Source organism: Mobula hypostoma, chromosome 18, assembly GCF_963921235.1.
Source record: "Mobula hypostoma chromosome 18, sMobHyp1.1, whole genome shotgun sequence".
Taxonomy (NCBI): Eukaryota; Metazoa; Chordata; class Chondrichthyes; order Myliobatiformes; family Myliobatidae; genus Mobula; species Mobula hypostoma.
The window spans coordinates 35,695,472-35,911,120 of NC_086114.1; the positions used below are offsets into that span (position 1 = coordinate 35,695,472).

Here is a 215,649-nt window from a genome sequence, read left to right on the forward strand (position 1 = left end):
TTCTGCAGATACACACTACAGAGCATTCTAACAAGTTACGTCACTGCTTGGAACAGAAACTGCACTCTGGCGTACAGGAAGGCTCTACAATGGGTGGTCAAACCAGCCCAGTGCCTTACTGGTACCAACCTCGTTGCCATAAAGGACATATATACAGAAAGGTGCCAGTAAAGGGCCAGTAACATCATGAAGGATCCCACAAGCCCTGCTCATGGACTGTTTGTCCCATTCCCATTGGACAGGAGGTTACATAGCATCCACACCAGGACCTAATAGGCATCCGTTAGTCTCATGAGACCATGGATTTGCACCTTGGAAGGTTTCCAGGGCACAGGCCTGAGCAAGGTTGTACGGAAGACCAGCAGTTGCCCATGCTGCAAGTCTCCCCTCTCCACGACATCGATGTTGTCCAAGGGAAGGGCATTAGGACCCATACAGCTTGGCACCGGTGTCGTCGCAGAGCAATGTGTGGTTAAGTGCCTTGCTCAAGGACACAACACGCTGCCTCAGCCAAGGCTCAAACTAGCGACCTTCAAACGAACGCCTTAACCACTTGACCACACGCCAACACAACACCAGGACCACCAGACTCAAAAACAGTTACTTTCCCCAAGCAGTAAGCCTGATCAAAACCTCCACCACTACTTTATTATTTCCCATCAGTCACCTTATGTACAATCTACTGTCACTTTATGGATGTACTATTAGTCTATGTATATAAGCTATTACTTATTTATGTTTATTGTGTGTTTTCTTTATTATTATTATTGTGTTCATTATTTTTTGTGTTTCTTTGTGTGCTGAATCGGATCCAAAGTAACAGTTATTTTGTTTTCCTTACACTTGTCACAGGAAATGATACTAAATAATCTTAAATTCTGTTATCAAAATCATTGACATATAACATGAAAAGGAAAGTCCCAACGCCAACCACTAGTCACAAGCAGTCGACCAGAACACCCCAACTTCTCAAAAATGCCCTACTTATGTGTTACTTATGTCCTACTCGGTGTCTATTGCCCATGTGATCCCACACTGCCAACTGGGGAAAACCAGTGAACCTCAGTGATGCTAAAGCTCCATCATGAACACATGATCAGCAATACATTCATTCCTTGCACTCAAAACCAAACTGTGGGAAACAGCGCCCCCAAGTGGAGTAAGCTGTAAATTCTGAATCTCTGTACTCAGCCTGAAGTTGCTGGAGGGAATTCTGAGGGACAAGATCTACATCACTTGGATAGTCAAGGACTGATCAGCATAGTTTTGTGTTGGGAGATCATATCTGACAAAGCTTTTTTTTTGTTTCTTGAAGAGGTAAAATTCCAAAGTTTTACTCTGGGGATAGTTGAAGATTTACTGGGCAGGAGATGTTATGGTCTGTATATGAAGCACCATCAATTACTCCAAAAGACTGAGGTTTGGTAAAATATTGAAAGGCTTTTATTCGCTGTACAATACGACCTCTACAGTGAGTGTCTGCCCCTGGACTGAGGGGGAGGGGCAAGACGAACACCTTTATACAGGACTCTGTGGGAGGAGCCACAGGGGCAGTCAGCAGAGGGGTGTGTCCAGGCAGGTAACCGAGTTACAACATATATACATGGTTTACCACAGTATGGCAGGCTGATTTAGAAGGTTAAGTCACATGGGATTCCAGGACAGCTAGCAAGGTGGATTAAGAATTAGCTTGATGATAGCAAATCACACTATTGAGGGTAAGAATAGGAAAATTTGGCAGTTGACTCACATCACCAGATTCAGAATTACCCCTCATCCATCAGGGTCTTGAACCAGAGAGGATAACTTCACTCAGCTTCGCTCAGCCCATCACCGAACTCTTATAGACTGAATTCAAACACCCGTCATCTCTTGTTCTCAATATTTATTGCTTATTCATTTACTGAGGCCCTCTGTTGGTCGAGGTTGACCAGCAACGTTGTGTCCTAGCTGTCTGCATGATATGCAAGCCAGGGCACTACAATATGGAGAGCAAATTGTTGCCCATGCAGCAGGCACACCCTCTCCACACAACTGTTGAAGGCAAAGGAACAGCAGAGACCAGTACAGTTTAACACCAGCGGTGTTGCAGGAGTTTCCAGTCAGCATTAAACTCAACGTAGAACTGCCTTAGGGACTCCAGCTCTAGATTTTTCCTCAGGATTTACTCCTGAAGCCTTCCCCATGAGTGGGTATAACCACAAGGCAACAGTGGTTTGAGTTCAGAGTTTTCCTGCAATAAAATAATTGATTTATTATTATTATTATTTTTCTTTTTGTATTTGTTTGTTGTCTATTGCACATTGGCTGTTTGTCCCTCTTGTTAGGTGTGGTTTTTCATTGATTCTATTGTGTTTCTTGTAATTACTGTGACTCCCGCAAGAAAATGAATCTCAAAGTTCAAAGTTCAAATTTCAAAGTAAATTTTATAGGATGTATATGATGACATATATGTACTTTGATAATAAATTAACTTTGAACTTTGAATGTGTGGCTGAGGAACTGGTGCAACAGGCAGGGTTTCAGATCTGTGGATCATTGGGATCTCCTCTAGGGAAGGTCTGACCTGTAAAATGGATGGGTTATACCTGAACTCGAGGAAGAGCAATATCATTATGGAGAGGTTTGTTAGAGCTATTAGGGGCAGGGGGTTTAAACTAGTTGGACAGGAAGATGGGAAACAGAGCAATGGGCCAGACTTAGATAGGTCATGTAGACAGGGCAGTTGGTGCAAAGGTAGGTGTAGAGAAAGACTGAGCAAGGATAGGCATTAGACAGGATATAATTGCAGTCAGTTGGATGGGTTGAAATGCGTCTAATGTGAGAAGTATAAGGAACAAGGGTGCTGAACTTAGAGCATGGATCAGTAAATGGGACTGAGACATTGTGACCATGATAAAGAATGGCTGATGGATGTTCTGGGACTTAGATGTTTCAAAAGGGGTAGTAAGGGAGGTAAAAGAAGTGGGGGAGTGGAATTGCTAATCAGGGACAGTAATATAGCTGCAGAAAGCGAGGATGTCTGGAGGATTGTCCACTGAGTCAGTGTATGTAGAAGTCTGAAACAGGAAGAGATCATTCCCTCCATCAGAAATATCCTATAAGAACCCCCCCCCCCCAATAGGAAGAGACACTGAGAAGCAGATTTACCGACTTCATACCCTACTGACATCATCGATAAAATTTTAGGTTTAAATCTCAGCATATGACAAGATCTCTTTCTTTATCAAGTATAAAGTATAAAGTATTTATGATATAATTATGAAATTTTACAGCCAGGTATAACTGATAAAAATCAAAAATGAATGGGAAAGACAACTTCAACTTTGCCTACCTATAGAGAAATGGGATAAAATTTTTCAATTAGTCAGTATTTCCTCTATATGCGCTAAACATACATTAATACAATTCAAAGTAGTGCATAGGGCCCATATGTCTAAAGATAAATTAGCCCATATTTATTCCCATATAAACCCTATTTGTGACAGATGTCACTCTGAGGTGGCTTCTTTAACTCATATGTTTTGGTCCTGTCCTCTTTTGGAAAAATTTTGGAAAGATATTTTTGATATTAACTCAACAGTTTTGCATTTTGATTTACAACCGCATCCTATTATGGCAATTTTTGGTTTGCCAATGGTAGAACATAGATTTTTTAACCTCTTCAGCCTGTCAGATGATTGCATTTGTTACTTTAACGGCCAGAAGATCCATTTTATTGAACTGGAAGGAGACCAATCCTCCTACTACATTTCAATCGTTTTCTCAAACTATATTATGTTTAAATTTAGAAAAAAATCAGAAGTGACATTTTTGATCCTTCAGTTAAATTTGAAGAGACTTGGAAACCATTTATTCAACATGATGTAATCTGATCTTTCCGAATCCTTATTAACTTAAAATATATGAATAGAGGAGGGGAGTTGACAACATTATTGAACATGTTCGATTTAAGATAATGGTCTAGCTTTGTTTTGTTCCGTTTGCTTTTTTTTGGGGAGTTAGTATTTAGTTTTTTTTTGTTTCTTTTTGGGCTTTTTCTTTGTATTTTTTTTCTTTTTATTTCTTTTTTCTCTATGATTAATTATATCAAGCGTTTGGAAGTCTATTATACTTGTATTATTTGAGCAACACACATCAAAGTTGCTGGTGAATGCAGCAGGCCAGGCAGCATCTATAGGAAGAGGCGCAGTCGACGTTTCAGGCCGAGACCCTTCGTCAGGACTAACTGAAGGAAGAGTGAGTAAGGGATTTGAAAGCTGGAGGGGGAGGGGGAGATGCAAAATGATAGGAGAAGACAGGAGGGGGAGGGATAGAGCCGAGAGCTGGACAGGTGATAGGCAAAAGGGGATACAAGAGGATCATGGGACAGGAGGTCCGGGAAGAAAGACGGGGGGGGTGACCCAGAGGATGGGCAAGAGGTATATTCAGAGGGACAGAGGAAGAAAAAGGAGAGTGAGAGAAAGAATGTGTGCATAAAAATGAGTAACAGCTGGGGTACGAGGGGGAGGTGGGGCCTAGCGGAAGTTAGAGAAGTCAATGTTCATGCCATCAGGTTGGAGGCTACCCAGACGGAATATAAGGTGTTGTTCCTCCAACCTGAGTGTGGCTTCATCTTTACAGTAGAGGAGGCCGTGGATAGACATGTCAGAATGGGAATGGGATGTGGAATTAAAATGTGTGGCCACTGGGAGATCCTGCTTTCTCTGGCGGACAGAGCGTAGATGTTCAGCAAAGCGGTCTCCCAGTCTGCGTCGGGTCTCACCAATATATAAAAGGCCACATCGGGAGCACCGGACGCAGTATATCACCCCAGTCGACTCACAGGTGAAGTGATGCCTCACCTGGAAGGACTGTTTGGGGCCCTGAATGGTGGTAAGGGAGGAAGTGTAAGGGCATGTGTAGCACTTGTTCTGCTTACACGGATAAGTGCCAGGAGGGAGATCAGTGGGGAGGGATGGGGGGGACGAATGGACAAGGGAGTTGTGTAGGGAGCAATCCCTGCGGAATGCAGAGAGAGGGGGGGAGGGAAAGATGTGCTTAGTGGTGGGATCCCGTTGGAGGTGGCAGAAGTTACGGAGAATAATATGTTGGACCCGGAGGCTGGTGGGGTGGTAGGTGAGGACCAGGGGAACCCTATTCCTAGTGGGGTGGTGGGAGGATGGAGTGAGAGCAGATGTACGTGAAATGGGGGAGATGCGTTTAAGAGCAGAGTTGATAGTGGAGGAAGGGAAGCCCCTTTCTTTAAAAAATGAAGACATCTCCCTCGTCCTAGAATGAAAAGCCTCATCCTGAGAGCAGATGCGGCGGAGACGGAGGAATTGCGAGAAGGGGATGGCATTTTTGCAAGAGACAGGGTGAGAAGAGGAATAGTCCAGATAGCTGTGAGAGTCAGTAGGCTTATAGTAGACATCAGTGGATAAGCTGTCTCCAGAGACAGAGACAGAAAGATCTAGAAAGGGGAGGGAGGTGTCGGAAATGGACCAGGTAAACTTGAGGGCAGGGTGAAAGTTGGAGGCAAAGTTAATAAAGTCAACGAGTTCTGCATGCGTGCAGGAAGCAGCGCCAATGCAGTCGTCGATGTAGCGAAGGAAAAGTGGGGGACAGATACCAGAATAGGCACGGAACATAGATTGTTCCACAAACCCAACAAAAAGGCAGGCATAGCTAGGACCCATACGGGTGCCCATAGCTACACCTTTAGTTTGGAGGAAATGGGAGGAGCAAAAGGAGAAATTATTAAGAGTAAGGACTAATTCCGCTAGACGGAGCAGAGTGGTGGTAGAGGGGAACTGATTAGGTCTGGAATCCAAAAAGAAGCGTAGAGCTTTGAGAACTTCCTGATGGGGGATGGAAGTATATAGGGACTGGACATCCATGGTGAAAATAAAGCGGTGGGGGCCAGGGAACTTAAAATCATCGAAAAGTTTAAGAGCGTGAGAAGCGTCACGAACATAGGTCGGAAGAGATTGAACAAGGGGTGATAAAACAGTGTCGAAGTATGCAGAAACGAGTTCGGTGGGGCAGGAGCAAGCTGAGACAATAGGTCGGCCAGGACAGGCAGGTTTGTGGATCTTGGGTAGGAAGTAGAAACGGGAAGTGCGGGGTGTGGGAACTATAAGGTTGGTAGCAGTGGATGGGAGATCCCCTGAGCGGATAAAGTCGTTGATAGTGTGGGAGACAATGGCCTGGTGCTCCTTAGTGGGGTCACGATCGAGGGGTAAATAAGAGGAGGTATCCGCGAGTTGTCGCTGTGCCTCGGCAAGGTAGAGGTCAGTACGCCAGACTACAACAGCACCCGCTTTATCAGCGGGTTTAATAATAAGGTTAGGATTAGTGCGGAGGGAGTGGAGAGCAGAGCGTTCCGAAGGAGTGAGGTTGGAATGGGGACAAGGTGCGGTGAAGTCGAGACGGTTGATGTCCCGTCGGCAGTTGGCAATAAAGAGATCCAGAGCAGGCAGAAGACCAGAGCGGGGTGTCCATGAAGAAGAGGAGGGTTGAAGACGGGAGAAGGAGTCATCGGTGGGGGTGGAAGAGTCCTTGCCGAAGAAGTAGGCTCGGAGACGGAGACGGCGGAAGAAAAGTTCCGCATCGTGGCGAACACGGAACTCGCTGAGGTGTGGGCGAAGGGGGACAAACGTGAGGCCCTTACTGAGAACAGAGCATTCTGCCTCCGACAGTTGAAGGTCGGAGGGGATGGTAAAGACCCGGCACGGATGAGAGCTGGGATCAGAGGGGGGAGGGGGGAGGCTGGGGGTGTCAATGGAGAGGGGAGGGTTGGGGTGAGAGGAAGATGGAGCCTCTGAGGGCCCAGGAGCTGACGGTGGGATCTGAGGGAGACGGGATTGCAGAGTGGTGGTGGGGGAAGGGGAGACGGGAGTCACAACAGCAGCACATAAAGACCCGGCCTGGAGTTCAAGGCTGGAGTCGCAGTTGGTGGTTGCGCAATCATTTCGAATGTCTCCATGGTCGTTGCTGGAGTCCGGGTTTTGAATATGTCCTGAGGTGTTGGAGCCGCCGAGATCAACGGCAGGCGCCGCAACCGAAAGTTCATGCCTGCTAGCGTCGGGGCCGGCAGGCTCTGGAGTCCGCAGATGCAAGATCTTGCGATCCTTGCCCAACATGGCAAAGTCAAAAAAACGGCGATTGCAGGCGTGGATCCGACGGAGGATGAAATAACGGGTAGGACCATTACAGACGGCGAAGAAAGTGTCCCGAAGGTGTGGAAGGGTCTGGGATAGGGACACCAAGTACCTCCTCATGGCGGAGAGCGTCGCCTTCAGAGCTTGACGGGAGAAGCGGCGAGAGGCAGAGTCAATAAAATGTGAGTACCTGGGATCCTCAGAAGGTCCAAATTGAGAGGCTTGGAGACGAATCCTAAAGCCAACTGGAGTAAGTTACAGCTTGGTTCAAGAAAGGTATATGGGATAATTCTGGGAGTTAAAAACCAGTGAGTCTTACTTCAGTGGTGGGCAAATTGTTGGAGAGGATTCTTAGAGACAGGATTTATGAGCATTTGGAGAAGGATAATCTGATTAGTAGTCAGTAGGGCTTGGTGAGAGGCAGGTTGTGCCTCACGAGCGTGACTGAATTGTTTGAGGAAGTGACAATGCAAGATAACAAGAGATTCTGAAGATGCTGAAAATCCTATGCAACACACACAAAGTGCTAGAGGAACTCTGCAGGTCAGGCAGCATCCACAGAGAAGAATAAACAGTGGACGTTTCATGCTGAGACTCTTTATCCACAGTGGATGTGGTGTATATGGATTTTGACAGCCCATTTGACAAGATTCCCTATGGTAGGCTCATTCAGAAAGTCAGGAAGCATGGGATCCGGGGAAACTTGGCTGTACAGATACAGGATTGGTTTGCCAGAGGGTGGTAGTAGATGGAGCATTCTGGCTGGAAGTTGGTGACCAGTGGTGTTTCACAGGGATCTGTTCTGAGGCTCCTGCTTTCTCTGACTTTTATAAATGACTTGAATGAGGAAGTGGAAGGGTGGGCTAATAAGTTTGCAGATGACCAATTTGTTGGTTTGTCATCTGCAAAAGGTTGTTTTTTGTTGTGGATAGCGTAGTATGTTGCTGTAGGTTACAATGGGACATTGATAGGATGTAGAGCTGGGCTGAGAAGTGGCAGAGTTGAATTCAGAAAATTATAAGGTGATTCACTTTGGAAGGTCAAACATGAAGGCATAGAACAAGGTTAATGGTAGGTTTCTCAGCAGGGTGGAGAGAAGAAGGATCTTGGTTCACATCCATAGATCCCTCAAAGTTGCCATGCAAATTGGTAAGAAGGATTGTTGAGAAGGCATGGGGAATGTTGGCCTTAATTAGTCAAGTGATTGACTTCAGGAGCCATGGGGTAATGGTGTGGCTCCATAAAACTCTGGTTAGACCATACTTGGAATATTGTGTTCGGTTCTGGTCACCTCATTATAGAAAGGATGTGAAGGCTTTACAGAATGTGCAGAGGAGGTTTATTAGGGTACTGCCTGGATTAGAGAGCATGTCTTACAAGGATAGGTTGAGCAACATCAGGCTTTTCTCTTTGGGTGGAAGGAGAATGAGAGATGACTTAATAGAGGTGTACAAGATGATAAGAGGCTTAGATAGAGCGGATAGCCAGAGACTTTTTCCCAGAGCAGAAATGGCTAATCTGAAGGGCTTAATGTTAGGGTGATTGGAAGGTAGTATGGGGAGGGGGATATCAGAGGTAGATTTTTTTTGGTGCATGGAATGCACTCCCAGGATGGTGCACAGACAGATACTCTGGGGACTTTTAAGAGACTCTTAGATAGGGACATGGATGAAAGTAAAATGGAGGGCAATGGGGGAGACTTATCTGGGAGCAGGTTCAAAGGCTGGCAGAAGATCATGGGCTGAAGAGCCTGTACTGTTCTATGTTCTATGTTCTATAGGAGACAGGGGGTGACGGCCGAAGGTAGTTTCTTCAATTGAAGCCTTGTGATCAGTTATGTGCCTAAGAGCTTTGCACAGTACTGCACATGGCACAAGTCGCAAGGTTTCTCATGATACCAAATTAAAGGGTCTTGTCAAGGTTCAATGGAAAGGGATCTTGGACATGGGCTGATGATGGCAAACAGCTTTCAACTTTGATAAGTGTGAGGTGATACATTTTGGACATCCCACGCAGAGTAAGACATACGCAGTGAATGGCAGGGAACTAACAAATATTGTGGGACACCGGGACCTGCGACTACAAGAGCACAGTTCACTGAAAGCAGCCGGTCAAGTAGACAGGTTGGTGAAAAGAAGGTGTTTAGTACGCTGGCCGTCGTCAGTGAAAACATTGAGTTTAAGAGAAGGGCATTACTCTGGAGTTATGCAAGTCATTGGTGAGGCTGCACTTGGAGTATTGGAACAGTTTTGGTCACCCTGTTATAGGAAAGACATTGTCAAGCTGGAGAGGGTGTAGAGGAGATTTATGAGGATGCTGCTGCCTAGACTAGGAGGACTGAGTTATGGAGAGACACTGAATTTTTATTCCTTGGAGCATAGGGGACTGAAGGATAACCTCACAAAAGTTTATAAAATCATGAGAGGAAGGAATGTCATAGTCTTTTCCCAGGGTGGGACAGTCCAAAACGAGAGCACACAGATACAACGTAAAAGTGGAGAGCTTTAAAACAGACGTCTTTACTGAGTACCTGGGTGAGCTGACGGAGAAAGTGGTCAAGGAAAGCACAATTGCAACATTTAAGAGGCATTTAGGTAAGTAAATGGAGGGGAGGGGTTTTGGAGTGTTATGACCATAATTGGACGATTGGACTAGCAGTGAGGATGCAGCACTCCGATTAGACAGGTTGCAGGGCTGTATTACTCGTGACTTTGTGAATCTAAGATCCTTGATTTCCACTGGCAAAGAATGGTTGAGGTCATCCTAACTCAGGGTACTGTCGTCAATGGAACTGTTCCTCCTCATTGTCCTTGTGGCTAAAGGGATCAGCGGGTATGGAGAGAAAGCAGGTACCAGGTTCTGAGTTGGCGGTGCAGGCTCGAAGGGCCAAATGGCCTACTCCTGCACTTATTTTTTATGTTTCTATCCTTTCCTCATTTTGATTTCAGGTGCTGACCTATTCATGGAGCACATGAGGGAGGTTGAGAAGGATGTAAAATCAGAGCAAGAGCAAAAGGTACATCAGAGAGTTTACTGGGACCTTGCAACAGGTTATTAGTTCTTAACTATTGCTAGCATATTCAGCAAGTAAGAATTACATTTATTAGCATATGGCTCCAGGATATCCTAATGTTTGACCCTGTATTAAGATGCATCTTAGTGCAGTCTTTGCCATAACCTGTGGTAATAAACAGTCCCACAATCAGCAGGCAGCCTGTTCTTCATGCTTAGGATTGAAGGCCAGGGTACTGCAAAATCTTTTTTTATATATTTATTCAAGAGCTGTGAGCTTCACATGATGAGTCAGCACTTAGTTTTCCCTCCCTGGTTGCCCTTAAGAAGGTGATGGTGAGCCGTCTTCTTGAGATTTGGGTCAAATCTGTTAGGGAGGGAGTTCCAGGATTTTGATCCAACGATGGTGGAGGAACGGTGACAAATTTCCAAATCAGGATGATGTGTGCTTTTGTGGGCAACTTCCAGGTCACAATGTTCCCCATGTCCTTCTGGCTGGTAGAGATCGTGGGATTAGAAGGTGCTGGCTAAGAAATCTCAGTGAGTTGCTGCAGTGCTGTAGATGGTACACAATGCTGTTTCTGTGTGCCAGTGGTGGAGAGCCAATGTTCATGGGTAGGATGCCTATCAAGTAGGCTGTTATGTCTAATATGGATTATTAAGGAGTTAAGGAATTTTGGAATACAGCAGATGCTAAATCAAATGAGAACCAGTTTTCAGTTCTTAATGTAAATTGTAAGCAGTACTCAATTTGAAGAAACAAAGACAATTTTGCAAACAGTACTGTCTACAGAGCATAGACAGCAGGACAACAGCAGGGGACTGAAGACTAAGAGATATCGTTTGTAAAGTGGTGACTGTGAGATGTTCTCATAGTGCACCAGTCAATCATTAGACAATAGGGTTATATTAACTGGCTTGCATCAAACCAGGCAACTACAGCTTATGTTATTTTTACCATTGTATCCAAAAGTTCAAGGATGGTGCTAGACCAGACTAAAATTTTGTCACTTAGCTTATCAAACATGCTCCAACAGCAATTGGGATATTTGCCTGTTCAGGTTCAGCCCCTCACAAATACTAACCTTGGGCATCTAGCATCAAAAGCTTTTAGACAATTAGATGAATTAGTTTGTCCCAACAAGTTGTTTGGATCTTTAGGTGTGTCTTATTAGTTACAAGGTAAATATGTATTCCACTGTAAACATGTACTTGTCAGGACGTTGAAGCAGGAACCCAATCACAGACCATGTACTGTGCGCACTGTGATATTTACTGAGTAGGAAATCCAGAGGAGCAACAAAATTTCATCAAAGTTCAGGCGGAGATCAAAAATTCCAGAGAAATCCAAAAACCAGAATTGAGAAACAGGCAGAGTCAATATTCGTACAGACAGAGTTCAGATACGAATGCTGGAAAGGCTCAGGAAAACTCACTGGCACAATCTGGCAATAAACAGGTGGAAACACAGGACTGAAATACACTGAGCAATAAACAGGGAGGCAGATGATAGGTGGAGCACAATGAGACACAGGTGGCAAAAAAACAGGCAATAATGAGGTGGAGTACTCAGTAATACAGGGACCGGAGTACAGCAGGAGAGGGGGGTGACAAGAGCACATGGGGCATGAAAACAAGAGCACATGGCAATACAAAACCACAGACTAGCGGCTAGGGGGAAAACACACAACTGGAGGTGCTGACAGTACTGTACTTCAAAGGAACCATTTGTCAGACAGAAAATATGGATGTAAATGATGTCATTATAGCTTCTGAAATTGTGTTGAGTCGCCTACCATTGTCCTCAAGAGCACAAGATCTTGTTCTATTTTGAGTTTGAGAGACCGTACTGAGAGAGTCTCCAAGAGAATGCCTCTTTGTTGTGATGAATAAAGACTTTCCTATCCATTATCTTCTCCAGCTCCTTCAGTGATTTATTCACAATCACGACAATGTCCTGTGTGGTGTTCAGCTTCTTGACTGTAGTCATCCAGGCAAGTGGAGAGTGTTCCATCATCCCTCTGACTTGAGCCTCAAAGATGGTGGGATTTTTGGAGGCGAGTTTCTCACCACAGGATTCCTCTGACCTGCTCCTTGGAATGACCTCATGCAATCTTTCTGAGGGAAGAGGAGGCAAAACTCAAAAGGCAGGAAAGGAGCTGCTGGTACAGTAGACCCTTTCGAAATTGCTGTTGTAAGTTATTCACAGTGTGGTTAGTTCCCCCCACCACTCTCACCACATGCTATATTGCCATCTGGAACAGATTCTAGTAATGATAGTAGAGGTAAAACAAAGCACGTCTACAAGGATGTTGCTGGATCTTGAGGACCTGAGTTAAAGGGAAAGGTTGAATAGGTTAGGTCTTCATTCCCTAGAGCCTAGGATAATGGAGGAAGATTTGATCAAGGTATACAAAATGATTGGAGGTATAGATAAGCTAAATGCAAGCAGGCTTTTGCCACTGAGGATGGGTAAGGCTAGAACTATAGGTCATGGGTTAAGAGTGAAAGCTGGAACATTTAAGGGGAAGATGAGGGGGAACATCTTCACTCAGAGGGTGGTGAGAGTGTGGAACGAGCTGCCAGTGAGAGGTAGTGCATGCAGGTTCGAGTTCAACATTTCAGCATGGATCAGCTTGTGGAATTATGACATTGTAGCCATTTGTGAGACTTGGTTACGGGAGGGGCAGGTCTTGCAGCTCAGTGCTCTGGGGTTTCCATTACTTTAGTCATGATAGAGCGGGAGGGATTAAGGGGAAAGGGGGGGGGCATTACCAGTCAGGGAAAATGTCATGGTAGTGCTCAGACAGGACAGCCTGGACAGCTCGTCTGCTGAGGCTATATGAGTGGACTGAGGAATAAGAAGGGGTTCACCACGTTAATGGGACTACCCCATAATCAGTGGAATACAGTGGAGAAAATTTGTAAAGAGATCGTAGACTATTGCAATAAACAAAAAGTTGTGATAGTAAGTGCTTTTAACTTCCCACGTATTGATTTGGGTTCTCGTTCTGTAAGAGGGCTGGATGGGATAGAATTTGTCAAATGTGCTCAGGAAATTTCTTTAATCAATACATAGAGATCCCAACTAGACAGGGTGTGATACTAAATCTTCTATTAGAGAATGAGACAGGACAGGTGACAGAAGTTTGTGTAGGGGAACCCTTTGCATCTATTGCTCATAATGCCATTAGTTTCAATATAGTTATGGAGAAGGATAGGTCAGGTCCTTGGGTTGAAGTTCTAAATTGGAGAAAGGCCATCTTTGATGGTATCAGAAAGGATCTGGTGGCTATGCATTGGGACAGATTGTTTACTGGCAAACGCGTGCTTCGGCAGCTCGCAGTGGCCACTCCGGTGGTAATGTGTGTTATCTGTCAAGTGGGGTGCCGTGCACAATCCTAATTTGATGGAGATGGACGTGAGAGCACGGGGGAACATCTGGTGAAACCTCCGAAATGCCTGCTTCACTGCTGCTGCTACTGTGTGATCCAGAATCTCCAGAGGAGAAGGCCCCGAATCCTCGGCTTTGCTTGTTGCTCGGCGGCTGGGGCGGGGTCAAAGTGCTCGGCAGAGGATGGTGCTCGGAGAGGCTGTGTCAGAGGGGCTGGTCGGAGGCTTGAAGTTTTCAGACGGACTCAGAGTCCGCTGCGGTCGGGTGCTTCCAATGGTGCTGCATCGGCAAGTTGGCGGCACTTAGAGGTTCATGGCAGGGAGAGTTTCTCCCTTCTACCATCTGCGTGAGATGATGAGTCTATCGAGACTTTAAGATTTTTTTTTACCGTCCCCATGGTCTGCTCATTATCAAATTATGGTATTGCTTTGCACTGTTGTAACCATATGTTATAATTATGTGGTTTTGTCAGTTTTAGTCTTGGTTGGTCCTGTGTTTTCTTGTGATACCATTCTTGAGGAACGTTGTATCATTTTTTAATGCATGCATTTCTAAATGACAATAAACGAGGACTGAGTATCCTCATAATCAAATCTAATCTAAGTGGGACACCTTCAAAAGTGAAATTTTGAGAGTATGGAGTTTGTATGTTTCTGTCAGAATAAAAGACAAGGATAACGGGTTTTGGGAACCTTGGTTTTTGAAAGATATTGAGGCCCTGGTTAAGAAGAAGATGGAGATACATAGCAGGTATAGGCAAGAAGGAACAAATGAGAACTTGAGGAGTATGAGAGATGCAAGAGACCACGAGAAATGCAAGAGGACATTAAGCAGTCTAAAAGACAGCATGAGGTTACTCTAGCAAACAAGGTGAAGGAGAATCCCAAGAGCTTCTCAGATAATATCAAGAGCAAAAGAATAGCAGGGGACAAAATTGGTTCTCTTGAAGACCAGACTGCTCATCTATGCATGGAGCCGGAAGGGATGGAGATCTTAAATGGATTTTTTTGCATCTGTATTTACTCAGGTGAGGTGGTGGGGTGAAGATACATCTTTACCAAAGGAGGGAAGACATTCCTTCCCTCTGCTAGGCTCAAGGTCACCCTTGGGCAAGGTGTAGCACCTGCTTAGCCCTCTGATCAGGGTCATGTGAAGCCATGAGACCAAGTAGTGGATGGCCCTATGAGTAGCTGGTGCATATCACAAGTCCTGGTTATACAACCACTGAAGAGTATTGATAACGGCTGGAGTCACATGTCCTGTCAATACACTGCCCAGAAGAAGGGAGTGGCAAACTACTTCTGTAGAAAAATTTGCTAAGAACGATCACGGTCATGGGAAGACCATGATCACCCTCGTCAAACAACATGGCACATAACGAATGTACAATTTACTCAGGAGATGCTTACAGAGTCTATAGAAGTGAGGCAAAACAGCACTAAGGTCACAGATTGTATATGAATTACAGAGGAAGGGGTGTTTGCTGTCTTGAGACAAATTAGGCTGGATAAATCCCTAGGACTTGACAAAGTGTTCCCTCAGATCTTGTGGGAGGCTAGTGTAGAAATTGCAGGAACCCTAGCAGAGATATTTAAAACGTCCTTAGCAATGGGTGAGATGATGGAAGATTGGAGGATAGTTAATGTTGTTCTGTTGTTTAAGAAAGGCTCTAAATTTAAACTGGAAATTATCTGCCATTGAGCCTGACATTAGTCATGGGTAAGTTATTGGAAGATATTCTAAGGGACCAGGTATATAAGTGGATAGACAGGGACCGATTAGGGATAGTCAGCATGGCTTTATGCACGGTAGGTTGTGTCTAACCAATCTTAGAGAGTTTTTCAAAGAAGTTACCAGGTAGGTTGATGAAGGCAAGGCAGTGGATGTTGTCTACATGTTCTATGTTCATGGGTTTATGGACTGTTCAGAAATTAGTTGGCAGAGGGGAAGAAGTTGTTTCTGAATCACTGAACATGGGTCTTCTGGCTCCTATATCTTCTCCCAGATGGAGTTCCAAAACTTGGCTGCTTTGATGGTGGCAAAGAAAACCAAGGTCAGAGAAAGGGCCAGGTTGATGAAGTTATAAGACTGGAGTGGTTTGAGAGACAAAGAAGGATAAGATAATGGGGGGAGTGGGATTTAAATCAAAGGAATTTCACTCTTTGAGATTGGAAAGCAGAAAGGCAATGTACATCAGTGGGGGACTACAGTGATGAACGAGCAGAACTAGAGTGGGACAGAATGGAGACAGCAAATCGGAGGGGATGTGGAGGGAAGATGGGTGGAGTGAGCAGTAGGAGAGGCAGCAAAGGGATGAATGAAGGCTTTATTGTAGCAGGCCAGTGCTGGGGCAAGAACAGGCAAAATGACAGAGGTGGATACGGGTGGCTGTCCCAACAGTGACAGTTAAATTGGAAGCCAACTTTTGTATGAATGAGACATTGAATTTGCAGACAGCTCATCAAACTTCTCATTCAAGATTAGTTGTCAGTAAACCAGTTTAGCAGCACTAATACTGTGACAAGGTTGAGGGAGGAAGAACATAGAAGTATTTTTCAGCACACTACAGAGCCTTCGGCTCACAATGTTGTGCCAACCCTTGAGCCTACTTTAAGATCAATCTAACCCTTCCCTCCTATATGGTCCTCCACTTTTCCATCATCCATATGCCTACCTAAGAGATTTTTTTAATGTCCCTAATGTATCTGCATCTACCACCACCACTGGCAGGACAGTCCATGCACCCACCAGTCTATATAAAAAATGTACCGCTGACATTTCCCCTATACTTTCTTCCAGTCACCTTAAAAATATGTCCCATGTATTAGCCATTTCCACCCTGGGAAAAAGGCTCGGGCTATAAAAATACCTTGGTGATATTTGTGAGAAAACTACCCTATGTTTACAGATGACAAAGAGCATCCATGGAGATTAGGAGAAAAGAAGGGCCAAAAAATTGGTGGGGGCATCTACAGGGGCAGAAGGCACTCTAAATATAAATGGAAACAAACTGAACCAACCAAAGGAGAGACATTGAAGGAAGAAGCAACACCTCATATTCCATTTAGGTACCCTGCAACTTAATGGCATGATCATCGATTTTTCTAACTTCCAATAATTCCCACTCTCCCCAATGCCTCTTCATCTATTCCCCACATGGCTCCCCTCTTTCCTCTTCTCCTCCCTGCCTATCACCTTCCCCTGGTACTCCTCTTCCTTCCCTTTCTCCCATGGTCCGCTTTCTTCTCCTATCAGAATCCATCTTCTTTTGCTCTTTATGTTTTCCACCATTACCTCCTAGCCTGTACTCCTTCCCCTCCCACACCTTATTCTGTCTTCTTCCCCCTTCCTTCCTGGACTTGATGAAGGGTCTTGGCCGAAAACATGACTGTTTATTCCTTTCCATAGAGGCTGCCTGACCTGCTGAGTTCCTCCAGTATTTTGTACTTGTTACGCCCTCTCACCCTTTCTTCTCCCCAACCCTCATAACCTGCTCATCACTTCAATCCAGTTCCTCCCTCCTTTCGTTTATTTCTCTGTCCTCTCCTATCTGATTCCTTATTCATTGTCTTTTCCACTTCTACCTTTTCCCTTCCTAGCTTCTCACATCATCCCCCCTCCCCCACCCACCCATCTCACCCCTCACCTGGTCTCAATTATCACCTGCGTGCTTATACTTCTTGTCTTACTACCTTCTTATTCTGGCTTCTGCCCCCTTCATTCCAGTCCTGATGAAGGGTCTTATTCTGAAATGTTGACTGTATTCCCCTCCATAGATGCTGCCTGAACTTGCTCCAGCATTTTGCAAGTCGAGGGAAATAGGCGAATATGGATTGGAAAAGACATGTTGTCAACCAAAGGATGTTTGAAATGAGGCATTATCTTAGAGGGCAGAGGTGTCTGTTTTGGATGTGGGTGTCAGAGTCCTGAGTGCTTACATTAAGAGAGTGGTAAATACACCATAGAACATAGAACAGTACAGCACAGTAACACATGACAGCCCATAAACTCTATGCCATCACGATAGCAATCCAAACTAATCCACTCTTCAAGAAGGAAGAGAAACAATAGAAAGGAAGTGGTGGGCCAGTTAGTCTGACCTCAGTGGTCTGGAAGATGTTGGAGTCAATTGTTGAGGATGTGATTTTGGGGTACTTGGAGACACAAAGTAAAACAGACCAAAGTCGGCATGGTTTCCTCATGGGAAGATCATGCAGAGAGGCTACAGAAAGACTTAGACAAATCAGGAGATTGGGCAAAGAAGTGGCAGATGAGGTACAGTATTGGGTGGTGTATGATCATGCACTTCAGTAAAGAAATAAAAACATAGATTATTTTCTAAATAGATAGAAAATCAAAAATCTGAGGCAAAAAGGGTCTTGGGGGTCTTCATGCAGGATTCCCTGAAGGTTAATTTGCAGGTTGAGTTGGTGGTGGGGAAGGCAAATGCAATGTTAGCATTCATTTCAAGAGGACTAAATGTTGAGGCTTCATAAGGCACAACTGAGGCCTCACTTGGAATATTGTGAGCAGTTTTGGGCCTTTATATAAGAAATATGTACTGACATTGGAGAGGATTCAAAGGAGGCTCACAAAATGATTTCAGGATTGAAAGACTTATCTTATGAGGAATGTTTGATGGCTCTGGGCCTGTACTCACTGGAATTCAGAAGAATGAGGGAGAATCTCATTGAAACCTATCGAAAGTTGAAAGGCCTTGATAGAGTAGATTTGGAGAGGATGTTTCCTATGATGGGGGAGTCTAAGACCAGGGGACACAGCCTCAGAATAGAGGGACATCCATTTAGAACTGAAACGAAGAGGAATTTCTTCAGCCAGAGAGTAGTGAATCTATGCAATTTGTTGCCACAGGTGGCTTTGGAGGCCAGTCACTGCGTATATTTAAGGCAAAGGTTGATAGATTCTTCATTATTCAAGGCATGAAGAGATACGGGGAGATTGGAGCTGAGAGGGAAATGGATCAGCCATAATGAAACGATGGAGCAGACTTGATGGGCCAAATGGCCTAATTCTGTTCCTATATCTTATGGTCTTAAGGTCTTATGATCTACATCTCTCCATACCTTGACTGTCCATACACCGTCTAAATACCTCTTAAACGTTGCTGTTGCAGATGCAAGGAGAGAAGAAGAGATCTGAAGCGGTGAAAACTGTGGGTCGCAACGCCAAGGCGGAAGGTTTCAGCAAGAGGTGAGCTAAGTGAGGTGGCGAGGAAAGGGGAGTGCTGGAGAGGAGTTAAAGTCAGAGTTCAGCTCAGGAAAAAAACAAAGGCTGCAAGCTGTCCACTTCACACTAATACAGCCCCAGGCAGAGGAAATGGGGTAGAATCCTAAAGCCACAAATGGGAGTCAAATGAAAGGAGTAATTGAAGAAGAAACTAACAGTTTCTAAGAGTGAGAGTCTAATCCCAGGAAGTGTTGAGATGTTCGAGCTCAAGGCTGGAAGAACTGACTGGTCCAACTATCACACAGGTTAAGCCTGAATGTTGTCGGAGTCTTACACAATGTGGAAAAGTTATCCGGAGAAGTTGCCGAAGGAACTGAACCCAGTTCCCATTGACTGTTGAAGATTGCAGTTCCTGGGGCGTCGCTCGAGGCATCAGCAACAGGTGTCTTTTTTAAAAAATGTAATTTTGAGATAAAGCAGGGTAATATGCCACGAACTCATGCCGCCTAATTACATTCATGTGCCAAATTAACCTACTTAATGTGGGGGGAAATCGGAGAACCCGACAAGGATGATATACAATTGAATTCCGGTCCGGTCGCTGCGCCGCCACGTTATCCCCCAAAACACATATTCACACTGAATACGATGCCGAAACCCGGGATTGAACCAGGGACCTTTAGATCTTCAGTCTAACGCTCTCCCAACTGAGCTATTTCGGCTCTTCTGCAGCTGCCGCCAGTGAGTAATTTCTGTTTGCTTCCGACAGATTTTAATCATACTATCGTTTTGATTTTGTTTTCTGACATTCAACTTGCTTGCGCAGGTCTGATCAAAACTGTGCTGACTCCTGGCGAAACTCAGAGACCAATTACCGATGACTGAAAGCCATCTGATTACAGCAATTAAATGGATTGGATTGATACCGCTTTTATGGAGAGAATTTACCTGGGCAATTTTCACACATATTACCGTGTTGCAACTATAGTGGGACAGCTTGGGTGAGTATTCAGTTAGATCTGGAGCGCTGGTTATCAGTATTACAGTGGGAGATGTCTCATCCGTACCTTCATTGTATCCGTGCTCTTAGCCATTTCTTGCTAACACATGAAGTAAATCGAACTGGCTAGACAATGACTTATGCAATGGTGGGGCTACTTGAGGTTCCTCATCAAGAAACCTAACACCCAGGATTAAACCTAGATACACCACTAAATCTACCTTCCGACTGTATGAATGCTCAAGAAATCAAGAATTCTTGACAATTATTATTAGCATCAAATATAGAGCCAGCAGAGTGGCTTACAGACCAGAAGGGAAATTCCACAGTAGGAGGAATTTGGTGGTTGCCAAGATTGTCATGGGGGGGGGGGGGTAGTGGGGATAAGCTCCTACTACCTATTAAATGCTCCCAGTGGAGGGCGTCTCAAATAGCCACTGACAGCTCCTAACGTGAACGTGTGGCTTACCTTCTAAGGCTGAAGGATCCGTTTCTACTGAGAAGGGCAAAGGCAGAGTCACTGGCGCCTTAAAACCAGTCGCTTCGGACGGAAACGGCTCGTCAGCCGCGGTTGGCAGCTCATCTAGAAGGAAAACTCTGATCTCAAACCCCACTGCCTTGCAGTTATACCCACTTCGAAAGCAAACCCCGAGAGAGAGAAAAAAAAAATAGGTAGCTAGAGTCCCTAAGGCAGACCCACGTTGAGTTCAACACTGACCGGCAACTCCTGCGACGCCGCTGGTGCCAAATTGCATCGGTCTCCGCTGTGGCTTTTGGATTCATCGGCTGCGAGGAGAGTGGAAGTCCGCTGCGTAGGCAACAGCTTGCTCTCCATACCGTACTGCCCTGGCTTACGCATCGCATAGACTCAGCATCCATGGTCGACCCCAACCAACGGAGGGCCTGGGGATGGTGAAAAGGATTGCGAACCTGAACAGTTAACTGTTTCTCATTCCACAGATGCTACCTGGCCTGCGGAGTGTTTGCAGCGTTTGCTGTTTTTATTTCAGAATTCCGATCTTTGCAGATATTTGATTTTCACTCTCTAGTATAAATCACCTGGTTTTGCTGTGATGCACCCTAGGGATGCATAATGTTGAATATCAACTACAATCATCTAAATATCTATAAATACAGGGGTGGTGTGGAAAGTCTAGGCAATTGAAAACAGTGAACCAATGTTTCCAAAAGTGTTGATGGATAAACACAAGAAATGTGATTATATTTGATTTTTGTGGAAGACTAGGTTTGTTTGAAAGGAGAATAGAAATAATAGTTACTTGGTCAAGTATGGGTTGGTTAGAGAAAGATAGCTTGAATATTTAAAGGTATATCGTGTTGATGAGTAACAGAGAAAATCAATGAGGGAAATGATGTTGATGCTTTGTATATAGACTGCCTAAAGCATTTCATAAAAGCTGCATAATCTATTTATCATGATTAAAGCCATGGAATACAAGAGGCTGTAGCAGTGTGGATAGAGAATTGGATAAGTAGCAAGAAAAGGAGAATGGTAATGTTCAGACTGAAGAGAAAGGGTACAACGGAAACTCTCAAAAGGACAAAATTCCAGACGCAAAACTTCAAAGCGTAATAATGAACAGCAAGGAGAATTATTAAAGGACTCTTGAGGATGGAAATAGGCTGGTGAAATTGACAGAGTGTAGCAGATAAACTTAATGCACAACGTTTTTGAAGTTGAGTAAGATGAACACGGAGAGACAACAGAAACAAAGGCACAATTGTAAAAGAAGGACAGGAAGAGGGGTCTGGGGAGATATGTACAGGGATTGTTGCGTCGGCAAAGTGTGCTGCACAATAAGTTAAACTGTTGTATAGAATTGTTCGTTTTATAATTAAGAGGTATGTAGTGCAAGAACAAGGAAGTCATGATGGGCTTTTACACAACACTGGTTCATCTACAAATGGAGTATTATGTTGAGGTCTGTGGAGCCACGCTTTAGGAAGGATATATAGAAGTGGCTTTGAAGAGGTTTATCAGAATGATTCCGGGTGTGCAGTATGGATAAAATGGGAAACGAGGGTATTCTTCTTGGAACAGAAAAGGCTGCAAGGGGATCTGACGGAAATATGGAAGAACTGTTCACAATGTTGCAGGAAGAGCAGAAGTATTCCAGAGCAGTGTCCTATGCCCAGCCATCTTCAAATCCTTCATCGATGACATTGTGGTTTGATTTGTAAATGGGGGCTGTTTGCTGATAATTACAAAGTTTTCAGTTCCATTCCCAGCTCCTCACCAAATTAAACTGTCAATGCCTGCACAAAACAATTTGTGAAGAGGAAAATAACATTTATGTCACTAACGAGCTAGGCAATCACCGTAACCAAACAAGGACAGTCTAACCAGCCATCCCTGACATTCAATGTCATTACTATTTCTGAGACTCAGAGTCAACATTCTGGGTCACCTTTGGCCTGAACCTCAGATCCTGCACAATTGCCATGGCTCTGTCAAAGATTGGGGATTCCACAGCCAGTGAATGCCCCAAACCGTGGTGAGTTATCACTATCCACGAGAAGGGTGCTGGAATCCTCCCCACTTATCTGGAGAGCTCCCGCAACTCACAGCACCATCCAGATTAAAGCACTTCGATCCACTTATCTAAATATTCATCCCCTCCAACTCTTCACACAGTTGCCTTTGGGTACACCATCTAAAAATGCACTGTTCTTACTTGCCTAGGCCACTGAAGCATCATCGCTAACCCACCATCTCTATCACTGCGAAGGACAGCATGGTAGCGAAGCAGTTTCCGCAAAGCCTTACAGGGAGCACCGGCTGTATGCTCCTGGCTCAACTCCCCACCCCGCACTGTGTGTAAGGAGTTTGTACGTTTTCCTCGTGACCCACGCGGTTTTCCTCCGGGTGTTCCGGTGTCCTCCCACATTCCAACAACGTACGGGTTAAGCCCAATTTATACTTCTGCCTCAAATGTACGCCCTAGGTACCGCGTAACCTACGCCGTAGGGTCACCTGCGCCTCCCCAAAAAGTTGTGGGCATGCTATGTTGGCGCCGAAAGCGTGCGACACCTGTGTTACATCCACGACGCAAGAGACGTGTAACAAATAAAGTTAATCTTTTTAACCTTTAAGACCAAAGGTGCACGGGAACACCACCACCTGTGAGTTCCCCTTCTTGTCACACACCATTTCGTCTTGGAAATATGTCACTGGTCTTTTATCATCAGTGGGCCCACATCCAGGAAGCACCGTGGGCGTACTTCATTGGAAGGACTGAAATGCTCAAGAAAGTGACTCACTAGCACCTCCTGAAGACCAGTCAGGGAGGCGCAACAAATGCTCCCCAGCCAACAAAGCCACCCCTCTGAAAACGAATTTAATAGAGCATCAACCACAGGTAGCATTGGATGATGGTAAACAGCAAAAGAACCGAAACAGACAAGTGGGGAGAGGGGACACTTTTACATAGATGAAAGGGTGGAGACCAAGAGAGGACTGGAAGGTGCAGATGCTTCCTGCTGTAGAGGGCAGTGAGTGTCTGTTAATTCAGATCATGGGTTTGCACGGAGGAGGTACAGATGACGGGCCGAGAGGTCTCTTCGTGTTGTATTATGTAACTCTGGTATAAAACAGCGCACGTGATTGACCGGTATCTCCCCAAGTATAAAGCGCGTACCCGTTGTCGTCGGTATACCACCTACAAAAAGCGTGCCATTATAACGTGCAACCCTGGTGTGGGATATATCTCCAAATGTGGCTTGCCGCGGTGCAAAATCATTGCGCTTTGCCCTCCAATTACAACAGTGTCTCTATGATAATATTTCAAAGCACGGTCACAACACATTATTATTATAAAAGTACGCGTTATTCTGAATACATGTCGTATTTACTGTATATGCAAAATCTTGAGGACCATTTCCTTACTGCTGTCTATGGGGCTTAGTTTCCGAGGACAGTGAATCCGGGCCACGGGAAATTCGATATCTTTGTGCATTGAAATCGTGCAGGAAAAGGAACCGAAGTTCAATGGAAAGTTAAACGATTTTCTTTCAATTATTATCGTTGTAGTTGATTGCTGATTCATTGAGTGCAATATGGGAAACTCTTGCGCTTAACATGTTACCCATTCGGAGAGCGAACGAAGGCAAGTAAACTCTGGGTACAAAACTAGCAATTGAAAACCAAGTTATAATCCGTTGGAGACTGCGCTGAGGGAGTTCCCGGCCTTTACCATTAGAGCCAAAGTCATGGGCTGTGCTTAAACGGAGGTATCGAACAGAATTCACTCGGCACCGACTGAAAAACAGAGATCACTTGCAAAAAAAATTTAAATGATTGAGTTTATAACGAAGCCTTTAACGGATATAATTAAAGCATATTGTGTGCGTTAATTATGTTTAACGTAATGCCTTAACTTCTATGTCTAGTTTTAGATCAAATAAAATATTTTACTGATTTTATTTAAATATATTCAGCGCCTTAATTTCGACTTGCTAAATTCTAATAATACATTTAAGATGCCGATCAATTCTAAGTACAATCACCTGGTCAAATACACAGAAAGCATCAATCTAAATACCAACGTCATAAAATACAGGATACAACGAGTGAATAGGTAGTGTAGTTACCTACGAAGTTGGTGCATGGTGAATAAATGCACGCGAATAAAATATGCACAGAATAAACGTGCGCACATTGAATAAGTAAAAGATACGCAATGTGAAAATGTGGAGATTAAATGGGCACCTGCTGAATTAATAAAAGCACACGGAATAAATGAAAAGTACCGCGTGTATCAATGCAAGGTGGACGAGCGCTCCGGATAGACAAACAAACACGCCGAAACATGCAAGGTGTAGCCGTACGCACACAATGACATTGGGTAAATACTCACCGCGAATATTTATAGAATAATATACACTGTAAATATATACACATTGCAAACATACTGTGGATCGGAAACAATTACGCATACAGATTGAACAAGCAGAACATACGGCAACATGTAGAGACAATTTTCAATGAACACGAGCGGGAACTTAATCAACAAATATAGAAGTAAATATCTGTAAAGTAAATAGTAATTAAAGATTCTAATACACGGATATTATATACAAAGTTTAAATATATTGATACTATATACGTGGTCAATACATATATACAGTACGTGTATACGGTGAATACGTTTTAACCACATCGCCACTCCTGATGAAGGGCCTCGGCCCGAAACATCCATTCTTTATTCCTTTCCATGGATGCTGCCTGAGCTGCTGAGTTCCTCCGGCATTTTGGGTGTGTTACTCTCGAGCTAAACTTATTTTTACATTTAAACGGGTTGAAGGCACACACAAAGGTGCGTATATTAAATGTGTAATCGAGTCACATATACAAAACAGAATAATTGGCACCCGGTAATTTTATCAGAACCCTCGTAGCCAAATACACAACGTACGCTACAATAAACAATCCCAAACAAATATCTACGACAAATATACTTAACTGAGGAAAATTGACACAACGTGCACACAAATAGGCGCACAGAAAATAGGCAGGAGAAATCCGCAATTTTAATAAATGCAAAACGATGGCATGAATATCACGAAGTAATGATGTTCGCAAAGGAACCCTACACGGCAGTGTATTCGTCACATCACTTGCTGCACACATATTTCCCCGTGAATAATTACCTTCATTTTATAATTACAGTAGTTGAACTTTGAGAAGGAATGATTTAGATTCTTTGCGTTAAACCTGGTCCGCGGCAAAGCGGTTGGTGGATGTGGGGTATTTTCATACAGATCCTTCTAATCGCACACGGGAGACGTGGCCCTTTAATGCTTATGTCTTTTTGATCTCCATCGGTTTAATATAAAAATTTAATTATGCCGAAACTTCAGAGCTGCTCTCATATCTTGAAGTCTTTTTCCCGATTCTCCAAAATTCACACCTCTGTCTCAAGCACCCAAGCTCACCCAGCAGCCAATCGCCTTGAAGCGGACGCCCGTAGCCTGTCCCTTCACGTTCTTTCCCGGGGACTCCTCGCCTCTCTCCGCCCTTAGCTTCAGGTTTTGTGAAGCCCGCCTTCTTCACTCTGCACTTCCTCCACCTGTGAGGATGCTACGACTCGTGAGCTTCTAGTTCTAGTCTGGATTCCGGACAAAGAAATGTAGACACAGAAATAGAGAGAGGGAGAGCAACACACTCACTGGCCAAAGAACCCCCATTTTGTGCACACCCTTTGCCGTCGACACACTTTTCTCTGTCCGTTAAGAAAATTCCAACGAACTCAGTACAGAGGAGGGCTGCCTTCGGGTTATTCTTTTCAAAATTTTCTCAGGTGACCTCGCCTCCCTCAACCCGGTGCTGCTGGGGATGCGGTGAATTTTCCCGAGTCTCCGCGCTGGCTCGTTTCCATTTGCAGCGGTTGCGGCTGAAATCAGTGACACCGAAACTGTCCTTGTGGATTCCCCGGCTGTCGGGGGACGGTGCGAGTCACCGATAGGATTCTTTCGAGGAAATAAGTCGCAATTATATAATAAATTATCTGAAACCATTGACTCTGGACGGATTTATCTTCGTATCTAACTATTTACCCGTTGTCTACTTATCTATTCTATTTTTATTTGCGCCTCTTGTCTCCTTTTGCATATTTGTTGTTTGTCAATATTTGTGTGTAGTATTTCATTGATTCGATTGTATTTCTCTGACCTACTGAGCATGCCTGAAAGATAAAGAATCTCAGGGTAGTATAGGTGACATATACGTGATTTGATAATAAATATATTTTGAACTTTGGATTGCTCTAGTTCCGGTCTGCACCGTAGGTACCACCGATCTGAGCATTTAAACAGAACATAGTAGAGAGTAGAATCAGGTCCTTTGCCGCACGATATCTGTGCGAACCATGATGCCAAATTAAACTGCACATCTTTATGTAAATGGTCTGTATCCCTCCATTCCCTCTCTGTTCATGTGCCCGGCTAAACGTTGCTGTCGTATCTGCTTCTACAACCACCCCTGGCAGCGAGCTCCAGCCATCTACCTCTCCCTCTGTAAAAGAAAAATGCCTCCTAAATCTTCTTTGAACTACCCTACCCCACCTTAAAGCTCTGCTCAATAACTAGCATTTTGATGTTTCCATCTTAGAAAATATCTACCCTATATATGCCCCTCATATTTTTATAAACTTCTATCAGATGTCCCCTTAGCCACCAACGCTCCGGGGGTGGGGGTCACGTTGGTCCAACCTCTCCTTACAGTTAATACACTCTACTCAGGTAACAGCCCAGTCAACCTCTTCTGTTCCCTCCGAACTGAGGAGCGCTGCCGTTAAACCCTTCTTACATAGTGAGCTTCGCAACTATTCGACTAGGATTTAACATTACAACAGGTGAGCCTTCGCTTTAACTTGTCGCAAATCTGGTCAGTGTGCATCTCATATATCGTGCACTTTGTACATTCGAAGTGACTCTCCAAATTCTGGGACACGTTTGCTGCTGCTGGTGATCTCCATCCTGCAATCCAAAGGCATTGGTCGATTATTTCCAAATTCTCCTTTCCACCGTGTGGTCTTCCACACATTCCCCTGTCCCCTATTCAGTTCCCCTCGCTCCCGCGATTTTCCACTCGGCGTCACAGACTCTCGTACTCTGCCTCGAAGGCAATGCCCACAGCTCCAATGCTCCCAAACATGACGCATTGTACGCAGTGTATAAGTACGCTGGCCTTGTAGAAATTTATAAACGTTGCAGGGATTATTCTGAAGTTATTCAGCAGTTGAGTAATATTTGGGAGCAAAGGTCTTGCAGTTGTGTACAGGAACGAACTCGTTGCTCTATTACACCTGAGCATGGTGAATCCACACTATAACCATCTTTAGGCCTTGCTCTGTAGCTTGAGAAACGCCTGATCCGACTTCCCAAGTACTCTTGGTATCTTCAATGACCGAGCATTCGTCTCAGGTGGCAAGTGAGCTCCAACATTTCCTTACTCTTGATATAGAGAAAGAGGTTTCCAGATTTAATTCCGCCACTACATATCTCGACCAATAGATTTTATTTTTAATCTTTGGTGTAACATTCTGCTATAAAATCAAAGCCGTGTGCATTGAACTGGCCCGTGGCTGTTTACATCCAATCTAATGGCTCCATAAACAACTTCACAAATACAGGTCTGAGGGAATAATTATACCTCTGAGCCTATGTTTATCTTTAACGCGGCTCATTTCCATTTTCCTCTGACTGTCTGCCCCTCTATCTCTTTCCCTAACACAGTCTCTCTTCTCCTTGTAATCCCCTTATTCTTCGCTTTCATCTCCTCTGGTAGGTTCTGTGCTCTACTTGCAGTCTGCCCAACACCACCCCCCCCCCATCCTTTCTCTCCCACACACTCACTCTCTCAGCCTTTCTGTGGTTAAGAGCCTGTATTTGGTGTTTGATCAATTGAACAACCCCTTCCCACTTGAGGCCTGATTGGCTGACTCGCAGAGAGAAGGAAAATCCGCAATTAAGTAGCTAATCTGATTCCGGGATGAGTGGAGCTCCATTTCACATCAGTCTTTCACACATGGTAACTTTACACAACAGAATCTGTCTTCAGACCGCCCCGTCATTCTGAGGGATCCGCCGCCGCTTTCTCCCTCCTTTCTTGGGATTCACCTCTGATTGTTGTGATTGCTGCTCCCGCGGACGATGTTTCCCCAAGACACGCTCCACTCACTGTTACTCCTAACCATCTATCTAAAGCTGTGCCAAGCCTGGTAAGTGAAGCCTTTGGGATCCCTCCATCTCTGTTCTCGTGTTCAATCCTCCTCGCTCCGCACTTACCCACAGAGGTTAGAACCTTTTCTTTAATTCTTACTCCCCGTCACCACATGATGGGTCGATATCAAAGGTTATCAGCTTAAGTTTTCAGACAAAACGTTAATGAGCGGGATGGGGTTGGTAGAGTCTCATCAGAAGAGCTTTGAGGGATTTAAGACACGAAAGAACCCCTAAAAAATCCCAAAAATTTTCGGAGGGCAAAGTTGGGAGCTTTCCACAACTTAATCGTTCGACTCTTGGTTTTACAGGTCAGTGAATAATTTTCTTATGACTGGTCCTAAGGTAAGAAAGATTCTTTTTGATCTTCATCTAATGAATACATTACAATAATTGGAGATATTTTTGTTTAAGTAATTACAGTTCAAACGCGGCTTAAGGGAGTATTTCACCCTCTATTTTTGTGGGTTTAAAGCTTTATTGTGGATATTTTGGAAACATTTTGGGCACTGTTCTACTGGTGTAAGTGTAGGAACCCTTTATCAAAACTAGGTTTAATTTCATTTGAGATGAAGCAGCGGGCAGAAGAACGGGTTAATTTGGATAAATGAGCGATAACGAAAAAAAACCCCGACCCTCCGGCTGGTGAAACGGATGAGGAATTATACATTGCTGATTATTTCGCCGAGTAAAGAGATGATTTCACATCTCTCACATGGTCTTACATTATCAGACCACTGGTAGGGATATCTAGGAATGCTGGAAGCACAGGTTGATATCTCCGGCATCCCTCACATTTGTGCCGTGGACAGTAGTTGATTTTGCATAGTCCATGATTATATATTCCATATTCTATAAAGGGAGGGGTGGTTAATAGTTCGTTCGTCCCTGCTCTCTAGGTTTTGCGCTGATCTCTGTACTATCTGTGTGATGAATGGAGGTTGCCCACATCTTGAATTGCAAATTATAAACCGCGATAAATGAATTCGCTCTTACTTGTCCGCATCAGAGTAATTGCCCGTCCGAGAAGAACGGAGACGTGCGGAAGGGAGACTGAGTGATAAGGAAATCCGACCCTTTCCCTGCTATTCAGACAAACTGCTTTGAACTTCCCTTCTGATCATCGCCGTGGCGGTCCACTGCCGGGAAAGGAAAGTCTAGGTGGAACGAACGGTCCATCGGATGCTCGGCACAATTTTCTGTTTGTCCTCAGACACAGCAGACTACTTGGGGTTGTAGAGACCGCGTATATTAACCCGTGTAAACGAGGGTTATGGTAGACCATGAGATAGAGATAGGTTTGTCCCCTGATCCCCTTTCCCTTGGTCTCTTCATTTGGGATAAGTGGGTATGTTTGGACTCTAGCTCTGACCTGGCGTGTTTGTTTGCTGCAGGCTTATCTGATTTACTCCAGCAGTGTAGCCGCGGGGGCCCAAAGCGGCATTGAGGAATGCAAACACCAGTTCGCCTGGGATCGCTGGAACTGCCCGGAGCGGGCGCTGCAGCTGTCCACGCACAGCGGTCTGAGGAGCGGTGAGACAAGTTTGGCTTCAGTGGGGCCTGTAATCCTTCCTCTCTCTTCTGTATCCCCAACAACGACCTGATTCTTCCATACATGCGAAACCAGCCTTTCCGAATACGGAATCACCTGGAAACAGGGATTCCCAAATTCCCGCACATCTCTGCAATCTGAGAAAGAAGACCATCCCTGATTCAAATCGTCCTAAAACTGATCACGTGCTAATCCACAAAATATGAATATTCAGAGGGTCAGGCGGCATTTGTGATCACCTTCCCAACTTTACTGATTTTATTTCAGATTTCCAGCATCTGCTGTGTTTTTTTTTTGGGTGAGGGAGGATTTTTATATGCAATGTCAGAATCCCGCACACCAATAATTCAGATTCGTCTCCTTTCGACGTTACCTCAAAAGCAAAATACTGCGAATGTTGGAAACCTGAAATAAATTGAAATTGCTGGAATTATTCAGTGTGTAGGGCAGCGCTCCTGGAGAAAGAACAATAACCTGCCCATTCCTTTTCCTCAGAAATCGTATCTGCCAATCATTTCATGTTCTTGTTTCTGACACTTCTCACTCCCGGGGGTGGGGGTGGGGGGAAGGTCCCTTCTTCACGCCTCTCTCTGGGTTTCCCTCTCCCTTCCCGACACTCTACATTCATTGGTGCAAGCGGAAACAGCTGGAGAAACTCGGTGGGGCCAAACAACACCTGGGCAGTCTCCTTTGTTTCCACGTTTTACTGACGCTCTGCCCACCTCTTTCTCTGTTGCGTTTTACGCCAGTCTCAGACCACGGGTAACTTCCAGTTTACATTTTCTTACACCTACCTCTTAGTGTTGTTGATAATTTGCTGCGTGCCTCCGTAAATCTGCCGTGAGCGGGACGAGCCCAGGCAACCCTGGAGCCCGTTCTCCTGACTGATGAGTGCCACATTTACTTATAGTCTGTGCCCTTAGACAGTCCCACACCGTTCTATTCAGATTCGTTTATTATCATATACACTAGGGTGCATTCCTTGCTCGCAAGAAGCTCACGGAGTAAACAGCAATACATGGGAATAATACATAGAAAAATAAATAGAGCGACGGGCGCAAACAACAGATAGCTGCAAGGAATGTTAGTGCAGATTGAGGTAGTGGAAGAAGAAACGCTAAAGAGGCCAGAAGGATAGGGATGCAATTACGGGTATGTGAACTGGCAGTCCCCTTCTGAGTTCGATCCTTACTGTTTCCGTGCCCCGAATAACCCAACTCAGTCTCATTTAGCCCAGTGAGCTGGTCGAACGTCCGGAGCAGGGTTTCAACCTTCTCCCATGGCGGAAATGGCGAATACAAGGGGGCACAATTTTAAGGCGATTAGAGGAAAGTATGGGGTGGGGGGGGGGAATGTCAGAGGTACAGAGCATTTTTTACACGGAGAGTGGTGGGTGCGTGGATTACCCTGCCAGGGGTGGTGGTAGAGACAGATACATTAGGAGCAGTTAAGGAACTCTTCAGTAGGCACATGGATGCTAGAACAATGGTTAAATGTAGAAGGATAAGGGTTATGTTGAAAGGTCGGCACAGCATCGTGGGCCGAATTGCCTGTACTGTGCACTGTGCCACAAATGCTGCTAGACCCGCTGAATTCCTCCAGCGGATTGTCTATTGCTGCAGATTCCAGGGTCTGCAGTTTCCCCTGTCTTCACTGAGCCCTGATCAGCAATGCCGCCGGTTGCCTTTGTTCCGCTCCGCTCACCCTCAATGCCGTTCCCTCGCCCATCCTCTCTCCTCGCCTCTAACTGCCTGTCCTGGTAACGTCGCACGATCCAAACAACTGTTCTTTGGTCGTGTTGTCGACTTCACTGATAACAAACACACGAGGTAACAATGATTAATTTTCCCCGACAGCAAACCGAGAGGCTGCCTTCGTTCACGCCATTAGCTCTGCAGGGGTGATGTACACATTGACCAGAAACTGCAGTCTGGGCGATTTCGACAACTGTGGCTGTGACAACTCTCGGAATGGGCAACTGGGTAAGCGCTGGCTGACATTGCCTGGGATGAGTTGGGTGTGAACTGTTAACCCGGCATAGATGAGTGTAGTAATGGTGCACTTTGGTCCTTGATCGCTTCAGGGGGACAGGGCTGGTTGTGGGGAGGATGCAGCGATAACGTCGGCTTTGGAGAGACAATTTCCAAACAGTTTGTTGACGCTTTGGAGACTGGACAAGACGCTAGAGCAGCCATGAACCTTCACAACAACGAGGCGGGTCGAAAGGTAAGGTTAACTCCTAATCACAGATAGGATAGCAACCAGAAACCAAAGGACTCCCCCGCTTGAGCCTGAAAGGTTCCGGGAAGCACTTTGATCACGTAAAGATTAGTGAAGCGAAGCAACTTGCTTCCCTCATGGCATTTTAAAGATTGCGATACATGGATTGACATAGTCTGGAGACACAAGTGTAGAACGACTGCACCTAAACGGTATACATCGCCCTGGCATTGTATTTAAACCACACGAACACATCTTCAACCCATCATGTGCCTTCTCCAAATATTCATTCATCAGGGAGCTTCTGCTAAGGGTCTGGATTGTCTTATTGCACCAATTACTTTTGACCCATTCTTTTCTAATCTGTTTTCTATTAATGCACTTTATTTTGTTGAAAACATTTCATGTGGCGTCTCACCAATTCCACTTTGAATACCCAAATATACACCATCTTATGGTGTATCACCATCTTTCCTCTTATCTAACTTCCCTGCGGGGCATCCTTGGAGTTATTATACATATTGCATACAGTACATACAAAACGTTTTTAGAAAGTCCTTGAATTGGGACACTCTGAACCCATTAAATTGGTTAGAATGGTTTATATTCCCACCCCTCCTAATCACAAATTTATCTACCATGCTTCATTTGCCACCTTCCTGCGCATTTCATCAATCTGCAAAATCCACTGGCAAAACTTGTTTACCTCATGGTTTACACTCTCTCCAACCTTATGGTCAACAAAGTGGATTTGCCCTATCAATTAAGCAATTAATATAAATCGTTAATAACTGAGGCTGATCATTGTGAAATAAATTGCCTCTTTGAAATCCAAATACACTACATGCACTGGTTTCTCCTTATGTACCTCACCCATTTATAATCATCAAAGTACTATAGACTGAGCAAAGACGTTCCTATATTATTTTATATTGTGCTGACTCAGCTTCATCATAATTTCAAGGTGCTTTGCAACCACTCCCTTAATAAAAAATTTTAGTCACATGAAAACCATATTTGCATACTTTCTCTCTCTGTCCCTCCATTCCTGAATACAATGTTAATTTGCCTATCTGTTGTATGGAAGCTAGGGAATTCTGATAGATTACAACAAATATCCAATATCCAAGCAATCACCAGTTTTAGAAAGTTTAACCATCTGGTTCCAGGAATTGTTAACCTTTTACTCCCATTAATCTCTCCAATACTTTTGCTTCATCATTAATTATTTGAATTCCTTGGTTTCTCAGCCCTTTGCATTTTCTATTGTGTAGACAGGTACAAAAATGTTTGAAATTTCAGTTATTTCCTAATTTCTTTTGTTCCCGCTGCAGACTCCATTGATTTTTGATTTCTTCTTTTACACATATGCAGAAATCAGTTTTTATATTTTGCTCGTTTACCTTTAAATGTTATTTATTTATTTTCCCTCTTTTACCTGTCTTTTCCCCATTTTCTAGTTCCAACATTTTCTCAGTCCTAAGTTTTGTTACACTTCTCAGCACATTAGGAACCTTCAGTTTTAATATAAAGGTATTTTGGGTTAGGAACGTAAGGGTCACTTTCACTGATCATGAAGATCTCTCAACAAAAGGCAGCTTTGGATGAATATGAAATGATCTATTTATTTGTTTTAAAATAATGATTTAAACTGACTTTAAAAAGAAATATAATCAAAATCCGGAGTCAGGTAGATTAGCCCACATTGAATCCATTCCATGTAAACCAACATATTGAATCAGTTTCCCCTCTGGAATCTGAATGATATAATTGTATGACATACATGGAGACCTTCTGGGTGATTGTACCTCATCCAATTCACTGCTATTTCTTGGAAGTTTTTGATTTTTCCACCTTTTAAGCAACTTTGAAATTGGTTTTTGAAAGTTATTCTTGAAACTGTTTCTGTCACCAACAGTTCTTCCCTGTCTTAAAATGCACTGCATAAAATCAATTAATCATACCTCTGCTTCTTGATTAAATAAACTTATATCTTGTAATTGCTAGTGGAAGCAGTTTCCCTTATTTAATTGTCAAATCCTGCCATCTCATTGAACTACTCCATTAAATCTTAATTTAACCTTTTAGGGAAGGTTCCCTAAGGAGAACTTCCTTTATCTCGTCACATAATGGAATTTCCTCCTCCTTGATAGCTATCTAATAAACATTCTCTGAAACCTTTGCAGAGGGCTGACTCTTCTCAGCTGTGGAGCCTGGAACTCCATGGAGATCTACTGAGTGGCATACATCATTATATATTACAATTTCTATTTCTTGCTGCACTCTTTTAAGGTCACTCTATGGCCTTATCCATTTCCAGTGAATTTCAACAGCTAAAAGCCAAGTTAGTGAGTGGATGAACATTGAACTTCACAATGGCCACAACTGTTTGAACATCAGCAGGGTTCAGACAAGCACCATATATAGTGGAAAGTAGGTAGAGAGAAATCAGAGAGAGATTGTCTGCAAGCTATTTTTGGGCATCCACCTGTTGGACATACATTGCCGTGAGGTGGTACCTGATTTTTTTTGTATCTTCAGGAATAAAGTTCTGAAAGAAGAGGATATTTAAGAGGAGAAAGGTGAGAAAACAAACTCAAGAGGTTTACTTTAGAAGTTGATGGCATTTCCCTAGGCTGGGTGCCTTTGCACAAATATTATTCCATTTTAGCCATGTCCTGTTAGTGATCAGCATGTTCAACCAGATCCTGTTAATGACTCGACGGCAATATTGTTGCTGAGAGCTAGATTGGTTGTACTTGGTTTTGTTATTCCATCAACCATAGGAGATAATGAGAAAACTATCATAGTTTCAAATTATAAAGTGATGTACTAATACGTACTGGGCACTGTTTTTAAATGTTTTATATACCATAATTATTAATATCAGAAGTTTTTGACTCATAGAAGACAGAACAGCACAGCACACAATCATGTCCTTCAGCCCACGATGTCTGATCCCACCATGAAGCTAAAGTAAAATAATTCAATTTGGCTGCACACGGTCTATATCCCTCCACTCCTGCATTTTCATGCATCTGGCTAAATGCCTCTTCAACTCTGCTTTAATGCCTGCTTCCACTTTGCCCCTGACAGTGCATTCCATGCCCCAACCACTCTCTGTGTGAAAAACCTACCCTGCACACCTCCTTTAAACTCCCTCCCTCCCTCCTTAAAGCAATGCCTTCTAGTTTAAGAAACTTCCACTCTGGGAAAAAAGCGTTAATTCAAGTCCCATTCCAGAGGACCATAATGATGCTCCAATATATCATCTTGAGAGATGCAAGCTCTATTTAAGAGATATCAGTCAAATGTGACATTAAAACAAGACCCTTCTATCATCTCATCTCAAATTGATACAGAAGAACTTGTGGCACCATGGAAAGATCGTATGAGATCTCCCCAATGTCCAAGTTCATATTTATTTTCCCATCAAAATGAATACAACATGTTACATGGTTATTGTTCATGGGAATTTGTTGTATGGAGAATAACAGCACAAGTGTGATTGCATTGCAAATGTACTTCAAAGGCTGGAAATCACCTTGACAATACTGAAGTCATGATAGATGTAAAACATAAGTCTGTGCTATTATTTCTATGATAATAAACACTGGTCTTGTACTTACTAATTTGAAATATTTATATTTTTGTCCTTCAGGCAGTTAAAGGCACAATGAAACAGACCTGTAAGTGCCATGGTGTGTCTGGGAGTTGCACCACACAGACCTGTTGGCTTCAACTACCTGAATTCCGAGAGGTAGGTAACTACCTGAAGGAAAAGTATCAAAAAGCCCTGAAGGTTGACCTTCTTAAAGGGGCAGGCAACAGCGCAGCCAGCAGAGGAGCGATCGCTGAAACCTTCAGTGCCATTTCCAAGAAGGAGCTAGTTCACCTGGAAGATTCCCCAGATTACTGCCTGGAAAACAAGACGCTAGGTCTACAGGGGACAGAAGGAAGGGAATGCGTCAAAAAGGGTAAACACCTGAGCAAATGGGAGAAGCGGAGCTGCAAGAGGCTGTGTGGGGATTGCGGACTGTCTGTAGGGGAGAGACGAGCACAGATGATGAGCAGTTGTAACTGCAAATTCCACTGGTGCTGTGCAGTGAAGTGTGAACAGTGCCGGAAAACCATCACCAAATACTTCTGTGTGAAGAAGGATAAGAAATCCAGGAATGAGAGTGCATCAAAAAGGAAGGAAGCACGGCCTGCCAGGAGACACTAAGATCGTCCTTTGAACCAATGTGTCCCTTGAGTGACAATGATACAGATCATTAAAAATGGCAATTAAATAAAGTGGCGACCCTATTTGGTCTCAGCATTAGCGAAGCAGTAAGTAGATGTAAGAAGAAGCACCATGCTCCTTTTAAGAAGATGGACAAGTTTCTTTCAGTCATAGAGCATTGATCCATTTTTTTGATGTTTTGCAAAATACTAAGCAATTAAGTGAACAACAACCTGTGAGTATACCAGTGCGGTTATTGATGAATTAATGTGTTATTAGGCTGCATTGCTGTCCACTGTAAAGCATGCATCAATGATGGCATTAGGACCAGTTATACTCCCATGTCTGCCATTTAGAACACCCATGTCTTTTTTTTATTATTAATATGTTTGCTGCCTTCATTTTGACCTTCCCCTCTCTTTTCAGAGTATTGTTCTTTGTTTTACCTTATTTCTGTCTAAAAAAGTGAAGGCTATTCAATTCACACCTTTGTCAGCCTCAAGATGGCCCAAATGTTTGACAACCAATTAAGTACTTCAGAAGTGCAAACACTCTTGTGATGTAACATCATAATGCTACCTGGTGGGCAATACAATGGGTATGGACTTTTGACCAGATCCTCTATCACCTCAAAGGTTATGGGAGAGGGTATCCATTGTGTGTATGGGAGGTGAATTTGGTCAAGATGCCTGTTCAATCCCATGTCTGCAGCTTGTTCCCATCTGGTACACATAAGAATTCATAAACTCTCTGTATAAGATATCTGAAAACCTTTTTCCAAGACGTTAGAAGATACAAGCCACCAACACTATCTCCTCCTCATTGAAAAGGTCATAAAATATACTAAGAAGGAAATGAGTTCTATTGACAGCCCCGTAAACCTAAATATGACAATGGAACCTCTATGGTGTGTCTTAGTTTCCACAGCTCCAGTGTTCTTTTTGATGGACACAGTGAAATAAAGATTTTGGAGCTGGATTTCTGAGATTATAACTACAATATATATGCAATAAGGAATTCTAGAAATTTGAAGTAATTATTATTTACAGTAGTTTCTCATTGAGGCTGGACTAGTGGAAGGGAATTAGCCAGTGGCTGAAGAAGCACCAAGGAAAACAAATTTTAAAAAATATAGACAAGAACTGATTTCTATTTTCTAAAATGGATCATATGAACAGGAGTGGGCCATTCAGTCCCTTGAACCTGTTCTGCCATTCAATTGGATCACAGCTGACCATCCTGGCTAGCCAGTGTTGTTTCCCCATCAAGTTACCATTCTCTTTACCTGAAAATATTTAGCTCAGATTGACAGAGGCTGAGTGCAGGGAGACAATATAAATAATATTAACCCAGGTCTTGCTGGGATCAGGGAAGGTATTTCTGGTTTTATCCTGATGCGGAGTTAGTTACCAAACTCTTATCTCCTCCCATCATTTCTGCAATAAAACAGGGTGCAGCTTCTGAGGACTTCAGCTGTGTCTTGTAAAAAAATCAGAAGTATTGATTTTCCCAGTCATTTGATATAGCTTCAAAATCGTAAGGGTAAAACATGTTAGTTTTTGATGTGAAGAGATCGCAGATTATATGTTATTATGTGTAACACTGGCTGATGATTTTGCTCTAAAGTGACAATGAAGGTAAAACCCCGCAATGATCCGCTAATTCTGTCAAAACGGCACAAGCAACGCAATGCAAATTAAGTATAAGCGATTTTGCCGATATTACTATGCCGAGCTTCTTTCAACTTGACGGAAAAGGACTATTTAATTGTGTTATACACAACAACACGAAGCACTTTGTACACCGTTAAGTTATTGCACCGGTTTGATGCTCTGAGATTTAGTTGATTTTCAGCGTTAGATTTGATTAAATGTAGACATTGTGCAGTTTGTAATTAAAGAAAAATAGTTCTTGTTCCGCCTTTGACTTAAGAGTGATGCCATTAATATAGGGCCGCGGTTATTTCCAGATGCTGATTATTCTTTGGTACAAGGACCGCTGACATTCTCGGCGAGGCTCAGCTTCGTTTCTCATTATGCCGAAATCAAATACTACATTACATTTTTTATTGTTTCTTTTAAGGCTGTATGCATTTCCTTTAAAAATTACGTCAGGGCACAACAAGCAGTATTAATAACAAGAACTATTAATGTCAATCGTGCCCTTTGTTAGGTTTCCCGTAAAGGCTTAAATTTACCATTAACAAATGTATATTTAAATAGATAAATAAGCTTGCAGTTTTGTTTGAGGAATCTAACGTACAGCGTAATTTTAAAAATCTCCTAACGTATTAAGTTCTGACAATCTATGCATCGTCTATCGAAACAGACATGTGTAGACATTTTAAATATGCATACACCGCCCCCCCCCACACACACGATTTATTCAAGCTCTACGTTTACATATAATCGATAAAGACAATTATTGTATGTGTATATTGCTGTGTACTGTTGTATCTCCAACGTTGGTCTACAGGCGTGAAAATTTAAGCTTTAATTCACACCGATACAAATTTAAATTTCTTTATAAGCACATTTAAACGCAATAATGCGATTATAATTGGCATTTTAAAAGTCAGGCTAAAATATCTCTTTGAGATCCTGGCATTATTATTTCGGCTTTTCAGTAATTACAATTTAAGCATTTGAGAATTGAAAAACCGGCATGAATCCCTTCCATTTGTATTTTCATAGCTTTAAAAAAAAATTAATGTAGGTCGGGCGTTGTCCATGAACTGCCTAAGACTCTATTAACTGGGAGAAGCGGGCAGGGGATATACGTTTGCATGATGCACTAACAAATCTAATTTCGTCAGACTACTGGTAGCTGGAGGATTTATAAAACAGCATGCTTCTGAATTTTGGGAGATTTCCATTTCTATTACAACGTCCCCTCGGAGTTTCTCCTGTCCTCACAACTGTTCAACAGTTGCTTCAGTACACAACAGGTAGGTTTCAGATCCATTTCCCCGAGATCCTACTGGAGGGAGCAGTAGATCAGCAGTTAAGTATACTCTCCTCGCACCAACTCGCTCTACATTTAAATTCATTTTCTTAATTCTGAATCCACTGCAAATCTCTCCCAACTATTGCTTAGGGGTTCCATTCAAAACAGGGCTTTAAAAAATCGCCTTGAAATTTAAATGCAGAAATATCCAAACACATCACTCCGGTGATTAGGTGCGTCCTCGACCTTACTGAACACTTCTCCCAAAGTCAGGGGTGATCTCAGAACAGGGACCATTGTAATTCGCATTTTCCAGCGATATTTCTGTCAGCAAAAGAAAAAGCAACTGACAACAAACAACGATAGCAGAAACTTTAGACAATCAACACACAAAGATTCTGCAGTCGCTGGAAGTCCGCAGTAACTGACACAAAACTGGAAGGACTCAGGGGGTCAGGCAGTATCTATGGAACGGAAAAAAACAGCCGACGTTTCGGGCCGAAACCTTTCATCAGGACCACCAACCCTCCCCTTATAAATATCCAAACTAGGCACGTGTGTGTGGCGATTTTACTCTTTAGTATACAAACATTGAATCTGTTAGCCTTGCGAAGCTATCCGGCTTGTTTTCTCCGCGCCGTCTCTGAAAAATCACTCTTCTTCCTTTCCCATGGTATTTCATCTCGTTTCTCTTTAAGTGCTGATCCAATTCGCGTTTAAAACGTCTTATTTAAATGTCCTTTCACTCTCATTCGAGACAGACTATTTAAGATCATCAGAATCAGGTTTATTATCACTGGCATATGATGTGACATTTGTTAACTTAACAACAGCAGTTCAATGCATTACATAATCTAGCAGAGAGAAAAAAATAATAAAAACTAAGTAAATCAATTACGTATATTGAATAGATTTTTTAAAAACATGCAAAAACAGAAATACTGTATATTAAAAAATGTGAGGTAGTGTCCAAAGATTCAATGTCCATTTAGGAATCGGATGGCAGAGGGGAAGAAGCTGTTCCTGAATCGCTGAGTGCGTGCCTTCAGGCTTCTGTATCTCCTACCTGATGGTAACAGTGAGAAAAGGGCATGCCCTGGGTGCTGGAGGCCCTTAATAATTGACGCTGCCTTTCTGAAACACCGCTCCCAAAGATGTCCTGGGTATTTTGTAGGCTAGTACCCAAGATGGAGCTGACTAGATTTAGAACCTTCTGCAGCTTCTTTCGGTCCTGTGCAGTAGCCCCTCCATACCAGACAGTGATGCAGCCTGTCAGAATCTCTACTCGCTTTGGGGACTGATCCCTCCCTTTGTATTTCTCCGTTCTTAGTCCCAGTAAATCCCATATAGCACCTTGATTCCTTTCGAATTAACATGTCTCCCAAAACCTGTTTCTGCGAAGTTTCTACCTCCCATCACCCCCTCTCCATTCGGTTTTCAGTTTATATGTAGCGTTGATAGTGAATTAGAGGAAGGGGAAGAAGGCGGTGTGCTCGTGGACAGAGACTAGGACGATGAGCAAAGCAGACCAGAGCAAACTTCACCGGAGGGGAGACAGGAGTGAACCTCAACTCCAAAAGAACAGGATAGGGACGAGAAAAAGAGAGAAAATAAGTTATCCAAGCAAGGCAGAATTTTCCTCCAAGGCTCCATCGGGTTTATTTTATCGGTATGTCCTTTATGTTGTTGATAAATAAAGTGTTAAATTGTTTAACATAGATAATGCTCTCAACGATCGCCCAAAGTTAAAATACGGTTGTGGTTAAAGAGATTTAATAGAAAATGTTTATTTAACTGAATTTCCTGATGAACTTTAATCAAGTATTTCCCCAATACCATACAGCAATTGAAATTCATCTTAACGGGTCACACGAAAAGGTGGCAAGTTTTATCGTTTAGTGAACCAGGCGTTCTACTGGAAAGCAATGACGAGGACGGATAGTGCACACCCAACCGTTGATATTAATGGCCTAGGGACAATCTCAGTTTATTGGTGAAGCCTCTGGCCCCAGACTGAACAGTATGCATTTTGGAGGATTGGAAACGGACTTAGCAAAGGCGGTGGAGAGGACCATCACGCGTCAGTGCACATCATACTAGAGATAGAACTCAATACAGATAGAACTCAAGTTTTAAGAAGCCGGCCTCCTATCAAAAACTACAGGGTCCATCGAAAGCCACCTGGCACAGTGATTAATAACTTGGTTTCTCTGTCGGAATTGCAATTTTTTATCTACTTTAGCTTCTTGCCAAATAAAATTTATGTCCGCTTAGGCGGCAGAGAACATTCCCTCCCGATTCTTTCTTTGTTAAATGGAACATTTGTGTTTCTAACAGTGTAATATATTACAATTCAGCTGGTGGCCATCAATAAGCTCACTTCCACGTTAGATGTACTGAACTATACGGCGAACATCCTTTACCACCACGTTTTATGGCAGGTCTCCCTAAAGGATTGTGTCGAAGTTTGTAAATGGAAGTAACATCAAAATTTGCAATACCAGTGTAATTCAAAGTACTATTAAACGTATAAAAGTTTATACTTTAACTCGTATGGCTCCTCTGGACCCTATCCACGCTACAAGCTCTCAATCTAATTGGTCATATTAGCATTTACCATGTAAATTATATTCCTATTGTATGACCCTTAATCTCCATGGAATACCTCAACATTAGCGCGATTTCAAGTTGCTTTACTGTATAATGCAGGTTTAATTAACTTTTGGGAGGATTTAAACCTAAGCAAGCAGGCAAGACGTATCCCTGCGTTGCTTCATTTGACATGCAAATCCCTTTTTCACGCTACCTTAGATCTCTCCCTTAAAGTTTGGGAAAATGTGTATGGCTCCTGAGGAGTTCCGTGCACATTTCTTGCCCTGCACATTGCTCTTTCACTCATCAAGGCTCCCTTTATTGACGTGACAATGACTCACGACTTAAATCAGCCTCCAAATCCGCAGCTGCTGAACAATGTAATCTCCTCTTTCTTTCAATGAGCTGGCTGCTTGAAAGGACTTGGGAAAAGTATTTGCATAGTCTCACACTGTTCACTGAATAGAAGTTAGTGCAAGTATTATACGAGAACAAGTGGCTTTATCAACAAATGCTTGCAAACAACCTCAAAACACACACGATCACTAAACCCAACTGAGGGGACGTGATGTTATCTCAATCAAGGATTAAAGTTCCATTCACCTCTCTCAGGATACATTTTGCCCACAGTTCCAAAAAATGAGATTTTGTTTGAGAAGTGGGTTATTTTATTCTTGGACTGGTGGAGCCTTTAAGACAAAACAACCATTTTTAAAGGAATATAATGCCATTAATTTTACTTGGAGGGACGCTTAATAGAATCAGCGTTTAGACTTCATAGCAATAGAGAAAAAGTATAAAGTGCAGGAGGAACTCAGCGCGTCAGGCAGCATCTGCGGAGAAAACGTTTGCGGAGTAGACGTTTTGGGTCATGATCCCATATCAGAATAATTGACCATTCTTTTACCTCCAGCCTTTGAACTTCTGAGTTATCTCATCAGCTTGTAATTTTGCTCCTAACTCCAGCACCCGCAGCCTCTCTTGGATCTTCAGAGTATTATAAACGTCGCATAGATTATCTTTGGATTCGCGGAGCCTGCCTTGTGGTGACTCTTCACCGGAGACGAGCTTTTAAAATCCCGAGTTCTCTACACTTCCCTATATCGTTATCCAACTTCCTTATCCAATTCCCTTTTAAATAATGTTGATAACCCAGAATCTTGGCTCATCATCATCCGATCGTGTGAGAGAAAATACGCTGTTCCACGCTTCTCCGACATTCAGCGCATAGTCTCTCATTTATAAGACTAATAGCGTGGAAGTAAGAACCGTTCTAAAACAGCTACTCCCAAATAAGTGGCAGTCAACGGGCCAGGGAAATGTCCCGTGGGAGGAAGAGAAGTGGGTGGGACGTTTTGCACGCTATTACAGAAATTATTATAAAAAGATAGGCTGCTATTTCAACCCTGATTTCTGGACTTGCTCTCAAATTCAGCCAAGATCATTAAACCATCCCTTTATTTAGCCTAAACGTGGATATCAGACGATATATTGAGTAAGAGTTTAGATCTTAATAGGGCCCGGTCATTGGCCCAATCAGTTGAACTGGAGGTTAAGCATGAAGATGGCAAAAAATGGTGACGTTGTAGATGGCAAAGAGGATTGCCTAAGGCGAGAAAATGTTGATTTGGTGGAAAGTTGCGCAGAAGATTGGCAGATGCAGTTTAATCCCAATATATGCAAGGCAGTATACTTTGGGAAGTCAAATAAGAGCAAGGACACATACAGTAAATGGTGGGGCACTTAGGAGTGTTAATCAAAAGGACCTTGGCATTCAAGACTATAGTTTCACAAAGGTGACAGCAAAGGTAGATAGGGTAGTGAAGGAGGAATATGATCTGCTTGTTTTATTGGTCAGGGCAAAGAGTATAAAGTTGCAACCTAACAAATTAGTGGTTAAACTGCTCTTGGAGTATGTTGGGCAGTTCCAGTCACCGCACTACAAGAAAGATATGGCTGCACTGGAGAGAGTGCAGATGAGATTCCAGGTTGCTGTTTACATTAGAACCTTTAGATGTTGTTGTTTGCACTGGAATGAAGGAGGCTGATGGGCGAAGCATCTAGGGTGATGAAAGCGGCAGACAGGAAAGGGAATCAAAAATAAGAGACACACGTTTAAGATCAGAGGAAGCAGTTTTATAGGGGATCCAAGGGCCAAGTTTTTTTTACACAAGGAGAGTGGTGCCAGAGGTGGTGAAATCAGATACAACCACAATATTTAAGAGGCAATTATACAGGCACCTGGAATGTTACGGTATCAAAGGATACAGATTTAATGCAAGCAAATAGGATTAATGTAGATGAGGTGTCCTCATTGAAACCTATCAAATGGTGAAAGGCCTTGATAGCTTGGATGTGGAGAGGATGTTTCCTATGATAGGACAGCCTAAGACCAGAATAGAGGGGTGCCCTTTTAGAATGGAGATGAGGAGTAATTTCTTTAGCCAGAGAGCGGTCAATCTGTGGAATTATTTGCCACAGGCAGCTGTGGAAGCCAAGTCTTTATGTATATTTAAGCGAGAAGTTGATAGATTGTTGATTGGTCAGGGAATGAAGGGATATGGGGAGAAGGCAGGAGATTGGGCAGAGAGAAAAATTCGATCTGTAATGATGAAAGGGCGGAGCAGACTCAATGAACCAAAATGGCCCGATTCTGCACTTATATCTTGTGGTGTTATGGAACAGCAAGACAGGCTTGAGAAGCACTGGATGTCTACTCCTACTGTTTCTGAGATAGTAGATATTTTAATCAACATTAAAATGAATTGGACACCAGAGAAATGCACTTTTGCTTTGGCATGTCCACTTAAAAGGTATAACATCAAATTAAAAATGTGCAATTTAATACATTATATTTCCATTCTGATTAATACTGCAAGGGGATCACACAGTGCCCAAACAAAAAGTGAAAACACAATTTACAAAACAAAATTTGACCCAAACATCGCATGTCAGAACATACTCAGCACATTGTTCTAATCACATCCACCTAATCACCTTCTATGTTCCTTTAACTTCTTTCCTTTAGTTTGCTATCCTCTCATTTTTAGTGCAATCTTCCCAATAGCATATCAATATTTTCCTTAAGCTTGTCACATCCAATGTACATACTGTATTTCTTTCTTTTTCCTACCCATCACCCCATATGGAGTATAAGCTGCAAATAGCAGCTCACCAGAGTCCTCTGTCCTGGGCCAATAGAAGGTTGATCGGCCCTGTGGTTTCCACTTTCACCACATGACTTCATACATCTTCAAGGCAAAGATCCTTCCTCTCCCAGAGATGAGGTCTTTGGAGTTTCTGTTGGTGCTCTTGTAGCTTTCGGTTTTTACAGAATGGGGCTGCAAGTCCTATGCCCGACCTTCACTTCACAGCTGGGCTTGGCAGGGTTACTTGTATGGTATATCTACATTTATTTATATTTCAAAGTGCTAACATTTATTATCTCTCTACTTTAAAAAACACTGTCAAGATAGATCATCACCTTTTCTTTGCTTTATCCAGCTATAATGACACTATCATTTTGCCTGACATATAATTGGGTGCACACTTTACCACTTACTGCACTCCAACACACAAAACACAAAAAGAATCGAGGTTCACAGAGCTACAGGGCATAGAAATAGGTCTTTTAGGGTTTTACCAATTTCCTACCTCATATTATATAATGTACTTTGTTTTTTTTATTCAATTACTTGATTGTTCTTTTACCTTCTTCATTCAGTTTATTTTCAACCAAAGTTTTCCATCCTTTTAGAAATCTTCATTAATCAATACCAACTTAAACTATTAAAATGTTTTGGCTGTTTTTCTCATCTACTCCAATTCTCAAAGTAAATGTATTATTAAGTACACACATCACCATATACTACTTAGATTCATGTTCTTGCAGGCATTCACAGCAGGCTCCTGTACTTCCTTCGATGGCAGCAGTGAGAAGAGACCATACCTGGGTGGTGGAGGTACTTAATGATGGATACTGCTTTCTTGTGGCCGCGCTCCTTGTAAATGTGCTCAATGGTGGGGAAGGCTTCGCCTGTGATGGACTGGACTGAATCCACCACTTTTTGTAGGCTTTTCCATTCTTGAGCATCAGTGTTTCCATACCAAGTTGTGATACAAGCCATCAAGATACTCTCCACTGTGCATCTATAGAAATTTGTCAAAGTTTTAGATGACATGTCAAATGTGCAGAAATTTCTAAGAAAGCTGAGCTGTTGTCAGGCCTTCTTTGTAATGGTACTTAACTGTTGGTCCAAGAACAGATCTTGATCTGTTAACACCAAGGAATTTAAAGCTACTGACCCTCTTCACCTCCGATTCCCCTAATGAGGATTGGCTTATGGACCTCCAGTTTTCTCCTCCTGTATTCAATAATCAGCTCTTTGACTTTGCTGACATTGAGTGAGAGGTGGTTGTTGTGGCACCATTTAAACAGACATTCAATCTCCCTCCTATCTGCCAATTTGTCATCACCTTTGATTCCGCCAACAGTGGTGTCATCAGCAAACATAAATATGGCACTGAAACTGTACTTCACCTCATTGTCATACAAATAAAGCAGGCAGAGCAAGGGCTAAGCACCTGCATGATGGCGATTGTGGGGGAGATGTTGTTGCCAATCTGTACTGACTAGGTGTAAATGTAGAAACTGAGGATGCAGTTACACAAGGAGGTATCGAGGCCTAATCTTGGAGCTTAGTGATTAGTTTTGAGGGGATGATAGTGTTGAATGCTGAACTGTAGTCAATGAAGGGCATCCTGATGTATGCATCTTCACTATCCAGACGCTCCATAGCCAATGACCTATTGTGATGGTAGGCAAAGTGGGGCGGAATCAAGTCACTTCTTAGACAGGAGTTTATATGTTTCATGATCGCCCTCTCAATGAACCTCATCACAATGGATGTAAATGCTACTGAGTGATAGTCATTGAGGCAGGTTACCATGTTCTTCTTGGGCACTGATATGACTGAAGCATATTTGAAGCTGGTGGGTACCTCAAACTGCTGAAGCGAGAGGTTAAAGATGTCAGTAAACAGTCCAGCCAGTTAGTTAGCACAGGTCTTCTGTACTTGGCCAGGTACACCATCTGGACCAGATGCTTTCTGTGGTTCATCCTCCTGAGGGATGCTCTCATGTCGAGATCAAAGATTGAAAAAGGCTTTGAGCTCACCTGGAAGTGAAACCTTGTCACATACATAGCTTGGTTTTGCTTTATAGGGGGTGATAGCATTCAAGTCCTGCCACAGTTGTTGAGCATCCTTTTGTAATTCAAGTTTGCCAGTTAGCATGTAAAATGGCTTTCTGGAGGTCACACCTGGACCTCTTGGTTCATCCCAAACTTTTAGTTGGGGAAAGATCCTGAATGATTTTGTGGGGACACAAAATGTCTTTGACAGCCGTGGTGTATTCATTCAGGTCCTCTAATAAGTTCTTGAACGTGGCCCAAACGACTGACTCAAAGCAATCTCATAGCTGCTCCTCTGCATGTATGCAGGTAAGAGGAGAACTGCCAGATGATCTGATTTCCCTAAATGCAGTCTAGGGAATTCTCTGTGGTTGAGCTCAGTTTTAATAATTCCTATTCATGAAATACTTTGCATCATTTCATGGATTTTTGATGATTGGTTACCATTTCTTTCATTTCCTATACATAACATCTGTTCCTCAATTGTCCTGTGATCAATTTCTCCTCCCAACCTTGGTTTGCCAACTCAAATCTCTATCTTTGTAAATATTGCCCAATTTAAGCTTGTGTTTCAGAATTTGAACCAAGGCAACTTTTTTCCTAGTTAGATGTTGAAACTTAGTTACAATTCCCAAGGTACAGTATTCATCCACATTTAATCCTTCTATCTGATCTACCTCATTACTCAAGCAGGGCTTTCATTCGTGAGTATTTCAGCACTCTTTGCTCTCACTATAGGATTCCTAATCTAATCTGTCCTATATGAAATACATGTCAAAGGATCCATTCTCTTCTCAAATTTCACTTCTTAGCACAGGTAACATAGGAGTCACAGAGTCATAGAGCACAAAAACAAACCCTTTGGTCCACCAGACCGATGCTGATCATTGTATTTTTCCAACACTATTCTCATTTGCTTGCATTCAACCTGTAGCCTTCTATGTCTGGGCAATTCATGTGCTCGTCTAGATAATTGGATGCAGTGAGAGTACTGTCTCATCACCTCTTCGGGCAATGCGTTCCAAATTCCAGCTACTCTATGTGGGAAAAATTCCCCTTCGTGTCTCCCTCTAAATCAACCTCTCACTGTGCATCTTCTGTATGCCTTTTCTGTCATGGTCCGGTCTGTGAAGTCCGCATTCCGGTTCACGGTCCAGTCCATCGACCCTTGCTCCAGGTTTTCCTGTCTACCATATTTCTGTTCCTGTTGAGCACTAATTGAGGCAGCTGATTCTCGTTGGGGCTGGCTGCATAAATACCTCCAGAGACCAGGGCATGGCTGCTGGATTGTTCTTGTCCTTACTCCTTGTAGCCCTTCCCCTGCCTGAAGCCTTGCCTTGTCTTGCTGGTAACTCTCGCCTCACCTGAAGTTCTTGTCTCGCCCTGCATTGCCTGAAGCCTTGCCTCGTCTTGCTGGTAACTCTCGCCTCATCTGAAGTCTTGTCTTGGAGCCACCCTGAACCTAGCTCCCTTCCTGTCCCTTGCCTCCATCGGGTAAACCAGGCCAGATTTGCCGTTACCCTGTGGTGGGTCCTGTCCCTTCCTGCCCCGTGCCTCAGTCGGGTAAGCCAGACCAGATTGCCGTTACCATGAGGTGGGCTCTGTCCCTTCCTGTCCCTTGCCTCCGTTGGGTAAGCCAGGCCAGAATGCCGGTACCCTGCAGTGGGTCCTGTCCCTTCCTATCCCTCGCCTCCCTCGGGTGGAGATCCGCGCCCTGCCCAGGAGGAGCTTCAAGACCCCAAAACTCTAGTCGCAAGCCTCACCTCAAGTCTCTGGTCTCGAGCCCCGCCTCAAGTCTCTGGCCTCAAGCCTTGCCTCAAGTCTCTGGCCTTGAGCCCCGCCTCAAATCTCTGGCCTCGAGCCCCGCCTCAAGTCTCTGGTCTCGAGCCCTGCCTCAAGTCTCTGGTCTCGAGCCTCGCCTCAAGCCTGAAGACTCCAGCCTCATCGTGCCTGCCAGCCAAGTCTCGTCCTTGCCTAGTTCTGGGGTCCGAGCCAGAGGCAAGATCCAGGTACAGGGTCCTTGTCCAGTCTCTGGCTTGGAGTCCAAGCCCGGGCTCCTAGCTCTCTGGTCCAGTACTGTTCCGGGTTCCCGGTTTTCGTGTCCATGTCCTAGCCCTCACCCTGTATCCTAGTCCTGTCCCTAGTACTTCAGTGTCTGTGTCTTGCACTTGGGTCCGTTCCCAGCAACCACCTTATGACACTTTTGTGTTACACACAACCACCAAGGGAAGGAAGTTTTTACTACCTCTCCCCAACAATTTTATATCTCTTTCAGGTTACCCTCAGCTTCTTCTGTGGAAATAAATACAATCTCTTCTCATCACTGAAGTCAGGCAACGTCCTGATAAATCTCCTTTACACTCTCTCCAATGTAATGGCACCCTTCCTACAGTGTGGTAACCAGAACTGTGCAAAATACTATATTAATACACAAGTTGAATAGTCGGTAATAGTGGTAAGCATTGCAGAAAATTTCCAAATTTCAATTTGAAAAAAATTTATTTTAATTTTCATATTCACAATATTGAATGAAAAAATATGCTATTGTGGCAATGTCATAAATATTTGTGCAGAGAAGGCAGCATTTACGCATTTGAGACAGAATGACTGGATTTCTTGCACAGTTTTGAAAAAGCTGCTTACACTGTTGTCACAGAAATAACCAGAATGTTTTCAGATGCCTAATTAATGGCTACTTTGTCCATTGTTTAATTCCTTGAGGTTATTTGGGACAACAGTAGGTAATACAGTCCAATCTCTCATTGCACGTTGCAAATCAGGAGTGCGAAGAATTTGACCTCAAAATGTCCTGGCATTGGCAAAGTATTCTACAGAGTATGCATTTTTTAATACTCTGCCCATTGCTGTAGTGCCAATTTTAGGGTTCCATAATTGAAGCTGACAGCCAAATATCTGCATTAACAATAGCACAATGATTCCTGAAAACAGACATACCAAATCCACCATCACGACAATGGTGAGGCTGAGTTCCACCAGTATAATGTGGCACTAGTTTTAACCCGCTGATGTAAATTCACTATTTAGTATAAAGTTTAATGAATACAAAAAGTTAATGCTTTTTGTTTTTAAAAAAAGTGTCCTTGTATTTTGCTCTAAGCTTTTCCAGATTATAAACAGACATTAAAACTTGTCCTGTCTCCCAAGTAAAATGTTTTGCTATAACCTTGGATTAAACCCTCCCCTGAGAGTTTGAGAGTAACTTCATCCTATTTCCCCTTAAATACATGGCAGATTGAAAAATCATTGCTGTGGATTTTGGATAAAGCCAATTTATTTGATAGTGCTATTTCCAAGTCAGATGCTGCAACAAGAGTATAAGAGAGCAATATTTAACCAATATAGCATAGCTTCTCTGGGCATTTTCTAGCTATTTGTGGAAAAATCAGTGGGTACAAGGGAGAAGAATGATGAACCGTAGCTTGAAAGTCTATACAAATAACTCATGACTGCCTAATTGACCTTCAGGAAAGAAGTAGCTTATACCTTTCACAAGGCAAATACAAATCAGAAGCTTGCTGCCTGGACCCTGTCAACAGGTGTTGATCAGATTTTCTTCTGAGATCTTAAATTTAGAAATGAACCAGATTCAACCCAGTTCAGTGCATTTACAAGTGATGCACTATTTGTGTGATGCATTTCACAGAAAAGCTGAACTTTCAAAGACAGGCTTCACTAAATACCGCAAATATTAACACTTTCTTCGTATTCAACGATTTAAAACACTGAAGAAAAGAAAAAAAGTAAACAATTCAAAATTCCAAGTATTCTCATCCTCAAATGTGAAACCCTGCGGTTGGTTGGCAGCTTATTCAGATGTTGAGCTTGTTGGCGATTGTCACAATAACTTTTAAAACTGGCATGAATGCAGAGATCTCACTGAAATTGCTGCTACTCACAACATGTGTGTGAACAGCCAGCGCTTGCTGGTAATTGCACACCTCGATGTTCCGCACAATTTCATGTAGTCCACTTAAAATGTGTGGAGAGAGCTGGGTATCAGAAAACAGAGAGATTAGTAATGCTTTTGGAAATAGTGTTTCAGCACAAAATGCTTCTCTACACATTTCATTCACAAAATAAATGCAAACATCTTTTCAACACATACTGCACTATTTATTGGCCTCAGCCGTAACAGAACAGAGAAATACTGTACGTGTTTCAGATTCCAGATACAAGTCAGTTAGTGGAATTACAATGGAATCACAAATATAAATCCTCCAACAATGTGGGCTTTTTAAAATAAAATACCTATGTGGTTCTTCAGCCCAAGAGTTGATTAATCTCTTATTTAGTCTCCTAATTGGTCACTGATCTTATATTTTTTAATGCTAGTTATATAAACTGTTAAATGTAAAGAGACCATTGTTATTATTGTGCAAATCATTGCTATGATTTGCATGCATACGCACATGCATTAGTGCACCAAAGAATGAATGAAAAAATAGTTCTATATTTTGCCCTATTCAGTCTAGTTTATTAGTTCATTCAGTGTGTTCAATTTTTAAGTCTATTTTGCATTAGCAGAATGGTGATGATGGCCAACTCATAACTGCTTTTGTGATACAGGTGTAGGAGGAGTTGTAACAGGGAGGATAGTTTTTGACATGTTAATATGTTGCTACCGTCTTCTCTCCACATTTACCTATCCATTACATGTGAATGTTGTGCTGCACAGGACTGGATGGGGTTTAAATGGGATTTTCTATGGTTGAACTGCCTACCAACATTTATTGTCCTGTATGATATTATGGTGATGCAACAGAGTAACCATAAGCTCAGAACCAATAGGTTTGAGAGGCAAGACTGGGAACAATATAGTCAAAGAAAATCACACTTCAAAATTAAACTAGTACCACAAATTAAAAGAAATAGGCTGTGTTATCTGTATGTTTATTTTCTAGTCTAGATTTCACATGCAAATCATAAGCAATTCTTCCCCACACCCCTCAGAGAGAGTAAAAGTTGTGTAAAAATGACATTTGGCAACGAAGTACTTTTAATACACTTGGCATTCAGTGAAAAACATTATGCAAACTGAGTATTCTACACCGTTGCACATTCCTTTATCTTACTTGAGCTAGTTTAACTATCGATTTCCCATATCGGATATCCCTTCTGATAAAAGCAAGGTTGGTTATTCAGTTTAATTATAGGTAGTTGCTGCGTATCCCAGAGCAATTATTATAATTCCCCAACTGGCTTTCAAGAACAAAAGGACAGCAACTCTCTACACAGAATAAGACAGGAATTGAGATGCCTTAGAAATATGAAGGGTGATTGATATGTTCATGGCCTAAGGTAGGAGGAGTCAATTTTAGAAAACCTAGCACATTTATTTTTCAACATAGCCCCCTTCTACATTTACACACTTAGTCCAGCGGTCGTGGAGCATACGGATCTTGGACCTCCAGGAAATGTAAACAGATGGGTGATTGATAAGTTTGTGTCCTAAGGTAGAAGGAGACGAGTTATACAGCTCTCATTACATGCACATGCAGGTCAACTCTTTGAGTGATTATGCAGAAAGTTTGAAGTTAATAACTCATCTCCTTCTACCTTAGGCCACAAACTTATCAATCACCCCTGATGAGTTACTAACTTCCAACTTTCTGCACAATCACTCAAAGAGTTGACCTGCATGTGCGTGTAAAAGAGAGCTGTATAACTCATCTCCTTCTTCCTTAGGTCACAAACTTATCAATCACCCCTGCTGTGGAAACTTTCTGAAGATCTGTATGCTCCACAACTGCTGGACTAAGTGTGTAAATGTAGGAGAGGACTATGTTGAAAAATAAATGTACTAGATTTTCTAAAATTGACTCCTTCTACCTTGGGACACGAACTTATCAATCACCCTTTGTATAATAGGTCTGGCAGTATCTGTGAAAGGAAATGGACAGTCAACATTTTGGATTGAGACCTTTCATCTGTACTGAAAAACTGAGGGGAAATTGCCAGTATAAAGAGATGGATGGAAGGGGTTGTACAAGTGCTGCATGTGACAGGTGGATCTAAGTGAGAACTGACAGATAGATGGTGCAGGAAAGAATAGAAAGAGCAATAGTGCCTAGGTGACTGACTGGTGGAGGCAATAAAGGGCTGATAGGAGAGGAAGATGGACAACAAGATCAATTCAGGGATGAGGGATTGTACCTGTCTTGAATCATTTCACTCCATTGATCATTAAATCACCTACAGCCCTTTGTTGTCTCCATCTATTATCTCCCAGCTTCTGACTTCTGACACTATTTCCATTCTTCCCTTCTTCACCTGCTATCACCTCTTCTTACTTGAAACAACTTAGAGCTTGCCAGCTCTTGCTTCCCCCCTTCCCCTTACCCATTTACATTGGCCATCTCCCCTCTATTTTTTCAGTATAGACGATGGGTTGTGAGCTGAAACATTGATCATGATTTCCCTCCACAGACACTGTCTGACCCACTGAATTCCTCCAGCATCTTGCTCGTTGATCGAGATTCCAGCATATAGGCTCTCTAAAATACTGCAGGTAATAGAAATGGCTGGAAACATTCAGAAGACCAAGCAGCAACTGCACTTGAGTTTAATGATTCAGACATCTGTTCACCTTTTATTGTCAACAGATTTTGCCTGCCATGCTGAGCTAATTGCAATCATTACACCACATCAGTCATTTGCATTCACCTACACCTGTACTATATAAAAGCACATTATGAATTCTGGGTCACAGCTTTCAAACCTCTTTCTCCCTCATCCCATCTACCTACCACCATGAATTAATCTCAAAACTATTCTTGTTTGTAATGAAAGAATCTCTTGTCTGGGAGCAACCAGAATAGGATAAACATTTATCCTCTGCTCCTTTCATTTCCATCTCTCTCATACATATGGATAACCAATTTAAAAGAAGTGTTGACAATATTTGCAAAAAAGTCTCTTTTCACTGCTCACTTGTTTTAAAATAAATATTACATTTTGGAGCCAAATCCCATCATATTTCGTGGAACTTCTGCAAAAACATACGCATTTACCACAGATTTATATTAAAAGTATTCATACTTACAGTATGCTCTCTCAGTTTATCGTACAGGTAATCCAGTCGTTTTGCAGCATCATCCAGCTTCCTCTTAGTTTGCTATAGAATAATTCAGAATTCAATGAATTAACATGGTTTGAAATGGAAATAAGTTCTCTAGAGCCCTGTCTATTCAAATCTCTGCCAAGAATAAGTTAAGATAGTGCATAATGCATTTTTACACTTTGCCTCATGCATGTAAACATATGAACAACAATGCACTCTTTGATACACACACTCCTTTGGAGGGGGGGGGGTTACTATTGATTCTTTGGTTACAGGATACCCGAGGTGGTATTATTTGTAATGCCTTGTGACACTACAACATTGGGTTAAGTGTTTCATTATGTGAATTGAAAATGCCAGGGTCAGGTGCAAGAAGCCTATTACCATGTCTGCAAAACAAAGAGAAAAAAGGTAAATGAGGAAATGATTGAGTGATGATAGACTTGAGTTTTAACAATAACCCCAAAGCAAACTACTGAAAATGCTGGAAATCTGGAAAAAACACAGAAGATTCTGGGAACAACCAGTGGAACAGCGTTTGTGGCAAGAGAAACAGTTAACATTTCATATACCCATGCTGAATTCGTCAATTTCATCAGCTTTGTCTCCAACTTCACTTGGTTCATTTCTGACACCTCCCTCCCCTTCCTCGATCTGTCTCCATCACTGGAGACAAACTGTCTTTGACACTTAAACAAAATAAACACATAGATTCCCATGGTTATCTTGACAATATATGTTCCCAACCTGTCTCTTGTAAAAATGCTATTCCCTTTTCTCAGTACCTTAGTCTTCACTGCACCTGCTCCCAGGATGAGGCTTTCCTTTCCAGGACATCAGAGATGTCCTCCTTCCAAGAAAGGAGTTTCCCTTCCTCCACCATTGCTACCCTCATCTGCATCTCCTCTTATTTCCCAGACATCCACGCTCACCCCTATCTTCTTGCTGCCTAACAGTGATAGAGTATTTCTTGTCCTCACCTCCACATCCAAAACATCATTCTGCAATTCCCACCATCTCCAAAGGGATCCCACCCCCAAACACATATTTACCTTTCCCCCACTCTCCGCAGGAATCACTCCCTCCGTGATTCCCTTGTCCATTTGTCCCTCCCCACTAACCTAGCTCCCAACACTTATCCCTTAAAGTGCCCAAAATGCTACACCTGCCCATTCACCTCCTCCCTCACCTCCATTCAGGGCCCGAAACAGTCCTTCCTAGCGAGGCAACACCTCACCTGGGAATCTGCTGGGGTCATCAATTGCATCCGGTGCTCACAATGTGGCATTCTCTACATTGGTGAATCCTGTCGTATATTGGAGGACAACTTCATTGAGCACCTCCGCTCAATCCGCCAAAAGCGGATCTTCCCGGTGGCCAAAGATTTTAAATTCAATTCCCGTTCCCGTTTTGACATGTCAGGCCATGGCCTCCTCTTGTGCCATCATGAGACCACCCTCAGGGAGGAGGGGCAACACCTTACATTCTGTTTGGTTAGCCTCCAACCTGATGGCATGAACATCGATTTCTCCCTCTGGTGAAAAAAATTCCTCCCTCCCCCTACTTCTATTCCTCACTTCATTCTGGTCTCTTACCTCGTCTCCCTTGAATATCATCTCCCCATGCTCCTCCTCCTTCCCTTTCTCCTATGGTTCACTCTCCTCTTCTATCAGATTCCTTCCTCTCCAGTCCTTTACTTTTCCCATCCATCTGGTTTCATCTGCCACTTTCTAGCTATCCTTCTCCTCCCTCCCACCTTTCTTCCCTGGTATTTCTCACTTCCTTTCCAGTCCTGAGGAAGGATTTTGGCCCAAAACATCAACTGTTCATTTCCATGGATGCTGCTTGACCTGTTAAGTTTCTCCATTGTGTGTGTGTGTGTGTGTGTGTGTGTGTGTATACGCGCGCGTTGCGTGTTGCTTTGGATTTCCAGCATTTGCAGAATTTCTACTGTTTAACATTTCAGATCAATGATCTTTTACTTGAAAAGTTAGTTCTACATCTCTACAAATAATAACAGCTGAAAAATTTAATTGTTTTCCATTTCATTTTTGTATTTTATCAGCCTTAAGACTGTGGGAGAAAAGAAATACAGGCTATAAAATAATTCAAAAACATGGAAGTTCTACAAATAAATCCTCCGATTAGCCATGATTTGAAATTAGATGGAATGGAGGAAAAATGAAGCTTGAATGAGAACATACTTGGGAGTCTAAAAAGCAGTCATAAAACTGCTGACCATATTTGATTGGAGAGCACAGATATCAGACGATCAAGAGTAGTATATGGAGAAACTAATTTAGCAGAATTGCCTATCAAACTGACCTATAAAATCATGACCAGAAATCAATGATAGACATTTTAGGCATTCAAGTAAGAGTTAAACTGGGTAATAACAATACTGGATACAAAACATCAAACTAAGCTTCTAGAGACACATTTTGCAATGGTGATATGAGATTTCCATGTAGATGGATTCAGCAAGACCAACAATGTTATTGGACAGAGAATACTGTTGGTGGTTAAAGACTTAAGCATTTGCTCAGATTAGCATGATGTTGAAACTGCCTTTGAGGAATGAATATAAATTTTATTTGCATCCCACTGAAAGGTATGAAAATGTATTTGCTGAAAATTAGCAACTTCATGCAAGAGGAAGAAAGGATGTAGTAACTAAAGAAAAGTTAATGAATACAATTAAGCATGAAGAACATTATAAACGAGGATGGAAAGTGAATGGAAAATGTTAATGACATGAAGAGCAAGTTGGAAAGCAGAATAGTTCTGGCATAAGACACATCAGCAGAATTAGACTATCTGGCCCAATGAGTCTGATCCACCATTCCATCAAGGCTGATTTATGATCCCTCTTAACCCCACTCTTCTGCATTCTCCCTGGAACCTTTGATGCCCTTACTAGTCAAGAACGTATCAACCTCTGCTTTAAATATACTCAATGACTTGGCTTCCACATTCATCTGTGGCAATGAATTCCATCCTATATCATAAATGATGAATAGTGTGAGACAATGATCCAGCTACAGTGAAGACAATGCTATTAGAGATAATTGGGCAGGCACATAGTAAAATCAGATGGCCAAAAGATAATTATATGGCTTTTGGATAAAGTGCATTAGTTACAATACACAAGACAATGCTGTTTCTGGGACATGAGGTGGACGAGTAAGTTTTTATTTCACTTTTCTCACAGGCAATCAAGACTTGGTATACCATGAGATGACAGCTTTGAAGTTTTGAAAATAGTGCTCATAACAATGAACCAAAGAATCACACTAGCACAAAGCTTGATTACTGTTATAGTTCCCACAGTCATTTAGGAAAGGCAGACCACCTACACCAGTGTTAAGTTTCTGGTAATATTTTCTGTTTTTATTAATGGCTTGTCTTCAAACCATTGCATGACTTCAGATAATGTGGATATTTATTTTCGGACAGTAAATAAACAGTATAGTCAATCCTAAATGGAAGGTAACTGACTGCAGAAAATGTGAAAGCATGTGTTATATTCACATTATTTCTCGGAACAGTTCCTCCCTGTTTATACGACAATTATAATATTGACTTGGTTGAACCTTCAAAAGTTTGATGTTGGGGGTAAATTCTTCAATTTTAGAGGAAACGGAGCCTACAGCTAGCTACAATTGGCACTATTTGGTTAGATATCCAGGATATAAAATATCAAGAACAAGGTACACATAGAGTTTAAGTCCTCTTTTAAGTAACTCCCTTTGTTCTTGTCCCGCTCCGTTACAAGAAATATAATGACAAACAGCTGATTTGCTTCAGATGAACAAAATTAAATCCTAATCAGAATTTATGTCTGATAAAATCACCATTCAGATGCAGAAAATCATTAGTGAAGCACTGACGTTCAGTGTCCTTTCTCAAAATAATCCGGAGTAAGCTCAAAACTACAATTTTGAGTCAGACTGTTCAACACTTAACCCAGTGAGTCATGGGGCACCCCTACCACCCAGAAAGGGGAAGCCTCAGTTCACAACAACTGAAAACTGCAATGAGATTTGCACATTAAAATTCAAAGGTCTTCATACTTAAATGTTGCGTCAAGTCTGTTCACTTACATTAACATTTGAAACGGGTGGAAGGTTCATAAATGAGAAACTCTATGAGATTGTTAGGGTTGATCATTTACATGGTTGCAGGAACTTGCACTGTGCTTTAGGATACTACAGATGGGCACCCTCCAGTGGGACAAATCATTAGCATAAAACTGCATTAACCGGGCGGAGATGTGAGAAGTGTGATATCTCAGTTTTTTCTAGAACTTAGAATTAATCCACCAATAGCGAAATTGAACCTGATGTCTTCAGAAACAAAGTAAGATATTTCAGAAAAAGTCCTAATGAAGGGTCTTGGCCCGAAACATCGACTGTATACTCTTTTCCATAGATGCAGCCCGGCCTGTGCAGTTCCTCCAGCATTTTGCGTGTGTGCTAAGATATTTCAGGTTGAAATTTCCTTCTGTTTATGAGAAAAGACCAGGAACATGTTACCCACTATTGTATCAGGGCAACACTCACAACACGCTGGAGGAACTCAGTAGGTCAGGCAGCATCCGTGGAAACGTTCAGTCAATGTTTCAGGCCGGAACCCTTTGTCAGGACTGTAGAGGGAAGGGGCAGAAGCCCTATAAAGAAGGTGGGGGGAGGGTGGGAAGGAGAAGGCTGGTACGTTCCAGGTGAAAAACCAGTAAGGGGAAAGATAAAGGGGTGGGGGTTATCTTTCTTCCCCTCCCCCACCCCTTTGTCTTTACCTTTCCTGCCCATCACCTCCCTGCTTCCCCTCCCCCACCCCTTTATCTTTACCTTTCTTGCCTATCACCTCCCTGGTTCCCCTCCCCCACCCCCTTTATCTTTCCCCTTACTGGTTTCTCACCTGGAACCTACCAGCCTTCTCCTTCCCACCATCCCCCCACCTTCTTTATAGGGCCTCTGTCCCTTCCCCCTACAGTCCCGACGAAGGGTTCTGGCCCGAAATGTTGACCGATCGTTTCCACAGATGCTGCCCGACCTGCCGAGTTCCTCCAGTGTTTTGTGGGTATTGCTTTGACCCCAGCATCTGCAGGTTATTTTGTGTTTATGATTGTATCAGGGCAGGATCCCTCAATGTTCATATCAATCAAGACATGGAATCCTGTCGTAAGGCAGAAAATCACCTTTCACTGGTACTTTGCTGCAGCAGCATTGTACATCACAATTTCCCTTTTCTGGAGAGTAATGGCACATTCCTGACAATTCATTTTTCTGTATGAATTATTTGAAGGAAGATAATCATGTTGAAAAATAAATCTTTTCAGATAAAAATTAAAAGTAAAAAAACTCAGTTTTTACAGTAAGGTTGAGAGAGGCGTATAAAGAGAATATAAACTTTTCAGTTAAAAATCTTGCAATATAATTTCTACAGTACATTAACTATTCCTTATCTGTTTTCAACTAAGGATAATTGGGGCAAATGAATCCATCAATTTTAGCAATGGAAATACCGAATAACTTAAATTCCCCATCTCTCATACCTGATTTTCCATGGTAATTTAACTAATTTCATTGTGCCAGTGGTTTTCAGTCCCTACACCCGCTTCAAACACACAAAACATATAAAAACACTTTTTTGTAATACAAAGGAATGCACTATAATCTACTTTTTCAAATAACAAGATTATTGCTCAGTGACATACAGGGTCAGCAGCAGCTAAAAGGCATCGTTGTACCAGCCCATCAAACGTGGTCTTCAATATCATGTGCTCTTCTGGAATTTGCTTTTTCACAATCTTCTCTGTGGGCAGCTGTTGTAGTGGCTGGAAATGAAGCACAGCATTTAGGTCACTAATACAAAACCAAAAGACTGTAGGAATATGGCATTACAACCCATATCCAACTGCAGTCCACAGCACATCAGTACTCAGCTCAGTAGGAAGGTACACAGGTACAGACCAGCTGTGCAATTCATGGAATAAATTGTCTGTAGAAGTGCTCTCTGGCATCAGCACAAAGGGTTAAGATGTTAGGACCTCAACATTTTTTTTTAATCCACAAAATCTTTCCAGCAGTGGCCATAGTTGTCAGTTTAGCCCTGTTTTTACTTCCTACAACCACATGGATACAGTAGTTTCATGGTTCTGTTCCTTAACCATGACTCAGGCCAAGTTCAAACTTTACCATGTATCAGGTAAATTGCATGTTGATTGAGTCACTAAAGGAAAGAAGATTACCATATAAATTATTTGCACTGAAAGGACCACTGCAATTCCGCTTCAAACTACTAAAAAATTAAAGGAGCTAAAACAACCCAAAGAGACAAAATACCTTTGAAATATTAATAAAATTCTCTACTAAGTCCCTCTCCCCAGAGGTTGATTATTTCTCTTTCCATAGATCACTGAGCAAACTTAGAGAAGTCTTAATTTGATGAAGCAAAACAAATACTGACACTATGAAAGTGATGAGTCACAGGAGGAAAGTATAGCCTTCACATGCCTTTTCACAATATCTGATCAGCAGTCATTTACAATCACGTTACCCTTTTAAATTTATATATCTGACAACATATTGATAGTATTATTGTTCAGTACTGAACATAACCATATCCAAGACAAGGGAAGAATGACTGTTTTATGATGTGAGTTCTACAAGTATTGAAGAGGAGAAAAATCACATAAGTAGAGCAATCAGGGAGGCAACTTCAGACTGCAAGGTGGGATATTTCAAGCCACAGCCTCAAAGATGGGGTGAAGGATATGGGGAAGATGAGGCTCAAGTTGCAAGATGGTGAATGGACTATAAAAGTGATTGGGATAAAAGATTTAAACATGAATTAAATTCAAAGCTCTGGGAGCCAACAGAGGATTAATGGATTAGCAAAGCCTTGAACTTGGATCAGACAAGAGCTGAAGATGAAGAAGTTGGAGGCTGCCTATGAGAGGATTGTAAGTGATAATCCTGCAGATGACAAAAATATAGATTAGAGATGAAGGAGAAAGAGGCAGATTAAGGCAGATAGATGATGTTATAGAGGTGCAAATAAGGCATACTGAGATGGCAAGGAAGCTCAGTTCCAAGTCCAAAGGACACTAAAGCTGCAAACTTCCTTGTTCTATCTGAGGCAATGGCCACGGAGGGCTAAAGATCATGGCTTTTGACCTTCCTAATACATTTGTAAATTAATGGAACATATTCCACTACTTCCATATTGTTCTCCATGTTTATAGTTTTGTGGCCACCTTTCCCTCTCACATACATCATACAATGTATTTTGATTTGGGGGTATATTGCTATTGTCACTACAAATCAATGTAGACAATGAATTACAGTACACAAGACTACGGGAGTTTTGCTGCAATGGATTACTTTTACCAAAGAACTATTTTTCATTTCATTTTTCCTTTTACTGTAAAACATAGGATCTTTAATTTAAAATTGGGTGGACAGCAGTACAGCTAATAGAGGCATTGTCTTGCTTTGACAGAGACTTGGGTTCAATATCGAACTTGGGTACCATTCATAGGTCTGTGCATTCTCACTGTGACTCCTTGGGTTTTTGAATTATGTTACACAAGACATAGCACATACATTTTTAGTCTATATAGCTTCATAACAGTGCCAGACTACAAGAGTGTATTTTGACCCCTTAGCATTACTAGCACATAGATTATGTCATAAGTACAACCTAGGTATAATGCAATTGCAAAAAACAAAACCATAGACTTTCAGCAAAGGACACACCTGAAAGTTGCCCTCTTTTGGTGCCCCTGGAGGTCCTTGACTGGTTTCCTGAGAAGACAGGCCTTGGGGTTGGGCCTTTTGTGGATCCACAGAGAAATTTACAACAGGAGCTGTTATAGGAGCTGGAGGAGTGTAGTTGTCTTGAAGCTGAAAGATTACAAAGAGCATGTTCTAAAGCAGAAGCTACCACAAAAAGGTTAACAACTTTATCAAGTTAATTGTTCAGAAAGACCTAGATTGTGATTCTTTCTGCATTAACACATCTCTAGTTAACGGTACAAACCAATACAAGTTATCCTTCAAGATTTGAATAACAGCATATCAATTGGATTTTGTAATATTCCCATATCATCTTTAAAATGCTTCATAAAACTAAACTTTATGACCAATCTTATGGCAATGTCTTTAATACTCCATTAAAGTATTGCACGGTTCATTACCTAAAATACTGCATGGTTTATTATCTATTTTTGTTTCACAATACTTATGAATTAACTTGGTAAGTGTAAAATATCATATAAATGGAGCATCTACTATTTTTGCCTTAGACCGTCCATGGGTGTTTCGCTTTTATGAGCTTGAAATAACTTTGGGGTACTTTCATTTATTTAGCAATTCAAGATATGCATACCTTTGTCTCTATAAAGTGCAATTAAATCACAATGTGTTAACTAAAATCTTCAGCAAACTATACTTTTTCATGTAATCACATTTTGTTCTTGCAAGTATTTCCACCCAAGTTTGCGTTTTCCAGTCTTTTATAGCAATGACCAGCTCATTCAAAGATAATATGGGACAATCAGCATTTCAAGGATCTAAGTTCAAAGTAAAATTTATTATAAAGCATATACATGTCACCAGGTACAACCCTGAGATTCTTTTTCTGTGGGCATACTTAGCAAATCTACAGAACAGTAACTGTAAACAGGATCAATGAGTGTAGTTACCCCCTTTTGTTCAAGAGCCTGATGGCTGAGGGGTAGTAACCATTCTTCAACCTGGTTGTGCGAGTCCTGAGGCACTTGTACCTTCTACCTGATGGCAGCAGTGAGAAAACAGCATGGCCTGGTTGGTGAGGATCTTTGATAATACTGCCAAAGTAAACTCTGCATGGTTGACATTTATTGCTGGCATTGCTTTTTACTGATGAGAACTGAAGAGCTTTTTAGGTAGGTCCTTAATGGTGGTTTTCAATTTATAATGGTCAAATTGCATAATTTGAACCTTAACTATTCCCAGTTCATGCCAAAATTACAGCATTTTAAAATAAAGATCTGTCGATTCTAAAGTTTTTTCTAAGTTATTAGCAAATAGACTAGAAAAAGTACTTCCTTCTATTATTTCGGAAGACCAAACGGGTTTTATTAAAGGTCGTTACTCTTTTTATAATATTCGTACATTGTTAAATATCGTTTATACTCCCTCACAAAATGTTCCTGAGTGTGTTATTTCTTTAGATGCCGAGAAAGCTTTTGATAGAGTAGAATGGCCTTATTTATTTAAGGTGCTTGAAATGTTTAATTTTAGCTTGAAATTTATATCCTGGATTAAACTGTTATATCACTCCCCTCTAGCCTCGGTTTGTACTAACTCTTTAAATTCACCTTTTTTTCCTCTCTTTCGTGGTACTCGACAAGGCTGTCCTCTTAGTCCCCTATTATTTGATATTGCATTAGAACCTCTTGCAATTGCTATTCGAGAATCTTCAAATATTACTGGGATAACTCGGGGATTAAAGTCCCATAAATTATCACTCTATGCTGATGATTTACTTTTATATATTTCTAATCCTGAGAGATCTATTCCTGCTGTTTTAGAGTTATTAGCACAATTTGGTCTTTTCTCAGGTTATAAATTAAATCTTAGTAAGAGTGAACTTTTTCCGATTAATAAACATCTTCCCTTATATTATAAATTTCCATTTAAATTGATTAATAATTACCTTTCATATCTTGGGATTAAAATTACTTGTAAACATAAAGATTTATTTAAGACTAACTTTTTACCATTAATAGACCATATTACTCAACTTTCATCTAAATGGTTTCCCTTATATTTAACTTTGATTGGTCGTATTAATGCAGTTAAGATGTTTTTTTTGCCAAAATTTTTATATGTGTTTCAGGCATTACCAATTTTCGTTCCTAAATCTTTTTTTGATAAAGTTGACTCTAAAATTTCTTCATTTATTTGGCAGAATAAGAATCCGAGACTGGGTAAAATACATTTACAGAAAGCTAAGAGAGATGGAGGTTTAGCATTACCTAACTTTAGATTTTATTATTGGGCTATTAATATTCGACATATGAAATTTTGGTTACTTGACCGGGATATACTATCTATTCCTAAATGGGTAGCATTGGAATTACAATCTGTTCAGGGTTATACACTTGGTTCTATTTTAGGTTCATCTCTTCCTTTTGATTCGAAACGCCTTAAGCAGATCTCTAACCCGATCGTTAAATATGCTTTGCGTATTTGGTTTCAATTCAGAAAATTTTTTGATCTTAATCAATTCGGGTTAGCGATTCCTATTTTAGGTAACATATTTTTTCCTCCCTCTTTTACGGATCGCGCTTTTCAAACTTGGAAGACTAAGGGTATTTTACGGTTTTTGGATTTATTTTTAGATGGTTCCCTTATGTCTTTTGAACAATTATCTAATAAATATAACTTATCAAGAATACATTTTTTTAGATATTTACAAGTTAGAAATTTCCTAAGTACTATACTTTCTTCCTTTCCAATGCTTCCTCCTATATATATTTTAGATTCGATAATTAACCTTAATCCATGTCAGAAAGGTGCATCGGCTATGATTTATAATATTATTATGAAACTTAGGAAAGCTCCATTTGATAAGATTAGGGTAGATTGGGAACAGGAATTGGGGCTTACCATTTCTGTGGATGATTGGGGGCAGATTTTACAATTAGTTAATACTTCTTCTATTTGTGTTAAACATTCCCTAATTCAATTTAAAGTGGTGCATAGAGCACATATGTCCAAAGATAAGTTAGCGCGTTTTTACTCGTATATTAATCCTTTCTGTGATAGATGTTCGGGGCAGATAGCCTCTTTAACTCATATGTTTTGGTCTTGCCCTACTTTGGAAACTTTTTGGAGAGATATTTTCAATATTATTTCTAAGGTATTAAATATAGATATCTCTCCTCACCCTATTACTGCTATCTTTGGACTACCTAAAATTTCTAGTAATCTTTCCCCTTCAGCCCGTAGAATGATTGCATTTCTTACTTTAATGGTGAAAAGATGTATTTTACAACATTGGAAAGAGCTTAATGCTCCAACTACCTTTTTTTGGTTTTCTCAGACGATTTTATGTTTGAATCTGGAGAAAATTAGAAGTAACCTTTATGATTCTTCATTTAAATTTGAACAGATTTGGGGACCTTTTATTCGATATTTTCATTTAATGTAATATTTACCCTTCTTGTTTTTTCTTCACTGTTTTAATGGAGGTCGGGATTGAGGACGTGATTTTAAGTTTAACTCTGTTTGGTTTCAAGTTAGCCCATTGCTTTGCTTTGCTTTTAGTTAGTTGCACGGTGGGTTTTTTTTTGGGGTTTTTTTTTTCTTTTTTTTCCATTGATATATATAAAATCTAGTATACTATTATGTTATCTTGGTTTCTTATGCTTAAATTACATTGTTTGTAGTATTTTCTTTTTGGTATTGTTATCTTTTGGAATTTTATTATACTTTAACATTGTATTAATGTTTATATGGCTTACCTTTTTTGTATACTTACTCAATAAAAAGATTTAAAAAGAAAGAAAGTAAAATAAAGATCATTTAATCTAGTGAAGTATCCATTTCTTTGATATGAAAAGGTGAGAGATACAAGTACTTTTTGAATTATGTAACAGTTGCACAAAAGGTAGATTCTGAAGAACAAAGTTTCCTGAACAATTAATGTTGAGAAATATCAATCACCTTACTTCAAAACTATTTACAAAGCAGTGACTGGCATGTTGAACTGAATCTATTACTGAACACATCTAACTTTTGAGTTCAGTACAATCATTAATTGGGTAAATAAGTTCCTATAGATGCTGCCTGGCCTGCTGCGTTCCACCAGCATTTTGTGTATGTTGGGTAAATAAGTTTTGTGATCTAGCTTGGAGCATTAACACTTCATTAATATACAAAACTATATCGCTGGAATCTAAATCTAAATATAAATGATAATGAATTTTCACACCAGAACTGAATCACACAGATCATTTACAAAGGAAAGAATTATTATTTTTAAATGCTCAGATCCTGATGTCCATCTATGTTTTTAAATGTACCACCACTTCCACTGATCTTCAAAATTCGTTTCCATAATGAAACATTCACAATACAAATGCATTGTTCCAAGTATACTTAAATCTATGAAAGATACTTAAAGTATATTGGATTACTGTGGCTATCTCAGCTAATGATGCAATGAGGTTACATCACAGGGTTCCAACACTTGTTTAGAAACAGTTCCTGCAGAGTAGAAGTCTGAGAACTCTATAGCTGGGCAGTATGGTCTGCCTAAAGTACTCCAAGTCATACTGTTCCACTAATATCAATAATTTAAATTCAGTGGACAATTAAAATGCAGTGAAATATCCCAAGGTGCTTTGCAACACCATAATCAAACCAAAATTGACAGAATGCCATATAGAAGATATGGAGACAGATGATTTATAGCCTGGTGAAAAGTCCTGGCTTTATTCACAGACTGCTGTTGACTAAGAAAGGCCTGCACCAACCATATTTTGATAAAAGAACAATAGGAAAACAATTAAGCTAGTAGTCATGTGCTTTTTTTTAAAAGTTGGGCCCAAAGTTTTGATATTATAATCAAAGCACATGAATTTAGATCACACTGTTAACTTTGGATAATTTAAAAAAAAATTAAGTTCAGGATTAGAAAACTGCTGATCATGAATAAGAGAAACAATGCTCTCTGAGAATTAGAACACTGTTACCTAGGGAAGCTCCACAATAGAGTGAGTTAATGTTAAAATCACAACTGAATGACTTTAAAGCAAAACTGTTTAAAGGGAATGTTTTAAACGTTCCGCACTAAGAACCAGGAAAAATAATTCCAGTTTACTAATTGTAATTATATCCTGGCCCTCAAAGGAGGAAATTATACCATTGAATTTGACAGAAAATATTCAAAATAACAGTGGTATGGCTAGTAACTCTTGTGACCCAGGTTCAATCCTGGCCTCCGGTACTGGCTACGAGTTTGTATGTTCTCCCAATCATCACATAGGTTTTCTCGTCTCCTCCATGTGCCAAAAATGTACAGAATGGTATGTTAATTGGCCATACGGGGAGAATAAAATTGGTTGGAATAGGATTAGTGTAAAAATAGGTGCTTGATGATCTCCACGTACTCACTCAGCACAAAGGGCCTATTTCTGTGCTAGATCTCTCTATGATCCTGGCATGTGTAACAGTGCTCACATTGCATGTGAGACTTATACAATAGGTGTAGTTGATGAATAATAGCAGTTTCAACTGAGCTGGAAAAGAAATTAGATAGAATAAATTTGGAAACAATTCATATCCAGTGTCACCATCTTTCACATTATTATACACAAAGCTCATCCACAAAGTGTGAAACACAGTGGAAACAATTCCTCCAGTTCTAGCCCCTTACTCATTCCCAATTTCCCTTGTTCGCCCATTAACAATGCTTTCAGTCAACCAGCAAGAGGGATCTGGAATACCTCTTAAGTATTTCAGTCCCTACAATCTCCCTTAAAGGTTCTCCTCGAAATCGACATTTTTAGGCTTATATGTGTCCGCAATGTACCGTAATAGTCAGCATCATGTGGTTTGTTCAAATTTACCTCCACAGATGGCAAAATGCAGATTCAAGTTGTTACTATTAAAATAAATTGTGCATAACTATGCCGCAATGCAATGAAATTTCACTAACTTAAATCACAGTTCGTTCCTGATTTCATTTTGTCTCCTGTGGAAAATCTCAAAAGTTATGCTTCATCATGGAGCACGAATAATGCACAAATCAATTTGAAAATTCTTCCAAAGAATGTTTTTATTTGTGTGGATAGGATGATGATGCAAGTGATCCTAATGGAGAATTGTAGAAACGTGAGATCCTAGGAAAATCTTATGGCAGTGTTTTGGGTCTTTTTATAGATCATTTCCTTTGCTTTTGACTTTACTTGTGCATCATATCAGAATATCAACTTTGTGAGATTTATGAGATCTTCACTTTCCTTGAATACATTTGAAATTAGCCATACCAATATCTACCATTTGAAGGATTAACATCACTGGCAAGCGCTAACACAACTAAAGTAATTATAAATGACGCAGGCGAACTGAACTACAGGCACATCACGACAAACTGAAATTGCAGTTAATGGTTCCATGAATCCACAGCTAAAAGGATTTTCAGATTAACCCTCTAAGCTCATCATGTCCAGAAGAGGTCACTCTGCTGAACTGTAAAATCCACTGGAAGAAAGTGATTACAATCACAGCAAAATAGATGACATCTTTCTCCTTCAAAACAGCTAAATAACTTCAAGTAGGGCTAACAAACACTTGGATATTCAGTAGTGTTTCTCATGTTGAATGAATACAATCTGCACTTAAAAGTAATCCTGATGAATTTAGGGTTTGCAAATTTGCTTTAATTGAGTAAAATGGCTTCATTTTCTCGTGCTATCTACAGGGAAGGAGGAGGAGGGATTAAGGTCGGGGATTACTGCAGACATTTAAAAAAAGGATACCTCCTACTTTGACTGGTATTATATTGTGGTACAAACGAACAGCTCTAGTTTCACATGACTAGTCCTTCTCTCGCACCATTTCTAATCCCTTCCTTGGATCATTCTCTTGATTCTTCACCCAATGAAGTAGATATACTTGACAATAACATCCAATCAAAACAGACTGGAAGCTTTAAAGACTTAAAACAACTTCCTTGGGGATCTGACTATATTACAGATGTGTTTTTTTTTCAAACTCCTTTTCCCTACAAAAGCATTTGGAATTCTGAGCACAAGAGATTCTGCAGAAGAAAGTTCTCAGCCCAAAACATCAACTGGAATTTTGCCCCTTCAACTTTTACTAAAAACTCCATCTAGCATTGGTATAGGCATGAACGTGGCTTAAAAAACTTCATAGCCTTGATTTTCTAGCATTACATAGCTAGATCAATGGCCAGTGGTGTTTCTAGTGTTTGGCAGTAGGATGGTTACATTACTGAACTAGTGATCTAGAGTTTCAGGTTGGTAATCCAGAGAATACAATCTCAAAGATGATCCAATGAGATTTGATAAATTGAATGCAGTTTAAAAAGGAAAGTGAAAATAACAATAAATTGGTATCAGCAAAACACAAACACAATAGATTCTATAGATGCTAAAAATCCAGAGTAATCCACACTAAATGATGTAGGAACTCAGCAGGTCAGGCAGCATCTATGGAAATGAATAAAGAGTCAACATTTCGAGCCAAAACCCTTCGTCAGGACCATCAGTTTTTGTGTGTTACTCTGCATCAGTAAAAAATAGCTTCAAAGTTTTTATTTTATTTTATTTAGCAATGCAGTGCAGAATAGGCCCTTCTGGCCCTTCGAGCCACCCAACAACCTATCTATTTAACCCTAGCCTGATCACAGTATCATTTACAATGACCAATCAACTTACTAACTGGTACACCTTAGGACTGTGGGTGGAAACCAAACATCCAGAGGAAACTCGCGCATTCCACAGCGAGGATGTACAAACTCCTTACAGAGAATGCTAGGATTGAACTCCAAACTCCGACGGCCTGAGCTGTAATAGCATCGCACTAACTGCTACGCTACCGTGGCACATAAAGGCTCAATCAGCAAAACGTCCTTTAGGAAATATATTTACAGTCCTAATTTAATATGGCTAATTTATACCGTTCTCTGATAGATGCCAGCCAAGACTATATGGAACTCAAGTGATCAGCAGCATCCTTGTACAGGGTCAGAAGACTGAGGGTAGATTTAAAACCCACTCCAGAGACAAAAATCTAGTTTGCAACTTTGTGTGCTAGACTATTGGAGTTTCTGTCTTCTGAATGGGTCATTAAACCAAATCCGTTCATGCTCTCTCAGGTAGTCATATGAGATTTCATGGTGCTATTTGGATGAGAGACAGGGCATGACTCCCAGTATATTAGCCAAAGTTTATCCTTCATTCAACATCACAAAAACAACAGATTATCTGAATTTTACCACTTTGCCCTTTATGGGAGACTATTAGCTGCAAACTGTGCACCGTATTTTACACAAGACAATTTAGTATCCCCATTGGATTATAACTGTTCAAAGTGAAGGACCACCCGCTTGTGAGGCCAGTGAGAATCAGTGTGTCAGGGAAATGTGGACATCAAAAGAAGTGTCACTTCACAAACTACCCACTGACAGGAGCCCCCTGGCCTAACAGTGCTATAGTCTGTGGTCTGACAATGACCTCAGAACTGCAGTGGAAGCAAGTTATTCTCAATCCTAAGAGACTACTTAAGAAGATGGTAGCAAACAGAGCAAATATAAACCACTAATAAACAGAAGAATTTTTAACCACCACTAAGATATCATGTCCTGCCGCTTCTTCTATTAGATGCTTACCATAAGAATATGGTACATGAAATACACTTTATAAGAACATGGGATTAAAGAATGTTACTATTATGAAATATGTTTCATAAAGAATACCAAATCAATCCCCTTTACCATAAACATCAGGCAACTACACTGGGGTGGAAGGTTGTACTGAGGTAGTCAGAGGTCATAAGTATAAGCCCCACATGAGACTTAACAACTTAATCTAGCAAGCACATTGGCGCAGTACTATACAGGCAGCTTTGAAGATGAAGCATTTTCACTTCAGCCCCAGTTACGCTGTCAGCTTGATGTAAAAGATTTTGCAGCACTACTTAACAAGTTTGCAGGTTCTGTGTCCCAGGCATGCACTGTGGGTCTGTGGCTCGTTGCCATAGGTCTGTTATGTGAGACCCCACTCACAGCCTCTTTGCTCAACTCCAGATGTTTTGGGTCAGAAAGATAAATGCTCTTGATTCAGGTAAGCCAAGTTCAGGAGAGTGGCAATCATGGGTGGTCAGTACACAGTGAACTGTGGGCCTGAAAATTACAAATTATTTCTTTGTTAATGGGATTCTGAATAACACTGTCTTGAATTCACTTTTTTTTTTGTTAAGACTGCATGCACTGTACATAGAGGACACTTCTCAGAAAACCATTTATATCCTGGTTAAGTATCAAAATCACTGTTAAGGAGGAAATTATACTCTTGGAGACAGATATGTAGAATACTGTCAGTAGTTATTACAGAGAACTACTGCTTGTCAAAGAACATTGGAAAATTTTTAAAAATATTAAAAGATGGCAATATCAGCTTGAAGAACAAAGCACAATTTTTCAAACAATATTATAGACCATGTAATAAAAATAAGTAGAAGGCAATTACAGCATAGAACATTTATGGTCATACAACCTGTTGATTCCATACTGTTTCATTGTAGAGAAATTACATCATTCCAGTCTCCTATTTCTACACTGAGCCAGAGTCATACAGCACAAAAACAGGTCTTTTGGCCCACTGTAATCATGCCAACTCTCATTTACCCACCCACACTAATCCAATTTGGGCAGCTGGTGGCATAGTGGCATCAGCGCCGGACTTCGGAGCGAAGGCTCCTGAGTTCAAATCCAGCCGGCTCCCTTGCATGCTTTCCATCCGTGCTGGGTTGAGCGTCAAGCTAGCAACATGGCCTCATAAAAATAAGAAAGCCTGCTATAAAAAAAAAGCTGTCATGACGGCGTCCCGGTGACTCACAAGGGCTTTCTTCTTCTTCTACTAATTCAATTTACCAGTCCAAATCGAAGACTGAACCAAAATGTTGGCACCCCTGGGATCCAAAGTGATGATCCAAAATCATGATGATGTAGGGTAGATGTTAAGACTGTGGGCTGTTTTTTTTAATTGGAAGCCTGTCACCAGGCATGTTCCACTGGGATAAATGCTGGCACAATAACTGCGTGTCATATCCACTTAAAAACGTAAACACGAGGAATTCTGCAGATGCTGGAAATTCAAGCAACACACATCAAATTTGCTGGTGAACGCAGCAGGCCAGGCAGCATCTCTAGGAAGAGATACAGTCGATGTTTTGGGCCAAGACCCTTCATCAGGACTAACCGAAGGAAGAGCTAGTAAGAGATTTGAAAGTGGGAGGGGGAGGGGGAGATCCAAAATGATAGGAGAAGACAGGAGGGGGAGGGATGGAGCCAAGAGCTGGACAGGTGATTGGCAAAAGGGATACGAGAGGATCATGGGACAGGAGGCCCAGGGAGAAGGAAAAGGGGGAGGGAAAAACCCAGATGGGCAAGGGGTATAGTCAGAGAGACAGAGGGAGAAAAAGGAGAGAGAGAGAAAGAATGTGTGTATATAAAAATAATAACGGATGGGGTATGAGGGGGAGGTGGGGCATTAGCTGAAGTTAGAGAAGTGAATGTTCATGCCATCAGGTTGGAGGCTACCCAGACGGAATATAAGGTGTTGTTCCTCCAACCTGAGTGTGGCTTCATCTTTACAGTTGAGGAGGCCGTGGATAGACATGTCAGAATGGGAATGGGATGTGGAATTAAAATGTGTGGCCACTGGGAGATCTTGCTTTCTCTGGTGGACAGAGCGTAGGTGTTCAGCAAAATGATCTCCCAGTCTGCGTCGGGTCTCGCCAATATATAGAAGGCCACATTGGGAGCACTGGACGCAGTATATCACCCCAGCCGACTCACAGGTGAAGTGTCACCTCACCTGGAAGGACTGTCTGGGGCCCTGAATGGTGGTAAGGGAGGAAGTGTAAGGGCATATGTAGCACTTGTTCTGCTTACAAGGATAAATGCCAGGAGGGAGATCAGTGGGGAGGGATGGGGGGGACAAATGGACAAGGGAGTCGTGTAGGGAGCGACCTCTATGGAAAGCGGGGGGGGGGGGAGGGAGGGAAAGATGTGCTTAGTGGTGGGATCCCGTTGGAGGTGGCGCAAGTTACGGAGAATAGTATGTTGGACCCGGAGGCTGGTGGGGTGGAAGGTGAGGACCAGGGGAACCCTATTCCTAGTGGGGTGACGGGAGGATGGAGTGAGAGCAGATGTGCATGAAATGGGGGAGATGCATTTGAGAGCAGAGTTGATGGTGGAGGAAGAGAAGCCCCTTTCTTTAAAAAAGGAGGACGTCTCCCTCGTCCTGGAATGAAAAGCCTCATCCTGAGAGCAGATGCGGCGGAGACAGAGGAATTGCGAGAAGGGGATGGCATTTTTGCAAGAGACAAGGTGAGAAGAGGAATAATCCAGATAGCTGTGAGAGTCAGTAGGTTTATAGTAGATATCAGTAGATAAGCTGTCTCTAGAGATAGAGACAGAAAGATCTAGAAAGGGGAGGGAAGTGTCTGAAATGGACCAGGTAAACTTGAGGGCAGGGTGAAAGCTGGAGGCAAAGTTAATGAAGTCAACGAGCTCAGCATGCGTGCAGGAAGCAGCGCCAATGCAGTCATCGATGTAGCGAAGGAAAAGTGGGCGACAGATACCAGAATAGGTGTGGAACATAGATTATTCCACAAAGCCAACAAAAAGACGGGCATTGCTAGGACCCATACGGGTGCCCATAGCTACATCTTTAGTTTGGAGAAAGTGGGAGGAGCCAAAGGAGAAATTATTAAGAGTAAGGACTAATTCCGCTAGACGGAGCAGAGTGGTGGTAGAGGGGAACGGATTAGGTCTGGAATCCAAAAAGTAGCGGAGAGTTTTGAGACCTTCCTTTCTTTTTAAATCCTTTTATTAAATAAGTATACAAAAGGTAAACCATATAGGCACTAATGCACTGTTAGAAATTACAGGAGATATTAATACAGAAAAAAATTGATACAAACAGTGCGGTTTAAACATAAAATAATAAGGTAAATTAATAGTATACTAATTTTATATATATATCTCAATAGAGAAAAGGAAAAAAAAAACCCACCGTGCAACTAAACTAAAAGCAAAGCAAAGCAATGGGCTAACTTGGAAACAGGTAGAGTTAAAAAACTTAAAATCACGTCCTCAAACCCGACCTCCATTAAAAACAGTTAAAAAAAAGCAAGAAGGGAATATAAATATAAAACAAAAGAGAAAAAAAATAATTACATTAAATGAAAATATTGAATAAAAGATCTCCAGGTCTGTTCAAATTTAAATGAGGAATCATAAAGATTACCTCTAATTTTCTCCAAATTTAAGCATATCGCCTGGGAGAACCAAAAAAAGGTAGTTGGAGCATTAGGCTCTTTCCAATGTTGTAAGATACATCTTTTCGCCATTAAAGTAAGAAATGCAATCATTCTACGGGCTGAAGGGGAAAGATTACTGGAAATTTTAGGTAATCCAAAGATAGCAGTAATAGGATGAAGAGAGATATCTATATTCAATACCTTTGAGATAATATTAAAAATGTCTCTCCAAAAAGTTTCTAGAGTAGGACAAGACCAAAACATATGAGTTAAGGAAGCTATCTGCCCCGGACATCTATCACAAGAAGGATTAATATGAGAATAAAAACGAGCTAATTTATCTTTGGACATATGTGCTCTATGGACAACTTTAAATTGAATTAGGGAATGTTTAGCACAGATAGAGGAAGTATTGACTAATTGTAAAATCTGCCCCCAGTCATCCACGGAAATAATAGAACCCAATTCTTGTTCCCAATCTGACCTAATCTTATCAAATGGAGCTTTCCTAAGTTTCATAATAATATTATAAATATTAGTCGCTGCACCTTTCTGACATGGATTAAGGTTAATTATAGTATCTAAAATATATGTAGGAGGAAGCATTGGAAAGGAAGAAAGTATAGTACTTAGGAAATTTCTAACTTGAAGATATCTAAAAAAAATGTATTCTTGGTAAATTGTATTTATTAGATAATTGTTCAAAAGACATAAGGGAACCATCTAAAAATAAATCCAAAAACCGTGAAGTACCCTTAGTCTTCCAAATTTGAAACGCACGATCCGTGAAAGAGGGAGGAAAAAAAATGTTACCTAAAATAGGAATCGCTAGCCCAAATTGGTTAAGATCGAAAAATTTTCTGAATTGAAACCAAATACGTAAGGTATATTTAACTATCGGGTTAGAAACCAGTTTGAGGCGTTTCAAATCGAAAGGAAGAGAGGAACCTAAAATAGAGCCAAGTGCATAGCCCTGAGCAGATTGTAATTCCAAAACTACCCATTTAGGGATGGATAGCGTATCTTGGTCAAGTAACCAAAATTTCATATGTTGAATATTAATTGCCCAGTAATAGAATCTAAAGTTAGGTAATGCTAAACCTCCATCTCTCTTAGCTTTCTGTAGATGTATTTTACCCAGTCTCGGGTTTTTATTTTGCCAAATAAATGAAGAAATTTTAGAGTCAACTTTATCAAAAAAAGATTTTGGAACAAAAATCGGTAATGCCTGAAATATATATAAAAATTTTGGCAGAATAAACATCTTAACTGCATTAATACGACCAATCAAAGTTAAATATAATGGAAACCATTTAGATGAAAGTTGAGTAATATGATCAATTAAAAAATTAGGTAAAAAATTAGTCTTAAATAAATCTTTGTGTTTGTAAGTAATTTTAATCCCAAGATATGAGAAATAATTATTAATCAATTTAAACGGAAAGTTATGATACAAGGGAAGTTGTTTATTAATCGGAAAAAGTTCACTCTCACTAAGATTTAATTTATAACCTGAAAAAAGACTGAATTGTGCTAATAAATCTAAAGCAGCAGGGATAGATTTTTGAGGATTAGAAATATATAAAAGTAAGTCATCAGCATAGAGTGATATTTTATGGGACTTTAAGCCCCGAGTTATCCCAATAATATTTGGAGATTCTCGAATGGCAATTGCAAGAGGTTCTAATGCAATATCAAATAATAAAGGACTAAGAGGACAACCTTGTCGAGTACCTCAAAAAAGAGGGAAAAAAGGTGAGCTTAAGGAGTTAGTACGGACCGAGGCCATAGGAGAATGATATAACAGTTTGATCCAAGATATAAATTTCGAGCTAAAATTAAACATTTCAAGCACCTTAAATAAGTAAGGCCATTCTACTCTATCAAAAGCTTTTTCAGCATCTAAAGAGATAACATACTCAGGAACATTTTGTGAGGGGGTATAAACAATATTTAACAGTGTGCGAATGTTATAGAAAGAGTAACGACCTTTAATAAAACCCGTTTGGTCTTCCGAAATAATAAAAGGGAGAACTTTTTCTAATCTGTTTGCTAATAATTTAGAAAAAATTTTAGAATCAACATTTAATAAAGATATTGGTCTATAAGATGCACATTGAGCAGGATCTTTATCCTTCTTTAATATTAGAGAGATTGACGCTCTATACAAGGATTCGGGAAGTTTACCAAGTTTTAATGAAGCCTCCAAAACCCTACCGAACCAAGGGATTAATGACGGTGCAAAAAACCTATAAAATTCCACGGTAAACCCATCAGGGCCAGGAGCTTTCCCCAGGTTCATAGAGGAAATAACATCCTTAATTTCATCAGTAGTAATGGGAGTATCTAGCATAGAAGACATATCCTGTGAAATCTCAGGGAAATCTAGGTTATCTAAAAAGTCATTCATATATTTAGAGTCTCATAAAGACTCAGATTGATATAAGGAAGAATAAAAATCAAAAAAGGTTTGATTAATCTCCGCATGATCAAATATCAATCGATCATTTTGATTATAAATCTGATTAATTTGAGATTTAGTATAATTAGACTTCAATTGGTTAGCCAACAATTTCCAACTTCGTCACTGTGTACATAAAATTCACTTCTTGTTTTCTTTAATTGGTTTACAATCGAAGATGAAAGTAATAAACTATGTTCCATTTGAAGTTCAGTTCTTTGTTTATACAACTCCTCAGAGGGAGCTGTAACATATTTCTTATCAATTTCCTTAATCTTGTTCACAATGACCAGCTCCTCCTGCTTCAGCTTCTTCCTCAAAGCAGCAGAATACGAGATAATCTGACCACGAATATAAGCTTTAAAAGTATCCCAAAGAATGTTCACAGAAATATCCTCTGTGTAGTTGATTGTAAAAAAAAAGTTCAATCTGTTCATTCATAAAGTTAATAAAATCCGAGTCCTGAAGCAGCAACGAATTTAAACGCCATTGTCTATTATTTTGTGCATTGACCTGAATTTTAATAGAAAGCTTAAGTGGAGCATGATCCGAAATGGTAATAGAGTCATAATCACATTTAATCACTGAAGAGATAAGCCGAGAATCAATAAAGAAATAATCAATTCTTGAATAGGAATGGTGAACATGTGAAAAAAAAGAAAAATCTTTTTCCTGAGGATGCAAAAAACGCCAGATGTCCATCGACCCAGAATCAGAGAGGAATGAGTTAATCAAAGTTGCAGACTTATTGGGTAAAAGTCCGTAAAGGAGCCGAACGGTCCAAAACTGGGGATAAGCAAGTATTAAGATCTCCATCCCAGATCAATGAAAACTCATTCAAATTCAGGAACCGATTAAATAATGATTTATAAAATTCCGGACAGTCCATATTGGGTGCATAAACATTGACCAAAACTACTTTTTTATTAAATAGTAGACCACTAACCAGTAGAAATCTACCATTCGGATCAGAGATAATATCATGTTGTACAAAAGTAACTGAGGAGTCTATAAAAATAGAGACGCCTCGAATCTTAGCGTTAGAGTTCAAATGAAACTGTTTCCCTTCCAGAATTTAAAAATACGTAGTCTGTCCCCCCTCCGCACATGGGTCTCTTGTAAAAGTAGAACATGTGCTTTAAGTCTCCGGAATACTTTAAAAACTTTTTTCCTTTTAATAGGATGATTAAGACTATTAGTATTCCAGGAGACAAAATTAATAATAGACTCCATAAACCCTAAAGTCAACCCGCAAAAAAAAGGATTGACGATAGGTTCGACCCACGAACCCGGAAAGGGAGCAGAACAAACCAGAGATAACGGGAAGGAGAACGCAACCAATACTTCAGTAATGCAAGTAGCCCAAGAAGGAAAAGACTAAAACGTGAAGCCCCTCCCACCACCCCCCATCCCATGACCCCAAGGCTAAATCTAAAGCAGACCCGCCAGAAAGAAGCAAGCACTAAAACTACCCCCATGACTTCCGATAGACGCTCAGTAAAAAAAGTGTAAATATAAAAAAGATCAACTAGTTATAAAACAGAAGAATAAAAAAAGGTAGATCAATTAAGACAAGCACAATGTAGAACAGAGAAAAAGCCAGAAAATATAAAGAAAACCGTAACAGACCACAGATCCAATGATTAACCAAAAAAAAGAAACAAAATTATTAATATAAACTAGTTAGGAAAACCTACAAAAAAAAGTACATTTAAAGACTACGAAATTTAAGGCCTCAAAGGAAATACACGAAATGATGCTGAAGGAATAACCACCCATAATCCCCAAGGAAAAAGAAAGGAATGACGCAGTTAGAAAGAAAGTTTGGCAACCATATTAATTAATCAAAAATAAACTTTTCTGCCCATATAAAGCCATCAAAAATTAAACCCGACAGATTCACAACCTCCGATCAAACAGAGATAGTTAAAAATTACGATCAAGATGTTGAAGGTGAAAATTGATCCAGATAACTCTGGGCATCCGATGGAGATTCAAAACAACGGAGAGCTCCGTCAAGCGTGCGGATCCTTAAACGCGCTGGGCAAAGCAGCGCTGGTTTTAAATCCATCTTGTAGAGTTCCGACATCACAGATCTGTAACGAACCCGTTGATCCCGAATCTGTTTGCTGAAGTCCTCCACGAATCGGAACTGAAGATCCAAAAAATCAATGTAACCTTTAGATCGAACAAATCGAAGCAGTTTCTCCTTGTCTTGAAAGTAATGAAAACGTAAAATGACATGCCGAGGTTTATCTGACTTAGACGAATACGATGGAACTCTGTGAGCCCGATCCAATAACGGTGGTTGATCAGGAAATACGGCAGAAAATGCATCTTTTAAAAGTTGAGAAAATAACTTTATAGGGTTGTCAGATTCAGCAGCTTCACGAACACCAATAATTCGAATATTCTGCTGTCGCATTCTGGATTCTAAGTCAGAGTTTTTAAAAGTCAGAAAGTCAAGTTTTTCCTTCATTATAGTAATTGTTTCTTCAATTTTCTCCATCTTAAGTTAATTTTGTTGCGTGGATTTTTGAAGATTAGATATAGCTGACTGATGTTCCGTGATAGATGTTTGGATTTTATCGATTGAATCCGCAATTTTCTGGAAATTAATTGAAATTTCCGTACGAATCAGCTCCTTTATAGAGGTTGATATTTCCTTTTGAATTAGATCCGATATAGCTTTCAGAGTCAAAGGTGGTTCAGTGGGAGGGAGATCGGTACCTTTCAGTCTAACCGGAGGTTTGCCGTCTTTCCCATTTTTTCCGTTCTTAGACATAGCAGACCTTAAAAGCATCCAAATATCAAAAAGCCCAATTTATTTCAGATTATTGTAAAAGTCGATGCCTTAATGATAGTTAAATATAGCTGATCATAGGAAAAAAACTCAGAGGTGATGGAGCGAGTCAAGAACACGACTTCACTCCATGAGCTCTACCGGAAGTCCTCCGAGACCTTCCTGATGGGGGATAGAAGTATATAGGGACTGGACATCCATGGTGAAAATAAAGTGGTGGGGGCCAAGGAATCCATGGTGAAAATAAAGCGGTGGGGGCCAGGGAATCCATGGTGAAAATAAAGCGGTGGAGGGTGTCCTCCTTTTTTAAAGAAAGAGGCTTCCCTTCCTCCATCAACTCTGCTCATTCCAGGATGAGGGAGATGTCCTCCTTTTTTAAAGAAAGAGGTTTCCCTTCCTCCACCATCAACTCTGCTCTCAAATGCATCCCCCCCCCCATTCCACACATTCCAGGACGAGGAAGATATCCTCCCTTTTTAAAGAAAGGGGCTTACACTTACCCCCTGACCACCATTCAGCCCCCAAACAGTCCTTCCAGGTGAGGCAACACTTCACCTGCGAGTCGGCTGGGGTGATATACTGCGTCCGGTGCTCCCGATGTGGCCTTCTATATATTGGCAAGACCCGACGCAGACTGGGAGATCATTTTGCTGAACACCTACACTCTGTCCGCCAGAGAAAGCAGAATCTCCCAGTGGCCACACATTTTAGTTCCACATCCCATTCCCATTCTTATATGTCTATCCACGGCCTCCTCTACTGCAAAGATGAAGCCACACTCAGGTTGGAGGAACAACACCTTATATTCCATCTGGGTAGCCTCCGATCTGATGGCATGAACATTGACTTCTCTAACTTCCGCTAATGCCCCACCTCCTCCTTGTACCCCATCCGTTATTTTTTTTATATACACACATTCTTTCTCTCTCTCTCCTTTTTCTCCCTCTGTCCCTCTGACTATACCCCTTGCCCATCCTCTGGGTCCCCCCCACCTTTTCCTTCTCCCTGGGCCTCCTGTCCCATGATCCTCTCTTATCCCCTTTGCCAATCACCTGTCCAGCTCTTGGCTCCATCCCTCCCCCTCCTGTCTTCTCCTATCATTTTGGATCTCCCCCTCCCCCTCCCACTTTCAAATCTCTTACTAGCTCTTCCTTCAGTTAGTCCTGACAAAGGGTCTCGGCCTGAAACGTCGACTGTACCTCTTCCTAGAGATGCTGCCTGGCCTGCTGCGTTCACCAGCAAATTTGATGTGTGTTGCATGTCATATCCATTAACTGTTTGGATATGAATGAAGGGATGATTAATAAAGTTTTCAGATGACACAAAAAGATGTACTGCAGAAGGATATAACCATATAACAATTACAGCACAGAAACAGGCCATCTCGGCCCTTCTAGTCCGTGCCGAACTCTTACTCTCACCTGGTTCCACCGGCCTGCAGTCAGCCCATAACCCTCCATTCCTTTCCTGTCCATATACCTATCCACTTTAACTTTAAACAACAATATCAAACCGCCTCTACCACTTCTACTGGAAGCTTGTTCCACACAGCAACCACTCTCTGAGTAAAGAAGCTCCCCCTCATGTTACCCCTAAACTTTTGCCATTTAACTCTCAACTCATGCCTCTTGTTTGAATCTCCCCCACTCTCAATGGAAAAAGCCTATCCACGTCAACTCTATCTATCCCCCTCATAATTTTAAATACCTCTATCAAGTCCCCCTCAACCTTCTACGCTCCAAATAAAGACCTAACTTGTTCAACCTTTCTCTGTAACTTAGGGGATGAAACCCAGGCAACATTTTAGTAAATCTCCTCTGCACTCTCTCAACTTTATTGACATCTTTCCTATAATTCGGTGACCAGAAATGTACACAATTCTCCAAATTTGGCCTTACCAATGCCTTATACAATTTCAACATTATATCCCAACTCCTATACTCAATGCTCTGATTTATAAAGGATATTGGTCAGTTGGTAAAATAGACAGAACAATGGCAGATGGAATTTAACCCATACAAGTGCAAGGTAATGCACTTTGAGAACTCTAATGGATGGGGCATATATATTCAGGACAAAGGACCTCAGTATTGAAATCCAAGAACATCTGAAGGTTACAACACAGGAGATAATGTCATGAAGGCACTGTATTTGATTAACAGGGACAGAGTATACAAGACAAGCGAGGTTATGGCTCAGATCAATAAAATAATGCTTAGCTCAAAGCTGGAGTTCCATGAGCATTTCTGATCTACTACACTATGAAAGGATTTAATTGCACTGGAGAGAATGCAGAGGAGATTCATTACCAGGTTGCCTGGGATGGAGTTTTTCCTATTTTGAAGAGAATGAAAAGGCTGGGCTTGATTTCCTAGGTACATTAAAAAAAATGAGTGTCACCTGATAAAGGTATACAAAATCATGAGGAGCATAGACAAAGTAGACAGCAGGAAACTTTCCCTCACAATAGAAGTGTCAAGAACTTGAAGCTTAGACTACGGGGAAGAGATTTAAAGGGAACCAAGGAAGAATTGGTTTACCCAAAAGGTGACTGGAATCTCTCACAACTTTTAAGTACAGGTCGACTTTCACTAATCCAGCACCACTGGGATCTGAGGAGTGTCGGATCAGTGAAAATGTCGAGTTACAGAAGGATCACATTAAGCATAATCAGTGCCGGATTATAAATAGTCAGATTAGTGAAGGTCAACCTGTATCTAGATGAACACTTAAATTGCCACATGCAATGTACAAAGCACCATGTAGCATAGAAAGATATACCACAGAAACAAGCTCTTCACCCCATAGAATGTGTACCACCATGAACACCCATTTACATTAGTCCCAATTCTATATTTCCTCACATTTTAATCAACTTGCCCCAGAATTGACTAGTGCTGGTAGATAAGGATTAGTATAGATATGGCAATTACATGGCAGCTGGAGGGCCTGTTTCTATGCTATGCAACTCAGTCATAGACTCTTACATATTTTACATTGTTTATCCTTCAAAGAGCATGAGCTTTGTTACTTTTGTTTTGAGAGTGAATCTATTGTACATCTGAAATACCTTCTTAAAAGTTCAGCTTTATCCGTCAGTTTTAACCACTAATATTTCATTCTACTTTTCCCTTAGATTCCTTCCAAAGTAAGTTGTTCTACATTATTGCTTCTTCCGCATCTCCATTACTAACCTAAACTTTATGATCAATTATCTCTAAGAGTTCGCCTCCAGCTATTTGGCTCATCTCATTTCCCAGATCCAGACATGACCCTTCCTTCATTATTCAAGTTGCTCTCCTGAACATAGTCAAGAAATTCCTTTCTTTCTTTGTTCTTTACATTATTCGACCAATACTGAAGCCCCTATAAACCACACTCCACATTCTTTGCACATTACTGTAATTTCATTGCAGATTCCTCTTTTACCCTCCAAGTTCAAGTTTATCATTCAACCATACATGAATACAGCCAAACAAAACAGCATTAACTCCAAGGCCAAGGTGCAAAACACAGTACCAGCAGACACAGGCACACATAGCACATATAACATATCAGTAAATTATAATCACACAAAAAATATATAGTCCAAGACCTTGAGTCCATGAATGTGGCAGAAATCTGCAGTTTATCACAATATAGCTTGTCTTCTGCCAAGTGAACATGGGGAGGGGCAGCACCCAATCCAGCTTGGACGCTGTGCCACATCGCCTCCCATACAGCACACCAACTCAGACTCCTCTCTCCTGGGTGAATGTAAGCAGGCGACACCACAGCTTGAGGCCTAGTCGTCACTATGACCAATGCCACACAGCTCTCTTGCCATCTACCAATAAATCAGTGAATTGGAAAAGACCCAGGCAGCAACATGATCCACACCAAGTCAAGTTTCTTCAGTTTCTCCACCAATGAGCAACTCACTGATGGTGTAGGCGTGCAGTACTTTTAAGTTCTTAATATCCAGCAGGGTCTTGTGATCATAAAAAACTACATGCAAAAAGGATAACAATTACTATTTGGTGGTTCTGTAATAATACATTTCCTCAACACAAACTCATTATAAGGCAATTCACACATTAGGGAACACTATTTGCATTACACAGATTACATTGGTTATAATGCCAATCAGGAAAGCCTGTTTACATCTGTGCTTTGAAGGCATCTGATATAATGCAATTTTCTACACTCAAGATTACTTAGGAACATAACTATCTTGTTACAGCAGAACTACCTGTAAACAAAAATGTTATTTTAGTTCCTTTTTTCATGTATGGCTCTTTCCAGTTTTACAACCAACAACTGGATTAGCTACTTATACAGTTTGTTCTAGCCGAAAAAATAAGATACAATTTTATCACAATTACTATAAACTAGGTTGTACAGATTAACATGCATAACTTACCACCTTCTTTCTCTGCCCTGCCCGCACTGCTGGAGGATCATTCCATCCATCCTGGAACCCTATTAGAAGTAAATAATATGAGACTATGTTTCTACAAAGAGGTCTTGGGCAGGCTTCACTCACTTCAACGGTGTTAACAAGCTAACAGCAGCACTGTTATTTTAAGCATTAAAAGTTAACATAGTAAAGCTTCAATATTGTAATGCTCTCAGTCACAGCTTCCTTGTTATTGGTACCAGGAAGTTCTTTGGTAATCACACTTAAGCACCTGGATGGGATCTTTACTTAGTAAGTGGATGGGCTAATGATATATTTTAAGGATTTCCAATGCTGCTTCAGGACTTCCAATACATTGCCTGAGTTAGTAATAATCTCAAGGTGAATCTCAAAAGTAATTTTAGCACTAAGGCATTGTACTTTACAACTTGTCATGTGATATGGTGTCAGACTCATTATAAAACAAATCTAAAAACGAAACCACCAATAACAATAAATACAAATATGCAAATTGTTATTTATTTATTTTGTGGTGCCGTGCGGAGTAGGCCCTTCAAGTCACACCGCCCTAGCAACCCCCAATTAACCCTAATCTAATCACGGGACAATTTATAAAGACCAATTAACCTACCTAGTACATCCTTGGAATGTGGGAGAAACCCAGAGCATCTGGAGAAATCCCATGCATTCCATGGGGAGGATGTAAAGAGGCGCCAGAATTGAACTCCGACACCCTGAGCTACATTGGCACTGCACTAACCACTACACTACTGTGATGCCTTCTGCTTCACTAATGGAAAATTATCACACCTGTTTGGATTAGACCTATGTGTGATCCCAGACTTCCAAAAATATGTTAGACTTAAATAAAATTGTTCAGCAGGCCATTCAGAACAGTACAAACACTGGAATTGCCTGTAATGTCCATATTTCATGAATGAACAGAAAGTGGAAGGATCACTGAAGCCTGCTCTGGATCAATTATCTCCAAAAGAAAACTTTAAGACATTTTCATCGTTATTCCATTCATCAGTCTTCCTCATGCACTTTACTTCCATTTGCTCTAAATATGGTAACTTTCCACGTGAAACCTAGTGGTATTTTATTCAAACCATTAAATTGTTTACTGTAGCAGAAATTGACATTGAATAAATTCTGCACAGATTATAAACACAAGAGATTCTGAGGATGCCTGAAATCCAGAGTAACACTCAAAAAATGTTGGAGGAGCTCAGCAGCTCAGGAGGCGTCGCTGGAGGGGGATATAAAGCTGAAATTTGGGCTGAGACCCTTCATCAGGCAAGTCTCACCCCGAAACCTTGACACTTTATTCCTCTACGTAGATGCTGCCTGACCTACTGAGTTTTGCACTAATTATTCTTCTCTATGCCTACTGTCTGGATCCAGTCTCTATTTCCAAATATTAACTTGGCCGTCTTATGGCATTAGCTGGGACACGGGCCTACTGATGCTCTGTTTCACAAAATATGAATGCTGCCCTGCAACTCTCTTCAAGGAGAAGAGATAGAAATGAATAATGAGCCCCAGCAAGCCAAAAGAAAACAATGCCAATTGGGAAAGAAACACAAGATTTAATCCAAGTACGTATCCTACCAGTTGCTCAAGAATAGAATACACTGAGTTTGCAAAAGATCACTAGTTTCTAAGAAACTAGAACAGTCGCTAAGGATCAATGAGAAGTCGAAGAGGGGAATGTATCAATTTATACAATTACCAATCAAACTTTCAGATTAAGTGGACTGGTGCAACATAATGATGAAACGCTGCTCAAAATGTGTTAGTTGCAAAAGCAACTTCCAATTAAATCTCAAAATTTTTTGACCATGTTTTACAAAGCATGCAAACTGTAAAAGGAAAATTAGTTCTTCTGTGCAATCCTGTGCAATATTATAGGATCATCTTTAAATTGCACAGAATAACCCTTTCTGCCTCAATTGGACAAAAAAATCTGTGCAATTTGAACAACTCAGATGTAGAAAACAGACACAAGCCATGAAGAACACTAGCATTTCAACATAAAAGGCACTAAACAAGCCAGGGCACTCGTTATTATCCTTTCACCTGATATACAATGTCGGTTTTGTAGCCATGGCAGGAATCCTGAAAAATCAAAGAATGTTGGAAGGTTCGAGGAATAACCTAGAGATCACTGTATCACAATATATGCAACTAGAAAAGCAACAATTTTCCCAACTAGATATATTTGAACACACAAATAACAATTTTACAGATGTTTATTACATAGTCCCAACAATGTGATAGCTTGCTTTAGATTATACCATCTTTGCAACATATTGCCAAAAGCATCCCACAAGTTATCACGCCTATCAAGGACAGGGCATGCAATACTACTTTATGTAGAACTGACCTAACAATTCAGTTTTTGCAATTTATATTGCAAAGTCAGGCAAAAGACAGACATCAAGTCAAGGGAAATAAAAAGGTAAGGCCCAGAAATCCAATATGGTACAAATGAAATTAATTCAAAAGAATAACTTATTAGCAATTGACAACAACTAAATAATCCCATGAAAAGTGAATATGAATTTGTAGTTAGACATCAAAGTGCTTGAAGTTCACTTCAGGTCAGATTTCATTGTGCTCAATTAATTTAAAACTATGCCAATGTATTTCTACTCAACTTCATACACTTTTTAATTAGCCAAATCCAAAATGCACCTTCCATATTTAATCATGAAAGCAGTCCTTACATGCTTTTTTAATACATATAAATAAAGGAGACTTTTCCTGAACTGCTATATTATGAGATCTGTATAGATTATGTGCATATTATTTACGTTTATTATATATTGCATGCACAAATATGTTGACAATATGAATGACTATATAAAGACCATATGAAAGGTGTGATAACAGATAAACAAGAGACTCCAATCTTTTAAACATATATCTACCTACATCTGCTAGTGGCCACAAATTCTTTGCAGACAAAAGGCCAAACTTCAATATTAGTCCACTAACAGAAAATGACCAGTTGTATTTGCAACAGTCGATAGACGCATTCATTTCATTTTACGTAAACCTCGAATCCAATAATCTGTGAACACTTTTGTGAATGATTAATGTGGCAACACCTATCAAACATTGATATGAATCATTACATGTAGATACAGTCTATTACAAATTTTAACTCACCTCAAAAAAAATATAGAGAGATGGATATAGGATCCACCAAACTATAAATCACATGAGAACAGTAATTTAAAAAACAGCAATATATCATACAATTTTTCATTTCATAGTTACAATTTTAAGATTTCTTCTCAAGTTTAAGTTTAATTGTTATTCAATCATACCCATGAATACAGCCAAAAACAGTGTTCCTCTGGGGCCAAGGTACAAAACAGTACCAACGGCATACAGCACATATTACACATATAGTTAAAACAGCAGAAAACCATACAGTCACAAAAAAAATATAGCCCAAGTAACCGAGTGACATAGCTGATGGCTTGTAGACTGATGGTGTATGGCATATTGTCCTGGTACAACTTGTCTTCCACTGAGTGAATACTGGAAAGCAGCACCAAGCAAACAGTGGAGGTTAGAACCGACAGAAGGGGCCAGCCCCCGACCTTGTACAGACTCCAGCGTACCCACAGAGGCCTCTGCTCTCTCCCACATCACCTCCAACATTCCCTCTCATGGGTGGCTGCAACAAGCAACACCGCAATATGAAGGCCTAGTCTGTGCAGCAACTGAGATAATGTAACTCTCCCGTTGTCGGTTTCACCAATGAAACTGGCTTGCAGTATTCTACATTACCAATATCCAACAGTGTCTTAAAATCACAATAAAAACATCCAAGACAATAATTCACATCATTTGTTGGACTGCAAACTGCCTCTGTAGAACAGTATTTAACAAATTCAAGTGACAACGTAGTACACAACAAGTCCAGCTCCATTGCTGCTCGAAACTATTTGCCTGTGATGTACAGTTTGGATCTGGACCGAAGGATCCAGTGCTATGCTGTGTCCGGAGAGCTGCTTTGTGGAGTTCAGAGACAGGGGGCCAAGAAGGTCTGAGAACAAAAGCTGACTCATGGAAAAGACCAGAGACAAGGCATGGGGTCATGAATGACTCCATCTTGAAAAGGCAAGGAAGATTGAAGCATCGAGGTGAATGTGGAGGGTGGCAGCGATGGCTCCCAACAAAGTCTGTCAGTAGCTGGATTGGCAGCGTTAGGAATTTATGTGATTATTGAATTGTACCTTATATTGGTTTCCTTCAGTTTTTTGGTGTTCTCTTTCTTGTGGACGACTGGTGAATGGCTGATCTGTTAGTTTTTGTGTGTGTATGGTGTTTGATGCTACTGTCGCTGTCCTTCTCAGCGAGTGAGGGGGTCAGGGATTGTTATGTGTAAGGGGTCGGTGATTGTTATTGTGGCCGCTTTTTGCTGTGAGGAAGGGGATTTTGGGGTCTGCATGTTTTGCTCCTTTTCTGTTTCGTGTGGGGGGAGTTGATGTCTTTTCTTTCATCAACACCCATGGTCTTTCTGTATTTAATGGCTATCTGGAGTAGACAAATATCAGAGTTGTATTGTACATGCATACTCTTTGACAATAAAATAAACCTTTGAACCTTTTATTGAGCAACTTGCTGATGGAGTGGACCTGTAGCACTAGATGATCTTAATATCCAGCAGTGTCTTGCAATCATAAAAGAAATATAAAGGACGAACAATTACACTTTAGGACAGACCCAGAGAGGCCACTGCGACGTTGGCGCCGCCATCTTACTGGAACCACCTTCATGGTGAACAATTTAATTGTAACTTGAGAAATGTGGTGGACCATATTAAACATTCTACCTAATACTTCAGGGAACAGTTCATCAAAGTGGCATCTACCCTGATGAGGAGGACTAAAGTATTTTTTAAAATTCTTATTATCCTAGGACATTTCAATGTCCTCAAGGTAACATACCAGCACAGATATTATTGGAACTGTTGGAAATTAGCAATGACTCATATACTCCTGCATCATTTACAAAGTTTTACTTGTCATATCTCAACTGTAACCTTGAGAAAGACCAGCAGGAAGATTCATCCAAATGTAACACTGCTCTTCAGCCAGATAGCTGGACTACTAGAAGAGCAGCACAAGTTGATCCCTGTTTTGCAAATGGAACTGAAACAGCAGGGGGGAAAAATAAACATTTTTGTAAATTTAAACCTTAGAAGTGCAATGTCTAAAACTAGTGAAGCAGTGAATTGTTGAAACATGTATATATGCTCACTTTCATGCTGCTTTGAGATTTTCCACAATAGACTTTCCTTCTTCACTTAAACCAAGTCCCAAAGAATCAGTTATAAACCAAAATACTAACAGTTGGAAATCTAAAAGGAAACAGAAAAATTCTGGAAATTCTTAGGCCATCTGTGGAGAGAGAATCAGAATTAACAGGTTAATTTCCTGCCTTCATCAGCTCCAGTCTGTTGCTCTCATCACAGCTGCTATATGATGTGCTGAGCCCTGCCCATATTTTAATTATTTTAGTATAGAATTATGGAATACGTTCATGGATTACAACTTAAATCCAGCTTCAACTTTTCTTTACCTAAGTAGATTTGCTGCGATTTCTTTGTACATGTTTCCTATGTGTGGATAGGCAGGCAGACAGACACAAACAAAGTAGTAATGAGAAACATACATCAAAGTTGCTGGTGAACGCAGCAGGCCAAGCAGCATCTATAGATGCTGCTTGGCCTGCTGCGTTCACCAGCAACTTTGATGTATGTTGCTTGAATTTCCAGCATCTGCAGAATTCCTGTTGTTAGTAATGAGAAATATAGTCAGACTAAGTATGCCATTAAACCACACAAATAGTCATCTTGTGGTACAGTTATTAACTAAATACCTGTTTGAGGGGGAGGAGGAACGGCTGCAGCCATGAATGGTTTGGAAGGAGCAACTCCTGGGCCTCCTGTTCCCGAGGGATGGGGAAAAGCAGGATGAATGCCTGATAGAGATGTAGGAGGGTGAACTTGATGCTGGTGTTGTCCTGGATAAGCTGGCATTGGTCCAGGCTGTGTACACGGTGGCAAAGTGCTGGAGGGCTGATAAGATGGCACTGAAGCAGGGGCCATTAATAATGGCCCTGACATAGATATACTAGGCATTGTAGGACCACTCAGCGAGGCTGTAGGTTGAGATGGACCAGTCAATCCTGAACCTGGCAAAGGTTGCTGTAGAGAATAGGATGGGAATCCACTTGAAGGAATTTTTGGCTGTCCATAATTCTGGTATTGTGAAAATACTATGGGGAAATAAAGAAAAACACAAAAAATATTTAAATTAAGTGAAAATATATTAACAAAACTACATAACATTTTTTTTCTCTTTCCTGACATTCACCCTTCAGCAACAATATCCTTCATTTAAAACTTCATCAAATCTCGAAGAGCAGAGCATTTCTCTTTATTTATATGCCATCCCCAATTCCATAGAAAACGGCAGGCTCAGAATGAATTTCAGTGCATACTAAGAGTACATTGAACCAAAAATGCTGAAAATCTCAAGCAGGTGAAAATGCACTGAACCACCAGATCTACTGGGAATTTGCAGCCGAGAAAAATACCTGGTGAAACTGAAGATTTGCAGTTGAAATGGCACATCGTTTTCATGTTTTTCTATTTAATATATGTTTCAGTTACTGCAACATTAGGAGTCCTGGATGAACTGGTAGCTTAGACCACCAGACTTTCTTTTTTTGGGTTCAACGCAGCCACGTTGATGGAATTAAAACATTGTATGTGGGTGAGAGTGGACAAATATTGGTGGACTGTCTCAATGGATATTGTTCAAAACAGACATTTATACGGAAAACAACTGGTAGATAGAATGGAATTGTCCTTTGTTAAGTCTGAGTTGGTATTACTGACAGGGAAGGGCTGGAGAAGTGCTTGCTGTATATTTATGACTCATCACAAGCATCAACAATTGAAGACAAAAAAAATCCCACTTCCCATATGATAAACACTGATCACCACTAAATTATAAAATAGGATTATACACGTATGATATTTTAATAGGAATTAGTTTATTCATATCTAAATGAATTTATCCCTTAAACATAGCTCCTTCCCTATGATTAAGAAAATAACCATTTAACACTATTTCCGATTAACTTAAAAGGCACACCAACCCATCTATGAAACAGATTACCTGGTGCTGACATTGTGGTAGGATGTTGTGGATAGGTGGGGTGTGTTCCTCCTGATTTGGAGTAGATATTGGTGGTGCTTCCAGCAATGCCCTGAGCTGAGGGAGCAAATGGAGGTACTACAGGGGCAAGCTGTGGAGTAAATACTGTTGGAGCTGATGGACGGACTTGGGTCTGGGGACAAAACGGCGCCTGATATGGAGACTAAAGACAAAAACTGAGATTACAAGTGGGATCAATATACATAAATTTACTCAACAAGTCTCACAAATAACTTTATTAATTCAAATTTCAATCAAAATAGTCTTGATTGCACACTGCAATTTCAAAACTTTTTAAAGCAAGTTTAAAAAAAACAAAACAGTTAAGGGAGCAAAGTGACAAAATGCACATATACTAAAAATAACTCATGCAGAATATAATGGATGTAATGAAAGGTATGAATTTAAAAGTTTGGACAAGTACAAGAGAGCAAGTCATGCAGAGTGCACAATGTAGCTGGGAGCAAATGTAGAGAATGTTGAGAATATCAACAGAAAAGTTACCACAGCAAGTTCAAGAGAGGTAACGATAAATTACACAAATATTGAAGTACACCTAGGAATAAGTAATGAAACACATTTAACGTAAAAAGTGGTAAATAGTTCAGATGTTTTTGAACATTCAAATCTTTGTTTACTCATCCGGTGAGTTGTAGGATGTATTCATAGTGATACCTGAGCCAAATGTTGAAACGTGCAACCATTCTAGGCAAAAGGTAGGGTAAAAATATGTAAAACCCAGCAAAGAATGTTCATGAAGATGCAGGGCTAAATAAACAGGAACAGAACAAGGCTCCAAAGATGTGCACACAGACTGGGGAGAAACATCACAAAATAAATTCAGCTGGGATGGCACTGTGCTACCTACCTGCTGGGACGGTTGCTGGTTTGCCCGCTGAGGTGGTGTCTGACAAGTTGGAGTGGCAGCAGGAGAAGCAGTTGGATGTGGCCTTCTTGTCAAAACACGGTTAAACGGAAAAGGAGGCGGCTGTTGGCCCATCATAGCTTCACCTTGAGCGTGGAACAGTCTATCTCGGAGCTGAAGTATCATAAACTAAAAGAGGCAATTGAGTCTTTTCAGGTAAAGTACATTAGGATACTTGAAAAACATGAAGGCAAAAATAACCAAGATTTGATGAGTGGCATCCTGTTGTAAAATTTCTTAGTAGAACACAATTGTGAAATACTAATTTCAGAGGAACTTGTTTCTTAACAACATATTAAAGACTATTCAGCCCATCAACTATATGCAGGCTCTCAGATCCAGATCTTGAAGCTTATTGATTAGTTGTGAGGGTATGATAATGTTGAATGCCGAGTTGTTGTCGATAAAGAGCATCCTGATGGATGCTGTCCATATGTTCCAGGGTTGAGTGAAGAGCAAATGAGGTGGCATCTACTGTGGACCTATTGTGCCGGTAGGCAAATTGGAGTGGATCCAAGTTGCTCCTCAGGCAGGAGTTGAAGTTTCATCACCAGCCTCTCAAAGCACTTCATCACCCTGGATTTAAGTGCTATTGGACGATGGTCATTGAGGCAGGCTACCGAATCCTTCTTGAGCACCAGTGTAATTGAAGCCTGCCTGAAGCAGGTGGGTGCCTCAGACTGCTGAAGCACGAGGTTAAAGATATAGGTGAACACTCCAGCCAGTTGATTAGCACAGGTCTTTAGTACTAAGCCAGGTACCCCATCTAGGCCGGATGCTTTCTTTGGGTTCACTCTCCTGAAGGATGCTTTCACTTCTGCCTCAGAGATTGAAGTCAAAGGGTCACTGGAAGCTGTGGGAGTTCCTGAAAGTTCCTTCAAATTTTGATGGTCAAAGCCAGCACAGAAGGTATTGAACTCATCTGGGAGCAAATCCTAGTTGTCATCTATGCCACTTGTTTTTACTTAGTAAGAGGTAGTAGCATTCAAGTACTGCCACAATTGTAGAGACTCAAGTTTGGTCTGGAATTGCAACTTCGCATGCAAGACGGCTTTCCAGAGATCGTACCTGGAATCTCACTTGGTTGCCAGACCTGACTGCCACTGATCTGGCCACCAGCAGATTGCAGATCTTATGGCTTGTCATGGATTTCTCATTGGACAAGACTCAGAATGATTTTGTGGGGACACGCTTGTCCATGAGCATTATAATAAAGTCCATGACAACCACGGTATATCCATTCAGATCCTCAAACGATTCCCTTAAACACAGCCTAATTCAACTCAAAGCAACGCTGTAACTGCTTCTCTGCCTCCCGCAACCAACTCTTTATTATCCCCATCTCTGGAGCCTTGGATCTTCGGCCTCTACCTGTATGTAGGTAGGAGGAGGGCAGCCAGATGATCAGATTTCCCAAAATATGGTCATGGCATGGAATGGTAGGCATCGCTAATCATAATATAGCAGCTGTCTAGTGTGTTGGGATCCCTGGTGCTGCAGGTTATACGCTGATGATAATTGGGCAAAGATTTCTTCAAACAAGCCTGATTGAAGTTCCCGACTATGATTTGAAATGCACTGGGATGGACAGTTTCTTGCTTGGTGAAGGCAGCATTCAATATCTCGTGGCTGGTTAATGCCGGCTTTTGGTAGCATGTAAATTGCAATCAGGATCATGGAGAAGAACTGCCTTGGTAAGTAGCATGGTCAGCATTTAATTGTTAGATGTTCCAGGTTGGGAGAACAAGAGTGCAACAAGGCCAAGACCGCTGCGTCCAGGCACCACAGGGATTCTATCATGAAACACAGACCCCCATCTTTTATCTTCTCCGAAACTGCAGGTTGATTCATCTTGTGTATCAAGAGGCCCTCGTGTCTGATTGCCCAATCCGGCATGTTTGGAGTGAGCCATGTCTCTGCGAAACACAGAAACCAGCAATTCCTCATTTCCATCCAACATTGCAATCTTGCCCTTATGTCTTCAATCTTGTTCTCCAGCGATTGTACATTTGCTAACAAGATACTGGGTAGAGGAAACTTCATTGTTTGGTGTCTCAGCCTGGCTTGGCGCCTTGCCCTCCTCCAGCTATGGTGATGTTAACATGCCATACCTGCATGCCTGAATCCATCAGAAGATTGTGATATTGCTGGCTCATTAAGACAGTTCAAAAGTATGTTGCTTGAAGAGAAACTACAAGCTGCAGATTACATGAATATAATTCAGAGGTAGATTTAGAAGTCTTGCAAGCTGCCCACGGTTCACCGGCGCCATCTTGGGTCAGTGAATAGGGTAAAAGACTGTGCCTTTAAGTAACATATGAAAACTTAAGCCCTTGTCTGTCTATCTGCTAAACACTGGAAGGTTTGCCAAAGGCAAGCCTTGGTTGGAACGATCAAGGCAATTGAGCCATCAGAGAAGACATGTGGGCACACTGCCACCAGATATTCAGTCCAATCCGTTCCAGTGTAATTGTACCTGCCTGTACAATATGCCTACAACATTTAGCACACTTCTAATGCAATGATTAAATGAATAAACTGAATTTTTCTTCAAACAAGCTTGAATTAAAATCATAAAATCTAACTCTTCAACTTCAACCCTCAATCTTCTATACAAACTTACAGAAAATACAATAGCATTTACATAATTAATTAGTGGTTTGCATAATAAGAATCCTGCCAGTTTCTGCATATCTATTAAACCTTGATGTTATAAATGATTGGGTACTAGTATGAATAGCCATATGATCTTTTTATCTTATATTACAAATACAATAATAATAACACCAAAGCAAACCTGATCTGAAGTGGAAGGGAGGTAGCTCATGGCTGCTTCCAAATTCCCCTGAGCAGCCAGTAAACTGGCATATTGTGTGAGTTTCTTTGCAAAGACTGGGCCCTCCGCAGCCCTGTCAGTGCCCTGGAGTAACTCAATCGCCTTCTGCAAGATCATAATCTTTTCCACTAGATCCTGATAAAGAGAGAAAAGATGACTAACACTGTAAAGTATCAATTACTATGCCCACTATAATACTGCATTTGTCCGAACTGAATACTGTGAACAAGTCATCAATTGCACTAACACCGCAGTTATTTACCATTTGCCAGAAAAATACTACATTAGAAGATCTAACTATATTCATTTTGTTTTAGATTATTTTTATAGCTAGTACCAACAGTAAGCATTTCAAAACAAGTGTAGCACATTTTCAATACTGAGAAAAGAATGTTAAATCAGGGCAATTAACATGTGAGAAAAGGGGGAAAGACAATGTTCATTCCAATATCCATTTTTCCTGATTTTAAACATGTTTTTAATTCACTGCAGTTAAATCTACCCTCTAAGCTTTGCAGGAATTTAATTCTGGAAACTGCAGGTGACACACTTTGAAAATTAAGTAACTAACGATCTGAACCATGACCTCCTACCTCTAGTGAAAGTGGAGTAGAGCTTTCATGAGTCTTCACCCAACATTCTACTAGTTTCTCAACATTTCCAGAGCAGATATAACAAAGGCATGCCTGCATACACAGTCCTCCGTCATTTTCCATCTCTAGCCGGGATCCTAGAGTATCTGTAGAAGAGAACCCCAAAGGAACCACAGGTTAATAAAGAAGACCGTTCATTGGAAATATTATTTTACTGTGCAGACCTTCATCTGCAGATTAAAATGAATTTGGCTGATGGAGAAATCCGAATTTATTTTATACATAAAAACACAGACACACACACACAAATAAAAAATGTTGGGATGACACACAAGTCAGGCAACATTTGTGGAAAAAGAAATTAATGATTTTAGGTTGAAGATACATCCTCAGGGCAGAGAGAATAAATTAGTTTTTTGTTAAGAATTGAATGATATTGGTTTACTGCAAGAAATTGGTACCGTGTAAAGATGACACACAAGCTCACTAAATGCTGGTGCAAGCAACAGAGGCCAAATAGCCTAAACCCTGTTACTGTTTATGAGTACTTGCCTTAACATGTCATCTTACTATACTCTTCTATACCTATCTTGGGATTAGCTGAACTGCAGAGGCCAGAAAAATCCAGGATTTAATAAGATAATACCACCTCCATCTTGTACTGGAATTTTGCGTACAAGTCTCTGCAGTGAACAAACCTAAAACCTGACTTTCCCAACTGAACCATGACTGACACCTAGTGGAATATATTGGATACTATGTGAAATGGGAATAGGTCATTCTGTCAAAAGCATGTCCTCTAATTGTATATTGACAACTACATAACATTTGCTGAACAATACCAAGTATATTCTACACTGAACAACTAGGATCATACAGGTAGAAGTGCTGTTCGCTCTTATCATAAATAACAGTAGCGGTGTCGTATTAATTTCAGAAGCTGCCCATTACTGTTTATGAGTACTGGCCTTAACACCTCATCTTACTATACTCTTCTATACCTATTTCAGCTGCTGTTCTCCTGTCCTGTACTGTAGGTTTCCCTCAGCCTAAGCACCAAGAGGGAACATTAAACTAATCCATGCGCCATGTAAGGACAAGACAAATCAGTTACTGGTTTTATGTCTAAAGGGTATCCAATTAACACTGGCTTTTTTATCGACTTATGGTTCATCAGGAAATGATTCGTCCCATTTACAAATGGTCAAATCACCTGTATGCATTAACCAGAAAGATCACATTTAAGTACAACTTGTTTAGGCGATGAGCTTCCTGCATCTATAGAACTACTTGAGGACTTCCACCTGCTGCCTAATGGAGTAACACACAATTTTGTGTGGCTGCATTTAATTCTCCCTTTTCCCCAGTTTAAACTCTGAATTTTTAACTTCTATTTGTCAGATCTTAGAAGGGAATAGTTGTTATTATGTCACAATCTTTAAGAAGCGGAAAGCAGCTTTCTGAATCCAGCAATGGAAAGGGAAAAACTTGGAAAGAAAAATCAGAAGATATGCCTGTTTGGGCTGAGCGTTTAGAACATGCGTTGATGACTCTCGACAAAAAAATAGATACCAACACTTCTGAGATTAAGTCGTTTCAACAGAGTTTTCATTTCGTAGAGGAAAGTATTATTTCTTTGAATTCTGAACTTAAAGAGTCGAAGCGTCAGATAGCGGATTATTTCAGCCCACTTGGAACAGTCTCAATGCAAGATTATCGATCTGGAAACAAGATCTCATCAGAATAACATTCGAATTGTTGGACTGAAGGAAGGATCTGAGAGTGGGGATTTATTGGACTATTTTGCTAATTTGTTTCAATCTCTGTTTCCGGATATTTTACCTCAGCCTCCCGATATTGAAAGAGCGCACAGAATTTTCACTTCAAAATCTCAAGATCCGAATAAACCAAGGTCAGTCTTGGTCAGCTTTCTTCATTTCAAAGTTAAAGACCAAATCATAAAATATGCAAGGAAACAGAGTTTTTAAATTCTAGAGTTCCGAGATTCATTTTTATGAAGATTATCCACGGGAAGTTATGGAACAGCGGTTCAAATTCGTTCCAGCTATGAAGATAGCCCATGATAAGGGATTATTCCCATCACTTCACTATCAAGCCCGATTTAAATTATTTCCTAAAGATTCGACTCCATGTGTTTTTCTGGATTCCGAAGCGGCATTGGACTTTGTTAATTCTATTTTGGAGGTGGCCGAGGTTTGAATGGTATTAGGTCTGTTGAATAATTTTCTGAAAGAAAACAAGCTTTGAAGATTTCTGTGGATCGATGGACCATTTAAAGAAGATGTGAACTTCTTGATTTGACTGATGAATGACTTTTCTGAAATCTCTTTGGTATACTGAGTGAATTAACACAGCGGACAGATTGCTAACTGGTTTGATTATTTGTTTTTATCTTTCCTTTTCTTCATTAATTAAGTGATTTTCATAGTTTACAAGGACTTTTTCTTATATAGCGAGGAGTGCTTAGTAGATAGATAACTAGTCTCAGTTTATCTTCCAAAAACAGTTTTTTTTATTGGGTAGTAAGTCAAAGGGATAATGGCGCCAATTTTTCTTTGTTAGAGATTACTTAGACATTTTTCTGTTTATTTAATTTTATTATTTTGACGTCTTTGGAGATTGTTTTTGCATTCTCCAGTGTATTTTTAATGATTAAGCATAAACATCTTTTTTTCCCTCTGCAGAGCTTTCTAATTTTAAATTATTTTCTTATTGTGTCAGATACTAATGGTAGATTTTTAATTGTCAAAGGAACAATTTGTAATAGAAAAATTGTCCTGGTTAATCTATATGGACCTAATGTAGATGATCCTTCCTTTTTTAAAAACGTATTTGGTTTATTGCCGGATTTAAATGAATATATGTTGTTAATGGGTGGTGATTTTAACAACACACATCAAAGTTGCTGGTGAACGCAGCAGGCCAGGCAGCATCTCTAGGAAGTGGTACAGTCGACGTTTCAGGCTGAGACCCTTTGTCAGGACTAATTGAAGGAAGAGTGAGTAAGGGATTTGAAAGTTGGAGGGAGAGGGGGAGATCCAAAATGATAGGAGAAGACAGGAGGGGGAGGGATAGAGCCAAGAGCTGGACAGGTGATAGGCAAAAGGGGATACGAAAGGATCATGGGACAGGAGGTCCGGGAAGAAAGACGGGGGGGGGGGTGGGACCCAGAGGATGGGCAAGAGGTATATTCAGAGGGACAGAGGGAGAAAAGGGAGAGTGAGAGAAAGAATGTGTGCATAAAAATAAGTAACAGATGGGGTACGAGGGGGAGGTGGAGCCTTAGCGGAAGTTAGAGAAGTTGATGTTCATACCATCAGGTTGGAGGCTACCCAGACGGAATATAAGGTGTTGTTCCTCCAACCTGAGTGTGGCTTCATCTTTACAGTAGAGGAGGCCATGGATAGACATGTCAGAATGGGAATGGGATGTGGAATTAAAATGTGTGGCCACTGGGAGATCCTGCTTTCTCTGGCGGACAGAGCGTAGATGTTCAGCAAAGCAGTCTCCCAGTCTGCGTCGGGTCTCGCCAATATATAAAAGGCCACATCGGGAGCACCGGACGCAGTATATCACCCCAGTCGACTCACAGGTGAAGTGTTGCCTCACCTGGAAGGACTGTTTGGGGCCCTGAATGGTGGTAAGGGAGGAAGTGTAAGGGCATGTGTAGCACTTGTTCCGCTTACACGGTTAAGTGCCAGGAGGGAGATCAGTGGGGAGGGATGGGGGGGACGAATGGACAAGGGAGTTGCGTAGGGAGCGATCCCTGCGGAATGCGGGGGGGGGGAGGGAAAGATGTGCTTAGTGGTGGGATCCCGTTGGAGGTGGTGGAAGTTACGGAGAATAATATGTTGGACCCGGAGGCTGGTGGGGTGGTAGGTGAGGACCAGGGGAACCCTATTCCTAGTGGGGTGGCGGGAGGATGGAGTGAGAGCAGATGTACGTGAAATGGGGGAGATGCGTTTAAGAGCAGAGTTGATAGTGGAGGAAGGGAAGCCCCTTTCTTTAAAAAAGGAAGACATCTCCCTCGTCCTAGAATGAAAAGTCTCATCCTGAGAGCAGATGCGGCGGAGACGGAGGAATTGCGAGAAGGGGATGGCGTTTTTGCAAGAGACAGGGTGAGAAGAGGAATAGTCCAGATAGCTGTGAGAGTCAGTAGGCTTATAGTAGACATCAGTAGATAAGCTGTCTCCAGAGACAGAAACAGAAAGATCTAGAAAGGGGAGGGAGGTGTCGGAAATGGACCAGGTAAACTTGAGGGCAGGGTGAAAGTTGGATAATAAAGTCAACAAGTTCTGCATGCGTGCAGGAAGCAGCGCCAATGCAGTCGTCAATGTAGCGAAGGAAAAGTGGGGGACAGATACCAGAATAGGCACGGAACATAGATTGTTCCACAAACCCAACAAAAAGGCAGGCATAGTTAGGACCCATACGGGTGCCAATAGCTACACCTTTAGTTTGGAGGAAGTGGGAGGAGCCAAAGGAGAAATTATTAAGAGTAAGGACTAATTCCGCTAGATGGAGCAGAGTGGTGGTAGAGGGGAACTGATTAGGTCTGGAATCCAAAAAGAAGCGTAGAGCTTTGAGACCTTCCTGATAGGGGATGGAAGTATATAAGGACTGGACATCCATGGTGAAAATAAAGCGGTGGGGGCCAGGGAACTTAAAATCATTGAAAAGTTTAAGAGCGTGAGAAGTGTCACGAACATAGGTCGGAAGGGATTGAACAAGGGGTGATAAAACCATGTCGAGGTAAGCAGAAACGAGTTCGGTGGGGCAGGAGCAAGCTGAGACAATAGGTCGGCCAGGACAGGCAGGTTTGTGGATCTTGGGTAGGAGGTAGAAACGGGAAGTGCGGGGTGTGGGAACTATAAGGTTGGTAGCAGTGGATGGGAGATCCCCTGAGCGGATAAAATCGGTGATGGTGTGGGAGACAATGGCCTGGTGATTTTAACTGTTGTTTAAATCCTTTGATCGACAAGAGTTCAACCAATCAGCAGCTTCCGAGTTGTTCTGCATCACTTATTAACTCTTTTTTAATCGATTATGGCCAGGTTGAAATTTGGAGACATCTACATCCTAATGACAGAGATTATTCCTTCTTATTAACATGTTCACAAAAAATATTCAAGCATCAATTATTTTATAGCTGATTTCCGATTTTTGTCCGAAGTCCAGAAATGTGAAACGTTGTTTCAGATCATGTGCCTTTAAGCTTAGCTTTTGAATTGAATGATGTCGGTATTGCAAATCTGCCTTGGCGTTTTCCAGAAAATTTATTACAAAGTTCGGACTTTGTCAAATTTATTGAGACTCAGATAAAAGATTTTTTTCTTCTTAACAATATGGGAGATGTGTCGAAATTGATTATATGGGATACATTTAAAGCATATTTGCAAGGTCAGATAATCTCCTATTTAGCTAAGCTTAAAAAACCGACAAGAATAGAGTTAGATAAGATTTCAAAACAAATTAAAGACAGTTAATATTTATGCAATCTCTCCTAACATTGATTTATTTAAACAAAGAGTTGAACTTCAATCACAATATAATTTAATATTAACTTATCCTATTGAAAGAAATTTGCTTAAATTGATAAGTCAATTTTATGTGTTTGGAGATAAAAATAATAAGCTATCAGTATCTCAATTAAAAGCAGCTAGAGCTAAAAGAGAAATTTTAAAAATTCGTAAGAGAGACGGCAGTTTACATTGTAATTATGAAGACATTAATAAAATTTTTCAAGACTTTTACATTGAACTTTATAAATCTCAGTATCCAGCTGATCCTTTTAAAATGAATGCCTTTTTACAAAAGATTGATTTTCCTAGAATTTCTGTTGAAGATCAACAAACTCTTGATACTCCTATTACTGAAAAAGAAATTCAGAAAGCTATTTTTTCAATGCAATCTGGTAAAGCTCCTGGATTGGATGATTATTCTGTAGGATTTTATAAAAAATTTGAAAAATTGCTTTCTCCATATATGATGGAAACGCTTAAAAGATTCTTTTCTGATAGGAGAGTTACCTCCCACATTTTATGAAGCTCCTATTTTTTTTAATTCTTAAGAAAGATAAAGACCCTACTGACTGCGCTTCATACAGACCTATTTCATTATTAAATGTGGATGCTAAAATTCTTTCAAGAATCAACTGGAGGATATTCTAGCTAAAATTATCCCTCAGGACCAGACAGGTTTTGTAAAGGGCTGTTATTCCTTCTCTAATACTCGGAGACTGTTAAATGTTATATATTCTCCTTTTCTAAGACCCCCCAATGTGTTGTTTCTCTTGATGCCGAAAAGGCATTTGATAAGAGTTGAATGGAAATACTTATTTAACGTTTTAGAGAAATTCAGCTTTGGTACTAATTTTAATAAGTGGATTAGAATGATAAATAAAAGCCCTATTGCTACTGTTATTACTAATAATTGCAGATCTCTTTTTTTTCGACTCTCACAGGGTATGAGACAAGGATGTCCGTTAAGTCCCCTGTTATTTAATTTGGTGTTGGAACCCTTGGCCATTGCACTTCGTGAAGCTAAAGATATCCACGAAATTTCCACAAATGGGACTATTCATAAGATCTCCCTTTATGCTGATGATATCTTAGTTTATGTTTCGAATCCTGAAGAATCCATTCCTAGTTTATTGAAATTATTAAATGAATTTGGAAAGTTTTCGGGATATAAATTAAACCTTCATAAAAGTGAATTATTTCCTCTAAATGACTCTGCTTTTCTATATGATGACATTCCTTTTAAAGTTACGCACTCCTTTAAATGATTAGGTATTATTATCACTAAAAATCACAGAGACCTTTATAGAGCTAATTTGGTTCCTTTAGTGGATTTTATGAAGCAATTATTTTGTAGTTGGAATTCACTTACACTTTCATTAGTTGGCCGAACTCATGCAGTTAAAATGATGCTTTTATCAAAATTTTTATATGTATTTCAAAATATTCCTATTTTTTTAACTGAGAAGTTTTTTGATCAGGTTGATTCTATTATTTCATCTTTTGTTTGGAATAATAAAAGACCAAGAATCCAAGAATTGGAAAATATCATTTACAAAAATTAAAAAAGGATGGAGGTCTTGCTCTGCCTAATTTAAGAATGTACTATTGAGCTGTTAATATACGTTATATGTGTTCCTGGTTATATTAGGTTGATAAAAATGAATGAGCACCTTGGATTGATTTGGAATTGAAAGCTGTGAAACAATTTTACTTAACCTCATTATTAGGAGCTTCTTTACCTGTACAACTGGCCAAAATTTCTAATCTAAATTTATATCCTATGATTAAGCAGTAGTTATGAATTTGGTACCAGTTTCATAGTTTTTTTAATCTCAAAAAATTTAACCTTCTTAGTTTAATTTATCGAAATTATTTATTTAAACCTTCATTAAGTGATCCTACCTTTTTTCTTTGGAGGAATAAAGGAGTCTATACCTTCATGGATCTGTTCCAAGAAGGCCGATTGATGTCTTTTGAGAAATTAGTAACAAAATACTCTCTCTCGTACTCACATTTCTTGCAATATCTTCAGGTCAGACATTTCTTACAAGAATATTTAAGTACTTTTCCATATATACAGGATTCTGACCTGTTAGACATTATTTTAAAAAAGAATCCTTTAGTGAAATGTTTTATTGGGAAAATTTATATTTACTGTTACAACAGTACAATTACCCTTCACTTAAGATTAAGCAAGATTGGGAAAGAAAGCTTAACATGACCTAGATAACAGAGGATTGGTTGCGAATTTTGAAGTTGGTTAATTCTTCTTTGATTTGTGCCAGTCACTCTTTAATTCAATTTAAAATTGTACATCGTTACTATCTGACAAAGGAGAGACTGTCTAAAATGTTTCCTAATGTTGATAGTCAGTGTGATAGATGCAAAAGCGAGACAGCAATATTGACACATATGTTTTGGTCGCGTTCTGTATTGAAACAGTTTTAGAAATCCATTTTCTCTACAATTTATAAAGCTTTAAAAATTAATTTACAACCTAATAAATTGACAGTTTTGTTCGGTATAATCCCTCAATATATTCATGGTATTTCTATATCAGACCAACATGTAATTGCATTTGTTACATTATTGGTCAGAAGGGCTATTTTATTGAAATGGAAAGACATCTCTGCTCCCACTTTGATACAATGGTTCTCTCAGGTGATGTTATGTCTTAGGTTGGAGAAAATCAGAAGTCAAACTTTTGATCCTCAACTTCACTTTGAGAAAAGATTGGGTTCTTTTGCCCTCTACTATCATCTGATTTGAGTTAATTAAGATGGTTTCCTTCAGATTCTTGTTTAAATAGATCTGAGTTGGCGGACTGATGCTTTTCTTTTATGGAAGCTTGTATGGCGTATAGCTCCGGGGTCGTGCTCCCAATGGGTTTTTTTTTTACTCCTTTTGGTTTTTTTTGTTAGCAGGGTTTTTTTTGTTTTAGTTAGTAGGGGTTCTTTTTTACTTTCTTTTTTCTGAAAAAATATTCTTAACACTATTTTTTCTTATTATTATTGATATATTGTTCAGCTTTGTTAATCAGTTATTTGGTAATTTAATTCCTCATTGTACATATTGATATGTTGACTTGATTACCTTAAAGAATTTTTTTGTTGATCTCAATAATAATCAATAAAAAAGATTTTAAAATGAAATGAACTACTTGTAGGTACTTCAATCCCCATTACATATTTACAATTCAGAAGCAATTCTTTAAAGAGTACAACATTGGAAAGGAAAGATAAGCAAAAACAAACATGGAGGCAGCAACCTACCACATAGAGATGGGAATGCTTCTGGTTTGGCATAAGTCAAGAGAGCAGCCAAAGCTTCTTTCCAATTGTCCAGATCACACGATTCTACAATGTCCCTCCAATTATGGGTAACTATAGAAGACACAAGCTGCAAGAAGACAGTTACTAAATTGTGTATTCCATCAAGATAAAGTTAGCACTATACTCAAGAGTTACATAATATTCCTTATTAGTCCAATCAGTTTACAAAATGTGCTGTCAAGAATCTCTATCACCGAGAAAAATAATTTTAAAAACAGGTCCACTGAATCATTGAGCAAGTGTAGTAGTGAGATCGCTCAGGTCGAGTATAATGTTTTAAGGGGTTGTCTATTGGTAGGTACTCAGCCAGCTGTAGAAGCTGATCCAGGATCCACATATTCTGGTGCAGTATCAGTAAGAGTAAGTGGTGGCTGTGGTTAATTGATATACAATACTAAATTAAAAGCCATCAACTTTCAGATGAAATTGAATATATATAGTCCTGTAATCATAGTTTTTGCTCCAGAACAATTCTTTCATACTTTGCTGCTTTTCTATCGTTGTGGATAATGGATACAATATAGGCAGCCAGTAAAGTATTCCCACACCAGGTGGTTGTGAATAACCATATCCCCACTTCTTTTGCAGTATCAGCATTTATCATTTTAATACAGGCTATACATTGCCACATTACACTACAGTCAGATCTACTTGTACTCTATTCCAAAGTGTTTACCCCAAACATACAGAGAACCACCACAAACTTAATCTGACACTATCCACCACCAGACCCATGGGATGCTCATATCAGCGCAAATTGTATTGGTGTTATGATTTTTTCAGCATAATTTAGTGAGAAGGATAGTAGCCTCAGATGAATTTAAATTCAGTTCACAAGAGTGAAAGAGCTAAAACACATCACATTGCACATAATGTTTCTTCCTGAATGCATTATTTTAGAATGAATGAAGACAGACTGAAGTGACATTTACCCGTGAAATTTTGGTCTTCCTTTTAGCAAAGTACCTATTCTGTGTCTGTGCAAGAAGCTCTTCACCCCCAGCAATAGCAAGTATGATGGCGTCCGCAAAACGGTCGTCCTTGAGACATAATTCAACAGCACCTTCAAAGTTTCCTATCAGCAAGGCTTGGCTGATCAACCCATCAGTATCTGAAAAATACATAAATTCATCCTTTAGCAAGTAGACCTCTGTGGGGTCAAGAAGAACCCTTTTGATCTTAACCCTCTCTAGAATACACATGGCACATAACTTGGGTATAATGGACTATTTTAATTAAGAAATGATAACATTTAATCCCAAAATATTACAGTTGCTGAAAATTAAAATGCTGGAATTGTTCAAAAGGTCTGGCATCAATGTGAAAAAAACAATCCTTCTGGTTTCCAACGTTTACTTTTTTAAAATGCTTAAATATAACATTTTCATAAAACTCTTAGACGTGAGGAATCAGATATTGGGTAAACACTGGAGGTGTTCCAAGAAGTGACAAGAAAAAAATATAAAACCATGTTTTAAAATACCTTACGGAAAAAGTGGGATCAAGTTGGAAGAGCTTGTGTTTCTGGGTGGGTGGGTGAAAGCATGACCGTCAATAGTGAAGTTATCATGAGATGATGGTTAGACTGCAAAGAGACTGATTATGTTTATATTCATTTGGAAAGATGAAAAGGGAGTCTAAATTAAAATTACAAAATTCTGATAGGGAAAGGTAGACTGGGCAGATGTTCCCCGTGGATGAGGTATCTCATTGCTCATCTCAGCCCTAAATCTTCTGTGGCTTGAGACAGAGTCTTTGGTATTCAAAAGGTGGGGAGCCTGTGGAATTTACCAGCAGAGGACTATAAATGCTAAGTAGCTGAATATGTTTAAAATGGAGGCAGATAAAATTTCCTCGGCACAAGAACAGTGTGGGGAAAATGCAGGAGTATAAAACTGAAACAGATGATATGCCTTGGTCTTCTGGTAAGATGGAAGCATCTTTGGTCGCAGTAGGCTCTCTGGGCCAAACAAGTGGTGCAGATATTTTTCTTGTGACTGGAAGACCTTGTTGGACAGTGCAAGTCAGGTTCATTGCTGAGACCTACAGTGGGCAATCTACGTGGCCTCAGTTGTGCAAACCAGGTTCTCATGCCATGGCGTCACCTGTTACAGCCAACTGGGAAGGAAGCGCTGGAGGCGGTGTGGGAAAGAGTAGAGACATGGCGGGCGCTCTGGAACCTGTGTTGGGTTGGGGACTGGTCCCTGCAGGCCAGCTGTCCCTTTGGTGCTGCTCTCCAGTGTCTGCACCATGGAAGACAAGCTGGACTGCCTTCGTCTGTGGCCGACCCAGCACGAGATGAAGAACCACAGTGCGCTTGTTCTGGCAGAAACATGGCTCCAGGACAACATCCTATACACCATGAATCTTCAGGCCATGCCACTCAGAGTCTTCTGCTAATACTATTTCTTGACTGTATGTAGTATCATAACTATATGTGCTGTGTGTGACTGTACATCCTGTTTTCTGCACCTTGGCTCCAAAGGAACAATGTTTCATTTAGCTATATACGTGTAAATGGTTGAATGACAATTAAACTTGAATTTGAATTTATTGAATGACAGAGTGATACTGAAGAGCCAAATGATCTACTCATGGTCTCATAGTAAACAGAAGGAGAAGCACAATTTGGCACAGTCCTTGAAAGGGTTGGAGTAAATTAGAAGGGAAGCCCAAGGTTAGCAAAGTGTTTAAAATTTAGCATAAATTTAAACATGAAATTGCAAGATCAGAAGGAAAACATTGGAAGTCTTTGAGGACAGGAATAATTGACAGGGGTCAGGGCAACTGAAGCAGACCTTAAACACAATGGGAGAAGAAACTGGTTGTGAGCACAATGTAAGCAAAGGAGATAGTCAATAGCCTAGTTCAACCAAAGCATTGGTAAATGAGGGGCTCTAAAAAACAGGACAACTGCAAGTTAAATAAAAATTAAAATCACACAATAGCAAAATCTCATCTGTTTGGAATTCCAAGAGATCAACAGCATGATAAAGTGCTACAGTTGAATACAAAATGAATTTGGTGTTTCAAGTCTAATTTTAGCAATCCACTGGAACCAAAACCAGTCAGAAAAGGTTTTTTTAAAGGGGCTAATCCAAGAGTCTGCTCAGGCACAGATAGTGCAGACCTTCAATCAGAGCAATGATTGGGACTCACAATCTCTGGAACAAAAAGGAACAAAAATACTCAGTTCTCTCTCCTAACCAGCACAGTAGATAAAATGTCACCATAGGCCTCAGCTCCCTTGGATTAGAAACAGGATAAAGCAAGAAAACATGAGACAAAGTCCTGACATTCAGTGGAAATTGCATTTAGATGTTGGACAGGCTCAAGCAGCCTGCTGATGTAATGGCAAGATTCAAACAAAAAAAAAATTGCACTGCGCAAGAAAATGGCAGGCAGCCAGTTTCTGGGGCATGAACCTAGTCTACATCTGAGCCTTCAGAAGAGAAATTATCAAGGTTGAAAAAGCAGACAAATTTGCTTTCTCACGCAGACATTTTCAAACACGTTAAGAAAAATGTATCTTTACTGTTGTAACACACATCAAAGTTGCTGGTGAACGCAGCAGGCCAAGCAGCATCTATAGGAAGAGGCGCAGTCCTGACGAAGGGTCTCGGCCTGAAACGTCGACTGCGCCTCTTCCTATAGATGCTGCTTGGCCTGCTGCGTTCACCAGCAACTTTGATGTGTGTTGCTTGAATTTCCAGCATCTGCAGAATTCCTGTTGTTTGTCTTTACTGTTGTTGTGTTTTTGTAAACTAGAGGAGATCAAAGGGAAAATTTAACTGAGGTGTATAAGTTTCCCCTGAAGTAGCTAGACAGGTGAAAAGAAAAAACCTAATTCCCCTAGCAATAAGGCTAACAAACAAGGGGCACAGATTTAAGCTTGTAGGATGAGAAGATAACTGTGACCTTATTTTAACCAAGCACAGGAGTCTTGAAAGACTTATGGAAAACAGCACTCTCCTATATCACTACCTGAATGGACACCTGATGTGCTGCTATCTACAAGGTAATGGATCAAATGTTGTAAATTAGGATTTGTCTCGCTAGTATTCTAGGTCAACATAGATACAATGTACCAGATAGTGTTCTACTGTGCCATATATTTGTACAATTCCATAATTTTGGGATCTTACATTTCTTAAAGTCCTAATGCTAGACCATCAGGAAAGTATTTACCTCCGGTCACAGGAATTTCGAAGATTGGTTTTTCTGCCGGAATATTATCAAAGAAGTCAGTTGTTGAGGCATCTCCTGCTGCAATGGATTCCTCAGAACTTGAACTCTGGAAAAGCAAGTGAACAAAAATACAAGTCCATAAAAGTTCATACATTAAAAATCAAGATACAAAATGTTACTAGTTCCTTATACAACAATGCAAAAAGACTCTTAACCAGATAAACCTGCTCAGAAATCATCGTTTCCTCTTAAAAGGTATTGTAATTGTGATCCATCATATCAGTATCAGAAACAGGATCAGCTGCTCATTAATCTCAGGTGTTTTTAATCACAATATTTGTGCTGATAATCTTCATTCAACTGAACTTCAAGCCTAATACAATTACTTCAGCATTGTTAGTAATCCATGTTTTGGGTTGACTAACACTGAAGATCAATAAACGCAAAGAGCAATGACAGACAATTTAAACATAGAACATTACAGCATAGTAAAAGCCCTTCGACCCCCCCCCTTTCCTCCTACATAACCCTCCATTTTTTTCTTATCATTCATGTGCCCATCCTTATAAGTTTAAAGTCCCATATCTTCATAAATTCTTCTTTTTATGACCCTTTACCTTCAATCCTGAGTGGTAGGCATTTTGGAACAATTTCTAAACCTTCATTTACCTCACGCAACAATGTCTTTGAGAGTCTAACAAGGCACTCTCTGCTTTCTCCTTATTCAGCAGGAAGCCCACCAGCCCTTAATTCACTCTGCTGCCCAGCATACAACTGAGGATAATCTTGCCAATGATCTTCCAATCTGATATCTCACTCTATTAGGAAGTAATGAAATAACTCTTAGCACTGCAATAGAGAACAGGGGGATGATCTTGTAGTAGAGAGATAAAGAGAGAATTTACAGAGTTGGTACCGGAGAGGGATAGCTCAATACAGTTCAAACTCAAACTGTAGGTTGAAGTGAACCATAGCAAATCCTTACTTGGTTACCAGCCAAAACTGCAAGACAGAAGCTTGCTATTATACATATAAAGTAATGACTGAACTGCACACAACTCATGTAGCACATAGGTGTGAAAGGTAACACTACAAAAGGTTTACCTCACTCTATGCATATACAGAACATGTAAGATAGAGTTAAAGGGGGCAAAGAAATAGAAATAGTACAATACAGTAATAATAATGGAAACTCTGGATTAGGGAGCATTTGCTCCAGGAAGAGTGTCTCCCCTGTTAATGTCGGCTTGTAATAAAAAGCAAGCTTCCTCTGAAGGGAAATACCCATTTTCTATGTAAATTTTTTCCATCTACACTCACCTGCGGATTTAAACATAACTTAGTTATCAATATCTTTCCCCACTGCTCTCTCCAGATAGCTTTTCATTTACAAACAGACTTCTTGCTTGTTGTGAATTACAGCATTATCATATACCCAACAAAAACTGGACATCAGTTTTGACACCTTTGCTTAAATGATGCCCCCCAGCTGCTTGCATCTTCCATCACTTACTTCAAGGAAATTGTCATGGCAAGTGTTGGCTCATCATCAATAAATCCCTAACTTCTATGGCAATTTCACACCCTTTTTGCTGTTTTAATTTAAAATTCTTATTCTTCACCACCTTTCCTACCATCATTAAATTTCTTTTAGATAACTTTCCCATTTTGTCTCAGTATTGACTTCTCATCATGCTGAACATCCTCTATGTTGATTAGCCTCTTGTCCTCATTTGCACATAAACGCTCTCTCCATGCCAACTGTTTTCAAAATTACTCTCTTAACACTTGAACAGTGGCCTCACCAATCCCATTAATACAAGTGTAGATAGAACCTCTCTATCCATGTCTTTGAATCACAGATCAGTCACATCTTCTTTCCTTCTCCCAACCAAAAACATCCACTCCTTTCCAGTTCACTTACACATGGATATTTAGAATCTCAAAAGGCCTTTTCTGCCCCAAGATATCTACAGCTATGAATATGCTCAGCCATTCTGTCCCTACTGCTGTTCAAACTTTTACTCTGTCACCTGAGCCTTTTGTGTATACACTCAATGCAATGGGTGAAAGACTAGCTCAGCTATGATGGACAAGTAATTTAGCTATTCACAAGATTTAACTGGAATGCCCCCAAAATTGTTCACTATTCCAGGATCATCAGGGGTGCATGGTTTTGGCCTTTAAAATTGACAGTAATTTGTCATTTCCCTCCATTCCCCTGACCACCATGCCAAAACTCTTAGGATCCCCATGCACAAGTCTTGGTCTTTTATTTTTCTGTAGTTTCTCCAGCTCACCTCAAGCCCTTCCCATTCCTCTTGTGAATGAGTTCTACACGCTCCTTCAACCCTAGCATTCAAATCTCCCACTTTCCTGACATTATTAGAGATTGTCATAGAGTTAGAGTCATACAGACCATTCAGCCCACCATGAAAAGTTCAAAGCAAAATTTATTAACAGCGTACATACATGTCTCCACATACAACCCTGAGATTCTTTTTCTGTGGGCATACTTAGCAGTTCTATAGAACAGTAACTATAAACATTAGGAACTGTTAACTGTAAACAAACTGTGCAAATGCAGATATAAATAAATAGCAATAAATAACAAGCACGAAATCGTTAACTGAGTATAGTTATTAGAGTCGTTAACTGAGTATAGTTATCCCCTTTTGTTCAAGAGCCTAATGGTCGAGGGGTAGTAACGGTACTCAAACCTGGTGGTGCCAGTCCTGAGGCACTTGTACCTTCTACCTGATGACAACAGCCAGAAAAGAGCATGACCTGGGTGAGGAGGATCTTTAATGGACGCTGCTTTTCTACAGGAACGTTTCATGTAGATGGGCTCAATGGCTAGGAGGGTTTTACCCTTGATGTTCTGGGCTGAATCCACTACCTTCTATAGTATTTTCCACTCAAAGGCATTGGTGTTCCCATGCCAGGCCATAATGCAGCCTGTCAGCACACTTTCCACCACATATCTATAGAAGTTTGCCGAGGTTTTTGTTGACATGGTGGACCTCTGCAAACTCCTGAAGAAGTAGAGGCTAATGATACCTCTATGACGACCTCCTAAGTCTTCTCTCTAACGAAAATAACTCAGCCAACCACGTCTCTTCACAGAAATATAACATTCCATCCCAGGTGATTTCTTGATGAATCTCCTCTACACTGTCTTCAATGCAATCATGTGCTTCCTATGGTATGATGAAAGAACTATACACAGCACTTCAACTATTGCATAACATTGTACTACAACTTCCCTGCTTTTCTTGCTTGTTCCCTTGATAATGAAATATTTCATCTGGCTTCTTCACTACTGTGCTGCCATCTTCAAATATCCTTTACCATACACTGTTTCTCAATATCTTCTGAGGCCCCACCATTAATTATATTCTACCATTAATTCTCAAACAGCATCACTTCACACTTATCAGGATTAAGCTCCATCTGCCAATGCTCTGCTATCTGATTAATATCATCCTGCCACCTAAGACTATCCTCTTCACTATTACTTCCGATTCTTGTGTCATTTGCAAATGTATCAATCATACAACTTGCACTCATATTCAAATGCATATAACAGTAACTGTACCAGCACTGTGGTATACTACCAGTCAGGCTTCTGGTAAGATGGCGGCACATTTGATTGCAGAAGCTTCTATGGGGTCATCCAAAGGTGTAATTCACTATTTTATACATATTTATTATGATCACAAGACCCTGCTGGACATTAAGAACTTTAAATACCAGGTCTAGCCAATCAATGAGTTGCTTGCTGGTGCAGAAACTGAAGGAGCTGAGCTTGGTGCAGATTGTGCCGCTGTCTATGTCGGAGGAGTCAGTGCACAAAGGCGGTGGGCAGTCTAACAGCGAGTGATCCGCTTAGTCACTTTTCGTGTGATCTGTTGGACATCGTTAATGTGGAGTGCTGCAAGTCTGATTCACTGATTTACTGGCAGACAATGGGCGAGCTGTGTTGTCTTGGTCGCAGCGAGGGCTGGCCTCAAGCCATGGTGTCGCCTGTTTATAGCTGCCTAGGAGAGAGGCAGAGTCAGTGTGCTTCACCAGAGGCAGTGTGCACAGTGTCCAAACTGGAGTCAGTACTGCCCCCAGTGTTCACTCGGCAGAAGACAAGCCGTATTGTGTGTGATGGCAGACTGCTGCAACAGTCTTCTCCATGGATTGTCACCCTGTCGTGGTGGAGAAGCTTGTGTGGTCCCGTGATCCCGAGAGCAATACCGTCTGGAGCTATGCTCCTGGTAGGGTCACCCATGGTGATAAGGTCAAGGGTGAGGTCCCTGACAAAGAAAAATCCAACCAAGACCTCAACGGTGGAACAGGCAGACGAAGTTACTTCGAACTCAACGGCTGTGAAGGCGGATGAAGGCTGCAACAAATCCATTAGCTCCAATCGTCGTGGTTTCCATGCCATTGGAATCAGTTGGTTGATTTGTGAAGTATCATGTGCTTCTTGAAGTGCAACATCAAGTACACGTTAAACAAATACACGCACAGGCACCTTCGCTCTGTGGGCCATTCCTCACAACAAAGACCATCATCCTCGACCTCGAGGGATAGCCACAACGACGGCAGCAGTCATGGACTCAGGGTATTTGACTATACATTTTTTGTATGACTGTATTTTAATGATATCTTATATGTGTTGTGTGTGCCTTGTGGTGTGTGTTGGTACTACGTTTTGCATCTTATCCCCTGGATTCACGGGTATTCATGTATAGATGAATGACAATTAAACTTGAACCTGAACCCGGCTGGCTGACCCTCAATGTATTTTATGTAAACCTCAATTCATCCTTATCAGGACATGAAGAGTATAGGGCCATAATGTCTTCTCCATTAATGTTGCTTGCTCTGCAGCACTTTGTGTATGTATCTCAGGAAATATAAATGGACCTGGAAAGAGGAACAATGCAGATTTACAAGCACAATACCTGGGGTTTCCTGTCAACTTTGGCTTTTATTTCCTTTCGATGGTTAGGGTGCAATGCAAAGGTTAATTATACAGTAATTACAAAATTCAATAGACTACTCAATGGGTAAACTATTGTTCTTGGTGAAGTGAAGAACTATTATTCTTAGTAGACTTCAAGAATTACTTTGGCAGCATGCTGTGATCAATGCTGTTGCCTCAAGAGCTCCAATGACCCATGTTGGGCTCGGACCTCAGATGTTGTCTGTATGGAGTTGGTATATCCCATAGATGCGCTGGTAAGTTAAAAGCTGCTTAAAATTACTCCTTCGTGTATGACAACAGTAAAAGGAATGGGCATGTATGAGGGAAGCCGTGAGGTAAAAGGGGAATAAGACGAGTTGGAATAGGGGTTAATGGGGTTGCTCCACAGGAGTTGGCAGCAATTTGTTAGGTAAGGATATCAAGGAAGCTGAAATGCAGTACATATCAGCCAAGATGGAAATTCAATAATAGAGCAGGCTCAAAAGTTGACTGGCATTCTCCTATTCCTGTGAAAAGTTTCAGTCAACAACAGCAGCTTAGATACCACAATGTAGATGGTCAATCACAATTACTCAGTCTGACCTACTGAGTATTTCCAGCATCTATTTTATTTCAGATTTCCAGCATCTATAGATTTATTAACACTTATCCATGCAGCTTCAGCAGTTGCATTTTGATTTTACATTTCAGCTTCACTACTCTGCAACAATGTTAAACCTTCTGGCTGGCAAATGAACTGAATGACCTCCAGTGCAATTTTCCTTTTTCAAAGAAAGCATGCCGCTGCCAAACATTGCCATGCAAGTAATTGGCATCAATATCAGATAAGCTTTGAGAAAACTGCAACCAACTGTTATACCTGACTAGAGACTCCCGGCATCTTCTGCATTCGCTCATTATTCTCCACTTGTAGATTCTTCAGTCGTGTACTGTTGCCTAGACTTGATGTGATCTGGAAATAGCAATTTGAATGTGGAGCTTAGTTATTAACATTGATAAAGAATTGGGATAAAGCATAAAATACATTGTTGAACTAGTCAAAGGCAGACAACATGAGAAATGGAAAAATGATACCAAAAGACCAAGCAGGCATTAAAGAATGTATAACAAGCAGCAGGTTTATCACTTAATGTTAAAAGGGAACACAAGTGGGACACAGAGCAAACATAATGAAAGAGAGAAAATGCCATGAAGTGCAGGAGCAAGCAAAACAAGATACTAGAAATGGATGTACTTACAGAACAAAAGAAATAGCTTGAAAGAAACTTTCAGTGGGATTAACCAGCTCAATTTCAAACAAAAATATTTAGCTTCTTTCTTCTACAAGAAAGGCTGGTCTTCCCCAATTAGTCAATATCTTTTCTTGCATGGATGCAGAAAGATGGAATTTTGATAATTAGCCTTAAGCTCCCTTATACTAATATTCACAAACAATATAAATCAGCAAATCTACAGAACTGAACCTCACCAGGTAACTTCAGTTAATCAAATTTTTTAAAATATGTTACCTTTTTTTCCAGCCCTTCCTTACTGTAGCCAAGCAGATTCAAGTATTTTGTACGAGGATCTTGTTCAAAATTTACCTGGAGGAATGGGAAACAAATATTTAAAACATTTTAACCTCTTTTTTGTTAGGTTGTACTTATGGAACAGACAAGAGGACAAGGCAATGCACACATGATAAACATTACTCTAAGAGGGCTCCTCAGAGAAGATGACAAAAAATTTGAAATGGGCTAGAAAATAAAAAAATAACAGAAATTGTTTGAAAATCAGATTCTGGAACAGCTAATCTACTATGAGCAATATCTGCCTATTCAAATAATTGCAGGAATTTCAGGAAATTCTTTCACATCCATTTTTTGTTTGTAGATTCGTAGCTCAGAAAAAAAACAGATTAATACTACTGTCAAGCACAGACTGCTTTGTCAGAAAAATACATTTTTTAAATCTCTAAACAAGTTTGAAGGTATTAGGCATTCACATGAAAACAGAAATTATATTTAATTGCCTATTAACAGAAGTTTATATAAAATAAACACTTTTAGACACTCAAAGTTGCTGTGCAGGTTGACTCTGTAGTTAAGAAAGCACTGGCCCTCATCAATCATGGGATTGAGTTTAGGAGCTGAGAGGTAATGTTGCAGCTATATAGGACTCTGGTCAGACCCCACTTGGAGTACTGTACTCAGTTCTAGTCGCCTCACGATAGGAAGGATGTGGAAACCATAGAAAGGGTGCAGAGGAGATTTACAAGGATGTTGCCTGGATAGGGGAGCATGCCGTATGAGAATAGGTTGAGTGAATTTGGCCTTTTTTCCTTGGAGTGACGCGGAGGATGAGAGGTGACCTGATAGAGGAGTATAAGATGATGAGAAGCATTGTTCGTGTGGATAGTCAGAAGCTTCTTCCCAGGGCTGAAATAGCTAGCACAAGAGGACACAGTTTTAAGGTACTTGGAAGTAGGTACAGAGATGTCAGGGGTAGGTTTTTTTTTACGCAGAGAGTGGTGAGTGCGTGGAATGGGCTGCTGGCAACAGTGGTGGAGGTGGATAAATAAAACATTGAATAGTACAGCACGGTACAGGCCCTTCAGCCCACAATGTTGTGCTGACTCTTAAACCCTGCCTCCCATATAACCACCCACCTTAAATTCCTCCATATACCTGTCTAGTCGTCTCTTAAATTTCACTAGTGTATCTGCTTCCACCTCTGACTCAGACAGTGCATTCCACGCACCAACCACTCTCTGAGTAAAAAACCTTCCTCTAATATCCCCCTTGAACTTCCCACCCCTTACCTTAAAGCCATGTCCTCTTGTATTGAGCAGTGGTGCCCTGGGGAAGAGGCACTGGCTGTCCACTCTATCTATTCCTCTCAATATCTTGTATACCTCTATCATGTCTCCTCTCATCCTCCTTCTCTCCAAAGAGAAAAGCCCTAGCTCCCTTAATCTCTGATCATAATACATACTCTCTAAACCAGGCAGCATCCTGGTAAATCTCCTCTGTACTCTTTCCAATGCTTCCACATCCTTCCTATAATGAGGAGACCAGAACTGGACAGAGTACTTCAAGTGTGGCCTAACCAGAGTTTTATAGAGCTGCATCATTACCTCGCGACTCTTAAACTCTATCCCTCGACTTATGAAAGCTAACACCCCATAAGCTTTCTTAACTACCCTATCTACCTGTGAGGCAATTTTCAGGGATCTGTGGACATGTACCCCCAGATCCCTCTGCTCCTCCACATTACCAAGTATCCTGCCATTTACTTTTGTACCCTGCCTTGGAGTTTGTCCTTCCAAAGTGTACCACCTCACACTTCTCCGGGTTGAACTCATCTGCCACTTCTCAGCCCACTTCTGCAAATTATCAATGTTTCTCTGCAATTTTCAACAATCCTCTGCACTATCCACAACACCACCAACCTTTGTGTCGTCTGCAAACTTGCCAAACCACCCTCCTACCCCCATATCCAGGTCGTTAATAAAAATCACAAAAAGTAGAGTTCCCAGAACCGATCCTTGTGGGACACCACTAGTCACAACCCTCCAATGCGAATGTACTCCCTCCACCACGACCCTCTGCTTTCTGCAGGCAAGCCAATTCTGAATCCACCTGGCCAACCTTCCCTGGATCCCGTGCCTTCTGACTTTCTGAATAAGCCTACCATGTGGAACCTTGTCAAATGCCTTACTAAAATCCATGTAGATCACATCCACTGCACTACCCTCATCTATATGCTTGGTCACCTCCTCAAAGAATGCTGTCAGGCTTGTAAAGCCTGATTTATACTTCTGCATCAACTCGACACCGTAGCCTACGCGCGTTGTGAGCCATTTGTACTTGTGCGTTGGTGTGTCTGTGTTGCTCTGCAATTCGCGCAGGTCACGCATGCGCACACACCTGCCCATGCAAGGCTTCATGGTCATGATAGTCTTTCTCAGGGTAAACAAGAAGCGAGCATCTTTTTTCGTAAAAGCGAAATGTGTCCTCCATAATTTCGGAGGTCTGTAAGGTTTTATGGAAAGCACTGCAGCCAGAGTTCCTTCCCTGCCCTTCAGTCGCCCAATGGGAAGCTATTGCAGCGTAGGATGAAATGCAATGCTACCAAGCGGATCAATCACAGTTCTTACGGTCTGCGTTGCTGCGACGTGCAGTTACATTTTGGGAGAGGTGCGCGGCGCAGCAACGGAGGCCCTGGTGTAGGGTTTGCAGCGACGCAGTACTTACGGCGTCACGTTGATGCAGAAGTATAAATCAGGCTTTAGACACGATCTGCCCTTCACAAAGCCATGCTGTCTGTCCCTGATCAAACCATGATTCTCAAAATGCCCATAGATCCTATCTCTAAGAATCTTTTCCAACAGCTTTCCCACCACAGACGTAAGGCTCACTGGTCTATAATTACCCAGACTATTCCTACTACCTTTTTTGAACAAGGGGACAACATTCACCTCCCTCCAATCCTCCAGTACCATTCCCGTGGACAATGAGGACATAAGGATCCTAGCCAGAGGCTCAGCAATCTCTTCCCTCGCCTTGTGGAGCAGGAGCCTTTTAAGAGACTCCTGGACAGGTACATGGAGCTCAGAAAAACAGAGGGCTATGGGTAATCCTAGGTAATTTCTAAGGTAAGGACATGTTTGGCACAGCTTTGTGGGCCGAAGGGCCTATATTGTGCTGTAGATTTTCTATGTTTCTATATTTAAAACATAGACCCACTGGCTGAGATGACATTTAGTTGTGTAAATTCCAAACTCAAAACCCTTGCTATGAAGAACAATTAATTATTTTCTCTGCTCCAGCTCTAGTAAGTAACTTTTTCCCCAACAATATTGTTATTCTCTTCTTCAGTGATTTCAATTGTTTTCTAATGAGATTTTTGACAAGAAATACAACATGCAATACCATCCAAAAATAATTACTGGTTTCAAGACAAATGGAATAAATGATCTGGATCTGAAGTTTTTCCCAATTACATCGTTATGTTCAAACTTCTGCAATGTACTTTATGTACTTCCATTTTCTGAGTGTTTTATAATCTTGACTGTCTGTACCTTTCACTTTTACATCACATCATTCCAGTCTCCTGCATCACACATGCTGACCCTTTTGTCCTAAGACCCTCAATCTTTGCAAAAATATTTACTACCCTTTACTTCTCACATAGCTTCTGGTCTCTAATTATCATCTCTTCCTTCAGCTCAATTTTTGAGTTTTTTTTAAAAACAGAGGTGCAATTCGCTGTAGAAAGCTCCTGTGTGAATGTATTTTTTTTTAGCAATCAGGTCCCAGGCTGTTTTAAGTCAATCCCATTTTTAAATGAGAGAAGACAGAGCTTTCAGGCCGAGACCCTTCGTCAGGACTCACTGGACGAGGTCCTGACGAAGGGTCTCGGCCTGAAACGTCGACTGTGCTTCTTCCTATGGATGCTGCCTGGCCTGCTGCGTTCCACCAGCATTTTGTGTGTGTTGCTTGAACTTCCAGCATCTGCAGATTTCCTTGTGTTTGAGAGCTATTATCAAGCTATCTTAGCCTGCAATCAACACAGAATCACCTCAAGAATGCATACCTGGCCCACTGCTCTACTCTATCTACACTAATAAACGCATGGTTAGGTACAGCTCAAACATCATCTATAAATTCACCGATGATACTGCTGTTATTAGCAAATCTATTAACAGCAGTATAATCAGCAACGAGGAAGCAATCAGGAGTGAGATGGATTGGCTGATTAAGTGGGGTCGCAACAACAAACTCACTGTTTCATTCAAGAAAAGGAAGTCAGGAGAAAACACATCAATCCTCCTTAAGGGAACAGCAATGAAAAGGGTGGTCAGTTTAAGTTCCTAGGCACCAACTTATTAAGAGGATCTACACAGGGCCCGACACATTGATGCAATCAAACAAAGTCAGCATGGATTTGTGAAAGGAAAATCATGTCTGACGAATCTCATAGAATTTTTTGAGGATGTAACTAGTAGAGTGGATAGGGTAGAACCAGTGGATGTGGTATATTTGGATTTTCAAAAGGTTTTTGACAAGGTCCCACACAGGAGATTAGTGTGCAAACTTAAAGCACACGGTATTGGGGGTAAGGTATTGATGTGGATAGAGAATTGGTTGGCAGACAGGAAGCAAAGAGTGGTAATAAACGGGACCTTTTCAGAATGGCAGGCAGTGACTAGTGGGGTACCGCAAGGCTCAGTGCTGGGACCCCAGTTGTTGTTTACAATATATATTAATGACTTAGACGAGGGAATTAAATGCAGCATCTCCAAGTTTGCGGATGACATGAAGCTGGGTGGCAGTGTTAGCTGTGAGGAGGATGCTAAGAGTATGTAGAGTGACTTGGATAGGTTAGGTCCGTGGGCAAATTCATGGCAGATGCAATTTAATGTGGATAAATGTGAGGTTATCCACTTTGGTGGCAAAAACAGGAAAACAGATTATTATCTGAATGGTGGCCGATTAGGAAAAGGGAAGGTGCAATGAGACCTGGGTATCATTATACACCAGTCATTGAAAGTGGGCATGCAGGTACAGCAGGCGGTGAAAAAGGCGAATGGTATGCTGGCATTCATAGCAAGAGGATTCGAGTACAGGAGCAGGGAGGTACTACTGCAGTTGTACAAGGCCTTGGTGAGACCACACCTAGAGTATTGTATGCAGTTTTGGTCCCCTAATCTGAGGAAAGACATCTTTGCCATAGAGGGAATACAAAGAAGGTTCACCAGATTGATTCCTGGGATGGCAGGACTTTCATATGATGAAAGACTGGATCAACTAGGCTTATACTCATTGGAATTTAGAAAATTGAGGGGGGATCTTATTGAAACGTATAAAATCCTAAAGGGATTGGACAGGTAAGATGCAGGAAGATTGTTCCCGATGTTGGGGAAGTCCAGAAGGAGGGGTCACAGTTTGAGGATAAAGGGGAAGCCTTTTAGGACCGAGATTAGGAAAAACTTCTTCACACAGAGAGTGGTGAATCTGTGGAATTCTCTGCCACAGGAAACAGTTGAGGCCAGTTCATTGGCTATATTTAAGAGGGAGTTAGATATGGCCCTTGTGGCTAAAGGGATCAGGGGGTATGGAGGGAAGGCTGGGGCGGGGTTCTGAGTTGGATGATCAGCCATGATCATACTGAATGGCGGTGCAGGCTCGAAGGGCCGAATGGCCTACTCCTGTACCTATTTTCTATGTTTCTATGTTTCTAATCACAAAGAAGACATGCCAAAGGATCTACTCTGTTAGGGAGTTTGAAATTTGATATGCAAACAAAGACTTTTAAAAATTCCTATAGACCAAGGATTCCCAATCTTTTTTTACACCATGGACCATTACCTTTAAGCAAGGTTCCAAGGACCCCAGGTTGGGAACCCCTGCACTAGACATATGGTGGAGAGCTTTCTAACTGGCTGCATTTCAACCTGGTATGGAGACTCCAATGCACAGGTTTGTCAGAGACTGCAATGGGTTGCAGACTCAGTCAGATCCATTACAAGAACAGACCTCCCTGCCATCAAGAACATCTTTAAGAGGTTGTGCCTCAAGAAGGTGGCATCCATCATCTGGGACGTACACCCTTCGTGTTACTATTATCAGAGAGGTACACGAGCTTGAGGATGCACACTCAAATTTCTGAATGATCCATGAAAACATGAACACAACCTTATTATTCGCCTTTTGCACTATTTACTTTTATAACTTAGAGCAATTTTATGCCTTGCATTGTATGACTTGCAAAACCACAAATTTTATGATTTTAAACATGAGAAGAGTTCAAAAGGTGACGGTTATTTCTTCAGCGGTTTGAACGGGGCACGACTGTGCAAGCGCATGGAGGTTAGCCAGTGAGAACAGTCTAAAAAGACAGATTTATACACCGGGTGTCGGAGTAGAGGGAGACAGAGTAGGAAGACTATGGCTCAATGAGGCTTTGGCGATAAAGGATCGAGGCGAGGTAGGTTGCTTGTGTAGAGTACTGACAGAAAGTATGTGTGTGAGGCTGGTTTTCTGTCTTGGTGTCAGATGTGGGAGGTCCGGGAGACTCGCAGCCTCCTGGACAGCCACACCTGCAACAGGTGTATCGAGATGCAGCTCTTCAGGGACTGCAATTAGGAAATTGGAGATGCAGCTCGATGACCTTCATCTGGTCAGGGAAAGTGAGGAAGTAATAGAGAGGAGCTATAGGCAGGTGGTCACTCTGGGCCCTGGGGAGACAGGTAAGTGGGTAACAGTCAGGAGAGGGAAGGTCAGGAGGCAGATGCTAGAGAGTACCCCAGTGGCTGTCCCCCTTAACAATAAACACTCCTGTTTGAGTACTGTTGGGGGAGACGGCCTACCTGGGGGAAGCAACAGTGGTCGCTCTTTCTACACTAATAAACGCATGGTTAGGTACAGCTCAAATACCATCTATAAATTCACCGATGATACTGCTGTTATTAGCAAATCTATTAACAGCAGTATAATCAGTGACGAGGAAGCAACCAGGAGTGATTGCTCAAAAGGGTACGAAAAGGAAGAGGGTGGCAGCAGTGATAGGGGACTCTATAGTTAGGGGGTCAGACAGGCGATTCTGTGGACGCAGGAAAGAAACGCGGATGGCAGCTTGCCTCCCAGGTGCCAGGGTCCAGGGTGTTTCTGATCGTGTCCACGAAACCTTGAAGTGGGAAGGAGAACAGCCAGAGGTCGTGGTACGTATTGGTACCAATGACACAGGTAGGAAGAGGGAGGAGATCCTGAAAACAGACTACAGGGAGTTAGGAAGGAAGTTGAGAAACAGAATCTCAAAGGTAGTAATCTCAGGATTACTGCCTGTGCCACGTGACAGTGAGTATAGGAATAGAATGAGGTGGAGGATGGATGCATGGCTGAGGGATTGGAGCAGGGGGCAGGGATTCAGATTTCTGGATCATTGGGACCTCTTATAGGGCAGGTGTGACCTGTACAAAAAGGACAGGTTGCACTTGAATCCCAGGGGGACCAATATCTTGGAGAGGAGGTTTGCTAAGGCTATTGGGGAGAGTTTAAACTGGAATTGCTGGGGGGTGGGAACTGAACTGAAATGACGGAGGAAAGGGAGGTTGGCTCACAAATAGAGAAAGCTTGGAAACAGTGCGAAAAGGAGGAAAGGCAGGTAGTGGAGAAAGGACACGCTCAGACAGGTGGTTTGAGATGTGTCCATTTTAATGTGAGGAGTATTATGAACAAAACGGATGAGCTTAAAGTGTGGATCAGCACTTGGAGCTATGATGTTGTGGCCATTAGAGCCTTGGATGGCTCAGGGGCAGGAATGGCTACTGATGTTTCAGAAAGGACAGGGAGGGAGGCAAAAGAGGAGGGGGCGTAGCACTGTTCATCAGGGATAGTGTCACGGCTGCAGAAAAGAAGAAAGTCATGGAGGGGTTGTCTACGGAGTCTCTGTGGGTGGAAGTTAGGAATAGGACGGGGTCAATAACTCTACTGTGTCTTTTTTTTTTAAACAGACCACCCAAAAGTAACAGGGACATTGAGGAACAGATAGGGAGACAGATTCTGCAAAGGTGTAATAATAAAAGGGTTGTTGTGGTGGGAGATTTTAATTTCCCCAATATTGATTGGCATCTCCCTAGAGTGGGGGGTTTAGATGGGGTGGAGTTTGTTAGGTGTGTTCAAGAAGGTTTCTTGACACAATATGTAGATAAGCCAACAAGAGGAGAGGCTGTACTTGATCTGGTACTGCGAAATGAACCTGGTCAGGTGTCAGGTCTCTCAGTGGGAGAGCATTTTGGAGATAGTGATCACAAATCTACCTCCTTTACCGTAGCACTGGAGAGGGATAGGAACAGACAAATTAGGGAAACGTTTAATTGGAGTAAGGGGAAATATGAAGCTATCAGGCAGGAACTTAGAAGCATAAATTGGGAACAGATGTTCTCAGGGAAACGTACAGAAGAAATGTGGCAAATGTCCAGGGGATATTTGCATGGGGTTCTGCATTGGTACATTCTAATGAGACAGGGAAAGGACAGTAGGGTACAGGAACCGTGGTGTACAAAGGCTGTTATACATCTAGTCAAGAAGAAGAGCTTACAAAAGGTTCAAACAACTAGGTAATGATAGAGATCTTGAAAATTATAAGGCTAGCAGGAAGGAGCTTAAGAATGAAATCAGGAGAGCCAGAAAGGGCCATGAGAAGGCCTTGGTGGACAGGATTAAGGAAAACCCCAAGGCATTCTACAAGTATGTGAACACCAAGAGGATAAGACATGAGAGAATAGGACTAATCAAGTGTGACAGTGGAAAAGTGTGTATGCAACCAGAGGAGATGGCAGAGGTACTTAATGAATACTTTGCTTCAGTATTCACTACGGAAAAGGATCTTGGCGATTGTAGGGATAACTTGCAGCGGGCTGAAAAGCTTGAGCATGTAGATATCAAGGAAGAGGATGTGCTGAAGCTTTTGGAAAGCATCAAGTTGGATAAGTCTCTAGGACCAGATGAGATGTACCCCAGGCTACTGTGGGAAGTGAGGGAGGAGATTGCTGAGCTTTTGGCGATGATCTTTGCATAATCAATGAGGACGGGAGAGGTTCCGGAGGATTGAAGAGTTGCAGATGTTGTTCCCTTATTCAAGAAAGGGAGTAGGAAATTATAGACCAGTGAGTCTTACTTTAGTGGTTGGGAAGTTGATGGAGAAGATCCTGAGAGGCAGGATTTATGAACATTTGGAGAGGCATAATATGATTAGGAATAGTCAGCATGGCTTTGTTAAAGGCAGATCGTGGCTTACGAGCCTGATTGAATTTCCTGAGGATGTGACTAAACACGTTGATGAAGGTAGAGCAGTAGATGTAATGTATATGAATTTCAGCAAGGCATTTGATAAAGTACCCATGTAAGGCTTATTGAGAAAGTAAGGAGGCATGGGATCCAAGGAGACATTGCTTTGTGGATCCAGAACTGGTTTGCCCACAGAAGGCAAACAGTGGTTGTAGATGGGTCATATTCTGCATGGAGGTCGGTGACCAGTGGTGTGCCTCAGGGATCTGTTCTGGGACCCCTACTCCTTGTGATTTTTATAAATGACCTGGATGAGGAAGTGGAGGGATGGGTTAGTAAATTTGCTGATAACACAAAGGGTGGGGGTGTTGTGGATAGTGTGGAGGGCTGTCAGAGGTTACAACAGGATATTGATAGGATGCAAAACTGGGCTGAGAAGTGGCAGATGGAGTTCAACGCAGATAAGTGTGAGGTGGTTCATTTTGGTAGGTCAAATATGATGGCAGAATATAGCATGAATGGTAAAACTCTTGGCAGTGTGGAGGATCAGAGCGATCTTGGGGTCCAAGTCCATTGGACACTCAAAGCTGCAAGGCTGTGGTTAAGAAGGCACACGATGCATTGGCCTCCATCAACCGTGGGATGAGTTTAAGAGCCGAGAGGTAATGTTGCAGCTATATAGGACCCTGGTCAGACCCCACTTGGAGTATTGTGCTCAATTCTGGTCAACTCACTACAGGAAGGATATGAAAACCATACAGAGGGTGCAGAGAAGATTTACAAGGATGTTGCCTGGATTGGGGAGTATGCCTTATGAGAATAGGTTGAGTGAACTCAGCCTTTTCTTCTTGGAGCAACAGAGGATGAGAGGTGACCTGATAGAGGTATATAAGATATTGGGAGGCACTAATCGCGTGGATAGTCAGAGGCTTTTTCCCAGGGCTGAAATGGCTAGCATGAGGAGGCATACTTTTAAGGTCCTTGGAAGTAGATACAGAGGAGATGTCAGGGGTAAGCTTTTTACGCAGAGTGGTGAGTGCATGGAATGGGCTGCCGTCGGCGGTGGTAGAGGCGGAAACGATAGGGTCTTTTAAGAGACTCTTGGATAGGTACATGGAGCTTAGAAAAATAGAAGGCTGTGGGTAACCCTAGGTAGTTCTAAGGTAAGGACATGTTTGGGACAGCTTTTTGGGCCAAAGGGCCTGTATTGTGCTGTAGGTTTTCTATGTTTCTATTATGTTAGCAATAATAAAACTGATTCTGATCTTGTTGGTTAAAATTCAAGTATGTTTGGCTAGTCAAACAACAAGATGTTTCTGTGCACAATCTATACTTAAACATAAGAGTCAATGAGTATTATGGCTCAGATACAAACCATTCAACTGAGTCTGTGTCAAGCATTTTAAATTGCAATATAATTAATATTCTGATTAGTACTGAAAGAAGCTGTACTCCCATTTAAAGCAAGCTAAGAAGGGTGATCATCCAGTACTTTGACATTTGTGTGCACTAAAAAGGATTTTGTTATATATCCTTTAGGAACAATTTCAATGACGTCAATTTTTACTGTTCTTATCCAGCAAATTTTAGCATTTATAAGAACTTGCTAAACAGTACGCACCTTTAAAAAGTTCCAGATGTTCTTTTCAAATTCTGTTCCAGCAACATTAATCTTGGACTGACAGTAATGGATAAATGCCTCTGACCGGAGTGCAGTCTGTAACTCATTTGAACGGCGCAAAAACTCTGTTTCCGTAGTAACCACACTAACAAAGACCTGGCGTGAAACAGGCTGCTGTACCTGTGGAGCAGCAGCTTTGGAGTTGGCAAAAGTAATCAACTTTCCTCCGAACTGCAAATGAAAATGCAGTAGCAAAAGACAGTGAAAAATACAAATTCTCTCAACTTGTTTGTACATAACAACAAGACCTGGAGCATATTATTCTCTAACAGTCTTACGTTTTCATAAATAACAAAATCTCAATACAGGTTTCCCCCGCCATCCGAAGGTAGAGTGTTCCTATGAAACGGTTCGTAAGCCGAAATGTCGTAAAGCGAAGAAGCAATTACTATTAATTTATATGGGAAAATTTTGTGAGTGTTCGCAGACCCAAAAATAACCTACCAAATCATGCCAAATAACACATAAAACCTAAAATAACAACAACATATAGTAAAAGCAGGAATGATATGATAAATACACAACCTATATAAAGTAGAAATATTTTTCCACAATCATTGCCAGCATTGTTCTCCGAAGCGAAAATCTCACACAAGGGCTGTTGGCAAAAACACTCTCTCCAGTAACCTTTAAGCTATGAAGCTGCCAAATCATACCAAATAACACGTAAAAATACACAGCCTATATAAAGTAGAAATAATGTATGTACAGTGTAGTATCACTTACTGGAACTGGGAAAGTGCGGCGCACAGTGATGATGGTGTGTTAGGCCGAGTTGTCGGAGTTTGGCTGGTGCAGTGGCCCCCACCCTCCGGGTCACCGACCAATATCGATCCACGAAGCATGCAGGAATGCAGCGGTAGCCGGGAGGCACACAGCACATCTTTAAGAAAAAAGCCAAAATAAACAAGCTAATTAATTAGGAGCCGCCCGACACATAATTGTCCGCCCAGATCAGTGCCGATTGTCGATTGCATCGCCTCTGATCTGGGCCGACAATTACGTGTCGGGCGACACCTAATTAATTAGCATGTTTATTTCGGCTTTTTTCTTAAAGATGTGCTGTGTGCCTCCCGGCTACTGCTGCATTCTCCGCAAATCAGTATCTGTCCGTGGCCCGGGGGTTGGATTGGTGGGACACTGGGGTGTCACCTCGTCGTCTGTTTCCATTAGAGCAGGCAGCTCATGTTCTCCTATGACTGCCCGCTTCGATGTCGAAGGTCGAGGTTCGTTGTCTGCTGTGGCTGATGTGGAAGGCTTGCTTGACTGCTGAGCCTCGCGCATTTTCTATCATACAGTTCTTTGTAAGCACTCAAACCACCCTGCAAATATCCCCTAAACCGACGTACCCTCTCAAAATTAAAGTCGTACTTTATCATTGCAGCGAAAATCTCACGCAGCTGCTTCACTTTCACTACTGAATTCGGTTTCGATTGTTATCCTTTCCTTTTACAATTGCATCAGCTCTTCATCTATCAGTTCTTGGTTATGGGATGCCAAAACCTTTTCAACATCATCTTCGTCAGCTTCCACAAGCCAAACTTGTCCTTACTTAGTTCACCATGATCGAAACTTAATTATGTCTAGTTTTACGCTAAGTGTAACACCCTAACGAGCTCTTTTAGGCTTTTCCGACACCTTAGAACTCATCTTGCAAACGGCTGCTCATAGGCACGTGTTTCAGCAATGCCGGCGAGAAAGCCGTTCCGAATCCCGGGGAGAGCAGCTGCTCGGGGCACGCACTGCCTTTTATTGTGCGCTGATTTTTTTCGTAACAGTGAAAACACCTTCTGAAAGCGAAAACAGGGTACTAATGGAGGTCTTTTGTAACAGTGAGGTTTTGTAAAGCAAACATTCGAAAAGCCGGGGACACCTGTATAGTGAATTATTAAGAAAGGAAAACGACAAGACCAATGCTAAAACTGGTCTGACTCACAGCAAATGATGCTCCAACGGGTCTCCTGATCCACTTGGGAGGCTTTTTCAAGGGAAGGATCACAGTGGGCTGAACTGCTTTCTGAGGAATATCTAGAGGTGGAAGTATCTGCCCAGTGCCAAAAGGGTCCAAATTTTTGAATGAAGAAGAAATCTAAAATCAAAAGACACAATATTTTAAAACATTCAAAGTTAAGTATTGCAGAAAACAAAATAAAAGATTCAAATGGCTCTCCATACTTGGGATTTTTAGAAGACATTTGATAAAGTGCCATATCAAAACTAACAGTGTAGGAGGTAAAATTTTAGCATGTCTAGAAGACTGGCTGGCTTACAAGAAACAGAGAAGAAAAACTAATTATTTTTCTGGTTGGCAATTCGGAAAAAGTAGTGTACCACAGGGATCACATCTGGGGCCTCTAAGTTTTACAAGGTACAGATGGCATGGTTACTAATTTGCTGACGACATAAAAATAGATCCGAGAGCAGAAAATCATAAATACAAGTGATTCTGCAGATGCTGGAAATCCAGAATAGTACACACAAAATGCTGGAAGAACCCAACATGTCAGGCAGCATCCATGAAAAGGAATTAAGAGTCAACATTTCCTGCCTGACCTGGCGGGGGTGGGGTGTGTGGGTGTGTTTTTAGATCAGGGATCAATTTGTGAAATACTATAAAGGAAACTACAAAGGGTTGAGGGAGCAAAGATCTAGCAAACGGATAAATGTGTAATTATCCTTTTGGCAGGAGAAATACAAAATGATCTAGAGACTGCAGAGCTCTGAGATGCAAATCATCTGAGAGCCCTACGGCATAATTACAATAGGTTTGCATGGAGGCATAGCAGACATAAAGGAAAGATAACAGAATAATATTGTTTATTGGTAAGAGAATTGAATATCTCAGTTGACAAGTTTTACCTCAACTATAGGTGAGACCATATTGTAAGAACTGTGTACCATCTTACTCTCTTTAGTTAAAGGCTGTTGTAAATGTATTGGAAGCAGTCCAGAGAAGGTTTATTGGACTGATTCCTAGAAGGGGTTGGATGCCTTATGAAGAAAGGTTGATATCTTCTACAGTTCAGAAGAATGAGATGTGGGGTCTTAATTTTAAAAAAATAGATCCTAAAAGGTTTTTACATGGTGAAGGTGGACAAAATTTTCCCTCTTGAATGATCGTGAATCACTGTAGGTATTGCTTTTTAAAAATATAATGAGGTGAGACAATTCTTCACACCCCCCCTCCCCATAGAGCATCAGGAATTTTTGGAATCGTTTTCCTTAAAGGGTTGTGGAAGACTGAAGATAGATTCTTGATAAGCAAGGAAGCAAAAGGTCCCTGGGAACCTGCAGGAGCTTGGAGCTAACTGAAGAGCAGAGCAAGCGTTAAGAACCAAATAGCCCACTCTTCTCCCTCAGTTGTATGGATTTTGAAATGGCAATGAATTATTAACCCAATGTTCAAAGCTATAAACAATCACAGCTCCTTATGGCAGTCAATATATTATCAGTCAAAAATGTGAATGCCAGATGAGATATTATGAGGGATATTAAGAATTTTGCAGAGTTGGGCAACTGCATCAATAAACAGTATAAACCATGAGGTTTGCTAGTAGATCAGAGAGAACAACATCAAAGACATGTTCCTGCTTAAAAGCTGGAGAGAGCTCCAATTTAACAAGAAACTTACTGAAAATGGAGAGGAATGGGGAGGATGAGGAACCATGTGGGGAAAGTTGCAGGGTATGGTGAGAAAACAATTTGACACATTTATAGGAAATGCATTAGCAAGGAGCAATTGAGAAAATTGCATCCATGTTCCCTTAAGAAATCACGCATAACCATTATAATAAAAAGGAAAAAAATTAGTTACTTTTGATGAAAGTTAATGCTAGTACAATTCCTAAATACTCCGTGTCCTGCACTTGGTTTCTTAAGCTCTCCAACTACATCCCTTAATGATGTACTACACTATCTGACTACAGAGAAATTCACCTACCTTGTCAACATGGTCTTGATTCTGTGCTTCAAGACTTCCTCCCATTACAGAGTAAATACTGATGTGTCCATCAAAGGAAGCAGCTGACAGAACTGCAGGATTACGAGGACACCACTGGACATCAAAGCACCATTGAGTGCTTGTTGGGAGCTCATAGACTACCTGAAACCAATCCACAGAAACATCAAATCACGTCACCAAAGTTAGCAAAACCATTCATTAATGTATTGATAGTTGAAGCAGAAAGTATAATTTGCTCCCATTAACAGATCAACCACCATGGCTTACATAACAGTTAGTTCTTTATATCATCTAGAAAAAAATTAGCACTTTTGCATTGTTGTACTGACTATAAATGACAGTCACCCACCTCTCCACTGTTAGGATTCCAGCACAAGATCCTATTATCTTTTGCACTGCTAAGGAGCAACTCTGCATCAGCTTGACACCACGATATGGATAGAATACCTCTATGATAAAATGGAAACTATCAGAAAATCATGCAAAAGCTGTACTTAAAAATAAAGAAACATTAGACCACAAGATTCAGTTTAATTTTCCATGATTTCTCATCGAGTTGAATCTAGTTTCAAGCATCAGAGTTACAGTGATAGGGTTGTGGTGAAAGGAGGACAGCTTGAACAAGAAGAGCCTGGAGCATCGTTTCTAAAACGTAGAAGGAACAGGAAAAAAAATACACAGGAAATCTTAAAATAATACCACCAAATTGAAGATTACAGTCATTATCAGGCAGATTACTTCTGACAAAATTTTAAAACGATCAGAACGCACACAGCATTTTCCAGTCCAGTGCCTTATATTCATACTGAATGTTTTGTTTTACACACACTTTACAACGTAATCAGCCATGATGGAATGACAGAGCAGACTCAATGGGCTGAATGGCCTAATTCTGCTCCTATGCCTTATGGTCTTATAATTAGCTCCAGGCTTAGCAACTCTCTAGCTGGCAAATTGGTCTTGTAACCAAGCATATATCCCAATCAAATCAGTCAAAAATGTTACTTTTTTGTCAATACGGTGGCTTCCAGCTAACAGAGTACCGTTTTCAAATTTTGCAACACAATTATTAGACCCAAGGTGCTAAAACAGCTCAGTTCCTGCTTTACAGGAATCTTGTTAATTTCAGATGTTTAATACATTCTATAACACTTTACGGTATCTAGTTTTACTTTCATGGTAAAAATGAAGGTAAGCACCAGAGATAATTATATAGGTAGCACAAGGAAGGGGAACTTTTAAGTAGAATAAGAGGGTTTGATAGATCATATACATGATTAGGGAGAGAATGACTGTGATTCAAAAGCTGAGGAAAAGTGAAATATATATAGGCAGAATGAGGAAACAGAACAGCTACAAAAAACAGAAAGGAAATTTTAATTATTAGTAAATAACTGTGTACGTAAATTTCTAGAGGGGGAAAAGTCAAATTTAAAGATTGCAAGCAACTTACCACTGAAAATATGGATTACAATTCTCCAAGACCCATCCATAAACTTTTGATTTGTTTGTAATCATACTGATAATTTGCCACTGCCACATTTCCAATGGTACGTAACAAATTTCCTATCTCCTTATCCACCACACCCTTTTGTTGCCTAAAGGCAGCAGATATGCAATTGCAACACTGTCCCCAATCAATATTTCAGTACCTGGTGTGATTCTCTAGAACTTTGAGAGGGGAAGTTGCAAACCGCAAGTCCCATATTTGTAGCACAGGCATACGATCATCTTCAGATGCAAGAACTAGTTGAGTGGCAACTTCAGGGTTCCAAGCCATTCCAGAACATCGCATCTATGAAAGACAAGTGAAACCATGTTGGTTACTTTACCTAGGCAAATTTCAGTGATCATTTGATAAAAGATCTGAGATAATCTGATTTCACAAAATTAATCTTAGCTAGAATAACACAAATTATGTTCAGAAAAATCTTTTCATTGCCTCAGTTAGCTCACAGGAAAACCAAATGATTAGAATCCCAACAGTATTTTTTTCTGGCATTTGTGTGTTCAATCAGTCTTAAATTGAAAACACATATGGCTATAGCTTGCACCAACGAGGAGCTGGGGTAATATTAATGAAATCTATTTCCATACTAGTGATGCAAGACAGACATTCTCCTAAGGCTCATTAGAACCAGTGAGTGAACTAAGAACTAACCTATTGTTTTTGAAAACAGACGCAGTTTTTACAATTGATGAACTTTTAAATGTTAGTTGGGTCATGCCTGATCTGACCCACCTTCCACACTTACTCTCCATAGCAGCACAGCTCCCCACAAGGCCTTGGTTCCATGTCTCCCCCAACTAGAGTGAGAAATACATGGCATCAAGGATTCTGGATAATATATTATGAGACCGCATCCCCAGCATTAACCTGATGATCTTTGACAGCCTGTGCTATCAGTTCTCTGTTTCTAAATGTCTGATCATCAGAAACATTTAAAATCAGTTGGCATTAACTTAATTATAAATGTACATATATTGAAATTTTAAAACCCCCTGTGGCAAATTTAATAAAGCTCAGCAACCCCATTCAAACTAAAATAGCCCATTATGTGGCACTATGGCTGGCATAAAGCAGAATAGCTGCATATGGTTTATTTCCCCCTACCCCGGCTCAGCTCAGAATATTCCAGAACACCCCGGGTTTTGATGCCTCACAAAAATACTGCTAGCAGGCAGCTTCCTACAGAGTCATTAATTTCAAATTAATTTCTCTATGATTAGGCACTAAATACAATCTTACTTTCACCCACCAGACACAAAAGCCCTTAGCAACGAAAGATACCTTTGGGATTTCAACCAATTTACTCACCCTATTGCTGTGATCACTAACTTTGATGATAGGTTCATTCTTTCTCAGATCCCACACCACAGCTCTGCCACTTGGATGAGCAGAAGCCAAGATATGCTGCACTTGTCGATTCCAGGCCACACAACTGACGTCTTCAGAAGGCTGCATGAATTCAAAAGGTCCAATTGAAAAAGAAACAAAACCTTCAGTGCAAATTGTCTATAATGTCAAGATACAACACGCGATTTCCCCAACTGTGCCACAGACCTCAAACAGCCTGAATCAAAAGTTCACCAAGCACCAACAAATCCACAGAATCAAATGAGAGAAATACAAAATAAATTACAGCTTCCACTTAAATAACATATTTAACAATAGAAATTCCCCACAGCATTTCACAAATAGTAGACAGACACCAAGGGTTACAGGGATGCAGGGATGTCTAAAAGCTTATATTAAGTTATATTCAACAGTGATAAAGCTCATGAACACAGGATTTAGGGCATTGCAAGGATAATTGAATTCAAGGATTAAAAACAGAAAATGCCAAAAATACCCAACTGGTGGGGCAGGATCTTTGCAAAAAATAGCAATACTATTGCTGCTTTGGCCAAAGATTGATGACCTTTTATCAGAAGGTTCCAGCATTTTCTATTTTTATCTATAAACAAGCCCTGGACAAGACAGTAACTTCAAAATTTAAAAGTTTTGCATCTTTAGCCTTAGTCTGGCTTTATTCGGTAAGAGGTAGGAAGAACTTCAAGTGCAACAAAAGCTTAAATGCAGAAGAAAAAATAAAAGAACCGACCAAACATGGCACAGACTTTCAATGAAGATTTAACATGGACATCTAGCTTAGACTCACTTCACACTGAAAAATACAATGGTAGCAAGCTTATCCATCTCAATCATGGGAGAATAAGATCAAAGAGAAACACAACTCAGTTTGAAGGATCGGCAAAACACGAAATCAAAAAAGAATTTAGCTTCATTTACATCTTCAATAGTCAAATAAAGAGCATCAAAGAGCAAATGATCGATGGAACAAACCTGCCTTCAATCTTAGTTATGCACAGCTTAAACTGAAAACTTCCCAGTTAACTGGGATATACTTATCAAAAATGAAACACAAGAGGCAGAAACTTTAGCAACACACACAAAATGCTGGAGGAACTCAACAGGCCAGGCAGCATCTATGGAAAAAAGTACAGTCAACGTTTCAGGCCGAAACCCTTTTGCAGGACTAGAGAAAAAAAAATTGAGGAGTAGATTTGAAAGGTGGGGGGGAGAGAAATGCCAGGCGATAGGTGAAATTCGGTGGGGGAGGGATGAAGCAAAAGGCTAGGAAGTTGATTATGAGACAACTTCTTGGTGAAGGTGACAGAAATTTTGCTTCCCCTCGCATTGTGCATTTACCGATTGGCGTTACATACAGCTATGTGGTTAAATTACTGAACTATGAAATGGCTTGGCAAACCACCCAATTCAACGGCAAATTTGGGACAGATTGAAATAAATAAATGTCAGTCTTGCCAACAACATTTACATCCTGTGACAAATAAACTCAAAAGTTGATTCTTTGTTCACATCACAATTCAATCTGACAATCACATCACCTCACATCCATAACTTGAAAAAATGGCAGGTGGTCATTCAATGGCAACTTTCATAAGGAAAAGATGGAAGGAACAACAGAAAAAAGTAATAATTGGTTCACATTATTTTACACAGACAAGAGAGGATCAGTGTGCCCAACGATACCCCTGCCCCCACTTTGTGCTTTATCATTTTATGATTTACTGAAAATGTAATAATCCACTTCCATCTTCTCTAATCTCTTTTTCCTACAAATTAATTTTTGGTACAGATTACTATATATTTTTGTTTAAAAATGCTGCACTTTATGCTCATCAAGATGTAACTTGTCAAAGTTGGTGATCAGAATGCTTTCATACTTTCTGCCCTGGACATCATCAAGAAACAGAAGCCAGTGTTACCAAATGCCAAACAGTTCAAATCTAAACTCAGGAGGTAAGATTTCTAGTCTCATTAACAGTGATAACCAGTGGGCAGAAATCCAGAACAAAATTTAGCCAAGTTTGTGTCTTAATTAATCTGGATTTGCACTTAAAATACAATTATCTAATTTCTCATTAAAAAAAACTCCTAGTCAAAAAACAATTAAAATAAAAATAAAACAGACAGCCTTCCAAATACAAACTGTTGAGTATCAAATATGAAGGCATACAGAAGAGTCTATCTGTCCTCAACAAATATTGACACTATTTCCATTAAAATTTAATTCCATTAGAAAAAAAGTCTGAATGGATTGAAGTGTATTCCTGCCAGGAAAGTTGTATACAGGCAGTCAACAGATTATACGAGGGCTCCATCCCTGAGAACTGTCAGCAAGTTCGAAATGTCCATTTTCTCTAACAACCCATACCATATCCTTCTACATTCTATAGTGCCAGAATTACTATAATTCCTTCATTTCAGTTGGTAATCACCCAAACAGTACCCATCATTAAACTAATTCAATATACTGTATATAGTCATGATTGAATACCATGAAACATTATTACCTTCAAAAATCCTTTACAAATGTATGGGAGAATTTGTGTAAAGTTGCATTTTCATGAGTCAGGTCTCTCGAGCCCCTGCACATTATCCCATAATGCCAATGTGAATTTGGTTGTATGTACATAAACAAATTTTAGATTAGACATCCTACGTTTTGGTTTCACCAACCTCGGACTCTTAGGGACATTTTCGCTGAAGTTAATCTATCAGTTAGATTTTGAAGATTACTTTTATCTGCATCTGATTCTGTTTTCTTGCTCATATGGGTGTATTCTATCAACAATCACCTTCTTCACGGAAATGGTGTCTTTTGAACTATAATGTAACACATCTACCTTTATACACCCAAGTCCTGTGTACTTCTTTCAATACCATTTGTATCTGGCTCTGCTAATTTTAATGTGATTTTTATCATCTTATACCATAAATTTCGACTAATAATTTGAGACTGCATTATACCCAATATATCCCATATGTACAACAGCAATGAATTAAAATTTTAACTTCTGGTACCAACAAGGAGCAACTTTGCTCCAACTTGCACAAAATATATACATTAAATAACATGAATAAAATTAATTAAGAAACAACCAATTTCCCCTGGGATTAATAAAGTATGACTATGACTAATACTCTTATAAATGGTTTCAAAAATTATGTGAACTTCTGTGCAAATCTAGTTGATATCTAACTGAAAACAGAATCCAGAGATGAACAATGGCTGAAATGAGAGAAACCCTAATGAAAGATGAGCAGAGATATGCAAACAGAACTAGTACTCACAAAATAGCATCACAGATACCAGAAAACATTCAGATTGGAAATGAGTCCATGTGAACTAAAGGGCAATGAGATAGGAACAAAAACTTGAGCAACCAGAGATAGAAGAAAATGTTAAAGGGAAGAGACGTAATGGAGATTACAGTGGAGCTACACATATTGAATACAGTGCGAAGTTTAATGTGAAGTAGTTAATAGATTTGTATGGTTGTCAACATAAACGTTCCTTCTATGGCCATAAACCAACGAACGTTTATAAATCCAATAATGACAAGAAGAATTCATGGACATATATAAGTCAGAAAATTAATGAACGGTAGGGAGGTGAGGCAAGGTAGCTATACAAATCAGTCATGATTAAATGATGAAGTCGACTCAACAGGCCAAATGGCCTAATTCTGCTCCTATGTCTTAAGGTTGCACATTCAAAAAGGTATGAACCTCCTCTCACCAGGACTGTCAGAAGCACAAAGTAAACTTTGTATCTGCTAATTCATGTTATGCCACTAAATCAAACTACCCAGTCCTACAGTTCACCAGAACCAAGCAGCAAAAGGCACATGCACTCAGGGTAATAAACACATCTCAGGGTGACCCACCACAAACAAGAGAAAATCTGCAGATGCTGGAAATCCAAGCACCACACACAAAATGCTGGAGGAACTCAGCAGGCCAGGTAGCATCGACAGAGAAGAGTATAGTCAACGTTTTGGGAAGAGACCCTTCATCAGGATTACACAATTGATGAAGGGTCTCAGCCTGAAACTCCAACCGTACTTTTTTTCCATAGATGCTGCCTGGCCTGCTGAGTTCCTCCAGCATTTTGTGTGTGTTGTCAGCGTGACCCACATTCATTCGATGTTGAGAAGAGAGCAAATTCACAAGACCTTTATGCAGAGGGAGCTACACACCCATTACGACCAACAGGAAAGAAACATAGATGATACTGTATTTAAAGCCACATTACATTGTAAAAAAAAAGCTGCAGAATAAAGCAAGAGGGCAGAAAAGAGAATAGGCAAAGCACATAAAAAGGAGAGATTCTGCAGAGTTAATTATGCAGATCCTTATATTACAAACAGAATTCTCAATTCAAACCTTACCTCTCTTTGCTGCATATGGTTAGATAGGAAAAAAGAGAGCAAAAGAGTTGTGTTATTTTCATTGCAAAAGAAGATTAAGTAAATATTTTTATGTGGTGTCCAAATATACAGAGCTTGGAAAAATACTGCAGTTTCTATTTATTGAGCTTTAAGTACTGATATCAAGGACAATTTAAACATATTTCAATATATATAAAAATTCATTCACAATATTAAAAGTAGGGTATCAGTTAAGATTGCTATTCTAATTGTGTTGTTTATATACTCAAAAAAGGAGGCTAAAGTATCATGAGTAATGATCAGGAGTTGGCACTTGAACAAATCAACACCCCACTGCCTCCCTCCTGTGAACCAGGGAATTTCTGTCCAGCAATTATCTGTACAATCAACAGAGATTCGATACGATGTGCAGTATACATCAATGTCGATAATTGCAACATACCTGTGATTTTGCTCCTGGTGTCATTGGTGTACTGAAGTTATTTAAATCCCAAATATATATCTCAGAATCATTAGCTCCAGAAGCAATCAGGTTGCTCTAAGAAAAACAAAACAATAATTCAAAGGTCAAACCCAACATTTCATAATACAGCAACAAGGTTAAAACATGCTGTAACCACCCCCACCCCCGGTGTCGGGTCTGATATTTAATTATACCAGGAATTGATTTTTAGCCATCCATATACCTTAACGTCCTACAGAACAAATATCTATTAACTTAAATTATTTTTCCCTCCCTGTTGTTGACTCCCTCACTACAGGAAATGGCTTCTCTCTAATTAACCTATCAAATCCTGTAATCATCTTAAACAGTACAAAGTGATATAACTTGGGCTATACACAACCTATCCTTTCAAATTAAGCCCTTCGAATGTCAGTACATTCTGTCTACCATCCAGAGTGACTGAAATATCAAAATCTAAATAGACATAGGGAACATTTCTGAGCATCTTTATTGGCCGTATCTTTGTTACACATTTTCCCCCCCTCATGAACTTCTTTGATAAATTCAAATTGCATTATCCATGTCACTGCTAAAAGTCATGTCATGTTGCAGAAATATCAATTAACCTGACCAGCATTGCAGTTAACTTGGATAAGTACGGTGCAGTGTTTCCCTGCCTCCCAAAACCATGCTGCTGTTTATTATTAGATTACAAGTTTCCTTTAGACAATTGAACCTCTTCAAAATCATATCTCAACTCTTTGCCATGTTTGTATAGCAGAATAAACAATTCATTCAAAAATCCCAGAGTTAGACGGAGGATATTTGGGATTGTGTCAAAAAATATAATGCCAGATCATTCTGTACAAGTTAAAACTGCTTGAACAGACTTCTATCTAAAGATACCATCAGCATAATTTAAGTGATATCACAATTCCCACAAACTGCATTGAGCACTAATGAATAAAGAATCAATAATTTTTACTATTCTTGACAATATGCCTTGAATTATTATCCACCAAGTCATACTGAATACAGGAGGAGGAATGCTGGAGGAATCTACCAACTTTTGGAAGTATGTATTTTGTACCCCTCCCCCACCCCTTCAAGTTGTTATTACCCTCCTAACAGAAAAACTAGGCAGCCCAATTGAAAACTGAAGACCCTTGCAAGTCTTTGGATAATATAGATGGAATTTTTGTACAGCAAATTTGTGTTAGGCACGTGGCCAAGTGGTTAAGGCGTTCGTCTAGTGATCCGAAGGTCGCTAGTTCAAGCCTCAGCTGTGGCAGCGTGATTGTGTCCTTGAGCAAGGCGCTTAACCACACACTGCTCTAGTGATTAGTGATTGCTGTAGTGTCTGTGTGAGGAGTGGCGCCCCACACAGACTTCCAATCTGCACCTTGTAAGGTATGAAAATGCCTGACGCAGGCCTCTCATAGTCTAAGTCGATGTTCCCTCCCCTTTTGTTACAGCGTACTTCTGTAATCAATTCATGATTTTTTTTAAAATGCACAATAGATGCCAGGGAGTAGTAGCCTACAAACATATTAATTACTTTGCAAAAAAAATGACAAAATAAAAGTTTCCTGCTATTTTGTAAAATGATAAACAGAGCGGCAAGTAATACTATATATTACTCAGTAGTGAAGGTGCTTTTAAATATAAGCAATACCACAGTTTCAATACCTGAAAGGGGTTAAAATCCAACCCTCGGACAGGGCCCCCATGTTTCGAACTCTGGCCAATGATGGGATCGTTTCCAGCTGTAAGAATCTGTTCTGCGCTATAAAGGGTGATGGTCCCAGTGTCCCCTCCAGCTGCTATGACTCCGTCAGAACTTATACCATGGTTGCTCCAAATAAGTTTGTGAAATCTGTAACATTTACCACATACAATTTCTTTGTACATCCCAAGAAAACTTTTGAACCACATTAATCCTCATACAAGTCATCTCGCCACTTTTGTTCTGCTGAAGTTATACAGAATAATGCTAGCGATTCTATTATTTCCTCAAAATTATGCTACATAACAAGAGTTCCTTGAACAATTAATCTGCTGGAGAAACTCGATGGGCTGAGCAACATTTGCTGAAGAGTACACGGGGAGAAACTGTCAATGTTATGGATCAGAACCCTGTATGTGTGGAGATGAGAGATGGTCAGTATAAAAAAGGGAGGGGAGGTGGTGAAAAGAAGCCAATGAAACAACAGGGAAGGGGAAGGAGGGAGGAAGAGATGGTGGGAGCTGGGGGGGGGCATGGAGAGTGGTGATGATAAGGGAGAAGGAGAGGAGGAGAGAGGGAGGGTGGGAAAAGGGGGAAAGCACACCAGAGAGATTGGTTACCTAAAACTGGGAAACTCAATGCTCATGCTATTGGGTTGTAGACACTATAGGGGAATATAAGTTGTTCATCTAGTTTGTGTTGGGTCTCACTCAGTGGAGAAGGCCGAGCATGGACAGTGCAGCATGGAAATGAAAACAGGAATTGAAATGGCCTTCAAATGAGAGCTCAAGATGAATGCAGCTGCTCTGCAAGTTGGTTTCCAGTCTGTGCTTGGTGTCGCTGATAGAGGCGACCACACTGGGAGACTATCCGCAGTGAATGAAGTTGAAAGAGGTATATGGGAATCTTTGTCTCACCTGGAAGGGCAGTTTAACATCCCCAGATGAAAGAGAGGAGGGAGGTATAAGAATAAGCATTACAACTCTTGGAATTATACAGGAATATGCCAGGGATAAGGGAGGGATAAGTGGACTACGGAGTGGTGTAGGGTGCAGTCCTACAGAAAGCAGAAAGAGGTGGGGAAGGGATGAGGCTGGTAGTGGGATAACAATGCAGTTGTGGAAATGACTGAGGATGGATGAGCTGGACACAATGGCTAATGGGAGTGAGAGGTGAGGAGAAGTGGAACTCTATCTCTGTTCCAATTGGAGGGAGGTGGGGCGAGAACAAAAGTCCAAGAAACAGAGGCAATCAGAAAGGGCTTCATGAATCACAGCAAACAGGAACCTCCATTTCCTGAAAAAGGTCAGTATTTCAGACATTCTGTAATGGAAGGCCTCATCTTGAGAGCAGATGCAGCAGACATAGAGAAACTGGGAGACAGGAATGGCAGCCTTACAAGATATAGTCAAGGTAGCTGTGGGAGTCAATGGGTACTTTGTCCTCTAAGATGGAGTCTAAGAGAGTGGTTCTGGAAATGGTCCACATGAATTTGAGCGTGGGGTGGAAGTTAGAGGCAAAGGTGATAAAATAGATGAGTTCAGCACAGGTGCGAGAAGCAGTACCAAAGGAGTCAGCGACGTAAAAGAAGGTATGGATCAGAGACTGTTCCAAGTAGGCAACAAGTCCCTCTATAAGAATTTAGCCCAATAGTCAAACAGCTAGGTTCTGCTACGAACAAGTGCCATTTGCCCAGGAATTCTCTTTAGTAATTTATGGATTATTACCACGTTGGGTATGTACACCACATATTTACCTGGTGGTCGCAGGTAGACAGCCCCGCAACTTTACATCCAGTGATGGATCTGAAAAATCCAGCTCATAGATCTCTAATGCTGCATTTGTACTGAAGGTAGCATCCAACTGTTGTGCTGAGGTACCTATAGTTTAAAGGATAATAGTATAACTTACTCTACAATAATAATTGATAATTTTAAGTAATTTAAAAGTGATGTTAATGAACTATTCAAAAGTTACCCATAAGTCCATGACCATTGTTTGAACAATTTGAAAAGCAGATAGGATTTGGAAATGTAACATATACGGTGAAGAAAACAGTAAAGATAAAAAAACCTCCACTTTTATAGCTCTTTTCACAACATCAGAATGTGCCAAAGCACCTTGTCGTAAATTCAGTGCGCTGAAGTCACTTATGATATGGACAAGGACCATGAACTAAGGAATCACGTTTTCTGATTGCCTTTATATCCACATTCCTATGTTGTGTTGAATATATACAGATGTGCTATTAAATATTGTGTTAAGTGCCCAAAGCTACAATCATCAGTCTTGAGCTGTATGCCCTGTGTAACAAGAGATGGGGGCCAAGAAAATTATGTTAATGATGTTGGCTGAAAGCATGAAAATGTGTTGCTGAATGGGGGATTAGTTAAGTAACACAGTCACTATTATACATGTTGATAATCATGTTGCTGAAATGAGCAATATTGAATCCAACTGTAATATCCTGAACAGTCAACCCTGATAATATCTGGAGTACATTATCAGGGTTAACTGTTCAGAATACTACAGTTGGAGTGTTATATTGTGAAAGCTGCCACTTTTCATCTGAGATGTCAATTTCAGTAACTCTGTGGGGCGTATCGGGTTGTTTTATATGTTAAAAATTTTATGCAAATACAGTTGGTTATTGTTGAAATATTAAACCAAGACTTCTCAAGTGCAGAACACCATTACACTACTCAAAGAGACGACTGCCTTCCTGGTCCCTTCACTAATATTTATCCTTCCACCATTACCACTACAAGTTTACACACGGTTGTTATTGGGCTAGACCTCTGCATAGAAATCACTTGACAATGTACTTAATTAACTATAAGGTACTTAGGAAGTAGCGCTCAAGAAAGCCGCTATTTAAATTCACACTTGCTCTTTTTATACTTTAGTAATACTTTACTGACATTCAAATCTATCTAATATGTCCTGATCTTGCTTACTTCAACAAGGAGTTCTGCTGTATGACAATAAAAAGCTGTAGACTCTTATAACACGCCTTTGGACACAGACCCACAGTAAAACCATATTTGGTCAGGTACAAACAAGAAAAAATCTGCAGATGCTGGATCTGCAGGTAATCCACTGAAGTACAAAGAGTAGTTCAATAAATGCTATGGTCTGCCAGTGCTGTCAGAGGACAATGCACACTGCTTCATGCACTAATGTTCAATCAAGTCATTCAAGATTGTATAATGTGCAAATTCCTTTCACACAATTTAAAAAACTGCTAAGAGAATTAAAATGTCAAACTTATGCAGCAGTAGTGTTTGCCGGATATTGATTTTCAGGCACTTTTAGAGATGCAGAACATACTGTATCTTGACCTAGTTAATATTAACTAACACCAAATGACTATAATAACTAAAATCCAGTAACAACGCTTGAAAGACACATTTAGAAGTTACGATCACATATATTTACAAAAAAGATATTTTGTTAACAACTATACCAAAAGAAAAATATAAGCAAAATTGCTTATAAGAATACCACCAATTCCAAAATGGAAGCAATTTTTAAAAAACTTTACATTGTAAGATACTTGTGATTTGAAGCATTTTCTGCATTTACCTGTGGCCAAATAAAGGGGATGATGTGAAGCAGGACTCCAGGACTGAACAGCTGTCCTCTCAATCTCTTTCAGCTTCATTTTATCTTATTAGCCTGAAACAAAAAAAGTGATCATGACAAACTGCCCAATATTAGAAAGTAAACAATGTTCTCGTCAAGGTCACCTACCATCATTCACAGAACAGACAACAGTACAGCACAGGAGCAGGCTATTCGGCCCACAAAGTTGTGCCACACCAGGTAAAAAGCAAATCAAAAACACCCAAACACTAATCCCTCCTCCTCACCCCTTGACCATATCCCTCCATCATCCTTACATCCATTTGCCTAGATGACGAGGACTAGATTTTCTATTAATCTTCTATTGTTATTATGCCCAGATATTAATTTTGAAGAATGAATTCCTTGAGATGGAACCAGCCAGCTTCTTAGCAGCTGCCAACTCACTGTGCTAAAAGGAGGCAAGAGTTCACAGTATCAAGTGTGCAAAGATAAACCTGTATGTATATATATGCAAAGCTATATTTTATATATACACACACATCCAAAACTTTTGCACAGTACTGTATACACACACACATACAATACTGTGCAAAAGTCTTCAGCACATGTAAAAATAATCAGTGAAGAGAAGATGCTTTCAAAAATAATGAAGTTTCTAAATATCAAAAAAAATCACTAGAAAAGCCCAAAACAGTAAAAAGCTAAATCAAATCAATATTTGGTATGACCACCTTTTGCCTTTAAAACTGCATCAAATCTCTTCGATACACTGCCATGCAATTTTATAAGAAAATTGGCTAGTAGGTTTTTCCAAGCATCTTGGAGAACTTGTCACAGTTCCTTTGCAGACTTTGGTTGTCTCACTTGCTTCTGTCTCTCCAGATAATCCTAGACAGCCTCGATGGTGTTAAGATCAGGGCACTGTGGAGATCATACAAAATTCTTTGTTCTTTTTTTCACTGAACAGAACTCTTTATGATCTTGACCAGGTGTTTGGGGTCATTGTCCTGCTGTAGAGTGAAGTTGGGATTGATCAGATGCCTCCCTAACAGGTATTGCGCAATGAATGAGAATCTGCCTGTAATTCTCAGCATTGTGGATTCCGTTAATTCTGACCAGATCACTAACTCCATTTGCAAAAATGCAGCCCCAGAACTGCAGAGAACTTCCAGCATGCTTCATCGTTGGCTACAGACATTCATCTAGCTCTTTTACAAACAAACTGCCTCCTGTTTGAGCCAACAATTTCAAATTTTGACTCTTCACTCTAGAGCACTTGCTGCCATTGTTCAGCACCCCAGTCCTTGTGTTTTTGTGCATAGGTGAGTCTCTTGGCATTGTTTCCACTTTGGAGGGATGGCTTTTTGGCAACAATTCTTCTATGAAGACCACTTCTGACAAGACTTCTCTGGACTTTAGAGGGGTGTACTTGGTTTCCAATGGTTTCTGTGAGTTCAGAGCTGATAGCAGTGGTGGACTTCTTATGATTTAGAAGGAACATCAGTTTGATGTCTTTCGTCTGCTGCACTCAGTTTCTGCGGCCGAATACTGTGTTTCTGGTCTTCAACCTTGCCTGTTTCTTTGTGTTTCTTCAGAAGAGTTTGGACAGCACACCTTGAAACCTCCTGCCTGCTTTGAAATGTGTACTTGGAAGACACATTGCTGATTCAGGGTGACCTCCTTGTGTCTTGTTGTTATGCTCACTTTTACCATGGTATGGAATTGATGATTCAAAGGCTAGACTGTCACAGGTGCCACACCCTCACCTTTTAGTTTGGCTGTCTTCGCCCAGCTTGATTCCTTCTACAACCATTTCTGTTTCAGTTAATCAGTTTAGTTCATTCAACTCATTATGTCATTGATTATTAGCATCCTGTTTGTCATCTTTGTTTGATCATGTGCTGGGCTATATACCCAAAAAGTAATCAAGTTTTTATTTGAAAAGTGGTCTATTACTTACATGTTACTTTCTTTAACAAAATACAAAAAAATTCTCTAACATTTACATTTTTGAAAATTAATGCTTGCAAAGCTAAAATTTGCACTAATGCAGGAGGCAAAAATACACATCTAAAACAACATTTACATTAAAAATCTAGGGTGCCTAACACCGCAAAATACTGTAAATATACACAAATACATACTGTATATACATATATAGACACATTAAAACCAGTGTTAACTGCCATCATGCTGTAAATCTGAAATTTAAAAAAGATGCTAGAAATATTCAATAGATCAGGCAGCAGCTAAGTTACAGATTAGTGATTTTTCATTAAAACAAAGAAAAGTTAGAAGTTAAACATGTTTTAAGATGAAGAGATCAAAGAAAGGGAGGCAAAAACAGAGGGGATATGTTGTTAAGGTGAAGCCAAAAGCCTTAAGGATACAGCTACTGGTGGTGCTGCCAACTGACAGATAGTGGTGAAGGCTGTGGTGAAGGCTTATTAATTTACTGCTGATTGATCAGGAAGAGAATGAAACAGAATGAAGGGTTACTGAGGAAGGAAACAAAGTTTAATGCTTCATCAGTGAGACACAAAACACTACTGTTGTAAATCTGAAATAAACAGAATACTAGAAATACTTAGCAAGTCAGGCAGCAGGAGGGTAGAGAAAATCTGAGTTAATGTCACAATTTGATGATCTTTCATCACAACTAGACAGCTCTGATACAAATTGGATAGGCTGCAAGTCTGCAATTTTAAATTCAGTATTAATTCCCAAGGGCTGGAACGTTTCTAGATGTAAGCTATCTGACAAGTTTAGCCTGGCCTCATTCTACAGTGTAAAAGACCAAAGACAAATGTCAGAGTAGAAATTAAACAGAGAATTAAAATAAAAGGCAATAGAAATGCCTTCTATTTACACATTTTCCTTACAGACTAATTTACAGTGATCAACAAGCCATTCACAGTCCCTCTCAGCTGACACCACCACTTGTTTAACATCCAGTCTTTCATCCTCCAGCCTGGCACAAACATCACTAGCTCTTCTCACAGTTTACAACATTTGCTTTTTAATTTAGCCTTGCTTTGATAAAAAGTCATCTATCAAAATGATAAAATGCTTTTCCCTCTACTCAACCTGCTGAGCAGTTCTAATTTCTTTGGAAATTTAACAAATTTGGAAATAATTTATAATGGGAATGGGATTAAATGACTATTTGGAATTGATTCTAAAATAAGTGCAGACGCAGATTCAAAGGGAACTCCAGATTTTAAGTTCAGTTACATAGTGGCACCTCATCTGAGAAGCAATTATTTTTGAGGGGAAGAGGTGATGGAGGGGGAGGGGAAGAGGTGTTGGAGGGGGAGGGGATTGCAAAAGGAGGAATTGAGGGTCCAAGATACCAGGACAAGATTTAGGAAGATTAGGGTGGGGCTGGGAGAAGGGGAGGGACCAGGACGGCGCAAATTACGGGTACTGAGACAAGAGGAATGTCAGAGGGTAGAGGACAAGGGTGAAGTGGGTAAGGGCAGAGGGGGTGATGGGTGGGATAAGAGTTTGATCAGATTCTAAGTTTGGGACCGGGAGAGATTGGAGGCAGAAATCCAAGGTATTTACACATATATTAAAATAGAGATGTTAAAAGTCATTCAGGATCGCAGAGATTGGGCTGTTAGAGGAACTATTTCGTGAATCAGAACATAAGGCGACAGTGATTCCAAATGCAAAAGTTTATAAAAAGGCGGGGATTCCGAGCTCGACTACAGGAGCTGAGAAGTTGTATGGGAGTTTCTCAGAGTCATTAGTAACAGAGAAGCCTGGAAACTGTAGCCTCCATGGCTGAGGAAGGGCTGTGGGGAGTTGGGCAGGAACCACGGGTAAAGCAGCAAGAGATCGCTCAAGACTCCAGCGCTGTCATACGGCGGGCAGCAGGGTCGGGGCCTGTGGAGGGACTAAGGCCTACCCCCTTGCCCACTGTTGCACGCTCCTGGTTCGCGTCAACCGTGCCACGCAGCCCGGCCGGCCTCTCAGCGCCCCACCACGCAGGCCGCCGCTTACCGTCGGGACATCGGCAGTAATCCACACAGCGAAGGGCCGCCCGCTCCCTCACGCCGCTTCGCCGCGACGTGGCAACTGCGCCGGCGCGCAACCTCCGTTCCGTCGTGGGCACGTGACTGGTGGGCGGAGCCACACCTCGACCACCTTGGTGAAGGATCCTGAGTCGGGACTCATTGACATTGAATCTTTCCCGTCTGAAAGCAAAGTGACTATCTTCAGAAAGGAAAGCTGAAAATGCTGTAAATACTCAAAAAGTCCAGCAATGTTTGTAGGGAGAGAAAGATCAAAGTTACAGTTTGAAGGGAATCAGGTTTATTATTATTGACATAAATCGTGAAATTTGAGTCTCCCCCGAAACGTCGACTGTGCATTTTTTCCCACAGATGCTGTCTGACCAGCTGAGTTTCTCCAGCATCTTGAATGTGTTAATCATTAAACGTTGCAACACACACAAAAATGCTGGAGGAACTCAGCAGGTCTGGCAGTATCTACGGAAAGGGATAGACAGTCGATGTTTCGGGCCGAGAGACTTCTTCAGGACTGGAAAGGAATGGGGAAAGACGCCAGAATAAAAAGGTGGAGGGGGGTGTTGGGAAAGGAGGATAGCTGGAAAGTGATAGGTGAATCCAGGTAAAGGGCTGGGGAAGAAGGGATCTGACAGGAGAGGAGAAAGGGAAGAGGAAGGGGACCCTGAAGGAGGTGAGAAGAGGTAAGAGGCAAGATTGGGAAAAAGAAAAAGGGTTGGGGAGTATTACCGGAAGAAGAAATCAATATTCATGCCATCAGTTTGGAGGTTACCCAGACGGAATTCATAAGGTGTTGTTTCTCCACCCTGAGGGTGGCCTCGTCTTGACACAAAAGGAGACCATGGACCGACATGTCAGAATAGGAATGGGAATCAGAATTAAAATGCTTGGCCACCGGGAAGTTCTACTTTTGGCGGATGGAGTGGATGAAGTTTATTGTTTCACAGCAGAGCTACAGTGCAAGACATAAGTTACAAAAAATAAATAGTGCAATATGAGTGCAGGAGCCATGAATCTATTTTCTACCCGTAGGAGCCATGTATCTATTTCCTGTCTGTATTGTATTTTGTGCCAAACCCGATGCCAATTTATAATAAATGTCCACCTCCCGTGTATCATCCATGTTCCTCCATTCGATCAGAAATAGGAAACGCTAAAAAATTCAATATACTTGTAATAATGATCAGAGGCACAGAGAGAATCTGTATTTACTGACAGGTAGCCTTCAATGTCTCAACTTAAAAGCACGTGGGTTCACAAATTAACTATATGTGTGCACACCCACTAGAATTCCCTGACCTTCCATGAACAATGAAAAGAAAAGGCATTACCCGAGAAAGTAATCTATGCTGACCAGGGATTCCTCACGGTCACAATCTCCACGTGTCCGTGGGATCGTCCACTTCCGTGATGGCTGGTCTCTGGAGAGTTGTCTCCCTTACATGTCTGGAGCTCCTGAATCTTATAGTGTTCCTCATCAGTTGAACTGATGGACCTCCATCTCAGTGCCTTAAAGTCACCTGACCTACCTGGGTCACCTTCTTACTAGCTCTAGTCCAGGGCTACAACCAATGTTGTTCAACATTTCTGCTCACCCCCTGTCCTTGATTAATCCCAATCTATTGATTTGTATATTGTGGTTCCTTCTGGCCAACAACTAATCTGTAGAGAAAAATAGACGAATAGAGAGAACAAAGGGATTGCTGATGGGGTGACACCGAGAGAAGCATTATGACACACATTAGAGCAGGATGGCTTTTTAATTGTAGCTAAACTATCCGGGGATGTAGCAAAGGGGGAATGAACAAGAACAGAAAGCAAAACCATGAAGTGAGAATGTTGAGGCTAAAGACAAACTGATTAGAGTGGAAGAGAAATGGAGAACTAAAAAAAACAGGTAGCAGGTTAAGAGTCACCTTTCTGGATTAAATACTGTAGATGTGTTTTGCAAACTGGACACTCAACCGTAATACGTTTTTCCATTGTTGAGGAGATATCTTCCTAATTACCTATTGTTCTTTCCTGCTAATTTTTTGTACTCATGCACTAGGACCCCCAGATACCTTTGTACCACAACATTTTGTAAGTTCACCTTGTTTGAAAATTCGCTTTTTGATTCTTTCATCCAAAGTAAATAAACTTATAATTCATAATACTTGGAATTGTAGCTAAACTATCTGGGGATGAACTCATCATATTCCCAACTGCCTACTTTTCCCCCACATATGACCTGTCTATATTCCTTCATACGGTCTTTGTATTCCCCTCACAATTCACAAACCTAAATATTTTTGTACCATGAAGGGGTCTAGCTAAGGACACTTGGTCCCTCTGAGCCAAGCGTATCATAAATAGTTGAAACCCCAACACTGATCGCTGTGGCACCCAGCTGTAGTGAACATCTGATAATCTGCAATCTCTGTATTCAGAAATCTCAATGCTTTAGCATCTCAGCTCACCAGGTGATAGTGTGCTGCACTCACTGGGTTCCTTCACTTCACTCCCACTTAGCAAGGCTCCAACTCGCATGCTCCGTGCCGTTTGTTGGGATCCCAGATCTTGTACTCAGCAACTGCATGTCAGGACCTAGTTTCCAATCTCCCTATGCATTCACCAATGTCCTGCAACCTGATAACTCCTATCAGGGTCTTTTTACCCTTACAGTTTCTCAACTCTACCCACAAGGATTTCATATCTTCCAATCCTTTGTCACCCATTTCTATGCCTTTGACTTCATTTTTTTCCCCAACAGAGTCATCCCATCGCCTCTGCTTATCTGCCTGTCTTTTCAATACAATGTGTATCCTTGGATGTGAAGTTCCCAATGATTAATTTTCTTTCATCCACAACTCAGTGAAGGTCACAATATCATACTTGCTAATCTCTTAACTGTGCTACAAGATCATCTAACTGACAGTGATATAAAACCCGATTCTGATTTTGATTCTTGCTTTCTGTATTTGGCTTTTCTTGAATTTTGGTACTTGGCAATCTTCTTGAGTTCTTCAAAATCCAGACAATTTTACATAATTACCAACAAAGCCTTCTGCACTTTCACTACAGTTGCATTGTAGATTCAGAAGGTGCAACTCTTTGCTCTTTTCCCTCTTTCCTTTTTACAAACACTCCTTCCAAATAAAGCAGTGATTTATTTAGTGGGAGCAAAGGATTTTGGGAATGGCAAGGGTGTGGGACAGAGGAGTGCCAGGGCAGGAGGTGGCGTGGGTGCAGACACACCCAGCCCTGAGACACAGACAAGGTCATTTGATTCCAAGCAATTGGTTTATTGATCATTACAGGATGTCTCTCTGCTGCTTCCTGCTCCGTCCTTGGCCCACTCCATCTCTGATCTTCCAATGAGGACTGCCTTATGAACCTCTGGTTGCATCCTCTTGGTCAATAATCAGCTCCTTTGCCCTGATGACATTGAGTAAGAGGTTGTTGTGGCATCACTCAGCCTGATATTCAATCTCCCTCCTATATGCTGCTTCGTCTTCACACTTGATTTGGCCTATGACAGTGCTGTCATCTGCAAACTTGAATATGGCATTGGAGCTGTGCTTAGCCACACAGTCATAAGCATAAAGCGAGTAGATTAAAGGCTAAGCACACAGCCCTGTGGTGCACTTGTGCTGATGGAAATTGTGGAGGAGATGTTGTAATCCAAACTGACTGGGGTCAGCAAGTGAGGAAATAATGGATCCAATTTCACAGGGAGTTAGTGAGGCCAAGGTCTTGAAGCTTATTGATTAGTTTTGAAGGGATGATAGAATTGAATGCCAAACTGCAATAGAAAGCACATCAGCATTTTTACTTTCTTAGGAGGTTAAGAAGGTTCAGCTCATCACCAAACACTTTAACTTCTACAGATGTACTTTGAAAGTATCTTGACTGATTTCATCAAGGTCTGGTACAGTAACTTGAATGTGCAGGACATAAGCAGCTTCACAGAGCAGTGGACTTTACCCAATACGTCACAGACTTCTACCTCCCCACAAATGTAGAATTTATAGGACGTGCTGCCTCAAGGAGGCAACATCCATCAAAGATCCCCACTGCCTGGGCCAAGCCATCATCTCAAATGTACCAAGGGTCAGGAGGCAAAGAAGTCTGAAGCTACATGTTCAACAGCTACTTCCCTTTAAGCATTCTCCTCTTAAACCAATTGGCACAACCCTAATCATGTTGCACTAAAATGTACATTTTGTTTGTTCTAATTGTGTTCTTTCTCAGACAAATTGTGCATAATTATTTTTAAAATCTCTTGTGAATGCTGCTTGTAGGCTGCTATGTGCCTGCAAATGCTGCTGAAAGATTTTTGTGCAGACACATGCTTGTGCATATACTAATAAACTCAACTTTGACCATTTAATAACTTTAGTCTTCCTGTTTAGAGGATATTATTTCATTGCAGGCAGTTCAGAGAAGGTATACTTGGATGATCCTGAGTATGGAGGGATTGTTCAATGAGATGAAAGGTGATGAGATTCTACTCATCAGAATGTAAAAGAGTGAAAACCAATCTTAATGAAATATAGACTTTTCGGGGATTGGAGAGGGAAGATGCTGAAAAGGTGCTTGCCCTCACAGGACAGTCCGATTATACAGTGTGCCCTTTTAAGACTTAGATGACAAAGAATTTCTTCTCTCAGAGGGTTGAGTCTTTAGATCTCATTGCCATAGAGAGTGGTATGGCCAGAGTCCTTGGCATAATATTTAAACCCAAAATATTTAGATTTCTAATCAGTAAAGAAATCAAGGGTTATGGGAAAAGAACAGAAAAGTGGACTTGAGGATTGATGGATGAGTGATGATTATTTTGAATGATAGAGCAGGTTCGAAGGGCTGAATGGACCTGTTCCTATTTCTTATAGTCTAAGTGAATAAAAGCAGTTTTAAAAGCAGTGCTACTGCAATGAAATCTGCTCTAATTGATAGTTCTGATTCATTTCAAAAGTGTAATTTGAGTATGAAAGACAACTGAAACATAAAACACTATTGGATTAATTCATTTTCTGTGACCTAGACCTATTCCATTACAGCTACTGGATTCATCCTGAAAAGTAACTGGAACAATTTTTTCATAAATATGATGACAATTTTATTAGTTAGTTATTTATTTAATTGTACATACAAGAACAATTCCAAATTGACATATACCCAACAATCAGTGATAGGAATCTGGTCATATTTCATAGTGGATCACTTCAGCTGGTTCTTCATCAGGTGAACCTCCATTCTCCAGATAAAGGTTATTGTAAGGATACTGTTTTGGAGCCTGGAAAGAGAATTTAAGTCAAAACTCAAGTCAATTTCCCCACTCCAATTTTTCTCACTCATCCAAAAAAAAAGTTGTTTTATATTCACCAACTTGAAATTAGTGCCAGTGCTTAAAGCTACATTTTCTGCATTCGATTCAAATAATCGCCCCCTTACTTAGTTCAGTCATCAGAACAGAACTCACAATCCTAGACTATACTATCTATTGACTCAAATGTTTGACCACCTTACAATAATGTCTTCAACATGGAGTATAAGGAACTGTAATTTACAGAACAGGGAAATGTTAAATGTTTCACCACACTTCTACTTAAAAGAGTCTGTCTTGTAAAATGCAAGGAAGCTGCCATCTGTCAATGGATGAGTGAATAAGACAAAGATTAGGAGTTAGAACGGTCAGCATAGTAGTAATCCAGTTTGGATCCCAACATCGGATGCTGTCTGTGCAATCTGTGTACATTTACTACCATATCCAAACAATGTTCTTATCAGTTAATTGGTTAGAATAAATTATTGCTGTTGTATGTAAGTAGCAAAAGAATCAAAGGGGAGGTAACAGATGCGTGAAAGCATCCAAATCTTATATAAAAAATTAATTACAAGGGTCCCAATTCCGACTCCTGCGGCAACATCATTGGTTACTGGTCACCATTCCAAATAACAACCTTCGACCACCAGCCTCTGCTTGTAGCCTCCAAGGCAATTTTGAATCCATCTAGCTATCTCTCCTTGAATTCCATGGGACCTAACTTTCCAAACCAGCCTATCATGCAGGACCTTGTCAAAGCTCTTGCTATAGTCCAAAGAGACAACATGCACTGTCCTACCCTCATACAACTTTTTGATTACCTCTTCAAAGGACACTAAAACGTTCATCAAGTACAACTTCCGAAGGGCAGTCATGCTGACTCCTCCTAATTAGACTATCTATTCAAATGCTGGCAGAACAATATTAATCTCCTTTTAGCACTCAGGAATTTTACTAGTGAATCATTATGAAGCACATATCTTCCCAAAGGCCTCTGTAATTTCCTCTCTAGACTCCCACAAAGTCTAAGGATACACTCATTCAGATCCTAGAGATGTATCCACCTTAATGCACTCTCTGGCAATATGACTGTCCTCCAAAATATTTCTATTTGTTTTCTTTATCTCATGGTGTTCTCATTAGTAAACAACAAGAAGAAATCCCATCCATTCCTGTGGCTCAAAACATAGGCAGCCATGATAATCTCTCAGGAGACCCAACTTTCTCCCTAACCACTCTTCTAATATATTTAAAGAACTGCTTGCCATTTTCCTTAACCTTACTTGCCAGTTCTAGCTTATACCCTCGCTTTACTCTCCTGATTTTCCTCTCACGAGTATTCCTAATCTTTTTATACTATTCAAGAGATTGGCTCAATCTTGACTTCCTAAACCCAATATATGCTACCTCATTTTTCTTACAAAAGCATCAATATCTTTTGTCAGCTAAGATTCCCTAAACACTCCAGGTTTGCCCTTCACCCTAACAGGAAAATGCTCTCCTGGACACTTAAAAACCTCCCATTTGCCATTTGTTCCTTTCCCTTCAAACAGGCACATTCAATTGGGCTCTGCCAGATCTAGTCTAATTTTCCCAAAAGTAGCCCTGCTCCAGTTTAGGACTTAAATCTGTGGACCTGTCCTATTCTTTAATTCACTATCTTAAAACTAAGAATTACGATCACTAAAGCCAAACTTTCACTTCAGGTACTTGGCCATCCTTGTTCATTATTGCACCATCTCGAGCAGAGCCCTCTGTATACTGACTCAGGAAACTTACCTGAACAATATACATATCCCCCTTACTAGGCCCTTAACAGTCCGGATAACTCAGTCAAACACGATTGCACATCTTTGATGGTTTATCTTCTGAATCAGATTGTTATTACACTTATTACACAATTATTACACTTAAAAGGATTCTTGCATTGCTAATAATTAAACCTGACTAGTTCATTGAGCAATCAGAGTGCAGCAGATTCACAAAAGGCCTACGTTTGTTAAAAGAGAGATGCATATAATGAAACATTTGCAGCAATACAGAATAAATGGGTTCCGCTTCCTTGCCAGAGATCAGAAAGAAGCTTATCATCAGAATCAGGTTTATTATCACTGGCATATGATGTGAAAATTTGTTAACTTCACCACTGATTCTTTCACTACTGGACCTACTGATTCTTTCTCACTTTTCCCCAAAACCTGCATTGCCATTACAATGCATCGGCTCTTCAACCATAATCTCATGTAAGCCAATTCACTCTAACGCACCTGCTCACACTTGACTTCTACCACCTCATGTCCATTGGTCACAGCTCTGTTCCATTCATCTAAATTCTCCATCCTCGTCACACCTTTTACAACAGCACCTTCCCAACCATTGCCATCCTTTCTCCTTAAATGAAGAATCCCCCGGACCAATGTTGAAAGGGTCTTTGACCATACTCAATCAACTTCCCACATCCCCCTTGCTCCACTCCTTAAGCAAAACAACAAGTTAGCATCTCCACAAACTTTACCATCAACCTAACCAGTCTCCATATAGAAAATAATCTCCAAGACCTTCAGCTGATGAAATACAAATTGCCCTTTCAGCATTCTAAGGAGAGTGCTTCCTCAGTGACATATGAACCACAATTCAAATCACTCCAAAAGCCAATGTCCCTTCCCAACCAAGCATAGAAAAATACAACATTATTTTTTTTTAATCTCCCTCTTTAGAACCTCAAAAATCACCTTTCTGGTTAAATTATGTACTATTGTCTTCAAATGACATACACATTCTCAGCTCACAAAGTAGTCATGTCTGCGCTAGGGAGCCCAATTGTGTTATCAATTTGAAGTACAGGTCCATAATTTCTACATGTTTAACCCAGTTTCTAATCACTGATTTCAAACTTCCACCCCCCTCTCACTTTCACCTCTACTTATCCCCTGGATGCCCTTCTTTATTCTAATAAAGCTAAACTGAACAGATCTCTTTTTTTGTCAGTCCATGACCTCCTCTACCCTACTCAGATTGAAGGAGCAACACCTTATATTCCAACTGGGTAACCTCCAACCTGATGGCATGATCAATATCTCAACCTTCCGGTAATGGACCCCAGCCTCCTCACCATTCCAACTATCTCTCACCTTATCTCCTTGCCCACCCATCACCTCCCTCTGGTGCTCCTTCCCCTTCTCTTTCTTCCATGGCCTTCTGTCCCCTCTTAACAGATTCCCCCATCTCTAGCCCTTTTATCTTCACCTGCACCCCCCCCCCCCGTTTCACCTATCACCTACGACCTTGTATTTCTTCCTCCTCTCTCCATCTTCTTACTCTGACTTAGCTTTTTTCTCCAGGGTCTCAGCCCAGGAGTTCAACTGTCTACTTTTTTCCATAAATGCTGCCTGGCCTGTTGAGTTCCTCTAGCATTTTATGTGTGTTTCTCTTTTTTTGTCTGCATAGTTTGTTAGTGTATACCTTCAACAATGCTCAAGGATTAAAATCAAACATTGGTTCCTATATTGATTTGACCATTTGAGGGTAAAGACTGCTATTTTTTTCCTTTCTTTCCTATGAGAATTCACTTTAACTTAATATAACTTTTGAATATTAATCCCCCCCCCCTTCCACCACAGGACAAACCTTCAATTTTCCTGAAAGAAGGGAGGACAATAAAGATAAAAGAGAAGAAAATTTACAGCACAGATGGTACCATTTAGCTCATTAAGTTAGTACCAGTCTGAAAACTCTAGGTTTATGGTCCTACAGTTAAGAGCTTTTTGAATACATATCCAAATATTCTTTAAACCTGATAAAGCTTCCTTCTTTTAGCGTCTTTCAGGCAGTGAATTCCAGACTCCAGCCATTTGGGGGAAAAAAGATGCTAATTTCCCTCCTCCACTTCTGGTTCAAGTAGCTTCAAATTCCTGCACAGGATAGCAAGAGGCTGCAGGGTGTTGTTGACTCTCATGGGCACAACCCTCAATACCATTGTCATCATCTTTTCCACACATTAAACACCCTAGTTGCTGTGGTCTTTCATTGATTCTGTTATGGTTGTTATTGTTATAAATCTATGAACTTACTGAGTATGCCTGCAAGGAAATTAATCTCAAGGTTGTATATGATGACGTACATGTACTTCGATAATAAATTTACTTTGAACTTTGACACCTTTAAGAGTCAATGTCTTAAGGCAACATCCGTCACTGAAAACCACCACCATCCGGGAAATGTCATCTTCTCGTAACTACCATCAGAGATGGTATAGGAGCCTAAAGATCCACACTCAACCATTCAGTAACTGTTTATTACCCTCCATCATCAGATTTCTGACTGGCCCACGAACACTGCCTTGCTATTCCTTTCTCTTTTTTTCTCCACTATTTATTTTGTAATTTATAATCATGTAAAAATTACTTTGAACTATAAAATAATATATTTCATGTCATACAAGACAGCGATGATAAACCTAATTCTGATTCTTCATGTCCAATCCTTCTATTGATTACTTGAAATCTATTATTGGTTTCTGACCCATTGCTCTGCCCAAGAGAATTAGGGGCCTTTGTTTACTCCATTTAGGTTCTTTATATCCTGCCACTATGCTTGAGTACATAGGAGCAGTGTCTTAAAATGATAAAATTAGATTATGAATGAGAGATTAACAAAGCACAACTTGCAGCAAGAACTTACCACTGGCTGGTATGAAGGAAATAATGTGCCAACGAAGAACATGAACAACATAAATCCTAGAAAGCCACTAAAATGTTTAACCATAGTAGTCCAGTCCACAGGACTTGGAGAGGTATCTACCCGATTCCGAATGAACATGTCAAAATCCCAGTGCATCTGGAAAAAGCAATAAGGAATAAATGTCAAGAGGTTTAAAACAGGACACCCAAAAAAAATCATACATCAGCCTCAAAATATTTAATATGAACATGTTCCAGTTGGATAGATAATACAGTTGAAGTCATATGTGCAATTCAGTTTAAATTGTATGAACTCAATTAAAGGTTCTATCTAAACTGGGCAGGCTTTATGTCTTTCAACTTAATTATCAAGAGCAATTAGTGTACTGGGCAACATTCATTCCCCAGCCAAAAACTCAGTTGTTCAGACCTCTTGCATGTACATCTGGATACCTCCAAGGAAATATATATAAATGTAAATTGTTTTCCTTTTCCCTAAACATGTTCAGAATATTTAAATCAAGATCAGAAGTTTTTGGTCTCCACTGACACAGTATATGATCGCACGTACTTTGAAGATGAGCCACATGACCAGGAAAAAAAAATCCCACATTGAATTTCAATGTCAGGTATTAGATGCAAAAATAACAAGCATGTTTTCATACTCCCAACTGGTGTTGAATTAAGAGTTGCAAACTGCCAACCAGTCAAGGTTAACCATGAATTGGGCAGAAAGGAAAAGGAAAATCACATTTTTTGTAGGAAAGCAGGTTGAAGTGGGAGAAAGGGTTTCCAGAAATACAATATTTTATTCAAGAACTGAATGGCAATCAGCCATTTCTTCTGCTCACCGGTTCACCCCAATTTCTTCGCAGGTCAGGTTCATCCCAGGTATACCACGGATCTCGCTCTTGCTGTGACCTGTCTGGTAGTTTTGGGTAGTCACCATATCTATTAAGGGGAAAATAAACTTTCAACCTTACAATGAGGATTTCTGTCGGAAGCTTCAATAGTTACTACATGCTCTTGTTAAAATGTTCATGCATTGCAAGTTACAATACAGAAAAGAAATGAACACTAGTTTATTTTAAGAAAACATTGTCCAGCCCACATTATAACTGCTAATGTAAATGACATTACTTCTTTAAATTGTCATTTTAACCTTCTTTAAGTTTGTCCGCCAACTTTGTATTCAGCCTTGCACAACAATATTCCCAACTTCACGTCTGCTATAGGCAAACAGGAAATCATATTAAAATTCTAATATTATGAGATTTATCTGATGTAATTAATGTTATTAAATTCGTAAATACTGTATCCCAAAGCCACTACAGTCATTCTATGCAAGCCAAAAGAATAGCAAGTTTTGCATAATTTTATATCTAAAGAATTAACTGATGTTGCAGCATTAATAACAGACAATCACAGGTAACACCTTCCCCACCACTGAGCACATCTACATGGAGCATTGTCGCAGAAAAGCCTCACAATTTTGGTTTTTAATTTTTAGTTAATTGTTGACAGGTTTTGGAACTTTTCCGTTTGATTTGACATGATGAACACTGTTTTGTAGATTAGATCAAAAATCCTATTTCAATATATTTTAAATTTAGAAAATGAGAGTAAAATGTGAAAATAGCTGTGGGGGCTGAATACTTCAAGGCACTGTATATTTTTTCTCACAAGTTTTAGGAGAGCAGATGCAAGAATGGCGTGTCCTCTGACTGAGAAGTGGAGGAACAAGAGGCACAAACTGAGACAAGAAGAAATTTCTTCACCTCAGTGATAATGAAACTTTGGAATTTCCTATTCAAGTCAACTGCGGAGGCTCAGTTCTGCACATATTGGAGATATACTTTTATTTTACCAATATCAGAAGTAATTGGAAAGGTGATGCAAACCAAAGATTAACAACGATTATTTTTGGTGTCAGAGGGCCATGGACTGAATGGCCTACTCTTACTTCTATTTCTTATGTTTTATCTAATCTTTAATCAATATCTCTGGTCCTGGCAGCATTTTTATAAATTCCCTATGAATCTTCCCTAGAGAGGTTACAACCTTCCTATAGTGTGAAGGAACTATACACAGTAATCTAGCTGTGTCAAATCCAGTGTTCTGTACATTTTTAGCCAGTCCCAACACCCACCCCTATACAATATATTAAGGATTACGTTCCTATAAAATAGCCATGTTACAATTTTCCATAATGCAAAAATCAGACTATCTACACATGTGCCAAGAAACTCAAACAATTGTGTTGATTTATTTAGACATGAGAGAGACTGCAGATGCTGTAAATCTGAAGCAACACACAAAATGATGGAGAAACTCAGCACATCAGGCAGCATCTGTAGAGTGAAATGTTCAGTCACTTTTCAGGTCAAGACCCTTTCTCAGGACTGGGAAGAAAGAGGGGAGGTAGCCAGTATAAAAGGGTGGAGGGAGCCAATGGAGTGAGAAACTGGAGGGTAATAGGCGAATTCAGGTGAGAGGGGAGCTCAGGCAGGTGCGTGGAGGGGGGAGTCGGAAGCTGGAACATGATAGCTGGAGGTGACAAAGGGTGAAAGGATCATAAAACTAAAAACCCACAAGGGGCATCTATTTGTAGACCACAAGCAGCACTGGTAATGTAGGGCACAGTGGAAAATCAGGAAGTTTAGGATACATGTGATGAGCAAGAGAACTGGAAAAGCTTTGGAATTAGGAAGGAAAACTAAAACTTGAGGAAAGGAGAAGATACAAACAATTTATCAAGAAACACAAAACAGACTTCTGTAGATGTGAAGTGAGGCTAAAAGCAGAGTGTATTAACAGCCAAACAAGTACATGCGACTAAAATTAGTTAGAAACTGTTCGGCAACAGTCCCGTCCCAATTAAGCAACACAGTGTCCCAAATAATGAAGGAAATTCCAGCTACATGCTCAATTAGTTTTAGTTCTTTCAGAGTTGTACTAATTAAATGGCTGATCAATTAACTGATGGTCTAATTAACTGGAATCCTGAAAGCTATCTCAATAAACTGTGTTGAATCACCAAGACACTGGGGCTATGGATCAATAGCTGTTAAATGGGATTATTACAGTTAAGCACTTGACAGTCAGCATAGATATGGAAGGCTGAAGGACCTATTTCTGGTCAGAGATTGATTCTTGAGATCATGTGTTTATCCAGAGGATAGATTAAGCACAGTGCTTTCTTGAGTTTAGAAGAATGAGGTGTGACCTCATTGTAAATATAAAAAAAAGATTAAGGTGCTTGGCAAAGCACATATAGGGATAATATTCTGGCCAAATGATCTCGGCCTGAAATGTCGACTGTATTTTTTTTCCCATAGATGCTGCCTGGCCTGTCGAGTTCCTCCAGCATTTTGTGTGTGTTGCTTGGAATTTCCAGCATCTGCAGATTTTCTCTTGTTTTCCATGGCTGGGTTGTCTAACTGCAGGGTGCAATCGCACACTAGGATGTCAGCCATTCAGGACAGCTGAGAAAAAAAGATTGCCTTCCCAGAGGATAGTGAATGTCTGGAAATCTTTGTTCTCAATGGTGATGGGGCCATGATGGAGCAGGCTGAGTCTCTAACCCTTTGCAGACTCTTTCGATCCTCCATAGCAGGCGCTGATGCAACCAGTCAGAATGCTCTCCATGGTATGAGGCCTCCATTGGTCAGGAACGACCATGGATGTTGCGTTCTTACTGTCTGGATAGCAGTACGATATGGAGAGCAAGCTGTTGCCCATGTAGCAGGCTCTCCCTCTCCACGCAGATGAACGGGAGAGACCGATACAGTTTGGCACCAGCAGCGTCGCAGCAGTTGCCAGTCAGCATTGAACTCAACACAGATTGAACTCAACATAGAACTGCCTTAGGGACTGCAGTTCTGAATATCTCCTCCCCCCCCCCCCCGCGGTTTACTCCTAAAGCCTTCCCCATGAGTAGGTACAGTTGTAAGGCAGCAGAGGTTTGAAATTAGCATTTTCCTTCTCCTAGATGAGTTGCAAACCACGGCTGATGAGCCCATCTGCCTGAAGCGACTCATTTTAAGGCGCTAGTAACCTACCTTTGCTCCTTCTCCTGTCAGTAGAAATAGTTCCACTGGGCTTGATTGCTAAGCCACACATGAAAGCCAGGGGCTGGACTTGGTTGTCAGAGGCTACTTGTGGCACACGCCATTGGGAGCATTTCAAAGGTAGTGGGAGCATATCCCCATTACCACCCCTACACCCCACCTCTGGCTATGACAATCTTAAGGAACTAACGGTACATCCGTAGAAAATTGCTAGATTCTTTAGCAATATGCCAAAGATGATGGTGTTGAATGCTGAGCTGCAACCAATAAGCAGCAGCCTGATGAAGGTGTTACTGTTGTCTGGTGGTCGAAGGCTGAGAGGATAACCAGTGAGATTGTGGAAAAGGCACAAGACAAAATAAATACCCTCCTCCTGAGACAATTTATAACAGCCCTACTTTCTGGTGTATGATATTAAATCTATTTTAGAGAGAGAGAAGCTCACCCCATTCCATCATCAGGATATGGCTCATAATCTTCCACTCTCATGTTGTATTTCTTTGCCGCTAATGCTCTTTCCTCTGGTGTTCTGGGATATGGACCTGGCATCATGTCCTCCGAAACTCCAGAAGCTGTGAAACAAACCAAAACATAAAACATTTACGCTTCACCCTGATTTTTTTTTTAATGATTTCCCCTCTATCAGTTTGGAAGAAGATGAGGAGCAGAGCAGAAGACTTTAGACTTCCTGGTTCTGATCAGACAGACACTGATTTTGTCAGCACAACACATTTCTTCTCCCCCACTCCCCCCGGTACTTTCTCCACAAACTCCAAGATCTTAATGAACATGGTTCTATCTATAATTTTTTTTTAAAGTACAAATGTTTCTTTTTCTGATCCTTTCCTCTGCCGTTTCTCTCAAATGCAAAGACTTAGAAACACACATACAGAAAATGCAATGGATGAAATGCATGGGACAGAGGAAGGAAAAGAAATAAGAATGGAACTGTGGGACGCAAAATACTAGCAGAACAGGGGATGCCGAAGACAATCCACAGGCTTTACAACATCAATGTAGAGAGAAAAGTAGCACTAATATCATAAGCTATCAATCTCTCATCAAAACTGTCAAGTTCTTACACACTGGACAGGCCTGCTACTTAAATTTTACCAATATGTTCTCAGGGCAGAGTTGCACCAACTTCCTTAAATTTATGCCGGGCTTCAATGGCAAAATGGGAAATTTGAAGTAGCAGGCAAATGGAAGCACAAGGTCACTGTGGTCTGCATGCAGGTGGAGTTTGAGAATCTGCATTTGGTATTAAGACTGCTTTTATTACAACCAGCAAATGCATTGTCCCAAACTGGAAGTAAAAATTAAAAAGCTACTGCACCTGGAAGGTGGGAAGAGTTAAAAGGTCAGGTATTGCACCTCCTGGGGTTGCTCGGTAAAGTGCCATGAAAAGTGGAAAGGTCTGTGCGTTTCAAAGGAAATGATTCCCAAATATGAATGAACTTCAAGAGGTTGAATGCAAGTTCTCAGGCGTTTCATCATACCCTCATCTGAGCCATAACCCCACCACACAATTATCTTCCAGTTATTGACCTGTATTTCCTCTGGCAGTCTTCCCTCCACACACTCTAGCCCTCTCCCCTCACCATCCACCTCTTCCCCAAGATCTACAATTAAGAATGTCCAGATTATATCAGCATGTTCTTCCAAGAATACATTCCTTCCTATGCAGACTTCATTTTTTTCTCTCTTCTTGTTCAGTCTCTTCCGAGCTACAACTGCGACACCTCAAACGTCCTCCTCCACTTTGAGGGCACCAACCAGTTTATTCCCATTCCCCGGTCCAACGGAACGCCTTTTGTTTCTTCTTTGAAAGGACCAAACACTCCCCCAGAATAGATGGGGAAGAATTGTGTTGTTGCTGCAGTTAGATAACCTACAAACTTTTCTTTGGCTTGGTTTTCAAAGTGTTTCCTGCTATTTGCCCTTACTTATAGCATCAAAAGCGAAAGCAACAGGCAGGTTACACTCAGGTCTGTCACAGGCAGGCACACCAATGTTTTGGTGGATGACCTTCCATTCGAACAGTCTGGGACTGAACCCTGGGCCTTATCCTCACCATCCCCAAGGTTAGTGTCACTAAACCACCATTGTCTTTACAAAAGATAAGGCGCAACTCTCACCAGCCCGAGCAGAAGTCCAGCTCCCAACCGGTTTCAGGCTCTTTCTTATGCCCCCAGTAAGGGTCCGGATCCAAGCGTTGCTTAAGGCCATCTCCTCCAGCAAAGTGCAGCAACACCGCGGAAGGAGCAGGCAACATTCACTGCGCAAGCGCCAGCGGGGGGGGGGAGAGAGAAGCAACTGCGCGCATGCGTGGGTTAAGCGGCGGTGAGAATAATGGATTGAAGCTGAGGAGTGAGGGAGAAATTAATTCTTCCCTGCCTCTAGGTGGCAATGTAGATCAACGGTCGCCCACTCCGGCAGAAGGGGAGTGCGTTCCTCCAGGCCGACGGGGGCGGTGTACTGGGAGATTGTACCTGTCAAGCTAGCGACCTCCCTCTGCCTCCGAGTGCTAGCCTCCGCGCTCCTTTGCCTTCTCTGTTCTGCTGGCTCTTGGTAACCCTGGCGTTTGCCTGCTTTTCGCTCAGGATTCCTGTCTGCTTCTTGTTACTGGAGCGCTACTCGGCAGAGAGGAGGCCATGGCAGAGCACAGAGGAGAAAACCGAGGATGGAGCGAGGCTCAGCTGAGGAAATACACCTTCCCCACCAAGGCCATCCCCAGGATGTCCTGCAACGATCCACGGGCTGATGCTTTAATAGACAATGAGGTAACGAAGCACAGGAATCGAGGGTGTATGTGCGGGGCAAGACTAGATAAGTGCCCTACATGGTGGCTTCCTCGGTGGGGGTGTGTTTGTGTTGCACCATTGGGGGAAAAAGGATGGACTGAAACTATTGCACTGGAAAGGTTAAACCTACGACACTCTTCCTCGTCTTGATCATTTAAAATTAAAAAAACTATGGGAGTTCAACGTTGTGGCGTTGAAAAAAAAATTACCCTTTAGCTAACTCCACCAAAGCAAATTATGTAGCCGTTCTTTCCTTTTTATTAATCTGACACCAACTAGCTCTTTCTGTTTCAACGTTGCTATAAGGAATACAGCCAAGGTACACGATCCAAAACATCACAGGTTCTGGAAATCAAATGCGCATAGAAAATACTGGAAGCTCTTAACTGCTCAGCCAATATTTACGGAAAATTGGAATTAGTTTATTACTTTCCTATGTACTGAGGTGCAGTGAAAAGCTTGTTTTGCACATAGTTCATACAGATCAATTCATTACACAATTCATTGTGGTAGTGCAAGGTAAAACAATAACGGAATGCAGAATAAAGTATACAATAGCTACAAAATGCAGTGCAGGTAGACAATAAGGTGCAAGGTCATAATGAGGTAGATTGTGAGGTCACGAGTCCAATTTATCATTAGGGAACCATTTAATAGTCTTTGAGTCTGGTAGTGTGTGCTTTCAGTTTTTTGTATCTTCTGCCTGATGGGAGGGGGAGAAGATGGAATGTCTGGGGTGGATGGGGTCTTTGATTATACTGACTGTTTTACTAAGGCAGTGAGAAGTGTAAAGAGTACAGGCAGGGGAGGCTGGTGGTTTCCATGATGTGCTGAGCTGTGTAGTTTCTTGTGGTCGTGGGCCGAGCAGTTGGCATACTAAACCATAATATATACAGATTAGATGCTTTTTACAGTGCAGTCTTAGTTAGTGACGCGCAATGGGGACCTGCCAGATTTCTTTAACTTACTGAGAAAGTAATGATATTAGTGAGTTTTCTTTGCTTTGGTGTCTACATGGACAGGTGCCCAGGAACTTGAAGCTCAGGGTTAATGTTTCAGGTCAGAAACGCAAGGCAGAATCTGTGTTTCTGATTTCCAATTTAGTGCTAAATTGGATGTAAAGAGTACTGACTCTTCTGGCCATAGAAGGTGCTAAATCAATGTACTTATACACTTAATCTGTAACAGTGTCATTTTTAACCGGAAGTTTTAGATACATGTCAACTTTGGAAATATAGCTGTTTTATGCCCACTGGGATCGTGCGAACATCAGTGAATACATTTACCAATGTATTTTTTATTGATAATGATGAGATATGTTAATTCCATCTCCTTTGATCACAATCAAGCAGTTCCCTTGGGATATTACTGTTGATATCCACCACTTGAATAAGCAGCTGTGGTCTTGCTTCATTCAAAGAATGAAAAGAGAAGGAAGGAAAGCTGACCCAAAAAAAAGACTAAAAGATTTCTCTACCACCACCCCAGCTTGCTTCCCTACTAGGGAAATGAGTCTAAGTTCAGACTTTAGCCCTGAAGAAGGGTCTCAGCCTGAAACGTCAACTGCTCAATCATTTCCATAGATGCTGAATCACCCTCCCTCCCACCCCCATGAAATATTTTTCTATGTGTGAGGGCAGGATTGAGTTCTGATCTGAAGCCTTCCTGTTGTGAACAGTTAATAGTTTTATAAGCATCTATGAAGTATACCCAGATCTGAGACTTTGTGGCATTTCAGCTGTTCTGTGGAAGCAAGGAAAATGGGAGGGTGTATTGGAGAAGATATGTAATTAGTGGTGAGCAATGTTAATCTTAAAATAGGAACTTGGAAAATAAGGTCATTGGAGAAATTAGATACATCAAGTGTAAAGAGATCAGGTAGAAAGTCCACAAGACTGAGAGAAACAGCAATGGACCAAAATCAGTACAAATAATTTGAGAATTGAGGTTAGGAACACATTTTTGTTTTTTGCTCTACAGATATAAATGTGTCTAGTTACAACAATGCACAGAGTTGATTAGTACATGCTTGTAGCACTGATGAGTTACTTGCGCAAGAAGGCTGAGAAGCTGATTGATATAAAAACATGCAGCCAGCCAGAGGAATGTAGTCATGACTGAAACACAGGGTATCAGTGGGATCTGGTCTTGAACTGTGGTTTTAATGTATTAAAGTATTGTCACTTAGGGTTAGAAATGTAAAATAAAGGTGTGGTTGCTCTTCAGAACTGAATTGTTACTGATTTACTTTAAATTTTTTACTGAGTATTAAAACTGATCCAGCTAATGACGTGTGTCACCATTTGGAAAAATCGTCCTCTGTTCTGAACTATCTTGGCAGCAAAGCTGGAATGTTCCACTCATCGGAAAGCAGGTGGCATGCTCTCCATTTCACTTAGCTGATAATAATAAAAAGGACAACACAAGTTTTGTGTGCTTGATCAATGTCTTGCTCACCCCGTCGTTCCCACATCATATCTCTAGTCATTCACAATTTTCTCACTTGACAGAATTTTGGTTGATACTGACTACTGAATCAAATTTTTGTAATCTACAATTAAAGAAAATAAAAAGTTTATTTTTAATTATATAATGCCTTACATTAGAGTCGGTGGCTCATGAACCCTCTCCCTTGCACTTCAAAGGCATTATTGCTGCCAACAGAGCTGCAGTTGACACAATGGCCCCATCAAATTGAAGCCTCCTTCTATTCCTTTTCCCCAAACTCCATTTCCTTTATCTTTGACTCTTTGGTATTGTTCTTGCCACTGAATCAGTAGATTGTGGATTCAAACTCTATCCAGATAATAAGTGCAGTATTGAGAGTGTTGTGCTCTCAGGTGCTGTTTTTGACCAATATGTTCAATGATGATGAACTCAGGCTTCCAAAAAATAGGTCACTAATTTCTGTTAAATCATCATCATCAGGTGCCATGCCCAGTTTGAGCTTTGACTGCCATGGCCCACACACTCCTGTTTCAGGTCAAGTGGATCAATTCATTGGTATTCATTTCCAGTTCTCTGGCTGCTGTCTCCATCATCATTTGTCTTTGTCTTCCTCCTGCTTTCTTCCCTTCAATCTTTCCCATAATTACCGTGCATTCTAACTCCTCTTTCCTGATCACATGTCCAATGAAGTTACGTTGCCTTTTCATGATCTCATACATTATTTCTGTTAAATAAATAGTTAATTTTTATTGAGGTAATGAATTCTAGAATGTTGCCCCACACTTATGAAGTAGCATTCCGCAATTCCGTCTATTTACAATATAGCGCTTGATTTGTTTGTATGACATGGGATTTCAGAATCTTCAGCGATCTTTTGGGAATTTGTATTTCACAGAAAGAGTATCAGTGGCCTTGACACTAAATGTTTGCAAGCTTGTCAGCCCTTGCTGTAGTGTAAAATACTTGGCTCCAAGTCAGAATGTTATGAGTGTAAGCCTCACTGCAGGGATTTTGTTCCATAGCCTGGGTTGACGCTAGTGATTTCAAAATCTGTTTTCAGAAATATTGAATTGAATTTGCTCTTTAATGGAAACCATCACAAGGTTCTAGTCTAAGAAGAGTAGGGAGGTTTTTCAAGTGTCCTGCACAACATTTATCCTTCAATGAATATCATGACGATATATCTAGTCATTATCTAATGGCGGTTCAAGGACCTACTTTGCAACATGACTCTTGTTTCCTGTGTTACAGTATCAACGAATACACTTCAGGTGTATGGATCAGGTTTGAATCCTGTTAAGGTTAGGGAAATGCTTGAAGTGCAAGATCCTTTTTAATTTGTTCTAAACTATTCTATGATAAGCTGAGCTGGAGTAGGTGTTCTGGCTTTCTACCCCAATGATTAGGGAGGATGGCTAAACAAAACAACTGGTAACTAAGGTTGCCAGTGCTGGAGGTATCTTGGAGCTTCCAGCACTTTAATTAATCTTTAAAACTTGGCGCAAGCAAGAATGAGGAAAAATTGCCAGCCAGTTTATCATAATAGTGTTTCCTTTACTTTTACCCTTGAATCCAGATAATTATTAGAGTTGATAAAGTGGGCTGTTTATTGTAATTTCTTGAATAATTGGTTCAAATTTAGTTGGCAATTCCATTCCATTTAGTGGAATGTTATTGGTTATGTTATTCTGCAAAGAACTCTAAGAGCAAAACCCCCAAGATTTTTACTCCCACCACAGCAAGTTCTGAAATTAAATTTCATTAATCTGCATGAAAAAGAATGGTCGGAGTGACGTGTATATTTATCTCTTCAACAGTTTTATGTGCATTTGTGTGACAGTTTTATTAAAGCATTTTCACCTTCCTTCTGCTGCCAAAGTTGTACATTATTAATGAGTGTTAAGTTAAAACTTAATGCTAAATTAAACAATTGATCCAATCCATGACTTGGATAGTGGAGGGGTGGAAGATCTGATTCCAGTATCACTTTGTTGCTGGACGTCATTAATGCGCAGCCAAATCTGCCCCTTATTCAGTGTGTACTCAAGTTACGGAGATTCTGAAACGTGTACAGCTTCCTATTTATCCTATAAATGCTTAGCACCTGACTGTAATATTTTTAGTCCGGGGGTCCACGTCTTCAACTTCTGTCTGTTTGGTTTGTGAACCTTCAGTTATATAAATATTCTTCTCAATACACTGTGCTGGAACTTTAACAGTCACAACACTTCTTGGCAGGTGGTGTTCCTTTGATTTGAACTTCTGATTGATTATTTTGATGGGTAATGCAGATTGCGTCACTCATTCATACAATATTGCTGCTCTTCTTTAGGCATCTGTTAGTCTCGTGAGACCATGGATTTGCACCTTGGAAGGTTTCCAGGGCGCAGGCCTGGGCGAGGTTGTATGGAAGACCAGCAGTTACCCATGCTGCAAGTTTCTCCTCTCCACACCACCGATGTTGTCCAAGGGAAGGGCACTAGGGCCAATACGCCTTGGCACCAGTGTCGTCGCAGACCAATGTGTGGTTAAGTACAGCTGAGGCTCGAACTAGCGACCTTCAGATCACTAGACCGACGCCTTAACCACTTGGCCACGCGCCAACATGTGGTGCTCTTATTTAAGCTTTATTATCAGAACCCACGGAGTTGCTCAAAATCATCAAAAGTGCTCCTTGTTTTTAATCATGGGATGCATGGACAGCAGAGACATTGGCATTGGTGTAGTACAGTTTATAGGAGCCACTTATTTGTTCAGTTGAACATTATGAAGACCAAACCTATCATCTTCAGTCCTCATCACATTTACATCCATGATTTCCAAACTCTCTATCATGGATTTAACCAAGAAGTTGGATTCCCAGCATCTCTCAGCTCTGAACTGAGAGAATGACCTTGTATCCTCTTCATTAGAAAGTTAAACAGGTTCTGAAAATTTGCCTGCCCCGTTCTCTGTTGACAACCTAAATAGATTACTTTTTCTCTGGTACAGTACTCATACATTTTGCCCTCACTCTTTCCCAGTCATACATTTTATCATTCACATTTAATAATCTCTAACCTCATTTAAGGGAGATGTGCAGGGTCAAGTTTTCTTTTTACAGAGATCAGTTAGGTGCCTGGAATTCATTTGTAGGATTGGTGGAGGAAGCAGACAAGATGGTAGTGTTTGAGGCATTAGACAGACACAAGAACCTGAAGAGAATGGAGCGGTATTTATCATATGCTAGTAAATAGGATTGGTTTTATTTGGCATCATGGTCAATCGTCGTGGCTATCCCTCGAGGTCGAGGATGATGAATTATGGTCAATACAGTCATTGTGGTCCAAAGGGCCTGGTCCAGTGATAAAATGAAAATAGTTGTTTTTGACAGGGAGACAGCATGTGACCAAAAGTGGAATTAAGGGGACTGAGTAAAATGGAATTCAGTGGGCAAGAAGAGCTGGGAATTTCCTTGCACAAATCAAGATTGGGTACCCATCGGTGGAGGAGGCACAGGCTTCTTCAGCTGCTTCATCAATGACCTATTGTATGGCCAAAGGTGTGGATGCATGCTGATAATTGCACAATATCCAATTCCATTCGCATCTACTCAACTATTGAAACTGTAAGTGCCTTCATGGTTCAAAACCTATGTAACATTCAGATTATCTACACTGATTCAGGTTATATAGACTGATGTGGCAAGTGACATTTACACCTGGAAAGTGTCAGGCAGCGACTATCTCCAACATGAGAGAATCTAACCATTGCTGTTCAACAACATTATTTTTGCCAAATTGCTCACTACTGTGGGTCACATTGATTAGAAATTCATCCGGATATGTTGTTATAAATACTGAGGAACAGGTCAGGAGGCTGGATGCGTTGTAGTGAGTTACTTCTCTTCTCATACCCAAAACTATTCTACTGTTTATTGGGCAATATTTATTTATTTATTTATTCGTTCATTCATTTTTCTCTGGCAAGGCTAACTGTCTGAATACCCATGGCCAGACAAAGTAGAGGAACGTTTGGGATGATAAGAACTCAAGTACCTTTGGGAGAACTTAAGACGCCCAGTGAAAATGGTGGAAGGAGAGCAGCACTTCCCATTTTACCCACTCACCACCTCGGTTAAGTCCAGCTGTGTGCAGGTCCCACTTTGGCCTCTACAGACTCGTGGGTTTGTTGCTCAGACCGTGCAGAACTGGTGTGGGTACAAGTCATCCACAATCCTGAGAAGTATAATAAGCCTAAGAAGTATAGTTTGTGCCAGAGATCTGTGAATTATTAACATGGGTGCAGCTTGTTTAGAGTTTGATCTTTTCCTGGTAACTGTTCGTTTGAGAACAAAGTGGAAATGGCACAGTTTTAATAGAGTGGCTATATACATACTGTATGTTTCATGATTGTAGTTTCAGTTTCCTTTTTCCTTTTATCATGCTGCATGCACATTAAAGTCCAAACAAAATAAACTATAACCGTTTGATTATATTTATTTGGCAGCGGGGAAGTTGGGGGAGGCAGTACCTCAAGGTGCACCAAGCACCTTATAGTTAAATTGATGATTTGATGTTTAGTCGCATTTGTAATGCGGAAAGCCTCGACATCAAAATTGCCCCAGTTAAGCTTCACAACAAGTGTGTCTTTTGTGATATTGATTCATAGATTTTTATAATAACCAGATCACTTGAGAGTGCTTCCATCTCTTACTAGTACCTATGTTGTAATACAGAGATGAGAATCCCTTTAAATGATGCATATGCGAGTACGGGGGGGGAAGTAAAGCTAAGAGGTTTTTCGTTTTATTCAAAAGCAAAATGTTGCTCAAATTAAAAACAATACTGGGAACCCTCAGCAAATTCAGATATCATTGAAGAGAGTAATAATTAACAGGACAGTGCCCTTTCATAAGATGCTAAGTATTTTCAGTATTTCCTGTTTTATTTGAGTGATTTTGAAAATGCATCACCTTTTTGCAATTGCATCTCTTCTGTTTTTGAGATGTTCCAGGCCTTCCTCTGTCTTTGGGGTGTGGCCTAGCCTGGCTAACAGCTTTGACAGTTTTAAATATCTTTTAACTGTTAAATAGTTTTAACAGTTTTAAATATCTTAAGATATCTTTGGGAGGGGTTGGTGCTGTTGACTTTTTCATTTGTTTGTAAAGGAACTCAAAACTAAAGAACAACTCTTATTGAACCGTTATCATAGCAAAACATTCAAGTTCAAGTTTAATTATCATTGAACTATATATAAATACCGATGAATACAGCCAAATATAATAGTATTCCTCTGGGGCCAAGGTACAAAACACAGTTATACACAGCACGACACATATAGCACTTGTAAGATAGCAGTAACTATACAGTCGTGCAAAAAATATATAATACAGCCAAGTCCATGTGCTGTAGATTGATGCTGCCTGGGATGTTGTTGGCAAGTCCACAGACACAGGTAAATGCAATCTAGCTTGCCTTCCAGCATGTGAGCACTGGAGCACAGCACCAACAGGAGAGGCCAGCCCCCAATCGGCATGGACTCCAGTGCGCACCCTCCCCCCACACCACCTCCATGTCATTTTACAAGGTAGAAGTTATACTGATAAGGAAGGTGACCAAAAGCAATTATTTACTCTAGCCTTTTACCTGTTCTCGTCTACCTATCACTTCCCCTTGCCCCCTTCTTCCCTTTCTCCTATGGTCCTCCCTCCTATTAGATTGCTTTTCCTGCCTTTTACCTTTCCTGCACACCTGGCTTTGTCTAACACCTTCCAGCTAGCCTCTTTCCCCTCACCTTTTTATTCAGGCATCTTTCTCAGTCCTGAAGAAGGGCCTAAATCCAAAATGTTGACTGTTTACACTTTTTGATTGATGCTGCTTGACCTGCCCAGTTCCTCCAGCATTTTGTGTGTGTTCATTTGGATTTCCAGCATCTGCAGACTTTCTCATGTTTATAGTTTAGAGAGTTCCTTGAAGGAGGTTTTGTTTTGGAATTTTGGTGTATTGGGAGCTGAAAGTAAGCTCACAATGCTGACACAACGCAGTTTATGGATGGTCAAGTGACCAGAATAGGAGAAGTGCATTGAGGACCATAAGGTGGACAACAAATGTACTTGTCTATATGTACAAAACGATGGGGGGGGGGGGGTGAGAGATCGGACTGTGTAGGGAATATTGGTTTGAAGAGGCAGGTTTCTAGGGATTTTACGGAAAACATGAAACTCAGACTGTTGTAGGTTCAACAATAATGAAGCAAGGGAATGTGTGGAGGGTATTGGAGTTTGTAGGCGATTTAAACCAGCCTAATTCGGTTAGTTTGTTCGCTCTCTTGCCGCAGCGAAACTGCGATGTTCCTGTTACTGTAGTAGCTGCGAGTTGTAACAATGAATTGAATTAAGTGCACGTGTTTGCCATTCTTCCTTCAGGAGCTGTCACTGAGTTGGGAGTGTTACTGATGCTGATCTGCGTATTTCACAGATTTAAAACTCTGACCTTGGGGAAGATGGGTATAAACGTCGGGGACCTTCAGCCCACCGTAGATAGAGATTTAGGATACACTTGCGGTATAATTATATTATCGGTGGAAAAAAAATGAAACCAGTTTGCTGCAATGAGAGTAGCGCAGACGCCTCCTGATTCTTTGACCGCGCTGCTGCAAAGGGGATGGCTCTGAACCGAGGATATTTTGAGGCTGTGCTTTTTCGATCAGGAATAATGTTGAAGCGATACTGCACTAACTGCCTTTCACTTTCTCTTCTCCCTTCCCCCTCCTGGTCGCAGTGTTTTTTTTAGCCTCCTCCCCCGTGTCCCTGTGTACGCTACCCCAGTCACGTAGCCTGGTCTCGATGCAGAACGGACCGTGCGCCATCTCGCGGCTGTAGGAGCCCCCAACCCGCGATTCTCAGTGACTGCGAGTGACAACACGGTGCGGAAGCGCGGGCACGCAATTTAATACTTTCTGTAATCTCAATAGCTAACCAGTATTTCGTAATCGGAGTCAACGAATGACATTCAATTTCCAATGGATTGAGAATTAAATCTGATTTGTACGTTAGTCCGCAAAGACCGAAAATCTAGATGCTGTAACACGCACAAGATGCTGGAGGAACTCAGCATGTTAGGCAGCATCCACGGAAGGGAATAGAGTCGACGTTTATTCCTCTCCATGGAGATGCTGCTTGACCTGCTGGGTTCCTCTAAGCGTGTGAAGTGTGGTGTACATTTGATACTTGCGACTATATTATGATACTTTTGTGTTTTAACTACAATTAAAACAAATTGGGGTTTCGGAAAACAGGAATTCTTATAACGGTTGTGTTCTTGCGATTTAATCTCGATTCCGAACACTGATCAGTTGTGTTTAATTGGTTTGCTTTCAAATTCTCTGAACGAAATTGTTGAAGTGAAATATAAATTGTTTTTGCTTCAGAATTGCATTTCTTCAGCATTCAACTGGAATCAGTTCATAATTTTAGTGTATTTTTTTAAAAAACTATATACAGATATGACTAAAAGCAATCCAGTATGAATTTAGCCCCTAAACTTTGGATGTTCCCAACGAACACCGTGCGACCAATACTGCTGAGGAGTCTATGAAACTGTTCCAAACGACATGAACACAAATCGTAGCAGTCTACAAAAAAGGGAAAAACATGTTTTTAATAACAAGATCTTCGAAAGCTTACTCGGACGTTAGGGATTGGCGGGTTGAATGTTCAATTATGTGTTCACTTTGTGATAGGTGTAGATAGATGGTACGTCACAATGACGGGCATACGGACAACCAATGGTGGGAAAGCAGGGCAGAACTGAAAGTAATTTCCAGTCCGACAATGAAAGTCAAAGTAAACTTGGACAAGAACGTATTTTGTTCACCATACAAGCAACATAAAAGATGTAGCATAAAATGATAGAAAAGAGAGCATCTCGACAATGATATTTAAAACAAAGTGCATACTAAACCAATTTTTGCCTTTATAAAACTTAGCATCCTAAGACATACTTTAATCGAAATGCTGTTCTTTGGTATGAATAAGAACAGTTTTGAAAATTGGATTGATTAGTTGCAGGTATTTTTATTTCAATGATACTCGCTGAAAGCCAAAGTGAAAACAAAGATAGAAAAAAATAAAGCTGCACACGCTATATAAGACCATAATGTGTAGGAGCAAAAATAGGGAATTCAACCCTTTAAGTCTGCTCTATTGTTGAACCATGTACTTCACTCTCCTTCCTTCTCCCCTAAACCCGCTTACCAATCAAGAGCCTATCAGTCTCTGCCCTAAATATACCCAATGACCTGGCCTCCACAGTACTCTACAGCAAAGAATTCCACAGATTCACCACCTCCAGCTGTAGAAATTTCTCCTCACTTCAGTTTAATAGGTATGTCCTTTTAAATGAGTGCTAATATTGCATTTTTCTTCATTATTAGCTACTCAACCTGCAAATTAACTTTTATTGAATCCTGAATTATCACTCCAAGTCTCTTTTCACAGCCGATTTCTGAATTTTTTTCCCATTCATGGGACATGTGGAACTCCAGTAGTCACTGAACAGCTATCCAGGAAAAGCCCCACTTATCTCCCCGTTTTGACTTCTGCCAGTCAGTCAATCTTCAATCAATTGCTAGTACCATGCCTCGAACAATATGGGTTCTTTTTTAGCATCCTTGTGTATGGCATCTTTTCAAAGGCCTTCTGAAAGTTCAAGTAAATTACATCCACCAACTCTGCTTTGTCTAATTTGCTTGTTACCTGCTCAATTTTATCAACATTTCTCAGGCAAAGTCTCCTCTTAATGAAGCTGTGTTGACTTCCTATGTTGTCATATACTTTCAAGTATGTACTCTGAAATTTGTTTCTTAACAGTGGACTCTCAAAATTTTAAAGGTTATAATAATGCAGTTAGGAGGCTAACTGAAGTTTGCATAAACTGTTGGAACAATGCACTGTAAAACTAAGTCTTTTATCTCTGAGATTTGCTACTGGCTGCACGAGGTGCTTTGGTAACACTACGTGCAAATGAATAGTTGTGCAGAATCTCTGAAGAGAGAAATCACAAACACAATAGAATATGCAAGCTAACCAGCACAAAATATAAAATGAGGCACTCTACAAAAATGTGTAAGGAAAAAACGCAGAAGTCTCAGAAGCCAAGAAAGGATGTTTGTTTACTTATTTTTTAAAATTATTTTTGAAATGGTTTCTTGAATTTGGGCAGTGCTTTTGAAGGTATTTCTACGATGCTGTTAGGGAGCAAGTTGCAGGATTTAGACATAGCAGTGATGATAGAATACCATCAAAGACAATCTCAAGACAGTTGATGGTCTGAGATTTGGCAGTGGAAATGCCACTGAACGTGCAGGGTAGATGGACTCCGCCCAGGAGAAGCTGGCTATTGTCTGGTACTTTTCCTGCAGAAATATTACTTGCTACTTGTAAGTACATGCTTGAATGTTGTGTAATTCTTGTGGCATGGAAGCATGAACTGCTTCATTTTCTAGCAACTTGCAGGTAGAATTGAATGTTAGACAGTTGTTAGCAAGAATTCCTACCTTGCTTTAAAGCATTGATGATGTAGCTGATGGTATTTGGGCCGAGGACACTGAACAATGCCCCCATTGATATCTTAGGGCTGGGATGATTGACCTCCAACAACCACCACCGCGTGGGATAGTCCTCCAACCATTAAAGTGTTTTCCCTTTGCTCATGAACTTCAGTTATATGAAAGCACCCTGATGCCATACTAAATCAAATGCTTCTTTCATGTTATGTCAGTCTCAATGTCCTCAGCTCTGGAATTCAGCTCTTCACTCTTGCTTGGAACAAAGATTTAATGAGATCTTGTGCTGACTGGACCTGGGGAAACCCAAACTGGGCATCAGTATATAAGTTATCAGTGAATGCTGCCTAATAGCACAATCATTAAGTGTAGAATGATTAGGGTGTGGGCTGGATTTGACTTATCCTACCACCTGTGAATGGGAAATAAATATGGAACTTAATACACAGTCAAGTTCATACTAATATGTAACTGTACTCAAATAACTTAGCTTGAAACACTACCAGTTCTCGATTGGAAGCCAGAATGTTGTCTAGGCTCATAACCTTTTTGCAGCAACCAGTGCTGTAAGCATTTCCTTACTATTACATGGAGTAAGTCAAATTGGCTAAAGCAGCGGTCCCCAACCACCGGGCCGCGGACCGGTACCTGGCCGCAGAGCATGCGCTACCGGGCCGCAAGGAAGCGATATGATTTGGTCAGCTGCACCTGTCCTCATTCCCTGTTACGGCCACTGATCAGCCATTCCGCATGCGAGGTCATGACCCGTGCATCATCCGTGTCAGGGCGGGAAGGCGATCAACTCCTCGAGCTTGCAAATGATGACGGGCTGAAAAGTATGTTTGACATAACATCTCTGTCAGCATTTTGGATCAAAGTCGAGGCTAAATATCCTGAGATAGCCACGAAAGCACTGAAAACGTTGCTTTCATTTCCAACATTTTTCTGCGAAGTGGAGTTTTCTGCAATGAATGCAACGATAACTAAACTGCGGAATAGACTGGACATAAGGAACCCCTTTCGAGTATCGCTGTCTCCCATCACCCCTCAATAGGACCGTGTTGTTGCAGGGAAACAAGCCCAGGGCTCCCACTGATTCAGCGATATTGGTGTGTTGCAATGATTTTATATATTCATACGGGGAAAATATGTGCTGTGCGTTTAATATCCAAATATTACTTAAAATGTTATGATGCTATTGACTTATAAGTGACCTATATAACCATATAACAATTACAGCACGGAAACAGGCCATCTCGGCCCTTCTAGTCCGTGCCGAACGCTACTATCACCTAGTCCCGCTGACCTGCACTCAGCCCATAACCCTCCATTCCTTTCCTGTCCATATACCTATCCAATTTTTCTTTAAATGATCATATCGAACCTGCTTCTGCCACTTCTACTGGAAGTTCGTTCAACACTTCAAGCTCCCCTGATAATTGACTTATCATTATATCCATGCAAGGAAAATATGCGCTGTATGTTTAATATTAAATTCGTTAGATAAACCCTTTTAGAAACAAAATTGAGTGTATTACCAACTTATCACCTATATTCCGGTAGTGATTAACACCCACCCCCACGAACAGAATCGCCAAAAAGGATTTGTTTGGGGGGGGGTTGGAATCGGCAGGTCATGACGCGCATGCGTATTGGTGCCCGCACAAGGCTTCATGGTCATTGTAGTCTTCTGGGTAAACAACGTATTTGACTGCTACTCTTGTTCGTTGGCAACCCTACCCACCGCCCTCCCCCCCCGGAATTCCAGCACCATTCTGTGAGGAGTGTCTGTACGTCCTCTCTGTGGAATGCGCAGGTTTTTTCCGGGTCCTCCAGTTTCCTCCCACGGTCCCAAGACGTACAGGATAGGTTAATTGGTCATTGTAAACTGGCCCAGGATTAGGTTAGGATTAGTCAAGTTTGTCAGGTGTTGCTGGGGCAGCGTGGCTCAAAAGACCAGAAGGGCCTACTTCACACGGTATCGCTAAATAAATAAAAGTGGTCAAAAACAGCCGAAGGCCCGGGATCTTTGCAACCTTCAGACACGAAGCTCGAGAAAAGCGACGTAACGAACTTTTAACATCGTAAACCAGTGAGTTGTTTGTAATGTCTCCCTGCTTGCTGGGAAAATGGAGACACCCTTTTCTCCCTTGTTAGAGAGAGAGAGAATCTGTGGTATGTCAAATGCCAGGTGTAACACAAAGTCTTTGGGGTAACTGCAAATCTGTGTCTTTGCTATCGCTTGGTGACGTTGCCGGTGCCTGCTTTTTTTGCCAGTGGGGCGAGGGGGGATTGTTGTTCAGTGCCACTTACGTGCTGGAGGGAGGGGAGCTGGGGAGGTACTTTGGGGTTCTTGTGTTTATCTGTCATTCATTCTTTGGGGCACTTCTCTGTTTCGTGGATGTTTGCGAAGAAAAAGCATTTCAGGGTGTATATTGTATACATTTCTCTGACATTAAATTGGACCTTTGAACCTCTGGAACAGCAAGAAAGTAAAATAATCGGTGTCATTGGAGAAGTATTACTGAACAAACAAACAAAAGACTAACACCACTGATCAGCTGAGGCCTACAGTTCTCAGATAGTTGGCTGCTTTGATTTATGATGTTCCAAAATTACTTAGGTTCTGGAAAAGTTCCAGCTGATTGGAAAACAGAAATATAAAACCGCCTTGAGTGAGGGGAGGAAAAGCAGGGAACAGAGAATCTGTTTATTATGCGAAGGTTATGCAGTAATTCTGCAGTATTTGGAAGAGAATTAATATTGCCCAATTCCATCTATATCTTATGTATGTTATTTCTGTTTCTCTATTTCCATTTTAGGAGCCAGTGGTGCTGACAGATACTGACTTGGTTTACCCAGCCCTGAAATGGGATTTGGATTACCTGCAGGAGAATATTGGAGATGGGGACTTTTCTGTTTATGTTGCCAGTACTCACAAGTTCTTGTACTATGATGAAAAGAAAATGGCTAACTTCAGGGATTTCAAACCAAAGTCAAGGCGAGAAGAAATGAAATTCAATGAGTTTGTGGAAACACTTGGTAAAATCAAACAAGGTGATCCAAGGTAAATCCAAACCTCATACTGTTTTTTTTTTGCACCCGATATGCTTTAATGTAATGTCTCCAGAGCACAGAATAATTTTCTATCAAAGATGATAGAAAGAACTTGAATTGGAGTTATTATTTTGTGACCTCACACCTCAAATGCTTTGCAGCCAATGTTATAAGAAATATGGTACCCAATTTGTTCTTAGAAAGAAATGTTGTTGTCCTTTTGCCTTCATTGGATTTGTATTGAATTTCTGTGATGAGAACATTGCCATGACCTTGCTCGCCAGCCAAATTTAAACACCCTGATGTGATAATAACTGTGAATGTGGATGATACTGATTCAATGTTGGGAAGGTTGAAATGAAATGTGATGTATAGTGACATAAGTAACTGCATTACGAAGAAATTCCTACTCTATGTTGCACATATTTATTGACAATGAAATAGTTACCTTGCAGTTAAAATTCAATGTCTTCAGTCGCACTAGAAACACATTAATAGGTGGATGGTAAATGTAGCTTTCTAATTGTTGTTTTGTGCATCTTCTCTGAAAAACTATGTCTGGTGGGACTAGCCTTCACTATGACACCACCTTGAGTCTCCCAACAAATGACAGTCCAGAGTGCAATCCAGAAAGTGGCACCATACTGCACAGACTACACAGGCAGGAAGAATAAAGCCTAGAAATACAGTTGGGAACGTTGCTGGAAAAATATCATAAGATACTTCAAGACCCCATATCAGGAAAAATATAAAGACACAAACGTGACGTATTGGAGAAGGTGCGGCTCCAAGGAGGCAAATCATTTCCATATTTTCTGGGATTGCCCTAAATTAAGTTTATATTGGAAAGGTATTCATAGAACATTAGTTAAGGTACTTAAGACCCAGATAGCTCTGAACGTTGAGACGCTCTATTTGGGGCATGTATTGTTCCTTGAACAGAAGAAAGATATGAAGTTGCTGCAGGCCCCTTTAGCGGCAAGTAAGAAATCAATCACTAGAATTAGAAGATTGGCACGAAATTATCTTGGAAATATTTAAAATGGAAAAGATGACTTACTCTTTGAGAATTCAAAAAGAAAAATTTTTATCAAATTTGGAATAAATTGATTGAATATATAACCCCAAAGCGAGCAGACTTTAGATGACTCTGCTAATGATCTATACTGCTCTCCTCATCAACACAGTAATATTGCTAACATAAGCACCCTTGGTCCAAATGTTTACTGTTTTTTTTTTCTTTTTTTGGAAAATGGAGAATTAACAGAAGTAAAGGAAAAGATTTGGGAAAGGGAAAAAAAAATGATAAAATTAAATAAATAAGTACATAGGGATTGGATAATTATGTTTGGGGGTAGGAGCAAACATGAATGAGTTAAGATATAAACACCTGCAATGGTAGTTACATAGGCTTTCATACAATATTTTGGACCAGAAAGAAATGGTCCAGAAGAGATATATGGAAATTATTATTAATCCACTATTATTACTATTTTTCTTAACAACTAATATCATTACTTAGCCTAATAGAGTAGAATTACAACTGCACATAATTATCTATTTAAGTGCCTAATTACTTTTTATATCATCTCGATGTGTACTTAGGAATGTATAAATAATTATAGATTTATACATATATATAAAAAAAGGAAAAGGTTATACATGTGAAAAAAGTTCATGATACTTGTGAATTCCTTATCCAAATAAAAATAAATAAAAAATTTTAAAAAAAGAAATACATTTAGGAGAATTTCATAGATGACAGGCAGCCAAGTGTTCCTGCAGTTGTCAAAAGTAGTTCTACAAAGCGGGTTGCCTCCCTGTTAGGGTTAACGAGCTTTGCCAGGATGGTGCAGAGCAGTCTGTGGATGAAAGGAACACACATCAAAGTTGCTGGTGAACGCAGCAGGCCAAGCAGCATCTCTAGGAAGAGGTACAGTCGATGTTTCAGGCTGAGACCCTTCGTCAGGACTAACTGAAGGAAGAGTGAGTAAGAGATTTGAGAGGGGGAGGGGGAGATCCAAAATGATAGGAGGGTAGCCTCCAACCTGATGGCATGAACATTGACTTCTCTAACTTCCGCTAATGCCCCACCTCCCCCTTGTACCCCATCCATTATTTATTTTTATACATACATTCTTTCTCTCACTCTCCTTTTTCTCGCTCTGCCCCTTTGACTATACCCCTTGCCCATCCTCTGGGTTCCCCCTCCCCACTTGTCTTTCTCCCCGGGCCTCCTGTCCCATGATCCTCTCATATCCCTTTTGCCAATCACCTGTCCAGCTCTTGGCTCCAACCCTCCCCCTCCTGTCTTCTTCTATCATTTTGGATCTCCCCCTCCCCCTCCCCCTTTCAAATCTCTTACCAACTCTTCCTTCAGTTAGTCCTGACGAAGGGTCTCAGCCTGAAGCGTCGACTGTACCTCTTCCTACAGATGCTGCCTGGCCTGCTGCATTCACCAGCAACTTTGATGTGTGTTGCTTGAATTTCCAGCATCTGCAGAATTCCTGTTGTTTGTGGATGAAAGGAATTGATCCAGAAGTTGTGGTAGGACAATGTAGATGGCAAAAAGGGACTAGGTCCTGCAGGCAGGCTTTAAAAAGTAAGAAAGAGTTAAAGAAGGTGGTGATCTCAGGAGTATTCCCGGTGGCTAGCACTTTTAAGTATAGAAAATGGTGCATAATTGGAGAGTAGTGAGAAGAATTGCATGCACCCTACAGCTGTGGCCTAACCAAAGCTTTAACATGACCACCATGCTCTTCTTTTCTGGGCCCTGGATAACGAATGCCAAGACCCGGTATACCTTCTTAATTACATTACCTGCCTGTGCTGCCATCATTAGGAATATATGCATTTGTGGCCCAAGATCATTCTGTTCTTTAATAATTAGGGCCCTAACTTCCATGGTGTGTGTCCTACCTTATTAGACCTCACAAAATATATATCACCTCATCCTTGATGGGATTAAATTTCATCTGCTATTAATTTTCCCTTATTAGCAGCTAATCATTATTCTGTAACCTGTCTGCCTTCCTCACTATCAATAATGCCATTAATTTTCATGTCCCTTGTAAACCCTTCATAACTCCTAAATTTGTGTCCAAATTGTTAATGCATTTAACAAACAGCATGGACTCCACACCAGTCCCTATAGTATTTTCACTAGTCGCAGGCCTTCGTTCACAAAATCTTTCCAACATCACTCTCTGTCTCCTGTTACCAAGACAGCTTTCATCGAGAAGGGGTCATGAAAGTTGGTGGCAACTAGACCATTTGGAGGTAGTAGAGAGAAGTAAAACAGAATCATACTGGGTCTGAGATACAGAACAAAGCTGTTGCTGAAAATCTGAAATAAATGAGACTGCTGGGAAGACACTACATATCAGGATGTGAAGAAATAAAAGCAGACATAGAGATCTCGCTGAGGCTGCGAGAACATGCGTTAATGAGAACAGTTTGCAAATCAGAATTGTGGCCACCAGCAAAATATTTAAATATATAAACATGGGCCAACTAAAGACAATGTGTGATTAAAGTAGGGTGTTTAACTTGAATATTCAAATACAATTTTCCCCACGTGGCAGAAGAAACCGACAGCCCATTTGTATGTACATAAGTCAGGCATTGTAACCTCGGGAGGACCTATTTCTCAGGACTCACAAAGCTGCTGAAGCTGGAAATCCATTGCAGTAATCTCTCATATTTAAGGTTTCCAGAAGCTCTTGTGTCCTGCTTCTCACAGTTCCAGCATGTTTAATTTTGCTTCTCTTCTGTTCTCAATTTACATCCTGTCCAAAACACATTAGCAGTTTTTAACTAACTGCTTTATCCCTTTGCAGTTAAAACAATCTGTGTCATTCATTTTTCTCTTGATCTTCATCCTAGCAGACATTCTGATTTCTCTTTTCATCTGTTCCCTTTTCAGCAAAGTAAAAGAATCCAGAGTTTTTAATAGTTTCCTAATGTTTCCTCTCCTGATGTCATCAGTCTGGAATGTTCTCTCCTTCTATCTCCACAGATGCTGCCTGACCTACTGAGTTTTTGCTACTTCAAGTTTGCATCATCTGCAGTGTTTTGATTTACTGGATATAAGGGTCATAATTTCATAAGGGGCAGAAAGGGAAGAATTTTGTGTGCTCCATAAACTTCCTCAAACAACACATTTCTTGCTCAATGAGGAAGGAAATATTTCTGGACTTGATTCTGGGAAATGTCAGAGATCTTAAAGATCGGTGGGAGAACATTTATGGAACAATAATTATATTCTCTTAAGATCTAGCATAGTCGTCAAAAAGGATGTGGACAGTTTTAACTTGAAATAGTCAGTTGGGGCAGAGCCAATTTCAGTGTATTGCAATCCAGTCCAGGAAACAGAATTAATTGTTCAGACTTAATAATCTATCATCTTTTTGTAAAGTGATTCAAAGATTGACCAAACCCTTTAATTGAACATTGGTGGCCTTTAAAGAGAAGAGTGGTTCAAGTAAATTCTAATGGGTGGGGGCAAGGGGGAAATTGATGTCCCAACAGAAAGAGAAAAATAAAGCAAAGATGGAACCAGCTGATCATAAAAAAATTCTAAGAAGAATTGACAAATAAAATGATGGCAAAAGAAGGAGAATGAGAAAAGACGGGCAATAGGTGTAAAAGGGAATCCAAAAATCACCTAATGTAAATAATAAACAGGAGAAATGGGACTGTTTAGAGAGCAGGAAGTAGATCCACCAGTTGGAGTAGAGGGTGTGACTGAAGTACTAAATTAATACTTTGTGCTCATCTTTAACAATGAAGTTGGTGCTGCTGCTGGAAAAAAGGGCAGAAAATTAAGGCTAGCTGAAATTGTGTTTAAACCATTCCGTCAGCATCCTAGCATGCTGAAGGACCCAAGGACAGAAATTCCAGCAGCATCAGCAGCAATTTTCTGAACCTTTTTAGCTACAGAGAAGGTGATAGTGGGAACCATTAGAGGAGAGGTGAAAGGCAGATGGGTGCAGCCTCCATCTATCATCAACTGTCCATCTCCCATCTCCACCACTTACTAGCTGATCTGTCTGTCATTCTTCACCCAGTGTATTAGTTCACCCATCACCTTTGGCTCCTGTGTCACTGCATCCCCCCTTGTTCTTTATAATGCCTATAGAGGGTTTTGATCTGAAATGCCTACATTTCCTTCCCCCCACCCCATAGATGTTACTCAGCCTGCTGAGTTTCTCCTGCTGATTGTTGTTCCAGATTCCAACACCTGCAGTCTCTTGTCTCCCAGAATAAGAACTTGCATATATACACTCAGTGATCACGTTATTAAGTACAGGAGTGGAAGCCGTTGTGGTCTTCTGCTGCTGTAGCCCATCCACATCAAGGTTCAACATGTTGTGCATCCAGAGATGCTCTTCTGAACACCACTGCTGCCTTGCTGTCAGCTTGTATCAGTCTGGCTATTCTCCTTTGACCTCTCTCATTAACAAGACATTTTCTCCCACAGAACTGCCACTCACTCCATGTTTCTTGCCTCATTCTCTGTAAACTCTACAGACCGTACCAACAATCATTCCACAATCCACTACTTCACATTCTGTTGTTTGGTCTAAATAACAACTGGACCTCTTGATCATGTCTGCAAGCTTTTATGCAGTGAGCTGCTGCCACATGATTGGCTGATTAGATATTTGCATTAATGAGCAGGCATACCTAATAACGTGGCCCTGGAGTGTATATGAATTGGTGATTAAATTGCAGAATCTGCTGGACAATGTGGGGATGTGATACATTCATGTTCAACACTGAATGTAGCAGTTTTCCAAATTGTTATCCCATGCACAGCTGTCAGTTTGACTGCATTTCCTGGACCTTCTGAAAACTTTACACCTCTTGACAGTTCTGCTTAAATATATTCCTTTCTTAGATATTGTTCAGATTAATTTTGGTAAAAATATAAATGCCTTTTTTTAATTGTAATTTTTTTTCTGTGATTCTGTTCCTTAGCTTTTCCTCTACAGGAGCTTGATCAGATTAGACATAAACTGAAGTCCTCCATAAATTTACATGGCATTTTTCAATCCTTCCTTACCTTACACTAACTACTTGCATGTATATAATGTATTTAATATAGCTGTGTTCACATGGAGGGCTTGAGAAGCCAGATTACCTACTTATTTTGTTGTGTAACACATCCCAAGACTTTATGGGAGTATAATCAAATAAAATTTACTATCAGCTTATGTAAACTCAATCAAAATGGAAGTTTCAAGTAGTGTTTGAAAATAAGGAAATAATGAAGATTAACATTTAGAAATCTTTAGATTTATGAAGGATGTTAGTAGAGTAGATGTAAAAATATTTCCACATAGGATCAAAACTAGAGACCATAAAATACCTTCAATAATAAATTCAGTAGTAATTTCATTAAAAAATCAGAAGGAACTAATAGAAGAGATTTTGTATGTCATCAAAGACTCTTGTAAATTTCCTTAGACGTATGGTGGAGAGTAGCTAGCTAGTGGTGTAGTGGCATCAGCACCAGACTTCGAGGCAAATGGTCCCGAGTTCAAATCCAGCCAGTTCCTTGCACGTTTTCTATTGACCTGGCAACTCGGTCTTGTAAAAAAAACAGACAGATGCTAAGGAAACGGAAAGCTGCGGCACACACGGTGCCGGAAGGAATAGATATAAGGTGGAGAGTATTCTGACTAGTCCAATGCACAGAATCGCAAGAGGCTGCAGAGTATTGTAGACTCCAGCTCCGTCACAGTTACAAGCCTCCCCACCATTGAGGACACCTTTAAAATGCACTGCCTTAAGAAGGTGGCATCCATCATTAAGGACCCTCACCATCGAGAACCTGTCCTCTTCTCATTACTACTGTCTGGGAGGATGTACATGAGCCTCAAGATGCACACTCAATGATTTAGGGACAGTTCCTTCCCCTCCACCTTCAGATTTCTGAGCAGTCCATGTACCCCAAAACACTACTTTTTTTTTACTGTTTACTTGTTTTGTAATTGCTAGTTATTTTTTGTCTTTGCATTGAACTGCTGCTGCAGAACAACAATTTTCACATCATATAAGATGGTGATAATAATTCTGATTGTGAATAGGTCAGGCTGTATCTATGGAGAGAGACACACAAAGGTAGATAAATTATATATTCATGCTTGGGTGGGAGTGAGGATGATAGATTGCTATCTACTGTAAGAGAGTGGTCATCACCAGATAGCTACTATTTGATGTATTTGTCCCCTTGTATAATTTTCCTCTGATTATCTTGCATTAGAATTAGGATTAAAATGTATAATTTTTTTTATTGCAGGTATTATTTACAACAAACATTGAATGACACTGTAGGGAAGAAGATTGTCTTGGATTTCCTGGGTTTTAATTGGAATTGGATTAACAAGCAACAGACAAAACGGAACTGGGGGCAGCTCACATCCAATTTACTTCTTGTAGGAATGGAAGGTCAGAGGTCAATCATCCTTTTGTTTGGAAGTTGTGCCTTTTGCTGTTTTGCATACAAGATTCTTAGTGCTTACAATAAAATTTCAATTGGCGAAGCTACATTCTGTTAATTACATCCGGTGACTAATAAGTATCATTTGTTAATCATAGTGTTGTGTGAAATTTCCACCATGACTAAAGTTGAGTAAAATGTAAATCCAAAATCTGAAAGTGGTATTGATTTTGGGAATCTATTCATTCCAGTCAATAGTGATTGATGACTTTATTCAAAGCCATCATCAGCCAAGGATGAATGGTGAGATTGGGAGAATTTGTGGAAGAATGTTAAAATATAGAATTTCCTTTTTTAAAAAGTGAAAGAATCCATGATTGCTTTTAAATATTTAGTGAATAAAAGTTTTGTGTTACTACATGTAATTAGATGAATAATTCATTTGGGCATTTGGCAGAAATGTGAGCTAAATGGCTTCTTTATTTGTCCGATGGCCACAACAAAGGAGCAGAAGCAGCAATATGTCTGGAAACTGTCCACTGATCTGGTCCAACTAGACCTTCCTGCTGTTATTCATACTCACAGAGACACAAAGGACATATTTAAGCACTGTTGAGAGAAGTGCTACAAGCTTGGCAGTGGACCGTAACAGGAAAGATGAGAACATTTTGGCTTTCCAGACTCCAGAGGAATAAGCAGGAGTTACCTTTTATTTAGTTTAATATAAAGCGGAAAGGAGGTCCTGAAAAATAAAGTGTGAGAGTTGGGGTATGGGGACATAAACAAGTAAAAAGTAGATGTGCGTGTGATATCAGGAAGTTAGATTCCTGGAAAATTTATAGCACTGGAGGCCAGACAGTTATGTCTACCAATGGAGCAAAAATTATTCAATCTAATCCCAGTTTGTAATACCAGATCCATAACCTAACAGATTTTGGCCGCTGAAAGTCAGTTTAGTGCATAGTGGTCATGGTGTTGCTATACTGAGTTAGTAAATAGGGTTATACAGGTTGTTCAAGAACTGAAGAGATCTGATTGTGCTGTATCTTTGATATATAAACCTTGGTACCGTGGGTGCAGAATACAGGGTGAATATATCTTCATATACATCGAGGTAGAATGAGGTTTAATTATATGTTACTAAGGGAGTAGTGGGATCCATTGAATACCACCATAAGATAACTGAAAGGTCTATTTGGATTGATAAATTTAAAGTGGTTTAATCATGTGAAAGAAAGGGAACTCCTTAGTTATTTTCTGAGTTATTGACGTCACCTAAGGAAGCTGTGATAGTCCAAAAGATGTTCTTTGAATTAAAACAGGTAAATTTGTCTCTGACTGCTTGTTTTCTTTCAGTAATTCAAATCCTTAGTGAAAAGAAAATAGCCCACTTTGAATTAAAAGGAATGAGCTTTAAATGTTCTGCTGATTTCTGTTGCCATTTTTGATACCTGTTTAAATTCCGATAGCATGGTTTGTTTTCTTCTCTTGTTCCAGGAAATGTTACACCAGCACACTATGATGAGCAACAGAATTTCTTTGCACAAATTAAGGGTTATAAACGTTGTATTCTCTTCCCACCTGATCAGTTTGATTGTCTATATCCATACCCAGTTCATCATCCTTGCGACAGACAGAGCCAGGTATGGAGTCCTTTAATCACGCTGAATCTGCACTATTTACCTGGAGGTGACCCATTGAGCCAGTATTAATTTTCCAGAAAAAAGCTTTTGGGAAAAACATTTTAATATCTTGCCCTGTTTTATGGTATCTATAAATAATTTATACTTTGAAAGGGGTTTGTTTTCAACTTGATCTTTCATTAGATGCATTTGAGATGAAAGGTGACCTTATCTCAGGCTGTAGTCAACACTGATCATATGCAGCTTTGCTTATTACAGTTTGAGAGATGCCAAGGAGATCTAATATTGTTGTCTATCTGGACCTTCACTCTGTTTTCCATTTGCAGCATTGAGACAGAAAGCTTAGCTTGGATGCATCTCTCCTCTTTATGGACTGATAGTGACATACTAGGTATGGATAGAGAAATACTAAAGCATTTAAACTTTGGATCAGAGTTTAGCAGAGTTTACCTTTCTTTGGTCAGTGGAAGCAGTGCTAATTGTTGAGTTCATCGTAAGGCATATTGTTAGTAACAGAACAGAAATTGCACAGACTGCTATCCTGCAGAAAACAGGGTATCAGAAGATTAGAAAAACTCTCAAAAACTGAGGCAGTAGAACTGACTGCTCTGAGAACTGGAGGAAATATAAGCATAAAGAAGAAACAGAAAATGAAAGTGAGAAACAAATAAAAGAAATAAACAAGTAAGACGTGGACAGGAATAATTATTGTAAGATAATCATGTCATTTCCTGACTTGACACATAGCAGAAACATAAAGAAAATGGTTTTGCTTGGATGAATCTGAAGTAATGAACTCAGAAATGTTCCTTTCCTGTCAGAATGACAGGTAATTTTATCATTATATAGATGGTGGTAGTTTTAGGGTAATGTAATTTTATTGATAATTAAAATGTTTTTCTTTTATCTAGGTGGATTTTGAAAATCCAGATTATGAAAGATTTCCTAATTTTAGAAATGTAGTAGGATATGAAACAGTTGTTGGGCCTGGAGATGTTTTGTACATTCCCATGTACTGGTAAGTCAAAAATAACATCAGGTACAAACCAGTGCAGGAACATCTGGACCAAAACTGTATTTTAATTTTCACCAAGATTTTCACAAGTAAATGTGGTTTGTAATTAGTAATTTTCTTATCTCTTAAGTATCCATCAATTTAAGATGAAAAATAACTGGGACAAAATGCTGGTTTGAACACTGGTAATGCTACAACTGCTGATTGGAACAATATGAGTTAAAACACATCATGAATTAATTACACATTAAAACTTTTATATGTGATATCCATACCATGGTAATGTGTACCCATTTCTTTACGCTCTCAAGATATGCCCTGTTGGTCCTGTGCAGGTGTTTTGACCATTTTGCCTTGGACTAGGAGATATTCAGGAGTGATAGGAATTATATGTATTCCATCCAAATTACTCTTCTTATTAGAAGTGTGGTTTCTCTCAAAATTTTGGCAAACCTGGATTGTGAAGGGTGACCGTCACTGGGTAATACAGGCAGTGAATCTCCCATCACCGGCCTTCTGATATTGATGAAGGCAGGCTTTTGAAGTCAGTCAGGGACTTTGGACTTTGCCTTGGCTGTGTTGCTGGCTGGGATTTATACATAGGGAAAATTACACAGCAACACTTCAAGGGGTGTAGACAAGTTGGTGGAATAAATAGATGGATTTGTGAGAGTGTAATATGTGAGAATTTAATGATGACGAAGAAAAAGCCATTACATTTTGGGAGGAAAAATGAGAGAAATATAACCAGAGTACACAACTGTAAAAGGGGGGACAAGAACTGAAAAAGGAGACGGCATGGGCACTAAGTCCTTAGAGCAGTGTAGGGAATGCAGAATGTACTTAAAAAAATCAGAAAAAGAAAAGGGGAACATGAGATGCTTTTGGCATTGAGGAGAATCCAAAGGGGTTTTATGGGTAAGAGTAACTCAGGTGAGAATAGTGTCCCCCAAAGACCAAAGTGAATATTTATGTATGGAGCTAGAGGAAATTGACAAGGTCCATTGATATTTCTCTTCTGATTTTACTGTGGAGAAAGACCTGATAACTAGGAAACTCAAGGAAAATTAATGCAGCTTATCTTTTGGATGTCACATTACAGTCAAGGAGGTGCTAGTTATCTGAAAATGTATGACAATATTTAAATCTGTGGGGTCTAAACAGATACGTCTGAGATCAATGTAGGAAGTGAGAAGAAATTGTGGGAGTCCTGATTGAGATAGATATGTTAGTGTTAGCGCTAGATGATGTGCTAGAAGACTGGAGGGTGGCTAATGCTGTGTCTTTATTTAGGAATGGCTGCAAAGCAAGGACTGGGAACTATAGACAAGTATAGGAAGCAAATTGTGATGGTGGAAGTTTGTTTTTCAGACTGGAGGCTGTGACTTGTGGTGCTCCCCAGGGGTCAGTTCTCACCTTTCATTGTTTGTTATCTAGATCAATGATTTGGATACAAATGTACAACACATGTTTGCAGATCACATTAAAATAGCTAGTATTGTAGACAGTTAATGACTGGGATCTCGATGAGCTGAGAAAGTGGGCTGAGGAATGGCAAACAAGAGAAAATTTGCAGATGCTGGAGATCCAAGCAGCAGACAAAATGCTGGAGGAACTCAGCAGGTCGGGTAGCATCTATGGAAAAGAGTACAGTCGACATTTTGGGCCGAAACCTTTCAGATGAAGGGTCTTGGCCCGAAATGTCGACTGTGCTCTTTCCATATATGTACCACCCTCTTTGTGAAATATTTAGGAAGTAGTTGAGGCAAGTACAATAGCAACATTTAAATGACATGTGGACAGGTACATAGATAGGAAAGGTTTAGACACGTATGGGTCAAATCTGGGCAAATGGAATTAGCTTAGATGGACATCTTGGCCAGCATAGGCAGTTTGGGCTGAAGAGTCTGTTTCTGTGCTGTATGATTTTGGAAAGATGCACTTTGTTCATTGAAAATGGTGGGATAGATTGGAGAAAGGATTTAAAATAGACACAGGATTCTGGGCCTTATAAATAGTTACGGAGAGTTCAAGAACAGTGATCTTGATGAAATTTAGTAATAACTAGAACATTTAATTTGATGATTAATATTGACTACCACACTCTGTAAAAGATCTAAAGGCTTTAGCATGAATATGAAGTTGCTTACCAAAAGATTCCAGGGGTGAAGGATAATTATGTGAACAGGCTGGAGAAAGTGGAGTTGTTCCCCTTAGAATAGAGAACAATCCCACCTACTCCATCTTAATCACATAACTCTGAGTTTATTAGTGAAGTTTGCAATTATGTAGGGTAGAGACAGAGCAGAAAGAGATAAATTGTTTTCTTCTGCAGAAGACTCAGGAATAAGATGGCTTTGAATGTAGGCAACTGGCAAAAGATCAGAAGCGACACAAGAAAATACTACAGGTGGTTTGCACCTGGAATGCACCACAAAGGAAATCACGAAGGCAGATTCAACTGTAGCATTCAACAGGGACCTAAATAAGTATTGAAGAGAAGTACATTAGCAGATTAGCTGATAGACAATAATAGTGTTTGCTGCATAGTGATTATTTAAATTTAATTTCAGGTGGCATCATATTGAGTCATTACTGAATGGAGGAATCACTATTACTGTCAACTTCTGGTACAAGGTAAGCGTCGAAGGAGACCGACCAACTTTATTACATTTAGCTATTTATACAAACAAGCATTATTAATTTGTTAAATACATTATTAATACATTTTAGAAGAGTACAAATAAAGCCTCCTTTTTCCTATAGTTAAACAAATTTCAGCAGTCATTTCATCCATTTTAAAATTGTTATCTACATAGAACAGTTTTTTCATCACTTAATAAATTACTGAGAAGTATATGCTTCAGGCAGGGGATGCAAAATTCTTGTATCTGTGTAATCCATGTAAGTGCTGTCAGAGTATAATGTTTGAACCTTAGGGGGCTTGAGATGCTTTGCAGGTGTATTAGATAGATTTTCAAATGTACATGTGCAAATGTTGCTGAATGTATCTGTTTATCTAAGGGTGCACCAACTCCAAAGAGAATTGAATATCCATTGAAATCCCATCAGAAGGTTGCAATTATGAGGAATATTGAAAAAATGTTGGGAGAAGCTCTGGGAGAGCCACAGGAGGTAAAGCAGTATATAAATTTCAGTTTTTCTATGTATATTTTTATTAGCTCTATATTAATTTTAACATGTTAACAATTCACATAAAGTGCACTTTAAACCCGAGCAAACCCATTTCAGAGTTATACAGCACAGAAACGGACCCTTCTCACCAAGATCAGAGTGACCATCAGGAACCTAATCCCCTTTACTTCGGTATTCCTTGGCATCCAGGATTCCTTGAATTTGCTCCATTTACATTCCACCTTTATTATAACTCTTTGACCCTCCATGCTCATTGTTATGCTTTTGAATGACTGATGTAGACACTTCGTCCATGCTCCCAGTCCACTATTGTCAGGTCCTGTTTCGGGTATTGAGCCTTCCCTTTTGTTTCATAAAGTTCTCCTGGACACTTTAAAAGTTCCATTCCTCTAATCGTATCACAGTAAAGTTACCCATTTAAGTTTGCAGAATTTGAAATCCCATAGTGTTATTCACACCTCTGATTTTTCTACATATTTGCTCCTTCATCTGCTGACTCACAAAAGGCCAGTAGTATACTTTGGCAAAGTGATTGTCCCTTTTTTGTTTCTGAACTTCATTCATACAGCCTCAATTGCAGACTCTTCTAGGATATTCTCCCTTGTTACTCTAGTAATGGATTAATGCCACTACTTCTTCTACAGCCCTTCTTCTGCCCTACCTTATACCCCGCAGTCAGGTCCCGGAGATTATAGACCCTGGAATGCTGAGTTGCCAATCCTGCCCATCTTTAAACAATATTTCTGAGATAGCAACAATATCATATTTCCTTGTGCCACTGATTTTTAGTAAATAATTCTTCACATCTGATTTAATAGAAATCAAGTTCATCTGGCCCCTCGTTTATGTGCTTTTATCACTTATGAATGAATCTCTTCTCAGCCTATTTGCCACAGTACATCGCATTTGCAGTTTTCACCATGTAGAGTTGCCTACAGTTAAAGATCTTGCTTTCTCTGTATTAATTTATAAAATGCTTCATATTTATTACCTGACAGTAATGCAAAACAATCTGGTTTCAACAGTATTTCTGATTCCTACTTTTAAATATGAACATGCATGCTTTGGGAAAATAAACCAAATAAAACTATATCATCTGTCTAATTAATCACGGCTGCATCTGGTTATTGCTGGAGATCCACTGCTTCTAAATTCTTTCCAGGTCCTTTAACCTAAAGAGATTGTGCTTTATGTGACCTTTTACCTACATCTTAAAAGACATTGCAACTGCCTTAAGCTGCACTGTCAGTTTGAATATTGGATCTCATGAGCTGCTGAAAAGGTAATTGCCAGTAGTCTTTGAAAGATGACTGCTGATGTCAACACCAGAAAAGCTTGTTGGAGCCTTGGTTTCTTCTACATCCACACGAAGGAGGAGGCACATGTTCCAGTCTGATATCTTCAAAATGTGGCATTCTTAATCTTTGTATTAAGACTGTCAGACTGCCTCCTCAAATATTGGAATAGGATTTGAATCCACTAATTTCTGACCAGACTAATATCCTTTTAAAAAGTCTAATGTTGTGTATTGTATTTTTCTCTACTTCCTTCTGTGATAGGCTTTCAAGTTACTGCCCTAATGCTGCCCAATTGTTCCTTTCTGGTTTGCCCATTCTTGTGATCTACAACTTCAGTTATGTCATGCACAATTTACTGAAGTTTTTTGAAGTACAAAAACAACTATGGTAACTTTATCTCTCAGCTAGGCGGTAAAACAAGAGAAAATCTGCAGATGCTGGAAATCCAAGCAACACACAAAATGCTAGAGGAACTCAGCAGGCCAGTCAGCACCTATGGAAAATAGTACAGTCGATGTTTTGGGTAGTCCTGCCGAAGGGTCTTGGCCCGAAACGTCAAGTACTTTTTTCCATAGATGCTGCTTGGCCTGCTGAGTTCCTGCAGCATTTTGTGTGTGTTGTTTGAAAAAACAAAGAGTTGTATTTACCTGAGATTCATGCAGAAAGTGACAATTTCTGGGGACCAATAATAACAAACAAATGGAGCCTTGATTTAAAATTGCAGCCTAAAGATCCCACCTGTGAAAGTGCAGCACTCTGAGCAGTCAGTTAAAGTGCTAACTTGTTTGCTGTTAGGTCCTGAAGTGGGACTTGAACCAAGAATCTTTGACTCTGACCAGAGTTATAAGTGACATTTGTACAAGTGAACAGCAGTAATAGAGAAACAAATTGCACAGCAAAACAATTCCTTCGAAACAGTGACCTGTATTAAGGATCAGAAAACAGATCAGTAATCAACATGGAATGCAGAAATTATAAGAGATTGCATGGGTGTGCTTGTGCTTTCATGTCACATTATCAGTTTTGGATAATACATCAGTTCCTAATTGCCTGGGCAATATACTGAAGCTCATTATTTGTTTCCTTCCTGACTAGGTCGGGCCATTATTAAGAATGATGATTAAAGGCCGATATGATCAACCTTACTCATAAAGTTTTTTAAAAAATCAACTCTTTCTGCGGACTGTTCACCGATGCTTTCCTCAAGTAAATGGCGCCAGAGAAAGACTAAGCATACCATACCGTGAGCATTGTGTGCCTGCACTTAAAGAAATGCAGAAACTCTTTTCCTATTAAAAATAGGCCGCCATCAATCATTGAGGTGAATTTTTGTATCTGCCATCCATGTGCCCGTTGGACTGAAGCCTCTGAAAATGGAACTCTATTGTCAGTTAATTGGCACATTTCCCCTGAAATGTTTAACACTGAATGTGTATGTAGACCACTTTCCACCCATTTATAAAGGATTTAAGGTTATTTTCTTTAAACAATGAAGATCTTGTGCTCTTGCTGCTGGAGTAGTAAGAATGGACTAGGTGCTGTTAGTACACGGCATTTAAATATGAGGTTTATCACTGTAGGCCTCTATATTTGGATTTTTTAAATCACTGGTCTGGATTTCATACCTTGTGATTGTGAAGAATTCAGTAACATGGTCAGGCCTTAAAATGCTTGATTTGAATTAATAACGTGATAACATTAAGTACTCTATAATTATAAAGTACTGTTGTCACTTGGTGAAACAATATCAAAAAAAAATTCTTAATGTTTGTCATGGGACAAGGTCAGTGTTTTATGTACAACACTGCCTCTCCTAAAATGTGGGGCAAAGCATCAGGCCATGAAATGGTAAATGTGATGTCACAATCTTTAACATTGTCTGTTGCCTCAAACAAGCTCCATTGCTATTAGTCTGAGAGACTATACAATGGATAAGATCATTTTGGGTAATTTTGTTTGCACTTATATAATTTAACTTTTGGAGCACTCCAGTCCATTTGCCTTTATCCATCTATCTCTTATCCCCTACCTCCGTTTTATATGCTTTTCTCTCATTACCCAACTATCTCACTGTCTTCACCTTCCTCTCTTTGGGTTTGCACTCCCGCTGCCTGTCCTGCATTATATCTTCCACCCTAGACATAGCTTATATAAATGTCTTCCATTTCAAACATTGATTTTCTACATAATATTAAAACCAATAATAACCTTAAACATACAGCACCTTTGCTGATGACTCCTATAGTTTTAATATCCCTATGAATTCTCTTTAACGATATAACAGAACTTGCATGTCTTTCCTCTAGAACCTCTATATCTGCTTGCAATGTAACATTTTGATCTTTTTCCACCTGCTGGAAAGTTATCAACCTGAAATAGTTAACTTCTCTCTTTACAAGTACTGTGTGACCTGCGAAGTGTTTCCAGTGTTTTCTCTCTTTATTTTAGCTAATTTATTTTGCACCACTATGGCTGTTTCATATTGAGAAGTGAACTGGCTGTAAATTGATTAAAACTTCGGGAAATCCATTTTACTTTCCAGTTGAACTATAATGAACTAAAAGCAAAACTCCATAAGTGCTGTGTCTGAACTAATAACAAACAAAAATTGGAAACAAAGTCAATGAGCAACTGCTTTTTGGACACCCCAAAATATCCTTTGTTTTATTCTGATGTGGTAACCCAATTAGTTTTCATGTCTTTACACCTCTTAAGCTAATCCATAAGACATAGGAGCAAAATTAGGCTATTCGGCCAATCGAGTCTGCTTTACCATTCCATCATGGCTGATTTATTATCTCTGTCAACGCAATTCTTCTGCCTTCATCCCTTAATCTTTGACAGCCTTATTAATCAGGAACCTATCAATGTCTGCTTAAATATATCCGATAACTTGGCTTCCACAGCCATCTCTGGCCATTGGTTCCACAGATTCACTCCTCTCTGGCTAAAGAAATTTCTCCTCATCTGTGTTCTAAAGAGATGTCCTTCTATTCTCAGGCTGTGACCTCTGATCTTTGACTCTCCCACTTTCGGAAACGTCCCTCTATGTCCACTTTATGTAGCTCTTTTAATATTTGATAGGTTTCAACGAAATTCTGCCCCACCCCCCATTCTTCAGTGAGTAGAAGCTCAGAGCTATTAAACATGCTGCATGTGTTAACCCTTTCATTCCTGGAATCATTCTCATAAACATCCTCTTGACCCTCTCCAATGCCAGCACATCCTTCTTCTGGATAAGGGGCCCAAAACTGCTCTCAGTACTCCATTCAGTCTGACCAATGGCTTGATGCCTCAGCATTACATCCTTGCTTTTATCTTCTAGTCCTCTCATAATGAATACTAACATTGCATTTACCTTCTGTGCCAGCGACACAACCTGCAAGTTAACCTTTAGGGAATCCTGTGAACACTCCCAAATCCCTTTGCACCTCTGATTTCTGAATTTGCTCTCTGTTTAGAAAATAGGCTATGCTTATATTTCTTCTACCATACATTTCCCTGCACGATATTCTACCTGCCACTTTTTTGCCCATTCTGCTAATCTATCTAAGTCCTTCTCCAGACTCCCGACTTCCTCCATGTTACCTGCCCTGCACCTTTATATCGTCTGCAAACTTGGACACAGAGCCGTCAATTCTATCATCCAAACCTTTAACAGATTAACGTGAAAGGAAGCAGTCCCAACATCAAACCCTGTGGAACACCACTAGTCACCGAGGAGTCTTGACAACTGCCAATATTGTAAATCTGAGATAACAAGTGGAAGTATAAAGAAAAAGCATTGGATGTGTGATAAGGACAGTTCCTGGATATCCCTGACTGAGAATTTTAGCCCATGGTTTGGTGATTTCTCTTAAGACTCATTGTGGGGCTTGAGTAGGGAAATCGCCACTTTATGGAACAAGTGAGTTAACTGCACTGTAATTCAAACTGGCCCCTTTAAAAGATTAAAAAAGAGCAAATAAATATGCTGGTTAAAATAAAATTATACTTGACAGTGCCCTATCTGCACATCTTTCTCCCCATTGCTGTTCCTCGGCCAGAGCTGATTCAATGGCGCTGCCTTCATGGGAAAAATTAATAGCATGACCCAGCAAGTTTACTTCTGTTTTTTTTTTGTTACTCTGATAGCAGAGGATGGCTAGAGCAGTAATTTTGCACACAAGTCTGCAAGCTCAATACAGAGCAGGACTGGATTCTGTGACTTCTCTTTGGCTGTAAGGGTGTCTTTGTCAGATAGCCCAAATAGTTTATAACTATTGTCCAATTGCTTGGAAAGCTTGGCTCTCACTTGAAGCATGTTAAACAGGTCACCTCTTCAGTCGGAGAATCAGTCACCTGTCCTTGAATAGTCCCTAAACAATCAGTAGCTAAATGATCAACTTTGTATAGCTTGGGTTGTCATTCAAAATTTCTGCAATTTTTATCTGTGGTTGAAAACTACGTGAAACATTATCTGGTTCTAATGATCAGTGTGTTCAGGATGTAAGAAGTGCATAAGACTGAAGCTATTGATTCTTTGATTTTAGTTAAATGTTTGGTTTGCTCAGTGTCACTCATTATATCCTGATACAAGCACAGCGTCTGCTGGATGTCAGTGAGTGGAGTTGGGTAACTAGTTTGAGATCTCACCTGGTCATGTATTAGATCTGCAAGAATAATATCAGAAAGCCCAGAGCTAAAAGGTCAGGAGAGTCTTAACAGTTTGGGTGTCTTCTCTAAAAGACAGGTGGGAACTTGCAGAGTTCTTTAAAATGATGAAAGTGTTTTGAAGTGTCCAACATAATAATGTGGAGGAAACTGAAATGAAAGGTTATAATTTAAAAAAAAATATTTAGGAGAAACATTTAATTATCTTAGCCCCAAGAGCTAAATGCCAGTAGAAGGATGGGGAATGGAATTACTCAATTGCCTTCTGTAATGGTGTAATATGATAGCAGTTGATTGTTGGACACTGATTCTGAAATTTGGTTCCAATGAACTAAATTTTTGGAGCAAAATACAGCGCACAGCTAATGCTAAATTGCCATTTCACACAAGTCTCTAGGACAGATTTCTACATGACAAAAGCTTCTATTACAGCTATTCTGTTGATTTATATTTCTGACATTTGATATCCTTTTGAAGAATGAAATGAATTTTTCCCCCCACTGGAATAAGGCGAATTGAAACTTGCCATTTTATCTCAACATATGCTTGTGCAGCCTAGCTGTTGCAGATTAGCAGTGGCGTTGCCTTCTACTGAGAGCCTTAAAGAAGGGAATGACTGCACCAGTCAGGAGAATGTGCAAAAAAACAGTTTCTACCTGTTTTGCACAATAGGCTTGATGGTGACAGAGCTGAGGATAATTCACTTTTCAAAGTGAAATTTTATAAGAGTAAGTGGTGTTTAACAGTCCCCAGTTTCATGCACTCCACTAGTGATGGATGTGGAGCTTCAGCGGTTTGACCTTAACACTTGCCGATTGTGATTTTAACAAGACATTATAAGGATTTGGTGTCAAAATGAGAACACAGAAGAATTTTGCAAAAAAAAAATGTTTCTGACGTGTAATTGCTTGTATGTATGATAACCTCTGACTTCAAGTACAGTGTGATACAAATCAATGAAGTTAATTCCCCAGTCTCTTGATGACTCAGCAACTGTATCCCCCTTTGCTTCACATATTCAGAGTGCACACAGGAACGTACCAAACGGTGTTCAGAGTTGCTTCCCTTGTGATTTTAGCTTTGATTGTGGAAAGGATGGTGTTAGATTCCTGGATTAGGATGTATTTACCAACCCAAAATATACTCATTATTCAACTTATTACATCCTTTTTCTGGGATTTTAAGCATTCTTCGTAGAATTGTTGGATACACCTGCACTGGTATGTTTTGGCAATGAAGACGAATGCTCTTCAGTATCATACTGATTTAAGTGATTAACGCAAGAGGTCCTGCAGATGTTGGAAATCGAGAGTAACACACACAAAATGCTGAAGGAACTCAACAAGTCAGGCAACATCTATGGAAATAGATGAACAGTCAATGCTTCAGACCGAGTTACTTCTTCAAGACTCATTGGAGGATAATTTTTTAAAACATCTGTTGCTTCCCTCTTTCTTCCTACTATGTATCTTGCAACCCTAGAAAATATAATTGCCCTTAAATATATGCACCCGATATATTTAAATTAATTCCCTGCACAAAATGCTCCAACTCTGTTAGTTTGCTGTAATTTTGTTGATACGAGTAAATTGTCCAAAACATGAAATAATTAAAATCAGTATCAGTAGTTGCTGTGTTCGTGTCTTCAATCAAGTCATTGTTGATCTAGACATTGGGAATCATACCTGTCTTTGGTGACCTTAGCAAGAGCTACTGAACTTTACTCAACCAAATCGGCCAGGTCAAGTAATTATTTATTTATTTGTTGAGGTACAGCAGGAAATAGGCCTTTCCAGCTCTTCGAGCCACGCCACCCAGCAATCTCCAAATTTAATCCTGGGACAATTTACAATGCCCATTTTACCTACCGACCAGTGTGTCTTTGGACAATGTGAGGAAACCAGAGCATCCAGAAGAAACCCATGCAGTTATGGGGAGAATGTACAGGCAGTGGCAGCATTTGAACCCGGATCGTTGGTGCTACTGTGTCGTCCCATATACTGAGTACATAGAGCATAAAAAATTGCAGCACAGTACAGGCCCTTTGGCCCATAATGTTGTGTTAATTGTTTTAACCTCTGATCAATTTAGCCCTTTCCTCCCACATACATTCATACATGACCTGACAGAGTAGATTCGGAAACCCATGCAGTTAACAGTTGAGGCCAGTTCATTGGCTATATTTAAGAGGGAGTTAGATATGACCCTTGCGGCTAAAGGGATCGGGGGTATGGGGGGAAGGCTGGTACAGGGTTCTGAGTTGGATGATCAGCCATGATCATACTGAATGGCGGTGCAGGCTCAAAGGGCCGAATGGCCTACTCCTGCACCTATTTTCTATGTTTCTATGAAACAATGTTTCACTTGGTTGAGATGTCTGGAATCAAAGGTCAGTCTCAAAATAAAGGGCCAGTATTTTGGGAAGACATAAGAATCTTTTGAATTCTCGCCCCAAGTGGGCCCGAGGGCCTCAGTCACTTATAGCCAGGAAAGAAGCAGAGTTTTGAATATTTAGGGAAGTGAGACTGTGGAGTTGGTGCAGTAAGTAGTGTTGAGATCAATGATCAGCCAAGATAGTCTTGAATGGTGGAGTACAAAGAATCACGTGGTCTTTTCCTGCTTAGACGTTAAGCTTTTACTTTCGTAGCTACTGAGTTAATAAGCAGTTTCAAGCAAAACTAATGTCTTTTATTCAGCTAGCAACTTCAGCTCACACAAGTGGGAGATGGGGACCACCATAGAAGTTTGCAACTGCGATTTGGTTGAAGTTGGAAACAACTTCAGGGGTTTGCATGGATGGAGTGAACATGAACTAAGTCTAAGGATGAACCTCTATTCTAAAGTTGTGCATGATTCATTTCCAGTGGAGATTCAGAAAACAAAATTCAAGCCAGCTGAACAGAGTAAGAGAACCCTCAAATCCAGCACCACACGGGACAAAAAGTTGATTCAGCACCAAAACATTTTTCAAATTCTTCCAGATCTTCTCACAAGTTTAAGATTAGATATCTAGTTGCTTATTAAATGTGTATTATATATTTTTCTAAATGGCAGGAACACAATTTAATACTTGTTTAAGAACGGAACATGCTGTTCTCTCCTTGTCCTGTAGTTTATATTGTCATCCAGTTAAACTGGAGATTTGCGTACTGTTCCTGCTTTGCAACAATGTGATAATCTCACAAACAGACACTCCGTTGGCAACAACACTTGTGAGCTGCCATAAATAAATTTCTGCCTCTAAGGATAAATATGTTGTCTCTCAATGTATCATAACAACACTACATTGATCAAACTTAACTCATCTCCAATGGGAGCTGTGGAATTTGTTATTGTCATCTGGAACACTACTGTGGGTCATTAATGTGACAACAAAAACATCAACTGGAACCATCCATTTTGGGCAGCATGTTTATCTCACATTGTGGTTTCTGGTTAGAGTCACATTTTGGCCCATTTAAGTGGCTGCCCCAATTAGCTGAAGTTTAATGAAAATAGTTAAAAAGGTATAAAAAAGACAAACTGAGTAACATTATGTATTAAATGAAATTCAGAATAAATTATAACACTACCAATATTGCAGCACTATAAAACTGTGGATTAGATCTTAATGCTTAATGATAGAGGAATTCATCTGCATCACGTTCTTTTGACTGTAAATGAACAAAATTAGTGTGGACACCTAGTGCAGATAATGGACTGCCGTAATCCAATGCTTTCGATAATTATATCTTCCAAATCTTCATTTTCATTGTAGCATTCAAGATGATTGTCAATACCTTCAAATTCTTCAGTTTCTAACTTGTTATAGTTGTGAAATTGTTTTATATTCACTCTCACACATATCTAGCATCTCCATGCCAGAATGCATGAAACCGCAATGAACAAAACAGTTCTGAATTGTCTTTCTGCTTTTTTCTTGCTAACTATCAGTGACAAAAATCACAGCTTTTTGAACACAGACACACACAACTGACACTATTTAAAAACTGATTGAAGCACTGTGTTGTGCCCATTAGCCACATAAGTGCACATGACTATCACGAGTTCGAACCTGTTTGGCAACAGTCTCCTGCCCCAATTAAGCAGTATAGGGTCCAAAATAAATGAAGAGAATCCCAGCGATTTTCTTGATTAATTTTTGTTAAGAGCTGTTCCAAATAAGCGGCTGCCCCAAGTAACTAGAACCCATTGTATATTCTAACTCTCTTAAGAACTTCAAAGATGTCCATCAGGTACCTGTCCAATCCTCATTCAAAGCAAAGCTTCCAATTCAATATTTTCCTCTATATTGTTGCTTAGGATCTATTAATTATGCTTCAGTCATTAGTCTTGGTGCGTTGCAATGTGTTGATTTTTGTCTGATACTGTAAAACCTGGATAATCCACTAAATGACCATTCAGAAATCCTGATTATTTGGCATGTTGCTGCACTACCTTCTGACTTGCCAGGTCCTCAGTTTCTGTTCTCCCTTACACTTCTGAGCCATGATTCACATTCCTTAAACCCATTTGGGTCAAGTTCCCATTTTCCCTTCCAGGGGTTCCCAACCTTTTTTATGCCATGGTCCAGTACCATTAAGCAAGTGTCCATGCACCCTAGGCTGGGAACCCCTGCTGGGCTCAGGTTCCTACTGTCTTGTTCCTAGAACATAGAGCAATACCAGCACAAGAACAGACCCTTTGGTCCATGATGTCTACATGGAACACAATATTGAATTTAACAAAATCTCATTTATTTACATATGATACATATCCTTCCATTCCCTGAGTATTTATGCACAAAACTAAGAGCCTCTTAAATGCCACTAGTGCATTTTGTCCCAACATCACCCCTGTTCCAGGCACCTACCACTCTCTCTGTTAGTTGGTTTAAAAAAACTGCCCTGCACACCACCTTTAAGCTCCACCCCCCCCATCTTAAATGCAAGCCCTCTAGTATTAGTCATTTCAACAATGGGAAAACTTTTCTGTCTATCCCGTCTATGTCTCTTCAGCAGTTTGAATGGGGCACGACTGCACAAGCGCGTGGAGGTCAGCCAGTGAGAACAGCGGGAAGAATTTAAAAGGAAGACAGATTTACAGAGCGGGCAACGGAGTAAGAAGGCTTTGGCTCAACGGGGCTTCGGCGATAAAGGGTCAAAGCCAGGTAGATTATCCGTTTAAAATAAAGACGAGTATGTGTGTGACACTGATTTTCTGTGCTCAGTGTCAGATGTGGGAGGTCCAAGAGACTCCCGGATGACCACATCTGCACCAGATGCGTCGAGCTGCAGCTCCTTAGAGACCGCATTAGGGAACTGGAGATGCAGCTCGATGATCTTCGTCTGGTCAGGGAGAGTGAGGAGGTGATAGAGAGGAGCTATAGGCAGGTAGTCACCCTGGGACCACAGGAAACAGAGAAGTGGGTAACAGTCAGGAGAGGGAAGGGCAAGAAGCAAGTACTGGAGAGTACACCAGTGGCTGTCCCCCATAACAATAAGTATTCCTGCTTGAGTACTGTTGCGGGGGATGGCCTACCTGGGGGAAGCAACAGTGGTCGCAGCTCTGGCACAGATTCTGCCCTGTGGCTCAGAAGGGTAGGGAAAGGAAGAGGATGGCAGCAGTGATAGGGAACTCTATAGTTAGGGGGTCAGACACGCGATTCTGTGGACGCAGGAAAGAAGCGCGGATGGTAGTTTGCCTCCCAGATGCCGGGGTCCGGGATGTTTCTGATCGCGTCCACGATATCTTGAAGTGGGAAGGAGAACAGCCAGAGATCGTGGTACATATTGGTACCAACGACATAGGTAGGAAAAGGGAGGAGATCTTGGAAAAAGACTACAGGGAGTTAGGAAAGAAGCTGAGAAGCAGGACCTCAAAGGTAGTAATCTCTGGATTACAGCCTGTGCCACGTGACAGGGAGTATAGGAATAAAATGAGGTGGAGGATAAATGCATGGCTGAGAGATTGGATCATTGGGACCTCTTCTTGGGCAGGTGTGACCTGTACAAAAAGGATGGGTTGCACTTGAATCTGAGGGGGACCAACATCCTGGCTAAGGCTATTGGGGACAGTTTAAACTAGAAATGCTGGGGGGTGGTCACTGAACTGAAGAGATGGAGGAAAGGGAGGTTAGCTCACAAATAGAGAAAGTTTGGAGACAGTGCGAAAGGGAGGATAGGCAGGTGATAGACAAGGGACACACTCAGTCCGATGGTTTGAGGTGCGTCTATTTTAATGTGAGGAGTATCATGAATAAAGCAGATGAGCTTAGAGCGTGGATCAGCACTTGGGGCTATGGTGTTGTGGTCATTACAGAGACTTGGATGGTGCAGGGGCAGGAATGGTTACTTCAAGTGCCAGGCTTTTCAGAAAGGATAGGGAGGGAGGCAAAAGAGGTGGGGGCATGTCACTGTTGATCAGAAATAGTGTCATGGCTGCAGAAAAGGAGGAAGTCATAGAGGGGTTGTCTATGGAGTCTCTGTGGGTGGAAGTTAGGAATAGGAAGGGGTCAATAACCCTACTGGGTGTTTTTTATAAACCACCCACTAGTAACAGGGACATCAAGGAGGAGATAGGAAGACAGATTCTGGAAAGGTGTAATAATAACAGGGTTGTTGTGGATGGGAGATTTTAATTTCCCAAATATTGATTGGCATCTCCCTAGAGTGAGGGGTTTAGGTGGGGTGGAGTTTGTTTGGTGTGTTCAGGAAGGTTTCTTAACACAATATGTAGATAAGCCTGCAAGAGGAGAGGCTGTACTTGATCTGGTATTGGGGAATGAACCTGGTCAGGTGCCAGGTCTCTCAGTAGGAGAGCGTTTTGGAGATAGTGATCACAATTCTATCTCCTTTACTACAGCATTGGAGAGGGATAGGAACAGACAAGTTAGGGAAACGTTTAATTGAAGTAAGGGGAACTATGAGGCTATCACGCAGGAACTTGCAAGCATAAATTGGAAACAGATGTTCTCAGGGAAGCGTACCAAAGAAATGTGGCAAATGTTCAGGGGATATTTGCGTGGGGTTCTGTGTAGGTACATTCCAATGAGACATGGAAAGGGTGGTAGGGTACAGGAACCATGGTGTACAAAGGCTGTTGTAACTCTAGTCAAGAAGAAAAGAAGAGCTTACAAAAGGTTCAAAAAACCAGGTAATGATAGAGATCTAGAAGATTGTAAGGCTAGCAAGAAGGAGCTTAAGAATGAAATTAGGAGAGCCAGAAGGGGCCATGAGAAGGCCTTGGTGGACAGGATTACAGAAAACCTCAAGGCATTCTACAAGTATGTGAAGAGCAAGAGGATAAGATGTGAGAGAATAAGACCAATCAAGTCTGACAATGAAATAGTGTGTATGGAACCGGAGGAAATAGCGGAGGTACTTAACGAATATTTTGCTTTGGTATTCACTACAGAAAAGGATCTCGGTGATTGTAGGGATGACTTGCAGTGGACTGAAAAGCTTGAGAATGTAGATATTAAGAAAGAGGATGTGCTGGAGCTTTTGGAAAGCATCAAGTTGGATAAGTCACCGGGACCGGAAGGGATGTACCCCAGGCTACTGTGGGAAGCGAGGGAGGAGATTGCTGAGCCTCTGGCAATGATCTTTGCATCATCAATGAGGATGGGAGAGGTTCCGGAGGATTGGAGGGTTGTGGATGGCAGTAGGGATATCCCAGGAAATTATAGGCCAGTGAGTCTTACTTCAGTGGTTGGTAAGTTGATGGAGAAGATCCTGAGAGGCAAGGTTTATGAACATTTGGAGAGGCATTATATGATTAGGAATAGTCAGCATAGCTTTGTCAAAGGCAGGTCATGCCTTACGAGCCTGATTGAATTTTTTGAGGATGTGACTAAACACATTGATGAAGGTAGAGCCAAGGTATTCACAGAACATTAGTTAAGGTATTTAAGACCCAGATACCTCTGAACTTTGAGACTCTATTTGGGGCATGTTTTGTTTTTGGAACAGAAGAAAGATATAAAGCTGCTGCAGGCCCTTTTAGCGGCAAGTAAGAAATCAATCACCAGAAAGTGGTTAAATCCAATATCACTTACATTAAAAGATCGGCATGAAATTATTTTGGAAATATTTAAAATGGAAAAGATGACTTACTCTCTGAGAATTCAAAAAGAAAAATTTTATCAAATTTGGAATAAATGGATTCAATTCATAACCCACCTAATGGTTATGATTCTCCTAATGGTTTATACTGCTTTCCTCATCAACATAGTAATTGTGTTAACGTAAGCACCCTTGGTTCAAATATTTACTGTTTTTTTGGAAAACGGGGAATTAACACAAGTAAGGGAAAAGATTTAGGAAAGGAAAAAAAATGATAAAATGAAGTAAATAAGTACATAGGGATTGGATAAGTATGTTTGTGGGTAGGAGCAAACATGAACGAGTTAAGATATAAACACCTACGATGGAAGTTACATAGGGTTACATACAATATTTTGGACCAGGAAGAAATTGTCCAGAAGAGATACATGGAAATTATTATTAATCCACTACCATTACTATTTTTTTACAACCATTATCAATACTTAGTCTAATAGAGTGGAATTACAACTGCACATAATTATCTATTTAAGTGCCTAATTACTTTTTATATCATCTCAATGTGTACTTGTGAATGAATAAATAATTATAGATCGATAATATAAAAAATGGAAAAGATTATACATGTAAAAAAAAGTTTGTATAATACCTTGCAAATACTTTATCCAAATAAAAATAAAATGAAAAAAAGAAGGTAGAGCCGTAGATGTAGTGTATATGGATTTTAGCAAGGCATTTGATAAGGTACCCCATGCAAGACTAATTGAGAAAGTAAGGAGGCATGGGATCCAAGGGGACATTGCTTTGTAGATCCAGAACTGGCTTGCCCACGGAAGGCTGTGGTTGTAAACAGGTCATATTCTGCATGGAGGCCAATGACCAGTGGTGTGCCTCAGGGATCTGGTCTGGGACCCCTACTCTTTGTGATTTTTATAAATGACCTGGATGAAGAAGTGAAGGGATAGGTTAGTAAATTTGCTGATGACACAAAGGTTGGGGTTGTTGTAGATAGCGTGGAGGGCTGTCAGAGGTTACAACAGGACATCGATAGGATGCAAAACTGGGCTGTGAAGTGGCAGATGGAGTTCAACCTAGATAATTGTTTTCTTTCTTTTTAAATCTTTTTATTAAATTAGTACACAAAAGGTAAACCATGTAGGCACTAATACACTGTTGCAGTATAACTTTACAAGAGATATGAATACACAAAAAGAAGTTAGTACAAACAGTGCAGTTTAGATATAAAATAACAAGGTAATATAATAGTATAGTAATTTTCATACATATCAATAAGGAAAAGAAAAAAAGACCCACCGTGCAACTAATCTAAAAAGCAAAGCAAAGCAATGGGCTAACTAGGTACCAAGTAGAGTTAAACAACTTAAAACAATCACGTCCTCAAACCCGACCTCCATTAAAAACAGTTAAAAAGCAAGAAGGGAATGTAAATATGGACAGAGAGAGAAAAAAAGTTACATTAAATGAAAATGTTGAATAAAAGATCTCCAGGTCTGTTCAAATTTAACTGAAGGATCATAAAGATTACTTCTAATTTTCTCCAAATTTAAACATAGTATCGTCTGGGAAAACCAGAAGAACTAGTTGGAGCATTAATCTCCTTCCAATGTTGTAAAATACATCTTTTCGCCATTAAAGTAAGAAATGCAATCATTCTATGGGCTGAAGGGGAAAGATTACTGGAAATTTTAGGTAATCCAAAGATAGCAGTAATAGGATGAGGAGAAATATCTGTATTCAACACCTTTGAAATAATATTAAAAATGTCTTTCCAAAAAGTTTCCAAAGTAGGACAGGACCAAAACATATGAGTTAAGGAAGCTATCTCCCCATGACATCTGTCACAAAGAGGGTTAATATGAGAATAAAAACAAGCTAATTTATCTTTAGACATATGTGCTCTATGGACAACTTTAAATTGAATTAGGGAGTGTTTAGAACAGATAGAGGAAGTATTGACTAGTTGTAAAGTATGTGCCCAATCATCCACCGAAATAATAAAGCCCAATTCCTTTTCCCAATCTGACCTAATCTTATTGAATGGAGCTTTTCTAAATTTCATAATAGTACTATAAATAACCGTTGCACCTTTCTGACATGGATTAAGGTTAATTATAGTATCTAAAATATACGTAGGAGGTAATGTCGGAAAGCAAGAGAGTATAGTACTTAGGAAATTTCTAACTTGGAGATATCTCAAAAAAATGTATTCTTGGTAAGTTATATTTGTTAGATAATTGTTCAAAAGACATAAGGGAACCATCTAAAAATAAATCCAAAAACCGTGAAATACCATTAGTCTTCCAAATTTGAAAGGCACGGTCCGTGGAAGAGGGGGGAAAGAATATGTTGCCTAAAATAGGAATCGCAAGCCCAAATTGATTAAGATCAAAAAATTTTTGGAATTGAAACCAAATACATATAAGTATGTTTAACTATCGGGTTACAAACCTGTTTGTGGCGTTTCAAATCAAAAGGAAGGTAATTCCAATACTACCCATTTAGGAATGGATAGTGTATCTTGATCAAGTAACCAAAATTTCATGTGTCGAATATTAATTGCCCAATAATAGAATCTAAAGTCAGGTAATGCCAAACCTCCATCTCTCTTAGCTTTCTGTAGATGTATTTTACCCAATCTCAGGTTTTTATTTTGCCGAATAAATGAAGAAATTTTAGAGTCAACTTTGTCAGAAAAGGATTTTGGAACAAAAATGGGTAGTGCCTGAAATACATATAAACATTTTGGCAGAATAAACATCTTAACAGCATTAATACGACCAATCAAAGTTAAATAAAATGGAGACCATTTAAATGAAAGTTAAGTAATGTGATCAATTAAGGGTAGGAAATTAGTCTTAAATAAATCTTTATGTTTACAGGTAATTTTAATCCCAAGATATGAAAAATGATTATTAACCAATTTAAATGGAAGGTTCTGATATAAGGGAACTTGCTTATTAATCGGGAAAAGTTCACTCTTACTGAGATTTAACTTATAACCTGAAAAAAGACTAAATTGTGCTAATAAATCTAAAGCAGCAGGGATAGATTTTTGAGGATTAGAAATATATAAAAGTAAGTCATCAGCATAGAGTGATACTTTGTGAGACTCTAAACCCCGAGTTATCCCAATAATATTTGGAGATTCTCGAATAGCAATTGCAAGAGGTTCTAATGCAATATCAAATAATAAAGGACTAAAAGGACAACCTTGTCTGGTACCTCGAAAAAGAGGGAAAAAAGGTGAGTTTAAAGAGTTAGTACGAACTGAAGCCATAGGAGAATGATATAACAGTTTGATCCAGGATATAAATTTCGGGCTGAAATTAAACATATCAAGCACCTTAAGTAAGTAAGACCATTCGACTCTGTCGAAGGCTTTTTCAGCGTCTAAGGAAATGACGCACTCAGGATCGTTTTGTGAGGGGGTATAAACATAACAGTGTGCGAATGTTATAAAAAGAGTAACGACCTTTAAAAAAACCCGTTTGGTCTTCCGAAATAATATAAGGAAGTGCTTTTTCTAATCTGTTTGCTAATAATTTAGAAAAAATTTTAGAGTCAACGTTTAATAAGGATATTGGTCTATAAGATGCACATTGAGCAGGATCTTTATCCTTCTTTAATATTAAAGAGATCGATGCTCTATAGAAAGATTCAGGAAGTTTACCAAGTTTTAATGAGGCCTCCAGAACCCTGAATAACCAAGGGATTAATGAGGATGCAAAAAATTTATAAAATTCCGCAGTAAACCCATCAGGACCAGGAGCTTTCCCTGGGTTCATAGAGAAAATAACATTCTTAATCTCATCAGTGGTAAAGGAAGTGTCTAGCATAGAAAATATATCATGTGAAATCTTAGGGAAATCTAGGTTATCTAAAAAGTCATACATAAATTTAGAGTCTCGTGGAAACTCTGATTGATATAAAGAGGAATAAAAATCAAAAAAGGATTGATTAATCTCAGCTTGATCAAGTATCAGTTGATCTTTTTGATTATAAATCTGATTAATTTGAAATTTAGTATAGCTAGTCTTCAACTGATTAGCCAACAGTTTACCAACTTTGTCACTATGTATATAAAATTGGCTTCTTGTTTTCATTAATTGATTTGCAATCGAGGACGAAAGTAATAAACTGTGTTCCATTTGAAGTTCAGTTCTTTGTTTATACAACTTCTCAGAGGGAGCTGTAGCATATTTCTTATCAATTTCCTTAATCTTGTCCGCAATAACCAGCTCCTCCTCCTTCAACCTCTTCCTCAAAGCAGCAGAGTACGAAATGATCTGACCACGAATATAAGCTTTAAAAGTATCCCAACGGATGTTCATAGAAATATCTTCTGTATAGTTGATTGTAAAAAAGAGATCAATCTGTTCATTCATAAAGTTAACAAAATCCGAGTCCTGAAGCAACAGCGAATTAAAATGCCATTGTCTATTATTTTGTGTATTGGCCAGTATTTTAATAGAAAGCTTAAGTGGAGCATGATCCGAAATGGTTATAGAGTCATATTCACATTTAACCACTGAAGAAATAAGACAAGAGTCAATAAAAAAAATAATCAATTCTTGAATAGGAACGATGAACATGTGAAAAAAAAGAAAAATCTTTTTCCTGAGGATGCAAAAAACACCAAATGTCCGTCGACCCAGGACCCAGATAATTGTGAGGTGGTTCATTTTGGTAGGTCAAATATGATGGCGGAGTATAACATTAGTGGTAAGACTCTTGTCTGTGTGGAGGATCAGAGGGATCTTGGGGTCCATAGGACACTCAAAGCTGCTACAAAGGTTGACTCTGTGGTTAAGAAGGCATACAGTGCCTTGGCCTTCATCAATCATGGGATTGAGTTTAAGAGTCGAGAGGTAATGTTGCAGCTATATCCCATTTGGAATACTGTGCTCAGTTCTGGTCATCTCACTATAGGAAGGACGTAGAAACCATAGAAAGGGTGCAGACGAGATTTACAAGGATGTTGCCTGGATTGAGGAGCATGCCTTATGAGAATAGGTTGAGTGAACTCGGCCTTTTCTCCTTGGAGCGACAGAGGATGAGAGGTGACCTGATAGAGGTGTCAAGATAATGAAAGGCATTGATCGTGTGGATAGTCAGAGGCTTTTCCCCAGGGCTGAAGTGGCTAACACAAAAGAGCATAGTTTTAAGGTGCTTGGAAGTAGGTACAGAGGAGATGTCAGGGCTATGTTTTTTACACAGAGAGTAGTGATTGCGTGGAATGGGCTGCCAGCGGCTGTGGTGGAGGCGGAAACGATTGGGTCTTTTAAGAGTCTCCTGGATGGGTACATGGAACTTAGAAAAATAGAGGGCTATGGGTAAAGCCTAGGTAGTTCTAAGGAAGGGACATGTTCGGCACAGCTTTATGGACTGAAGGGCCTGTATTGTGCTGTATCTTTTCTATGTTTTTTTATGTCTCTCATAATTTTATAACTTCCATTAGGTATCCCCATAGCCTCTGCTGCTCCAGAGAAAACTGCCTAAGTTTGTCCATCTTCTCCTTTTAGCTCCTCCACTCTAATCCAGGCAGCGTCCTGGTAAACTTCGGACAACCAGAATTGCGCATGACAGTTCAAGTGCAGCCTAATCAAAGTTCTGTGTAGCTGCAAATGACCTCCATTACTCTTACACTCAATGCCCTGATCAATGAAGGCACGCATGCCATTAGTCGTCTTCATCGACCTAGCTGCAAGTGCAGCCACTTCCAGGGAGCTAGCCCCTCGAACCCAAGAACCCTTCAACTCACTGAGCCCTGGTTCCCATGCTCCCACAGTCCTTTCGAGCGCTCCATTGAAACTTGCCTGGTTCACTGGAAACAATTATAGTATTGTGTAACATCTAAGAAAAGTGAATTTAAAACTGTCAGTGTATGAATATTGCATAATATCCAATAGTCTGTAAAATCTGTTTACCCTGCACCAACACAGCCCTGAGCATGCCAGATTATTGAAATTTGAGATATTTCACCATGTTAAAAGCTTCACATGAAAAGCACAAAGTTGAGAAAAAAAGTATTTGTGAAACAGAATGAGAAGTGAATTTGCATGTATGTGGTTTTCCTTTCTGATACATGAATGTGTGTACGTGCTATCTGTCTCATATTCAGCCTGATGTGAAAGATCTGTCAAAACCATCGTTGCTGGTGCCTCGGGTTGAAACCCCTCACTTGTTTCTGAAGCTCTGTGCAGCATATCACTGGAGAGTGGCTGCATCATGAGTTCTCCGTGACTGTCTCATCCAGCTCAACAAACCTGAGCTTTGCACCTGTCAAGCAACAGCTGGGCATTTAGGCAGCAGCTGGCCCTATTCAATGCCAAGCATGGATGGGCTGAGCAAAGCTGTGGAGTGACTGTACACTGTGTACTGTTGGAACATGATTGACTTAGTTTGTCTATCCACTCCAAAGTGCTCCAGGGTATAATTTTCAATCACCGAAATAGTTCTTAGTCAAGGAGCACCAATCCTTGTTACTTTTTTTTTCCCATTACCTTTCTCCCTCATGGTCTTTAATGCCCAGTGGAAAACAGACTCCTAACCCCTAACTAAATGATATTAGTTCCATAAAGATTTTGTTTGTTAAAACAACATTAAGAATTAAAATAAGTTTTTAAATGTCCCAAACAACAGGAATTCTGCAGATGCTGGAAATTCAAGCAACACACATCAAAGTTGCTGACGAAGGGTCTCGGCCTGAAACGTCGACTGCACCTCTTCCTAGAGATGCTGCCTGGCCTGCTGCGTTCACCAGCAACTTTGATGTGTGTTGTTTTTTAAATGCCCCTATCATTTATGTTATGTAGTACCTGTAGCTATGCACTGGAGAATAATCAAACCGTCATTTCTCATGACTACATTCAAGCTTACTGCATTGGGCCACTATTCTCAAGAAGTTTCTCCACCGACACTTAATTAGCATAGGTTGTGGTATTGAGTATAAGAGTTGGGACATCATGTTCAGTTGCACAAAAGTTGTTTAGACTGTACATAGAGTATTGTGTGCAGTTCAGCTTGCCATACTACAGGAAGGATTTGTTTTTAATAGAGAGAGAGCAGGTGAGATTCACTGGGATGTTGCCTGAATTGGAAGCAGTGCTTATATAAGTAAGTTAGACTGGATTAATTCCTACTAAAACATGGAAGGCCAAGGGGCGACATTCTAAACATTTTTAAAATTATTAAGGGATAGATAGGATTGATAGTTTTCTCCCCCCAGGGCAGGGGTGTCTAAACCTAGAGGGCATAGGATTAAGTTGAGAAGGGACAAATTTAAAGGAGCTTTACATTTCCAATCATTGAAACCAGTGAATTCTGGTTAATTGGGGCAACCGCTTATTTGAGACAACTCTTAAAGAACAAAAATAAATCAAGAAAATAATTGGGATTTTCTTTTTGTTTATTTGGGACAATGTGTTGCTTAATTGGGGCAGGAGACTGTTGCTGAACATTTTCTAAGAAGCATCAGTCGCGGGCATGTGCGGCTGTTGGACACTACAACGTGTTTTAAATGAACAGTTTTTAAATAGCATCAATTGTGTGTGTTTGTGTTCAAAAAGCAGTATTTTTGTCACTGATAGTTGATGAGAAATAAGCAGTAAGATAATTCAGGACTGTTTTGCTCACTGTAGTTTCAAACATTCAGACTTGGAAATGTCAGAAATGGCCAGGAGTGAAAATTAATTGATTTCATGACTTCAACAAGTTAGGAACTACAAAGAATCTGAAGGTATCAGCAATCACCTTGAATGGGCCTCATTGGGCATCCGTCTCTCACCTGTGGCTTCAAGTAGCTGTTTACATGTTTCTATGGCCACACCCCAGTACACAGCTTCAACAGGTGGGCTAAACCAGCTGAGGGTAGCCGGCAGGTGCAGGTGTCATACTTCAGTGAGGAAGGAACATGTCTGTCCTAGCATGCAAATTCAGCTCTGGCGGACTGGGCGGGTGAGATCCAACAGCCAGGATCTACAATGCTACGTGGAGAGCGGATCGCTTGATGAGGCACAGAAGAAGTCATGATCATCCACTGCAATCGTGAAAGACCCCAATTGTGATGTCCCTCTGGATCCAGACTTCCAAGGTTCAGTGGGTGGAACTTTGGAATCGTTTATCCACTTTAAAAACTCTCCTGCCCAGGTTTCCTGTCATTGTCAGATACGGCGGACAACCACCAACAGTAAAAACACAAAATGAGAAATTCGCAGATGCTGGAAATCCAAGCAGCACACACAAAATGCTGGAGGAACTCAGCAGGCCAGGCAGCATCTATGGAAAAGAGTACAGTCGATGTTTCAGGGCGAGACCCTTCAGCAGGACCACCAATAGTTTGGCAGCAGACTAACTTGTTCTGTATTTCATTTAAGTGCATAATTTATTACTCAGTTAAATGGTAGTTTGTTGTTTTTATATCGTTTTAACTATTTCCGTGAAACTTCGGCTAATTGGGGCAGCCGCTTATTTGGGCCAAAATGTACCGGTCCCAATGTGTCCCAATTGACCAGAGTCCACTGTACTTACCCCCTCACCAAACACATCATAGCTCTAAGACTGCCAGCCTACGACCCCAGTCTTTATGCAATTTAGCCCCTAACATTTTAATATAATTATTGTGTTACTCACTGGCCACCTCAAACCTACCCTTCCCCACAAATATATGCAGTGAATCCTTTCCAGAAGACTAGATATTTACCCCCAACTTAAAGGCACAGCAGTTTTGCTTTGGATAAGAAAATAAAAAGCACATGTTCCATTTATCAGTGAAACCAAATCTGAGGATGATGATAACGAAGACCCTACTCATGCACATATGCCCCGCAGAGCACTCCAATATGCTCCACTCCTTGATTTAGCAAGTACAGTATGTGAGGAAAGGAACAGGGCCCTATGGTGAAATGACACTACATCACTTTTCATCCCAGCTCAAACTACTCTGCCAGTTTACATAGGAAGAACAAAACACAGAAGGCAAAGACAAACGAGCATTGGAGAGCACAAACAAAACAAAAATAGCAATTACCAATAGAAAACTCAATTCGCCAACATTCAGAACGCTGCACAGGCAATTGCCCTACTGACCGCACACCCACGACACGTTATCTAATCTTAAAATTTCAGTGGCACAGTATTTCAGTACTTTAATGAAATAAATACTTTTAAATGAACTGAAAGAGGTAATGCCCCCGGTCTGGGCTCTGATAAAACCAGTTATCTGCAATCAGAAACATTAATAAAATAGCTCTATTAAGCTGCAGACATCAAGGACAATTTAGCCCCTTTCTGTGTTATGAGCTATTTTTGGCACCATTCCAACTAC

At 40.5% G+C, this 215,649-nt stretch overlaps 4 protein-coding genes and 1 non-coding gene across 9 annotated transcripts; 2 read left to right on the top strand and 3 right to left on the bottom strand.

Annotated features, from left to right (window-relative positions):
• Nucleotides 1-19,384: 19,384 nt before the first annotated feature.
• On the bottom strand, nt 19,385-19,457 carry trnaf-gaa (transfer RNA phenylalanine (anticodon GAA)). The gene has a single exon. It is a non-coding gene; the product is annotated as a tRNA-Phe (tRNA).
• An 8,450-nt stretch (nt 19,458-27,907) lies between these two features.
• Nucleotides 27,908-36,474, top strand: wnt8b (wingless-type MMTV integration site family, member 8b). Of its 2 annotated transcripts, none has more exons than XM_063070192.1 (6): nt 27,908-27,930; nt 28,774-28,822; nt 29,872-30,010; nt 31,886-32,011; nt 32,113-32,255; nt 35,911-36,474. In XM_063070192.1, the coding sequence occupies exons 2-6, from the start codon at nt 28,808-28,810 to the stop codon at nt 36,472-36,474; spliced, it is 987 nt and encodes a 328-aa protein (XP_062926262.1). In that variant the 5' UTR covers nt 27,908-27,930; nt 28,774-28,807. The 2 variants fall into 2 exon arrangements, with proteins under 2 accessions (XP_062926262.1, XP_062926261.1); XM_063070191.1 differs by lacking the exon at nt 27,908-27,930 and adding an exon at nt 28,409-28,476 and having other exon boundaries at nt 28,789-28,822.
• A 13,092-nt stretch (nt 36,475-49,566) lies between these two features.
• sec31b (SEC31 homolog B, COPII coat complex component) lies at nt 49,567-147,238 on the bottom strand. Of its 3 annotated transcripts, XM_063070703.1 has the most exons (27): nt 147,109-147,238; nt 143,098-143,190; nt 141,269-141,392; nt 139,476-139,662; nt 137,784-137,879; nt 132,897-133,037; nt 131,731-131,873; nt 130,428-130,527; nt 130,058-130,219; nt 128,054-128,206; nt 126,058-126,288; nt 115,173-115,247; nt 114,524-114,616; nt 108,684-108,789; nt 105,428-105,606; nt 104,436-104,562; nt 95,621-95,766; nt 94,989-95,162; nt 92,135-92,320; nt 91,228-91,429; nt 89,921-90,319; nt 86,099-86,137; nt 84,020-84,078; nt 62,045-62,191; nt 60,001-60,120; nt 54,267-54,338; nt 49,567-51,213 (listed from the first exon to the last, which is right to left on the bottom strand). In XM_063070703.1, exons 2-27 carry the CDS (start codon nt 143,174-143,176, stop codon nt 51,034-51,036), a joined length of 3,720 nt encoding a protein of 1,239 aa, XP_062926773.1. In that variant the 5' UTR covers nt 143,177-143,190; nt 147,109-147,238; the 3' UTR covers nt 49,567-51,033. The 3 variants fall into 3 exon arrangements, with proteins under 3 accessions (XP_062926773.1, XP_062926775.1, XP_062926774.1); XM_063070704.1 differs by lacking the exon at nt 86,099-86,137 and having other exon boundaries at nt 49,568-51,213; XM_063070705.1 differs by lacking the exons at nt 139,476-139,662; nt 141,269-141,392; nt 143,098-143,190; nt 147,109-147,238 and adding an exon at nt 132,334-132,385 and having other exon boundaries at nt 137,784-137,877.
• A 4,972-nt stretch (nt 147,239-152,210) lies between these two features.
• On the bottom strand, nt 152,211-163,821 carry ndufb8 (NADH:ubiquinone oxidoreductase subunit B8). Of its 2 annotated transcripts, none has more exons than XM_063070708.1 (5): nt 163,684-163,821; nt 161,637-161,763; nt 157,973-158,072; nt 157,123-157,278; nt 152,211-152,412 (listed from the first exon to the last, which is right to left on the bottom strand). In XM_063070708.1, the coding sequence occupies exons 2-5, from the start codon at nt 161,741-161,743 to the stop codon at nt 152,320-152,322; spliced, it is 456 nt and encodes a 151-aa protein (XP_062926778.1). In that variant the 5' UTR covers nt 161,744-161,763; nt 163,684-163,821; the 3' UTR covers nt 152,211-152,319. The 2 variants fall into 2 exon arrangements, with proteins under 2 accessions (XP_062926778.1, XP_062926777.1); XM_063070707.1 differs by lacking the exon at nt 163,684-163,821 and adding an exon at nt 163,330-163,480.
• Nucleotides 163,702-201,486, top strand: hif1an (hypoxia inducible factor 1 subunit alpha inhibitor). Its single transcript, XM_063070706.1, has 8 exons — nt 163,702-163,974; nt 178,812-179,056; nt 186,353-186,501; nt 187,991-188,136; nt 189,048-189,154; nt 191,725-191,788; nt 192,176-192,286; nt 194,701-201,486. Exons 1-8 carry the CDS (start codon nt 163,846-163,848, stop codon nt 194,755-194,757), a joined length of 1,008 nt encoding a protein of 335 aa, XP_062926776.1. The 5' UTR covers nt 163,702-163,845; the 3' UTR covers nt 194,758-201,486.
• The last annotated feature ends 14,163 nt before the right edge of the window (nt 201,487-215,649 follow it).

Bases quoted from the DNA above. Each gene is read 5' to 3' on its own strand.
- sec31b (XM_063070703.1), bottom strand. From the start codon at position 143,176: ATGAAGCTGAAAGAGATTGAGAGGACAGCTGTTCAGTCCTGGAGTCCT. The intron at 133,038-137,783 runs GTATGTTGCAAT...GAATTCATGCAG, and splicing joins CACCAGGAGCAAAATCACAG to CCTTCTGAAGACGTCAGTTG. The intron at 130,220-130,427 runs GTGGGTGACTGT...GATTGGTTTCAG, and splicing joins GGAATCCTAACAGTGGAGAG to GTAGTCTATGAGCTCCCAAC.
- hif1an (XM_063070706.1), top strand. From the start codon at position 163,846: ATGGCAGAGCACAGAGGAGAAAACCGAGGATGGAGCGAGGCTCAGCTG. The intron at 189,155-191,724 runs GTAAGTCAAAAA...ATTTAATTTCAG, and splicing joins TTGTACATTCCCATGTACTG to GTGGCATCATATTGAGTCAT. The intron at 191,789-192,175 runs GTAAGCGTCGAA...TGTTTATCTAAG, and splicing joins CTGTCAACTTCTGGTACAAG to GGTGCACCAACTCCAAAGAG.
- wnt8b (XM_063070191.1), top strand. From the start codon at position 28,409: ATGTTTCCCCAAGACACGCTCCACTCACTGTTACTCCTAACCATCTAT. The intron at 28,477-28,788 runs GTAAGTGAAGCC...TTGGTTTTACAG, and splicing joins CTAAAGCTGTGCCAAGCCTG to GTCAGTGAATAATTTTCTTA. The intron at 32,256-35,910 runs GTAAGGTTAACT...TTTGTCCTTCAG, and splicing joins ACAACGAGGCGGGTCGAAAG to GCAGTTAAAGGCACAATGAA.
- ndufb8 (XM_063070707.1), bottom strand. From the start codon at position 163,420: ATGGCCTTAAGCAACGCTTGGATCCGGACCCTTACTGGGGGCATAAGA. The intron at 161,764-163,329 runs GTGAGAGTTGCG...TTTGTTTCACAG, and splicing joins CTGGACTTCTGCTCGGGCTG to CTTCTGGAGTTTCGGAGGAC. The intron at 158,073-161,636 runs GTGAGCTTCTCT...TCCCCTTAATAG, and splicing joins TATCCTGATGATGGAATGGG to ATATGGTGACTACCCAAAAC.